General features: G+C 39.4%; 13 protein-coding genes and 3 non-coding genes across 16 annotated transcripts; 8 read left to right on the top strand and 8 right to left on the bottom strand.

Annotated features, from left to right (window-relative positions):
- Positions 1–48,262: 48,262 nt before the first annotated feature.
- On the top strand, positions 48,263–49,821 carry LOC100019894 (olfactory receptor 56-like). The gene is made up of 2 exons (XM_001372554.4): positions 48,263–49,185; positions 49,803–49,821. Exons 1-2 carry the CDS (start codon positions 48,263–48,265, stop codon positions 49,819–49,821), a joined length of 942 nt encoding a protein of 313 aa, XP_001372591.3.
- A 38,059-nt stretch (positions 49,822–87,880) lies between these two features.
- LOC100018674 (uncharacterized) lies at positions 87,881–94,478 on the bottom strand. The gene is made up of 2 exons (XM_001367394.4): positions 94,039–94,478; positions 87,881–88,287 (listed from the first exon to the last, which is right to left on the bottom strand). The coding sequence occupies exons 1-2, from the start codon at positions 94,365–94,367 to the stop codon at positions 87,951–87,953; spliced, it is 666 nt and encodes a 221-aa protein (XP_001367431.3). The 5' UTR covers positions 94,368–94,478; the 3' UTR covers positions 87,881–87,950.
- On the top strand, positions 92,525–93,429 carry LOC100018705 (histone H1.4-like). Its single transcript, XM_056817792.1, has one exon. The coding sequence runs from the start codon at positions 92,651–92,653 to the stop codon at positions 93,305–93,307; it is 657 nt and encodes a 218-aa protein (XP_056673770.1). The 5' UTR covers positions 92,525–92,650; the 3' UTR covers positions 93,308–93,429.
- A 700-nt stretch (positions 94,479–95,178) lies between the features above and the next one.
- LOC100019804 (histone H2A type 1-F-like) lies at positions 95,179–96,994 on the bottom strand. Its single transcript, XM_001372497.5, has one exon. The coding sequence runs from the start codon at positions 96,927–96,929 to the stop codon at positions 96,372–96,374; it is 558 nt and encodes a 185-aa protein (XP_001372534.3). The 5' UTR covers positions 96,930–96,994; the 3' UTR covers positions 95,179–96,371.
- An 18-nt stretch (positions 96,995–97,012) lies between these two features.
- Positions 97,013–97,630, top strand: LOC100018739 (histone H2B type 2-E). Its single transcript, XM_007483339.3, has one exon. It carries the CDS (start codon positions 97,103–97,105, stop codon positions 97,481–97,483), a length of 381 nt encoding a protein of 126 aa, XP_007483401.1. The 5' UTR covers positions 97,013–97,102; the 3' UTR covers positions 97,484–97,630.
- A 22,595-nt stretch (positions 97,631–120,225) lies between these two features.
- LOC100018877 (histone H2B type 2-E) lies at positions 120,226–121,957 on the bottom strand. Its single transcript, XM_007483340.3, has one exon. The coding sequence runs from the start codon at positions 121,741–121,743 to the stop codon at positions 121,363–121,365; it is 381 nt and encodes a 126-aa protein (XP_007483402.1). The 5' UTR covers positions 121,744–121,957; the 3' UTR covers positions 120,226–121,362.
- A 124-nt stretch (positions 121,958–122,081) lies between these two features.
- LOC100018942 (histone H2A type 1-F-like) lies at positions 122,082–122,575 on the top strand. Its single transcript, XM_001367699.4, has one exon. The coding sequence runs from the start codon at positions 122,082–122,084 to the stop codon at positions 122,472–122,474; it is 393 nt and encodes a 130-aa protein (XP_001367736.3). The 3' UTR covers positions 122,475–122,575.
- A 1,937-nt stretch (positions 122,576–124,512) lies between these two features.
- LOC100018908 (uncharacterized) lies at positions 124,513–131,114 on the top strand. The gene is made up of 2 exons (XM_056817793.1): positions 124,513–124,952; positions 130,708–131,114. The coding sequence occupies exons 1-2, from the start codon at positions 124,624–124,626 to the stop codon at positions 131,042–131,044; spliced, it is 666 nt and encodes a 221-aa protein (XP_056673771.1). The 5' UTR covers positions 124,513–124,623; the 3' UTR covers positions 131,045–131,114.
- LOC100018839 (histone H1.4-like) lies at positions 125,549–126,444 on the bottom strand. Its single transcript, XM_001367574.4, has one exon. The coding sequence runs from the start codon at positions 126,338–126,340 to the stop codon at positions 125,684–125,686; it is 657 nt and encodes a 218-aa protein (XP_001367611.1). The 5' UTR covers positions 126,341–126,444; the 3' UTR covers positions 125,549–125,683.
- An 18,734-nt stretch (positions 131,115–149,848) lies between the features above and the next one.
- LOC100018638 (uncharacterized) lies at positions 149,849–158,312 on the top strand. The gene is made up of 3 exons (XM_001367343.4): positions 149,849–150,204; positions 150,619–150,695; positions 157,892–158,312. The coding sequence occupies exons 1-3, from the start codon at positions 149,898–149,900 to the stop codon at positions 158,225–158,227; spliced, it is 720 nt and encodes a 239-aa protein (XP_001367380.2). The 5' UTR covers positions 149,849–149,897; the 3' UTR covers positions 158,228–158,312.
- A 13,550-nt stretch (positions 158,313–171,862) lies between these two features.
- Positions 171,863–265,634, bottom strand: LOC100618597 (olfactory receptor 56-like). The gene is made up of 3 exons (XM_007483335.3): positions 264,542–265,634; positions 175,771–175,872; positions 171,863–174,698 (listed from the first exon to the last, which is right to left on the bottom strand). Exon 3 carries the CDS (start codon positions 174,693–174,695, stop codon positions 173,730–173,732), a length of 966 nt encoding a protein of 321 aa, XP_007483397.1. The 5' UTR covers positions 174,696–174,698; positions 175,771–175,872; positions 264,542–265,634; the 3' UTR covers positions 171,863–173,729.
- LOC100618565 (olfactory receptor 56-like) lies at positions 197,668–201,447 on the bottom strand. Its single transcript, XM_056817791.1, has one exon. It carries the CDS (start codon positions 199,820–199,822, stop codon positions 198,857–198,859), a length of 966 nt encoding a protein of 321 aa, XP_056673769.1. The 5' UTR covers positions 199,823–201,447; the 3' UTR covers positions 197,668–198,856.
- Positions 229,373–230,332, top strand: LOC100019610 (olfactory receptor 56-like). The gene has a single exon (XM_001372370.2). The coding sequence runs from the start codon at positions 229,373–229,375 to the stop codon at positions 230,330–230,332; it is 960 nt and encodes a 319-aa protein (XP_001372407.2).
- A 10,295-nt stretch (positions 265,635–275,929) lies between the features above and the next one.
- TRNAL-AAG (transfer RNA leucine (anticodon AAG)) lies at positions 275,930–276,011 on the top strand. The gene has a single exon. It is a non-coding gene; the product is annotated as a tRNA-Leu (tRNA).
- A 1,919-nt stretch (positions 276,012–277,930) lies between these two features.
- On the bottom strand, positions 277,931–278,002 carry TRNAP-UGG (transfer RNA proline (anticodon UGG)). The gene has a single exon. It is a non-coding gene; the product is annotated as a tRNA-Pro (tRNA).
- Positions 278,003–283,087: 5,085 nt separating this feature from the next.
- TRNAT-UGU (transfer RNA threonine (anticodon UGU)) lies at positions 283,088–283,160 on the bottom strand. The gene has a single exon. It is a non-coding gene; the product is annotated as a tRNA-Thr (tRNA).
- Positions 283,161–288,358: the final 5,198 nt, after the last annotated feature.

Below are 288,358 nucleotides of genomic sequence, written 5' to 3'. Positions count from 1 at the left end.
ATCATCTGGAGGGCAAGTTCCCATGATAACATTATGTTTCTTCATCCCCCATTTCTTTTAGGACAATGAGGAATCCTACTCATGAGGACAGTGTCCTCATAGGGGCATGGATGTTGTTTAGGGACAGGTATTGCTGTCCCTAAACAGTCCCACTCTCTCTGGCCTACTGCTACTCAGCAAATGCTCAGAGTTCGAACTCACCATCACGAACACTGTGTTCAGAATAGCGAACAAATATAAAACAACATGGATGCACCCACAATCAAAACAGTGGCATCTCATTGACTACATCATTGTACGCCAGCAAGACATCAAGGATGTAAAGATCACCAGAGCCATGAGAGGAGCTGAATGCTGGACAGACCACCAATTGGTTAGAGTGACTCTTCAAATGCGCATTGCGCCTCACCATCCAAAACGCGCCCAGACAGTTCGCGCATTTTACAACATGAGTCATCTTAGAGATCCATCTCATTTGCAAACATTCCAGTCCTGCCTGGACAACAAGCTGTCTGCCAAGGGACCACTCATTGGAAGCTCAACTGAGAAATGGAACCATTTCAGAGACGCAGTGAAGGAAACATCAAAGGCAGTCCTAGGCCCAAAACAACGCAACCACCAGGACTGGTTCGACAAGAACAACACTGCTATTGAAGACCTATTGAACAAAAAGAACAAAGCCTTTATGGAGTGGCAAAATAACCCAAACTCTGCTCCTAAAAAGGACAGATTCAAATCTCTCCAAGCCACGGCGCAGCGTGAGATCAGGAAGATGCAAGACCAATGGTGGGGGAAAAAGGCAGAAGAAATCCAGCATTTTGCTGATACGAAAAACTACAAACAATTTTTCAGTGCCCTCAAGACTGTCTATGGGCCATTAAAACCCACCACCACTCCCTTGCTATCCTCTGATGGTGACACTCTCATAAAAGATAAAAAAGGCATCAGCAACATGTGGAAAGAACACTTCAGTCAGCTTCTCAACCGACCCTCTTCAGTCGACCAAAGCGACCTTGACCAGATCCCCCAAAACCACACCATTGAACAACTTGATGTCCCTCCTTCAATAGAGGAAGTCCAAAAAGCCATTAAACAAATGAGTGTAGGCAAGGCACCGGGTAAAGACGGGGTCCCAACCAAGGTGTACAAGGCCTTAAATGGAAAGGCACTCCAGAAGTTCCACATAGTGCTGACCAGCATATGGGAAGAGCAAATCATGCCCCCAGAACTCAGAGATGCCTTCATCATAGCCCTATACAAGAACAAAGGCTCACGAGCAGCCTGTGACAACTACAGAGGCATCTCACTACTTTCCAATGCTGGAAAGATTCTCGCCCGTGTTATACTCAACAGACTCCTGTCATCTGTTTCAGAGCAGAACCTTCCTGAATCACAATGTGGCTTCCAACCAGATAGCAGCACCATAGACATGGTCTTCACAGTGAGGCAAATGCAGGAAAAATGCCTTGAGCAGAACCTAAGTCTCTACATTGTCTTCATAGACCTGACAAAGGCATTCGACACAGTGAACAGGGACACATTGTGGGTGATCCTCAGCAAGCTCAGTTGCCCAGCAAAATTTGTCAAACTGATTCAGCTCTTTCATGTCGACATGACAGGGGAAGTCCTATCTGGTGGAGAGACTTCTGATCGCTTCAACATCTCCAATGGCATGAAACAAGGCTGTGTCCTCTCTCTGGTACTATTCAACCTATTATTCACCCAAGTATTATGACATGCTGTAATGTATCTAGACCTGGACATCTATAGCAAATACCGGCTGGATGGCTCACTATTCGACCTTCGCCACCTGACTGCAAAAACAAAGACAACAGAGAGACTCATCCTGGAAGCTCTCTTTGCAGATGACTGTGCTCTCATGGCCCACCAAGAAAATCATCTTCAAATCATTGGAGACAGGTTTTCCACCGCAACAAAACTGTTTGGCCTGACTATCAGCCTCAGCAAAACAGAGGTACTGTTCCAACCTGCACCAGAGAGGTCAACTAACCAGCATTACAATTGATGGCATGCAGCTTTCTAACGTCAACACTTTCAAGTACCAGGGCAGCACCATCGCCAACGACGGGACCCTAGACCACGAGATTAATGCCAGGATCCAAAAGGCCAGCCAGGCACTCTGGAGGCTGTGCTCCAAAGTCCTCTAACACAGCGGTGTAAGCACTGCGACGAAGCTCAAAGTGTATAACACAGTGGTCCTCAGCTCACTCCTGTATGGTTACGAGACATGGACACTGTACCGGAAGCACATGAAGCAATTGGAGCAATTCTACCAACGCTCCCTCCGGTCAATCATGAGGATCTGATGGCAGAACCGAATCACCAATCAGGAAGTCCTCGACAGAGCCAAATCCACCAGCATAGAAGTAATGGTGCTCAAAACCCAGCTACAATGGTCTGGACACGTCATCCGCATGGACCCACAGAGAATACCAAGACAGGTATTCTATGGTGAACTGTCAGCTGGACTCAGGAAACAAGGCCGACCAAAGAAATGATACAAGGATCAGCTAAAGTCAAACTTGAAGTGGGCTGGCATTACACCAAAGCAACTAGAACTTGCTGCCTCTGTCAGAAGCAGCTGGTGAACCTACATTAACCATGCCTCCATCACCTTTGAAGATGAGCAACGTCGACGTCTTGCCGCTGCGCGTGAACGCCGACACCAGGCCACAACCACACCTCCCATAACAACTGGCGTCCCATGCCCCATGTGCCACAAACTCTGCGCCTCAGTATTTGGACTCCAAAGCCACATGAGGGTACATCAATAGATGATAATGCACAAAGACAATAGTCATTCTCGGTCACCGAGAGACTACCACTATTGCTGCATTAGGACCATGAGTTGGACTGTGTTAATGTGCTCCTTTACCAAGCCACAAATCTAATATAAGGGCCAAACATCAGCAAAATGATGAGGATGAAAAAGGGAACCGATAAAGTGTAAATGAGGGTTGTCAGCCCCAGGGATTTGGGAAAGAGCTGCTCATACCAGAATTTCTGGGCCTTGTATTCTTTCTTCCTGATGGCCAGGCCTTCTCTTAGTTTTATTATAGAATCCCTAACTAGACCTGTGTGGTCTACATAAAACAGTATTCTTTTCCTAGAGCAGCACAGAATCTACCCTGCTAGAGGAATAGAAGATCTAACCCTCTCTGATAAAGACCCTCGCTGTTATAGAGTAAGACCTTAGGAAAAACATTCACCAGTAAGCAGAGGTCTTGGTTGGAGTCTAAGGAGCCTTTAGCTACACAGGGTGTCAAACCTGAGAACACACACAACCATTGGGTGCCTTCAGGTGGGAGAAAGTAGTTACTGTCGCTGGGGGTCAAGAGAATGTAAGGGAGAAAAGGAACTTCCCTGATAATAGTTTGCCCAAGTTTCTGGGGGTACAATGCCCATGTCAGCTCTCACCTCTCCAAATATCTAGGGGGAAAGGGTGATGGTCTCAATATTCTGTAGCTTCTTCAGAGCTGAAATGGTTGTAGAGCTGTCCCTGTCTATTTTCAGGAGAGAGGTTTTGACTGTAGGCAAAGTCCAGGGCTTCAGGCTGGAATAGTTGCCGAGGTTACAGTGGCATCTGGGTGACTCCCAGAAGTGCTTCTACCCTAGAAGTAACTAGAAAAGTGACAAGGTAACAAATGCAAGGTCCACATATCCCACAGGGGAGTAGCCAAAACTTGACCAGGGAGGGAAAGGCTGTGGACACAGGGTCTTTAGTGGCGTGTCCTCAGTGAATGCCTGGGTCCTAGGTAGGTGGGGACCTGCTTGGAGATCTGAAGGATATCCTGAGACTGCTTCCCCTGGCAGTAAGGTCACAAGGGGGAGAATCAGCCCCCAAGATAGAAGTGTAGAAACCAGGACTGGGGCAAAAACTAGAACACCAGATAGAAACAGAGAAAATTAGTACAATAGTAATTGATATTATACATTTGCATTTGGCTATCTTAGCCAACAAACTTCTTCAAAAATCATCTTATGACAGGAGTAGATTCCTTTAGGAAATTGGATTCCTGAGTTGTTTGCAGAGTTGGTATGTGATGTTTCTGTTAAAGAATATCCTTTTGCAAAGTACAAATTAACTATAAACATCTATAAACACTTGAGTAACAATATTTTACAGATGTATTTCTTTATCTCAAATTCTGGGAGAAATTCAAGAAAGCTTTGAGCTATATATTCAAGCTCAAGATCCAAACTTCAACTGTGGTATATTAAGGCTACAAATACAAGCCATCTATTAATAAACTTCACCTACTTCTCAAAGTATGTTCCCTAACAATTTAAGAATTTTCAATTATTAACCTAAATTTTTTCAAGTATGAAATTTCCCAATGGGGAAATTTCCAACATTCATAAGTCTAAGAAATTTTAAGGTTTACATAGGTTGTTTGGGGAAATGGACACTTTAATTTTACAATTTGCATTATGTGCTGATTATGGGAACTTGTCACAAAGGAAACGGCAGACAGGGAAAATATTTCCTCATGTCCCAAGGGACACATAGTGAGGGCTTCACGTACAGGCCAAAGCTATCACTGGCTCATGTCATCATTGTATCACTCAAGAATTAATAGCCTAGGTGGTCAGAAAAGGTCTATTCCCAGGTAAGCCCAGAATATGCCTCTGTAACCATCCCAGGACACTCTCTGTCCTTTGTCTACTTTGTCACCATTAGATCCCAGAAGCCTTCACACTTGTTCCCCAGTATTTATTGAAAGTTTTAGGAATGTGGATTGGGAGGAGATCAACAAATATGTAACATGACATAGGTCTTAACATTGGTTGAATTGACAATGACAAGATCAAAGAGGTGGAGATTAATCCAACCCGTGCCTTGCAAATAAATGTATTCTGAGCCAAGGCAGCATGACCTCCAAGGCCCAGCCTATGCTAGAGCTTCGGACTGTCCCTTTGAATACGATGAACATCAAGAGTTCTGACCATGTGTCTGGTAATACAATATCAATACATCACTCATACTTCCCAGATGCTAACATGCCTGGTATTCTACAGAGGAGACACATACGGTAATGCAATACAGAAGAGGTACTTTATTCAAGCTATAGCTTGGGCCTCCACAAGAAGTGGAAGATGCCAAGCATTACCTAGGTCTGGCTTATATAGAGGGGCTAGGGGTGGGGATCGTAAGACACATCAATCTTAGTCCCTGATACCCAGATGTTTCCTTTTAACATATGGTCTGGCCAGTGACCTAGGTCAGGTCAGTGAAACCTGAGGTCTTGAGATAAAATATCCTTATGGCAGTATATAAATAAGAATATGTCAGTTTTAGTTCTTGGGACAAGGGGCCAATTAGGGTATCATCTGGAGGGCAAGTTCCCATGATAACATTATGTTCCTTCAGGAAGAGCAGTAAAAGGAATGGCTGTTGGGTGGGTCAGTGGTGACAGTGGTATGGAGGTGGAAGTAGGGTCATTAAGTAATAATCATAATATACACTTACTTGGCACAAAACATTCTAACATACATAATCCTCACAACAATCCTGTGAAGTAAAAAAGTACAAATATTAATACCCAAATTTTACAAATGAGAAAATAGAGGCTCTGAGAGTTTAAATTACTTCTTCCAAATTGAATAGCTAGAAATACAAAATACAGATCATTATACCATTAGCAAGACTCTGGACTTATTCTTCCAGAACAAAACAGACTACATCTCTTCCTCAGGGGGCTAGGGTTACCCCTGAATGATGGTGGTAGGGTTATTTTTCTCTAATGCTATCTGCTGGAGCCCCTATATTTTTTTAAACCCTCACCTTCCGTCTTAGAATCAATGCTGTGTATTAATTCCAAGGCAGAAGAGTGGTAAGAGCTAGGCAATGAGGGTTAAGTGACTTGCCCAGGGTCACACAGCTGGGAAGTGTCTGAGGCCAAATTTGAACCTAGGATCTCCCATCTCTAGGCCTGACTCTCAATCCTCTGAGTTACCCAGCTTCCCCTGAGAGTCCCCTATATTAAGTGCCAGTGATCAGTGCCTTAGTATCATTTAACTAGTTAACATCATTTAGCTTTTACAAATAGTTATTTATTAAGGAGATATAGCAAGAACAGAAATGCAAATATTTTTTCTCAGCACCTTTGGAGTGCAGTCTGGGTAGAAGGGACTCAAAATTAGAGAAGTTTCTACAAAGCTTTTGCATCCTTAAATCCACTTCTAAATTAACTGAAGCCAGTGAATACTTTCAAACTATGCTGGGTCAAACAAGTTGCTTGGAACTTTACTTCCAGCAAATCCTATTTACTTTATCTTCCAACAAAATCTCAGCATGGATCCCAGCTCTTGGAATTTGGATATTCAGTGATATGGGGGTACAGATTTCCTCTTAGACATCTCAAACTCCAGAAGTGTTCTAGGTCAAAGAGAACATGGGAATTTCCTTTCTGCTACCTGAGAGGACCCCCCCCCCCTTAGACTTTTCCCTAGATCCTCCCATTTCACTTTGTACCAAATTTAATCATCCCTTGAATTCCACAGATCATCCCTTATACCCCCAACCCCATGAATTACCTCATTATTGATTCAGCCCATCCCCTCTTTCTTGTAACCCCTATTGTCAAAGGAGCATAAAAACTCCAGATCCCATTTCCTCAGGGAGACAATGTTCTACCTGTGCACTCTCTCCTGGTCATTCAACATGGCTTCCAAATAAATTTCTCCTTTTATTTTTAAGCTAATTATGGAGTCTTGCATTCTTGGAAAGGGCAACCTGTCCTGAACTTAGGGTTTCACCTCAAAGCTCTCCCACAACATTCATTATTACAAATTTTAAATGGCTCAGTGTATTTGGAGCCAGTCCTAGACACAGGAGGTCCTGGGTTCAAATTTAAATTCAGACACTTCCTAACTGTGTAACCCTGGACAAGTCACTTAACTGCAATTGCCCAGCCCTTACCACTCTTCTGCTTTGGAATCAATACTTAGCATTGATTCTAAGATAGAAGATAAGAGTTTTTTTTTTTTAATCTTTCAAAGCTCATAAGATCATTACAGTTTCTTATACTCTACCTAAAAACAGCAAAGAGTAAATGGAGTGCCATATTGATGGGCTACATGAAGTGGGGAGAAGAGGCAAGTAGGGAGATTAAGGCCTGAAGCCTCTCTTCCTACCCAGAAACTTTCAGCATTTTGTCTTCCCTTGATCACTTCCAACCAGGAAAGGACAAAAGCTTCACTTTGATCCTTAACCTTTTGAATGCATTCCAGTTTTGGTTAAGTAACCCATCAAAAATTCATCTCTTCACCACATAGTAAGCAGACCAGAACCAGTTATAGAATGTTGATGCATGCTCCAAATTGGGGAACAGATTCCTTCCATCCCATATCATCACACGTCTCAGAGTACACCCCTTTCTGCAGGTGCCTTGTGGTTAGGGCTCTTTTGGCCAGGTCCCTGTTACATATCCAGGCTGGAATGGACAAACAACTTGCTTCCAAATGGAATGAGAAACACTGCCCAAAGTCTAGATTACTTGGCAAAGTTTCCAGGGATTCTACTCACTGCTCTCATTTTTTCAAGTATAACACACATACCCCTGCCCCAAAAATCTATTAGTGTGGATTATTTCTTCAGCCTCTTGAGTATATTAAGTTGCAGCCTGTAGTATACCATTTATTGGGAAGATCATGGTCTGTTCTCTAGTTGGCATAGAAAGAAGAGGGCAGCTCAAGTACATTGAATTCTGGGCCTGGAGTTAGGAAGACCTGAATCATAAACTGAGAAGGCACTAGGAATGCAAATATGAGCAAAAAGAAAGATAATTCCTGCCTTCAAAGGAGATTGCATTCTTTTTTTAATAAAGCCTTATCTTCTTCTAGGTAATCAATACTTAATATTATATTAAATTATATTGTGTTAAATTAAATTATATAAAAATTAATTTAATTATATTAAAAGTATTAAATTATTAAAGTAATTAATACTTAGTATTGATTCTAATACAGAAGAACAGCAAGGACTAGATAATTGGGATTAAGTGACTTGCCCAAAGTCATACAGCCAGGCAGTGTCTGAAGCCATATTTGAACTGTCATCAAGAAATTTGGATGACTCAGTTTACTTCTTCACTTTGAGAAAACTCAGTGCCAAGCACCCCTGTTTTGGGGTTGAAATATGGACTTTAGAGTTGTTTGGGAACTTTAGTGTAGGTGGGATTTGTGGATATAGCTAATGTCAAGTACCTTTTATTTGTTTTGAAGGCTTCCCTTATAGTGTAGTTTCTTCTCTGGAGCTCAGCTCCTGAGTTTGACCCTTGCCTTTGATGTGATATGGTTGACCCCTAGGTGATAACCCTGAGGCTGGCTGCAAAGGGGTTTGCAACCTGTTTGTGGTTTGTCTCGGCAGGCTGGCCATAGCAAATTCTCCAGAGGGTATAAGACCCCCCTCCCCCCCCAGTCCCGTTTCTCTTCAGTGTTGGCAATTAGCTTGGTGTTTTCTCCCAGAGCTGAGTAGTTATCAGAGCTGGCATTTCGTGTGGTGCCTTCTCCCAGGGATTCAGTTCACAGAGTCCCCAGGGTGTAGGCCCTGTGTGGTATTTGGCGCTGGACTCTATGTGATGGCCGGAGTACGAAACTATTCCTATTCCGGATTAAAGAGTAGTTTTTCTGACTACTTGGGTAGTTCTGTGTTATTTCAAAGTCAACAGAACCCAGGACCTCCACTTTCTGGGCTTGAGTATCCACTGAGCTATCTAGCTGCTCAAAAATTACATGTTAAAAAGGTAAGATAACCCAAAAAAAGAGAATTATAGAAGGAAGAGATGAAAAAGCCCAGAACAGAGAACTCATAATTTAGATTAAAAATTAAAAGGTCCTTAAAAAATTTTAGCCAAAATATTTTGTCTAAAACTTATTTTTCATTTCTCTAGTGGGTGAGATACAAATTGTCAAGGTGATACTGTTTCTAGTGGCTTTGTGAGGTTTAGAATTGCCTTGGTTTCTAAATCTTGATGAAGAATATCAGGATTATTTTTATAAAAAATGAAGCATGTCCTGGAAGTAACCCTGCAAATGTCTTGCCTAAGAATAATTCAGACCAGCTCTGAACATGAAAAAATGCTCCAAATCACTATTAATTAGAAAAATGAAAATTAAAACAACTCTGAGGTACCATCTGTAAACCTTAAAATTTCTTAGACTTGTGAATGTTGGAAATTTCACCACTGAAAGGTTTCATGCTTGTAGGGAATTTCCTACTGATAGTGGGAACTCTATTGGAATGTGAACCCCATTGGCATGGGAGGTTCCTCCTCCTCCCTTCTTAAGATTACTTTAGGACAGAAACCTTTTGCTAGACAATGGAAAGGGCTTTGATCTATGCTTAAGCATAGAACAGGAAGTTCTTTGAGTCATGATTGATTTTAGAATTGATACAATCTCCACCCTACTCAGTCCTAACAGGATTTAGGAAGGGCTGCAGCATAGATCAAAATTTAATTATTTGAGAATATGACCTTCAACAGACATGTGCAAAGCCACAGACCTCTGGGTGGTCCTGGGTTAAGCTAGAGCCACCATTGGCACAGGGAAGACATGGACAGTGATTGGTAGATGTGAGAACTGAGGGGAGGGAACTTGGATGATTTCCTTAAAGATAGCAGGGTCTGAGGACTGAAGGGGGGTTGGAGAGTGTTTTGCTCTGAGAGGTTGTGCTCTGAGAAGCTTGCTCTGAAGGAAGCTGGAGGTGGAGGCCCCTGAGACTGTTTCTCCATTTTGGTCATGTGAGTGATAGGGACTGATCTCTTTTCTTTGCCTCAGCTATCTAAGGGCTTGGGCCTTTTGGCCCAGCCTAAACAGAGGGGGTATTGAAGCCCTATTCCCTTCTCTCTCTCTCTCTCTCTCTCTCTCTCTCTCTCTCTCTCTCTCTCTCTCTCTCTCTAATACCTTTCTTCCTCCTGTTTGTAATTAAACTCCATAAAAGGTTGACTGCTGACTTGAGTTTTCATTTAGGAATTACATAGCTGAATTCCTTGGCGACCTTAAATTAATATATATCAGTCTTTTAAAGTGATTTCCTTGTCACACATCTCTCATCTCTCAGATTGGCTAATATGACAAAAAAAAAAAAAGAAAACTGATAAACTTTGGAGGGGTTGTGGGAAAACTGGGACACACTATTTTTTAAAATTTTATTTCATTAGTCAATTTAGAACATTTTTCCTTGGTTACAAGAATCATATTCTTTCCCTTCCCTCCCTCCACCCCGTCCCATAGCTGATGTGCAATTCCACTGGGTTTTACATGTGTCCTTGATCAAAACCTATTTCCATGTTGTTGATCTTTGCACTAGGGTGATCAATTAGAGTCTACATCCCCAATCATATCCCTCTCAACCCATGTGACCAAGCAGTTGTTTTTCTTCTGTGTTTCTACTCCCACAGTTTTCCCTCTGAATGTGGATCTTGTTCTTTCTTGTAAATTCCTCTAAGGTGTTCAGTATCACTGCATTACCACTAAAGGAAAAGTCCATGACATTCAATTGTACCACAGTGTATCAGACTCTGTGTACAATGCTCTCTTAGTTCTATTCCTTTCTCTCTGTATCACTTCCTGGAGGTTGTTCCAGTCTCCATGGAATTCCTCCACTTTATTATTCCTTTTAGCACAATAGTATTCCATCACCAACATATACCACAATTTGTTCAGCCATTCCCCAATTGGAGGGCATCCCCTCATTTTCCAATTTTTTGCCACCACAAAGAGCGAAGCTACGAATATTCTTGTACATGTCTTTTTCCTTATTATCTCTTTGGGGTACAAACCCAGCAGTACTATGGCTGGATCAAAGGGCAGAGAGTCTTTTAGCACCCTTTGGGCATAGTTCTAAATTGCCCTCCAGAATGGTTGGATCAATTCACAACTCCACTAGCAATGCATTAATGTGGGACACACAATATTGATGGAGCTGTGAACTGATAAAAGCCATTCTGGAGAGCAATTTGGAACTATGCTCAAAGGGCCATAAAACTGCATGCCCTTTGATCCTAGAGGGTCTGTATTCCAAAGAGATCAAATATAGGGGAAAGGGACCTAGTTATACAAAATTATTTATAGTAGCTCTTTTTGTGGTGATGAAGAACTGAAAACGGAAGGAATGTACATCAACTGGGAAACAGTTGAACAAGTTATCATATATGATTATAAAGGAATATTATTGTGTCATAGGAAATGATAAACAAAACAATCACAAAAAATCCCTGGAAAGATTTATATGAAGTGATGTGAAGTGAAATTATTATGGGCATGGAAGGATACCCTTTGGGGTTCAGGAAGGATGCTTTTTGCAAGCATGCAATGGCTCCAAAACTTATCTTAAAAACAAAAAGATTTATTAATTTAGAAAGTAATGTTGAGAGTGGCCAGGAGGATAGCAAGGTAGAACAGCAAGATGGGGAGCAGTTCCCTGGGAGGAAAGCATGAATGGAGAGGCTGTCCCCCAGATGACATCAGTTCTGGGGATTTTATACATTCTTCACAACAGTTAGTCACTCAGGCATGAGGTGGGGTGATCGTACTGGGGTCTGCCTGGGGACATAAAGATTCCTTAGTTTTAGGGGACAAACAGATGTCTGATAGGATGGAGGTGTGGTCTGAAGGTGCATCTTTCTGACCATCTAGAGGACGATCAAAGGAAGATAGTCATCTCAGGACTCTAGGTGGGGTCATTGGGTGGTTTTAGTCTCAGAGTCAGGAAAACAACAAGGGAGTTCCCTTGACAATAGTTCACCTGGGTTTCTGGAGTACAGTGCCCATGTCAAAATGAGCAGAACTAGAAGAACACTGTACATGATAACAGCAATAATGTATGATAATCAACTGGGAATGATTTAACTATTATCAGCAATGCAAGGATCTAGAACAACTCCAAGAGACTTGTGATGAAATCTATCTACTGCCACAGAAGAATTGATGAAGTATGATTGCAGATTGAAGCCTACCATTCTTCTTTTCTTCAAGTATAAGTGATGTCTTTTTTTACATTATGAACATGGAAATACATATTGTGTAATAATACATATACAACCCATATCTTGGAGGAGAGATGGTAGGAGTGGGAGGGAGGGAGAGAACATGGACTGCAAAAAGTCAGGAAACAATTATTTAAAATTGTATTGACATATAATCTGGAAAAAAATTTTATTAAAAAAAGAAAAACTTTCTATAAAGGAGTGGTTCCTATTTAGTGGTTTGCAAACCCCTTAGGAATTCCTGATTATGGTTCAAGGGGTTTCATCCTGAAAATCCTGTGGTGTCTTAAGACCAATTGTTATAAATATATTCTTCTTTGAAAATAAGAATGTGAATGTTTGAAACATTATGGATTTGTTTCTGCAGTGATTCAAAACCAGGATGATTGTGCCCACAACAATTTTATTGTTCATGAAGCGTTTACATCAAACTTTGACCAATTCTAAATGCAATGTGTTCTAAGGATTTTCAACCTTCCACCAAATTATTTCCATATTGCTGCAAGAATTTGACATTTTAGTGCACACCAAATTCCAAGCAGATGATTAGACACATGCATATACTCTCATTTATCTTTCTATACACTGAATCTGAATAACTTTCTCATTACCCTATAATTGTACTTTATTAGCTGGGTAATCACATGATCAAGATGTGACAGATGTTTTCATTCTTTCAGTCAAAATGTCAGGCTATTTGAAAACCATGATCAATGGGCATATTCATCACACACTGTCCTGAAACCATCATGAAACATCACAAATATTCTGTAGAAACAAAACCTCTCTTGCCTCCCATCGCATTGTTAAGACTTTTGTGATTCAAATTTTTCCCTCTCTTGAGGCTGCATTCATTAAGCGCAGTGCTTAAAACATAGTAGGTGCCATATAAATGCCATTATTATTATTATTATTACTATTATTATTTCTAATATAACTAATCTTCTATCTGGTGAACTTTCAAACAAACTGCTTGGCCACTCAATCATTCAGTGGAGTTTCTCTACTGAGGGTATAGCAGGTGAGAGTATAGAAGAGAAGAAAGTCACATTTGAAAAGATTCTTTCCTTACAAAAGATAGTTTATATATAAACATTGCTTCAAAAAAACGAAGTAATAAATACAATTGAACTTTAAGTACACTTATTTCACACAGTGCTAATCATAAGCCATTTGTAAAATAACTATTTTATAACAAGCTTTTCATTTTCTTTATTAATTAGATGGCTAATTTTTTTTTAAGATTTCTATCTCTCAGGAAGATAGTACAATTGTCCTACTACTTGCCACATATATTTGTATGAACAAACATTTTTCACTTTGTTCTATAGTATAATAGCTCTAAGTCAATATATAGAAATTAACCCAATGTAAGACCAGATTTAAGATTATATTTGTCTGGCTTATAATCAAATACTACCAACCTTTATTCCAATGAAAAAGTCCAACATAAAATTAAGTTTGCAGAGGATCACTGTATTATTTTAAGCATCTTCCAAGTTGTGACTTATTTTGTTAAAATTTTATTTACATTAAACAAAATTTATAAAATAAAGAAATGTAATATGAATTCTTACAGATAATAGTAAGCTTGTGAAGTCTTGTTGGAATATTTATATTAATTCTTAGAGGATGTCCCATATAAGAGTGTATAATTACTTTCTAATAAGAGTTTTATGATTTTATATTGTCTTCATAATTATAAGATATTTTATTTCATGATCATAATTATAAAATATTGAAGTGGTGCACTTCACAAAGTGAGTTCAAACACCCAGAATTCAATTATTGGAACCGCAATTTATTAATAAAAGAACAAAAAAAAAATCTACCAGCTGGGACAGCCTTCCCTATTGGAAGGTGCACTGGTCTAACATTTTGGATAGCTTATATATGTTACAAGATACAGTTAATCCCTTTCATATACAGGTTCTAATTTGACAGTCAAACAAACCGCATGACAAAACACAGGTATGTGTAGTTAGAGACAATATTTAGATTATCCAGGGGTTGTTAACTTTCACTGGTACCTTAATACCCTTATCCTAGTTTAGTGTTATCTTGCATTCCATCCAGACTTCTTTGATATTCCTGAACTTCCTTTGTATCCCCCAAACTAAGCAGAATCTGGTCTGCTGCCTGCATAAACAGCTCCACTTCCTTGGGGGGGGGGGGGGGGGAAGAGGAAGCCAGGTCTTTTCCTTAAAAAAAAAAAATTTAAAAATGCTGTCAGGGTTTGGTTTTGTTTTTTAATCTGTTTTATCTATTTCAATTTTTCTATCTCGCCCTTTTTGGACTACTTCAATAAATATTTTCATTTGGAGCTTTTGAGGCAAAAGTTATTATTGCAGCACATAATGAATAAATCTAAAAAAATGCTATGAGTAGTACTGTATATTAAATTACCCTGGAGGTTCACAATGTTTAGGATGATATTCAGTGTGTAATTCTCAGAGCAGTATTTAGCTTGTTATAACCCTAGTTTTCAAGACCCCTTAGTGTTACTATTCCTTAGAGTAAAACTACCTTCCCCCATCCCACCCCATAAAACCTTTAGTTTTCCTGACCTATTTTCAAAAACCTTGAGAAAAGTTTATTTGTACCCTGGGAAGAAAGCCAACTATAAGATAAGCTGAAGGAGGGAAATTACAGGGAGTTTTAAAAGTATCATTATGGTCCCAGCCTGGGACCCACATGATAGTCTCAGGTTTTTCTGGATCATGGGGGTCTTTAGAGGCATGCAATGTTGAAAATTACATGCTCAAAACTGTCAACATCACACCCCCCCCCCTTCTTTGGGATTGGACAGAGGGGAGAAAGAGAATCTTGCGTCAGGATTGTTATAAAAGTCTGTGATTGTACCTAGAAGAAGAGAGAACACTTGCTCTGAACAAGCCGGGTGTGTGGGGACAGAATCCCTTTTCCTCCCCTTACCCCCCTCCTTGCTGTCCACTGTTTCTGAGAGGTCTCTCACTCCATGCCTCCCCTGTGCCCTCCCACCCCTGAATAAAGCCACATGAGCTCTGCCAGCATCTTACCAAGCCTCCTGTCTGCTCATTAAAGTGATTCTGGGGGCCTTCCCCGAATTCCACTCCACACAACAACATATTTTTGTTGTTGTCAAAAGTTCTTGGAATTAAAAAATGTGGGGAACTACATACATATAAGAGTATAATTGGTACCTTACTTCTATTTAGTTGGCCATGGAAGTTTTTTAAAGAGTCCTGGACCAAGTGCTGGTTCTCTATTAAATTAAAAAAAAAAAACCTGAGTAAAACATGATTTAGCTATCAAAGAAAAATATATTAATACTTTACTCTGCACTTTAGTTTGCTAGAAACAATTTTGTTTAATTTTATTTCCCTCTCCTAGAAAGAGATATATGCAAACTGGTGTAGTCCTCATATCCTCCAATATCTCTCTATTCAAGGTAATATTTAAAGGAACTTTAACAAGAAAAAGGTATGTTAGAATACAGTTTAGGAGTTAACATTCAAAAGCAATAGTCACTATCAAATCTCTTAATTGACCATTCTCTTAGCTCTCAGGAAGTAAACAAAGGGACCCACTCCCTCTGATTAATATCTTAACCCTTTCTCAATTGAGAGAGGTAGGTTATAGGTCATTCACTTCTGGGGGTGGACAAAGAGGAGATTGTCCTTGAAGCAGTAACCTAGTCATGTTAGGTACTTAAACAAGCTGATTTATTTTTTGTTAAAGCAAATAAACTAATTTTGGCTAAGACCCCTAGTCTATCTCTCCTAGAAAAGCTTTTTGTCCTTGACGGAAGTACTTTCAACAAATAAATATTATTTCTTAACATTTTCCATTTTACTGAAAAAGAGATTTTAAATGTGTTTCTCAAGGAAAGGACTTTCCTCTGATTATTTTAGTTAGATTCATTTATTTGTCATATCTTGTTACTCTAATTAGCTTGCTGAAGCATGGAACAATATAATGGCCTCTAAGGTCCATGTGGTTCCTTCCTATTTGGATTTATTGAGTTTATATTAAATTTAAAAATCATTAATTCATTCACAATTGCTCCAAGCCCCAAGTTATATAAAAATCCTGCAGAGGGTGTATTCTCTAACATTTATGTCTATCTCTAGTTAATCCTTGAACTTTTTGTGGTTGAGGCAAAATTCAGTTTACTAGAAATGTTTGGGTATTAAAATAGCAGGCTATATATTATAGTGGTTGTGGACATACAAGCACTGGGAGAGCAAGTTAGAGAAAGAGCAGTCATCTCAAGACTTCTTTCATACAAGGTATTGAAGTGGTACACTTCACAAATGAATTCAAACACCTAGAATTTCCATTATTGGAACTGTAATTTATTAATAAAAGAGAGAAATAAAGAATCTAACAGCTGGGGTAGAATTCCCTAATGGAAAACTGCCCTGGTTTGATATTAAGGAACAGGTTATATACATTACAGAGTTCTTATCTGACAACAAACAAACCTTAACACAGGAATGTGGGGTCCGAGATGAGGGGACAATTCTTAGATTTACAGAGGTTGTTATCTAAGGAGTGTTTATCTTCACTTAGCCAAATGTTAGTTTGCTGGCCCTTTGATATTCCTGAAATTCCTCTTTGTCTCCTGCCACCCAAGCAAAGCAGAAACCAGTTTGTTATCTGCATAAACAGCTTGATCTCCTGGGGGAAGGGAAGCCAGGTCTGTCCCCTAAAAATGCAGACAGGGGTCTATCTGTTTCTTTTTTTAATTTTTCCATCTTTGGTCTTTTTGGGGGTATTTTGCTCTGAGTAGTCTGTAGAGTAATATCTCCCTCTGCCATAACACAGTCCTACCTTTTTTCCTCAAAAGTGTGCCAGAATACTATACTTGCCCTAATCTCTCTCCTTCCAAACTCTCATCTCTTTCTTTTTATTTACAAAAAGTCCTTAGAAGGTGGCCAAATCTTTTATACAATAACTTTGATTGATTCCAAGCAGGTTACCCTCAGGTGACCCATTTCCAAGGCCCAGTATATCCTTAGTCTCATTTCTAATTGATTCAGTTAAAAATTGTGGATTCTTATCTAACAAAGATAATTACTTTTAAGTGTCTGGGATAATCAAAGGAGCCCTGCCCTTATATATTATTCATTTTCTCATTGCTCAAATGAAATAATATTTGTAAAACCTTAGCACAGGAGCAGCTAGATGGTTCTATGGATAGAGAGCCTGGATGGAGAGCCAGGCCTACAGATGGGAGATCTTGGACTTAAATCTGGCCTCAAACTCTTCCTAGCTGGCAAATAACTTAAACCCCTTACAGCTCTTCTGCCTTGGAACCAATATTTGGAATTGATTCTAAGACAGAAAGTAAGGACTTTTTTTAAAAAGCCTTCTCACAGTGCCTGCCACATAGTAGGCATTATACATATATGTATATATATATATATAAAATAAATATATAGTAGATAATCTAAAATAAATAATATAATAAAATAAAATAATCTAAAGTAAATATGAATTAATTTATCTCTTTGCCTCCATTTTCTTCCTTTTCTACCCATACTTTCTCATCAGTCTTGTAATCAAATGTTTACATATTACCCTTCCTAAAGATTGCTTTGATCATGTTATTTCCAAATTCAAAAACTTTTCAAAAGATCCCCATTTTCTAAAGTTAAGAGTCTAAATTGAGGGGGGTGGAATTCAAATCCTTCCTTACCTATTCATGCCCCTCTCTTCATCCCCTATTCACCATCCCCCACAGTTTGCTTTCAATCAACCTTTCCACTTAAAAAATTCCATTACTTCCCAAAACAAGATATCTATGTCTATATTGATCTGGCTGTTGTCTCCCCACAAGACACATGACATGTCTACTTCTTCACCCTGCCCATCTTTCAATGTCCCACTCAGCTTCTAAGTCCTCTCATGGAACCATGGAGTAAACCATGTGTAAAGATTAAAATTTAGGGAATATATGGGGAGACTGAGGCAGGTAGAAATTAGTTTCTGCAAGGAATATTATATTTTTAGAGGTTTATTAAAGGTTAAAGATTAAAGAATATACAAGTAAGAAACATGTGCCTAGGCCAGAGGCCTAGACAAAATAACCTCACATCACGGAAGAGACGCCTCTGCTCCAAAACGGAAGTCCAAAAAGAGAGAGCCAAAAGCTTTTGCAATCAGGTTAAATACCTTCTCAATCTCGGCCCAGGTGAGATTACAAAGCATTCTGGGGAAGTGGAGCAAGGAATTGTGGGGATTGAAGTCCAGAGTTCAAGTCCAATTTTACACATGAAGCAACCAAAGTGATCTCTCCCTCTATTGAAATTCTATAGAATTCTGCATAAACTGTAAAGATAATTTATGTGTTTTGACTTAAATCTAAATAAGTGGTCACCAGGGATGATTCCCAAATAATAAAATACCCAAGTCAGCTGGGAACTATGGAGATTTTAATTAATATAGAGAGAAGGAATTTAAAGGAAAGAGAGAGAGAAAGAATTAATTTAAACTGCTCTGGCTCAGGCTGAGCCAGGCAGTAGTTAAAGGCCTTGGCCAAAGTGGCCTCCCTGAGTCTAAAGGAAAGGGAGTCAGTCTTATCACTCACCACGAGATTGTCTCCAAGGAAGCTCCAGTCCTCCACTGAACTCAATCTCCTGAACTGAGTTCAGAATCCAATTCCACTTCAAACTGAATTGCCTGAACTGACTTTTTACCCCCCCCTTTTAAAGAAATTTTCTCTATGTCATCTCCCCTAAATTTTCACATCTACCAATCATAGTAGATGTTTTTTTTTCCAGGACTGCCCATTCTTAGTTCTCACCACTCTTTAGTTCTCACCTTCTTTGGTTAGATTATATCTTCTGAGGTACTTCACACTTCTTTGTTAAGCTTACCTTTTGTGAGTTACTTGACCTTTTTGTGATTAATTTAACCTTTACAGGTACTTAACACCTTTTTGTATTAGATCTAAAAATAGACTTAGCTTAAGGTTCTAGCTTATCTATGAGTTAAGTACCTTCATTGTTCAATCAGGAGTTTACAACTTTATCTTCCCCTAAAGTATGTCTAAGTATGGGTGGAGTAATGTAAAGTTCCCAAGACATTCCTGATTCTTGTTAGACCAAGTACCTTCATTGTTACAATAAGGAAATAGCTAAATCAAATCTTCTAAAGTACAGTCTGAATAGTTTTTAAGATTCACAATACTAATAATTTAGCACTTATGAATTCAGGATTAAAATCAAATGGCACAGAAGGCACATAATTACACATAAGGCACAGAATTAAATATTAAAAACAAAAACAAGAAACAAAAAAATAAGTGTATGGGGCAACCCCAACAAATAAGTTAGTTGCTGTAGTAAAGTACTGAATTTAATTCTAGGCTACCTGGGTCTGGAATCAAAATAGAAAAATCCTTCAATTCTCATTGCCTGATGAATGAAAATTAAAGAAGTTGTTTGGGGAGACTTTGTTTTCTGGCATTGAGATGAAAGGAGAAAAAAAACATAAAAATTACTACATCTGACAGTCAGAGGATCTGGGTTCAAAGTTCAACTATTCTACTTCCTGCCTGTATGACATTTGGTTTTTCATTTTGAAAAATGAGGGGATTGTACCAGATATAGCTAAAGTATCTTACAAGTCTAGATCCCATCAATTAAAATGTATTTAATAAGTACTACCTAAGTGTCAGAACCTGAGAACACAAAAACAAGTGAGAGTCCCCTGCCCTATAATCCAAGAAAGAAGGGATGAGTTTGAGTTATTCAAAGGAAGGGTAAAATATCACATCTGAAAGTAGAGAAAGTGCAAAATAACTTCCCGCCCCTATTAATGTGCCACTTCCCTGCTTGGCCCCATTCTTTTTTGAGTTCTAGTTTTTATTATATTCCTTAATCTTTACAGAATTAGAGGCTTTTAACTTCTCAAAGCAGTTTCAAGCCACGATCTTATTGAATGTTCAACAAAAATCTTGTGTCGTTATTGGGGATAGGCTTTACTGTTATTTTTAAAATGCTAAAACTGAAACAGAGAAGTTAAATGGATTGCTTTAGGTCACACAACTAGGCATTTGCAAAGAATTCAAGCCTCTGAATTTCCAACCTGGTATTTGTTTCACTAACCCACAATGGCTCCTTCTTTCATACCAGAAATAATAGAAAGGGAAAAAAATCAATAGTGAAAACATTTTGGTCATTAAGATCTGTGACTATTAGGTGGCATCTAATCCAAGCATCTGTAACCAAACTGCATGGAACTTTTAGCATAGGGAATATCTGATGACTCTTTCTCCCTCCTTGAAACTGACCTTAACAGAAACAAATACTTCAGAGTTGAAAGAAAATTCAGTCAGATTTTGGGGACTAGTCAATTCTGATTAAAAAAAAAAGGGAAAGAATCTGGGTGCAGAACTGACCATGCAGGTGTCCAAGTCTGAGAAAAGATACAAGTAAAATCAGTGAGGGATTTCTCTCTTGTGGATTATCAAAAGCCTGAAGAAGTGTTTGAGACAATGATTTTTTAAAATAGATTTTTATTGATATCTTCTCTTTTTATATCTTCCAGATTTCTCCCTTTATTCCTCTCTTGCCCAAATAACCATTTTGCTTATAGCAAATATTTTTAAAAGAAAAGAAAAATATTAAGCAAAACCAATCAATACTTTAAAAAAAATGATGTATCTAGTTTCCTCACTTGTGGACCCTCCACCTCTGTAAAAGGAGAGGGAAGGGGATCTTATATCTCTTTTTTTGGAGGGGGAAGTTTGTTGGGACAATTACTCTCAGCTTTGAGGATAATTGAATAGAGGAGTTCACTTCATTCTCTCTTGCTTCTTTCCAAGGATGGATGGAAGTATCATTCTATCCTCTTCCATCCCTTCAGTTCTGACCCTTTGGGAGCAGTTCTTATGCATTTCTGTTCATAGACTCAGATTTTCCAGAGATTCTGGTATTGGATATGGAAATAACATGAATCTTGAGAAGTGGTGCGGGATATTGGGGCTGCTATATACTTCTAAGAGCTATACAGCTATACTAATCTACTGAGGGAAGAGTCTGAAGGCTGATTAGTGACTACAGTGGGTAGAAGGCACCAGAAGAGATATTCGGAGCCCAAACTCTGAAACAAAAGCAGACAGAAGTTTCAGCCAATGAGCAGACTAAAAGCCTTAAGATGATGTCCCACATGACAATGAAACAAAATAGTTGTCTTGGTTTCAAAGAAGCATCTTAGGAAAATTTGTTATTTCTGTAAGAGCTCTCACCCTCTCTACCCTTAATGGGCTCATTTCCCAAGCCAAAATTCTTTCAGGACCACCTGATGAACAATATTTCCAATCTATCCTTAAAAAAAAAAAGAGCCAGAGAGATTATTTGTCCCTTGTCATTTCCTCCGAGTGGTCTCCATTGGATGTTAGAGGACAGGAGGAGAAGTTTCAGGGTACTAAGGTAAAGGAAAAAAAAGTCAAGTATCCTGGGTTGATGGGAAGAAAGGGCCTGGCTCAACAGAATTGAGAAGTTGGTCAATGTGAAGACTCATTAGCACTTGACTTTAGTGACTGGAGATGGGATTCAGAAGAAACAATGCTCAGATTTGCAATTGCTTGGGCAGCCACAGCATGTGTGCTAAGAATGCCAAAGCCATATAGCTGCCTCTCACAAGAACAGCCCCAGCCCAGCTCCAGACCAAGAATAAACATTGCTGACCTAAAGGATGTAGTTTGAAATCTAGGCACAGTAGAGGAGATGTAGCAAGACTCTGTGGAGTATGCAGTTAAAATCCCAGAAAGTTATGTTACAGTAATATAACTTAGAGAAGGGCATCAAAGACTATGACAAGGAAAAAGTCTGATAAATAATAATAAATTGGTCAATGTTTATTTAACTGAATTGAACTTTCCCTACCATGGCACAATGAGAAGAAATGTAAGCAGTTAGGAGACACTAAACACTTTAGGTCTTGCACATGAACTCAATTACTATTTTTCTGTTCAAATTTCATTAGATCATGGGCTCTGTTACTGACCAAGTGATTCAAGTAACAAGGGCTTCAGCCTATATTCCAAATATTAAAGCCTGAAATCTTCAGTTTTGTCATGGAAAAACATTTGTCTTTATTGTGTTCATATTGTACAAGGGATCCTATATTGTAATTTGTTGTGGTTATCCATTTTTTAATGTGACATTGGAAAATTCGTCCTTTAAACATGGAATCTATCTTTCTACTTCCCATAAACCTCTCTCACAAATGTATATGTGTGGATAGAATTTTGCTCCCCAGAGACTCTCTCTCTCAGTATCCCAGTTACATATCTATGTAACATACTAACATAGAGAAGATATAAGTTTTGTATAGCTCGGCCCTCGCTCCCTTTTCCCAGAAATGTGGCTGTGAAGGTTGAGTGAGAGTCAGGCAGGAGAATTTTACTCATGTGTTTTTTTACTTAGGCTTTCTAATTTTGTTTCTTTTATTTCTTCTTCTTCAAGTAATAAATTAATTATTAATTAATAAATCTTATAAAATTTTATGCTTGGAGTTATTAGGTATTAATTTAAATTTTACATATGCAACCATCAATTCAAAGAGTAGGCTAGTTAGATGATAAAGATAACCTTAGAAGATGAGTTGGAGATCCAAAAGGATACCTAGTTGGAAAAAATAGAAATTTACTTGAGTTCACAAAAATCTGTTTCCCAAATATAGGAAGTTGTTTGGGCAGGGAATAACTAGAGGATATTTCATGTGAAAAACATCTGGCCATTTTAAAGGGCTACAAGTTTTACCTGGGGAACAATATATATGGCCGCCAAAAAAGTTGATGTTTCCTCAGATGGCATTAACAAAAGGATGGGTTGTTTGGAGTATTCAGGAAGGACTAGTACCTCTGGTATAAGGGTTTGCTGAGCTCTTTTCAGGGCTGCTGATTCATCTTTTGTGCCCACCTTTCATTCAACTCTCATCTGTGGTTCCAAGAAGCTGGTAGCATGTGTAGCAATCACCCCCTGGTAAAACCTTCTGTCTATGGACTAAACCAGTTTGAGGGTAGCTGATGGACCACAAATCCTCTGATAAGTTAGAATGATTACCCCAAGCTTGTTAGGTCTTAGAAGAATGAGCAGATGAGAACAGTTTATTCCAGTGGCCTGCACTAAGGAACAATTTGAACTTCGTGAAACTGCCAGGGTCATCCACTGCAACCCCTGCCATCACTAGTCATCCTAACTTTTGTCTTTCTACTGGACTCAGATGACTCTGGAAGAGTGAGGCTGGCATCTTTGTTCAATTCTGCCTCACTTAAACCCAATTCATGGGCAAATGTGTTGTTATTGGTCCTCTGCAAAAGGAAGGACGAACACACAAGAAAGACATACTGTGTATATATACTAAGGAGATGATAATGCTAGTCATGAAATTTTAAAGTTAGAGCTGGAAGGGACTTTTAAGGACACCTAGTTCAACTCTCTTCTTTTAGAGCTGAGAAAAGTGAGACTCAGTGAATTTAGACACATTCCCTAAAGTTATAGAGCTAATTAGTATCAGAACCACAATTCAGACTCAGGTTCTCTAACTTCAAATTTTTTTATACTTTTCACTTGATCATATTGGACTTTTGTCATGACCAGACTAAATTTGGAATCCCTGTTTGTTTCTAGGTATCACATTTTAGGAAGTGCATAAACATAATCTAGCACATCTACAGAAGAAGGCAAACAAAAATATCAATAAGGTGGGGGAATCATCCAGCGAATGTTGGAAGAGGCCTTAAAGGTCATGTAGCCAGGTAGTCAAACTCAAATAGAAAACCACAATTTAACATGACCTATTGTATTTTTATTTATTTTGTTATACATTTCCAAATTGCATTTTACTATGATTTGGGCTGCACTGAGGTTTTCTGGTAGCATGTGGACTCTTCTGAGGTAATGAGTTTAACACCTCTGATTCTAATCCACTTCCTTCATTTGACAGACAAGGAAACTGGTCTTGACAGAGGTCACCCAGGTAGTAAGAAGGAATAAGAATTTATTATAAAATTTACTTCATTTATAAGTACTTTACAAATATTATTTCATTTGATCATGACAACAACCCTGGGATATAGGTTATTATTATTATTATCCCTATTTTACAGTGGAAGAAACCAAAGCAGACAAAGTTTAAGTGACTTGCCCAGGGTCACACAGCTAATTAAGTGTCTGAGGTTGAATTTGAACTCAGGTCTTTCATACTCTAGGTCCAATGCACCATCTAGCTGATAGTATATCTGGGATTTGGACCACAAATTTTCTGACCCCAGATCCAGTATTCTTTCCTTGCCTTGCTGCCTCTCTAAAGACTGAAAATAATATCATATAGGAATGAAGAGAAGGAAGAGGGACTATTTAACATGGAAAAGACAATATGTGATATATCAGTAGTCCTCAGGTATTTAAGGGCTGCAATGTGGAAAAAAAATTAGACATGTTCTGTTTAGCCCCAGAGAGTAGAAGGGTAAATAGGAGGGAAAACCTCCTGACAACTTAAATTTTCCAAAAATAGACCAAATAGCCTCAGGAGAAAGTCTTTTAATAAAATTTTAACCTCTCATTAATTTAATCAATCAATTCTGAGCTTCCATCCTATTTATTAAATATTATTTGTTTAATAAACTGGAAAAACTTCTTTTCTCACAAAAATTTCCTTCTCTCTTCCTCGCCTCCTTTTCTTTCCCCCCTCTAATTTTCTATCTTATCGATGGATATAGATAGGTGTGTTTTTGAATATATATAGATATACATATATGCCTATATGTATATATATATATGTGTGTATATGGGCGTAGATTTAAATTACAAAGTTCATGACATATATTTTTAATAATATAACAAATAATAAACCAAACATAAATAATGTTTACTATACTTCAATTGTGAGAAAGATCACAAACAGAACAACCAACATTGCTACTCTTGGTATTCTCAGCACAATGGTATCGTATTAGGTGCTTAACAACGTTTGTGAAATTAAAAACATTCACTGTTATTGTAGGTGCAAACTTTAACTAGAAGGTAGTCAGGTGATAGATACATTTGCATTAATTCATCCAGTATAGAAAGTTGTATATATATAGGCTATTTAAAAAAATATAGTTTCCCCCAGGAAGGAAATGGACTTTATTTCAAACAAAATCTCTACTGTTGGCCCTTCTTCTGGTTTATTGTCTCTACCATTCAAAACCTTCAACAAGCATTTATCTGCAAAGCAGAAACTATTGTCCTAGGTACTGAGAACATGAAAATCTTAAGTAAGATAGAGTCCCGGTCCTGAAGGAGTTTACATGGAGTAAGAGGATATGACATACAAAGAACTGGATTACAGAATGAGTAAAGGATTTGTGATTTCTCTCCAGCAAAAATCACCAAGTAGACAAGATTGGACTCTTATTGGCCAAACTCAGTCCTCTGTAATATATTTAGTAATTAAATATATACATACTAGAGTATGAGTTCAAGTTTTTTTGTTTTTTTTTTTACTAATTAGGATGCAAGATAAAAAAAAAAAACATTGCTACCAATATCTTAGTGGAGACAATGCTCCCCAGTTGCATTGCCACCACTTCCCCTCAGGTTATGGTTCTACTCAAAAGGCCTGTGCCTTGAGCAAAGTCTAGTTCTCAGAATCTAGGACAAATAAGAGCATCTAGAGAGCATAGAGAAGATAGAGTTTTCTCCTCTGCCATCAAAAGGACTAGTTTGGTAACTTTTCCTCCTGAGTGTTATCTTCTTCCCTCTACTATCTTTTGATGTCTTTAATAGTATATCTTTTCCCTACCCCTCAGCAGAGCAGCCTGTATATCCTCCAAAGTGCTTCTGGGCTCTGCAGTCATTCTCAGTGCCCATAATTCAGCCCTTAAATCAGTTAAGAAACAGCTGTAAATAAAGCAAAAAGGTCTGTCCTGTCCGGCTTTTGTCAACTGCAGGAAACTATTTTCCTGAGATTGCAATAACTGTGTCTATAATTAGAATAAATATTTCAAAGGAAGAATGGAAGAAGGGGGAGTGGTAATTCAGCTTCCTGCTTCATGGATGCCAAGATGATGTTTGCTCTCAAACTCAATGGAATCTCAGATCCTGCCTGCCTCTCTCCTACCACCAGGGGAAAAATACACACACACACACACACATAAACACAACCCAACAACATCCAACAAATCTCCATGAAGACAAGCAAAGCAACCTTTAACCCAGCTTGTCTATACTTGGACCAGCAGAAGATCTGATCTCCGAAACACACACACACATACACACACACACACACACACACACACACACACACACACACACACACGGTGGATGTTTTAGGAATACTCTCATTTAGAAACTCAAGTCCATTGTTTTTCTCCCCAATATCAGTTGCCAGTTAACTTTCTGTATCATTTAACTAATATCAATAGGCTTTTACAAAAAGTATTTACTATGAAGGTATAGCAAAGACTGAGGTACAACTATATCCCAAATCACGATGGCAGTCTTTCCTTTAAAGATTTCAGTCCCTCTGGAGGAAAGTGTACTCAAAATTAAAATGGTTGGTACAGAATATTCCCCTCCCTCCCATCCCCATGGGATGAGCTATTCTCTTGCTGGCAGGTTCCATCATCTCAACTACTATTTCAATTCACTACTGGGCTGGGGTGAGTCAGAGATTTGCTACTGGCTGTTGAAGGAGCCTTTGATGGTTCTTATTTTTCAAAATTCACAATGATATTCTTTTCCATTCAATCTCCAGTTTTCATTCACTGAAGATCAGGAAAACCTGAATATCAGTGTGCATTCACAGTCCCAGGGTAACTGGGTATCCTAGTGGCAACAGGTAGCAAACTGTAGATTTCTCCATGTACTACTTCTCTCCCAAATTCGAGGCTTATAGAGGTTCTTACTTGGAAAAAGGCTGCTCCATTGTGTACTGCATTTCTGGAAGCAAGCTAACCAAGTTAATGGACTTTTTGATTCTATTATTTTTACTAGTGAAAATATTGATTGGATCTTGCCCAATGACTATTTTATCCTTGAACAAAAATTTCAAGGCACTGTGATTTTCTTATATATGGACACTTCCTCCATCAAACTGACCATAAGTGACTTTCCCAAGGTCACATATTTAATAAGTGTCTCAATCCAAATTTGAATTTAAGTTTTCCTGATTCCAGAATCTACACTAGATCCTCTACCTAGATCACTTAGCTACCCTCTTTTCTATGGATGAGGAAACTGAGGTCTAGAGAGATTGAGTGATTTCCCTTATCTTACATAGGAGGTGAATGACAAAATCAGGATTAAAATTCAGGTTTTCTGACTTTATCTTGTGACTGTCATTTTGGTACTGGACATTTGTATTTTTATGCTTACTCCCTATTGTTCCTTTACCAAACTCATCTTATTCTTATGAAGTCCTTAGGAAACAAGTCATTAACCACTTATTATACCATATTACATTTGAATTATGGGGACAGTGATGTAACTACTAGAAAGTAGATAAATAAGCTTTTATAAATATTAAGTTCTGTTTTACTTGAAAATCATCCAGTCATCACATAGCTGAGAAACCAACCAATATTAAGCACAGGAAAGTGCCCTACTAAGTACTGGATAGCAATCTCTCACTCATAATATAAAATTTTCCCCCTTTCCCTTCCTTTCTTCCTCCCTCCCTCCATCCTTTCTTCCTCTTCCTTTCCTTCTTTCCTTCCTCCCATCCTCTCTTCCTTCTTTCCCTATTTTTTTCTTTCCCTCTTCTTTTCCTCCTTCCTTTTCTTTGCTCCTTCAGGCCTTCTTTCTTTCTTAACGATCTCAGGAGTTCCTCATATTCATGGGAATGAAAGACAATGATATATGCTTCATGTTGACAAGACATCCAATTGGAATCTAGGTGAATTTACTTCTTGATATGTAGAATTCCATGAGAATAACAGGACACTGAATATTACATAGTAACTTTCTATGAGGAACCAAGGGAATGAGGGAAATGGGAAATTGTGAGGAGTGAAACAAGTGGAACGAAGAGAACATTATATAGGGCAACAGAAATATCATTTGAAGAATGACTTCTATATGTTCACCTCCAGAGTAAGAACTGATGAACAGAAACAAGCAAGACATAGCTTATATGTATCTTCTTTTCAAAGGATCCTTTTTCTAGTGCAGAGAGAGGAGGAAGGAAGGGAAATACTTGGGAATTTTAATGCTGTGAACAAACTAATTAATGATTTTTTCAAGTAACAGTTTATGGTCCATGTCAGTAGAAAAGTCAAATTTATTTGTCTTTGAAGTGGTGTACTTCACAAAGTGAGTTCAAACACCCAGAATTTCAATTACTGGAACCATGATTTATTAATAAAAGAACAAATAAAGAATCTACCAGCTGGGACAGCCTTCCCAGTGGAAGCTGCTTCAATCTAACATTTTGGAACAGTTTATATAGGGTTACAAGATACAAAGTTATTTCCTTTTACATATAAGTTCTTAATCAAACAAAACCTTATCACCAACACAGGAATGTGGGGTCCTGAGATGAGGAGACAATCCTCAGATTTATGTGGGGGCTGTTTATTTTCACATTCATTAAGTCACCTAGCCTTATTTAGCCATATGTTATCTTGCTTCCATCCTGACCTCTTTGATAGTCCTGAAATTCCTTTGTCTTCCTGCCCTTTCTAATTCTCACCCCCAAGCTAAGTGGAGACTGGTCTGCTGTCTGCATAAACAGCTTCCTGGAGGACTTCCTGGAGGATGAGAAGCCAGGTCTGTTCCCTAAAAAATGCTGTCAGGGTTTTTTTAATCTGTTTTATCTATTTCAATTTTACTATCCTCCCCTTTTTGGACTACTTCATCTTAGATTGTAACTTCCTTGAGTTAGTCACCATTTGTCAAGGGTCTTATGATAGAATCTAACTTTTTATCATTTTGTCATTTTTGGAAAGAGGGCCCCAAACTAAATATCCAAGGCTTGACCCTTTCCCACTTAATACCAGTTCTACAATAAACACATAGAAAATAACAAAGCAACTTATTTGTCCAAATTGTAGCAAATACAGAAATCTGGTATATGAGACTATGTATGTATATATATATATATATATATATATATATATATATATATATATATATATATATCTGACAATATAAAGTGAAGGAACCCCCGCATTGGGACAGAGATAACATCTCAATCAAGAGAGCATCCTTGATCTAATCTAAGGGGAAAACTCCTCAAAGTCTAGAACAGAAAACTAGAATAGAAACATAATGGAGACTGCCAGCTCCTCTCATGATTTTTCAGTGTTTTCCTTCAGCAATTTGAAGTGGGGTTGACTTCTTCCATCTTGTCTCTTAAAACTGGAAGCCAAGAGCATCCAAATAATGCAGCCTCCAAATGAACACTGGTGAAGACTGCAGTCTCTCATCTCTTGCCAACTCCATTCTGTCCCTCATCCAGGGCAGGACATTATCTTCACCAATAAGGAGAGTGCCCCGAAGCAAAGAGCTTTGGGACAAGAATTACATTTATTTTTCTCATTTTGCCAAATTAACTGTGGGCAAAGATCTTATCAAATATCTCTCTGTATTTCAATCATTCATCAACTATTTGTCAAGTACATACTATGTGCAAGGAAATGGTGTAAGATATTGGTCGATACCTAGTTTCTGCCAAAGTACTTTCCAATTTTTCTAGCAATTTTTATCAAATGGTGAGTTCTTATCCTCAAAATTTGGAAATATACTTTTGTTAAATACAAGACTACTATCATCTTTTGCCAGTTTGTTGTATATTTGCTCTGTTCCACTTATATATCTTTCTATTTCTTAGCCAGTATCAGATAATTTTGATAATTACTGCTTTATAATATTGGCATGGGCATCATACCCCCAGAAACTCAGGCAAACTATTATCAGGGAAATTCCTTTGCTCCCTTACCATCCTCCTGACTCTTAACCTAAAACATCTAATAACCCCTATAAAACCATGAGAGGATTATCCTCCTTTGATCCTCCTTTAGATTTAAGATGGACAGAGACCTGCACCTCCAGGCTACACCTCTGAAACCATGGGGCTGTATCTTAGACATCCATCTGTTCCCTAAAACTAAAGAATCTTTTATGAGGTTCATTCCCTATATCTCTAGGCAGACCTCAGTCAGAAGACCAAACCCCTCCCCTCCACCAAATGCTTGAGTGGTTACCACTGTAGAGTCACATCATCATTGTTGTAAAGAGTATAAAATCCCCAGAATTAATATTATCTGGGGGATAGCTTTTCCATCCATGCTGTCTTCCCAAGGAGCAGTTTCCATCTTGCTGTTCTACCTGTACTATCCTCCTGGCCATTCTCAATATTACTTTCTAAATTAATAAATGTCTTTTTTTATTTTTAAGCTAAGTTTCAGAGTCTTGCATTCTTGCAGAAAGGTGTCCTTCCTGAACCCAAGGGGTGCACCTCTATACCCCCACAACAGTATCATTTAAAATCTGGCACTGCTAGACTTCTTTTATATTTTTTTCATTAATTCCTTAATATTCTTGATCTTTTGTTTTTGTTTTTGTTTTTTTAATCCTTACCTTCTATCTTGGAGTCAATACTGTGTATTGGCTCCAAGGCAGAAGAGTGGTAAGGGCTAGGCAATGGAGGTCAAGTGACTTGCCCAGGGTCACACAGCTAGGAAGTGTCTGAGGTCAGATTTGAACCTAGGACCTCCCGTCTCTAGGCCTAGCTCTCAATCCACTGAGCTCCCCAGCTGCCCCCTGATCTTTTTTTCTTCCTAGTGACTTTTGTTATTTTTTTCCTAGCTCAATAAAATAATTTTTTGGTAATTTAATTGGAATGGCATTAAATTAAGTAGATTTCTTGGTAGGATTGTCATTTTAATTGTATTGGTTTCTGCCCACTCATGAACAATTAATATTTCTCCAATTATTTAAATCTGATTTTGTTTGTATAAAAAGCATTCTGTAATTGTTTGTATATTTCCTAGGTTTGTTTTGGCAGGAATACTCCCAAGTATTTTATTCTGTGGTTATTTTAATAGACAAACTCTATTTCTTCTTATAGGAGTTTGCTAGTGATATATAGAAATGCTGATGATTTATGTGGGTTTACTACTTTGCTAAAATTATTGATAGTATCAATTGTTTAGTTGAATCTCTAGGATTTTCCACATCATATTGTGTGCAAAAAGATAAGGTCATTTTTTTTTACTTCTTTGCCCATTCTTATTCTTTCAATTTCTTTTTCAATTGCGATTGCTAGAACTGCTAATATAACGTTATATAACACTGGTGATAATGGACTTCCTCCTTTCACTCCTGATATTATTTGGAAGGCTTCTAACTCATTTCCATTACAAATGAAATTTGCTGATGGCTGTAAGTAGATGCTTTGTGTCATTTAAAGAAAAAAATCCATTTATAGCTAATCTTTCCATTGTTTTTAACAGGAATGAGTGTTACATTTTGTCAAAGACTTTTTCTGTATCTATTGCTATTCCTAGCATAAATCCTGATCATAATGTATAATCTTTGTGATATATATATAATGGTGGTTTCCTAGTGTTATGGTAGGATTTGGAGTGAGGAAAGAGCAAGAAGGTGTGAATTTTAAAACTATTCCACCCTAATCAGACCATTCTTTAGAAGATTTGATTTCTCTATTTCCTGATCAGTAACAATAGAGACACTTGGAATGACAGAATCAGGTCTTGGGAAGTCTACATTTCTCTACCTATTCAGTTTAACAAGGTCAGGATGCCTGCACCATACTCAAGATTAAGTATCTGGGGAAAAAGGCAACAGACATATGTGGAAAACAGCTAACAGACTCGTGGGCTGTCCTAAGTCAAGCTAAGCTATCATTGGTACACGAGATGCAGAAAAGTGATGTAAAAATGTCTATATAAGGCACATCACTTCCTCTTTCCTCCTCTTTCCCTGGAGAGATGACTCTGGCTGGCAGCGTGCTAAGCGTCCCATCATCTTGGTGTGGTGGCAGCTATTGTCTGGGTTGGTGGTGAGTTTTTCCCTGGAGCTGATTTCAAGTTCCGGCATCTTGGCTTAGCCTTTTCCTTTTTGGGAGTTCAAGCCTTCTTCCTTCATACTCCAAACCCTTATCTCCTAATCTCCCACCTCGCACTAGTGGGGGAGGAGGAGGGAAAACCTACTCCTTTCCTTCTTCCTCCTCCTTAATCTCCTCCACTATCAATTAAAATCATTATAAAATTTCCAGCTGACTTGGGTTTTTCATTAGGATTTTATAAATAAAATCCTTGGCAACCAAAATTAATTATACATTCAATCTCAGCCATAATTTCACCTTTTACAAGGGACATATAAATAAATTCAAATTTATTGTTTGGGAAGGGTAGGAAGGAACATGAGTTTAGGAGTAAATTTATACTTAATTTAAAAGCTAATATCTATTAACTATCTAAACTATATTACTAAGCTAAGAATTAACTTTCCCAATATCCAAGTCTCCCACCGGGATCCAATCAAATAGGGCCAGGATCTTAAGTTGGTAGATATCAAAGTAGGTCCAGAGATTTTCTTACTGATACTGCCAGCAGCCAGATCCAGAAAACCTCTTTCCTCTGTTGGTCACAGGAACAAGGTCCTTCCAGGAGAGCAGTTGAAGCACCCTTCAAGAATTTTCCAGATTCCAAGGCTCAGCCTCCCATGTGACCCTTAGTCACGTGCTCCTGTCAATCAGTCTCTAAGGTTTGCATCTCTCAGTTTTTGCAACCGTTTTTGCAAACCTTTCATCCTTTATCACACTAGAGAATATTTTGTTTAGGATTTTTGCAACCACATTCATTAGTGAAATTGGTCTGTAATTTTCTTTCTCTGTTTTTGCTCTTCCTCATTTCAGCATATTTGATTTAGTTAATCCTTAAATGTTTGGTAGAATTCAGTTGTAAATCCTAATATTGATGCTTTTTTCTGAAGAAGTTCATTAATGGCCTGTTCAATTTCTTTTTCTAAAAAAAAAAGTAGGTTTATTTAGATATTCTATTTCTTTAATACTCTAGGGCAGTTTATATTTTTGTAGGCATTGGTAAGTTTGTTGGCATATAATTGAGCAAAATAAGTCCTAATAATTGCATTGATTCCATCTCCATTGGTGGTATATTCATCCTTTTCATGTTTAATGCTACTGATTTGGATTTCTTTTATCTTTTTTAATCATATTAACCAATGGTATATCATTTTGTTGATTTTTTTCATAAAAACAACTAGTTTTATTTATTAATTCAATGGTTTTCTTACATTAAATTTTATTGGTCTCTTGATTTTTAGGATTTCCAATTTGATGTTTATTTGTGGATTTTTAATTTATTCTTTTTCTAGTTTTTTTTTATGCATTTCCATTTCATTGATCTGTTTTGTTTTGTTTTTTCTATTTTATGATATAAGCGTTTGGAGTTACAAAATTTCTTTTTGTTACTGATTTTGCTATATCCCATAGGTTTTGGTATTCTCATTTTCATTCTCTTTAATAAGATTATTGTTTATATGACTTGTTCTTTAATGTACTCATTCTTTAAGATTGAGTTATTTAGTCTCCAATTAATTTTTATTTTGTGCTTCCATGGTTCCTTAATAAATATATTTTTATTGCATTATGATCTGAAAAGGATCCATTTAATATGTCTGCTTTTCTGCACTTAAAAGTTTTTGTACCCTAAAATATAGTCCGTTTTTATAAAAGTATCATATACTATTAAGAAGGTATACTCCTTTCTACTCCTGTTCAATTCTTTCTAGATATGTCATATTTAGATTACCTAAGATTCTATTCATCTTGTTGACTTCTTTATTTATTTATTTATGGTTAGATTTATCAAGTTCTAAGAGGGGAAATTTGAAGTGCCCCTACTTTTATTGTTTTATTACCTTTTTTACCTTAAACTAATTTAGTTTTTCCTTTAAAAATTTGGATAACATCTAATGCACATAGGTTTAATATGGAGAATACCTCATTATCTATGGTACCTTTAACATAATATAGTTTCTCTATGTTTATCTCTTTTGATTAAACGTATTTTAGCTTTAACTTTGTCAGAGATTATGATTATTATTCCTGCTTTATTTGTATTAGCTAAAGCATACTGTATTCTGCTCCAGTCCTTCATTTTAACTCTGTGTATCTCTCATTTTAAAATGTATTTCTTGTAAACAACATATTTTGGAGTTTTGATTTTTGATCCATTCTGCTACCTGTTTCTGTTTTATGGGTGAAGTCATTCCATTTACATTCAAAATTATACATACTAAGTTATATTTCCCTCCATTCTATTTTTCCTCACTGTCCATCTCTCCCTCTTATTTTGCCCTATTCCTCTTCAGAAGTCAAATTTCTGATGACCTGTACCTCTCTAATCCATGCTCCTTCTAAGAGTCCTTCCCTTTTGGTCTCCCATGGCTAACCTAATTCTAAATCAACCCACCTTCTCCCTTATTCCCTTCTCCTTGCCTCCTAATTCTTACTCTATCCACCCTTCCAAGAATCTCTCCCTTATCCCCCACTGGCCCTTCTGTTTTTTGATATGAACTCCCTTCTAAAAATCCCTCCTTTAGCTTATCCTAAATCCCTCCTTTATTCCCTTACCCTGCCCTCTTATTTCTTGATATGTATTTACTTCTAGGAATCTCTCCTTTAACTTATTCTCTTGACTTCTTTTAATCTACATACCTTTCTCTTAGTCTCTTAAGGAGATTCTTAGTCCCTCTCTTATCCTATCCCCTCACCCTCTTATAGTTATTTGTTGTTCTTTTTTTTAAATAGATATGATAAGAAAAGGGTTCTAGCATACTAGCCCATTCCTCCCCTTCTCAGTGACTGATCTTTCACTACCACCTCTTTTGTACATGATAATTGTTCCATTTTACCTCTTCCTGCACTATTTTATTATTTTTTGGCTCATTCCATTATATTCAACTTAACCTCAAACCTTTTATCTATATCTGTTCTTTTAAACTACTCAAGTAGTGATATCATTGTTAATGGTTGCAGATAACATTTTCCCATATAAGAAGTAAATAATTTGACCTTATTGAATATTTTATAATTGATCTTTAATGTTTACTATCTGATAATTCTTATGGATCAATTTTTCTAGTAAGTTCTGCTATTTTCCCCCAAAATAGTTGAAAGTCCTTTAGTTTGTTAAATATCCATTTTTCCCTTTGTATAATTATACTCAGCTTTGCTGGGTCTGTTGATTATAAACCTAGCTCCTTTGCTTTTCAAAATATTATGTTCCATGGCCTTTGTTCTTTTCATGTTGAAGCTGTGAAGTCTCATATATAGTGTTTAAATTGTTTCTTTTTCTTGTTGCTTGACTACAAAACAAAACAAAACATAGAACTATTAAATAGTCAGAAAAACCACTCTTTAATTAAGGAAAGGGTTCAGTGCCAAATTGGGCTCCACACAGAGCCCCAAACTCAGGACTCTGGTTGCTCTGGTCACTGACCCCAAGGAGAGCCAACCATCCTAGATTGACAACTCCAAGTAGTCATTAAAGTGGGAAGCTTAAATACCTTTCTTGGGGAATATGGAGACTGAGGATGAGAGGGATATTTGATTGGCTTTACAATGGTAACTGAAAAAGAAATCTACCTCCAAAAGGAGATAGATTGATTAGGAAGGACATAGATGGATTCGTAATGGAAAAAAACTCAACTAGAAACTTTTCCAGGGCCAGTAAAGAACAACCCCTTGAGATTATAGAAAACCAAGTTTATTCAGATTAGGGAAATGGTAGATCTTAACAGGGTCCCTGTCTCTAAGAATTTAGCCTCCACCCACTCTTCTATGCTCCCCTCATGGGGACGCCTCTTCAGATCTTTTCAATCCCTCCTTACCAGTTCCCTGATCTATCTAGAACCAAAACTATCTGACTACTTTACTAACCTAAATATCCCAGATTGTCTCTAAAAGGCTAAAGATACAGGACTCACAGATAGACTGAGTCCTTTCCCAAGTCTGGGGTTGGCTTCCAAAGTAAAACCCCAAAGTCCCAGATGTAAAATCCTTGGGTTTACCTTAGCCAAGTTGTCTCAGCCAGTTTTGTCTCAGCACCTCAGGGAAACACAGATCTCTTCCAAGATATTACTCCAAATCCAGGAATTTACGAATCTTTCCACAAGACTAACCCATTCACAGGAGATAATAGAGCAGCTTTCAGCTCAGAGAGACTCAGAGCAGAAATGGCAGTTAACCTCAGTTAATTCCCAAGATCCTCCTGTGCAATGCCTTCCCCTTCCAAAATCTTCTCCCAGGATTTGTGGCTAAATTCTCTTCCTTCACCTTAGAGACAATCTTTACATTTTTCCCTATCTCTAATCTCTCATCCTTACAGTAACAAAAGAAAATGAAGAGTCCCAGACAGGAATAACAGTGAGGGACTAATGCTTTACAATGAACACAAAAGGTAAAAGAAGGCTACCTAGGTAAAGGACTTTGAGCTAAAGAGAGAAACCATTGGGACAAAAAAGATGCTTAACTCCTGATGGATTAGCTATTTCCATCCAAATTACTTTAAAGTCTATTGTTAGTCTGAGACTCCAGAAGTTGGACTTTCCCTAAGGGAGAGACACTCAAGCAACAAGGTCCAACTTGGGGCTTTTTCATCTCTAAGCTATAAACTGGGGGTCATAGAATCTTACTAGGCTACAAGTTTGGGGGCTTCTGGATTCTACGTTGACACAATTTAGGACCTGTGTGTTTCCTAAGACTTTGTTTCCTCGATTAGATGGAGGTCCCTTCCATATCTAAATCTCTTAATCTATTACAATGAATGCAAGAGGATTATGCATGTTATTTTACATATTATTTTTATTACATATCTAAGATTTCCTTGTACTATAAAAATTGTTACAAATTCTAAATTCAATTTGAATAAAATACAACTAGGAATATTACTTTTTAATGAAAAGTTGTGGAGAGAGCAGCTAGTGGATTGAGAGCTAGAAGCAAAAAAGTGAGATCCTGGGTTCAAATTTGACCTCAGACATTTACTGGCTGTGCAATCCTGGGCAAGTCACTTAACCTCCATTGCCTACTCCTTACCTCTCTTCTACCTTGAAACCAGTATCCAGTATTGATTCTAAAACAGAAGACAAGGTTATACAAAATAAAAGAAAGAAAAGATGGAGGGACATTAAAAAATGAGAAGGACATTATTACAAGAAGTTGCTCACTATTGTTACTTATTGCTGGAATTGGGGGGCTCATACAAAGTCCCCTAATGTGGGAGACATAACCAGTAGAGACTTAAGTCAATGACAACAGAGAAAAGAAATTCTCCCCTCCATCCTCATGGTACCCTAGAACCCTGAGAGGAAGATGTAGATTCATCCCAAATCATTGCCTACAAATTCACTACATACTAAATATTTTGCTAGGCATTGCTACTCACAGTACTAATTAAATGACAGAAACTTACAGCTTTTGCCCTTCCCCTGTGTCCTGGAGTCTGATGTAAGGTCAACTTTTCCCCAAGTCCTTTGCAAAGAAACACTCATTCCCCAGCCACCTGTCCCTCAGGGAAGGGATTGTTTGTTGGCACTGAGATGAACTGAGAACTTCTGGAAAGGTTCCTCTCCAAGTGAGGATTAATTATTAGAGGCTGGGGATGATGGTGGTGGCTTGGAATGGGAGGGGAATGTCCCCCAGGATCTTCAGGCAGAGGTAGCTTTGCAAACAGTGTGACAAAAGGCAAGTGAGGATTTTTAAATCTCCTACCCTTTATGAGGTCTCTGCTCTGTCAAGAGAGGTTATCTTTCCTACAGGTGAGAGGCCTTTGTCTGATCTTTAGTCTGAGTTTCCCTCTTGACACCAGCCCACTTTCCCCTGCAATTTCTTACTAGAATTTGGGAAGGAAGATTGGATAATCCTCATACTCTACTTTGATGAAATCCATTTTTCTTCTCTGCTTAAATATCTTCAGTTGATTTCCTTTATTTCCTCTAACCTCTGATTGTAGGTTCTTGAAATCTCCTGTTCCTTCTGCCTTTAGATGGGAACATATTTCAAGTATCTCAAAAAAAAAAAAAAACCAACAACTCCCATTATCTCTGCTGTGTCAGATAAGAAAGTGATACTTCACAGGCTACTCAGGCAACATCCTCATCTGCTGAGAAATTCCTTATCAGTCTAATCTCAGTCTTTTCTGTTGAAATTCATTGTCAGACCCATTCCTTTTAATAAAATAGAAAAACATTAGTCATCTCCCTTTGTAAGAGTCCATCACAAGTCTTTCTATCAATTAATTTAGATTTCTGTGGATGTTGGGGTGAAAGGAGAACAAATGGGAAAGGAGAGAGGTGTGCAACTAGAAAGACATTGAGAATCACCAAATCATACCTCCTAGGTTCAAAGTCCCATTCAGTTTCACCAGCCTGGGTGTCTGTAGGTAAGTGTCCTTCAACTTTTTTTTCACTTTCCTAATGGATGTTCTTCATGAATATTTTTCATGTCCACCTAGGGTCAAGTCTTCCCTTTTCTCCTCCCTCTAGCACTCTGATCTGATTTTACTTGAAAGCATTTTGTCCTTTGGGGGATGGTGCTGGGGTAGTCTGACTCCCAATGTGAAATGGTTGTCTGATGCCTTAGAAGACAGGTGTTAGGTCTGTGTTGTGCCACTTCCGTCTCTTACCTACCCCAAAGACACATATCCTTCTATGTACCAAATCCTTAGTAACTTGGAGCCTTTAGTAGCATCCACTGATTTCCCTCCAACAGATCATTCTGTCCCATTGCTTTCAGGACAGACAGCTAGGACAGTTTTAGCTAAATATTTCAGCTTCTCTGCCTCTTTCCTCATCAAACTCCATTTTCTCCCATCTCAGAAAGCAAGTTTTTTTCAGACTTCAAACTTCATTTCCTCCTGCTTCAGTGTTTATTCACCTAATTCCTAGCTGCTCTTGACCAACCTACCATTTAGGCAAAATAAATTGCATAAATCACTTCTTGACATGGAAACATTTAAAGAGGTGCAAAAGTCCAACAGTTACAAAATATCTCCTCCCACCCACTTGCCTATTTCTGAGTTCATTTTTAGAATTGTCCTAGTGTTTTATCAGGCAGAACCATGAATTTCAACTGAGTTAAGGTACTACTTGGGAGTTTTTTTCTTTGTAATAAAATCAAGTCAACCAAATTCCACATTGTCCAAGTCCAAAAAATATGTTTCAATTTGTGTTCTAAATATATACCTTTCTCTGTCAGGAAGTGAGCATCAGATTTCATGATGAGTCCTCTGAAATAGTGATTGACTACTGCATTGATCAGAGTTCCTAAGTTGTTTGTTTTTACAATATAGTTATTACATAAATTGTTTTCCTGGTTCTGTTCATTTTATTCTGCAGCAGTTTGAAAAAGTCTTTCCAAATTTCTCTGAAACCTTATTCCCCTCATTATGTCTTCCAGAATAATAATAATCTATCACATTGATAAACCATAACTTCTTTAGCCATTCTTCAATTGTTGGGCACCTCCTAGCCAATTTTTCAATTCTCTGCCACTATGAAAAGAGCTGCTATAAGTATTTTTGTAAACATAGACCCTTTTCCCTTCTTTGATCTCTTTGAGACATAGACCTAGTATAGTGGTATCACTGGATAAAAGGGCACACACAATTTGGTAATTTGGGGAGGATAGTTCCAAGTTGCTTTCCAGATTAGTTAGATACCAACAGTCCATTAATAAGATACTTTATTAAGAGAGCTTTAAAATATTGATTGGATAGCATAGTATTATCCAGGATAAGCATAACTGATTAATTAACCCACAGTAACGTAACTGAGTACTTGGCTAATTTATCCTTTGCCTTCTTTTTCAATCCTATTGACATAATCCTAATTTAGAACTTTATAATTTCACATGTTCTCTCAGTCTTTAATCTCTCTTCCCTCCAATATTACTATGATAAGGTTGATAATCTTAAAGTATTATCTCTGATTGTCATGTCTCTGCTCACAATCCTTTAAAGACTACTTATTACTTTCCTGATCTGACCTCAACCTACTTTTCCAAAGATTTCCTATACTTTTCCTTAACACAAATCCTAACATTAGCCCATCTGGAAAATCCACATTCCCTAAAATTCCCCAAGCTCTACTGCCTCCAGATCTTAGTTTATACTATTTTCTCTGCCTTGAATGCCCTCCCTCTCCAATTCTCACCTTGCAAAATCCACTCCAAACTTTTAAGGCTAAATCCCAAAGCCACCTTAGTCATGAATTCTGCTCTGATTACTCCAGAAGGATGTAGTTCCTCCACATTTCTTTAGTCCCAAATTTGTATCATTTAGATGTGATTTGTCACATGCTGCCATGAAGTATATTTAGGTGTTTATAGCTTATCTTTCTTATTTGATTATGAACCACTTGAGAGCAGGAATTGTGTCATGAATCCCTTTTTAATCCTACATTACCTAGCTCAGTGATTTCACTTAGTGCACACTAAGGAAATGATTATATAAAGGTCTCATTCCTGACCTTATGTCATAATTCTAGAAAAGGAAGCAAATATAATAAACAAATGAAAAATTAAATTTCTTCTTATAAAATTTGCTTGGAAAGTTCATATAGTCCCACTTACGTCTGAAAAAAAATTCTTCTCTTGTAACTATTGATAAATAAATGATCATCTGACCTCAGCTTGAATAACTCCAATAATGGGAATTACATTATGTCCTGAGACAGTCTATTTGACTTTTATATATCACTAATTTTTTTTAATGGTTCCATAAGTAGCAGCTAGGAGCCTTAATGGATTAAGAAACCAGGTCTAGAAACAGGTAGTCTTGAGTTCAAATTTGAACTCGGACACTTCCTAGTTGTGTGACCCTGGATAAGTCACTTAACCCCCATTGCCAAGCCCTTACCACTCTTCTGCCTTGGAACCTGTACACAGCATTGATTCTAAGATGGAAAGTAAGGGTTTATAAGGAAAAAAAAGAACAAGAGAAAATAAAAGAAATGGTTCTTTATATTGACTTGAAATCTGATGGTCTAAGTTGTTTTTCCTAGTTGTTCTGCTCTTCCATGTGGCAGACACTAGAAGACAACTTTCTTGACTCTTCTTAGTCCTCTCATTCATTCATTCAATAGGCATTTGTACCTATAATGTGCCAAACACCATGTTAGATCCTGGAAATAGAAAGACAAAAATGAAATAATTTCTACATTGAAGAAGTTTACATTTTGTTGAGAGAAGATGATGTGTACACAGAAATATGAATACTTATATGTGGGGCAACTAGGTGGCACAGTGTGCAAGGCCTGGAGTCAAGAAGACCTGAATTCAAATACAACTTCAGACACCTACCAGTTATGTGACCCTGGGTAGGTCATTCAATCTCAGTTGCATCAATTTCCTCATCTGTAAAATGAGCTGGAGAAGGAAATAGAAGATGCTTCCAGTATTGTTGACAAGAGATCCCCAAATGGGATTTTTTTAATTAATTAATTTAATTAATGTATTTAATATATATAATTATATATAAATAATGTAATGCAATTAATGTAATATAATGTAATTAATGTAATTTAAAATTACATTTTTGTTGGACAAGACTAAAGAACAACAAAAATGTAATTTATGGGGGGAAGTGAGATGTCATGACTAGGGTGCAAGTCTTATGTGGCGCTTGAGGTAATACTTGATGGAAGCTGGAGATTCTGTGAGTGGAGGTAAGGAAGGAGAGCATTTCAACAGGAGACAGAATGTTGTGAAATATGTCACTTGAGCCATAATATAGATTACATAGAGTAAAGAAAAGGACACTAAACCTGGAAAGATAGGATGGAGCCAAATTGTGAAAGTTTTAAATACAAAACAGGTATTTATGGCTTATCCTGGAGACAACCAACTCCAGAGAGCTGCAGGAGCCATTTTTGTGCAGAGGAAGAGAGGTAGCATAGTCACTCCTTTAGCAATATCAGTTTGGCAGCTATGTGGAGAATTAATCAGAGTGGAGACAGTGGACATTGAGAGGTTATTTGGGAGTCAATGGCAGTGGTTCAGCTGAGAGGTAATGAGGTATTAGATTGGTGATCATGTGGGTGAAAAGGAAGCTTTGGATATGAAAGAAGTGGTAGAATTGAATGGATTTGGCAACTTATTGGGTAAAATAAAGTTAAAAATGATACTGAAGTTGTAAATCCAAGTGACTGAAAGACTTGTGGTGCCCTCAACAGAAACTGGGAAATTCAAGAGACTTAGGTTATTATAGAAAGACTATCAGTTACATTTTGGATATGTTGAGCCTCAAATGCCTCTGGAACATTTATTTGGAAATGTCCAAAAACCAATTAGTGAAGGATGTGGGACTAGAGCTCAGGAGAAAAATTAGGACTTTGGAATCGCCTGCATAGAAAAGTTAAATCTATAAGAGTTGATAAGTTCACTAAAAGTTTTTTCAAGAGAGAAGAAATACTAACACAGTTTTAGAAAGAGTAATCTGGATTTTGATCCAGCAAAGGATCTTGAGAAGGAGCATACAGATAGTTAAGAAAGCCAGGAACAAATGAGGTGTCAACAATATTAAATGCTAAAAGCTTGAGGAGATTTAAAAGATCAATGTTCAAACTGGAAAGAGCAGTTTCATAAGGCCAGAGGCCATGACCAAAAGAGCTGAGAAGTAAGTGAAAGCAAAGCAGAAAAGCTAATGGTATTTTTTTTAGGAATTTAGCTGCTAAAAGAAGGAGAAATCTAAGATTTTGAGAGGATGATAGAGTCAAATAAAAGTTTGTTTGGTAAAGACGGAAGCTAAATATCCCTGGCTTTTTAAGTGATCCTAATAGCAAGCAATAAGTCAGTCATTCACTCAACAAGCATCTATTAAGTGCTTGCTGTATACAAGGAGCTGTGCTCAGTGCTAGATATTCAAAGAATGGCAAACTAGGATTTCAGTTACTTTGTTGTTGGTACTTCTTGTTGTCATCTTGATGTTTTCTCCAAGTCTATTACTTTGTCTCATTTGTTTTTAGTTTTCCAACATTCTGTTTTTTACTTCATTTGTACTTTTGTTTAAACATATTTATTCTGATTTTAATTTTGCTTTTTCCTTGATAACTTTAAGTTTTCTACATCTCATGTCATTTTGGTCCAGGTAAGGGGAAAGGGCTACTGTAGAATCTTCCTTTAATGTGTCTATATTACATTTAGGTCTTTCTTCTATTGCCTCTGTTGCAGATTCGTCTTGCAATTCTGTATTAGTTTTGTTCCTTAGTTTAAATATTGCTTAATTTCTTTATCAAACTGAAGAAATTTCCATTAACTTTCTTTTTTAAATATTATTTACATTTATAGGTATTATTCTTTCTACCTTCCATTGCTCCTATTTGAATAATTTTTTAAAAGAAAAATCCTCATGAATCATATGCATAATTCAGTTAAACAAATTCTCAAAACATCAGTTATTTCCAAAAATGTAGGTCTTATTCTCCATTTTAAGTCTATTGCCTTTCTGGTAGGAGATGAGCAACCTGTTTCATCTTCAACCCTCTGATTACACTAATCAAAGGTCAGTCTTTCAAAATGTATTTATCTTTTTAAAGCTGCCATTATACAAATTGTTCTACTAACTCTGCTCACTCTTTTCTGCATCAGTTCATAGAGGTTTTTCACATTTTTCTCTGAAATTGCCTATTGTGTCATTTTTATGCTATTTTCATTTCATTCCATAATATAACAATCGGTCTAGCTATTTTCCATTTAGGTGGGAACCTCCTCTGTTTCCAACTCTTGACCACTACAAAAAGAGCTAGCAGAATTATTTTTGAATATATGTGTTCCATCCTTCTTTCTTTGATTTCTTTGGGATATAGACCTATCATTTTCAATTATTCACTCCTTCCCATACCACATCCCTTCCCCTTTCTGTGGGGTTCTTAGACATGTTTTTCTTTAATATTTTGAGAGCCACAGTTCATGCTTTTTGACAAGCCATGCCAAAAACTTTGGTCACTCCCTTTTGTCCATGATCATGCTCTCTGATGATGAAAATCTTTGCCTCAAGTCACCTTCATTCCATGACCCCAGGAACTCCAGTCTTTTGACACTCAACTGGTAGCCTCCAAGTCTGAACCTCTTCACCTCAAGGTTGGTGCTTTGTCACCTATTCAGTAAAGAAAACACAAAGTAGAGATGATACCTTAATTTAATTTAATTTATTTTTAAAGTATTGTTTTATAATAATTAACAAGGTTCTTTTTGCCTTCTATAACAATTGTCCAGTGATTGCTATATAAATTTTGTTGTGGGTTATAACTTGAGAAGGAGAAGGGAGCCGGAGGAAAATGGATGATAAATGAAGACTCAAAGACAAGTTAAAAGTTATGGGGAGCAGCGCTAGCTCCTTGTAATGTTTTCCCTTGAAGATTAATTAAAGGAAAACATGAGAAATAAGAAAACACATGGAAGTAAGAATTCCGAGATAGAAAGCACGTGGGCGACAGTGGCACTAGGAAAGATAAGGAGAAATAGGATGAAGAACTCCAAGGATGAAGAAATCAAGAGAGAGAATAGCGCCTCCTCCTCCAAATTTATTGAGGGATGTGGATTGGGAGGTGTTCAATGAAAATGTAACAGCATAGGTCTTAACATTGGTTGAATAGACAATGACAAGATCAGAGGAGGTGATCATTCACCTGACATGCGCTTTTCAAAGGAATGTGGTTTGACCAGGTGGGAGCTAAGCATCTGTGGCTTAGGCTCAGGAATTCTCCTGCCCTTTGAACTGTCTATACATTGATTATTAACTGATCTGACCAAGTATCTAATACATCAACCATACTTCCCAGATGCCAACATGCCTGGTATGCTACACCTTCCTTCCTTCCTTCCTTCCTTCCATCTACCTCTCTGATTGCAGATCATCAGCTCTTATTGCTGAATCACAAGAAATATAAGTATCAGACAGTTGACTGAAGTTTGGCTCAACATTAGGGCAATCTGCCTGTGTTAAACATGGTCAAACAAATTCATTTTTCATAGTAATATAGTAATTGTTCCCCTTTCCTTTTTAGGAAGGTAGAAATATACACTGGGTGGTTTAAGAGTACCTAGAAGAGAGTAGTTGCTTAATAAATATTTGGTTTTTGAGAAATTGAGTTTAAAAGTGCTTTACTACCTCAATACAAAGTTTATGGTATTTTATTATTATACTCATTTTACAGAAGAGAATATTCAGAGATGAAGTTACACAATTCATTTTTTGAAGTGAAATTTAAAGTTGGATCTTCCCTCTCCAAGTTTATTGTTTTCTTTCTTTTTTTTTTTACTTTTAAACATTATTTTATTTGGTAATTTTCAAACATTATTCATTGGAAACAAAGATCATTTTCTTTTCCTTCCCTCCTCCTGCCATCCCTCCCATAACCGCGATTCCACTGGGTATCACATGTGTCCTTGATTCGAACCCATTTCCAAGTTGTTGGTATTTGCATTAGGGTGTTCATTTAGAGTCTCTCCTCAATCATATCCCCTCAACCCCTGTAGTCAAGCAGTTGCCTTTCCTCGGTGTTTTTACTCCCACAGTTTGTCCTCTGCTTGTGGATAGTGTTTTTTCTCCTAGATCCCTGCAGATTGTTCAGGGACATTGCACTGACACTAATGGAGAAGTCCATTACGTTCCATTGTACCACAGTGTATCAGTCTCTGTGTACAATGTTTTCCTGGTTCTGCTCCTTTCTCTCTGTATCACTTCCTGGAGGTTGTTCCAGTCTCCATGGAATTCTTCCACTTTATTATTCCTTTTAGCACAATAGTATTCCATCACCAACATATACCACAATTTGTTCAGCCATTCCCCAATTGGAGGGCATCCCCTCTTTTTCCAATTTTTTGCCACCACAAAGAGTGTAGCTATGAATATTCTTGTACAAGTCTTTTTCCTCATAATCGCTTTGAGGTACAAACCCAGCAGTGCTATGGCTGGATCAAAGGGCAGACAGTCTTTTAGCACCCTTTGGGCGTAGTTCCAAATTGCCCTCCAGAATGGTTGGATCAATTCACAACTCCACCAGCAGTGCATTAATGTCCCGACTTTGCCACATCTCCTCCAGCATTCATTACTTTTTTTTGCTGTCATGTTAGCCAATCTGCTAGATGTGAGGTGATACCTCAGAGTCGTTTTGATTTGTATCTCTCTGATTATAAGAATTTTAGAACACTTTTTCATGTGCTTATTAATAGTTTTGATTGCTTTAACTGAAAATTGCCTATTCACGTCCCTTGTCCATTTATCAATTGGAGAATGGCTTGATTTTTTGTACAATTGATTTAGTTCTTTATAAATTTGAAAGATGAGGCAAAGAAGATGAAAAATGAGGCAAAGGAGATGAGAGATGAGGCAAAGAGGATGAAAGATGACCTCCAAAGAATGCATGACTTATCTTAGTTTTTAAGTTCTTTCCCCAATTGTCTTCAGCCTCTCTTAATTGTGTTTTGAATTGCATTTTGAGTTCTTCCAAAGCTTGTATCCAATTCGCTGGGATTTCTGATTTTTCCTTTGTTGATCCCTCCCCCTCTGTTTCATTCACTCTTTGCTCATTACCTGTACAGAATCTGTCTATTGTAATTTCTTTCTTCTTTTTCTGTTGTTTGCTCATATTTACCCCTTCTTTGCTCCCCATATTTGTCTGTGCTCTTGCTCCTCTCATTTTTTTGGTTTTGGGGCTTTCTGTCAGTCTCCCCTCTTGGAGCTTTGTCAGACTTCTCAGTACAGTCTCTGGGGGAGGAATGTTGGCTTCCCTATCATCTGGAGGATTTTGATCAGATTAAGTTCAGTTGGGTTGGGCTGTATGTGCTCTGAGGCCAAAAACTCCTGGAAAGCTGGAGCCAAATGGAAGGTCTCAGCCGCCCAGGCTCTCTCCAGTTCTCTCCAGCTGCTTCCTTGCCACCTGTGTTCCATGCTCTGAGCCTGGCACAGCCCTGTCCACAAGGTACACCCTCTAGACCAGTGCCTTTGCCTCCCCCCAGAGGTTCCTGTCCTTTCGGGAGGCCCTGCACTCTAGGGGGGGGAGGGATCCTGGCTTCCCTGAGCTCTGAGGACTTCTGATGGGATTATGTTCAACTGGGTTGGTCTGGATGTGCCCCGAGGCAAAAACCTCTGGTGAGATTGGAGCCAAATGGAAGGAGAGCCACCTGGGCTGCCAGCTCTTCCATCTCTCTCTGGCTGCTTCCCTGCCACCTGTGTTAGATGCTCTGAGCCTGGCACAGCCCTGCTCACAAGGTACACCCTCCAGACCAGCACCTTTGCCAGCCCAGAGGGCGGCTGGGGGCTCAGCACTCTGGGTTGGGGGGGAGGGGTCGTGGGACCTTCCTTCTGCCTTCCCCTTAGACCCGAGTGTTCTCGGATTCCAGCTTTTGGGAGGCGTACCTTTTGAATTGACTCCAGCAGGAGGGTTCCCCGTCTCTGTCCTGTTGTTAAGTTTGAATTTCAGTCCCCTAGGAGCATTTAGTTTGTGATTGATAAGGAAGGGTTTTCAGAGGTCTGAACTTTTGCTGCTTCTAAGCTGCCATCTTGACCCACATATGTCATTTATTGTTCTTTTTAACTATGTGTCCAATGGCTCAGACCTCTTTAATAAGGTAATGCAGGTTGCAAGCAAGTGGTCCCAAATCCAAAAAAGTCAATAAACTAGGAGAGGGCAAGCCAAAATCAAAAAGAATCAAGTTCTCTTGATGTTGAGTCAGTTTTGTTGTCCTGCAGCTAGCTGCTGTCATTTTTCTCCACCCTGACAATCTCTTACTAGAATTTTTTTTAAGGGGGATTGCTTTTTCTTCTTGTTTCTTTTTAACTTTTATGAACCTAATTGAACAGGTTTTAATACTTACCTCACACAGTTGTTGCAAGGAAAGTGCTTTATAAGCCTAAAATGCTACAAAACTATAAGCTATAAATAATAATAATAAGGAAACTCAGTAGTACAATGGACAGAGTACTGGACCTAAAAAATCAAGAAGACTTGGGTTTCTATCCAGCTTTAGGCCTTTCCCATATGTGTGCCTGAGAAAAATGAGGATTATAATCATGCTTACCTCAGAGGGTTTTTGTAAACAGGTAAGTTAATATTTGTAAAGTGTTTTTAAACCTTTGAGCTTTATAAATGTAAACTGTTAGTATAAATGGAGTATTTTCCTCATGTAGTATGTCATTTCTCATCTCCAAGACCTTCTCCAAATCTCCTTTTCTCAGGTCCTTCCCTCCTTCATCTACTCCTCGCTATAGAATCATGGAATGGAGTGGCAACCAGACCTTCATCACTCACTTTGTCCTTCTGGGCCTCTTCAGTCACACTCCGCTCCATCACTTCCTCTTCTCCCTCATCATGATCATGTTCCTAGTAGCGCTGACCGGTAATGGCCTCATGATCCTTCTCATCAACATTGATTCTCGGCTCCACAGTCCAATGTACTTCTTCCTCAGCTGGCTCTCATGCATGGACCTCATGCTCATCTCTACCATTGTACCGAGGATGGCTGTGGACTTCCTTTCGGATGGGGGCTACATCAGCTTCACAGGCTGTGGGTTACAGATTCTCTTCTTCCTCACACTCCTTGGGGATGAGTGCTTCCTGCTGGCCTTCATGGCCTATGACCGCTATGTGGCCATCAGCAATCCACTCAGGTACTCCTTGGTCATGAACCAGCGCATCTGTTGGCTCATGGTGGCCTTTTCTTGGCTCTTTGGTCTGATAGATGGGTTAATCCAAGCAGTCTTTACTCTCCATTTTCCCTACTGTGGCTCAAAAGAAATTGATCACTTCTTCTGTGAGGTGCCGGCTATCCTCAAGCTGGCTTGTGCTGATACTTCCCTCTACGAATCCATGATCTATGTCTGCTGTGTCCTCATGCTACTCTTGCCTTTCTCTGTTATCTCTGCCTCCTACCTACGGATCCTGGTGGCAGTTCTCCAAATGCGCTCCACTGAGGGGAGAAAAAAGGCATTTGCCACTTGCTCCTCCCACATGACTGTAGTCACCCTTTTCTATGGGGCAGCCATGGTCACATACATAAGACCCCAGGCATACCACTCTTCCAAGCAAGATAAAGTAGTCTCTGCTTTCTACACCATGATCACACCCATGCTCAATCCTATGATCTATAGCCTAAGGAACAAAGAAGTAACAGGGGCCCTTAAGAAGCTGCTGGGCAGGTGTTCCTGCGGTCAAAGAGAAGATTCACAATAATAGCTGACATTTATGCTGTCATTTATAGTAAAAAAAAAAAAAATCAACCTATAGACCAGTATTTGGTCTGATATGGGCCTGGGAACTTATTAGCTGATGGAACTCCCTGTGAGAAAATCTCCTCCACTGATGCAGATCATGGATGACATCCTTCAGTGTTTTATACAAATTTAATTTCCCCTTCATCAAGATCATACACTGGATCATCTCCATATGAACCCACCTTTGATGTCAGCTGTCCAACAGCAATTGTTTGATAAAACCTTTATGAGACCCAATTCCCTGATTCCTTTGTACTTCCAGCCTCTTGTTTACATGTTAGCTTAGTTAGTATGTTTATAGACAAGTGTAGTGATGTATCCTATAGGATCCTAGTCCCCTAAAGTCTTTGGGGCAATTTTGTTGATAGATATGACTCCCACTCCCAATTCTCCGCAGACTTCCTTTTTCTCCATCAGCTGGAGCTGGTTCATTTGCCCAATCTACTGACTTGGAGTCACAGAATACTCCCAAAGTATTCAGCTAATATTATAATTAATCTTTAGGAGTCTCTCTTTATATTCTTTCACATCTCTCCAAATAGGATCAGATCATCCAGGTAGACTAATATATCCAAATAGTTCATTTTGTCTTTCTCCCTGGAAAAGCAATTCTTTGGGTGGCATTTGGGCACACTGAGAGAATCATTGTCTTCCTTGGGTGCAGAGAGGAGGGAAGGGGGAGATATTTAGATCTAACATGAGCCAGTGCCCAACATATTACCCAGAGCATCTTGGCCTCACAAGATGATGCACTGTTATTGAATCTTCATTCATAGTAGTCCATATGTACACTCTGATCTTCCCAGTTTTCTGTGATAGTAGCATTGCCTAACGTATTTTTCAAGTGGTTGGTTCCTTAGGTCCTTTGCTTCAGAGTGATTTTCCAGGGTTATAATTCTTAGAATCATTGGAAATCACAGAGGTGAATCACTTGCACTGTTCCATAGGCATGTCTTAAACCCCATTCTTAAAGTGACAAAATCACAAACTTCATGCTGAACTTTTTCTTAAGTGATCTTCCCATTCCTTGAGAGGATCCCATATTTCAATCTTTAATACAGAGATTTTGCTTTCTTTAGTTTTGCTTTTGTAAACCCCATCTCCCTAGCAGAGGGTTTTGTACATAGTAGGTATTGTTGTTGTTTGCCCTTCATTTTCAAAGAAGACCAATGGCATATAGTAGGTACTTAATAAAAGATTGTTGGGTTGAATTCAATTGGCACAAGTAAGTATCAAGAATTTAACCTCTCAGGAATTAAACCTCTGTAGAGTTTGATATTAAGGACTAACACCTCTTCCTGGATATTCTCTCTTACCTGGATTTTCATGCTTTCTCCTGGTTTTTCTTCTGTTTGTCTCTCCCCTCCCCAGTTTCTTTTGATGGGTCATTATTTATGTTCCACTCCTTATATGAAATTATATTTTAAGGATTTATCTTAGACCTCAATCTCTGATCTCTTCATGCTTTCTTTTTTTGTGTGTGTGATTTCATCAATTCCCCTGAGTTCAATTATCATTTCTATGCAGATAAATCCCCAAAACATTGAGATATCATCTCTCCTGAATTCCAGTCCCATATCACCAACCACCTTCTGAACATCTTCACCAACATATCCCATCACTATTTCAAAAACAATTTGTCCACACAAGAACTCTTTTATCTCTTCTAAAGTTCTCCCAAATTCCATATATGTATATGCACTTATATTATATATATTTATGTATATTGACATATGTATTATGTATGTATGTATGTATTTTTTTGAGAAGACAATCCTTCCAATCACCTAGATTTAGAGGGAACCAAAACACATAGTTGGGGCACCTAGGTGGTACAGTAAATAGAGAGCCAGGCCTAGAGTAAAAAGACCTGAGTTCAATTCCAACCTTAGACACACTTATTAGTTGTGTGACCATGGGAAAGTCACTTAATCCTGTTTGCCTCAGTTTCTTTATCTATAAAATTAATTGGAGGGAAAAAATGGCAAACCATACCAGTAACTCTACAAGGAAAACCATAAAAGCATAAAAAGGGGTCATAAATTGTCAGACATTATTGAAACAAATGAAAATCAACAAACCTCATAATCATCTTCAATTTGTGACTCTTCTTAACCAGTCCACATATTCAATCAGTCTCCAAGTATTTTTTTATTTTAAATCCATGATACCCCATCTTCTCTCTACTCTGTAATAAAATGGGTGCTGGTGTTGTCAAGTTGTAGTAAATAGATACTCTGGAGTCACTAGAGAGATACTAGGGGAAAACCTTGGGGTGCCTAGTTATAATAGAGAGATACTACTACTTGGAAATATTAGAGGGTGTCTATCAATTCCCTAGATGACTAATTGATTAATATTTTCCTACCCTTATCCTCTCTCAATATCTCCCTTCACCACACTCTTCTGAAGCCTTTAGCTTTTCTCTTCCTTCCTCAAGTAAGGGGGTTTATTGGGAAGGATGGAAGATGAGGTGAGAGGGATGGGGTTATCCCTAGTCTATAATGAGGATTAGGAGGAATTGGGGAAATGTCAATCCTGTCACAGCTGTGACACAAAAGTCTGTCAGAGAGTTATGAAGAACAATTGATTTTCTTCTGTCTTCTAATCAGCCTAGTATATAACAGTCAGTCACCAACATCAGCCACACCAAAGCCTTAGCCTAGGTCAGAAGAAGTCAGTCTCTCCCTTGGTCAGAAGTCAAGGAAGTCTCTTCCTTGGTCAGAAGCCAAGCCAGTCTCCCAGTTCATCTGCTGGCTCCAACTGACTTTCCTGGGAACATTTTATTTGGAATGTTCACCTTGATTAACAGATGATGTCCCTAGCTTTCTGTCTTGCGTGCATGAAAATTCTCTCTTCCTTCATGCCTCTTCCACAACTCACAGGGCCATTCCTCTGTTCAGGCCCTCATCGCCTTTTCCCTGTACTATTGTACTGACCTCTGAATTAGTCTTCCTGCTTCAAGACACTCCATTCTCCATTCCATACTCCAAACAGAAGCCAAATTGATAGTCCTAAGGCATAGATCAGACTATATCATGTCTTTCTCAAGAAGCTTTAGAGGCCCATAGTATAAATGTTGAGCTCCTCTCTTGGACATCAAAGGATTTCATAATCATATTCCAACCAATCTTGCTATACAGATTTCATATGACTGCCTTTCTGTACTTTGTATCTCTACTTGATATTCCCTGACAATGACATTACCCATACTGCCTCCAGGATTTTGGATAGCCTGTTCTTCAGAACTGAAAGTCCCCTTCATAGTTAATGCAGCCTCTAAAATTTCCTACATTTCTTCTAAGCTGAGATTAAATGCCACCCTCCCCCTTCTAACACAAGGTCTTTTCTGATCTCTCCTATTCCAAAATTATTTTGTATTTACTTTGTATACAGAGAGAAGTCATAGAGACCAGTTTGTGTGATATGTTATGAGAAAAAGAGGGATAAATGAACTTAAAATGCTGCTTTTCCTCCAAACCATTCTGCTTTCCAGCCACAGTTATTGCAAATAATTCCTCAGATTTGTGAATCAAGGAATGATTGTAAGGATCTGTGCCCCATTCCAATACTGACTTAGCCTGAAGTCCCCTCACCACAGAAGAGAAATGAATCACTGATTCTATCAAGTCACATGAAGGAAAGGAGGGAGAAACTAGAAGAGTATGAATAGAAGACAAAGACAACTTAGATTACTGCATATGTTAGTGGGTAAAAGAAAAAGTTTTGGAAATCTATATAGAACCAGTACTATCTTGCCACAAAAGTTTACTCTGGACTGGGTCCTCAAAGATGTAAATGAAGGAAGCTGAAGCCATTTAGAATCAGTGGAAGGGGGATAAATCAAATAGTGTTAAGAGAAAGTGACAGGAACTATGAGGGAAGATGAGAGACAAAAAAGTCAAGGGACAAAACCTAAGTAGAAACTTAACTCATAAATAATCCAACATATAGGCCCATAAAGACAATCAAGAATAAGTAAAAATTTAAAGCGAAGCCAAACTACTAAGAATAAGCATTAAACCATAAAGGAAAATGAAACAAGATTCCTTGATTTAAAAAAAAAGAATTCTGCAGATAAAGAACATTAAGAGACAACTACAAAGTCATCCAAAAGAAAAATAAAATGGTTAGAAGAAATTATTAAGAATCAAATTAAATCTGACAATAGGTCTCTAAACCCAGAATTGGGGGGGGGGGCGGGGGGAATCAGTCAATTACAAAACCTAAAGCATGATGGACACATTCTCCAAAGAAATGGAGGCTTTGAAAGAGAAAAGGACAAAGGGAAAAACAAAGTAGAAGAAGTAGAAGAAAATTTGCCTTCAAATGATTCAAATCTATGGAGTGAAAAGAAGCAGCATAAAAAAAAAATGAATTCGATACAAAGCAAGCAACTGATTTTAAAGACAGGATGTACAAGATAAGCTAAAGATCATATATTTCCCAGAAGAACTTTATATGTATGTGTGCACAAACATACATGTATATTGCATAAGGCAAACCACTCCAATATATTTGCCAAGAAAATCCTAAATGGCTCACTAAGAGTTGGACATGATTGAACAACAAAATATACACACATCAATATATGTATACATATGCTACATTATATAGATAGATATCTTTCTATAGATATAGCTGTATCTATTTCTATCTATATATTTTAATACTATACTGAAGGAAATAATGGTAGAAAACTCTCCTCAACTTATGTAGTAAAAAAGTCCTGATCAATCAGATCCATAGCTTGACACCAGAAAGCAAATTCACACTTGAAATTCCAAGGCATGTGGAGGTTAAATTCCAAAATCTCAATAATAAACAATACATTTTGCAAACATTCAAGAGGAGCTTACAATAAGAAGGAATGCCAACCCAAATGTCACAGGATTACTAATCAATCACAAAAAATAACTAGAGCCTGGTACAAAACACTGCAGAAAAAATAGGAGCTCAAATTATGACTTTATTGACATATCCTACAAAGCTAAGAATAACAATCAATAAAGATGGATTTTCAATATAAAAGAGACATTCCTGGAAAAGTAAAAAGAAATTAATAGAGCTAAGTAGGGCATTTGATTTACAAATACTTTGCTAGCAACAGAAACACACTAAAAAATATAAGTATACTTCTCAAGAAAAATACAAATGAAATACTTTCCTGTTTATGTGCAATTGTTTAAAAAGTAAACCAAACTTTGGGGTAATAGAAAGAAAAAGGCAGAATCTTTTATGAATAAGAAAGATGACAAGGACTAAAATTTAGGGCTAATTTAAAACAGAAGGTTCTTAACTTGGAGTCTGAATTTTTAATATTTTGTTATGTTATATTTCAATATAATTGGTTTACTTTGTAATCCTTTTTTATTTTATTTTATGCTTTTCAAAGCATTATTCTGAGGAATACATAGGCTTTACTAGATTACTAAAGAGCTCCATGGATTTGAAGTTTGGGACTCTACTATATAGGAACTAAGATAATCTTTGAGCCTAATTCACTTCCCCTCCCTAAAGTACTAGGTGATATATGAGAGGATTATTTTTTTCTTCTATCTTGAAATCAAGGCTGTGTATTGGTTCCAAGGCAGAAGAGTGGCAAGGCTAGACAATGAGGATTAAGTGATTTTCCCAGGGTCACACAGTTAGTGGCTGAGGTAAAATTTGAACCCAGGATCTCCTATATTTAGACCTGGCTTTCAATCCACTGAGTCACCTAGCTGTCCCTGCTATTATATCTTTGAAATAAATATTCCTTTGTAAAAACTAATCCAACTGATAAATGGTTACATTGATTTGGATTGCAGGGGACTCACCCCTACCATTGGGGAAAATCATCAATGGGGCCTGGAAGTCAATGTCAGAGAGATATCCCTAGATATCCCTAAGCCACTTAAAGGTATCAGAGAAGCCTGGAAAGGAGGAGTGAAATATATGTATATCTGGTTTTCAGGAAGTAAAGGAGCCAGAGTAGACATTCTTAGAAATGAGTGAATATTAAGAGTCAGAATGGACCAGATTGCAACCTTGTGAGCTTCAAAATGTTTAAAGATCCATAGCGGGAAACTGTGGCAGAAGCAGTTGAGTACAGAAGTGGGTCTACCAAGTCTCCCTCAATGACCCTAAATGACTGACTTCTCCATCTGGTTTCATGGAAGAAGGGACTGGGGAGCTAGTTCTCATTTACTGATTGATCATTTAGTTTCTAGTTCCCCTTTCTCTTTAAAGCTATTTTAGGGCAGTTAGATTTGGAAATTTTGTTCCTTTTCCTTTTATGCTTTTGTCTCTAAACCATTAAAAATATAATAACACTTTCAACAAAATAATAATAATAATAAAACAAATAATAAATACTAAAACTCAAAAACCTTGAGCTATTTGCTATACTTATTGACTACACAGAGAAAGATAACAATTGAAAGGATGTCATTTGCAAATAAATAAATAAATACTAGAGACATTTTTTTGCTAAGGCCAAGTTAGCCTACCAGTAAAGTCACAGGGATAGCTATTGATGCTATCTTCCCTAAATCTTATAAGGCAAACCAGAAACTTGCAGTATCTGAGATATAGAATGATATTCAAAGACTTCAAGGCAAGAAGTATCCACTAGGACTCTTAGGTCCCTGTAGCACTTCTTCCAGGGGAGGTGAGGGGATGACTTCAATTGGGGCTAGAGTAACCTTCCTGGAAGGTTCATGGCACACAGTTACCATAACAATAGTGTCAGTGCCTGAATCTGTCAGCTTTAGAGACCAGAGAGCCTTGGACTTACTCATAAGCCCCTACTAGAATCAGAGCTATCCAGACAGACCTTATAATAATTGTATAGCAGGAAAATCTTGAACCCCAGGACTACATTCCCCAGAATTCCTTTTGTATTTCCTAGCTTCCTTTTCCCTTTGTTTACATGCGTCTTTATGTGATTGGTTAAAAGTTTCTGTAACTCCTTCTTCCTCTTCTTTGTCAAGACCATTAATTACCCCTTTTTAACTCTAGTTTTTATTTTATAAATTTTATAAACATAATACTTGGGTTATCATATATTAATTTTAATTCTCAGATAATTGAAGGCAGATATTGTCAACAATTTCAATTTTGTGTGATTTCTTGTCTTTTTTTTTTTCTGGAAGCTGGACATCTCTAGTTCCTTCAACTAATTCTCCCATATCATATAGTATCTTCTGGAAAAATCATAGAGTCAAGTCTAATTCAACATATTAGTACTTCATGTTACCCTCCCAAAGAAGTCTTCTTTCCTTTGGACTAAATATACCCCATTATTTCAAACAATCCTCCTTTAGCATGATGTTTGATTCCCTTAATCCAAGGGTCCCTTAGAAAAGGGTACCCTTCTCTAGACATTCTCCAGTGTATTATTCCATCTACATGGCATCCAGAAGAGGCGGCATGGTAAAATGAAAAAAGCAATGGATTACTAGTCATAGAACCTGAATTTAAATCCTGACTCTGCTACTTATGGTCTATGTGACCCAGGAGAAGTTCACCCCACCTTCATCCTCCATAAAATGATAATGTTCAACCATATTCAAAATTTTCTGTTCAATACAAAAAAAAAACAAAAACAAACAAAAACAAAAAAACACACTGATGAGCTGAGGAGGGAGACAGTTGGGCCAAACATATCCAATCTAGAACAAAGGCAAAGGAGACAGATCTTGAAGAATGTTCAATATAGTAAGTGATCCCTAATAAATTGAGATCCAAGACCTTCCTCATGACCATAATCCTTCTATGAGGAAAAATTCATTTTATAGCCATTGATAGGAAGCCAAAAATAAAAAAGAGTGGCACAATCCCAAGACTGATCATCTTCAGAAGAGGGGGAGACCCTATAATTGACTAATCAATCATATCATCCATCATAACCATTTTGTCAGCAGGTCTTTTCACAGGTCACCTATTACTAATATCCTGTCATAAGATTTTCCACAGGTGATGAGACCCTTTTAGCAAGATCTTATGCAGGCCCTCTGGCTATCTTAGCAGGGGTTTGGTCAAACATATTCTGGGATTCAAAAGCACTGTGATAGGGGTTACAAAGCTGTAGTTTTAAAGCAAAGGTCACTTGGGAATGGTGCTAATAATTTATAGGTATGCGGGTTATTGCTAAGATACATGAACCTTATTTCAACCATTGAACACTAAATGGGAGGGAAAGGTTAAGGACTAATAGAGCAGCACAAGCTAAGATAAATCCTTATAAAAAACCTAAGAGTATAAATCTATCTAATTGATCAAATCTAATTAATATAATCATTGGTACATAAAAATATTCCCAATACATGATGGTGTAACTGTGAAAAATGTGGGTTTCAAGACTGTGAATTATACATGTCAGACCTTTGGGAGGGGAAAGGCTTTAAAACCAAGCAAGACATAGAAAGAATCACAAAATGTAAAATAAATAATTTTGACTACATCAAACTAAAAAGCTTTTGTACAAACAAAACCAATGTAACTAAAATCAGAAGGGAAACAACAAATTGGGAAAAAATCTTCATAGAAACCTCTGACAAAGGTTTAATTACTCATATTTATAATGAGCTAAATCAATTGTACAAAAAATCAAGCCATTTTCCAATTGATAAATGGGCAAGGGACATGGATAGGCAGTTCTCAGATAAAGAAATCAAAACTATTAACAAGCACATGAAGAAGTGTTCTAAATCTCTTATAATCAGAGAGATGCAAATAAAAACAACTCTGAGGTATCACCTCACACCTAGCAGATTGGCTAACATAACAGCAAAGGAAAGTAATGAATGCTGGAGGGGATGTGGCAAAGTAGGGACATTAATTCATTGCTGGTGGAGTTGTGAACTGATCCAACCATTCTGGAGGGCAATTTGGAACTATGCCCAAAAGGCGACAAAAGAATATCTACCCTTTGATCCAGCCATAGCACTGCTGGGCCTGCACCCCAAAGAAATAATGGACAAAAAGACTTGTACAAAAATATTCATAGCTGCGCTCTTTGTGGTGGCCAAAAACTGGAAAACGAGGGGATGCCCATCAATTGGGGAATGGCTGAGCAAATTGTGGTATATGTTGGTGATGGAATACTATTGTGCTAAAAGGAATAATAAAGTGGAGGAGTTCCATGGAGACTGGAACAACCTCCAGGAAGGGATGCAGAGCGAGAGGAACAGAACCAGGAAAACATTGTACACAGAGACTAATACACTGTGGTATAATCGAAAGTAATGGACGTCTCCATTAATGGCGGTGTAATGTCCCTGAACAATTTGCAGGGATCCAGGAGAAAAAAACACTATTCATAAGCAAAGGATAAACTATGGGAGTGGAAACACCGAGGAAAAGCAACTGCCTGAATACAGCAGTTGAGGGCACATGACAGAGGAGAGACTCTAAATGAACACTCTAATGCAAATATTATCAACAAAGCAATGGGTTCAAATCAAGAAAACATCTAATGCCCAGTGGATTTACGCGTCGGCTATGGGGGGTGGGGGGGAGGAAAAGAAAATGATCTATGTCTTTAACGAATAATGCTTGGAAATGATCAAATAAAATATATTTTTAAAAAAAAGACTGTGAATTGCCAAAACTATAAAGATAATTTTTACTGTCTTGATTTAAATAAAAAATAAGTGGTCACCATGGGAAAAATTCCCAAATATGAAAATACCCAAGTCATCTGGGTTTTATGGAGATTTTAATTAATACAAATGAAGGAATTAAGGAAAGGGAAAGAGAGAAAATAAAATAAAATAGTATGAAGGGCTAGGCCAAATGGCCTAGGCCTGAGCCTTGTAAATCTTGAAATTTCTCAGACTTGTGAATGTTAAAAATTTCCACATTGAGGAATCCTCCATTGGAACAAATTCCCTACTGTGAAACATTCCCCATTTTGATGTGAGAACTCGCCAGGATCAGAAATGGGAGGACCTCTACTCCACCCGTACTTAAGACTGCTTTAGGGGAGAAAACTCCTTGCTAAACAATGAAAGTACTTGGACCCATGCTTATAATAAGGCAAGGAGTTCTTTGAGCCATGCCTGTTTTTTAGAATTGATACAGTGAGATGCTAGGTACCTAAAAGGGTCGGGCAAGTTTTCTCTTAATGAGATTAGTTGACTCAGCTGTGTTTTCACTGGTTCAGACTTACTGAGGAAATTAGTTGACTTAGCAGGAATTCAGATGGGCAGTCCTTTGGAAAATGTCTACAGTGATTGGTAGATGTAAGGACTTAGGGGAGGTGACATAGGAGAAAAACCCCTATATAAGAAAAAGCAGAATCTCTTGAGGATATATCCTTTTGGAGGAATTCCTTTTGGAGGATCTCTGATGAGGACCGCTTGGGAAGAATCTCTTGAGAGAGGCTCTGGAGAAGGGAAGCTCTTGGAGGACAATCTCTAAGGAGGTCTCGCTGGAGCTCCTCTGAGGGGACTATGTCCCTCTGGAGGCTCTGGAGAGAGGCCCTTTGGAACAGTCTCTGGCTGGAAGGCTCTTTAAGGAGGACTCTGGCTGGAACTCTCTCTGCTGAAGTCAGCTGAGATGGAGCTGGCCTGGTGTCACTAGAATCCTTGCTTAGACAGACCTTGCAGTGAGTGTTAAAAGACTGACTGACTGATCTCTCTCTCTTAAGATTCAGGTCTAGGCCATGTTGGCTTAAGGCCCTTCATACTTATTTCCTTTTTCTCTCTTTCTCTCTTTTCTTTAATTCCACATTTGTATTAATTAAAATCTCTATAAAACCCAGTTGACTTGGGTATTTGAATAATTGGGAATATTTCCCTGGCGGCCACCTCATATTTGATTTAAAAACCTGTAGTCGAGGATTACCTCCTCTTTTATTTATTTGTATTTGCTTAAGATAAAGTTGTGGACTTGCTTGTCTTTGCTTCAGACAAAGATGAGGATTGACCTTCACCCATCCTGGGACCAAGGATGGAACAGTAAACATGAAGGATGCAGGATAACATTTATGAAAGGCAAATTGCAATTAGGTGGGCGCCTATCCCCTTGTCTGCCCCTCTTCCCCTTGTTTGTATTTGTAATAAACGAAGGATGTGGGTTAACCTTTGAACACCTGCCTATCCCTGGACCAAGGTTAGGGTTTCTGGAATGAAGAATCATAAATTCCTGTGGGTTTTGTCTAGGTAGTCTTTGCCTATAAAAGTTCTGTGTGAAGCAAATAAAATTGGCACTATTTCTCTCTTTTCACATAGTGTCCATCTCTTCTTTTTGTTACTCTTCATTTTTCGTTACCCCAAACAGGATGTCACAGGACTGGCCGACCCTGTGGATGAGTCTTGTAAGCCATAGAGTCTTAGAAAAACCAAGACACTGTAGTGAAACATATTTCTGCCATCAAATTTACTCACCCTCTCTTATATCTATCACAATTTATATCTTCCACCATTTTAACTCACTACAGTTTACAACATCACTCTTTTAACTGTTACAGTTTAAGGCCTTCAACCATTTTAAATCTAACAGCCTTAAGAGAGACTAGTCAGTCTTTAATCACTCACCACAAGATTTGTCCCAAGCAAAACTCCAGTCCTTCACTGAAATCCTCAACTCTTGAACTGAGTTCAGAGACCCAGCTCCTCCAACTAACTCCAAACTCCAACCTCCATGGCAAACTTCAACTACTGCACTACGAACTCCAACTCAGTTCAGAGAGCCAGCTCCTTTTAAAGAGAAATTTCTCTTATGTCACTTCCCCTAAATTTTCACATCTACCAATCACAGTAGAAGTTTTCCCCAAGACTGACCATTCTTAGTTCACATCTTCTTTTGTTATTACCTTCTCTGATTAGATTATATCTTCTGAGTATTTCACATCTCTTTGCTAAGCTTGCCCTTTGTAAGTTGCTTGACCTTTTAGTGATTAATTTAACCTTTATAGGTACTTAGTACCCTTTTGTATTAGATCTAAAAATAGACCTAGCTTAGGGTTTTTGCTTCACTATAAGTATGAGTTGGGGACTTTTCATTGTTCAGTAAGGAGTTTACAACTTTATCTTCCCCTAAAGTATGCCTAAGTATGGGTGGAGTAATGTTAAAGTTCTCAATACATTCCTGACCAAGTACCTGCATTGTTTAAAATGGGGAATAGCTTAATCAAATCTTCTGAAGTAGAGTCTGAGAAATTTTAAGATTCAAAATGGGTTAATTAATTCTAACCTACATAACTCTTATTCCTGCATATTAACTAACATAACTAATTCTGACAATCCTATTCTGCTTAACTTTCTCATACAGTCACTGATGCTCATTAAATCACAATGAACTGAGTGAATACTGGTCAAATTGAGTAGGAGTATCAAAATTATTTTCGTTAGACCCAGTGCAAAGTATAAACTAAAGATGGATTTCTTGTGGATCAAGAGGTTCTCCAGATATTCCTGTTTGTGGATGGCATTATACTGATTTCATCCTAGCCCTGGAACTCTGCAGAGCTTACTAGAACATGGGTCATACGTGAAACAATTTGGTGTGATATAGGTAAGACCAAGAAGATGAAGAATGTTTATTGCCCAGATTATAGCATGCATTTGTATGGACAATTGGTAGTGCTAACTGTCCTTCAACATGTTTATTTGGGAAAGAGTACAGATGGACAATGCACCAAATATTAAACAAGAAAAGGGCAGAAGGCTAATTTGCTTTGGACATTGCAAAGCTCCTTTAACGACCCCAAGCTGCTCATATAGGCAAATTTTCATATATTGTTTCATACAAATCAAATAAAATTACAGCCTCTACTGGGTGAAGGGAGGATGGAGTACTGTACTTTCCCTCTCAGGTAAGGTCCTATCTACTCAGGGTCCAAACATGTGGACTGAACTGTGTTCATGTCTGAATCATCTACAAAAAGTTCAGAGTCCCTTTCTTACCTCATCACCCCCAGCCTGGAACCCCAGAGGAAAAATTACTTAAAGTTCAGGTTTAGCCCATGTCTACGATTTCCACAAAATAAAAAACATTCATTGTTGAATACAAATCAAGTATGATGCCTCTGTCTTAGTTCTCTCATTTGTAAAATGGGGATAATAATATGACCCATTTCCCAGGGTTGTTATAAGGATAAACTGAGATAATATTTAGCATTTTGCAAACTTTAAAGCACTTCATAAATGCTATTTATTTCTTACACAGGAATAGAATGCTTAACACAAATGGCTTCTGCACTTGAGCATTAATAAAAGCTTAAATATGTGACAATAGCTACGTTACACTCACCAAACTTTGAAAGAAATGTAAATAATTGAAACAAATAGCAGTAAACTTCATCATCAAACAGGAAATTAAGATTTTAAAATTGGAATGTGAAATAGTTTGCAGGAATGCTGAATGATATATTTTACTTCAACTCCTCACTGGCTGAACAATCTAAATCCAAGCCTTCCTGCCAGTCAGGCAGAGCTCTTCCAAAAGAGCCTCCATTTAAGGAGAGTGCCCAGGGCACTGTAACAGTTAAATTAGTTTCTAGTAAATAAAGTAGTATATTTTTACGAGGTTTATTAAAGATTATTAGAAATCAAGGATAAAGAAATACAAAATAAGAAAAGCATGTGCCTAGGGCTGATTAGCCCATTCACATTCACTTACTACTTCTTGCATGGCGAGTAGAGAGACATGCGTGCTTAGAAGCAGAAGAGAGCTCTTGGGAGGCAGAGAGCCCTTTAAATACTAAATTGTGATCTCACCTCAGGCGAGGACTCAGGTGAGATTATAGGGAATTCTGGGAAGTACCAAGGACTTCTGGGGATTAAAGTTCAGGGTTCAAATCTCCATTTTACAGCAGCCACCTCATCATTTGCCACCTGGTTGCTCTCCTGGGCTTCATCATTCCATTCAGAAACCGATCTTCTTGAAAGAATCAACTCTGAAACTCACACTTCCTCAGTATCCCCCTTATCCTGGAACTCTTTCCTCCCTCTGATGGAGAGGGTAGAGGATAGGCATCAAAGAATCTCTCCCTGATCTTCCATTTAAAGGCATCCTGGGGCACTACCACCCATCTGTAGGATTTCAACATCCCCCTTCAACCTCCACTGTTTTTCCAAAAAAATGGTTGAGGGGTAAAGGACAATGGTAAAAAAGGTGAAAACTTATTGTCTTCCTCCATTACATTGTGAGCTCCTTGAAGGCAAAGACTATATTTTGCCTTTTGTAGCATACCAGGCACGTTGGCATTTGGGAAGTATGATTGATGTATTGATATTGTACTACCAGACACATGGTCAGAACTCTTGATGTTAAAGGGACAGTCCTATAGGCACTAGCAAAGGACAGGCAAATTCATGAGCTGGGTCTTGGCCACGCTGCCTCAGGGCCATGCTGCCTCAGCTCTGAATACTGGTCATTAACATAATGTGGGCACTCAGAGCACACTCATTTGCAAAGGTTGGATTTACCCCCATCTCTTTTTTTTTGTCACTATCAATTCAACCAATGTTAAAATGTATTCATTGAACACCTCCCAATCCACATCTCAATAAATGCGGAGGAGGCAGAGCTATTCCTCTCTCTTGATTCCTGCATCCTTGGAGTTCTTCCTCCTATCTCTCCTTATCCTTCCTAGCGACACTGTCCACTGTCGCCCACCTGTTTCTTATCTAGTAATTCTTACCTCCACGTGTTTTCTTATTTCTCAGGTGTTCTTTTAATTAACCTTCAAAGGAAAACCTTATCAGGGGTTAGTACCACTCCCCATATCAATTAACTTGTCTTTGAATCTTTATTTATCACCCATTTTCCTCAGGCTCCCTTCTCCTTCTCAAGCTATAACCCACAAAGGAAAATTATATAACAACCGCTGGCCGGATTGTTATACCTTTCTTTGTATCTTTAGCTGGATCAAGTTCCACTTCTGAACACACTGTGGTCCCTGGGGTAAGTCACTCAATGCTCCATGCTCCAGGCAGCTCAAAGACTACATGTTGCAGTGAAGGTACCAACTTGCATTGGTAGAAGGAGTTTGCTCACCTGGGAGTTCCTAATATAGAATAAATCACATGCTGTATCATGTAATATCATTATCTTGCTTCATGATTTAAAATATATATATATATATTTATTTTAAAAATATTTTTCTGTGTTTACATGACTCATTTTCTTTTCCTCCCTCCCCCTCCCAGAGTCAACAAGCAATTCCACTGGGTTGTACAAATGTTGTCACTTGATACCTATTTCCATATTATTCATTTTTGCTATAGAGTGATTTTTTTAAAGCCTAAATCCCAAATCACATACCCACATATACAAGTAATAAGTGATAAGTCATATGTTTTTCTTTTATGTTTCTACTCCCATAGTTCTTTCTTTCGGTGTAGATAGCATTCTTTCTCAAACGTCCTTCAGTAGTGTCCTGGATTATTGTACTAGTATAAAGTCCATTACATTGGACAGTTCCACAAAGTTTCACTTTCTGTGTACAATGTTCTCCTAGTTCTGCTCATTTCATTCTGCATCAGTCCATGGAGATGCTTCCAGTTCATATGGAATTCCTCCAGTTTATTATTCCTTTGAGCATTGTGAGTATTCCATCACCATCATATACCACAATTTGTTCAATCATTCCCCAATGGAGAGATATCCCCTCATTTTCTTTTTTTTTTTGCCACCACAAAGTTGCTTCATGATTTTGACTATTAACTTTGTGATAGTTTTAATTCTGTTATCTAAATTTTTGCATCTCTCCTAGTGCCTAAATCATTACTTTGAAGGTAATTGGCATGGGCATTGTACCCCTAGAAACTCGAGAAAACTATTATCAGGGAAATTCCTTTGCTCCCTTACACCCTTTGACTCCCAACTGTAGTAAGCAAAGACTCCTTGTTACAAAATGATTGACAGGGACATGTGACTCAGAACCACATGGAAGCCTGGGTCAAGATTCTAAGGTCCCAACTGAAACATGACTTCTGGGGGAAGTTTGGAGGTAGCTGTGATTTACATCTTTCTACAAGTTTTCTGGCCCTTTTTGAGATACCATCTTGAGAGGAGAAAAACAGCTTGAACTGGTTGCTGGCTGCTGGACAAAAGATCGAAGAAGAGCCATCACTTCTCTGTTGGATCTACTTTGGACTTTACCTCTGGGATCTTGGCTTATTTACTGGACTCTGTTTTGTGAGGTTCTGTTTGTGGGGAACTTAACTTATGTAGCCTAGATAAGTTAGTCATTAGAATAGTATTAAGGGAATTTAGGTTTGGGTATAAGATTAAGAACTTTTCCTTCTCCTTTGTTACCCTCCTTCCTCTCCCATTCCCCATCAAGAAACTTAAAATATTTAGATGTTTCCCTCTTGTCTCTTTCCCTTAAACAATCCCATAATAACAGTTAGCTGAGCCAGCTAGGTTATATTTATTAATTATTGTTAATTGTATGTTAAATTGTGATTTAAGTATAGTAAATTTACTTAGGGAAAGTTCAGTTGAGTCAACATTCTAAAGCCTCTCTGAGCTGCCAGGAGCTGAGGGGTGTGAATCTTAAAACTGCTCAGATTCTACTTCAGAAGATTTGATTAAGCTATTCCACATTTTCTACAATGGAGGTACTTAGTCAGGAATGTATTGAGAACTTTAAAATAACTTCACCCTGCTCAGACAGTGCCTTAGGGGAAGATAAAGTTATAAAATTCCTGATTGAACAATGAAAAGTCCCCAACTCATACTTATAGTGAAGCAAAAACCCTAAGCTAGGTGGTCTATTTTAGATCTAATACAAAAAAGGTGATAAGTGCCTATAAAGGTTAAATGAATCACTCAAGCAACTTACAAAGGGCAAGTTTAGCAAAGAGATGTGAAATACTCAGAAGATATAATCTAATCAAAGAAGGTGATAACAAAAGAAGATGTGAACTAAGAATGGACAGTCCTGGGGAAAAGCGTCTACTGTGATTGGTAGATGTGAAAATTTAGGGGAGGTGACATAGGAGAAAATTCTCTTTAAAAGGAGGTCAGGAGTTCAGAGGAGGGTCTCTCTGAACCTAGGGGAAGTTTGGAGTTAGTTTGGAGGAGCTGGGTCTCTGAACTGAGTTTAGGAGTTAAGGATTTCAGTGAAGGCCTGGAGTTTTGCTCTAGGACGATCATGTGGTGAGTTATAAAAGACTAACTAGTCTCTCTTAAGGCTCAGTCCTAGGCCATTTGGCCTAGGCCCTTCCTACTACTTTCTCTTTCTCTCTCTCTCTCTCTCCCTTCCCTTAAATTCCTTCATTTGTATTAATTAAAATCTCCATAAAACCCAGCTGACTTGGGTATTTTCTTATTTGGGAATTTTTCCCATGGCAACCACTTATTTTTTATTTAAATCAAGACACTAAAAATTACCTTTACAGTTTTGGCAATTCACAGACTTGAAACCCACATTTTTGTAGTTATGGAGGGAAGGCATAACGGAATTCTGTGGATTTGGCTGGCCCAAGGGAGCCATTTTGACTGTACCATGTGCTCCCAGCAGCCATCTTGGAGTAGACATTTTGAAAAACATCTGACCCCTCGAGGATTATCCTCCTTTGATTGTCCCATTGATTTGAGATAGACATAGAGACATACCTCATCCATCTGTCCTCCAAATCATGAGAACCACCCCCGTGCCTTCAGGCAAACCTCCGCCCCAACCCCTTGCCCCAGAGTCACATCCTCACTGCTATGAAAGAATATAAAACCCCTAGAATTGAGGCATTCTGGGAGCAACCCTCCAGGTTGCTTCACTCATGCTGACTTGCTGACCTCCTGAGGTCAGCTGCTGCTCTTCCACCCATGTTGTTCTACCTATGCTGCCTCCTGGTCAGATTCAACATTACTTTCCAAATTAATAAATTTCTCTTTATTTTTAAGCCAAGTTTCAGAGTCTTGCATTCTTGCAAAAGGTATCCTTCCCAAACTCCAGGGGTTCATACTCTGAACCCCACAACAGTAATGAATTCTTATAGGCAGGTAGGTAGTACAGTACCAAGCCTGGAGTAAGGAAGATTCATCTTCCAGAATTTAAATCCAGCCTCAGACACTTACTAGCTATGTGACCCTGGGAACTTCACTTTACCTATATAATGAGCTGAATCAGGAAATGTCAAACAATGCCAGTATCTTTGACAAGAAAACCTCAAATGGGGTCATGAAGAGTTAGACATGACTGAAATGACTGAACACCAAAAAATAAATTCTTACCAATTGCTTGTTCCACTGAAAAATCAAATTGAATTAAAGCTGCTTTCTATCCTAGAATCAGAAAAGAAGGCTCTGGTCAAGGTGTTAAGCAAATGTCTTAATCAATTGCACATATGACAAAAATTTATTTGAATATTATTTTTTATTAACAGAGAAGTCAGAAGAAACTGAAAAATCAGATTTTTTTTAAAAGGGTAAATTTCAATAGTAGTTCATAAAAGATAAGGATTCTGGATCTCAGATGCCATCTAATCTACCTCTTTCATTTTATAGATATAGACACTGAGGGCCAGGGAAATAATATCATATTGTGTTGTATTATATATACATACTATTATATATTGAATTATTATATTGCATCATAATTTGATGCTTTAACCTCTCAGAACCTCAGTTTCCTCATCAGTAAAAGGTCAAGTTTAATCAAGACGATCGAGTTTCTTTTTTAGCTTTTAATGTTTATCATCTGCATGTTCTTTGCTCAGTATTTAGCAACTCAAATTTTATAGTGATTATAGTCAATAAACTTTTCTTTGTTATATGGTTTGAAAAACTATTAAATTAAATGAATACCATTAAATTAAATGGTATGAAAAAATTGCTTAAATTCAGTCTTATGTAATTAAAGGTTGTCCATACCCAGGATGTGCCCTGATTCTAATAACTCTAGGAATGGTAGAGATGATTACAAGGCATTTGGGGTTCTCCAGGTCCTAGCTTTCTTGTTTTGGGTTACCACACCCAGGACTTGTAATGGGTCCACCCAAACTAGATTTGGATTTCCTTAGGTTTTGACCTATGTGTTGTTCTTGGGCACTAGACATCTTTAATCTAAATATATAATGTAAACCTTCTAGAACCACACTTCTCTTCCTGATCTTTCTCATCTATCAAAAGTCCTAGTAAATTTCTTTCTAAAACTATTTCAAGATTTTGGGGTCTGTTCTCATGAACAACACCCTAGGGCAGAAATGAGGGCATAGACCATCTTCTTTGTACCAGAGAAGTAGGGAATTAAGGATATGGAATGCTGCATATGTCATCTACATTGGTTCTGTCAACACTTAAAAACCAGAGGAACAGTTATCTGTTTCCCTGAAAACCAAAGAGCCACAAATATTATAACTATCAGTTCTGAAAAATCAGAGCCACAGTGTGCTAAGAAATTTTATTTCCTTTTAGGGAGAGAAAAGAAACATGTGTGGAGGTTGGAACAGAAGGGGTGGAGCATTACAGGTTTTATAAGTATTCTAAGAAAGTGGGGAGAGGATTAGTCAACAAGGGAAAAACATCTGCCATGCAACAAATATGTTCATCAGCAACTTGGATTGTAGACCAGGACACAACTTTGATAACATGGAAGAAGACAGTCTTGGTATTATCTGCAAAGACTGTTCAGGGCTGGTCTGAAGTGTTCTTGTGCAGGAATCTTTCCAGAGTTCCTTCCAGGACATGCATGGTCATTTTATCAGGTTAATCCAGATGTTCCTCATCAAGATCTAGAAACCAAGGCAATTCTAAACCATTCAAAGCCATTAGAAATAATATCACTGGGACAATTCTGTCCATTATTATTGTTGTTACAAGGTGATGCTCCCAGTTGGAAAAGGATATCTGGAAATGATTGTAATGGAAAGAAAAAAAGGCATCAATAAATCTTAAAAAACTTTGCAGACGAACTTTCTAGTTTCAGAGAAGATTATTAAACATATATAGGATTTTATGAGGTTAAGTTCTTCTGTGTCATTGAAATGGGATGATAAAAGGGCTCTTCTTTTTTTCCTAAAGTCTTATCTTCATCTCAAGGCAATCAATCATTCCAATACATTAGGCTCTTTTATTTGCAAATCATTGTTATCGGAATTCAAAGTCAAAAGAAAAACTATTTCCAGCCCTCAAAGAACAGATTTATAGGTGAAGAGGATTCCAAGCCCCTTTGGTCTCAATTTCTCCCTCTGTTTAAATAAGAGCAAGAGACAATTGTGTGAAGGACTTTGCAAGCCTTAAAGTATCTATATAAATGTTGTTTTTCAGTCAGGTCCAACTCTTCTTGACCCCATTTGGGGTTTTCTTGACAAAGATAATGCAGTGTTTTGCCTTTCCTTCTCTAGCTCATTTTAGAGATAATGAAATTGAGGCAAACAGGGTTAGGTGACTCACCTAGGATCAACTGAGCTAGTAAGACTCTGAGACCAGATTTTCTTGAGGCCTTCCTAACTCCAGACCCATCAATCAATCTATCTACTGTAACACCTAGCTGCCCAAATATGAATATAAGCTATTGTTATTAAATTCAGAATCTAGACATTTTTAAATGGTGTCTTTATTAGGTATTAGTACTAATTCATAAATAAGATTGAAAATTATGCAAAACTCTCTTATTTTCACTTTCCTTCCACCCCACACCCACACAAACCATCCCAGATTCTCAAGAAAGTATTCTGGGATGATGACAGACATCTACTGGAAGATCTGGGGAGGAGGGAATTAGATACCAATTGTTATTTTCAGAGCTCCTCTTTGTCTCTCTTATATCTCATTCATCACATAGCCTCTTACTTCTCCGGCTCCCTCTCCTTTTCCTTCCTATATTTCCTTCTCTCTCTTAAAGATATGAAATCATCATCTTCTTGCAAAACAACAGACACCAGATATGACAGAACACATGGAAAAGTAGAAGGAGATTCAATATCAAGTCTTTTAAAATATATCACCTGACTTCCACTTAAGTGGAAAGCTAAATATTGTTAGTCCAGTTTATGAGCATGCCAAGTTTTAGCCTAGGACTTTCAGAAAATCAATCACCTAACTGGAGACATGACATTTCATAGGATCAACTTGAAAAGAGATCTGCAGGCAACCCTTCCCCAACAGCACTCATTCTCAAGCTAAAAGAAATTGTCTGCTGCCCTTACCTATGCAATCCATTCATAAGCCTTTACCCTAACTATTTGAAATGCTATCTTTCCCTTAAAACTATGTTCCATTTCCATGTTGTCACTAGAAGTATTCTTTTGATCACATTTACTTCTCTTTCTACGCACTTCTCTAATTCTAAGAGCTCTTCTTGTATTACTCTTAGTTTCATGTTCATCTATGTCACCTTGTTAGTAGATTATAAATTCCTTAAAGAAATTATATTCCCCTTTCCTTAACATTATCCATTATGGAAATGAGTCAATTGCAGTCCCTCATAGATAACTTAAAAGGATTAACATTCAGAGTAAAAATACCCTGTTCCTTTTCACCATGTCTTATCTCCAATGGATTCTTAATCAATTGTTGTTAAATAGATTTCTGTAGCTTTTAGGGTGTTTCTAGAAGGAAAATCCCAAATGTCAACAACGATTCCTCCAAAATCATTCATTCTTGTTCAGGGGCAGTGAGAATTGGGGAGAAAATTTGAAAGAGAATTCTTCACTAAACCTTCATCTAATCTTTTCCCAGTTCCTTTCCCAAGACCCCATAAATCCTGCTCCATTCCTACTCAAGTTCCATCATTTTTTATTCCTGATCTCTTAATTTCTTAGGAATTAGTAAGCCTATATATTCCTCTATAACTTATATCCCCTATCTTTGTGCTCTAAAGATTCAGACAGCCTTTGCTTTCATTTGGATCACTTCCAACTGTCCATTCTCTTCCTAGGATCTTAACATTCTGCCTCTGCCTCTATCAACCCTTATCACACAACCTTACTTTGGACTCTTAATTGGTTGTAGAGCCTTCCTCCTTTAGCTGATCAGTGGTAGTCTCTCGGTGACCGAGAATGACTATTGTCTTTGTGCATTATCATCTACAGTGTACCCTCATATGACTTTGGAGTCCAAAGACTGAGGTGCAAAGTTTGTGGCACATGGGGCATGGAACACCAATGGAGGTGCGGTTGTGGCCTGGTGTCGGCGTTCACGCGCAGCGGCAAGACGTCGACGTTGCTCATCTTCAAAGGTGATGGAGGCATGGTTAATGTAGGTTCACCAGCTGCTTCTGACAGAGGCAGCAAGTTCTAGTTGCTTTGGTGTAATGCCAGCCCACTTCAAGTTTGACTTTAGCTGATCCTTGTATCATTTCTTTGGTCGGCCTTGTTTCCTGAGTCCAGCTGACAGTTCACTATAGAATACCTGTCTTGGTATTCTCTGTGGGTCCATGCGGATGACGTGTCCAGACCATCGTAGCTGGGTTTTGAGGACCATGACTTCTATGCTGGTGGAGTTGGCTCTGTCGAGGACTTCCTGATTGGTGATTTGGTCCTGCCATCGGATCCTCATGATTGACCGGAGGGAGCATTGGTGGAATTGCTCCAACTGTTTCATGTGCTTCCGGTACAGTGTCCATGTCTCGCAACCTTACAGGAGCGAGCTGAGGACCACTGTGTTATACACTTTGAGCTTCGTCGCAGTGCTTACACCACTGTGTTAGAGGACTTTGGAGCGCAGCCACCAGAGTGCCTGGCTGGCCTTTTGGATCCTGGCATTAATCTTGTGGTCTAGGCTCCTGTCCTTGGCGATGGTGCTACCCAAGTGTTGACGTTAGAAAGCTGCGTGCCATCGATTATAATGCACGGCTGGTTAGTTGGCCTCCCTGGTGCAGGCTGGAACAGCACCTCTGTTTTGCTGAGGCTGATAGTCAGGCCAAACAGTTTTGTTGCGGTGGAAAACCTGTCTCCAATGATTTGAAGATGATTTTCTTGGTGGGCCATGAGAGCACAGTCATCTGCAAAGAGAGCTTCCAGAATGAGTCTCTCTGTTGTCTTTGTTTTTGCAGTCAGGTGGCGAAGGTCGAATAGTGAGCCATCCAGCCAGTATTTGATATAGACGCCCAGGTCTAGATCCATCACAGCATGTCATAATACTTGGGTGAAAAATAGGTTGAATAGCTGATAGATAAGCTTCAAAGAGGTGTTTGGTTTTTTTTCCCCTTGAAGATTATGCTTCTGATTATAGGGGAGTAGGCTCCTGTGGAGACAAAAGATTTGGCAGAGGTACCACCCAAGTAAGGACATCATCTATATAGAAACTGGTTTCAGTGTTCTGAGTCCTTATATTTGGCTCATCCTGGAACTCCTTATTGGGTTCAGCCACAAGCTTTTCACTTATCTGTGAGTTATGGGATTCAACATTCTTTTTCAGCATCATAGTTTGATCCTTGGCCAGAATCTGTCACACACTAGAACTCTCTGCCTCTCTGCTTCCTTCCTTTCCTCCCTCCCTCTCTCTCAGGGAAAGCATTTCCTGAGGAAAAGCTAAGAGAAACAAAAAGATCCCTGGAAGAAGCTTAGGTTAGGGAATTTTAAAAAGTACAAGATTTGGGGAGAAAAAGGATACAATAATGAAAGAATATTTAAATCCCCCAAGTCTTTCAGCTGGTGAAAGGTAGTCAATTTTGATTACAGAAGTTCAATGGCTATGATATTCCACTAGGGAAAAAGGATGAAATATTTGTAGGTATATCTCTAACCTTTCAGCACACAGGGACACTACCACACAGCTATCAAAACTAATCAGTTGTTTGGCTTTTATACACATACATTCCTTTCTCAAAGGATTCAGGTGTTTCCTGCATTCTTCACCCCTCCCCCCCCTTTCCTCTTTCTTTCAACAATTCCATGCTACTGACTCTTATCTGTAAAATTTTGCAGTTAGGACCTTCTGGAAGAGTTGGGTTAAGCTCTTAGTACAAATATTCTAGTTAACCTTTGCAAGACTTCCTCCCTTCTTCCATTTTCACATTTTCTAACAGGCAGAGACTGAAGAGGCTTTTCTCCCTGAGAGATTCTGATTTCCTTGCAGAGCCTAGTTATGCTACTCCACTTGAAGTTGGCAATGGGTAGGGATGATGCTTTACCTAAACTTTTTATCTCCTCTTATGTCTAGCATATTGATTAACTTACTAAATAAATAATGAATCAGTGCTTACTAAGAGTTGTGTTGAATTCACTTCTCTTGAGCTTTAGTATCTTAATTTTTAACATGAAATGACAGAACTAAATAAATTCCCTTTCAGCTTTAAATTCTGGGGCATGTCAGATTGAATTATGTTCAGACCCTTTCCTTTGTGGAAGAGGATCATCTCAGCCCTTTCATTGACTCACTATGGGCAGAAAGACAAAGCTAATGGGGAAAGAAGTAAACTAGATTTTCCTTGGGAGGGACATCATGTGTCAAAGGAAAGTAAAGGTTGGCAGAAAATAGGGTAAGGAGAATCAAAGTTAAAGTCTAACTTTTACACACATCACCTAGTAAATGTTAAATGTTAATATTAATGTTAGCTGTCCCTGCCCTTGAGGAGTTCACTTTCTTTTTTTTTTTTTTAACCCTTACCTTCTACTTTAGAATCAATACTATGTATTGGTTCTAAGATAGAAGAGTGGTAAGAGCTAGGCAATGGGGGTTAAGTGACTTGCCCAGGGTCATATAGCCAATAAGCATCCTAGGTCTGATTTGAACCCAGAACCTCCTATCTCTAGGCCTGGCTCTCAATCCACTGAGCTACCCAGCTTCTCCCTGGAGTTTATTTTCTAATAGAAGACAGTATGTAAATGAATGTGCATATATAAGATATTTGCAAGGTAACTAGGAGGAAATTTCAGGTGGTTAGCCCTAATTGGAAAAAAGATGGACTGGGAAAGGTCAGTTGGTTAATCTTCATTCTACATACCACTATTCAATTAATAGTCATAAACATTTATTAAGTTCCTGCTGTATGCCAGGAGCTATGCTAAGCTCTGAGGATACAAATATGAAAAAAAGACAGTCCTTTCCCTCAAGGATCGTACCATCTAATGCAGGAAAACAAAACATAAAAGGAAGCTGAAAAGTATTATTGGGGAGAGAAGGTACCAGATGTGGTGGCATGGTGGGAAAATCCCAGAGTGGTATGGTCAGATTACAATTAAGATGTACTGAGCTAAGATCCTTTCTTAAATGGATGTTTTGTTTTGTTTCAATACATTCAATACAGTTGTATTGGTTCCAAGGCAGAAGAGTGGTAATGGCTAGGCAATGTGAGTTAAGTGACTTGCCCAGGGTCACACAGGGAAGTGTCTGAGGCCAGATTTGAACCTATGACCTCCCCTCTCTAGGCCTGGCTCTCAATCCACTGAGCTACCCAGATGTCCCTTAAATGGAAGTTTTTGAAGTCATGGCCACCTTCCAATTAGAGAGGCAAAGGGTCATTTACCAAAGCTGGTAAGAACTTGCAGAAAAATGAGGCTTTTCCTGGAACATGGTGAAGTGTAAAAAATGAAGATTTGAATCCACGACTCCAATCTCCCGGAGTCCTTGCTAGCTCCCAGAATGCCCTCTAATCCCACTGAGATTCCCAACTGGGCAAGGTAAAAAATTTCTATTTAACCTGATTGTAAAGGCTACTGGGGTTCTTTTCCTACTTCCGCTTCAGAGCACACACAGCTCTCCACCTAGCAGGCAAGATGTGAGTGGTCCTGAATAGGCTCTCTGGGCCTAGACACGTGCTTCTCTTACTTGTATTTTCTTAAGCTCTTAATCTTTAATAAACCTCATAAAAATATAATACTCCTTGCAGAGAGAAACTAATTTCTACCTGCCTCAGTTTCCCCCCCCAAATTTTCATTATTACAGAAGTCAGCCCCATTCTTGTTGGCTGTGGCCCCCTATACCTTGACCATCTTTTCTGAATCCTCTTTCCTTCCCACAGTGATCCCCACCTTAGTGTCTGGTTTTTCTGTCTCTATTCCATTGCAGGAATCTTATTCCTTACTCTCAGGTCTCTTATTCCTTATTCTTTCATTACTTAGGAATCAGGAATCCTATATTCTTCCCTAATTTATATTTCACACCTTTCCTCTACAAATATTCAGACATTCTTTGTTTTTATTTTGAACACTTCTATTCTCTTCTTGGAATTGTAATCTTCTGCCCTCCTCCTCATCACCCTTTATTATACAGCCTTACTTTGGACTCTAGTGATTGTAGAGCCTTGCTCCTCTGACTGGCAGACAGGCTTCAAGGAAAATTCTTTTTCTTCCCTTGAAGAGTATGCATTTTCATATTTGGAGCAGTAGGCTTCAGTGGTTGCAAAATATTTGACAGAAGTACCATCCAAGTTCAGACATCTTCCATCTAGAAGTTGAATTTAATGATCAGGGTCCCAATTTTTGGCTCATCCTGGGACTCATGGGTTCAGTCACCAGTTCATGTGAACTATAGGATTGCACATTTTTTTCCCAGCATCATAGTTTGACCCTTGGCTAGTATCAATCTGAAATAAAGTGGATTACCAAAGTAGCAACAATAAGAGTCTTTAACTGAGTCAAAGGAATTTCAATTCAAGGTCAGTACACAATACCAGAATGCAGGAGTGCTGGAAGTGGGGCAGAAGGGAGTAGAGGGGTAGAGTTTAAATATATTTCAACAGGGAAGAATGCTTGGGAGGGACAGCAAAAGGAAGGCATGATCAACATCTGATCAAATCAAGGAACTTCAGATGTGGATCTGATCAGATCCATCCAGGTACAGTAAATTTCCAGAGATATCACAAGACCTGTTCCAATCATGAGGTCAGTGAGGTCAAAGAAGGCCCTTCTCATAACTTCTTTTAACATTCTTCCCCTTTTGGTCAAGATGAGTTCTATCAATGCTGACCAAAGGCGTAGTCAGGGAGTTCTATGAGCTGCTGATCCTTGGACCAGAGAGACTCAGCCCATGCCCAGCATCTTGGGGAAGTGGTCTACTCCTCATGTTGTCTGCTTTTTTTTCTGGGTCAGGTGGAATTTGAAATGACTAGTAGTAGGTTGAGCTGTCAGCTTGTGGGTTGGGGCTGTCACTCCCTTTATCTTTTTGGTGGAGGAGTTAGTAAGGAGGCCTTGCTAGGCTTCTTTCCACTGGATTTCAGGGCATTCTGGCACAGTTGTTTTTTTCCAGTAGACCAAGTTTCTGGGTTCTAACTGCAAGGTAGACGGGTTCTGGTCTGGGTCCCTAGGAAACATCTGAAAAACAAGATGGTTAAGGTCCAGAAAATTTGAGTGAGTCGTCAGTATTAGGACAGAAGGAAACCTTGGTGGTGAGGGAATTTCCATGGTGTAAAAGGAGAGGCTTTGGGGGCCCAGTGATAAATCTCAAAGGGTGAAAGGGAAAATTTTGCAAAGGGAAAGATTCAAACTTTACCTCTGAAAATGTCCAGTTGATATTTGGGAGATCTTGTCTTAGGAAATTAGAACATTTTACTATAAACCGTGCTAGTGCCTTGGAAAGAAGAATGAGCACATTATTGTTATCTCTTGTACTCTACATTTTCCATAAAAATATATGATCAATATGGAATGATTTGGTAATATTGCTATTGCTATTTAAACTTTAAAAAACCCAACATTATATGTCACCTATGACAATGAAAAGCAGCAAAATGTACATATACTTTCTTAGGGTGTCAAATCTACAACTAAATTCTCAAAAAGGAATAGTGGAATACTGGTGAGGTTCTTTAGTTTTTAAAATTGAACCTCAGGGGCAGTTAGGGAAGGAAATGGAGTATATCCTCAAAAGTGGGAGTACTTAAGTTTGTGGGAAAGGAAAAAAGTAGAGGGAGATGTTTTTTTTTTCCTCCAAAAATGAATGTTGCTACTGGAGAATAAAAGCAAAGGAAATAAATGTATGGCATTGCACAGGTCAGTCAATTAATCCTCATTTTACATACAAAAATGCTCTCGATAGTGTGTGAAATTAATGTAAATTGTACCCTTTTTCTTTTTGGAAAGGATAGTTTTGAAACAGCTTCTTCCTTTGATTAGGTGCATATATCTATTATGGGAAGATCTCCCTGGCATTTGGGAAGATGCTTACCTCTTGTTCCTGGATCCAGAAGACTGGTCTCTGACCTGGGTTTGAGGTCAAGTCTGTCCAACCAGGGAGACGCAGAAGGAGTGACCACACTTTCATTATAAAAGAGGGAATTGAGGGATTGAAAAGGACTCTTTGGCTCTTGGCACTTGGTCTGGGGACTTGGCTGGCATGCTGGCTTTGGCTAGGAAGCAGGGTGTGGCCCTTTTGACTCTGGCTCAGCCTCTTTGGGCTAGCACTACAAACTCAAGATTAACTAGAACTATGTGCTTTTCTTCTCCAAATCTAACTTTTATTATTTGATAGATAATTATAAATTAATATACAGTCTCCAGAGAATTTGAATCACAATATAGTCAATAAACATTTATTAAGCTCCTACCATGTGCCAATCCTGTGCTAAGCTCTGGGGATATAAATATGAAAAAAGACAGGCTCTTCTCTCAAGGATCTTACAATTGTATACAGAGAAATAAAATATTAAAGGAAATTAAAAAGTGAGGTAGGGAGCAAAATGGGTGGGGAGAGAAGACACCAGGCATGGTGGCATGGTGGGAAAGCCCCAGAGTGGTGCAGCCAGATTATAAATGAGATGTTCCCAGCCGAGCTCTTCTTAAATGGAGGTTTTTAGGCCATGGCTCCTCCCTTCAGTTTGTAAAGATAATTTAGGGTTGTGACTTAAATCTGGAATTAATTGGTCGCTAAAGGAAAATCTCAAATAAAATACCCGTCAGTATGGAAATTTATGGTAATTTAATTAATATAGAGGGAAGGAATTTAAGGAGAAGGAGGGAAGAGGATATAGGATTTCTCCTGCCTGGCCTGTGCCAGGGGGAGTTTAAAATTCCCCGCCTCTAGGTCTCTGAAGAAGATTAGAGGCTTCTAAGAGGATAAAGTTGGAAAGTAAAGGAGGAAAACTCAGCCAGAAACTCACCACAGAACCAGACAATAGCTTGTAGCCATGCTAAGATGCTGAAAGGCCCGGCACGCTGCTATCAGCCAACTCTTCCACCGCCAAAGGTGCCAGAGAGAGGAAGTGACCCCAATATATAGATCTTTCACCCTTGTGTCTCCTCTAAATTTTCACATCTACCAATCACATCAAAGGCTTTTCTCCAGGACTGCCCATACTTTTAGTTCTCATCTTTTGATTAGATTATATCTTTAGAGTTACTTAACACTTCTTTGTTAAGTTCACCTTTTGTGAGTCACTTAAACTTTTTGTGATTAATTTAACCTTTATAGTTACCTATGATCTTAAAACAGATTTAGTTTAAAGTTCTAGCTTCACTATAAGGTAAGAGTTGAGTATCTTCATTGTTCAATCAGGAGATTACAAGTCTAAGTAGGGTGGAGTAATTTAAAGTTCCCAAGATATTCCTGATTTTGTTAAACTAAATATCTTCATTGTTACAATCAGGAAATAGCTAAATCCAATCTTCACAAGTTCAAGGGGCAAAGGATAATGATAAAGCAGATTACCAAAGCTGGTGGGAACTTGCAGGATGAAGAAGTTTTCCCAATAATGAGTTTCCTAGGCATGATGAAATCAGCCTCATTCTTGTTAGTTGTGCCCCTCATACTTTGCCCCCAATACGTTTCTGAATTCTCTTTCCTTCAGATCTCCCTACAGTGATTCCCATCTCAGGTTTGGACTTTTCTCTCTCTCTGAATACTTCTTGAATTCCTCTCTATCTATTCCATTGCAGAATCTCCAAATGCCCTTTATTTCTTTCCCAACACTACTTTTCAGTCCTCTGTGTAACAATAGCAATGGTTATGATTTACATTTTATTTTACATCGTTATTGCATAGGGCCTCCTGGTTTATAAAGTACTACTTGACATGCCCCATATAATTTGGTTCTCATTCTAGAAAGTTAGGAGAGATGAGGGTGGAGAGGAGGGAGGAAAAGATAATTTCTGCTTAGGGGTAAGGGCTGGAGGGAGGAGATCAGAGAAGAAATGGCCTCCAAGCTGGGCTCTGAAGGAAGAGAAGGATTTTTGTTTTCAGTTTAATTTAATTTGTGCTTAACCTCAAATAAAATGAGCATTTCTGTAAACATGGTAGAATAGAAGAGGCCCGGGAGTAAAATAGCAATCTCTATAATGTAAAACTTGTTTTTCTTTGAAAATATATCCTATGTAACACTGACTCCATTACCGGAAGATCAGGTATGCTACATTTCACCTACCCTCTAGGATTCTCTAGAAAACTCAAGAGGAGTTTTGCGGTGTAGGCTCTCTCCCAGTGGCTCCAGCCTCTGCCTTGTGTTGTTCTCATTTCCACTAAACCACAGCCGATTAGCTTTTACAGAAGAATATTTACTTTAAAGGCATATTAACAAATATGCAAGATTTTTCTTCGAGAGAATGTAGGGCTTCATTCCCCCCCCCCCCCCATAGGAAAGGAATTGGGTGCGTAGCTTCCCTCCGTTCCTACAGATCACAGTCCCAGGTTCAAGTCTAAAAGTCCCCCTCAGGTCGGGGTCCGGTCACCCAAGCTTGCCTGGTGCTTCCCTGATGGCTGGCTGGCAGCTACGTGCCTCTGAGGTCCCTGAAACGGAGAAGTGAAACAGACCAGAGGTTCTCCCGGCCTCTTTGTCAGAGCCAGGAGGGGGAGTATGGACCCTCCCAACTCAGGGCAGGCCGAGTGCTCCGCGTGTGATTCCCATCCTCTGGATGCAGCAGGAAAGAGCCAGCGGCTGCCTCGGGCTGGCAGCCAATCAGAGGAGGCTCCTCCCACCCCCGGGGAAGGGGAGGGGGAGCAGAAAAGCCTCTGCCTTAGGCCGTCTGGGCCTGCTCCAAGGCCTGTGGCACACCCCCTGTTTGAAACTGGCTGAGCCTGGAGAAGAGTCAGAGGTGACCCAACCTTGTCCCAAATGCAGAAGCAAAGGCCTTTCCCTTCCGCTGTGCCACGTGTTCAAGTCTCAAAACATCCGGTGCTGTGTGAGCGATTACAACCCCATGCGAAAGCTTTGCAGATTCAACCGAGCTTCACAAACTACAGGGGTTTAGGATGTGGGGCCCCGAGTAGGTGTTACTCCTTTCCTCCAGATGAGAAAATCTGTCCTGAGTGGAAACTCTTCCAAACTCAGTGCACAAGGCCATACAGCTGGGGTCTGGACCAAAAAGAGTTCCTTTCTACACAGGGGATACCTGTGTCAGACTCGTATAGAAATGCTGGCCACATATTGGCCTAGAAAACCACAATGTTATTATCCAAGTTGTAATGTATTTTTAAAAATTTGTGAAATGTTTTAATTTATTTAAAATTTAAATGAACTAATTTTAACTTAATTTGTCAAATTGTTTCCAATGACATTTTAATCTTGTTGGGCTACCTACACTCTTGTGGCCAATTATGAGAGCATTTGATACCTCTGGCAGAGCGTTTGATACCTCTGTTCTAGAGATTCCCAGGGGATCCCCGCAGGGGTTCAGGCCATTTCAGGGTCCTTATTCCAAAGGGCCTATTTTATTCCCTCTATAGAAATTCCCCCTATAGATCCTTGACACTTGGTAGAGGTAAATCAAATGGAATTGTAAACTCACCCAATAGGACAAGAAGATAAGTAGGCTCAGTCAGAGAAGTAGCAGAATGCCGGCTACTAGGTATTCTCACTCTAACAAGTTTTGTAGGGTGTTTTGCTTTCACAAAGAGTGAACAGACTAGGTCTGTTTGAATGTACAGAGAATAACATAGACATTTCTACTAAACAGCATAAGTAATCGTTATACATAATGTAAACTGTAGATAATCAACAGAGCCCAAACCTACTTATTAAGGGGGTTTGAGGAAGGCTTTTTATAAAAAGAAGGTAGAGATTTTTGCTGGGACTTGAAAGAAGGGGAAGACAGGAGGCCGAGATGAGAAGGGAGAAAAGGCTAGGCAAATGTCTAAAGTTGGAAAATGAAGTGTTATGTATGAGGGATAAAAGAAGGCCAGTGTTGGGAGATACTCGAGGATAGGGGGTTAGAAAAGCATAAGAATGTGTATAATTGATGTATTGTTTGGTTTCTCAGTGGATGGGAGACTGGCAGGAGGAAGAGAATTTGGAACTCAGCATTTTAAAAGATGAATGTTAAAAAAAAATTTTTTTAAGGAATTGGGATATATTTAATAAAATAAATAAAAAAATATAATTTTCAAAAGTATAAGAATGGAAGGTGGTGGAAAAGTGGGGAGCACTGCTTAGTGTGGTGGAAATAAAATCAAGTCTCCCAAGTCAAAAAGAAATAGGTTTATTGAGAGAGGGCCAGTCTCACAATAAAGCCAGACTCCGGGTTATCAACCTCAAGCCTTGAGAGCAGCCTCCTTTGATAAGCACAATTTGAAGACACGGGATCAGATGGAATACTATTGTGGTGAAAGGAATAATGAACTGGAGGAATTCCATGTGAACCTGGAAAGACCTTCAGGAATTGATGCAGAAGGAAAGGAGCAGAACCAGGAGACCATTGTACACAGAGACCGAATGTAATGGACTTCTCTAATGGCAGCAATGCAATGATCCAGGACAATTTTGAGGGACTTATGAGAAAGAACGCTATCCACATCCAGAGAAAGAACTGTGAGATTAGAAACTGTGACCAAGAAATTATGGTTTCAAGACTGTGAATTGCCCAAACTGTAAAGATAATTTTTAATGTCTTGATTTAAATTAAAAAAAAGAAAAGTGATCACCATGGGAAAAATTCCCAAATATGAAATACCCAAGTCAGCTGGGTTTTATGGAGATTTTAATTAATACAAATGAAGGAATTAAGGAAGGGGGGAGAGAGAGAGAGAGACAGACAGACAGACAGACAGAGGAAATAATAGGAAAAGGCTAGGGCCTAGGCCACTAGGCCTTTTCTCTTTAAGGAGAGAAACTAAGTCAGTCTCTAATCACTGACCACAAGATCTTTCCAAGCAAAACTCTAGTGTTCAGAGACCCAGCTACTCCAACTAGTCCTACTCCAACTAGTCCGAGCTCCAACTCAGCTACCAAAGCTGAATTAAATTGAATTCCGCTCAACTGGTTCAGACAGCTCCTTTTAAAGAGAAATTTCTCTTGTGTCACCTCCCCTAAATTTTCACATCTACCAATCACAGCAGACGTTTTCCAAAGGACTGACCATTCTTAATTCGCATCTTGTTATCACCTTCTCTGGGTAGACTAAAACTTCTGAGTATTTCACCTCTCTTTGCTAAGCTTGCCCTTTTAGTGACTGATTTGACCTTCATAGGTACTTAGCACCCTTTTGTATTAGACCTAAAAATAGACCTAGCTTAAGGGCTTTTGCCTCACTATAAGTATGGGTTAAGAACTTTTTCATTGTCCAGTAAGGAGTTTACAACTTTATCTTCTCCTAAAGTATGCCTAAGGAGTAATTTTAAAGTTCCCAATACATTCCTGATCAAGTACCTCCATTGTTTAAATGGGAATAACCTTAACCGGATGTTTTCAGGTAGAGTTTGAGCAGTTTTAAGATTCACAAAATGCAGAAGAAAACATATGATTGATCACATGGTTCAATGGGGATATGATTGGGGATGTTGACTTTAATTGATCACTCTATTGAAATATTAATAATGTGGAAATAGGTTTTGAACAATGATACATGTAGAACCCAGTGGAATTGCTTGTCAGCTCTGTATGGGGGGGGGAGGGGAGGGCGAGAAAGAGGGGTGGGAAAAATCACAAATCATGTAACCCTGGAAAAATATTCTAAATAAATGAAGTTAAATTTATGATGGACTCAGTGAACACAGTTTTTATGATTTTCTCCATCTTAATTCAGCAGCAAGGACACAGGATCTAACACGGTGAATAATGGGAGTAATCTAAGGTTGAGGTTTAGCAGGGCAAAATCAATGATATGATAAGGGAGAAGAGACTAAAGAGAGAGGAACAAGGAGTTGAACTGGTTCCCCAAAGGGTCAAGATAAGGAAAGGAGGAGAGTATAGCTAGGGATGTTGGGGTGCTGGGCTTAGGAATTGGAGATCAGAGTAAGGATGAAGGGTTGGAAGACAGAGTAAGAGGTGGAATGACAACAGAAGGTGATCATGTTAAAAACTAATTCTGTGAGTGGCAAGTCTCGAGAGAAAATGTTCTAAGGAGTTATGGTTTGAAATAAACTGTAGACAACAGAGACAAAGAAGATGGAAAGAGCTTTCTTCTTTTAGGATGGAGCTGTCAACCTTTAAATCTTTCCAACAGACTAAAGAAAATTCTAAGGGACTTTGCCTGTACCTTGAGTTCCACTGAATGGTGGAACTGTGTTTACAGAAGTAAGGAAAGACCATCTGCAGCTGTAGTGAGAGTTAGAGGAGCCTTTGGCTGTGATCTTTCTCATGGCTAAAACACTGCAAATAATTATTTAGGATCTAACTGCTACTGTTGATTACATTAATAAATTACATGAGAGTAGCTTTAATATTCAGTTAGTCTTGATTTGAAAACAGGTATGAGCAACTGCTTAAAAGGAACGATAACAGAGAGGGAAATGATGGAGAGGTGGACAGTTTGTTGGCGGAGATAGGTTGCAGTTAGTGGGTTAGCCTTGCTAGGGAGAAAAGTCACTGAATTCTATGAGACATGGAAGAGGGTGGGGATTCCAAATCAATTGACTAATTAATGATAGAAATATTGCTATACTACAAAGCAGTAACCACCAAACCTTTTTGGTACCGATTAATGTCTCTACCATAATTCTTATGATAGATATACAATTTTGCTCCAAAAAGAAAACTCACACTTTCTGTGATTTCTTCATCAAAGAAGGAAGGTCTCAGTCTTTCTCTCTTGAATGTACATACACACATACACATATATTCCTTCTCCATCTTTTGATTCATGTCACTGTTTTCCCATAAATCCTCCATTCAAGATCTTTCCATGGTGATGCATGCTTTTTTCTTTTTGTGTATGGAAGGCACAAGGAGAATCTCAATTTCAATTTTTAGGGGTCCCAGCCCTTTTTCTGGTTATACTTTCCTTCCTGGAGAATAATACAGAATGTTGTTATATGTTGAATGATGTTATAAATGTGGACTATAGCATCCTCAAACCCTAAACAATAAGAACAACAACTAAATGGGGAGATAAGGCCAACTCATGTTGAGCAGAAACATTAAGTTCTTAGTAGAATACCATTGACAACAAGGGTAATAAGAAGTTCAGAGAAGGGAGGGAAGGGAGAGGAGAATGTGGGCTGGAATAATTCAAAGGATTCTTGGACTGGGCAGCACTGGAGTTGACCCTTGATGGTAGCACAGGATTGGTATAATAAAAGAAGGCATTATTGTAAGGTGCTTGAGGGAAGAGGGAGGGAAGAGGAATCTGGAGAGTGTAACCAACATGAATGATGACAGCTTTACCTGATAGCCAAATAAATTATGCTGAAGCTGTTCTTGCTTGGAAGCCACACTCCTCAGAGGGCACCTTGGCCAAAAATACTGCAAAACTTTTGGGCAGTAACATGTTTCCTGACCAGTAACCCTTACTTGTCCCTTAGGACTGACAACTTCCTCGCCCAGGGCCTGAGGTCTGGGTAAGTGAGGATCGAATGGTTGGGGAGAAGTGAAATTGGGAGGGATGTGGGGAGAGTATAGGCAAGTAAGGATGGCATAGGAACTGGGATGCTCTAGATATTAGTTTCTCTTTGAAGCATGCTCAAGTAGCTTGGCACTACGATTCTTGGTAGGCTTTGTCTGACTTGAAATTCTCCCCATCCTTATTTCCCAGTTGCAGAAGGTAAAATTGGGAACTTTGTTTCTTCATGGATCCAGGAAGCTCAGTTGCATACACTCCATTGTAAGCTTGTGAGAAGAAAGTGGGAACTCTTTCCATTTGTCCTGTGGCAAGACCTCTAAAATTAGCATAGGTTCCTATATAAAAGCATATGAATATCTCATTCATTTTGGACATTGTCAGGGAGTAAGGTGATTCACAACAATAGACTTTTCATTTTACAACTCAATGTGGCTTCTAAGCATATTAAAGCAAGTAAAATAAGGCACTCTTTATTGTTTTGGGGAATCATATCTCCTAGAAATACAGATTGATTGATTTAGCAATCACTTGCTAGGAAGCTTCATGATTAGCACATGTTTTCCCCTGTGAGGCCAAGAATATCAACCTAAAAGGCAAAATCTGACCATTTCCTATGGACTTTTAGAGATCTTGGTGGTTTTGATGGCTCAAGGAACAGAATGGGTACTTGGAGGCACTCAAACAATAGTCAAGGTAGGTGATGTTAAGAGTCTGTATTGTTGGCAGTGGAAGAGAGATGGATTAGTTAGAAGTGGGCAGTGGAGCTGCTGCATAGGTTTGAGGTTTCCTAGATCTAACTTCTCTTCTGAAATCTAGTCCACATGACTGGCTACATTCTCCCCCTGGACAATATGTCTCCTAGGCATCTGGAGCAGAAGCTTTCCTAAACGTGTTACTATTTTTTTTTTTTGCTACTTTAACCTGCCCTTCCTCTGTCAATATCTCCTGTTTCTTGAAAGAACCACCATTATTGGCCATTCTTGTCCATTTGGGGGAAAGACTAATTCTAGGGATTTATGAGAGTAAAGATGGCAGGGATTTTAGAGGCCATATATTCCAACTCTCATTTTGCAGATGAGGATGAAGGAAGGTGTGAGGCTTTGAAAGCCAGTGTGGGGAGAATTAATTCCAGAAAAGATCAAGCCCTGATTTTTTAAGAAAGAATCTGAGTAAGGCTGATTCTATTCCTCACAGAAAGATGTGACTTAGAGGTCATTGAGAATGAAGGCCCACGGGGGCAGTTGGGTGGCTCAGCGGACTGAGAGCCAGGCCTAGAGATGGGAGGTCCTAGCTTCAAATCTGACCTCAGACACTTCTGCTGTTCCACCCCCTCAGCCAGAAACAATGTGCATATTTGTCTACTCTCTACCAGGGTAGTTCATTAAGGGAAGCAAATGGTCAACAAAAATGATTTTGATTAGAGCCTGGCCTCTGGAATCAGGGAGGGAGTTTTCTCTATGCTTTCACGTCATTATACCCAAGGTGATGTCTTCTTTGTGAATTGACAGGACAGAGGAAGGGGTTTAACCCCTTGGTCCCCCACACCTACCCCTAAGGTTGTCCAAGACCAAGACATAAGGCACTTTGCAAATCTGAAAACTCTACATATGTAGATATTTTCATTCAATGATAGAACTCAAGGTCCCAGAGTGTGAATTTCCCCTCAAACTCCTCCTTTGTATTCTCTAGAATAGAGGTGCTTTTTCTTTTGTAGAGGAAATGACCCTATTGAGAAATAGAGTCACTTGAAGAGAGGGGCATCTAGAGGTGAGGCTAAAAGAGGCCCACATATTGGGAGATACATTTATTTCCTGAAACTCAAGAAGACACAAGTGGGTAATGTGCATAGAAACTATTTGTTGTACATCCTGGCGGCCATTGCCTTCCTCCAAAGACTAAAGTTTAAAAGTTGCAGACCTGCTCTCCAATTTTCTTGCAAGCACTGTTGATCATTAGATTTATTTATTTATATCATTTATTATCCAAATAAAGTTTAAAAAAATCACAAGTGACATTTTTTTTTTTGCTAAGCCAAGCTATCTTAGGGATATCACAGAGATAAATGTTATCTGCCCTAAGTCTTACAAGGCAGACATGAAACTTGAAGTATCTGAGATATAGAGGGATATTGAGACAACAAGGCAAGAAAAGTGTCCATCCACTAGGAATCTGAGGCTCCATAGAGCTTCTTCCTGGGAACGTGAGAGGATGACTTCAAGTGGGGCTACAGTAGCCTATCTGGAAGGTTCACATGACACAGGTACCATAGTGAGATAATGCCAGTGGCTGAGGCTGTCAGTTTTAGAGGCTGGAGAGCCCTGGGCTCACACATGAACTCCTAGAATCAGAGCCACCCAGACAGCCCTTAAAATATTTGAAGATAGACATTATCAACAATTTCAACTTTGTACGATTTCGTCTTTTTCTTCTTCTGGAAACTAGTTCCTTCAACTAATTCTCCTATGGCATATAGTATCCTCTGGATAAACCAGAGAATCAAGTATTATTCCCCTCCCAACGTAGTCTTTTCGTCAGTCCTGTCAAGCGAGGCCTCTTATAACCTTAGCATGGTGTTCGATTCCCTCGGCCAAAGAGTCCCTTGTTCCCTAAGCATGTGTTAAGGTTCCCAGAAAAGGCAACATAGTATAAATGAAAAAGTACACAGAGAACCTGGGTTTAAATTCTGACTTACTTGTGGCCTATGTGACCCTGGAGAACTAAACCCATACAGTACATAAAATATTAGGCCCTACTTATGATCTGATAATCGAACTGAACCGAAGAGCTGGTAATGTAATGTGGACAACGAAGTTTATTTACTTGTAAGGCTTACCCACGCCTGCATGAGGAGAAATGATTTTGAGTGTGTTCGATAAATCGATTCAGCATGTAACAGGAACACCGAACCACAGGAAAACCCGTCCTCAGTTTGGACTTTGCACTTGTATTGAAAATACTTTTGGCTGGTCTTTCACCCAATTTGCCCTTTAAACTAGCATATCAGGGACTGTTAACAGGTGGTTGAAACTCGCCTATTGTAAGGTAAGCCGACCACTTTCTAAAGAGAAATCAAGCACAGCTCTTTTAAGTGAGAACGTGGGTGGCCCTGAAAAGGGCCTTTGGGAGAGCAGGCGCGAACAAAGCACGCCACAGAGAGGCGTTTTAGCCGCCAAAACCGTACAGAGTGCGGCCCTGGCGTTTGAGAGCGTAGACCACGTCCATGGCGGTGACGGTCTTTCTCTTGGCGTGCTCCGTGTAAGTGACGGCGTCCCGGATCACGTTCTCCAGGAACACTTTCAGGACTCCGCGAGTCTCCTCGTAGATGAGCCCTGAAATACGCTTCACGCCGCCGCGCCGAGCCAAACGGCGGATGGCGGGCTTGGTGATCCCCTGGATGTTATCTCGAAGGACCTTCCGATGCCGCTTGGCGCCACCTTTGCCCAGACCTTTCCCGCCTTTGCCTCTGCCAGACATGACTAAGGAGAACAAGGAAAACGACCTAGCACGAATAGTCGAGTTCCCGCTAGTGAGACAGTTATATAGAGTAAAGGCGGACCTCTTTGAGAACCGAAAGGCACGGGGTTGGGGTGGGTGTGGGTGGGACATACAGCAGCGGCTCCGCCTCCCTCAGGGCCTCAGGTCCCTTCTCATAGGACAGGACGGAGCGGAGACACAATCCTGCCCAACAAACGCGCCCCTTTTCCCAATTGATTTTTATTGTACTCGAAAGAAAGGATGGATGTTTCTTTTCACGAAAAGAAGCTTTATTCTTCATTTTTCGTTCTAATATGTTATCAAGGGACGAATGGAAGGAGCGCTGTGGTGGTGATATGATGGTATGTCTTGGAAATTTTCTGTTGCCTATGCGTCATTACTGAAGGTGGCAGTGAATCTCTGAAAGGGTTTTGCACTAATAAAATAAACTCGACTTCTAAGTCCTTTCTTCCCTTGCTTACCTTCCCTCCCGAGTCCGAAGGCCATCTTCCTCTCCCGACTACCTCCACTTTGCTTCTGACCCAATCCACAAGTTGATCGATGTTGATTTTAATCAGATCAGTTCCTCATTAGGGCAATCTTGCTCCATCTTCAAGTTACATATCACAGTGAGTGCAAGTAGTTTTAATCAGCTCTTTGGAATTTAGGGAGAGGATGGGGAGATTTTTTTAGGTCAGGTCGTCTTCAAATGGTTTTTGCCATTTCAAAGTGGGGTCCTTGACCTTCCCCTACCCCAATATTTTTGATAACTGCATTTCCATATAGTTGGTTTCCTTTGTAATATTATTTTACCCTATGTACTTGAAAACATTATTCTGAGGACTGTATAGACTTCTTCAGACTGCCAAAGGGAACAGTGATAGAAAAGTTTAAGGACACCTACATGAAAGACAGGATACAGCCCTTCACCCAACAGCCCACTAAAACAAACTGCAGCAAGAGTCAGGCAACTGATTAAAAATGACTCAAACCAGTCAATTGCTTTGAGCCATTTTTAAACAGTTGACTGACTCTTCTTGACTTCCTTTGGCATTTTCTTTGGAAAGATGTTGGAGTGGTTTGTCATTTCTGCAGCTCAGCTCATTTTTAGAGATGAGGAAAGCGAGATAAACAAGATTAAAGTGACATGGCAAGAATCACACAATTAGTAAGTGTCAGAGGTTGGTTTTGAACCCAGGTGTTCCTGACAATAGGACCTATCTATTGTACCACGGGGCTGCCCACCCTCCAGGAAACCATAATTGTCCAGTACTTAGTAGACAACCACAACCATTCCTCTTCTTCATATTTCACAGGTCAAGTGAAGGCATCAATCCATCCCTCAGCTGGTAAACATTTATCAACTGCCTGCTAAGAGCCAGGCATAGTGCTAAGCTTCGGGGTTACAAAGAAAGACAAAGGATAGCCCTTGCCCACAAGGAGCTTACTCTTTTTCTAACAGGGAACATAATACACAAGGAGGTGAAACCTGGTCTGGGTGGGGGCCCTTGGGTGATGAGGGGTGAATGAAGGGGGTCCCCAGCTCCAGGAAGCACAGAGAAGTAAGTTCACAAGTGTGCAGCCAGGGAGCAAATGAAGAGCTGTCTGGACAGGAGTGCCCTCTAATGGAGGTTCTGAGGGGAGGGCTCACTGTCCTGAAGTACTCAACACCCACCTCTCCGGAAAGCAATTCTGAACTTTATGGAGGGAGAAGCTATCGCTAGGAGAAAGTGAAAAGGTTGACATATGTAGATTGATGGATAGAGTTCTAGGCATGGAGTCAAGATCTAAGTTCAAACCGCAGCTTCATAGGTATACCAGGTGTTGTGATCTGGGGCCAGTCACTTGACATCTGTCTGCCCCAGTTTCCTCAAGTGTAGCAGGTTTTTACAAGGATTGAATGAAACAATATGCAGTGCGTGGCACGTAGTAGTTGCCTAATATGTGTTTGTTTCTATCCTTTCTTATATATGCTGGGAAAATCACTTGCCTGTCTGTTTCCTGACATGGAAAAAGGGGACAGTGTTGCAATCCATTCAATAGATCCGCCTCTGGGAACCTGGAAAGGTAATTTTTTCCATCTCTGTGACATGAAGAGGTTGCCTGGACCAGATGACTTCAAGCTGGAAGCTGGGTTAAGGGTGAAAAGTACAGAGGGGAGACAAAGGCAGGATGGGAGAACTCGTGTTAATCTGCTCTGGATGTAGGAACAGAGAGAGATTGACAACATTTTCAAGCAAAACACTTTTCTTTTCAAAGATGCTTGAAGTGCCAGTTTCTTCAGAGAAATCTTTAAAAGAATCCTGATTGGTCCCACACTCATTCATATATTGTGTCGCAGCATCCTAGCACTGGGCCTGGTGGGGGGTTGGAGGGGGGGGAAGAGGGGATATTTGGTGGTCCCTCTTTCTCAAAATGGACCAATGGCATCATGGGTGATTGACTTGTGCATGAATTGGGCTTAAGTGAGGCAGAGTTGCACAAATCCATCGGCCTCACTCTGCCTTTGAGAGTCACCCAAGTCCAGTGGCAAGACAAAAGTCAGGATGACTGATGATGGTCTGGGCTAGAGTGGACAACCCAGCAGGCATCCTTCTAGTCTGAGCTAACTATAAGCACCCCACAATTCTTGCTTCTGAAGCCTTTCCGGCCATTGGAACAAATTGCTCTCATCTGCCCTTCCTGCCCGGGGATGTCCCCACAGGCTTGGGGGAACCCTCTTTGTAACTTACCCCTCAAGGTTTCAAGGCCCTCAGCCTGGTTCCTTGAGTCAGCTGAGACAGTTTTGTCTGAGTGTAGCCACTGCACATGCTACACCTGTTTGTACAGGCAAGTGAGAAGAGCTGTGGCAAAAGACCCTAAAGGCCCCTGAGCAGCCCTAACAAGGGCACCCCCAACTGAGGTGCCAGTCCTCCCTGAAGAACAGCCGGTACAGCCTTGTAGTGGTTGCTTAAGAGATGCTTGTTGCATTTTGTGATGGCACAGCTTCCTCTTGCAACCCTTTGACTCTTCCGCCTGCCTTCCTCCGGGCATCCAGTCAGGGTGCCTAGTCCTATGCGAAGGTACATCTCTTCTTTCCCTTCTCTGCCAGGACAACACAACAGCTGAGTAGCCATAGGAATGTGCTAAGGGGTCTCAATGGCTCCAGTTATTCCCATCTAAAAAGCAGACCTCATCACAGGAAGGTCTGGCTAATTTTCCCAGGAAAGAGTTGTTTGCTTTGGATTGAGAGCATCATTCCGAAGAATCCTCCCTTCTTTCAGTGCCACTCCATTTGCCAAGAGGCTTCATAGTCTCCTGATATTCAGGGTCCTAAACCATCTGGCTGTGAGATCCCTTTCCAGGCTCCTTTCACAAAACTCCAGTTGGATGTCTGCTAACCTCCCCAGAACCCCCTCCATTTGGATTGCTCTTCCTCTGGGATCCAGGCTTCTCCTTCCCACTAGATTGCAAACCCCTCGAGGGCAAGAGGCTCTAAGGTTAATCTCGGTATCTTGTGTATTCCTCTCCCCCCACCCCAGTGACTGTCTCTACACGGTATCTGGCACTTGCTGAGCTCTGGGGAAAGTTTGGGAATGGAAAAGAAGTGAAATGAAGGGTCGAGCCCCGCCCCCAGCCCCAATCCTGGGTTTTCCTCGCCATTCTGACCTGTCGCATTGCCTGAGCTCGACCTTAGAGGCCCAGGATCGTGGCCCCAAGCCCTCTCGATTTCTGCAGTACGTGTGAGTCCCGGAGAGGTAACCCTCCTTCCAGCGGCCCATTCCCATGGATGCCTATGCAGGGATCACCGGAGAGTCTGTGTTACTTCCCTCACGGAGAAATGAGATTTCGGTGCAAATGTGGCGAGAAACGATTTCGGTTTTGTACTGACGACAAGCCAAGGGTGTGCAGAAGCGTTCCCAGGAGGAAAGTGTCCCGGGAGCAAAGCGGCAATTTTCTAATTTCAAGGAAACACGAGGAGTTGCCACAATCCGACCTGAGTTTTGCGGGTACTTGGGGGAATTGGGAAAGGCTGGGGACCTCGGGTTTGGAATTTCGGGGAGAAAACGCACGGCCCTCGAGCCCCAAGGCTTCTGCCTGGAGTCCTGGGCAGAAAGTGGGGGGCTGCGTGCGGGTTTTTTTTGTATTTTCCCCGTTTTTGCAGGGGCAAGAAACACAACCGCGAAGGAGAGCAGAATGGCTGTAGGTGACTGAGAGAAGGCGGGCTGCACAGGCAGAGCGCACCAATCAGAGCGCGGCTCCCTTCTCTATATATATGCCCGGGCCAGACTGGGCCAAGTGTGGCGACTGTTGTGCGGTCGTGTTTTTGTTTACTTCGTGCCTCCTCCTCCTCCTGCTGCTGTCTTTCTCTCTTTTGGCGGTTTTCGCGGCCTTGAGAGCGTAAAGAGATGTCCGAGACGGCTCCAGCCCCGCCGGCTGCCCCCGCGCCAGCGCCCGCGGAGAAGACGCCGGTGAAGAAGAAGGCTACGAAGAAGGCGGCAGGCGCCGGCGGAGCTCGGCGCAAGGCTGCCGGGCCGCCCATCTCGGAGCTGATCACCAAGGCCGTGGAGGCCTCCAAAGAGCGCAGTGGTGTGTCTCTGGCCGCCCTTAAGAAGGCGCTGGCGGCCGCCGGCTACGACGTGGAGAAGAACAACAGCCGCATCAAGCTGGGGCTCAAGAGCCTGGTGAACAAGGGCACCCTGGTGCAGACGAAGGGGACCGGCGCGTCGGGCTCGTTCAAGCTCAACAAGAAAGCTCCGGCCGCCGAGGGTAAAGCCAAGGCCAAGAAGGCGACGTCGGCCAAGGCCAAGAAGCCGAGCGCCGCAGCCAAAAAGCCCAAGAAAGCGTCTGGGGCGGCGGCCAGTAAGAAGAACGTCAAGAAGACGCCCAAGAAGGTGAAGAAGCCGGCCGCCGTAGGAGCCAAGAAGGCAGCCAAGAGCCCGAAGAAGCCCAAGGCGGCCAAAGCCAAGAAAGTGGCCAAAAGCCCCGCAAAGGCTAAGGTGGCCAAGCCCAAGGCAGCAAAACCGAAAGCGGCCAAGCCCAAGAAGGCGGCGCCCAAGAAGTGAAGGGAGAGCATCCTTCCCCCCCGAGTCCATCCGGTCTTTTTTCTATGAAAACTCAAAAGGCTCTTTTCAGAGCCACCCCACAATCTCAAAAAAGATGCTGACACAAAACGCTCTCACAAAAAGTTAGTGGGTGTCCCTAAAGTGGGGGGTGGGGGCGCTGAGGCAGCAGCTCTCCCGTGTGTCAACGTTTATATTTTGTTGTCCGAGTGACGCGTACCCTAACTTTGCCACCTACTCACTTCACGCCACGCTGAAGTGCGACTATGGGGGGTATATGGCGGTCGGGACTGGAGCCCCCAGGAGGGGGAGGGAAGTGAGTGAAGCGAAGGAGGCGAGGGCGGGGCCCAGGTTCAGGATTTCTCCCTCCTGGGCTTGCTTCCCCTCTTCCCCCCCCCCCCCCGAGGTCACGTGAACTGCACGAGTTCAGAAGAGGGGGAGGGCATAAGAGGAAACGGGGACAGTTTGTTTTTTTCCCAAGTTGGTGAGTGGCTGGAGTTGAAAACCAAGCAAGTGACCGGTTTTCTACTCGCTACGCCACGGTGTTGTTTGTGCTGCTTAGGAGTATGTAGTGTACGTGCAAACACAGCTACTTTTAAGGAATTAGTGGGTGGCTCTGAAAAGAGCCTTTGTTTACTAAGGTTACAAGACTTTACGCCCTCTCTCCGCGGATGCGCCGAGCTAGCTGAATATCCTTGGGCATGATCGTCACGCGCTTGGCGTGGATGGCACACAGATTGGTGTCCTCAAAGAGCCCAACCAGGTAGGCTTCGCTCGCCTCCTGCAGGGCCATCACGGCCGAGCTCTGGAAGCGCAGGTCTGTCTTAAAGTCTTGCGCGATCTCACGGACCAGCCGCTGGAAGGGCAGTTTGCGGATCAGCAGCTCGGTCGACTTCTGGTAACGCCGGATCTCTCGCAGTGCCACCGTGCCAGGGCGGTAACGGTGAGGCTTCTTCACGCCACCGGTGGCCGGCGCGCTCTTACGGGCAGCCTTGGTAGCCAGCTGCTTGCGAGGTGCCTTGCCACCAGTAGATTTACGAGCGGTCTGCTTCGTACGAGCCATGGCGACGTAAGGAGAAGCGAACTTTCCAAGAAGTCCAAAGCGACTGTGAAGACGACCACCCCAGCCGCCTCTATTTATAGAGACCAGAACGTTCTGATTGGAACGTTCAAAAGCCCTGCGTCCGAATGAATTGGTTGGAAAGTCAACCCTTCCCGCCCTTGAAATTCCGAGTGATTTCATTGGACAACGTCACTAGGCCGCTTTTCCTCCACCCCGCCTCCCCACCCGGCTCACACTACTTGCTTCCCTTGCTTTTTCTTCATCTCCTCTGCCGTCCATGTTTTCCCCACACCCTAGCCCTATCCTAACTCCGCATCTGTGCACAGCTTCACACTCTCACGCTTTCATGAATTGTGCTTCTATAATTTAGGGTTTGATTTTTTTTGGCGGGCTCTTAAGACCTTTCAATTTGTTTTCAAAAAAAAAAAAAAACCGCGCGCTCCGATCGGATTGGTCGGTTTCATTTGCCTCCGTTTTCTTTTCGGTTCGACTGGCGGGCTCTCCTTTCTCAGAAGATCCTATCGACTATTCCCGCCACCTCTGCGGAACTTGTTCCTATGGCCTACAAGGCTTGAGAGAGTGCTTTCAACTTCAGGGCTTTTCCTAGAAACCCAGTTTTCCGTCACCCCTTTCGGGATCTCTACCTCTCTTCGGAAACCACCACCCTGTCCTACCTCTGTCACCTCTCATCCCATGCCCAGTTTCATTTCTTCACGTACAAACAGACAAAAAAAAAAAACCAAAAAAAAAAAACCAAGGCTCATTTTGGCGTGCTGGTTATCGTATGTCTTTAAGTTTTTGAGGAGGTCCCACCGAGTCTGATGCTGTGTCTGCGATTGTCTTTCACCTAGGTCTAGCTAAATTCTGGGAGTCTCATCTTCAGGTCTTCTGCTTCGGTACAGAGGACCTGCTGACTTCACGAGTGGACTGGATTATGCCTACACCCCGGCAAAATGACAGGTACCTCTAGTTCAAGTCAACACGCCTACTTTTTTCGGGTCAACCGAATGTACATTGGACAGACCTTCCCCTCACTTTCCACCCCGAGAAGCGTTTCCTGCAGTGTAGGCTAATACCGAGTCCGGTGGTCGGGGAGGAGAGGAACCCAGGGGATACAGTTAGCACAAATGCACACGGAGCTCTAATAGCTAGAGAATCCTGTCTGCCTCCACAGAAGCACCTTAAAACGACGGACAACCAAAAGCAGATCGAGGATATCTGGCCAGACTGCTTGGACTAGGGGTGGTTGGGAGAGGCGGACCCGGGCAAGGCAGAGGGGTCTCCTGGAGTGGGAACGGGAGCCAAGGAAGGAAATTTAGTTGGAGAGTGCTAAAAAACAAAGTAGGAACGTGGTGTTTGGTGAACGGCTTTTAGCTTAAGAAGTCCAGGGGAGTTCATAAAGCCTGGGCTGTAGATTTGGGAGTTCCCAGGTTGAGGCAGATCGAGTGTAGCCTAGTGTAGGGGGCGAGGACCCAGGACCAGCCTTTGGAGACACTTTAGATGTCTGAAAGCAGATAAGGTAGCAGGAGGGGTCAGCCCGACAGGAAAGAGAACTCACAGGCAAGCATCGAGGAGGCCAAAGGCCTTTGGATTGGCGTGGCTGTGTATACCTGCCAGAAAACACCATATTCTTTTAGGACTTGTTTGAGCACCCCTTTCCCGACTAAGCTCCTGCCAATTCCTGCCTGAGGTTAGGTGGGATCTGCACGGCAGGAGGCCTCCGCTTTGAATGATTCCGGCTTGTTTTTTTTTTTCCTTCAAAGCACAACAAAGGACTTAAAAGACAATGTTGGAATTAGGAAGAATCTTGTGCCCAAAGGTCAACATGGCATCAGAAACCAGCCCCAATTTCCCGCAGCAGAACCCCTGAACGGCATGCATGCTACCAGCTCTTTTGCTCGAAAGTGTGGGTGGCTCTGAAAAGAGCCTTTTTGGTTTCTGCGTGGTGGACAAGCCGGTCGCCTGCAGAAGACTGGACTGGGTCCGTCAGCAGTGCCACCGGGCTTACTTGCCCTTAGGCTTGTGGTGACTCTCCGTCTTCTTGGGCAGCAGCACGGCCTGGATGTTGGGCAGGACGCCGCCCTGAGCAATGGTCACCTTGCCCAACAGCTTGTTGAGCTCCTCGTCGTTGCGGATGGCCAGCTGCAGATGGCGAGGGATGATGCGGGTCTTCTTGTTGTCGCGGGCTGCGTTGCCCGCCAGCTCCAGGATCTCAGCGGTCAGGTACTCCAGGACAGCAGCCAGGTAAACTGGCGCACCGGCGCCCACGCGCTCCGAGTAGTTGCCCTTGCGGAGCAGGCGGTGCACTCGGCCCACTGGAAACTGCAGGCCAGCACGAGAAGAACGGGACTTGGCCTTAGCCCGGGCTTTGCCTCCCTGCTTTCCACGGCCAGACATGATGAGAGATTCGAGAAGAAGCAACTTTCTCAAGACCGGCGAGAAAGGAACTGAGTTTCTGGGGCAGAAGAGCCACCTATTATCCTGTGAGACAGGAGGCCAAACAGCGCTCTCCGATTGGTTGCCGACGCCAGCCAATTGCGAAGCAGATTTGGAAATCTTCATTTACATACGCCCCACCCACAGGGGGCGGACTTACCTGGTCCTGTCCACTCAGCCAGGGGAGTCGGTCATTCCTCATTTGAATAGGGGTCCTACAAATAGCTTCTCCTGCTCGCTGTCTGCTCCACTCTTCTCTCCTGCTCTTGCTTCTCTTGCAAACTTGAGCGTCTGCCATCATGCCCGAACCTGCCAAGTCGGCTCCGGCTCCGAAGAAGGGCTCCAAGAAAGCCGTTACGAAGGCCCAGAAGAAGGACGGCAAGAAGCGCAAGCGCAGCCGCAAGGAGAGCTACTCCATCTACGTGTACAAGGTGCTGAAGCAGGTCCACCCGGACACGGGCATCTCGTCCAAGGCCATGGGCATCATGAACTCCTTCGTCAACGACATCTTCGAGCGCATCGCCGGCGAGGCTTCCCGTCTGGCGCACTACAACAAGCGCTCCACCATCACTTCCAGGGAGATCCAGACGGCCGTGCGCCTGCTGCTCCCCGGGGAGCTGGCCAAGCACGCCGTGTCGGAGGGCACCAAGGCCGTCACCAAGTACACCAGCTCCAAGTAACTTGGAGACGTGGAGTCCCGGGATATCTCGATGTCCCCCAACACACAACGGCTCTTTTCAGAGCCACCCACTTCTCTCACTGAGAAAGAGCTGACGCCGCTAGTTGACTTGCTTTCTTTGGGGCTGCTGCCCCGGGGCGCCTCTTGTCTCTCAACTCGCGCCCGGGCGGGAGAAAAGGGGAAGGGCTTGCGGGCTGCTGGTCGTCCTGAAGCGTCCCAGGACCTGCTTAGCTTTCTTGTCTCTCTTAGCTGAAGCGATCTCAAACCGGACGGAGGGAGGGCTTTACACCCTAAAAGAGAACCCCCCCTCCCCCGACCCCGCTTTTCTGAACACACAGTCGAGTTCCGGGAGCCTGTGCCCCACAGTTGCAACCCCACAACAGAATCATTCATTCCTCTCCTTGGTACAGAGTCCGGGCAGCTCTGAGGCCCTAATCAGCCAGTCCGACAGGTAGCCAGACGTGGCACCTTTCGAACGCGTGCTCCTGTGGCTGCCCAGCCTGGGCGCCAGGCACATCCACCCCGCGTCGTGGACATACTCTCCCTTGCTTTCTTCCATCTCCAAGGGGAGGGAAAGAGGGTCCAGGAGCGAACCCCAATGGCTTTTGACCTATTAACCCTGAAAAACACATCCGTGAGAGAATAACTTTGAAGTTTATCTGCCGGCTCAGTCGTTAACAGTATCTGCAATGGCCCTTTCTTGTTTCTGGGTTGGGTTTTCATACGGGGCCCGACACCCCTCGTGAAGGTGCCCTAGATAAGGATTCCCCCAATGCCTTCTCAATTTGACTTAATAAGATTTAGTAGGCTCCTAATCACGACCTAATCACATCAACCTGCCTCTATTTCTTGAGGCAAAAACTCGTGTAATCTTTATAGTATCTACCTGTGAGAAATAATCTGACCCCTACTCTATTTGAGTAGATGTCTGCACTAATAATGAATTATTTAGTCCTTATGTGAATAATGTGAAGATTATTATCCAATTATTGTGATCTCATAGAAGTGGTGATTTATTTCCTGCCTATTTCCTTTGCATTGTCACACATTAATATATAGTTAAGTGTAAATAAGTATCTGTTGGCTTAGAGCTCTTCTTGGGTGATTTTATTTGCAGATAATTTCTGGTATTTCACTTCTAATCATCAAAAGACCTACAAGGTATTTGAAATTTTTGAGAGTTTTGGTATTCATACATCATTCTTTCAACTTTAAACCAAATTCTGTACATTATACAGACAGCACAGTTTCTGGGTTAGAAGAATATTTAAAAGATTGTTGATAATTTGACCTCTGACATGATTCCCTCTTCTCATTTGATATTATCTAAGAAGTACCCCCCCCCAAATATATATATATATATATATTTAGATATATATATATATAATATAAAAGGTTCTTAAGACTGATACAGTAATTTTGGAGAGCTATGTGGAACCTTGCCTAAGGGACCAGAAAACCATGGATATCTTTTGACTCAGCTATACCTCCACTGGGTCTGTATCCCAAAGACATCAGAGACAGCAAGGAAAGGATTTATACCAAAATATTTTTAGTATCTCTTTTTGTAGTGGCAAAAAATTTGAAACTTAGGTGGTGTCCATCATCTGGGGAATGGCTGAACAAACTGTGGTTTAAGGTTGTAATGGAAAATTATTGCACCACAGGAAATGATGAACAAGATGAGTTAAGAAAAACCAGGATAGACTTATATGAACTCATCCAAAATGAAGTGAATCGAACCTGGAGAACAGTTTATATAGTAACAAAAATATCGTTATCAACTGTGAAAATCTAAATTATTATCAGGCAAATAAGGTTCCTAGATAATCTGAAAGGATACATGATTGAAAAAAACAAACAAAACAGCCACTATTCATAGCCAAAAAAGGAACTGTTGGAATTTAATTACAAATCATCCTTTACAGGGAAAGGAAAGGAGAGAGAGACTCTGAATCAAAAATGTAAGAAAACAATTGTCAAAAATTGTTTCTACATGTAATTGGAAAAATAAAATTCAATTTAAAAATAAATTAAAAATACAAGTTTCTGTTACTACTAAAGTAGTAGCTATTTTACATTCAAAAGCCTCAATCCATTATTTAACATATTTGAAATCCTCAGATATGGACTTCTGAATGGAGTCTATCTGAAGGCCTTGAAGGAGGGAGATTCAATAACTTTCTGTAGGTCTGGATCCCTAGAATTTAAAAATCCTCTCTTTAGCATATAAAGTCCTTTGCTACCTTGTCCCTTCTTACTTTTCCAATCCATTTGTACTTTATTTCATTCCCTATTCTAATCATCCAGCAAGGCTTGCCTGCTCTATTTGTAGTTCCTTGCATACACACATTCCAACTTCCAATACCTTTTCACTGTCTATCCTCCAAAACTAAATGTTCTTTACCTCTGCTTCCTTCAAGACTAAGTTCAAGGGGGAGCTGGGTGGCTCAGTGGATTGGGAGCCAGGCCTAGAGACTGGAGGTCCTAGGTTTAAATCTGGCCTCAGATACTTCCCAGCTGTGTGACCCTGGGCAAGTCACTTGACCCCCATTGCCTAGCCCTTACCACTCTTCTGCCCTGGAGCCAATACACAGTATTTGACTCCAAGATGGAAGGTGAGGGTTTAAAAAAAAAAAAGACTAAGTTCAAATCTCTTCCTCTTGTCAACTAGAAAAAACACATTAGTCAAAATCACTCTTTAATCAAGGGAAAAGGGGTTATTGCTACTAAATACGACAACAGAGCTGCTCCCCAAGACTGCACAGAGTCAAGATGCCCTGGTCACTAGCCCCTGGGAGTGCCACTGACTCAGGATGGACTCTGAGGAACAAAAGAATTTGGGAAACCTATATACCATTTGGGAAATCCAGGGGCAGGGAAAGATGATTGACATCACTATGGCTACAAGGAAAATGGGAGTGTTTAAACTACACTGACAGGATACAATCAAGCTTGGTAAAGGAATCATAGCTAGAGGCAAGAGCATAAGAAGGGGCTGCTTACAATAGATACGGAAGGATGGTTCCTGCTCAGGTGTGGATCTTCCTAGGAAAGGTTCTAATAAAATAGGGGAGACTACCTAAAACAATGAGGGTCCTTAGCATATGCTTATCTCACCCAACCAGGATTCTCATTTCTCTGAGGGTCCCCCACTCAGTCTGAAACTGCTAACTTGGGATTCCCTTCAGGGTGGATTCCCATGGGAACAGGGAACAAGTACAAGTTTTGGGGTCTCCATTCTACAAGCTAGTCCTGAAAATTGGGGTTCATCAGATCTCACTAGGCCACAAGTTTGGGATTCCTAAATTCCATGTTGACACTCTGCAAGAAACTTTTCTTGATCTCCTGTCCCTGCTGGTGTTTCCTCTCTGAAATTTCCTTCTATATACCCTGGATATAGCTTCAATATACATAGTTATTTTGAAGTAAAGGGAAAAGGGCACAGGACCTCCAACCCATCTGATAAACACATCCTCCAGCTATGCTGCCCAGTTGCAAACATTTCAGCAGATAACTGACCGTAGGGTGTTTCAGGACTGTTGCAACATTTCAGCGAAATAACTAGCCATAAAGTGCTCTAGGGTTTAAACAATGATCCAGGTTAAGTCATATTGTGAAGTATATATGTAGGGTCCCAACTCTGGGAGGACAGAACTGCTTGGCTGAGCTTTCCCCTAGCATGCTAGTGATAGCGTGCTAGTAATAAAGGCTTTCCCTTGCTTGAATTGCATTGTCTTCATGTGCTCCTTGGGTGGTCTGCAACTCGGACCCTAACAATTTGCATGTCATGTCTCCCATTAGAATTGGAGCTCCTAGGGTATGGAGTTGATTCCTTTCTATTCCTAGAGCTCAGGCCAGTACCTGTCAAATATTCAGAAATAAGTGCTTTTTGCCTGACTAACTTCCATTACCTAGCAAAAAATAATTGGAAAGCAGTGCTTTACTTGCAGAGTCCTGGCTTCCATAATTTCAAACCCTTCTTACAGTTCTGTGGTATAATATTCATATCTCAGGAGTGAGCTGTCTTACAGAAAAAATTTTTGAAATTGGGAAACACACACAAAAAAACCCCCAAAAAAGTATTTCAGCTGGTCTATTTGTGAAATGGAAAAAATAAAAGGGCTTATTCATCTCCTTTAAAAAAAATTAAAACCCTTCCTTCTATTTTAGAATTGATATTAGTTATCGATTCAAAGGCAGAAGAGCAGCAAGGGCGAGGCAATCAGGACTAAGTGACTGACCCAGGTTCACAGGAAGTATTTGAAGTCAAATTTGAAACCTCTTGACTCCAGGCCTGGCACCCTAGGCACTGTGCTAGATGCCCAAGAGGCCTTTCTTGAAAGTCATTCTGAATTGGATATAGGTATATACATACATGTATACACACTCACACATACATATCTATAATTTATTTTTTCCACCTCTTTAGAGGAATGCAGGCTTTCTTTACATAGGTGTGAATATATGTTTCTGTAACATATATGCACACACACATGTATATATGTATACACACATATACTTTTTTCCTCACAGGAAAGCAAAAAAAAAATCAATGCTTCTTTTATTCTACTTGGATTTGACACCAAGACACAAGGGATACATGAGAAAACTAAACCAAATGGTTAAGAAACATCAGCTTTGAAAAGTTCCAGATACAGGGCTGCCAGGGAGCACAGTAGATAAAGTGCTAGTGTTAAGGTCCGGGATTTCACCCACCACCAAGGAAGACCCATAGACAATGTAATCAGGCAAAGGGCCATTTATTGAACTAGTACCCACTAGTGGGAACTCAGCTAAACGAGTTCCAAGTTGCTTCTGAAAGGCTGGGCCTTAAGTACTTTCCAGCATGTATGGCCCCCCTTCTAGCCCCTTATCTGCTACATACCATTGTTGGAACATTGCTGGCATGTATGGCTCCCCTCAGCCCTTATCTGCTTCATACAATTCTTGGGACCTTGACAATTTTATGTTATTGGGGTCTTCTTGGCCTTTAGCTGGTACCCACTGCAGCTGGGGTTTTGGGCATATTTATGGTTCTGAAGCTCCCAAGGCTAGGCAGCTCCCTGTTCAGGCCTTCCGAGGCTGGGCGATTTCCTGCTCTGGCCTCCCTCACTAGGACTGGAGTCAGGAGGTCCAGGGTTCAAATCTGACCCTGGACACGTCCTAGCTTTGTGACCAAGAGCAAGTCATTTAACCCCCGTTGCCTAGCCCTTGTGACTCTTCTATCTCAGAATTGATACTAATATAGAAGAGAAAGGTTATTAAAGAAAAAAGTTATGTGATACAGACAAGTAAGGAAGGATATAGATGATCTATGGTAATTAGAACAGGATATTGATGATAGATAAGCAATTAACTATTGAAATAAATTTATATTTAAACTAGATACAGATATAGGGATTTGGGGGAATTGGGTTTTTTGTAGATAAGTATTATTACACATTTTGTATTTTAGCAAACTACAATAAGTAGTCAGAGGAGCCTATGCCCTTACTCTCTAAGATCAAGTTCTTATTATAAAATGGTAGTTCACATAAGGTTTAGTGGCACTCAGTTCTGCTGAAACTCTCTAGTAAACCTGATAATGTCACAAAGTTTTAATTCTACCTTCCTTATCCTAAATTGGCCTTCTTGTTTAATCTTTGGAGACCTACCTCCTCCCATCTACCCCCTTTGCTATTCCATGCCCCTTGACCCTAATGCTCTACTTGTAATAAGACAGCTATCACTTGGGCCCTTTGCATGAAACTATATGTGAATCCATGTCATCCACAGCTCTTAGCCTTCAACCAGAGGGCATATCTATTACGCACCTGGGATACCAGCCTGCCCTTTTGCCACGGATGGCAGGGGCAGAATGAAACTCAGTCCTAGATAAATTGCTGTCCATCTGTCCAAACCCTTCTATGCTGCGCTTGGCTGCCATCAATAAACCATTCTGACCCATCCTGGTATTGCTTCATGCTATTTACCAGAACTCTGATCTAAATTTTGTGTCATTTAGTAGTCCAGTGATTTCCTAAAACCAAGATGGAATTACTTAGGCTCAAAATTAATTAAATTTTATTTCAGAAGAATATTGAAAAATGTAGGAAGACTTACACAAACTGACATATATAAAGAACAAAATAAATATATATATGTATGTATATATATATATATTGCATTTACAAAAAGATCCCAACTACTACATAATTGTAATGATTTTTAAAAGTAGTATATACTCAGTTCACTAATTTTATTTTCCTATTTTGTTAACATATATTTTCAGTGATATAGTTTTGCCTCTTGGGGAGAATTTTAAGCATACTCTGGAATATTGTCTCATTGCAATTGTCATTTCTCACAAAATTATTTTTATTGCATAATGATTTTATTATGATTGTAATAACACCACCATTGTAAATCCTTCCATATACAAAGGAAAAAAATAGAAAATTGCATATGAAATTGTGATTCTACAAAGGAACAGCTTATAACTTGTTTTATTTTGTTTTGTTTTACTTTTATAAAATATACACACATTTAAACAAGTAGTACTAACTACCTCTCCTGCCTTTTTTCCCTTTTGAAATTCCTTCTGCTCTCACCTGTGTACCTGTTTTGTTGACTATCTTTTCTTTCTATGTTTTCGTTTGTTATATCACTGCCACTAGAACCTCTTAGCCTAAAATAATATTAATACCCTGAATTTATATAGTATTTTAAGATTTGCAAAGCACTACACAACAACCTTGGGAGGCAGGTGCTATTCTCCTCACTTTATAGATTTGGAAACTGAGGATAGAGATGTCAATTGGGTTTTTGGGAGCCCCAAGATTGCCCCAGTGCCTTGAGAACTCACCTGAGGGAAGACCCAGACTGACCTGTTTCAGATAGCAATAGACCTTAAATTACTTAATGATCCCAGCTCAGGTGGGACTAGTAGATATAATCAAATGTTAAGTACCCTTTTTGGTTTAGAAGTTTAAGTTTCTCTTTTTGAATCAGAGTCCTGGCTAGTTAGCCCAGCCCCAGTTCTCCAAAAGCTAAATAAGTCCCCAAGTTCTATTGTCCTTTGGAGAATCATCTTGCACATCTTTTTTATTGGATTCTGTAAACTTCTTAAAATTCTCGTGGGTGGACACCTGAGAAGGAGATTGGAAACTGAGGGGAAATGGATAAAGGAAAGAAAGAGAGAGACAAAGGAATAAAGATTCAGAGACAAGGAATTAAAAAATATGGGCTACATGTTGCCGTGCCACTCTGATGGAATTGAGAGAGAGCTCTAAACACACCCTCAAACTTTTATTGGAGAGTTTAGGAATGTGAAGTAGGAGGTAGCTAATGAGCTTGGCATAGTTTTTAACATTGGTTGAATTGACAATCACGTAATCAAAGAGGAGGAGGCTAATCAAGCTTGTGACTTGGTAAGGCATATGATCTAACAATGTTTAAGCTAGGACCCTGTGGCAAATAATGTCCTGTTCAGGAATTCTTTTTGTCTTTTGGACTGAAGATTTGGCAATACAATAATCAATAAGTAACATGGCCATGAGTCTGATAAATGAATACATAGGATACAAAAAATACATCAATAATACTTCCATCATGCTAATATACCTGGTATGCTACAGATTCGAGGATCCAAAATTCTTTTCTGTGTATTTCCAACATACCTGGAGAGTTACTGAGGTCAGGACTATACTCTAGGTTCACATAATATCTAGTTACATAAAGTTAGATTTAAATAGTATAAAAATTAATGAGTTTTCCAAACAATATAATTTTCCACACTCATCTTACCCAGAGTGGCTTGCCTCTAAATGACTAGGTACCCTCCTCACAGACTTTGCCCCTTTCTAAGCAGCTTATCCTTCCCAACTGTATCTTCCCCAACTCTACCTTCTTGAGTGTTAGAGCTCTGGAGAAGATTCCCCAGACTGGGAGGTGGCATGGGTTTGAGGGGGGCCCTCTGCCCATCTAGGCATCACCATCGCCAGCTAGCATTCAGATTTTTCTAAATATTGTTAAGATAATTTTAAGGTTGTGACTTAAAATCTAGATTTAATTGGCCGCCAGGGGAAATCCCAAATAAAATACCCAAGTAAATCTGGAAATTTATGGTAATTTAATTAATATAGAGGGAAGGAATTTAAGGAGAAGGCAGGAAGAGGATATAAGATTTCTCCTGCCTGGCCTGTGCCAGAGGGAGTTTAAAATTCCTACCTCTTGGTCTCTGAAGAAGATTAGAGGCTTCTAAGAGGATAGAGTTGGAAAAGTAAAGGAGGGAAACTTAGCCAGAAACTCACCACTGAACCAGACAATAGCTTGTAGCCACGCTAAGTTGCCAAAAGGCCCAGAACGCTGCTATCAGCCAACTCTCTGCCACAAAAGGTCCCGGAGAGAGGAAATGAGCCAATATATATTTCATCCTTGTGTCTCCTCCTCTAAATGCCCATTCTTTTTAGTTCTCATCTTCTTTGATTAGATTATATCTTTAGAGTTTACTTAACACTTCTTTGTTAAGTTCACCTTTTGTGAGTTACTTAACCTTTTTGTGAGTAATTTAACCTTTATAGTTACTTCACATCTTTTTGTATTAAGATCTTAAAATAGACTTAACTTAAAGTTCTAGCTTCACTATAAGGTAAGAGTTAAGTACCTTCATTGTTCAATCAGAAGATTACAACTTTATCTACCCTAAAGTACAGTCTAAGTAAGGTGGAGTAATTTAGAGTTCCCAAGACATTCCTGATTTTGTTAAATTAAGTATCTTCATTGTTACAATCAGGAAATAGCTAAATCCAATCTTCATAATATACCATCATTGAAAATCTACCTCTGTCCCCTTCCACCTACCACTGGCCTCTTGATATTCCTAGATATTCAATCAGTCCATGTTGTTTTAAAAAAAAAGCCTTTATTAAGCAAAAAAAATATGCTATGGTTTGGTTCTCCATTCTCCAACTGATGTTGATGCTACACAAAAATTGACACTATAATTTTTTTGTAAATAGAACTTATTTTCCATCTATCTTTGATCTCTTTGTGGATATAAACCCCTTGCTGACATTACTGGGTCAAATATGTAGTTTAGTAACTTTTTTGTATGAATTTCTAAATCCCTTAAGGCAAAGTTTTGTGTGTTCATTTGTTTTAGTGAAGATAATGAGAAAGAAGAGAGAAAAATCCACAGAACTAATTGATACATAGAGCTTTAAAAAATACATGCAATGCTCCACAACCTCCAATTTTAACTCTGAAAGGGATTGCAAAAAAGGCATCTTCTCATATCTCTTCATTGCATCCAAGCTTATTCTTTGTAATTTTGCAACATTCATTTTTTATTGTTCTGGATTGTTGTTCTTTCTATTTGTTCTAATTGTGCCAACTGTTTTCATGAATTTGCTTACTCTCACTGTAAAAAATTAAATTTAGGGTTTGACTAAATAGGAGAATTCTTTTTTTTCAACATTATTTTATTTGGTCATTTTCACACATTATTCATCGGAAACAAAGATAATTTTCTTTTCCTCCCCCCCCTCCCACCACCACTCCCATAGCTGACACATGATTCCACTGGGTATCACATGTGTCCTTGATTCGAACCCTAAATAGGAGAATTCTAAAGCACCGTGGTCACTGATTTAAAATATTGTAGCTCAACTCAAAATTACTTTTAGTAGCTTTTATTTACAAAGAGGTAGAAAGAGTAAAAGTAGAGAAATGTAAGAAGAGGGTAGAGAAAATGTCTAACCTATCACACTAATTGTTGCTCCAGTATCCAGCTCAGTCCCAGCAGGGCTCAGTAACCCTCAGCTAGAGGACCCAGTGGTGTCTTATGCAAGGGTTTCATCAATGCAGACTCCTTCAGGAAAGAAAGACTTCTTGGGAACTAATCTCTCCAGGAGCCAGGAAAGGAAAGCCAGCTACTCACTCACCCAAGACAAAGTCCAAAGGAGAAGATCCAGAAGCAATTCTCCAAGAAGCAGTTGTAAGGAATTAAAGTAAGGGTTTGACTAAATATGAGAGAATTCTAAAACAATATGGTGGTCACCAATTTAAAATATTATAGTTCAAGTCAAAAATAGTTTTTATTTACAAAAAAGTAGAAAGAGTGAAAGTAGAAAAATACAAAAATTGGTAGAGATGTCTACCCTATCACACTAAATATTGCCCCAGTTCTCAGCTCAGCCTAGAAACTAATCTCTCTCCAGACACCAGTAAAGGAAGCAGCTACTCACTCACCCAAGGGGCAGTCCAAGTCCTAAGTTACCTCTAAGAGGCAGGTCACCAGTAGAAGAAAATGACAAAAGAAAGAGAAGGAGAAGGAGAACAAGAACAAGAACAAGAAGAAGTATAAGAACAACAAGAAGAAGAAGTACAACAAGAAGAAGAAGCCCAAGAAATTTAGGGCTTTTATAGTCCTTTTTGTCCCTTCCCCTCTTCATAGGGGCCAAGCACAGCTTCCAAATTGCCTAGAACTGGCCAGGGGTGTCAGTGTCTATGGGATCCACTTCTCATCCTCTGAAGGTGTCAATTTTTATCATAGGCTTCTGAAGGTACCAGCTTTTATCGTAGGATTCACAAGTTTCTGATTGATTGGATTAAAAGGGTGAAGCTCTCCAAGTAAGTGACTTGTGAATTCTCTTACTTAATAACAAAGTATCAACTCAAAATAGACAAAGAGACTAAAGAATTCCCTTTCACATAGTTCAAGAACCAAAGTCAAGGTCCAAGCCAAGGGTCAAGTCCAAAGTCACCTCCAAAAGCCAACTCATCAGGAGAAGTCCCCCCGACAATGTGAATTTTAGATTTACTACACTCTGCTTAGTCTAACAAAACAGGAATGTCTACACCCAGTGAATTTCAAAACTGTTCCACCCTAATCAGACCATTCTTTAGAAGATCTGATTTAACTATTTCCTGATCAATAACAATAGCAATACTTGGAATAATCAGGTCTTGGAAACCCACATTCTCCAACCTACTCAGTGTAATAAGATTAGGAAGGGCTGCATCAAATTCAATATTTTATTATTTGAGAAAATGGCCTTCAACAGACATGTGCAAAAAAAAGGACAGACCTCTGGGCAGTCCTAAGTCAAGCTTGAGCCACCATTGGTAAATGTGAGATGCAGGAAGTGAGGTAGAGAAAGGCCTCCGGAGTTCTCGGGACTTCCTATGAGGAGGTCTAGAGTTCAATTTGATCCTGGAGCTTGAGCTGGGACGAGCCCCTCAGACAGCTTTCCTTCAGACCAGTCATGTGAGTGATAAGGACTGACCCCTTTCCCTGTCTTGGCTCTCCAAGGCCTTAACGCCCGCTTTGGCTCAGCCTGAGCCAGTGTAGTTCTGAGTTAAACTCTTTTCCTTCTCTCCCTCTTTCCTTCTCTCCCTCTCTCTCTCCCCCCCTCTAATATTTTCTTCCTCCTGTTGTAATTAAATCACCATAAAAATTTGGCAGCTGACTTGGGTATTCTATTATTTGAGATTTTCCTTGGCAATCATTTAAATTTGGATTCTTTTTTTAAATCTCAACCATAATTTTCACCCTTTACAATCCCTACTTAAGGATTAAGTGTTGAGAAGGATGGCCTATGACAGACATGTGCTAGCAAATGACAAATCAGAAACAACTGACAGACCCCCTGGGCTGTCCTAAGTCAAGCTCAAACTACCATTGGTATATGTAAGACACAGGAAGTGATGTAAAAACGGTCTATATATTTCACATCACTTCCTCTCTCCAGGCTCTTTTCGCTGAGAGGTGGCTCTGGCTCTGTTGGCGGAAAGGTGGTTGGTGGCAGTGTACTGAGCATCTTGGCATCTTAACATGGCTGCAGCTATTGTCCAGATTTGGTGGTGAGTGTCCTTGATATAATATTGGGAGAAGCTTAGTAGAGTAATTCAGGTGAGGCATCTTCCCTGAGCTCTGTCAGAGTTTAGGCTGATTCTTTTTTTTCCTTTACCTTTCCTAAAAACGCCATCCTCCTAGGAGGCCCCTCATCTCAGAGGAGGCCTCGTGGCTGAAAGGTCTCTGAACTCCCCTTGGCTCAGGCTAGGCCAGAGAAATCCTATATCCTTTTCCCTCTCTCTTCTTCTTAGTTCCTTCCCTCTATATTAATTAAATCACCATAAAATTCCAAAACTGACTTGAGTATTTTTATTGGGATTTGAATTAATTCCTGGTGACCAACTAAACTTATATTTCTGTCAAAAACCTCTAAATTTACCCCTTACAACAGGAAGGTCAAAACTTTTTATAGTCCTTTTTCAACATCACTTCCTGTCCCTTCCTCCACTGTGTGGGAACCAATTTCAGTCTTTCAATTTGCTTAGCACTGCCCAGGGGGTGGTTAGTGTCCTCTGGAGTTGTCACCCACTTTAGTAAGTGACTTGCGAACTTACTAACTTACTTAATGTTAAGTAGGGGTGCTTAAGTTTTGGTTGATTAACTTAGAAATTGCTGATTGATAGACAAAGAAAATTTGATTCCCTCTTCATACACTTAATTAATATAAGTTTTCCCCTGTTCCTCTGTAAATTATCATGATTTTCCATTATATTTATGCCCTACAATTAATTTAGCCATTTCCTGTGGGCATTGTCTTTGTTCCCAGATCTCTTCTACCACACACACACACACACACACAAAACTGCAGCCACAATTTTAATATATAGTAAAGGGTGAAATTATGGTTGAGACTGAAAAGATCGAAATTTAAGTAGTTGCCAAGGGAAATCCGAAATAATAAAATACTCATCAGCTGCCAAATTTTATGGTGATTTAATTGATAGTGGAGAAGATTAAGAAGAAGGAGGAATAGGTTTTTTTCTCTCCCTCTCCCCCTGCCTGATTAGTATCTGGAGGGGAGATCAGGAGATAAGGGAGTAAGGGTTTGGAGTATGAAGGAGGAAGGAATCAGCCTGACCTCCAAAGGGGCTCAGCTAAGATGCCCGAAACTGAAATCAGCTCCAGGGTGTGAATCTTAAAATTTCTCAGACTTGTGAATTTTAAAAATTCTCAGACTCTACCTTAGAATGTTTGGTTAAGACCATTCCCCATTTTAAACAATGAAGATACTTGATCAGGAATGTGAGAACTCTAACACTACTCCACCCATACTTAAGCATACTTTAGGGGAAGATAAAGTTGTAAACTCCTTACTGAACAATGAAAAGTACTTACCCCATACTTAAAGTAAAAGCTAAAACCCTTAAGCTAGGTCTCTTTTTAGATCTAATACAAAAGGGTGCTAAGTACCTATGAAGGTCAAATTAGTCACTAAAAGGTCAGGCAACTTGCAAACTTGTAAGGGGCAAAGAGGTGTGAACTTACTCAGAAGTTTTAGTCTACCCAGAGAAGTTGAGAACTAAAGAAGATGTGAATTAAGAATGGTCAGTCCTGTGAAAACATCTACTGTGATTTGTAGATGTGAGAACATAGGGGAGTTGACATAGGAGAAAATTCTCTTTAAAAGGAGGTCAGAAAGGCCTCTGAGGGGGTGCAGTTTGCCAAGGCTGAATTGGAGGCCGGTGTTCTCTTGGTGTCTGAACTTAGCTTCCTGAGCTGAACTGGAGGGTCTCTCTGAACACTAGAGCTTTGCTTGGAATGTCCTTGAAAGACTGATCTCTCTCTTAAGGCTTAAGCCTAGACTGGCCTAGCCCTTTCTCATTATTTCCTCTTACTCTCTCTCTCCCTTTCATTAATTCTTTAATTTGTATTAATTAAAATCTCCATAAAACCCAGATGACTTGGGTATATTTAATATTTGGGAATTTTCCCATGGAGACCACTATATTTTTGATTTGAAACCATATTTCCGCGGTCACAGTTTATGAAAACCACTCTTTTAACTGTTACAAGGACAAAACTCACACCCAACACTCCAAGATGTTGGAAGCTTAGAATGCTGCCAGCCAGAGTCATCTCTCTAGGGAAAGAGAGAAGAGGGCAGGAACTGACGTGCCTTATATAGACGTTTTTACATCACTTTTCTGCATCTCACACATGCCAATTGTGTCTCAAGCTTGACTTAGGACTGCCTAGAGGTCTGTCCTTTTTTTTTGCACATGTCTGTTGAAGGCTGTAAAAATAGACTTGAAACCAGGACTTCAATCCCCAGAAATCCTTGCGCCACTTCCCCAGAATGTCCTCTAATCTCACTGAATTCTCACCTGGGCTGAGAGTGAGATGGGGTATTTAAACCTGGTTGTGAATAGGCTCGGGCCTCTTTTTACTTCCTCTTCGGAGCACATGCGGCTCTCCACCTAGCAGTCAAGATGTGAGTTGTTGTTTCTAGGCCTCTCTCTGGCCTAGACACATGCTTTTCTTACTTGTATATTCTTAGGTTCTCAATCTTAAATAAACCTCTAAAAAAATAATACTCCTTGCAGAGAGAAACTAATTTCTACCTGCCTCAGTTCCCCCCAAAATTTTCACCACAACAGTTGGCTTACCACTTCGGGAAAACGAAATATCTCAATCTTCTGATTCTTTTCTTTACTGATCTTAAGTTCAGCTTTTAATAGCTAGTGCCTAGAAATTTTTTTGAGCCACATTTCTCTGGTCAAGGTTTTTTTACCCTCGCAAAGCTACTGCTCGTTCCAGCCATTAGTTCCCGGCCCTGCCTGCCTGTTTGCTGTTTGCCTCTCACCTGGTTCCTGGCTGCTTCGTTCTGCCTGCCTGTTTTTCCTGCTGCTGCTCCTGACCTCTCTCTGTCCTCACCTGGTCCTGGCCCTGCCCACCCCTGCGGCCCACTCCAGCTCTGGCTCCTGCTCCTGGCTTCTCACCTGGTGCCTGCTCTCCCGGCCCTGCCTGCCTGTGTTCCTGCCTGCAGCCATTCGCTGGCCTCTGCCTGCCTGTTTCTGCACCCCAGACCCATGAGCTTGAACCCAGCTGGCTCATCACCCAGATCCTTGGAGCAGATAGATCAGGACACATTTCTACCAGCTGGTAACAAACTAGGGTATTGACCACGTGGGTGGATGGTAGGAGGGGAGAGACAAGAGTGAAAGGAGAATGGGTAATTTTCCCTTAGGCTAAGCCTCCAGGTGGAAGGGGGTATTGACCACTTGTGGGATCATAGGAGGAGAGAGAGAAAAGGGAGAGGAGAAGAAACAGACTTTTCCAAACAGGAACTTAAAAGCAATGGGCTATTTAAAAGGATACCTTTTGACTGTTCTGGTAATTTTATTGACTTCACCTGCATGTCAGGGAAAAAAGATTCAACTTTAACTTTGAAGTTGCAAATGGGTGGCTCAGCGAACTGAGTGCCAGGCCTAAAGACATGTGGTCCTGGGTTAAAATCTGGCCTCAGATACTTCCTAGCTGTGGGGCCCTGGATGGGTCCCTTAACCCCCATTGCTTAGCCCTTACCACTCTGCGTTCTGACAATAGACATTTAAATGGATAAGAACCCAAGGAACTTCAAAGAGACTGGAGGCTATATTTTTAAGGCTTTTCAGACTCCAATGGTTATAAAAATCTCTGTATTTCTATTACATTTTCCTGATTGTTTTGTTTAAGATATAACTTTGTGATTTTAAGTTCATATATTACTGGATTCAATATTATTCTGTTATACTGTTCATTTTAATGTACTGAGTTTTAAATACTGTTATATTCTGTTGTTTTCCCCCTATAACTACAGTAAACAAATATCATTGTAATTAAGCCCTTATAAGAAAAAAACAGCCTTTCTATTTTGCATTTGTAAATTGTCACATAGAGGATAGATGGACTTCTTCAGAACTGGTTACAATTGCTATAACAACCTTTGGAAAATTTAATGTGCTAAATATCTCAAATGATTTTAAGGGTTTTTTTAAAATATGATTTTTGAAAATTTTTAACAATCTCTGGTCATTTTTGCCTGACCCTACCACGAGGTAAGGCCCATAGCTGAAGTGAAATGCATTTTATAACCCCCAACCTTCCCGTGTTTCTAAATATGTGAATGGAAGTTGGGCAGTTAATCTCAGGACATGTATCCCTAAAAAAGCCTCCAAAAAGGAGCACCTCTCATTTATACTCTTCAGCTCATTATTTTACTTCCACCAGAATGATATATAGATTTCTTGATTTTGTTCTTAACCAAAGATGAGTTTTACTTTGTTTAAAAATGTGTTTATTACCAAGGTTGAAAGATTTGCTATGATTGTAAAAATTGTGACAAATATCCATCAATTCATAGGCTTTTAAATACCATACAGCAACTTATGTGAAATATGATAGATAGTGTATTTGTTTGCTATTGTAATTAATTGGGCTATTGAGAATTTTGGGGAAATTGATAAGTACATATTTGTACTACTGTTCTTTAAAAATGAAAAATGTTACCTTGCTCAATTCAGTGGAGCATGGCCAGACATGAGGAGGAAATGGATCTAATTTTTGGTGAGAAAGCCTTGTATTCTATATTTTCTTAGCTGACACAGAGTGTCAATGATTATAAGCTATATTTTTGAATTTTTTAAACTCTTTTATTATATTTTTCTTGCATGTGCAATATACAATTTCACTTTTCTCTCTCTCTTTTTATACTTGAAGCACATGTCACCAGCATTAAGGTTTTCTTTAACTTTTTTACTTTTCAGTACTATATGTTTAAGACACATTTGTCAATGCATGCCCAAAAAGCTAGAGACTATAAAAATGATGCCACTAATTATTTAAAAGAATTTATGGGGGGCAGCTGGGTAGCTCAGTGAATTAAGAGCCAGTCCTAGAAACGGGAGGTCCTAGGTTCAAATCTGGCCTCAGCCACTTCCCAGCTGTGTGACCCTGGGCAAGTCACTTGACCCCCATTGCCTAGCCCTTACCACTCTTCTGCCTTGGAGCCAATACACAGTATTGACTCCAAGACGGAAGGTAAGGGTTTAAAAAAAAAGAATTTATGGGACTTTACTTAATGATTCTGTCTGATTCCAGGACAAGATGTACACAACAGAGCCAAAGAAAGGCCAATCCAGGATGGATTGATGCACTTCTAGGCCAATACAAAGGTCTTGAACCTAGTGTGAAGACTCGAGGTTACTGTGTTTAACATGTTCTTATGACATAGGCTTTCCTTGTGTCCACACTCACTCTGAAAATACTCATAGACAAGTATCCCCAAAACCTTGTGTAAACCTTAAAATTTCTTAGACTTATGAATGTTGGAAATTTCCCCATTGGGAAATTTCATACTTGAAAAAATTTCCTACTGATAGTAAGAACTCTATTGGAATATGAAACTCCTTGGCATGGGAGGATCCTTCTCCTCCCTAATTAAGACTACTTTAGGACAGAAACATTTTGCTAAACAATGGAAAGGGCTTTGACCTATGCTTAAGCATAGAACAGGAAGTTCTTTGAGTCATGATTGATTTTAGAATGGATACAATAGAGATACTTGGAATGACAGAACCAGGTCTTGGAAACTACAATCTCCACCCTACTCAGAGTAACAGGATTTAGGAAGGGCTGCAGCAAAGATCAAGATTTAATTATTTGAGAATATGACCTTCAATAGACATGTGCAAAGGGGACAGACCTCTGGGCGGTCCTGGGTTAAGCTAGAGCCACCATTGGCACAGGGGAGAGATCGACAGTGATTGGTAGATATGAGAACTGAGGGGAGGGAACTTAGATTGTTTGCTTAAAGATAGCGGGGTAGGGGGACTGGAGGAAGTTGATGCTCTGAAGGAGGTCTGAGAGGAGAGAGGTCCTGGAGGGAGAGCTCCTGGAGAGGTCTTGAAGGAGGCTGTGGAAGGAGAACTCAGGAGGAGTCAGGAGGAGAATTCTCTGGAAACATTTCTTGAAAGGAGGCTCTCTTGAAGGTGGAGCCTGAGGTTGGCATGAGGAGCCTTACCTAGAGAGATCTTGGGTGAGTGATAAAACCAACTGACTGATTTACCTCTTAGGACTGAGGTCTAGACTTTATTGGCTTGAGGCCCTTCATTCGTATTCCTTTCTTACTTTCCCTCTTTTTCTATTGATTAATCAGTGTATTATAAATTAAATTTCTCTATAAAACCCATTTGGCTTGGGCATATTTATAAATTGGGAATATATTCCCTGGCGACCATCTTATATTTATATAAAACTAAGACACAGTAGAAAACATATTTCAGCGGTCATAATTGTTATATATTTCCCTTGCTCCCAAACATTTTAATTATCACAGTTTATGGCTCCCACTCTCTTATCTACAACTATTTAATGCTCAAAACTATTTTAAATCTAACACTTGGCTTACATAATCTGGTCCCCTTTTCTGCCTTTCATAGTGTGGTACCTTTCTGTAGTCCTGGCTATTGACTGGGTAAATACATCATTGCTTAGATCATTTTGATTGGGCCCTAATTCAAGGACCTGTTATAGATTTATTTTTCTTTTACTTAGAATTTTTACACATGAGACTTTGATAGTCTATATTTTCATCCAGTATTTTCTTTTTTATTTGGATTTTTCTGATGTCTTTTTATTTTCTCTTGCCAATTGATTCATATACCTCATACCTCAGCCATGCATCCCTAAGTGATCCTGTGTTTTTTCAATCACCCTCTTAATGGTGGTGGGGGGGGGGATGTAAAAAATATCATTATTTAAATTGCAAAGTTTAAAATTCCTTTTAAGAAGAATTTTAGGTAAAGAAAGATGTTACCTCTCTGAATCCCGAAACTGAACTGTTGGAGAAGACACCATGAAGATGCCTCCAGACCACAAGCTACACAAAAATGAACTTTGGGTGTAGTTGATTGAACATTTATTTGTATGTAGACTCTCATGCCAAAGGGGACTGCCCCCTAACTGGCTTTTTATCAATGCAATTATTGTGTTTTTTTTCTCATATCCTCAAATTATAGTAATCTTTAAAATTGATTATGTTTTTATGATCCTTTGGGGAAGTCCTTCTTCCCAAGAGGATCAAATGGGGGGGGGGGGACACGTAAAAATAGACTCGAATCCAGGACTTCAATCCCCAGAAATCCTTGCTCCACTTCCCCAGAATGCCCTCTAATCTCACTGAATTCTCACCTGGGCTGAGAGTGAGATGGGGTATTTAAACCTGGTTGTGAATAGGCTCGGGCCTCTTTTTACTTCCTCTTCAGAGCACATGCGGCTCTCCACCTAGCAGTCAAGATGTGAGTGGTTGTTTCTAGGCCTCTCTCTGGCCTAGACACATGCTTTTCTTACTTGTATATTCTTAGGTTCTCAATCTTAAATAAACCTCTAAAAAATAATACTCCTTGCAGAGAGAAACTAATTTCTACCTGCCTCAGTTCCCCCCAAAATTTTCACCACAACAAGGCCATCTCCTCAGATAATTAAATCTTGAGTTTGATACAGACCTTCAAAATCTTATTAAACTGAGTAGGGTGGAAAATTCAGAGTTTCCAAGACCTGATTCTATTATTCCAAGTATCTCTATTGTTACTGATCAGGAAATAGCTAAATCACATCTTCTAAAGAATGGTCGGCTTAGGGTGGAATAGTTTTGAAATTCACTAAATAGACATATACATATTCAACATTGTGAATTTTAAAAGTCTCCATCTTGGTATAGCACCCAAAAATTGTGCACACCCATACTACACGGGCATGTGCTAGTCAATGACAAATCAGAAATAACTAACTGCCCACCTGGGCTGTCCTAAGCCAAGCTAGAGCCAACCATTGGCACTTGTGAGACACAGGAAGTGAGGTAGGGAACAGCCTCTGAAATTCGCTCACTTCCTGTGGAGAGAGCGAGATGAGAGTTTTGTTTTGTGTTAGAAGCTTGGACAGGGGGGATGCCTGCAAACAGCTTTCCTTCAGATCGGTCACGTGAGTTAAGGACTGATTCTTTCCACTTTGGCCCTTTGAGCCTAAAACTCCCTCTGCCTTGGTCAGAGGTTGAGTAGCCCCTTTCCCTTTTCTCCTCTCTCCTCTCCCTCTCCTTTCCCTACTCCCATTGTGATTAAACCTCCATAAACTCCATTCTGACTTGAGTGTTTCATTTTAGGAATTTCATAAGTAAATTCCTTGGTGGCCATTGTTCAATATTACAACAATCTTAAAAAGGTGAAATTGTCACCACTACAACATTTCTATCAATAACACTCTTGGCTTATTAGCAATTGAATCTCTAAGTCCAAGGTTATATACATTTTTACCAGTTTGTCTGCATAATTTCAAATTGCTTTTTAGAATAGTTGTACTAATTCACAGCTTCAACAGCAATGCATTTGAGTGCTAAAATCCTCACCAACCTCTTACAATGATGATTTTCATCTCCTGTCACTTTTGGTAAATTGCTATATACAAGAAAACTGAAGTAGATAGAATACTGGGCCTGAAGTCAAGATCTAATTTCAAATCCTGGCTGAAACACTAGCTATATGATCCTGGGCAAATCACAAACCTTTGCTTGCCTCATTTTCCCTACTTGTAAAATGGAGATAATAATAGCACCTACACCCAAGTTTTTGTGAGGATCAAATGAGATAATATTTGTGAAATGCTTAGCATATAGCAGGCACTTAAAGATGCTTGTTTCCTTACTTCTAGTTATCATGTCTCTTATAACTATTAATTGAGAGTTATCTTTCATATGATAATTTATGGTTTATATATCTTCTTTTAAAAATTATCATTTCATATCTATTCACTTATGTCTGGTCATGCCCAACTCTATTACCTACTTTGGGTGGTTTTCTTGGTAAATATGTGGTTTGTTATTTCCTTCTCTTGTACATTTTACATATGAAGAAACCGAGACCAACAGGTTTAAATGACTTGTTTAAGGTCACAGAGCAAATAAGTGTCTGAGGCCAGATTTGAATTCAGGAAGATGATTCTTCCTTATTGTAAGCCTGCCACTCTGTCTACCTCACCCACGTAGATTATCTATTGACAAATTAAATTTTTAAAATATATTTATATCAATATTCCCCTAATTGAAAAATCTGCTACAGTTAAAAAGAGCATGTTTCTTTTCTAAATTTGATTTATCTTATTTGTTCAAAAATTTCCAATTTTATTTAATAAAAAAATAGCTATTTTATTTCTTATAACCTTCCCTTGGACAAGAAATCTTTTTATCAGTGATATTTGCAAGGAAACTAGTTTCCTTCTCCTTTATGGACATTTTTTATCTAGGTTGCATATCCATTTGGTGTAAAGTGTTGGTCTAATCACACTTTTATTTCAAGCTGAAATAGTTTTCAAAGTTTGCCTAATATTTTCTAAATATTTAGGTCCATCCAGTACTGTTGTTTAGGTTTTTATTTCCTTCTGGTTTATGTATAATCAGCAATGGACTATCTAGGTCACATATATCATGTATAGATAGATATTTTAGTTACCCTTGTCAAATATATAGTTCCATATTACTTTCTGGAAGAGTTAGGAAAATTGAAAATTCAGCCAACAGTGTTTTAAGGTGCATATCATTTCTTATCTACTCGATTGGTGACTATTTTAATCTTTTGGGATTATGGGAGATGCTAAAGAAAAGGGCCATCTGCTCTTCTATTGTTGCACAGCCATTTTTTTTTCAGTTGTATCTGACTGAAAACCCATTTGGGGTTTTCTTGGCAAAGACATAGAAATAGTTTGCCATTTCTTTCTCCAATTCATTTTACAGATGAGAAAACGGAGGCAAACGGGGTTAAGTGACTTGCCTAGGGTCACATGGTTAGAAAGCACGAGATTACATTTGAACTCAGGTCCTCTTGACTTCAGCCTGACACTATCCATGGCCTGCCGCACTGCCCCTGACTTCTTTCTTGCCCATTGTTAAATGTTTCAGTGTGAGTATTCACACCTTGGAAATCCCCAAAGGCTATAAATAATAGGTTGATTGCATTGTTGGATACAAAGCCAATGCAGCTAAACTTAGAAGGAAAGCAGGAAATTGGGGGATGGGAAGATGAGATTTTTTTAGTTTAGATTTCTTTAATAATGGCCTTATTTTTCAAATATGTAGGGAAATGAGCCAAGTTTATAAAAACTATAATCATTCCCAAATTAATTAATGGTCAAAGAAACAGGATGTTTTCAGAAGAACTCAAGACTATGAAAAACATATGAAAAAAATACTCTAAGTTACTATTAATAACAACATTAAAATTAAAGCAACTGAAGTAACTCACACCTAATCTCTATCATATCAGCTAACAAGACAGAAAAAGAAAATGACAAATGCTAGAAAGGAAGTAAAGACACTATTAGGGCAACTAGGTGGCAGAGTGGAGAGAGCAGAGTTTCTGCTCTCTGCAAGACTTATTTTTCCTAAATTCAAACCTGACCTCAGACACCTACCAGCTGTGCGACCCTGGAGAAGTCAATTAACCCTGTTAATCTCAATTTCCTCATTCCCAAAATGAGCTGATGAAGGAAATGGCAAACCACTCTAATATCTTTGCCAAGAAAACCCCAAATAAGGTCAGGAAAAGTCAGACACACCTGAATCCACCCCAAAACCACAATGTAATTTTGGTGGAGTGGTGAACAGGTCCAAACATTCCAGAAAACAATGTGGAACTATGCCCAAAGAGCACTAGATATACACACACACAACTATGCATATTCTTTGATCCAGCAATGCTAGGTTCTGAATCTTAAAGAAATCTAAGAAAAAGGAAAGAGACTTATATAAACAAAAACATTCATAATAACTATTTTTAGGGTAGCAAAGAATTGGAAGTTGAGGGGAGAACAATTAATTGGGGAATTCTAAACAGACTTTCAGAATAGGAACTGATGAACTCTGAGCACACATTGAAGAATGCTTTTTATACTTTTATTTTTCATTCTTTTCTCCAACAAGGAAAATATAGACATATATTTTCCATAAAATCCTATTTGTAACTGATATCACATTTTTGCCTTTTCCGTAGTTGAGTAGTTGAATACGTGCACACCTCCACCAAAATTTGTTACATTAGGTAGGAAATGGAGAAAGGGAGAAAATTTGAAACCCAAAATGTAAAACGACAGATGCCAATTATAGGAAAAAATTTGTTTCATTGATGATCCAGTTTTAACAAAAGTAAGTCTGCGGGAGGAGGGGAGGCTCAGGAAATAGAGGCAGGTTGATGTGATTAGGTCGTGATTAGGAGCCTACTAAATCTTATTAAGTCAAATTAAGAAGGCATTGGGGGAATCCTTATCTAGGGCACCTTCACGAGGGGTGTCGGGCCCCGTATGAAAACCCAACCCAGAAACAAGAAAGGGCCATTGCAGATACTGTTAACGACTGAGCCGGCAGATAAACTTCAAAGTTATTCTCTCACGGATGTGTTTTTCAGGGGAAATAGGTCAAAAGCCATTGGGGTTCGCTCCTGGACCCTCTTTCCCTCCCCTTGGAGATGGAAGAAAGCAAGGGAGAGTATGTCCACGACGCGGGGTGGATGTGCCTGGCGCCCAGGCTGGGCAGCCACAGGAGCACGCGTTCGAAAGGTGCCACGTCTGGCTACCTGTCGGACTGGCTGATTAGGGCCTCAGAGCTGCCCGGACTCTGTACCAAGGAGAGGAATGAATGATTCTGTTGTGGGGTTGCAACTGTGGGGCACAGGCTCCCGGAACTCGACTGTGTGTTCAGAAAAGCGGGGTCGGGGGAGGGGGGGTTCTCTTTAGGGTGTAAAGCCCTCCCTCCGTCCGGTTTGAGATCGCTTCAGCTAAGAGACAAGAAAGCTAAGCAGGTCCTGGGACGCTTCAGGACGACCCGCAGCCCGCAAGCCCTTCCCCTTTTCTCCCGCCCGGGCGCGAGTTGAGAGACAAGAGGCGCCCCGGGGCAGCAGCCCCAAAGAAAGCAAGTCAACTTGCGGCGTCAGCTCTTTCTCAGTGAGAGAAGTGGGTGGCTCTGAAAAGAGCCGTTGTGTGTTGGGGGACATCGAGATGTCCCGGGACTCCACGTCTCCAAGTTACTTGGAGCTGGTGTACTTGGTGACGGCCTTGGTGCCCTCCGACACGGCGTGCTTGGCCAGCTCCCCGGGGAGCAGCAGGCGCACGGCCGTCTGGATCTCCCTGGAAGTGATGGTGGAGCGCTTGTTGTAGTGCGCCAGACGGGAAGCCTCGCCGGCGATGCGCTCGAAGATGTCGTTGACGAAGGAGTTCATGATGCCCATGGCCTTGGACGAGATGCCCGTGTCCGGGTGGACCTGCTTCAGCACCTTGTACACGTAGATGGAGTAGCTCTCCTTGCGGCTGCGCTTGCGCTTCTTGCCGTCCTTCTTCTGGGCCTTCGTAACGGCTTTCTTGGAGCCCTTCTTCGGAGCCGGAGCCGACTTGGCAGGTTCGGGCATGATGGTAGACGCTCAAGTTTGCAAGAGAAGCAAGAGCAGGAGAGAAGAGTGGAGCAGACAGCGAGCAGGAGAAGCTATTTGTAGGACTCCTATTCAAATGAGGAATGACCGACTCCCCTGGCTGAGTGGACAGGACCAGGTAAGTCCGCCCCCTGTGGGTGGGGCGTATGTAAATGAGGATTTCCAAATCTGCTTCGCAATTGGCTGGCGTCGGCAACCAATCGGAGAGCGCTGTTTGGCCTCCTGTCTCACAGGATAATAGGTGGCTCTTCTGCCCCAGAAACTCAGTTCCTTTCTCGCCGGTCTTGAGAAAGTTGCTTCTTCTCGAATCTCTCATCATGTCTGGCCGTGGAAAGCAGGGAGGCAAAGCCCGGGCTAAGGCCAAGTCCCGTTCTTCTCGTGCTGGCCTGCAGTTTCCAGTGGGCCGAGTGCACCGCCTGCTCCGCAAGGGCAACTACTCGGAGCGCGTGGGCGCCGGTGCGCCAGTTTACCTGGCTGCTGTCCTGGAGTACCTGACCGCTGAGATCCTGGAGCTGGCGGGCAACGCAGCCCGCGACAACAAGAAGACCCGCATCATCCCTCGCCATCTGCAGCTGGCCATCCGCAACGACGAGGAGCTCAACAAGCTGTTGGGCAAGGTGACCATTGCTCAGGGCGGCGTCCTGCCCAACATCCAGGCCGTGCTGCTGCCCAAGAAGACGGAGAGTCACCACAAGCCTAAGGGCAAGTAAGCCCGGTGGCACTGCTGACGGACCCAGTCCAGTCTTCTGCAGGCGACCGGCTTGTCCACCACGCAGAAACCAAAAAGGCTCTTTTCAGAGCCACCCACACTTTCGAGCAAAAGAGTTGGTAGCATGCATGCCGTTCAGGGGTTCTGCTGCGGGAAATTGGGGCTGGTTTCTGATGCCATGTTGTTGACCTTTGGGCACAAGATTCTCCCTAATTCCAACATTGTCTTTTAAGTCCTTTGTTGTGCTTTGAAGGGAAAAAAAAAAAAGCCGGAATCATTCAAAGCGGAGGCCTCCTGCCGTGCAGATCTCACCTAACCTCAGGCAGGAATTGGCAGGAGCTTAGTCGGGAAAGGGGTGCTCAAACAAGTCCTAAAAGAATATGGTGTTTTCTGGCAGGTATACACAGCCACGCCAATCCAAAGGCCTTTGGCCTCCTCGATGCTTGCCTGTGAGTTCTCTTTCCTGTCGGGCTGACCCCTCCTGCTACCTTATCTGCTTTCAGACATCTAAAGTGTCTCCAAAGGCTGGTCCTGGGTCCTCGCCCCCTACACTAGGCTACACTCGATCTGCCTCAACCTGGGAACTCCCAAATCTACAGCCCAGGCTTTATGAACTCCCCTGGACTTCTTAAGCTAAAAGCCGTTCACCAAACACCACGTTCCTACTTTGTTTTTTAGCACTCTCCAAATAAATTTCCTTCCTTGGCTCCCGTTCCCACTCCAGGAGACCCCTCTGCCTTGCCCGGGTCCGCCTCTCCCAACCACCCCTAGTCCAAGCAGTCTGGCCAGATTTCCTCGATCTGCTTTTGGTTGTCCCGCTGATGTCCTCTCCCGTGTATCCTCGAAGCCGAGGAACAGTCCATTAGGGCCCCCTACCGCCAAACTTTCAACGGTTTCGCTTCATCCTATCCCTGGCTTTTGGCCTCCACGCAGGTCGTTCCGTGAAATCTATCTTCGTTTTAAGGTGCTTCTGTGGAGGCAGACAGGATTCTCTAGCTATTAGAGCTCCGTGTGCATTTGTGCTAACTGTATCCCCTGGGTTCCTGGGTTCCTCTCCTCCCCGACCACCGGACTCGGTATTAGCCTACACTGCAGGAAACGCTTCTCGGGGTGGAAAGTGAGGGGAAGGTCTGTCCCATGTACATTCGGTTGACCCGAAAAAAGTAGGCGTGTTGACTTGAACTAGAGGTACCTGTCATTTTGCCGGGGTGTAGGCATAACCCAGTCCACTCGTGAAGTCAGCAGGTCCTCTGTACCGAAGCAGAAGACCTGAAGATGAGACTCCCAGAATTTAGCTAGACCTAGGTGAAAGAATCGCAGACACAGCATCAGACTCGGTGGGACCTCCTCAAAAACTTAAAGACATACGATAACCAGCACGCCAAAATGAGCCTTGGTTTTTTTTTTTTTGTTTTTTTTTGTCTGTTTGTTTGTACGTGAAGAAATGAAACTGGGCATGGGATGAGAGGTGACAGAGGTAGGACAGGGTGGTGGTTTCCGAAGAGAGGTAGAGATCCCGAAAGGGGTGACGGAAAACTGGGTTTCTAGGAAAAGCCCTGAAGTTGAAAGCACTCTCTCAAGCCTTGTAGGCCATAGGAACAAGTTCCGCAGAGGTGGCGGGAATAGTCGATAGGATCTTCTGAGAAAGGAGAGCCCGCCAGTCGAACCGAAAAGAAAACGGAGGCAAATGAAACCGACCAATCCGATCGGAGCGCGCGGTTTTTTTTTTTTTTGAAAACAAATTGAAAGGTCTTAAGAGCCCGCCAAAAAAAATCAAACCCTAAATTGTAGAAGCACAATTCATGAAAGCGTGAGAGTGTGAAGCTGTGCACAGATGCGGAGTTAGGATAGGGCTAGGGTGTGGGGAAAACATGGACGGCAGAGGAGATGAAGAAAAAGCAAGGGAAGCAAGTAGTGTGAGCCGGGTGGGGAGGCGGGGTGGAGGAAAAGCGGCCTAGTGACGTTGTCCAATGAAATCACTCGGAATTTCAAGGGCGGGAAGGGTTGACTTTCCAACCAATTCATTCGGACGCAGGGCTTTTGAACGTTCCAATCAGAACGTTCTGGTCTCTATAAATAGAGGCGGCTGGGGTGGTCGTCTTCACAGTCGCTTTGGACTTCTTGGAAAGTTCGCTTCTCCTTACGTCGCCATGGCTCGTACGAAGCAGACCGCTCGTAAATCTACTGGTGGCAAGGCACCTCGCAAGCAGCTGGCTACCAAGGCTGCCCGTAAGAGCGCGCCGGCCACCGGTGGCGTGAAGAAGCCTCACCGTTACCGCCCTGGCACGGTGGCACTGCGAGAGATCCGGCGTTACCAGAAGTCGACCGAGCTGCTGATCCGCAAACTGCCCTTCCAGCGGCTGGTCCGTGAGATCGCGCAAGACTTTAAGACAGACCTGCGCTTCCAGAGCTCGGCCGTGATGGCCCTGCAGGAGGCGAGCGAAGCCTACCTGGTTGGGCTCTTTGAGGACACCAATCTGTGTGCCATCCACGCCAAGCGCGTGACGATCATGCCCAAGGATATTCAGCTAGCTCGGCGCATCCGCGGAGAGAGGGCGTAAAGTCTTGTAACCTTAGTAAACAAAGGCTCTTTTCAGAGCCACCCACTAATTCCTTAAAAGTAGCTGTGTTTGCACGTACACTACATACTCCTAAGCAGCACAAACAACACCGTGGCGTAGCGAGTAGAAAACCGGTCACTTGCTTGGTTTTCAACTCCAGCCACTCACCAACTTGGAAAAAAAACAAACTGTCCCCGTTTCCTCTTATGCCCTCCCCCTCTTCTGGACTCGTGCAGTTCACGTGACCTCGGGGGAGGGGGGGAAGAGGGGAAGCAAGCCCAGGAGGGAGAAATCCTGAACCTGGGCCCCGCCCTCGCCTCCTTCGCTTCACTCACTTCCCCCCCCTCCTGGGGGGCTCCAGTCCCGACCGCCATATACCCCCCATAGTCGCACTTCAGCGTGGCGTGAAGTGAGTAGGTGGCAAAGTTAGGGTACGCGTCACTCGGACAACAAAATATAAACGTTGACACACGGGAGAGCTGCTGCCCCAGCGCCCCCACCCCCCACTTTAGGGACACCCACTAACTTTTTGTGAGAGCGTTTTGTGTCAGCATCTTTTTTGAGATTGTGGGGTGGCTCTGAAAAGAGCCTTTTGAGTTTTCATAGAAAAAAGACCGGATGGACTCGGGGGGGGAAGGATGCTCTCCCTTCACTTCTTGGGCGCCGCCTTCTTGGGCTTGGCCGCTTTCGGTTTTGCTGCCTTGGGCTTGGCCACCTTAGCCTTTGCGGGGCTTTTGGCCACTTTCTTGGCTTTGGCCGCCTTGGGCTTCTTCGGGCTCTTGGCTGCCTTCTTGGCTCCTACGGCGGCCGGCTTCTTCACCTTCTTGGGCGTCTTCTTGACGTTCTTCTTGCTGGCCGCCGCCCCAGACGCTTTCTTGGGCTTTTTGGCTGCGGCGCTCGGCTTCTTGGCCTTGGCCGACGTCGCCTTCTTGGCCTTGGCTTTACCCTCGGCGGCCGGAGCCTTCTTGTTGAGCTTGAACGAGCCCGACGCGCCGGTCCCCTTCGTCTGCACCAGGGTGCCCTTGTTCACCAGGCTCTTGAGCCCCAGCTTGATGCGGCTGTTGTTCTTCTCCACGTCGTAGCCGGCGGCCGCCAGCGCCTTCTTAAGGGCGGCCAGAGACACACCACTGCGCTCTTTGGAGGCCTCCACGGCCTTGGTGATCAGCTCCGAGATGGGCGGCCCGGCAGCCTTGCGCCGAGCTCCGCCGGCGCCTGCCGCCTTCTTCGTAGCCTTCTTCTTCACCGGCGTCTTCTCCGCGGGCGCTGGCGCGGGGGCAGCCGGCGGGGCTGGAGCCGTCTCGGACATCTCTTTACGCTCTCAAGGCCGCGAAAACCGCCAAAAGAGAGAAAGACAGCAGGAGGAGGAGGAGGAGGCACGAAGTAAACAAAAACACGACCGCACAACAGTCGCCACACTTGGCCCAGTCTGGCCCGGGCATATATATAGAGAAGGGAGCCGCGCTCTGATTGGTGCGCTCTGCCTGTGCAGCCCGCCTTCTCTCAGTCACCTACAGCCATTCTGCTCTCCTTCGCGGTTGTGTTTCTTGCCCCTGCAAAAACGGGGAAAATACAAAAAAAACCCGCACGCAGCCCCCCACTTTCTGCCCAGGACTCCAGGCAGAAGCCTTGGGGCTCGAGGGCCGTGCGTTTTCTCCCCGAAATTCCAAACCCGAGGTCCCCAGCCTTTCCCAATTCCCCCAAGTACCCGCAAAACTCAGGTCGGATTGTGGCAACTCCTCGTGTTTCCTTGAAATTAGAAAATTGCCGCTTTGCTCCCGGGACACTTTCCTCCTGGGAACGCTTCTGCACACCCTTGGCTTGTCGTCAGTACAAAACCGAAATCGTTTCTCGCCACATTTGCACCGAAATCTCATTTCTCCGTGAGGGAAGTAACACAGACTCTCCGGTGATCCCTGCATAGGCATCCATGGGAATGGGCCGCTGGAAGGAGGGTTACCTCTCCGGGACTCACACGTACTGCAGAAATCGAGAGGGCTTGGGGCCACGATCCTGGGCCTCTAAGGTCGAGCTCAGGCAATGCGACAGGTCAGAATGGCGAGGAAAACCCAGGATTGGGGCTGGGGGCGGGGCTCGACCCTTCATTTCACTTCTTTTCCATTCCCAAACTTTCCCCAGAGCTCAGCAAGTGCCAGATACCGTGTAGAGACAGTCACTGGGGTGGGGGGAGAGGAATACACAAGATACCGAGATTAACCTTAGAGCCTCTTGCCCTCGAGGGGTTTGCAATCTAGTGGGAAGGAGAAGCCTGGATCCCAGAGGAAGAGCAATCCAAATGGAGGGGGTTCTGGGGAGGTTAGCAGACATCCAACTGGAGTTTTGTGAAAGGAGCCTGGAAAGGGATCTCACAGCCAGATGGTTTAGGACCCTGAATATCAGGAGACTATGAAGCCTCTTGGCAAATGGAGTGGCACTGAAAGAAGGGAGGATTCTTCGGAATGATGCTCTCAATCCAAAGCAAACAACTCTTTCCTGGGAAAATTAGCCAGACCTTCCTGTGATGAGGTCTGCTTTTTAGATGGGAATAACTGGAGTCATTGAGACCCCTTAGCACATTCCTATGGCTACTCAGCTGTTGTGTTGTCCTGGCAGAGAAGGGAAAGAAGAGATGTACCTTCGCATAGGACTAGGCACCCTGACTGGATGCCCGGAGGAAGGCAGGCGGAAGAGTCAAAGGGTTGCAAGAGGAAGCTGTGCCATCACAAAATGCAACAAGCATCTCTTAAGCAACCACTACAAGGCTGTACCGGCTGTTCTTCAGGGAGGACTGGCACCTCAGTTGGGGGTGCCCTTGTTAGGGCTGCTCAGGGGCCTTTAGGGTCTTTTGCCACAGCTCTTCTTACTTGCCTGTACAAACAGGTGTAGCATGTGCAGTGGCTACACTCAGACAAAACTGTCTCAGCTGACTCAAGGAACCAGGCTGAGGGCCTTGAAACCTTGAGGGGTAAGTTACAAAGAGGGTTCCCCCAAGCCTGTGGGGACATCCCCGGGCAGGAAGGGCAGATGAGAGCAATTTGTTCCAATGGCCGGAAAGGCTTCAGAAGCAAGAATTGTGGGGTGCTTATAGTTAGCTCAGACTAGAAGGATGCCTGCTGGGTTGTCCACTCTAGCCCAGACCATCATCAGTCATCCTGACTTTTGTCTTGCCACTGGACTTGGGTGACTCTCAAAGGCAGAGTGAGGCTGATGGATTTGTGCAACTCTGCCTCACTTAAACCCAATTCATGCACAAGTCAATCACCCATGATGCCATTGGTCCATTTTGAGAAAGAGGGACCACCAAATATCCCCTCTTTCCCCCCCCCCCTCCAACCCCCCACCAGGCCCAGTGCTAGGATGCTGCGACACAATATATGAACGAGTGTGGGACCAATCAGGATTCTTTTAAAGATTTCTCTGAAGAAACTGGCACTTCAAGCATCTTTGAAAAGAAAAGTGTTTTGCTTGAAAATGTTGTCAATCTCTCTCTGTTCCTACATCCAGAGCAGATTAACACGAGTTCTCCCATCCTGCCTTTGTCTCCCCTCTGTACTTTTCACCCTTAACCCAGCTTCCAGCTTGAAGTCATCTGGTCCAGGCAACCTCTTCATGTCACAGAGATGGAAAAAATTACCTTTCCAGGTTCCCAGAGGCGGATCTATTGAATGGATTGCAACACTGTCCCCTTTTTCCATGTCAGGAAACAGACAGGCAAGTGATTTTCCCAGCATATATAAGAAAGGATAGAAACAAACACATATTAGGCAACTACTACGTGCCACGCACTGCATATTGTTTCATTCAATCCTTGTAAAAACCTGCTACACTTGAGGAAACTGGGGCAGACAGATGTCAAGTGACTGGCCCCAGATCACAACACCTGGTAAACCTGTGAAGCTGCGGTTTGAACTTAGATCTTGACTCTATGCCTAGAACTCTATCGATCAACCTACATATGTCAACCTTTTCACTTTCTCCTAGCGATAGCTTCTCCCTCCATAAAGTTCAGAATTGCTTTCCGGAGAGGTGGGTGTTGAGTACTTCAGGACAGTGAGCCCTCCCCTCAGAACCTCCATTAGAGGGCACTCCTGTCCAGACAGCTCTTCATTTGCTCCCTGGCTGCACACTTGTGAACTTACTTCTCTGTGCTTCCTGGAGCTGGGGACCCCCTTCATTCACCCCTCATCACCCAAGGGCCCCCACCCAGACCAGGTTTCACCTCCTTGTGTATTATGTTCCCTGTTAGAAAAAGAGTAAGCTCCTTGTGGGCAAGGGCTATCCTTTGTCTTTCTTTGTAACCCCGAAGCTTAGCACTATGCCTGGCTCTTAGCAGGCAGTTGATAAATGTTTACCAGCTGAGGGATGGATTGATGCCTTCACTTGACCTGTGAAATATGAAGAAGAGGAATGGTTGTGGTTGTCTACTAAGTACTGGACAATTATGGTTTCCTGGAGGGTGGGCAGCCCCGTGGTACAATAGATAGGTCCTATTGTCAGGAACACCTGGGTTCAAAACCAACCTCTGACACTTACTAATTGTGTGATTCTTGCCATGTCACTTTAATCTTGTTTATCTCGCTTTCCTCATCTCTAAAAATGAGCTGAGCTGCAGAAATGACAAACCACTCCAACATCTTTCCAAAGAAAATGCCAAAGGAAGTCAAGAAGAGTCAGTCAACTGTTTAAAAATGGCTCAAAGCAATTGACTGGTTTGAGTCATTTTTAATCAGTTGCCTGACTCTTGCTGCAGTTTGTTTTAGTGGGCTGTTGGGTGAAGGGCTGTATCCTGTCTTTCATGTAGGTGTCCTTAAACTTTTCTATCACTGTTCCCTTTGGCAGTCTGAAGAAGTCTATACAGTCCTCAGAATAATGTTTTCAAGTACATAGGGTAAAATAATATTACAAAGGAAACCAACTATATGGAAATGCAGTTATCAAAAATATTGGGGTAGGGGAAGGTCAAGGACCCCACTTTGAAATGGCAAAAACCATTTGAAGACGACCTGACCTAAAAAAATCTCCCCATCCTCTCCCTAAATTCCAAAGAGCTGATTAAAACTACTTGCACTCACTGTGATATGTAACTTGAAGATGGAGCAAGATTGCCCTAATGAGGAACTGATCTGATTAAAATCAACATCGATCAACTTGTGGATTGGGTCAGAAGCAAAGTGGAGGTAGTCGGGAGAGGAAGATGGCCTTCGGACTCGGGAGGGAAGGTAAGCAAGGGAAGAAAGGACTTAGAAGTCGAGTTTATTTTATTAGTGCAAAACCCTTTCAGAGATTCACTGCCACCTTCAGTAATGACGCATAGGCAACAGAAAATTTCCAAGACATACCATCATATCACCACCACAGCGCTCCTTCCATTCGTCCCTTGGTAACATATTAGAACGAAAAATGAAGAATAAAGCTTCTTTTCGTGAAAAGAAACATCCATCCTTTCTTTCGAGTACAATAAAAATCAATTGGGAAAAGGGGCGCGTTTGTTGGGCAGGATTGTGTCTCCGCTCCGTCCTGTCCTATGAGAAGGGACCTGAGGCCCTGAGGGAGGCGGAGCCGCTGCTGTATGTCCCACCCACACCCACCCCAACCCCGTGCCTTTCGGTTCTCAAAGAGGTCCGCATTTACTCTATATAACTGTCTCACTAGCGGGAACTCGACTATTCGTGCTAGGTCGTTTTCCTTGTTCTTCTCAGTCATGTCTGGCAGAGGCAAAGGCGGGAAAGGTCTGGGCAAAGGTGGCGCCAAGCGGCATCGGAAGGTCCTTCGAGATAACATCCAGGGGATCACCAAGCCCGCCATCCGCCGTTTGGCTCGGCGCGGCGGCGTGAAGCGTATTTCAGGGCTCATCTACGAGGAGACTCGCGGAGTCCTGAAAGTGTTCCTGGAGAACGTGATCCGGGACGCCGTCACTTACACGGAGCACGCCAAGAGAAAGACCGTCACCGCCATGGACGTGGTCTACGCTCTCAAACGCCAGGGCCGCACTCTGTACGGTTTTGGCGGCTAAAACGCCTCTCTGTGGCGTGCTTTGTTCGCGCCTGCTCTCCCAAAGGCCCTTTTCAGGGCCACCCACGTTCTCACTTAAAAGAGCTGTGCTTGATTTCTCTTTAGAAAGTGGTCGGCTTACCTTACAATAGGCGAGTTTCAACCACCTGTTAACAGTCCCTGATATGCTAGTTTAAAGGGCAAATTGGGTGAAAGACCAGCCAAAAGTATTTTCAATACAAGTGCAAAGTCCAAACTGAGGACGGGTTTTCCTGTGGTTCAGTGTTCCTGTTACATGCTGAATCGATTTATCGAACACACTCAAAATCATTTCTCCTCATGCAGGCGTGGGTAAGCCTTACAAGTAAATAAACTTCGTTGTCCAGATTACATTACCAGCTCTTCAGTTCAGTTCGATTATCGGATCATAAGTAGGGCCTAATATTTTATGTACTGTATGGGTTTAGTTCTCCAGGGTCACATAGGCCACAAGTAAGTCAGAATTTAAACCCAGGTTCTCTGTGTACTTTTTCATTTATACTATGTTGCCTTTTCTGGGAACCTTAACACATGCTTAGGGAACAAGGGACTCTTTGGCCGAGGGAATCGAATACCATGCTAAGGTTATAAGAGGCCTCGCTTGACAGGACTGACGAAAAGACTACGTTGGGAGGGGAAGAATACTTGATTCTCTGGTTTATCCAGAGGACACTATATGCCATAGGAGAATTAGTTGAAGGAACTAGTTTCCAGAAGAAGAAAAAGACGAAATCGTACAAAGTTGAAATTGTTGATAATGTCTATCTTCAAATATTTTAAGGGCTGTCTGGGTGGCTCTGATTCTAGGAGTTCATGTGTGAGCCCAGGGCTCTCCAGCCTCTAAAACTGACAGCCTCAGCCACTGGCATTATCTCACTATGGTACCTGTGTCATGTGAACCTTCCAGATAGGCTACCGTAGCCCCACTTGAAGTCATCCTCTCACGTTCCCAGGAAGAAGCTCTATGGAGCCTCAGATTCCTAGTGGATGGACACTTTTCTTGCCTTGTTGTCTCAATATCCCTCTATATCTCAGATACTTCAAGTTTCATGTCTGCCTTGTAAGACTTAGGGCAGATAACATTTATCTCTGTGATATCCCTAAGATAGCTTGGCTTAGCAAAAAAAAAAATGTCACTTGTGATTTTTTTAAACTTTATTTGGATAATAAATGATATAAATAAATAAATCTAATGATCAACAGTGCTTGCAAGAAAATTGGAGAGCAGGTCTGCAACTTTTAAACTTTAGTCTTTGGAGGAAGGCAATGGCCGCCAGGATGTACTACAAATAGTTTCTATGCACATTACCCACTTGTGTCTTCTTGAGTTTCAGGAAATAAATGTATCTCCCAATATGTGGGCCTCTTTTAGCCTCACCTCTAGATGCCCCTCTCTTCAAGTGACTCTATTTCTCAATAGGGTCATTTCCTCTACAAAAGAAAAAGCACCTCTATTCTAGAGAATACAAAGGAGGAGTTTGAGGGGAAATTCACACTCTGGGACCTTGAGTTCTATCATTGAATGAAAATATCTACATATGTAGAGTTTTCAGATTTGCAAAGTGCCTTATGTCTTGGTCTTGGACAACCTTAGGGGTAGGTGTGGGGGACCAAGGGGTTAAACCCCTTCCTCTGTCCTGTCAATTCACAAAGAAGACATCACCTTGGGTATAATGACGTGAAAGCAGAGAGAAAACTCCCTCCCTGATTCCAGAGGCCAGGCTCTAATCAAAATCATTTTTGTTGACCATTTGCTTCCCTTAATGAACTACCCTGGTAGAGAGTAGACAAATATGCACATTGTTTCTGGCTGAGGGGGTGGAACAGCAGAAGTGTCTGAGGTCAGATTTGAAGCTAGGACCTCCCATCTCTAGGCCTGGCTCTCAGTCCGCTGAGCCACCCAACTGCCCCCGTGGGCCTTCATTCTCAATGACCTCTAAGTCACATCTTTCTGTGAGGAATAGAATCAGCCTTACTCAGATTCTTTCTTAAAAAATCAGGGCTTGATCTTTTCTGGAATTAATTCTCCCCACACTGGCTTTCAAAGCCTCACACCTTAAAACTTCATCCTCATCTGCAAAATGAGAGTTGGAATATATGGCCTCTAAAATCCCTGCCATCTTTACTCTCATAAATCCCTAGAATTAGTCTTTCCCCCAAATGGACAAGAATGGCCAATAATGGTGGTTCTTTCAAGAAACAGGAGATATTGACAGAGGAAGGGCAGGTTAAAGTAGCAAAAAAAAAAAAATAGTAACACGTTTAGGAAAGCTTCTGCTCCAGATGCCTAGGAGACATATTGTCCAGGGGGAGAATGTAGCCAGTCATGTGGACTAGATTTCAGAAGAGAAGTTAGATCTAGGAAACCTCAAACCTATGCAGCAGCTCCACTGCCCACTTCTAACTAATCCATCTCTCTTCCACTGCCAACAATACAGACTCTTAACATCACCTACCTTGACTATTGTTTGAGTGCCTCCAAGTACCCATTCTGTTCCTTGAGCCATCAAAACCACCAAGATCTCTAAAAGTCCATAGGAAATGGTCAGATTTTGCCTTTTAGGTTGATATTCTTGGCCTCACAGGGGAAAATATGTGCTAATCATGAAGCTTCCTAGCAAGTGATTGCTAAATCAATCAATCTGTATTTCTAGGAGATATGATTCCCCAAAACAATAAAGAGTGCCTTATTTTACTTGCTTTAATATGCTTAGAAGCCACATTGAGTTGTAAAATGAAAAGTCTATTGTTGTGAATCACCTTACTCCCTGACAATGTCCAAAATGAATGAGATATTCATATGCTTTTATATAGGAACCTATGCTAATTTTAGAGGTCTTGCCACAGGACAAATGGAAAGAGTTCCCACTTTCTTCTCACAAGCTTACAATGGAGTGTATGCAACTGAGCTTCCTGGATCCATGAAGAAACAAAGTTCCCAATTTTACCTTCTGCAACTGGGAAATAAGGATGGGGAGAATTTCAAGTCAGACAAAGCCTACCAAGAATCGTAGTGCCAAGCTACTTGAGCATGCTTCAAAGAGAAACTAATATCTAGAGCATCCCAGTTCCTATGCCATCCTTACTTGCCTATACTCTCCCCACATCCCTCCCAATTTCACTTCTCCCCAACCATTCGATCCTCACTTACCCAGACCTCAGGCCCTGGGCGAGGAAGTTGTCAGTCCTAAGGGACAAGTAAGGGTTACTGGTCAGGAAACATGTTACTGCCCAAAAGTTTTGCAGTATTTTTGGCCAAGGTGCCCTCTGAGGAGTGTGGCTTCCAAGCAAGAACAGCTTCAGCATAATTTATTTGGCTATCAGGTAAAGCTGTCATCATTCATGTTGGTTACACTCTCCAGATTCCTCTTCCCTCCCTCTTCCCTCAAGCACCTTACAATAATGCCTTCTTTTATTATACCAATCCTGTGCTACCATCAAGGGTCAACTCCAGTGCTGCCCAGTCCAAGAATCCTTTGAATTATTCCAGCCCACATTCTCCTCTCCCTTCCCTCCCTTCTCTGAACTTCTTATTACCCTTGTTGTCAATGGTATTCTACTAAGAACTTAATGTTTCTGCTCAACATGAGTTGGCCTTATCTCCCCATTTAGTTGTTGTTCTTATTGTTTAGGGTTTGAGGATGCTATAGTCCACATTTATAACATCATTCAACATATAACAACATTCTGTATTATTCTCCAGGAAGGAAAGTATAACCAGAAAAAGGGCTGGGACCCCTAAAAATTGAAATTGAGATTCTCCTTGTGCCTTCCATACACAAAAAGAAAAAAGCATGCATCACCATGGAAAGATCTTGAATGGAGGATTTATGGGAAAACAGTGACATGAATCAAAAGATGGAGAAGGAATATATGTGTATGTGTGTATGTACATTCAAGAGAGAAAGACTGAGACCTTCCTTCTTTGATGAAGAAATCACAGAAAGTGTGAGTTTTCTTTTTGGAGCAAAATTGTATATCTATCATAAGAATTATGGTAGAGACATTAATCGGTACCAAAAAGGTTTGGTGGTTACTGCTTTGTAGTATAGCAATATTTCTATCATTAATTAGTCAATTGATTTGGAATCCCCACCCTCTTCCATGTCTCATAGAATTCAGTGACTTTTCTCCCTAGCAAGGCTAACCCACTAACTGCAACCTATCTCCGCCAACAAACTGTCCACCTCTCCATCATTTCCCTCTCTGTTATCGTTCCTTTTAAGCAGTTGCTCATACCTGTTTTCAAATCAAGACTAACTGAATATTAAAGCTACTCTCATGTAATTTATTAATGTAATCAACAGTAGCAGTTAGATCCTAAATAATTATTTGCAGTGTTTCAGCCATGAGAAAGATCACAGCCAAAGGCTCCTCTAACTCTCACTACAGCTGCAGATGGTCTTTCCTTACTTCTGTAAACACAGTTCCACCATTCAGTGGAACTCAAGGTACAGGCAAAGTCCCTTAGAATTTTCTTTAGTCTGTTGGAAAGATTTAAAGGTTGACAGCTCCATCCTAAAAGAAGAAAGCTCTTTCCATCTTCTTTGTCTCTGTTGTCTACAGTTTATTTCAAACCATAACTCCTTAAACATTTTCTCTCGAGACTTGCCACTCACAGAATTAGTTTTTAACATGATCACCTTCTGTTGTCATTCCACCTCTTACTGTCTTCCAACCCTTCATCCTTACTCTGATCTCCAATTCCTAAGCCCAGCACCCCAACATCCCTAGCTATACTCTCCTCCTTTCCTTATCTTGACCCTTTGGGGAACCAGTTCAACTCCTTGTTCCTCTCTCTTTAGTCTCTTCTCCCTTATCATATCATTGATTTTGCCCTGCTAAACCTCAACCTTAGATTACTCCCATTATTCACCGTGTTAGATCCTGTGTCCTTGCTGCTGAATTAAGATGGAGAAAATCATAAAAACTGTGTTCACTGAGTCCATCATAAATTTAACTTCATTTATTTAGAATATTTTTCCAGGGTTACATGATTTGTGATTTTTCCCACCCCTCTTTCTCGCCCTCCCCTCCCCCCCCCATACAGAGCTGACAAGCAATTCCACTGGGTTCTACATGTATCATTGTTCAAAACCTATTTCCACATTATTAATATTTCAATAGAGTGATCAATTAAAGTCAACATCCCCAATCATATCCCCATTGAACCATGTGATCAATCATATGTTTTCTTCTGCATTTTGTGAATCTTAAAACTGCTCAAACTCTACCTGAAAACATCCGGTTAAGGTTATTCCCATTTAAACAATGGAGGTACTTGATCAGGAATGTATTGGGAACTTTAAAATTACTCCTTAGGCATACTTTAGGAGAAGATAAAGTTGTAAACTCCTTACTGGACAATGAAAAAGTTCTTAACCCATACTTATAGTGAGGCAAAAGCCCTTAAGCTAGGTCTATTTTTAGGTCTAATACAAAAGGGTGCTAAGTACCTATGAAGGTCAAATCAGTCACTAAAAGGGCAAGCTTAGCAAAGAGAGGTGAAATACTCAGAAGTTTTAGTCTACCCAGAGAAGGTGATAACAAGATGCGAATTAAGAATGGTCAGTCCTTTGGAAAACGTCTACTGTGATTGGTAGATGTGAAAATTTAGGGGAGGTGACACAAGAGAAATTTCTCTTTAAAAGGAGCTGTCTGAACCAGTTGAGCGGATTTCAATTTAATTCAGCTTTGGTAGCTGAGTTGGAGCTCGGACTAGTTGGAGTAGCTGGGTCTCTGAACACTAGAGTTTTGCTTGGAAAGATCTTGTGGTCAGTGATTAGAGACTGACTTAGTTTCTCTCCTTAAAGAGAAAAGGCCTAGTGGCCTAGGCCCTAGCCTTTTCCTATTATTTCCTCTGTCTGTCTGTCTGTCTCTCTCTCTCTCTCTCTCTCCCCCCTTCCTTAATTCCTTCATTTGTATTAATTAAAATCTCCATAAAACCCAGCTGACTTGGGTATTTCATATTTGGGAATTTTTCCCATGGTGATCACTTTTCTTTTTTTTAATTTAAATCAAGACATTAAAAATTATCTTTACAGTTTGGGCAATTCACAGTCTTGAAACCATAATTTCTTGGTCACAGTTTCTAATCCCACAGTTCTTTCTCTGGATGTGGATAGCGTTCTTTCTCATAAGTCCCTCAAAATTGTCCTGGATCATTGCATTGCTGCCATTAGAGAAGTCCATTACATTCGGTCTCTGTGTACAATGGTCTCCTGGTTCTGCTCCTTTCCTTCTGCATCAATTCCTGAAGGTCTTTCCAGGTTCACATGGAATTCCTCCAGTTCATTATTCCTTTCACCACAATAGTATTCCATCTGATCCCGTGTCTTCAAATTGTGCTTATCAAAGGAGGCTGCTCTCAAGGCTTGAGGTTGATAACCCGGAGTCTGGCTTTATTGTGAGACTGGCCCTCTCTCAATAAACCTATTTCTTTTTGACTTGGGAGACTTGATTTTATTTCCACCACACTAAGCAGTGCTCCCCACTTTTCCACCACCTTCCATTCTTATACTTTTGAAAATTATATTTTTTTATTTATTTTATTAAATATATCCCAATTCCTTAAAAAAATTTTTTTTTAACATTCATCTTTTAAAATGCTGAGTTCCAAATTCTCTTCCTCCTGCCAGTCTCCCATCCACTGAGAAACCAAACAATACATCAATTATACACATTCTTATGCTTTTCTAACCCCCTATCCTCGAGTATCTCCCAACACTGGCCTTCTTTTATCCCTCATACATAACACTTCATTTTCCAACTTTAGACATTTGCCTAGCCTTTTCTCCCTTCTCATCTCGGCCTCCTGTCTTCCCCTTCTTTCAAGTCCCAGCAAAAATCTCTACCTTCTTTTTATAAAAAGCCTTCCTCAAACCCCCTTAATAAGTAGGTTTGGGCTCTGTTGATTATCTACAGTTTACATTATGTATAACGATTACTTATGCTGTTTAGTAGAAATGTCTATGTTATTCTCTGTACATTCAAACAGACCTAGTCTGTTCACTCTTTGTGAAAGCAAAACACCCTACAAAACTTGTTAGAGTGAGAATACCTAGTAGCCGGCATTCTGCTACTTCTCTGACTGAGCCTACTTATCTTCTTGTCCTATTGGGTGAGTTTACAATTCCATTTGATTTACCTCTACCAAGTGTCAAGGATCTATAGGGGGAATTTCTATAGAGGGAATAAAATAGGCCCTTTGGAATAAGGACCCTGAAATGGCCTGAACCCCTGCGGGGATCCCCTGGGAATCTCTAGAACAGAGGGATCAAACGCTCTGCCAGAGGTATCAAATGCTCTCATAATTGGCCACAAGAGTGTAGGTAGCCCAACAAGATTAAAATGTCATTGGAAACAATTTGACAAATTAAGTTAAAATTAGTTCATTTAAATTTTAAATAAATTAAAACATTTCACAAATTTTTAAAAATACATTACAACTTGGATAATAACATTGTGGTTTTCTAGGCCAATATGTGGCCAGCATTTCTATACGAGTCTGACACAGGTATCCCCTGTGTAGAAAGGAACTCTTTTTGGTCCAGACCCCAGCTGTATGGCCTTGTGCACTGAGTTTGGAAGAGTTTCCACTCAGGACAGCTTTTCTCATCTGGAGGAAAGGAGTAACACCTACTCGGGGCCCCACATCCTAAATCCCTGTAGTTTGTGAAGCTCGGTTGAATCTGCAAAGCTTTCGCATGGGGTTGTAATCGCTCACACAGCACCGGATGTTTTGAGACTTGAACACGTGGCACAGCGGAAGGGAAAGGCCTTTGCTTCTGCATTTGGGACAAGGTTGGGTCACCTCTGACTCTTCTCCAGGCTCAGCCAGTTTCAAACAGGGGGTGTGCCACAGGTCTTGGAGCAGGCCCAGACGGCCTAAGGCAGAGGCTTTTCTGCTCCCCCTCCCCTTCCCCGGGGGTGGGAGGAGCCTCCTCTGATTGGCTGCCAGCCCGAGGCAGCCGCTGGCTCTTTCCTGCTGCATCCAGAGGATGGGAATCACACGCGGAGCACTCGGCCTGCCCTGAGTTGGGAGGGTCCATACTCCCCCTCCTGGCTCTGACAAAGAGGCCGGGAGAACCTCTGGTCTGTTTCACTTCTCCGTTTCAGGGACCTCAGAGGCACGTAGCTGCCAGCCAGCCATCAGGGAAGCACCAGGCAAGCTTGGGTGACCGGACCCCGACCTGAGGGGGACTTTTAGACCTGAACCTGGGACTGTGATCTGTAGGAACGGAGGGAAGCTACGCACCCAATTCCTTTCCTATGGGGGGGTTGGGAGGGAGAATGAAGCCCTACATTCTCTCGAAGAAAAATCTTGCATATTTGTTAATATGCCTTTAAAGTAAATATTCTTCTGTAAAAGCTAATCAGCTGTGGTTTAGTGGAAATGAGAACAACACAAGGCAGAGGCTGGAGCCACTGGGAGAGAGCCTACACCGCAAAACTCCTCTTGAGTTTTCTAGAGAATCCTAGAGGGTAGGTGAAATGTAGCATACCTGATCTTCCGGGAATGGAGTCAGTGTTACATAGGATATATTTTCAAAGAAAAGCAAGTTTTACATTATAGAGATTGCTATTTTACTCCCGGGCCTCTTCTATTCTACCATGTTTACAGAAATGCTCATTTTATTTGAGGTTAAGCACAAATTAAATTAAACTGAAAACAAAAATCCTTCTCTTCCTTCAAAGCCCAGCTTGGAGGCCATTTCTTCTCTGATCTCCTCCCTCCAGCCCTTACCCCTAAGCAGAAATTATCTTTTCCTCCCTCCTCTCCACCCTCACATAGACTGAGTAGCAGAATCAGGATTTGGAGACAGCTAGGTGGCTCATTGGATAGAGAGCCCCTGCCTGCCTAGAGACAGGACACTTCCCTCACTAGCCTCAGACACTTCCTAACAGTAGGACCCTGGGCAAATCACTTACTCCCATTTGCCTAGCCCTTACCATTCTTCTGCCTTGGAGCAGGTACTTAGTATCGATTCTAAAACAGAAGGTAAGAGTTAAAAAAAAAAGTTAAATCCAGGATCTCAGTCTAGAATTCCACTGCTTTTTTTTTTCTCATACCATACTGTCTCTTTTGGAAATGGAATATATTAACACACTGGAGCTAGAGCATGCCCAGAAAAGGGTGCCCTTCTCAAAGGGATGCTTTGGCTAAGGGAATCATTTACCTTGCTATCTTTATAGGAGGATTGGTTAAAAGAACTGAGCATGGGGGCAGCTGGATAGCTCAGTGGCTTGAGAGCTAGGCCTAGAGATGGGAGTCCTAGGTTCAAATCTGGCCTCAAACACTTCCCAGCTGTGTGACCCTGGGCAAGTCACTTGACCCCCATTGCCTAGCCCTTACCACTCTTCTGCCTTGGAGCCAATATACAGTATTGACTCCAAGATGAAGGTAAGGGTTTAAAAAAAAAAAAGAACTGAGCATATTTAGCCTGAGGAAGAGAAGACCTGGTTGGGAGGGGAACATGATGTACTAGCATGTTAAATTAGGCCCGCTCACTGCAGTTTATACAAAGGAATTAAGGCAATGTGATAAGGGAACCTGACACTATATGCCACAGGGGAATCACTTGAAAGAGTCAATGATGTTCAGCCTCTAGGAAAAAAGGGCACAGAATCGCACAGAATTAGGTTTGTTGATAATATCAATCTGAATTTTTGAAGACTTCTCGGGTGCCTCTAATGACTAGTAGCAGCTCACAAGGGAGAGTTCAGGGCTCTCTGTCTTCAAAAGCTGACACTGACACTGTCACTATGGTAACATGTGAACCTTTCAGGTAGGCTACCGAAGCATCACTTGAAGTCATCCTTTCCTCTCCTGAATATCCCTCTATCTCAAAGACTTCAAGTTTCACTTCATCTGCCCTGACTTAGAGGGAGATAACATCAACACTCTCTCTATCCCTGGGACTTTACCTTGTAGGCTAGCTTGGCTTAGAAAATGTCTCCTGTAATTTAATTATTTATTTGAAATGGCATCCTTTCATTTTTTTTAGCATTCTCTGTTCAGTCAATAAACACAAGCAAACGGCTCAGAGTGGATGGCAAATAAGTTTCATTATATATTCAGTGGTTCAGAAATGAAAGCATTTAGGGAAAGGAACAAAATGTCTAAATCCAGCTGCCTCTCCAAAAGCCTAGAAGAGAAACTAGAAACTGAATGATCAGTGGGTAAATGGAAGCTGTCCAAATCCCTACTACTATGAACCAATATGGAGAAGCCAGTCATTTTGGTTTGCTTTGGGGAACGGGGGAGAAGAGGGTTAAGGAAGAGAGATGACCATTGAGGGAAACATGGTGAGCCTGAATCTCCATTCAATTGCTTCTGCAATGGACTCCAGCTACTGAGGTGATTGATTAAAAAATTTGAAGCTTAAAGGGTTAAAATCTGGTCCATTCTGTCTCTAGTATTCATTTATTTTTATGATGACTACCTTGGTCCCTTCCCTCCCTGAAGACCAGGGGGTCAGGAATATCTAGGGATGAAGCAGGTCCCATATGGTTAAAAAGTCCCTGTTCTCAAGTAGTTTAAAATTAAACAAGACAAATAAGTTAAAAGCACACCTATGTACTACACAGAAGTGACAAATTACATGTAAATGATTTAAATTCAGGACAAGAGAAGTGGAACAAAGAGGAATCATTTCCTACTGGAATAATTAGGGCAAACTTCTTGACAAAGGTAACACAAGAACTTAGCCTTAAAGTCTGGAGATTTTGCTGGATGAAAATTGGAGAGGGAGGACATTCAAGGCAAAGAGACTAGCATAAACCAGCGATGACAAGCCTATGGCATGGAAGCCAAAAATGGCATGTAGCACTTTCTGTGGGCACATGGGCCACCCTCCCCCAAATTCCTCCCCTCCAGTTTGTTATTAGAAAGGCAGAGGGACTAGGGTGGAGCTGCTCCCTTCTCTATCTTGTAAATCTTGAAATTTCTCAGACTTGTGAATGTTAAAAATTTCTACCTTGGGGAATCCTCCATTGGAACAAATCCCTACTGAAAAACATTCCCCATTTTGATGTGCAAGCTCCTTGCTATGGGAGGACCTCTACTCCACCCATACTTAAGACTGCTTTAGGGGAGAAAACTCCTTGCTAAACAATGAAAGTACTTGGACCCATGCTTATAATAAGGCCAGGAGTTCTTTGAGCCATACCTGTTTTTAGAATTGATACAATGGGATGCTAGGTACCTATAAAGGTCGGGCAGGTTTTCTCTTGATGGGATTAGTCGACTCAGCTATGTTTTCTCTGGTTCAGATTTACTGAGGGGATTAGTCGATTTAGCTGGAATTCAGATGGGCTGTCTTTTAGAAAACATCTGGAAGAACTTAGGGGAGGTGACATAGGAAAAAAAACCCTATATAAGAAAAGGAATCTCTTGAGCAAGATTTTCCTGGGAGATAGATTCCTTGGAGATAGATCCTTTTGGAGGAGGCCCTTTGAAGATCTCTTGAGAAGAAGTCCCTTGGGAGGCTGACTCTGGCTGGAACTCCCTCTGGGGAGACTCTGTTCCCCAGACATCCTTGCTTAAGACAAATCTTGTGGTGAGTGAGAACTGACTGGTTTCTCTCTTAAGGCTTAGGTCTGGGTTGGCCAGGCCCGCCCTGGGCCGACCTATTCTTTTCTCATTAATTCCTTTTCTCTCTCCTTCTCCTTTTCTTTAATTCCCCATTGTATTATTAATTAAATTCTCTATAAAACCCAGTTGACTTGGGCATATTCATAATTTGGGAATATATTCCCTGGCGACCACCTTATATTTGATTTAAAAACCAAGACACTGTAGTGAAACATATTTTCTGCGGTCAAATTTACTCACCCTCTCTTATATCTATCACAATTTATATCTTCCTCCATTTTAACTCACTACAGTTACAACATCAACCATTTTAATTATTACAGTTTAAGCCATATACTACTTTTAAATATTATAATCTCCACCATGCCTGATGACATTTTTCACATCTCCACCACCCCCACCCCCACCCCCAGTAGTCCAATGAGAGTGCTCCCTCCCTCCCCTATCTGGGGTATGGGGAGGCGGTACTTGGTCTGAGGGGAGGGCTGGCATGGCACCCAGCCTAGGGGGTAGGGTGGGGTGAGGCCTAGCTCTCCATCTGTAAAAGGTTTGCCATCACTGGCATAAACTAAGGTTGGGAGGCAGTAAAACATGGGAAATTTGGGAGAGAAATTAATATTCCAGATTGGCTAATGTTGAATTTGTATTGTGAAAAAATACAGGATGTTTGGAAAGGAAGGTTGAAGTCTGATTAGGGAATGCCTAGAAAGTTAGGGTAAAATTGGAGCTTTATTTAGCAAACAATGGGGAGCCTGGAAAGAATTTTGAGCAAAGGTGTGACAATCAGAGCTATACCTCAAGCTAATCAACTTTGTTATAGAAGCAGAGTTCATTGGAGAGAAGAGAAATTGCAGACAAGAGAGCCCATTTAGAAGGTTATCACCTAGTTAGCAGTCTAAGTGAAAAACAAAGTTCTGAATTAGGATTGTCAATAGGATTGAAAGAGAAGTCAAAGAAATAAATTAGTGCTCAATTAAATTATTTAATATAAGCTCACTCAATTAAATTATTGTTGATTAATTAATCAATGATACTTTTCCTGGATAATATTATGCTTTCCAATGAATATATTAAAGATCCCAGGAACCTTATTAATGCACTGTTGGTGTCTAAACATTCTGGAAAACAATTTGGAACTGTCCTTCCAAATTATCAAACTATATGTACTCTTGGATCCAGTGATACCACTATATTAGGTCTATGCTGCAAAGACATCAAAGAGGAAAAAGATTCAAATGTACAAAAATATTCATAGCAGCTCTTTTCATGATTGTAAAGAATTATAAACCAAGAGTGGTGCCTGAGAATTAGGGAATGGTTGAAGAAGTGATGGTATAGGAATTTAATAGAATATTATTGCATAAGAAGATATAACACAGAGAATTAAATTACAGAGAAATTTGGAGAGATTTTAACAAACTAATGCAGAATGAAGTTAACAGAACTAGAAAAACAATTTATGTAATAACAATTTTATAAAGACTAACAACCACAAATGGCATAAGAACTCTAATCAATGCAATGGTCAACCACTATTCCAGAGGACTCATGTTGAAATCTTATATTAAAAAGAAAATGGTTTTACTGCTTTTATATTATTGATTATAAATCAAGTGATCACATATAATAGAGTTAGACCTAGTTATTATACTATCTGTATATAAGATATTAATTATAATAATGGACTATTAACCATAATATTAAAATAATACAGTTTGGTGTATGAAAATATTATAGCAACTAACAAGATTAAGGGCTTCAGTGGGAGAAAGGTCATTCTAGTCTCTTCCCTGAGGGATAGGTGACTAGGAAATGAGCATTTCTCTGCAAAGGATTTGGGGAAAAGTTGACCTCACACTAGACTCCAAGGCACATGGAAAGGGCAATTATTGGTGAGTTTCTGTCAACTAATACCATAAGCAATGGTTTCCAAGCTTTTTGTAATGTACCCCTAGTTTATTTTTAATGTCCCCCACCACTTTTCATTTAAAAATTACAAATAACTTTTCTAGTTGTTTTATTCAAATATATTTTAGAATTTTTAGCAATTTTATAGTGCAAAGAAATCTTACACATGTAATAAAACTAATGCATAAAATAGCATACACAATCACTCCCCTACATTTACTGTCTTCACTTTACTTTAAGAGATGATGGTACTCACAGTAGATAAGAGTTCTTAGGCCTGAAGGCCTCACACACTTATACTTACTAGCTGTGTGACCCTGGGCAACTCACTTAACCCTGTTTGCCTTAGTTACTCATCTGTAAAATGAGCTGGAAAAGGAAATAGCAAACCACTCCAGTAGCTTTGCCAAGAAAATCCCAAATGGGGTCAAAAAAGTTTCAAACACAATTGAAACAACTGAAAAATAACAAAGAGATTGAAAGATGGAAGAGTCCTCTGTCCCAGCCTCACTCTTTTTAGAGATGAGGAAAAAAAGAGTCCTATGAAACACCTAGGGAGTAAGAAGCAGAGAAAGGATTTGATCTGAGGTTCTCTGACTCCAAATCCACAACTCTTTCTACCACATCATTCTGTCTAGCAAAGGAAATAAAGGTGACTCGGGATAAAGAGCCAGGACTAAGTCTTGGGTTCAAATTTGACCTTCGAAACTTCCTACCTATGTAACCCTGGGCATGTCACACAACCCCAATTGCCTCACCTTTACTGCTCTTGTGACTTAGAATCAATAGCAGAAGATAAGGCTTTAAAAAAAGAGAGAGAAAATGAAAACATAATTACAATGGGCAGGCAATACATGGGAGTGCCTATGCACCTGGAAAAGCATCATGTTATCTCCCCACATGCTATCCAGCATCCCTGCCTAACTCTGGGAAACTCCTTCTCTCACTGGGGCAGAGAAAAGTGTTTGTGGTCACTTACAGAGCAGGAGAACTATCTGAACACAATTATAAAACACTTTTCACACAAATAAAGTTGAATCTGAATGACTGGAGAAATATTAATTGGTCATAGATAGGCCAACTCGATATAATAAAAATGACAATTCTGTCCAAATTAATTTACTTCTATGGTGCCATACCCAACAAATTACCTCCAAAAATTATTTTATGGAGCTAGAAAAAATAACAACACAATTCATTTGGAAGAAAGAATGTCAAGATTATCAAGGGAATTAATAGGGGCAAATGTGAAGGAAAGTGGTTAGCACTACCACATCTCAAACTAATACAAAGCAGTAATCATCAAAACAATCCGGAACTGGCCAAGAAATAGAGTAGTGAATGAGTAGACTTATTGGATACATAATACACAGTAGTAAATTAACACAGTAGTCTAGAGTTGATAGAAGTAAAAGATCTAAGCTTTGGGGACAAGAGCTCACTGACAAAAATTACTGAGTAAAACTAGAAAGGAGTTTGACTGAAACTAGATATTGACCAATATCCCATACAATATACTGAGATAAAGTCAAAATGGCTACATGATTTAGACATAAAGGGTGATACCATCAGCAAATTAGAGGAGCATGTAATATTTTACCTGTCAGATTTATATATAACAGAAGAATTTATGGGCAAATAAGAGGCAGAATGTAGTGTAGGAAATGAAATGGATAATGTTGATTACATTATATTAAAAAAGGTTTGCACAAGATTTGGGCAAGATTAGAAGGAAAGCAGGAAACTGGAAAACATTTTTATGGCAAGTTTCTGTAATAAAGGTTTCATTTCTCAAAGAAGTAAAGAACAAAGTCAAATTTATAAGAATATGAGTCATTCCCCAATATTTAAATGGTCAAAAGATATGAATAGGCAGTTTTCAGAAGAAATCAAAGTTATCTATAGTCATGGAAAAAATGCTCTAAATCAGTATTGATTAGAGAAATGAAAATTAAAATAAAGCTGAGGTATCACCTCACATCTATCAGGTTGGCTAAAGTGACAGAAAAGGAAAATGACAAATGTTTGAGGGCATGTGGAATAATAGGGATACTAATGCACTATTGATGGAGTTGTGAACTAATTCAATCATTCTAGAGAACCACTTAGAACAATGCCCAAAGGCTATAAAATTATGCATATACCTTTTCACCCAACCACACCACTACAAGTCTGTACCCCAAAGAGATCAAAGAAAAAGGAAGAAGACTTATATGCACAAAAACATTTAAAGTAGTTCTTTTTATGGAGGCAAAGAATTGTAAAATGAGATGCCTGAATAAGTTGTGATATATAATGTGAACTTTAAATTACTCCACCCTACTTAGATAAAGTTGTAATCTCCTGATTGAACAATGAAGGTACTTAGTTCTCACCTTATAGTGAAGCTAGAACTTTAAGCTAAGTCTATTTTTAGATCTTAACACAAAAAGATGTTAAGTAACTATAGAGGTTAAATTAATCACAAAAAGGTCAAGTAACTAACAAAAGATGAATTTAACAAAGAAGTGTTAAGTAACTCAAAAGATATAATCTAATCAAAGAAGATGAGAACTAAAAGTATGGGCAGTCCTGGAGAAAGGCTTTGATGTGATTGGTAGATGTGAAAATTTAGAGGAGGAGACACAAGGGTGGAAGGTCTATATATTTGGGATTTTTCATCTCTCCAGGACTCTTTTCCCTGATTGGCAGTGGAGAGTTAGCTGAGAGCAGCATGCTGAGCCTTCCGGCATCTTTGCATGGCTACAAGCTATTTGTCCCATTCAGTGGTGAGTTTCTGTCTGAGTTTTCCTCCTTTACTTTCCAACTTTTTCCTTTTAGAAGCCTCTAATCTTCTTCAGAGACCTAGAGGTGGGGATTTTAAACTCCCCCTGGCATAGGCCAGGCAGGAGAAATCCTATATCCTCTTCCCTCCTTCTCCTTAAATTTCTTCCTTCTATATTAATTAAATTACCATAAAATTCCAGTCTGACTTGGGTATTTTATTTGGGATTTCCCCATGCGACTAAATTTAAGTCACAACTCTAAAATCATCTTTACGTCATTATGGTTAAATATTATTTTCCTATAAGAAATTACAAACATGATGATCTCAGAATACCCTGGAAAGACTGACATGAACTGAGGCAAAGTGAAATGAGCTGAACCAAGAAAACCTTGTACACAAACAATATTGTACAATGTTCAACTGTGAATGATTTAGCTAGTTACAGCAATACAATGATCCAAGACAATTCCAAAGGACTTATGATGAAAAATCCTATCCACTTTCCTGAGAAAGAACTGATGGAGTCTGAATGCAAATTGAACCATACTTTTTAAATCTTTCATTGTTATTCTTGGGTTTGGGGATCTATTTTCTTTTGCAACATGTCTAATATTGAAATGTTTTACATGATTACATACATATAAGAAATAAAATTGTGTGCCTTATCAAAGAGTGGGGATGGGAGAGAGAGAGAATATGGAACTCAATTTGTTAATGAATATGAAACATTTTTTTCAAATAATTGAGAAAAATAAAATTAAAGTAAATGTAAAAAATAAAATAAAATAAATTCTATTCTAAGAGGAACCCTTCTACAGCCATCTGCATTACCTTGAACGTCTCCATCCTGCCTCAAGTTGGGTACCTCCTCACTAACCCCACAACTTTAAGTTATTTGTATATTATGTTCCCTGTTAGAAAAGAGGAAACTTCTTAAGGGTAGGGACTGTCTTTTGCTCTTCTTTGAATCCTCAGAGCTTAATGGCATTATGGCCAGGTGCTCAATAAATGATTATTGACTGAGTGATATCTTCCCTTTACCCATGAAATATAAAAAAGGGGTATATTACCTGCTACCAGGTACTACATAATTATGGTTCCCTGGTAGACTAGCTGGGTTGTTTGTTTTGGATAGGGAGAAAATGTTGGGTCCTGGAAGAAAGGCTGCAGCCTGCCTTTAATGCAGATGTTCTTGAACTTTTCTTTTACACCATCCCCTTTGGCGATCTGGTGAAGTCCATGCACCCCTTCTGTGAAAAAAAAAATGTTTTCAAATACATAAAATAAAATAGTTTTACAAAGGAAACAAATTACGTGAAAATGTAGTTATCAAGTTTTTTGTTTTTTGTTTTTTTAATGCTATATATAGTACTATGACTAACAGCAATCAATGAATCAAGTGAGGGATTTTTTCTGAGAATGAGAGGGATGCGAGTGTGTTTATGAAGCAGTAGGGAAGTAATCAGTAGTCAGAGTGCAACTGAAGATTAATGAAAGAGAAGAGATAATAAGAGGGGGCAATCTGCACAGAGGAGTTTGCCTGGAGAAGGGGCATCACTTAGATTCAATAATAGTTTAAATCCTATCTCAGACCTATCTCAGACTGGCTGTGCTAAACTGAATAAGTCATTTAACTTTTCAGCTTTAGTTTCCTGATCTGCAAAATGGATATAAAAATAGCATCTCCATCATAAAGTAGTTGCAAGGATCAAATGAGATATTTCCATATCATTTTCTAAACCTTGAAGTACTATTTAAATTATAATTTTTTTTAAAAGGTCTAGGACCCCAGGTTAAGAACTCCTTCTTTAAAGTGTAAATAATACCTGAAGACAACCTGACCCAAAATAATCTCCTTCACAAATTCCAGTGACTGGGTATTAAAATTTCTAGTGGGTGACTTGAAGAAGAGACAGAATTACCCCAATGACGAACTAATGCTTTAATTATAATCACCTCTATCAACAATCTGCTGGTCTGTTTTCTATGCGTATTGGGCAGTAGGGAGACAAACGAAAGAAATAAATTTGGAGTTCGGGATACTTGAGGAAAGGTGTCGTATGGGAATTCTTATAAGTAATGGAAGAAAGACCTTAAACGTCGTTTATTTTATTAGTGCAAAACCCTTTCAAGGATTTACTGCCACCTTCAATAATGCATAAACAAAAAAGTTCAAAGGAATAACATCATATTACCGTCACAGCACCCCTGATAGACTTCCATTCGTCCCTCGATAACATGTTAGAATGAAAAATAAAGCTAAGCTTCTTTCCCGGGGAAGGGGGAAGGGGGGAGTTCGTCGTTTTTTGTTTTTTTTTCCTAATGAAATGAAATTCAATCGAGAAAAAAGGATTCATTAGTTGTGCAGGATTGTGTCTCTGTTCCGTCCTGCCCTATGAGAAGGGACCTGAGGCCCAGAAGAAGGCGGAGCCTCTGCTGTATTTCCCACCTCCCCCTCCTGGGCCCCTTTCGGTTCTCAACGAGGTCCGTTTTTACTCTATATAAATGTCTCACAGGCGGAAACCTTATCTTTAGCTTTGGGTCGCTTTATTGTATTCTTTGATTATGTCTGGTCGTGGTAAAGGCGGGAAGGGACTTGGCAAAGGTGGCGCCAAGCGTCATCGGAAGGTCCTTCGAGATAACATCCAGGGGATCACCAAGCCCGCCATCCGCCGTTTGGCTCGGCGCGGTGGTGTGAAACGAATTTCAGGACTCATCTACGAGGAGACTCGCGGAGTCCTGAAAGTGTTCCTGGAGAACGTGATCCGGGACGCCGTCACTTACACGGAGCACGCCAAGAGAAAGACCGTCACCGCCATGGATGTGGTCTACGCTCTCAAACGCCAGGGCCGCACTCTGTACGGTTTTGGCGGCTAAAACGCCTCTCTGGCGAGTTTTGTTCGCGCTTGCTCTCCCAAAGGCCCTTTTCAGGGCCACCCACATTCTCACTTAAAAGAGCTGTGCTTTTTAGTTTTTGTGGTGGGCCATTCTGTGTTGGTTTGCAAATTAGTGAGATTTCTAAAACTTAAGCGGCTCGGACTGGGAATTTGGTTCAGATGGGAGATATCCTGGGTTCAAAGGCACCCTCAAGACAGTCCCTAGTCACTTAGTCTCCATTGCCTAACCCCTTTCTGTCCTTGCCTTGGAACACAGTATTGGTTCTAAGGTGGCTAGTGAGGCTCCAGAAATGCTTACTAGTGTGACTGATAATCAAGGTACCCTAAAAGTAAGGTTTACGTTTCCAGGTGCAAGTGCTATATCATTCAATCTTTCCTTATCCACACAGGAACCTTCATTGACGTTTTCTCTCTAATGGCCTTTGATCATAGCTTATTGTCACTTTATCATGTAGCACGTGATAATGTACGTATGTAGTACAAAACTCAAAAACCTTAACTGCCCCTAACAGAAAATGGTCCTATGAAGGATTTCCTGGTCCCTATACTTAAACCCAAACACTAAAGCTATTACAATAGAAGGCAATAAAAGGGGCACTGGTCATGATCATCCTAAATCGTTGAGGAAATACTGAAAAATTATATTTAATGTATGTTAATTCATTCTCGAAGGATCTCCATGAATTTTTTCATGAAGTTTTAAAGAATTCCATTTGGAGCAAAAGTCACCAAGTTGTAAGACTCCATTCAAGGTGTATTTAAAAGGCCCTAATACTTTTTAAAGCTGATATAAAAGCCACTAATATAAACCACTAGCTATTGTTCATAGGATTAATTAAAAGCTGAATGGAACTGAACAAGAGCACAAGTGTTGGAATATAAAAGACCCAATTTCAAATTTGACCTCACATACTTAAGTGTACAACCCCATGCAAGTAATTTAACTTAGGTTTGCCTTAATTTCCTCAACTGTAAGATTGGAATTATAAGTGTTTATTTTTTCCCTTTCCTATCTGCTGATTAACTAAAATACACTAGAAAATTTTAGTAATATTACAGTCATGAAGGCCTCTTTTTCTAACCATCTTGCAATTGTTTAGAGCTCTAAAATTTGTAACACCTTTATCTCACCGTGGTATCCTTGAAGCTATATAGGTTACTGATTTTTTTTTTAAGGATTCATCACCAGAAATACATCTTCGACTTGTTTTTCCCTTTCTATAAGAGAAATGTTCTGTTACTGATTTGCAACTATTATGCAAGACAAAGATAATTGCTTAGAATTCTACAAAAGTCCTTGAAAAAGTATACAGTCAGACATCCCTTTTAAAGTGGTATTCTTCACTGGTAAGGGGGAATCCATGACATGACAACAAACCTGCTAAATACAATAAATTAGTCCATGTTTCTTATTCAATGTCGAATATGAGGCATACCTCTACTAAGAGCCTATGCTAACTGTGGACATCTTGCCAAAGTGCAAATACAAAGAAATAAGCAGGTGTCTACTATATGTCAAAAATAAATATTATTACAAATATTATCTCATTGGATCCTCAACAACAATATCCAAAGTGAATGTTATTATGTCTACTTTATACTTGAGGAAACTGAGGAATACAGAGGTCAAGTGACTTGCTCAGGATCACACAGCTGCCACTGACAGAGAACAGTTCAAGACAGACTTCTCTAAATCAGGGGCATTTAAGGTGGTAGAGTGGATAGAGTACCAGCCTGAAGTCAGGAAGACTCATCTTCCTGAATTCAAATTGGGCTTCAGACTATCTGTGTGATGCTGAACAAGTCACTTAACCCTGTTTTTCCTCAGTTTCCTCATCTATAAAATGAGTTGGTGAAGGAAATGGCAAACCACTCCAGTATCAAGAAAAAAGTGTACAAGAAAATCAGTACCAAGAAAACACCAAATGGTGTCCCAAAGAGTTGGACCTAACTGAACAGCAACTTCCTAACTCTAGACCCAGAGATCTACTCACCATTCCACCAAGCTTCCTCTAGAGAGGGCCAGAATGACAAAAGGAGGGACCTTTCTACCCCAAGCCTTTTTCCCCCTCACATTTCCCAATGGGGCATGGTAACATGGTCCTTGGTAACTGATATATGATAACAAGCTCCGTGGCTCCCAGTGGAAATGAAGCTCCTAATATTGCCATCTCCACCAGAGAAGCAGGAATAAGGAAGATTTTGAGTCATGCACACCTCCACAATAATCAAGTATTGGACTTTTATAGGACTCCACAGGTCAATAATATTACTTTTTACCCCTTTTCCTTTGAATAGTGGCAAACTGGAGATGGAGAACAAGATGGTGGAGAAATGAAAGAGACCTGCCTGTTCTCAAATTCCTCTCCAAAAAAAAAACCTTTAAAATAATGCTGTAAAACAACTTCTGGTGTGGCAGAACCCACAAAAGGAAGAGGTAAAATAATTTTCCTGCCCAGAAAACTTAAATGGCTTGCAGGAGAAGTCTGTCACACTGGCATGAAAGTGGAGTGTAGTCCAGAATGCCAAGGGAACATAGCAGTAGGCCTTGCCTGGGCTAAGCCAGCACAAGGCCCTGAGGACAACTGAACCAGTAGTGGTGGTTTCTGGAGCTCTCAGCCCAGAACCATTAAGGGAGTTAGGCAACCAGTTAGGAGACTACAATGGTCTTTTTGCTGACACTGGGTGTAGAACTCTATTGCTTTGCCCCTGTATGGATCCAGATTAAAATCCTGGGTCAGAGTCCCATGGCCAGGAGAAGTATAATATACCACAGCTTGTAGTCCCAGGGAAACAAGGACCCTAATTACAATTCCAGGTTAGGAAAGAATGTCGGTGATCACTCACAGACTAGAACATAGGCTAGGATATCACCTCAAAAGAATTGAAAACTTGAAGATCAGTAGAACTAGCTTTGAAAACAGCTACACAAAAAACCAAAAGCTTAGGACAGTGTCCTCTTCACCCTGTGAGCAGAGTTCAACTCTAAGATAAAGTTATAAGTAAAAAAAAAAGGCTTGAAAAATGAGAAAACAACAAAAAATAATCATCACCATCATAAAAAGTTATTATGGTGACAGGGAAGATCAAAACACAAACTCAGAAGAAAACAGAGTCAAAACTGCTATAGCCAGAGCATCAAAGAAAAATGTGAATTGGTTTCAGGTTCAAGGATATTTTGTGAAAGAACTTCAGAAGGATTTTTAAAATTAAATAAGAGAAGTAGAGATAAATTTGGGAAAGGAAATGAGAGTGAAGCAAGAAAATGATGAAAAAAAGAGTCAACAACTTGGTAAACAAGGCATAAAAATGGTACTGAAGAAAATAACATCTTAAAAAAAAAAACAGAATAGACCAAATAGTGAAAGAAGCCCAAATAATCTACCAAAGAGAACTTCTAAAAAATCAGAATTGACCAAATAAGAAGAGACCTATGAAAAAAAATTCCGAAAAAGTATTGTTCAGTTGTGTCTGACTCTTTACCACCCCATTTTGGGGGTAGTCCTGGCAGAGATATTGAAGTAGTTTGCCATTTCCTTTGCCAGCTCATTTTACAGATTAGGAATTGAGGCAAACTGAGTCAAATAATTTGTCCAGGGTCACAAGGCTAGCAAGTATCTGAAGCCAGATTTCAGTTCAGGTCTTCATGACTCCAGGTAGGGCACTCTACCCACTTTACCACCTAGCTGCACCTTAAAATGACCAAATGGAAAAAAAGGTACAAAAGTTCACTTCAGAAAATTTCTCAAACATTATAACTGGGCACATGGAAGCTAATGATTCCATTAGACATCAAGAAACAATAAAACAAAATCACAAGTATAAAAACTTACGAGGAAATGTAAAATATTACATTAAAAATTTTGACCTGGTAAATAGATAGAAGAGAGATAATTTAAAAATTATTGGACTGCAATCAAAATTAAAAGGGAAACAGAAAACAGGAAAAAATGCATAGCAAATGTCTCTTCTCAAAGGCTGAATTACTCAAATATATAGAGAACTGAGTCAAATTTATAAGAATACAAGTCATTCATCAGTTGATAAATGGTCAGAGGATAACAGGCAATTCCTAGATGAAGAAATTAAAACCATCTATAGTCTCATGAAAATATGCTCCAAATCACCATTGATTAGAAAAATGCAAATTAAAACAACCCTGAGGTACTATCTCATGCCTATCAGGTTGGCTAGTATGACCAAAAAGGAAAACGGCAAATGTTGGAAGGGATGTGGGAAAACAGGGATACTAGTACACTGTTAGTGAAGTCCGAAAATGATACAGCCATTCTGGAGAGCAATTTTGAACCATGCCCAAAGTGCTATAAAATTATAGCACTATATAAAACTTCAGCAATTTGAAGACTAGGTATGTACTCAAAAAAAAAATCAAAGGAAAGGGAAACGGATCTACTTGCAAAAATATTTTTAGCAACTGTTTTTGTGGTGGCAAAGAATTAGAAACTAAGAGGATGTTCATCAATTGGGAAAATAGCTGAACAGTCCATAAACTTTAAAGGAATGCAATTGTGCCATAAGAAATGATGAACAGGATAATTTCAGAAAAACCTGGAAAGACTTGTAAGAACTGGAGTCAGGATATAACACAAGATTTATCAGCTTCTATGTTAAAGAATTAGAGGACTTGGAATATAATATTTGGAGGGCAGAAGAGTTAGGGTTACAACTAAGAATTTACTATTCAGTAAGACTAAGTATAATCCTTTAGGGGTAAAAATAGATATTTAATTAAACTGAGAACTTTCAAACAATTCCTTATAAAAACATCAGTGCTAAATAGAAAATCTGAATTTCAAATACAACATTCAAAAGAAGTACAAAAAGGTAAATACAAAAGAAATAATAAAGGACTTCATATGGTCAATCCATTTATATTCTTACATAGGAAGATGATACTTGTAACTCCTAATAATGTTGTTGTTTTTAAGGCAGTTAGAAGTATTCCTCGATAGAGGATACAGTTGGTAACTCACTAACTAAAGTTATTGAGTTAAATATGATTGGATGATATCTTTAAAAATAATATTAAAAAGTTGACAAAGGAATTCACTGAGAGATGAGGGAAGGGGAAAGTAGAATGAGGTAAATCATCTTATATAAAGAACTTTGTAAAAGTTTCACTGTAAGTGAAAGTGAAGATAGAAGAGTTTTGAACCTTATTGTCATTGGAACTGGCTCAAAGATACCCAAAGACTCATTTGGGTATCAAGATTTATTTTACCCTACAGAAAAGAGGGGAAGGGAATAAGAGAAGAGGGTGCTAATAATAAAGGTGGTGCTAATAGAGGATGGAGTAGTAGTAGTAGTCTCTCGGTAACCGTGGATGACTATTGTCTTTGTTCGTTTTTGTGCACAAAGACACTTGTGCATGAAGATTTAAGTGGAAAAGTTGATGCACAGAGACAGTCCCACTCTCTGGGCGTTGGAAGCCTGGGTCCAGTGGCACGAAAAGTCGTTACACCTGGAGACTTCCTCAGCTGGAGAGAGAAAGATAAACAGGAAGATTGTGGATTAAGATCCAAACAGGGCAAGAAAGGGTATTTTTCAGGAAAGGAATTAGATACTTTAATGGATCTATTTTTCCATTATGTATATCCTCTCTAATTCTGCAGATCACAACTGATAATACTATCTTGGACTCCTGACCAAGCAAACAGCTCAGATACTAAAACTTTATTCTAAAAAAAAAAAACTCACAAAAAAGTAAATAATTACATGAGACAGAATAACGATCAAGAAATCTTTCATCCAAGTTAACACACACTGGGGACTCCTCACTTCTCTCTAAAGTCATCTCTTCTTTCTTTGCCCCTTCTTGATCCTTTGTTAAATCAGTTTAATTCTATGCTATTCTTGTCTCTTGAGTCCATGGCCTCCTTATTATATTGCCAAATACATTTTGCAAGCCTCAGCCTTGGATGATTCTCATCATCTGCCACCTTTGCCAACTGAAGGAAGAGGAAGCATATAGCAAGCAAATCCATGAAGTGTGAAGGCTAGCATTTGCAAAACAAATCAGACCCAAGGCCCCTCAGAAGACACAGTGACCCTCAATGGCAAAGCTTCCTTATATTTAATAATAAGGGGGGAAATCAAGTTATATAATCCATAGCAACAGGGCCATTTCTTCTTTCTGATTGATCCAAACATGACAAAACAAAAAGGTACAGGAAAATCAAAGGATACAGCTATAAGTTGTATAGGATATTTTGTGGTTATTTGCCCAAACAACCATAAGTTTGCCCTGAACATTTTCCCTGAAATCATACAAACATAAAAGCTTTTATAGAAACACAGAGCTTTAAGTCATAAAATGGATACTGTTCAAAAGATGGAAGTGGTTTACTTCTGTCAGTACTTATGGAATAATGAAGTGGAGAAACTGGTATTTGGAAATTTAAATCAAACTTAGGTGAGAGGTCAAGGGTAGAGACACAATTATGAGAATAGTGGTCACAGATGCAATAGTTAAAACCAAGATGGAATATTAATGTGCTGAAGAGAATAACAAACTGGAGGAATTCCATGTGAACTGGAAGACCTCCAGGAATTGATGCAGAGCAAAAGAAGCAGAACCAGGAGAACATTATACATACAGACAAACTGTGGTACAATGGAATGTAATGGATTTTTCTAGTAGCAGCAATGCAATGATCCAGGACAATTCTGAGGGACTTGGGAGAAAGAACTGTGGAAACAAAAATGCAGGAAAAAAATATATGATCCATTATGTGATTCAATATTGATATGATCAGGATTTTGATGTTAAAAGATCAATCTACTGCAAATATGAATATAATGGAAATGGGTGTTGAACAATGATACATGTATAACCCAGTGGAACTGCTTGTCAGCTTCAGGAGGGAAGAATCATGAATCATGTAACTATGGAAAAATATTCTAAATTTTAAAAAAAAGTTAAAACTAAAAGTGAATGAGATTATTAAAGGAGAGACACAACTTTGGTGGCAGATAAACTAATAATAAATGAGGAAACAACTTGAGCTCTGCAATTTATTAGCAAAAGAGGCATAATAAAGAAGTCAATGGACTCTAATTACGGACCCTGAATACAGAGTGAAAGATAATTTTGGGGATTTGGGACAGTTGGAGGAAGATGGTATCTTATGGGAATCCTGGGGGAGGGGAGGAGATGGATGGGGGGAAAGGAAGGGAGAGAGAGAAGAAAGGAGGAGGAGGAGGAGGAAGAGGAGAAGAGGAAAGGAATTAAACATCATTTATTTTAATTAGCTATTAATTAAATTTACTGTACCTTCAATAAGGATAACTGCATAGACAACAGAAAAATTTAAAGGAATAACAACATATTGTCACCACAGCACCCCTGAGAGCCTCATATTAGAATGAAAAATAGAGTTAAGCTTCTTTTCCTGAAAAAAAAAAAAGTACATCATTTTTTCTAATGAAAAGAAATTCAATCGAGAAAAGGGGTTCATTAGTTGTGCAGGATTGTGTCTCTGTTCCGTCCTGCCCTATAAGAAGGGACCTGAGGCCCAGAGGAAGGCGGAGCCTCTGCTGTATTTCCCACCGCCCCCTCCTGGGCCCCTTTAAGTTCTCAACGAGGTCCGCTTTTACTCTATATAAATGTCCGCCGGCGGGAATCTTGATCATTCGTTTTAGGTCGTTTCTTCGTCTCTTTTAGCTATGTCTGGTCGTGGTAAAGGCGGGAAAGGCCTTGGTAAGGGTGGCGCTAAGCGACACCGAAAGGTGCTTCGGGACAACATCCAGGGCATCACTAAGCCTGCTATCCGCCGTTTGGCTCGGCGCGGTGGTGTGAAACGAATTTCAGGACTCATCTACGAGGAGACTCGCGGAGTCCTGAAAGTGTTCCTGGAGAACGTGATCCGGGACGCCGTCACTTACACGGAGCACGCCAAGAGAAAGACCGTCACCGCCATGGACGTGGTCTACGCTCTCAAACGCCAGGGCCGCACTCTGTACGGCTTTGGCGGCTGAGAGCCTCGCTGTGTTATGCATTGTTAACACCGGATTTCCAAAGGCCCTTTTTAGGGCCACCCATATTCTCACTAAAGAGGTGTGCCTGATTTTTTTTTTCGTTATGTAGGTGTGGGGGGTAGTTTTGAGTGGTTGTATGTATATTTTGTTAAAATTTCACTTAAACCAGCGTTTAGCTTTCTTTACTTGGCATCAGTTTATTCCCTAACTTCCCTCTTGGCTAAGTTTTTGCTAACCCCACCGCTAAGGCATATGAACTGGTTTCCAAAAAGATGTGTTAGCACGGTTTTTCTGTCTACTGGGTCTGACCAACGGGAAATTCGCGCGCAATAAAGAAGCCCGTCGGTGCAGCGTGCTCTTTGCACGCTGCCGCTCCCGCCTGTTTTTCATTTAGGAGCCCAAAAACTGCGTTGGGGAGATTGGCATACGCACCTTCCTCTGGGCATCGCTGTTCTCCATCCTAAATAAGGGGGGAAAGAATGCTCCCTGTGTTCAAGCAGCTGACCAGCTAGAATAAAGGCTTGCCTTTTGGTAATATGTAAATAATCAAGTAGAAGCTTATGGCAAATGGAGAACGCCCAAGCTTTAAGGTTTGCAGCAAAGTACGTATATTATTGATTCATGTATTTTCTAGGATAGCCCTCAAAAGTGTGTAAGTGGTGACTTGCACAAGGTTACACAGATAGTGGCCTCCAGGAAACTGGGTTGGGAGTAGGGAAACAATAGCTCCCATTCTGACTGCTATTTATTTATTTTATTGACCATCTGGCCTTGGGCCAGGCACCTTGCCCATTCGAGTCTTCATTTTCTTCCGTGAGGAAATGAGTCTTAAGTCATATAAGCACTTCTATTTCATTCACCAAGGGAGAGGCTGGTCATCTTTCAGTAGGGATCAGAATCGGCATCATTCAGGTTCCTTTTATCAATCAGGGCTTAGCACTTTCTGGAATTCGCTCTCCTCAGACTGATTTTCAAAGCTTCACAACCTTCCTTCATCCTCATCTGCAAATAAAGGGGGCTGACTACGTGACCCTCTAAAATCCTTGCCAGTCCTACTCCCAGGAACACCTATGAATAATCTGACTGTCCTGTCCTAGAGTACCATTTTGTGCATTTCCATCTATGTACTGTCTTCCCTAATTGCTTCCCTAGTTCTCTGTGTCTAAAAAGCTGCCAGCTCCCTCAACACAAATGGGAGATGGAGGAGGAAGGGCAGATTTATGGCTGAAAAGATGACTTTCTGCTTTGGAATGCTTCAACTCCAGATACCTCCAAGATATATATCCAAGTGGAGATGTACAAGAAGTTGTTAGACTGGGTTTCAGGAGAAAATTTGGAGCTGAGTGCCTCTAACTTCTGCTGTAACTTCACTGTTCACATGTGACTGGTGCCTCCCTCACCTCACTGCCAACACCCTGGTACTGGCTCATCAACTGCCTGGGCTGTTGCAACTGCCTCCTAGTATAAGCAATCTGCCCATTGTTTTTCTGCCACCACCACCACCACCATCCCCGTTCCATTCTCTGAAATATTCCTCCTCATGCAGACACTGTGAACTTGATTTGCTGATAGGCAATAGGGAACCAATGTTTATTTATAGCCCAGACCTCAGGCCCTGGGAGAAGAGGAGTTAACCCCTCAGGTATAAAATTTAAATTAGTCTCAATAATAAAAATTTTATATTTTATGAGGTTTATTAAGGATTATTAGAAATCAAGGAATAAAGAAGATACAAAATAAAAACCACGTGCCCATGGTTAATTAACCAATTCAGAACCCCCATGCTTAGCTTACCACTAACTTCCTACATCATTGCAATGGCAGAGAGAGAGAGGCCTTACTGCCAGTTAAATGCTAATTATGATCTCACCCAGGTGGAGACTCAGGTGAGATTATAGGGAATTCTGGGAAATACCAAGAACTTCTGGGAATTGAAGTCTAGGGTTCAAAATCTCCATTTTTACACAGGGTTGGGATGCGATTCAGGAAAAATAATTATGGCCCAAAAGACTAGTAGTACTTTGGCCCAAAGTGCCCTCTCAGAGTGGCTTCCAAGAACAGATCTAGCCTAGTGAAGGAGTTTGGTTGATTTCCAGTAAAACTTTCATCATTCATGTTGGCTACACATTCCCTCTTCTTCAGGCACCTTACAATATTGCCCTCTTCTTTTATTCAAAACTTTTCTATATGGTCAAAGACATGCCCCAATGCTATTGGTATCATGAATACTTTGGATCAGTGGTGTCAAACTCAAATCAAAATGGAGGTCACAGATCCTTACATAAGGATTCTAGCAGGCTGTATATTAACTTAAGTTTTAAAATCTAGTATTATGTTTTATTATGTTTTATTTTGTTAAATATTTTCCAATTACATTTTATTTGGTTGGAGCTTCATTCAGGAATATTGTGGCCCAGATAGGGCCTATAAGCCATATTTTGACTCTTCTGTTCTAGATTGTTCCAGCCTTCTGCTCTCCTTTCTTTGAACACTTGTAGTAGTGATTCTCTATTGTAACATGGGTTGTTGTTTTTTTTAACTTCCCAATTGGATTTTTAAGTCCCATGACAATAAGGAATGTGTCATAATCTTACATTTATAACACATCATTCAGCACTGACTCTGTTTTTTTGTACTCTTTCACAGGTGAGGAGAATATGACCACCAAAGATAATGGAACCCCAAAAACTGAAAATGAAAAGGTCTAAATAAGGATTAGACGAGGGATGCACTTAGGAGGCAGCATGGCATAGTGAATAAGTCACTGGACTTGGAATCAGAAAAACCTAATTCCAAAGCTCAAGTCAGCCCCTTAGTAGCAGTATGCTCATCTGTTGGATTGGATTCAATTTGTTTCTAAAGTTCTTTCCAGCTCTAAATCAATAATCCTATGATCTAAAGTAATTGCAAAAAAAAATTATTCATTTTACTTGGCCAATACCAGGCTTGAGCTAGGTCCTGGAGTGAGTTCCTTAGTTACTAGGCTCCATAGTTTACTCTCAGTTTCTAAGGCTATTTATTCTTGCCAATTGATTGGCCATCATGGTCACTGGATACCAGCCAAGATCTTTGGACTTCCAACTCTAAGATTCAAGGATTCAGTCTCTTTGTACAATGTCCCTGACTTGTATTCATTTGGATACATCCAGGGACAGGGAACGGTGTACTTGAAAGACTTTGCTACAGTGTTCAGCTAAAAAATAAGATATTCATGCATTTACCCTAGAAAACAAGCATGTTTTGATTCATTTTAATATTCAGAGGATCTGTGATAAGATATCATTCTATGCAAGAGAATTTTTCTGAGGTTTGTGACTGACCTGGTTAAAGGGTTGAAGGAGCCATTCTCTACATGAATCCATTGTCCCATATCTGCCCTATATCTAAGGCCTTTTTTCACCTTACCCAGATGGGACCATACAGGACACTTCCAGGTTGAGAAAGCGCTATTGCACTATCCTGAGACCTATTCTCTTTCTACATTATTTTCATGATTCCATTAGCTCCAAAGATTCAATTATCAGATGATTATAATGCTATATTTCTCTATATTAATAGAGCTATTTTATTATATATATAGCTCTATATTAATAGAGCTATAATAATAAAGCTATATTAATGCTATAATTCTCAAATGTACCTATCTGTCCCTAACTTATTAGACACTTCCTGAGCCTTAAACTCAATATATCTTTCCTTCCAAATTCTTCCCTCTTCCTAATGTACCTATCACTGTGGAAGCCACCGTCATCCTCCCTGTCCCTCAGGCTCACAACCAGAGCATCATCCTAGATTCATTATACTTTTCCATACACTGCCACCCCCACCCATGTCCATTCTGTTGCCAAGTCCTTTGGATTCCACCTTAGTAAGGATTATTACTTATTACCAAGTAATATGTAATAATTACTGAGTAATTACTCAGAAAGGACTATTCAACTCCTCCGTTCTGATACTTCAGCACCCTAAGTAAATAGCTGGTATGATATGATATGACATGATTGTCTGAATCTGTCCATAATTTCAAGTGTTTTTGAGGGGTGTAATGGAATAGTGCTTCTCTAGGAGATTTATTTTCCTGCATAACACATAACACAATTAGAACCAATGATAGTAGTCTCTTCCTGTCTCCTTCCCTTCTGGGTGACCTCTTGGCAAAAAAAAAGGAAAGTAAAACATCAAATTACTCAGTGCTTCCTCCTTCTTGGTCCTACCTCTTAGAGTCCTTAGAGGCAAAGGAATAATAAGGAAAAAATATAATAAATAATAATATGTTATATATTACAATAATTCTACATTTATTATATATTGTATATGTTATATATCATTATTATAAGAAAGAAATAAAATAATAAAGAAAAATAAGGAAGCATCTTTAATAGCCACATTAAATAAGAAACTGATTCATGTTTTCTTTCCTTTTTAAGGTGATTTTTTTTCAAAAGCCCTGAACTACATGCAAATCAGCAATAGAAATATAAAGGGTTTCATCTGGACCTTCTTGAGAGAGTTGTGGCATCAGCTTGTCCTAGTTAATTTTTGTGCATGTATGAAATGGATGATACCTGATGCAAGAGCTGAACTGTACCCTAGTGATAACTGGTAAAAGTAAGAATATTGACCTCTGGCCATTCTTTGTGCCATCTACAGTGTATTCTACTAACAAGGCCTCACCCATCTAATCCAGTGGGTTGTTTTTTTGTTTGTTTGTTTTTTGCCATTTTTTTAATTTAGGGGTGGGTTTTTTGGGTGGTTGGCTGGGTTTGGGGTTTTTTAGCCCTTCCCTTCCTTGTTCCTCACCCATCCTTTTTTATTAATAAGAATTTCTATTTGGTGTGGCTTAACTATTTCAGAAGTCATCAGATAAACTATCAGACTCCTTCCCTGAAACATTTTTTGTGCTATTATCTTAAAATAATGATAATTTTAAAAACTAGTCCATATTCTATTAGTCTGTCAAATTGACCTTCCTAAAGTACTAACCTTCCTAAAGTCTGACCATCTTAATGCCCATTCAATCAATTCCAATGGCTCCCTGCCATCACTAAGATTAAATATAAAAATATCTGCCTGATATTAAAATTCTTCCCAATTTAGCCTCTTCTTTCCTTTCACTGTGTTCACCTTATATTCAGGCACTCTGGGATCCAGTAATTTTAGTCTCCTTGGTCTTTCTCACACAAGATACTCCATCTTCCAGCACCAAGAATTTTCACTGGCTCTCCCCAATGCCTGGAAGCCTTTCCCTGCTTATCTCTTCCTTCTGGTTTCCTTCAAGGTGCAGCTAAAATCCCTTCCTTCTACAAAAAGTCTTGTACAATTCCCCCAGTGTTAATGTCTTCCTTCTGTGGATTATTTCCAACTTATATTATATGTAAAACTTGTTTACACAGAGTTATAAACATATGGTTTCCTCATTAGACTTTGAGCTCTTTAATAGCAGAAATTCTCTTTTGTCTTTCTTTGTATCTCCAGAACTTGGCACAGTGCCTGTGAAATAAATAAAAAGAACTAGGCCAAAATCCCAAGCCAAACACTGGCTTTTTATTTTATGGGCACAGAATACACAATCCAGAGGTCTGCAGACATGCCTAACTTTGTGTGGTCTGAAACTTTCAATTTCTAGGTCCTATAGATTTTATAAGCATGGGCAATGATATTAAAATTATAAACAGGGCCAGGCATTCAGTACAGAAGTTCTGAATGTATGTTCTGAACAGGGGTCTCAAACAGGGTTGATGAAATGAATTTCAAGAATAGATTACAGTAATAGGGATTGTGACTAAAGTACCACCTCCCTTTTTCCCCTTCCTTTTTCCGGTGACTTAACTGTAAGACTAGGGACCTATTTTCCACAACTTCTGGAGCATGTGTAAGAGAAATATTTTAGGCATTTTTAGCACTGCAGAAGCTCTTAATTTTATTCCTTACTATTATATTTTATTTCTAACATACCACATTATATCTATTTCTATCTACTCTGATAATTAATATCCAATAATAATAATATTATAAATAATGATATTATTTTATAACCAGCTCTAACTCTATTAATCATGGTTGCAATTTATTAGCTAAAAAATAATATATGATCCCTCAGATTATGGTTCTTGATATTAAAAGGAATAAATGGCCATTTCCTTTTCACCTGACATACAGAAGGCAATAAATGATTACAGTATAAAATATTGGCACAAGAGGCAGTTTCTTGTTCCCTTGACTGATTAAAGCATTGGTTAGGGATAGCAATTGTCAGATTTCTGGGTGGGTAATTTGTTGCTGGGTAACAAGTCACTTAACCCCCATTGCCTAGCCCTAACCACTCTTACCAATACATAGTATCGATCTAAGATGGAAAGTAAGGATTTAAATTTTTTTAAAAGCACATAGTAAGTGCCATATAAGTGATATTTCCTTCCCAAAGCCTTGTCTGGTTTTCTCACCACTTGTGAAGCACTCACAAACCATCTCAAGCTAGAGGAATCTCCCTTTTTATAGTTTGTGTCCATCAGATCAAGAATCATCTCTCAGATCATAGTTGAGTCAAAAAAGGAAAGTTGTTTCTCCTCAAATAATTTATTGTGCTTGTTTTTAAAGACCAGTTCTCCTTATCTCAGCCAGGCTGGAAGCAATGGAACCACTCACTGGCCAGGCTCACTCTGCTCATCACTGGAGCCTTGATCTGCTCTCTTTGTAACCTGGGCCAGGTGGCCCCTCCTTAGGCAACCTGGTGGTCTTTTTGCTCCTAGAGGCCCACCATATTAATGATGAGCTTAGTGAGAATGTGCCATAAAACTAGCCCACTTAAGTTCAGAACACCAGGACTCAGTTCAACCAGCCCACTCACCACATTAGCAAGGATTATAGATATGCACCACTATACCTGGCACCTTTGATCCTTCTGGCAGGGTCCAAATTTACCTTGACAAATTATCCTCTTGAGTTGGCAAGAGACGTGTGAGGAATAATCAGTCTAAAGGCGTCCCACAGTTCATTTCCCTCTGATAGAGGAATTTATGGAAATACAAGGATCGAACTGACCTACAATGTATGTAGATGTATTGTAAACCTTAAAATTTCTTAGACTTGTGAATGTTGGAAATTTCACCATTGGAAGGTTTCATGCTTGGAGGGAATTTCCTACTGATAGTGGGAACTCTATTGGAATGTGAACCCCCTTGGCATGGGAAGTTCCTTCTCCTCCCTACTTGGGACTGCTTTAGGACAGAAACCTTTTGCTGAACAATGGAAAGGGCTTTGACCTATGCTTAAGCATAGAACAGGAAGTTCTTTGAGTCATGATTGATTTTAGAATTGATACAATAGAGATACTTGGAATGACAGAACCAGGTCTTGGAACTTACAATCTCCACCCTACTCAGGGTAACAGGATTTAGGAAGGGCTGCAGCAAAAGGATCAAGATTTAATTATTTGAGAATATGACCTTCAACAGACATATGCAAAGGGGGGCAGACCTCTGGGCGGTCCTGGGTTAAGCTAGAGCCACCATTGGCACAGGGGATACATGGACAGTGATTGGTAGATGTGAGAACTGAGGGAAGGGAATTTAGATGGTTTGCTTAAAGATAGTGGGGTCTGAGGACTGAGGAGGAGTTTGAGAGGTTTTGCTCTGAGAGGTTGTGCTCTGAGAAGGCTTGCTCTGAAGGAAGCTGGAGGTGGAGGCCCCTGAGACTGTTTCTCCATTTTGGTCACATGAGTGATAGGGCCTGATCTCTTTTCGTTGCCTCAGTTATCTAAGGGCTTGGGCCTTTTGGTCCAGCCTAAACAGAGGGGGTATTTAAGCCCTATTCCCTTCTCTCCCCTTTCTCTCTCTCTCTCTCTCTCTCTATCTATCTATCTATCTCTAATACCTTTCCTCCTCCTGTTTGTAATTAAAAACTCCATAAAAGGTTGACTGCTGACTTGAGTTTTCATTTAGGAATTACATAGCTGAATTCCTTGGCGACCTTAAATTAATATATATCAGTAGACTGATATATATTAATTTAAGGTCGCCAAGGAATTCAGGTCGCCAAGGAATTTTAAAAAATACTTCTATTCTTTCAAGGCGCAGCTCACAACTACGGCCTCCTTGATCTTCCTCCCACCCTTATTCCCAAACTAGAAATGATCCCTGCCCCATCCCAACTCCACCTCTCCTGACTTCCTATTGTAAGAATCAAATTATATGAATCTTGTCAAATTGTAGTCATTGTTATCATTTCAGTCATGTAAGACTCTTCGTGACCCCATTTGGAGTTTTTTTGGCCAAGATAGGGTGGTTTACCATTTCCTTCTCCAGTTCATTTTACAGATGAAGAACTGAGGCAAATAGGATTAAGTGTTTTGCCCAGAGTCACACAGCTAGGAAGCCAGATTTGAACTCAGGAAAATGTCTTCATGACTCCAGGCACTCTATTCTGTATCACCTAGCAGCCCAGTGTGGGTTGGAGGGCACATGTAGAGAAGCTGAGATCAAAAGAGCCCAAAGGAAGGAAAAATCTTGTTTCCTGTAAATTGGACTCCTAGATGATTTGGTGAAGTCTAAGGAAGTCAAAGGCATATGAAAGGGGGGAGGGGGGATCACCTCATTCATTCCAAGGTCTTAGTCTGTTCTACTAAAACATCTTTCAGTTAACCTGTCATAGTACTTTCAGTCATCAATTACTGAGTGAAACCTTCAGTGCCACAGCCCAGGTAGAAGTGTTTGATTTCTAAATTTTCACCTTTCCTGGCTACTTATAATGGTAGGCAGCTGGATGGACTAATGGAGAAAGAGCTGGGCCTGAAGTCAGGAAAACCAGAGTTCAAATCTGGCATTGGATACTTACTAGATCTGTAACCCTGGGCATATCATTTAACCTCTGTCTTCCTCAGTTTCCTTAACTGTAAGATGGGGATCATAGTAGTACCTACTCTCAGGGCTAAACAAAATAAATGCTTATTTCCATTCTTTCACAATTTCTCCCTGGATAACTCTTTCTTTTGGGGGGTTTCAAAACACTATTCCCTATCAGTCTAACAACTTTTTTTTTTAATCTCCTTTGCTGAATCTTGTGAGATTTAAAATGATTGAGGTCTTAAACTGTAGTGAGTTTAAATGGTGGAAGATATAAATTGTGATAGATATAAGAGAGGGTGAGTAAATTTGACCACAGAAAATATGTTTCACTACAGTATCTTGGTTTTAAATCAAATATAAGGTGGTCGCCATGGAAATATTCCCAATTATTCAAATACCCAAGTCAACTGGGTTTTATAGAAATTTTTAATTAATAATATAATGAGGAATTAGAGAAAGAGAGAAAGAGTAGGAAAGGAATAATTATGAAGGGCCTCAAGCCAATATGGCCTAGACCTGAGTCTTAAGAGAGAGAATCAGTCAGTCAGTCTTTTAACACTCACCACAAGGTCTGCCTAAACAAGGATTCTAGTGACACCAGGCCAGCTCCATCTCAGCTGACTTCACCAGAGAGCCTTCCAGCCAGAGACTGTTCCAAAAAGCCTCTCTCCAGAGCCTCCAGAGGGACAGAGTTCCCTTAGAGAAGCTCCAGCAAGACCTCCTTAGAGATTTTCCTCCAAGAGCTTCCCTTCTCCAGAGCCTCTCTCAAGAGATTCTTCCCAAGTGATCCTCATCAGAGATCCTCCAAAAGGAATTCCTCCGAAAGGATATATCCCCTCAAGAGATTCTGCTTTTTCTTATATAGGGGTTTTTCTCCCATGTCACCTCCCCTAAGTCCCTACATCTACCAATCACTGTAGCCGCTTTCCAAAGGACTGCCCATCTAAATTCCTGCTAAGTTGACCAATCTCCGCAGTAAGTCTGGATCAGAAAAAAATGCTGCTGTGTCGACCAATCTCCTCAGTAAGTCTGAACGAGAGAAAACACAGCTGAGTCAACTAATCTCATCAAGAGAAAACTTGCCCGACCCTTTTAGGTATCTAGCATCCCATTGTATCAATTCTAAAAACAGGCCTGGCTCAAAGAACTCCTTCCTTATTATAAGCATGGGTCCAAGTACTTTCATTATTTAGCAAGGAGTTTTCTCTCCTAAAGCAGTCTTAAGTATGGGTAGAGTAGGGGTCCTCCCATAGCAAGGAGTTTTCTCCCCTAAAGCAGTCTTAAGTATGATTGGAGTAGAGGTCCTCCCATTTCTGATCCTGTCGAGTTCTCACATCAAAATGGGGAATGTTTCCCAGTAGGGAATTTGTTCCAATTAAGAATTCCCTGATGGGGAAATTTTTAACATTCACAAGACTGAGAGATTTCAAGATTTACAATCTTCAACCAGGTCTCACTCACCAGCTACCAGTGTTCCTGAAGGCTTTGTCCCAGGCCCTTAGGCACCACCTGGTCACCCAGTGCTACCCCTCTCTCCATACACTCTGCCATCCCATAGCAGTCCCTCATTAACTCACATCTAGACTCTAGCCTTTTCGTTGGTCTTCCTGACTCAGATCTTCCCCACTCCAATCCATACTATACTCAGCTGCTGGAGTGATTTTCTAAATCCCAGTCTGACCACATCATTTCAGACCCCCTTATGCAATAAACACCATTGGCTCCCTATTACCTTCAGGACCAAATTATAAAGTCTTCTGTTTGATCCTTACATCCCTTCATGTCTCTCATATCCTTTTCACTTTGGCCTCTTGTCTTCCCAGGCTTTCTTAAGGATTCTGATCAAATTCCATCTTCTGTTGGAGGCTTTCCCAGCCCTCCAACTCTATCTCTCTGAGATGGCCCCTCTATCTACTCTGTTTAAATCTTGTATGTAGAGGAAGGCTCAATTGTTTCAAGGGCCTTTCTCTTACCCACCTTGTTGTTGTTCAGTTGTTTCTATCATATCCAACTCTACAGTTCCATGGGGTTTTCTTAGCAAAGATACTGGAGCAGTTTGTCATTTCCTTCTCCAAGAGCAAACAAAGATTAAGTGATTTGCCCAAGGTCACACAAGCAAGGAAGCTCCTGAGGCTGGATTTGAACTCGGGCTTTCCTGACTCCAAGCCCTATAATCTATCAACTGCACCATCTAGCTGCCTCTTCCCTTGTCCAAGGGAAACTTTAATTCCTTTGAGGAGCAGGAGCAGGAGCAGGAGCAGGAGCAGGAGCAGGAGCAGGAGCAGGAGCAGGAAGTTGGAGCCAGACACCACTACTATGCTCTTCTCAGAGATGGAAAGTATTGGGCTAGATGATCAGGTTCAAACCAAGTTCTAATTGTTGTTTCATTACTGAGGCAAAATGAGGACACCCAAATTCTATATTAATGACTTAATTCCTTTCTCATCAAATACCAGTTCCATGATGGACATGTAAAGCAATTATCAAAGAAACACACTTATACCATATGATAACAAAACAGAATTCAGAGAAAGTATACATACATATGACAATATGTACTTGTCAATACAGAGTGAAGGAGCTCTTCCACTGGGATTGAGGCATTCAAGAAAGGAATGTCTAAGGGAAAGTCTCCAGGGCAACAGGCTGGGGGTCAGGACAGGCTTGGGACTACTAGCTCCTCTCATGCCATCCCAGAATCATTTCCTTCAGCCACCCGGAGTAGAGTTGGCATCTTCTACCTTGAAACTGGAAGCCAGGAGCACCCAACATCCTAAAAGACTAAAGTCCAAGAAAATAGAAGTATTTTCCTCTCTCAGTCCTGCACCACCTTTCACACAGATCTAGACTAACCCACAATCTGACCCTAGAGACCCCTTCTCTGCCAACAGCCTTCTGGACTTGACCATTCCCTGGAGAAAGTGAATTTGACTCCTAATATCTTAAGAGTAGCAGTTGCACTTTCTGTGAGGTTCAGATTTTCAGACCTCTTAGGAACAATCGACTCCACCATTTTAGCTTTCATGTTGTATCTTACCTTTTGGCTTCATTGAGCAAATGCTCCAATCGAGAGTGTGAATTGAATAGTCTTTGGGGGGGTCATTAAAACATTAAAAGTAAAGGCTTTATAGAAATAGGGGCATGAAGCATTTGGACAAATTTATAAATTGTTGATAATCTTTATATTTAACAATCGTAACTAAATGAGATGCGACAGGACTCAGAACAGAGAGAACCTTTGGGCAAGCAGGCTTGTCCATTTCTACTAGACCCAGGTGTATGACAGATGTGTTAGTGAGTAAACAGTCAGCACGGGGCGCCACCTTGTGGCTAACATTGGAATTGCACCCACAGCCCTCTCCACCTTTTCATCTATAATGCCAATATCAAACCAGAAGAGGTTGGAGGAAACCACCATTCTTAAACCAGAAATGGCCCTGAAAATGTGGTCATTCTAAACTTGATATTGTTTGATGTTATAGTTACAATTGAATTGATAGCAATCTAAAACAGAGGTGCTTGGGCTAAATGGTCCTAATGTCCTTAGAGCAGATAGGCAAAAAGAGACAAGGTTTCTACTTTTTTCCCCTGGGCTGAATCCATGTTAACCCTGTATCAGACAAATATTGCTTGAAGTTTCCGACTGGACTTTGAGGGAGACAGTACTAAATTCTGTTTTATGTATTGTGTCAATGTGCACTGTAAATATTTTATGTTTAGTACTTCTTTTATTTGTAGGAAAAAATACCAGTTCTATACCGGATTCATATTTTACAGTGAGTATTTCTTTTATTTCCACCCCCTTGGGATTGCCTAGACAATAAAATTAAATAAACAAACAAATAAAAAGAACAAATAAAATAATAAAAAAAATAAACTAAAGTGTATGAAAAGGGAGAGCCTAGCTATCTTCTCCTCTCATTAGAACCCAGAACTGAACTCAGCTGGATCACATACCTGTTGCTCCAGTAGGTGGGCACTCTAGAGAAGAGTGGACTCACTGCCCTAGCCACTTGGGGAAAACAGTGATTCCTCAATGTGTACGTAGTAACTAGGAAATAAAATAAGTTTAAGAATAATAGTTTTAATAGAAAAGGCAATATTAATTTGATTCCAAGACTTTTTTGTTTGCTTGTTTGTTTCAAGGTAGGGCCCCAGAATAGAGAGCTAAGTCAGGAATCAGGAGGATCTAAATTTAAAATCCAAATTAGATACATAATTGCTGCCTCAGTTGCCTCATTTGTAAAATGAACTGGAGAAGGAAATGAAAAGTCATCCAGTATCTTTGCCAAGAAAAATCCAAATGGAGTTATGAAGAATTGAATAGGACTGAAACAACTGAACAAAAAAAAAAACAAAACAGAAAGAGGAAGATTCTGTTATGTAAGTGTTAAAACAGAGGCTTTGACAAAATGAGAGCAGCTTTTAATAATTTAAGTTTTAATGAGAATATAGTAGTTGTAAATTAATATTATCCCTTTAAGCCAGAGAAAACTTCTAGCAGCTTTTAATAATTAACAATTTAGTTTAATTAAAATAGAGATAGTAAAACACCAAAATATTTATGGCAGTATTTTTTTTTGTAAGAGCAAAGAATTAGAAAGTAGAGGCCTAGGCAAAGGAATGTTACTCTGGTGCAAGAAATGATGAATATGATAAATATGGAGAAACATGGGAAAATCTACATGAATTGATACAAAGTGATGGAAAGCCAAAAAAAAAAAGAATATACACAATGATTACAACAAATAAATAGAAATAGAACAGTTTATTCCTCTTTCTTTTTTCTGTCTTTTGAGAAAATACTTTTTGTTGTACAAGGATGGGTTTCTGGGATGAGGAAAGGGAGAAAGACTGGGGAAAACTATGATGATTTTTTAAAGACATTAATATAATAATACAGTTTGAATGAGGTTTGATATTCCATGGTGAACTTTAAGGAAACTTGGAACACATGGCAAGACAGCATCAGTAGAGATAGAATAAAGCAAGCCAGTTTTGTTGAAGAGAAATTGTTGTAATGAAGAAGCCTCTAAAAGCCTACCCACTGGAACAAGGGAAAAGGGCACACCAAAACCAGTCAAATCTGGTAGGCTTTTAAAGGCTTCAAATTTGTTTCAAACAGAACTAGGCATTAGCTGGAAGGGGTGGGGGGATCTTGGACCTGGGACTGTTGTTGATTTGTGCTGGGAGGGAAATGCCTAGGGAACTGGCAGCTGGTTGATATTCAAATACCTTGTGGCAGGGAAATGATGCTTTCAGGTTTTCCTGCAGACTTTACTTCAGCAGGGTCACTCACAAGATTTTAATTTCCCCAGGACTTCATTTAGTTGCCTGGTAAGGAAACTGACTTCCTAACAATGCCTTTCTTCACCCTGGGGAAGCTAAGTAGTATCCAAATGAAGCCAACAAAAAAAATGACAAAAGAGGTGATCATTGAAACTCTGATGGCCTCTAGAAACAATCCAAGGACCTACTCTTCAGCATATAGTTATTTAGCAAATTCCAAACTTATACCAAGGTATAGTTTCATGTTTCTCCCAGAGGGAGTCTTCCCTGATTTTCCACATGGAGAGAAGCTCCCAGAGGCTCTTTGCCCCAATTATGGTAGGACCAGACTTCCAAGAGAATCTAGTTCATACATAATCAAGATTTTAAAATGCAGCATCCCATGGGAGCAGTGAGGTGTCTCAGTGATTTGAAAGCTCTCTCTAGGAGGTACTAGGTTCAAACCTGGCCTCAGACATTTTCTAGCTGTGTGAATCTGGGTTTTGCCTAGCCCATACTGCTCTTCTTCCTTAAAACCAATAAATAGAAGGTAAAAATAAAGGTATAAATATAAAATAAAATGCAGCATCCCTTATAGGAGTAATTTACCCTCATTAAAAGTCTAAGGAAAGGAGAGATTCTGCAGTATCTCATTCCTTTTTTGGTTTGCCTCTTCCCTTTTGGGATAGTCACTAATAGGGATGGATATATCACCTAAAGGATAAATTTCTGCTCAGGATTCATACTGCATTGTCATTAAATTGTTTGTGTTCTACACACACAGTAGATATTTAGAAATTCTAACATTTTACTCCCTATAGTTTGCCATCCCAGAACTTTCTCCTCCTTACTATTATCAGCCCCCTTCATTAGAAGGAAGGGGAAATTTGGGACATTCTTAAAGTTGTCTTTGGGATTTGGTACTATTGCATTGTGACATCACTAAGAATTGGGGCTAAAAGAAAGTGGACATAGAGTTTACTAGGAAAACAGCTCTATCACTAAGAAACAACCTGCCCATGACCAGTCATTCAATTAATTTCATAGGATACCTAGAGTTTTCAGCAGCTCAAGTAATTTCTGATATCTCTATTCTCAGAACGAGAGATAGTTGAGGGAGGAAAGGAGTTTCCATTTTATATTGTACTGCATTGCTTTGCACATGACAAAAAAAGTAATGTGGATGAATTAATGAAATAAAGACATATGTTGCATGATCCTTGTCCATAATTCAGTTAGCAAAACAATGTCATTTTTCCCCTCTCTCCACTTTAGAAGAGACAGACAGAGAATCTAAGAAAACACAAGATTTTCTCATTCATGTAGGACTTAAGGTATTATCTTGTATTAGAAATTGATATCAGGGGGCTCCCTGCAGGCAGAGACATGGGCTATTTCTGGCAGTCAGTGACCCAGCGATTCAGTTTCTTCCTCAAAGCCCCCATCACCTCACGGTTTCTCAAACTATAGATCAAAGGGTTGAGCATGGGTGTGAGGACTGTGTAGAAGAGGGAGACTATCTTGTCATGACCAGGAGCACGGTAGTGCTTTGGCCTCAGGTAGATGAACATGGCTGCCCCATAAAAGAGAGAGACAGCTGCCAGATGGGAAGAACAGGTAGTCAGAGCTTTTTGTTGGGCTTGGGCAGAATTCATGCTGATCACAGCCCTCAGGATTTTGGCATAGGAAGCCACAATTATGGAGAAAGGGAGGAAGAGCATGAAAACACAGCAGGAAAAAATTAGGGTATCAAAGAATGATGTGTCAGCACAAGCCAGCTTCAACAAAGATAGCAATTCACAGAAAAAGTGATCCACTTCTCGAGAACCACAATAGGGGAAAGTCATGGCTGCCACTACTTGGATCAACCCATCTAAGATTCCAAAGGCCCAGGAGCTACCAACAATCTGAAGGCACACTCTTTGGCTCATGAGCACATGGTAGCGTAATGGGTGGTTGATGGCCACATAGCGGTCATAAGCCATGAGGCCAAGTAGAAGACCCTCAGAGCCAACTAGGGTGACAAAGAGACCAATCTGAAGCCCACATCCAATGAAAGAAATTGACTTTCTCTCATGTATGAAATTGTCAGCCATCTTGGGCACAATGGTACAGATCAGAGTGAGATCCATAAAGGAGAGATGGCTAAGGAAAAAGTACATGGGAGTATGGAGCTGGGCATCACTATAGATCAGGAAGAGAAGGAGGATATTCCCAGCCAAGGCCACTGTAAAGACCACCAGGACAGCAGAGAAAAGGACAAGATCAGTTTGGCTGTGTGAGAAGATGCCCAAAAGGATGAAGTCACCTACTGATGAATGGTTCAGCCATGGCCCCATGTTTCTTCTGTTCAACATTACCTAGAAAAAGAAACAGATGAATTCTGAGACTCAGTCATTTCTCTAGATATAATCTTTTCTATCTATTCAGGCAGCAAGATGAAGAATAGTATTTACTAGTGAAGACCTGAGTACAAATCCTGCCACAGGCAATTAGCTATATAGCCATGGGTAACTCACTTAACTCTCTGAACCTTAGTTTATCTGTAAAAGTGATGATATTGGCCTCCATGGACTCTAAGTTACCTTCCATCTCTAATTCCATGATCTAAGATCCTATCCCTCAGTTCTCAATCAGCTGTTGCTTCAGGGGTTCTTCCAGTGTAGTAGCATATATTTTAGGAACACACAATGGTTTAAAAAAATTCATTGTGCTACCCCCATGAAGCTGGGGGTATAGCCCACATGGCTCAGAGAACTATGATATCTTCCTTTGTTTCTGTTCTTGCCAAAATAGGAAAAACTAGGTTAGCTAGTGATTAAAGATTTACCAAATTTAAAGTGATAAAAAAGCTCACCATGAGCTTATATGATATATACATATTAGCATCATGCTCTCATGTTAATGTCTCTCTCTCTCTCTCTATATATATATATATATATACATATATATATATATATTAATATATATATATTATTTATATATACACACATATATATATATCGAGAGAGAGAGAGAAAGAGAGAGAGGCAGAGGCAGAGACAGAGACAGAGATAGAGACAATGAAAGTCATAGCAAGAAATGAAAGGCAGTTGGCTTTAAGGGCCAATAGAAAAATCCATAAGATCACAAATTTAGAATTACAATGGTCCCCAGAGGCCAACCTCAGATCAATAGTATTATTACCTCAACTTTCTACTATATTGATTCTATATTGTAATTGATTTTAAGATGTATTAATGTTATAATTGAGACTGTATCTGCCAAAAAACATATTACTATATCCTTAAATTGAGTTTAGAAATTCAGCTTTCTCTCCCTCTGAGTTAATTTAAAGGCTTAATTAAAATAAAAGTTGTTATCTCTCATACCTCTAGCCTTTGACATACTTTCAGGACATCAGTTCATTACCTTTAAGCCTCACAAGTTTACCTGATACTACCCCAAAAAGATACACTGTCCTTTCCTGTCCTTATGCAATTAGGAGCGATTTTATCTCTTCCAAGGGGATAGAAGTCTTGTGGTTTTGATCTCCTAGGAAAGATTAAAAAAAATGTGTATGAGTCTGATAAAACAATTAATATTTCTTAATTGTCAGAGGATTGTGATTAGTCTGACCCAAATGCCAGCCAACCTTTTTAAATTAATTTTATTTAATTAATTAAGAATATTTTTCCATGTTTCCATGATTCATATCTTTCCCTCCCCTCCTACTACCCCTCTCCTGTAGCCAACAAGCAATTCCACTGGGTTTTACATATGTCATTGAACAAGCCCTATTTCCATATTATTAATATTTACACTAGAGTGATCATTTAGAGTCTACATCCCCAGTCATATATCCCCATTAAACCATGTGATCAAGCAGTGTTTTTCTTCTGTTTCTGCTCCCACAGTTCTTTCTCTGGATGTGGATAGTGTTCTTTCTCTCATAAGTCCCTCAGAATTGTCCTGGATCATTGTACTGCTGCTAGTAAAGAAGTCCATTACGTTCAACTGTGCCACAGTGTATCCATCTCTGTGTACAATGTTCTCCTGCCAACCTTTCTTAATATAACCAAAGACAATGATCCATGACTACCAAGACCTCTTTCTTGTGTGTCAATAAAGAGGGTCTTCTTCTTATGGGGGTCTCTGGCTTTACTGAGGTGGCCAATCTGACCCATTTTGCTAGTTAAACATATCACTGTTAATAAGCTAGTTTTGTTTTATGTATGTACCTTAGATTACCTTTATTAAATTTACTCTAGACATGCTCCTTTTTTTAGAAGAGGAAACCCAATCCCAGAGAGGTTCAGTGACTTGCCCAAATGCCAGGAGGCATCAAAGACCATGCTGTTTGACACAGTCACACATGGAAACCAGAGACTGCAAAAAGCCCCCAGGAAAGATGAGATACCCATTCAACCCCTCTTAGTGACTTTCCTTATTAACATCCTCTTATTATTGGAATAGCTATGACTATTATTCTTACTTAGTCCCAAGAAAAATAGATAAGAGCAACATGCTTGCAGAGTTAATACGGATGTTCCACCCTGTCCCCCCAGAATATCACCAGGAGATCCCACTTACAAAATTAAACCTAAGAATTATTATGTACCCACTTAGATAGGGCCCTCTTTTTTAAGCATGAAACTTCTGGAAAATCTGCGCTCAGAATTCCCCAACTGAAATCTGGGTCATGTTGATCCTACCCTCAGACCCTGCCCTTGGCAACAGTGTTTTTGTTAACTATCTCCTTAGGCTTTGCATCTGTTGTTATGTGCCAAGTTATATGACCATGAGGAAATAAAATAAACCCAAGCCTCAGCCAAGGTGGAACAGCTTTTCCTGTGAAACCTGTGCTGCAGGTTGAATACAAAAGCTGTGTCCCATTCATCATTCCACCAACACTGTCCCATCTCCAAGACCCCAACCCTGTGGGAGGTTGGACCCCTCCACAGCACCCAAAGTCACACAAGCATAATTGTCAAAGGTGGAATTTGAACTCCAGTTTTTACTATAGAGAAAAAAAAAGAAATAACAGAACATCATAGTTCCATTATGAAATGGAAATAAGGAACTAATTCTCTGGGAGGCTAAGTAGAAACCTGGGAAGACATGATGAAGAAACTATTACAGAATAGAGTTAGCAGAATCAGAAGTACAATTTATATAACCACATATTATGAAGACAAAAATCTTTCAAAGACTTAAGTATGCACTTCCAGATTGAGAGATAAAGGATTCAGAATGCAAAATGAGGCATTTAGGGGGAATGAAGGGAATGAGAAACATGCCTAATGTGAGAATTTGTTGGACTTGATTATTCATATTTGGAAGAAAGATCCTCCCTCCCCCCCCAGTAGAGAAAATGAAGGGGTAGAGAAGAGAGAAAATAAATGTTTATTTATTGAAAGCATTTTAAATTTAAAAAGAACAAAAGTGTAAAACCTATGGATCTGAAGATTGTGTCCATTTGGCACCAGAAGTTACATTACTTCCTGACCCAACCTGTTTAGGAGTTTGGTTTGGTTTGATTTGATTGTTTTGATGGTCATTAAAGTCAAACTTTCAACTGAAGTATTATTATTAAGTACAATTCAGGCATCATAATGATGGAAGAAGGAGCTGCTGATAGCAAGTCTTTAAAGCCAAAAAGGCACAAAGTTCCATCATCTGCTGAGTGATCATCAAGCCTACCAGAGAAATTGCATAGACCTAGATTAAATGTCAAGGACATTATGTGCCTTGAACTTAAATCATAAGGCCATTTTGTAGTCCTAATTCTGCTTACTGTGTCATTGAACCACTCAATTTATGAATGAACTTTACGTTTATGAAATTTAGTTTCATCATCTGCAAAATGAGGTAGGGAGGTAAAATTTAGCATATTTGCATAATTTGCATTTTGAAAAGATTTTTTTTTAATTTCTGAAATCACAGAAGTAGATGCCATGTTTTTCATAACATGAAATCCTTCAACTCTAGAAAAGAACCAATCAAAATTCCTGTCTTAAAAAAAAAAGAGTTCAGGTTAAGGTTAAAAAAAATTACAGAATAACAATTTTAAATTAAGTCCTTGTTGAATACTTGGATCCCTTCCAAGCTTTAGAGTTCCAATTAAAATCTCTGAAATTGTGTAGGAGAGAAAATTTGTCATTCCTGTCATGATGGGGAAATATTATCCCACCCCAATACAAATAGCTCTTCAAAAATTTATACCATCTTTAATTCCAATGCATGATGATAATAATTTTATTGAATTTAGAATATCCCTTAGAATAAACTAACAAATTCTAGAATATTAGAATAAGAAATAACCCATTGAAACCTAAAAGATTTAGTTCTAGAATAAATAAAAGAAAATACTTCTCTTATGAAGATTGTGTTGATTATTGCAAAGTAGAGTGGCCTGTAGGGCAAGACATTTACTAGCCTTGCGATCTTTAGAATCAGATTTCTCATCTGTAAAATAAGATTTTCTATGAGTGTCATTGCAAGTCAATGATTCTGCCTCATGAAAAGCATGAATTTCCCCAAGTGCTATACTAGGCTGAAAATATAAATAAATTGAAGAGTATAGAGAAGCTCATATGTGTTAGATCTAAAATGTACATTAATAAAGGCTGCTTGGGAATACAACCCTATAGCCTTAAGAAGAATCAGAAAAGACATCATGCTCTCTCCTAGCATATCCCTTGACTGAAAAGTAGAATGAAAGTAGAATGCTATGCCCTGTGGACCACTGATCTAACCCGTAAAAATAGTTCTTAGGTTCTTCAGTTTTAATCATTAAAATGTATCATTGAAAGGATAATTTCTTCCCTGTAGAAAACAAGACTGGAGATTAATCTACTTCAACTTGTGATAGGCTTATCAAAAACTGTTATATGATGAAATAAATGATGAACCCTCCAGTCTAAGAAACAATGGCACCACTTGACTTTGAGGCATAATAACTGTTCACAGTTTTATATAAAACAGAGAGAAAGCAGTTCTCTCTCATCTACAAGAGTAGAAGATAAAGGATTTTCTCCTCTACCCAGCTTTGAATGTCTTTTTTAGTGTATATATTAGAATATGAGGTAAATTTACTATCCAAGAAATTTTAGACCACTTCCAAAGATTTCCACCTCAGTCATTTCTTCTGTCTTCAAAACTTCCTGTAAAACAAGACAAAGACTTGTGTTACCCATTTCCTCGGTGAAAAGACTAAAGCCTAAAAAAAGTCAAGTCACTTTTTCAAAGTCACAAAGCACACAAAGGACAAAGCAGGAACTAGAATGCACTTGTGAGTCCTAGGCCTCTAAACTGATCTCTCTCCTCCAGTGACCAGACAAGGTTTTCTCTCTGAAAAAATAAAATAGGATGATGCAGAAATTCAAGTGATTCAGGACCTAAGACCAAAATTAATTAAAAGAAAGGACTGGGAGGGGGAAGACAGAGACAGAGAGGATTCAGTCTAATCTGCTTGACCTATCTTTTTCAGAGATCTAGAAAATCTGGATTTGTTTCTACTTAAAGCAACTACATAGTATCAAACACAAACAAAGCAAAACAAAGCAGCTTCATATGGTAGAAAGAGCATGAGATTTGTCTAGTTCTTGCTTATGCAGGAAAGTCTTCCCATGCTCCTAATTTCCATCCAAATTAGCTTTCTCAGGGGACTGGGTAACAAGGTATATTGGGAGCAAATATCTGGGACTGTGAAAGTGGGGAAATGGTAACAAAATTATTGTGTCAGATGCAGAGCAGTTAATAGATCCTAAGGAGAGGACAACATGTTGGTACCACAGCAAAGAAGCAAGCTGAGGCAACCAGATCAGAGAGGAACCCAGAAGAGATACCAGCCAGACAGTGCAACATGTTAGATGAAAGTCACTGTGAACATACACTCTCCCACAATGTAGTGCCAAGCATACCTTGCCCCCCCACCCTTAGCCCACACAGGGGAGGGAGGAAGTGCTCCCATTGGACTAATGGATGATGAAGTGAGGAATGTCCTCTACTCTGCGAGTGTAGAGAAGGGGAGGGATGTGGCCCAAGTGCTCTGCTCCACTCCAGCTCTGCCACTTGTGAGCTGCCCACCTTACCTGCTATGTGCTCCCACTGGGCTGCTGAACAGAGAGGTGGGGGTGTGAAAAAATATCATCAGGCACAGGAAGGAGGGGACAGGTGCCCACAGAGCACATGTATGCTCTCTATATGCTATCTTTGACACCCATGCCATAGGTTCACCATCACTGCTCTAGACATTGGCAGTGAGAAAAAACACTGTGGTTGTTCAAAAGGAAAATTCCTGCCATTCTGCTTGAAAGGCAAACCTAAGGCTTGAGTTTCTGCCACTCTGGGCCATGGGAGTTGTAATAGATGCGAATAAGACAGTCTTCCCTAATAAAAGCATTCAAACATCCTAATTACAGATGCAGAAGAGAATGAGAAAGAAGAGTTCAGACTGTACTAGACCAAATGGAATGCCAGCTACTACTCCTGGGTTCTATATTTCCTTTGTCATAAGTGCAATGATGAACTTAGCTCTGACTAGGAGTAGAGACAGCTGACTTTGTATCTAAATGTTTTAATGCTGGGAGTTTAATTCTAACTTCTTGCTATAAAATAGTGTACTATAAAGTGCATGTGTTTTCCCTTTGGCCCATACAATGTTATTAGGAGATACTAAGGAGATGGGGGCATAAGGAACCTACTGTGATAAATTTGTGAATGATTTTATACTTTAAATCTTAGTTCAAGCCAAGAGGAACCTTGTGACAAAGCATGGGCCAGATGCATCTGCTTTTAGCTCTTATTTCCTAAACTGTCAATTGCTACTGCTTCAGATTCTGCCCTCTCCATGTGAGTACTTATCTACAAGTGGATTTCCCTACATTGTTTTACTCTGGGAATCTGGAAACTCTAGCACTTGCTCTTTCTGTATGATCTGGATTGTCACATCTCTTTTCTGGATTTAGTTTTCTCATCTATGTAATGAAAGGACTAAAGAATGCCTAAGATCCATTCCAGCATTGTTTTAAAGTCAAAAGAACTTTGACCTGCTTCTTTTTCAACCAAGGTCAATTTTCCCCTCCTTAGGCAACCCAGTTGCAGAAGGGGAGGAAAGACAAGACAATATATTGATGCCAGACTTAGTATGGACAATTGATCTATCTAGTGCAACTCAGAACTCCCAGATTCAAATGATCCATTACCTTCATCCCAACCTATAGTATAAATTATAATCATAATTTCTCTTAATCCATAAATCCATCCTGGGATCATAGAAGATAATCTTTCTTAGTTCATTATAAACCTCAATTATATTTTCAATCATGATGACCCCTTTGGAACATCAATTCAATACAAAAATTGGAATTCTTGCATTTTATTCATCTGTTATTGACTCCCTACCACCAAGAGTTTCCTCTTAGAAATTCTTTTAAATGTTTTCCAATCTCTCTAATTGTCTAATTCTATCTCTGCCTCCCTAGCACATATTGGATACCTTGTGTTATACATTATCATAAAAATATCAAGACTAGTCAGTGTCCTCAATTTCCTCCTTTTTATCCTCAAACTTTTCTGCTACCAAATGTTCTTCTTTAACCATCCTCTTCTCTTGTATCTCCTGTCATTCCCTAATTCTTCCCTTCTGCCTCAGAGGCATATGTGAACTCTCTCCTAATCATCAAATGTAATCATCCTTTTTATGTTCTCATAATTCTTGATATGCCTTCAGCTTTTGATACCATCAAATGCCTTCTTCTTGAACTTCCTTGCTTCTACACTCTCCTAATTCTTTTCCTATCTCTCTGTTTCTTCCTATCTGCTCTTGTCCCTCCCATCATCACTTGTGATGTATTCCCTAAAGTTCTGCAGATAGTGCAGAACTTTAGGGAATATAACTTGTGGCACAAACACAGATTTCTTTGTACTCACCTGGCTGAGGAAATCCATGCCTCTGCCTTGTTGTAATTTTACACCTGAACCAATGGCAATCCACTGTGTCTTCATTAATATGTATTACGTACCTTTACATCACAATGTCAATAAATAAAAGCAGCTCACAGAGAGACACCCTCTTTATCCCTTTCACCTGTCCCTCTCCTACCTGGAACTTGGCCTCTGGCTAGGAACCGCTTTTCTTATGGAACTCCCTCACTCTCTATAAAAGACCTTTCCTTCTTGATCTCCTAACCTCAAGGCTGTGTGATTCGTGCTTAGAGCACCAGCTCTAAGGGATCAGAGGTTATTCTCTCAGCTGTTCTCTATTCTCATTCTGACTCCCGTGTTGTTGATTTAAGGCTATCTAACTGCCTTGTGTCCTTGCAAAGTTAAATAGCAAGGGCTTCCTGTGTAGCTCACTCTTTAAATTGTGTAGATGTCTGACTCTATTCTTATCCATTTTCTTGGCTTCAGCTCTTCCCTCAAGGTCTAATCAACTATCTTTCCTTTCATATAAGGGCTGCTGGACAGCTTTATAGAGATAAAGATCATCATCATCAACCTCTTTCCTAAACTCCTGTCCACTATTTTCGATTGCTTGTTCAAAATATCCACTTGGAGGTCCTACCAGAGCCTTGAGCTCAACCTATCCAAATCCAAATTAATCATTTTCCTGACAAAGTAAGCTCCTTCTTCTTTTTTACCTCTCTATGATACAACTATTTTCCTTGTCACCTTAAAAGCTTGCTGTCACCTTTGATTCTTTTTCTCTTCCTCATCCATTATGGTCTAATATCCCATAAAATCCATTGAAATAATGTAGCTCAGTGGAAGGAGCATTGAACTTAAGAGTTAAGAGAACTATGGTCAATCCTGCCTCCGTAAAACCTATTAAAAAGAAATAGAAGAAGAAATTCCATTGACTATATTTATTTGTTATAAGAGTTTGGATTGTCTTTTTTTTTATTGGGGAAAAGGAAGATGGGAAGGAGAAAAATAATACTTGTTAGGTGAAAAAAAATTTAATTGAAAAATGAAAACTACAAACCATAAAAAATCCTGGCTTGATCTCAGACATTTAGTAGCAGTATGACCCTGGGCAAATCACTTATCCCTATTTGCTTCAGTTCCTTATCTGAAAAATGGACTGGAGAAGGAAATGACAAATCATTCCAGTATCTTTGCCAAGAAAATCCCAATTGGGGCAGAAAGAGTTGGACAGGACTGAAAACAACTTAAGCAACTACAAGCTTTAGCAATTAATATAACTCTTGTGAATCTTAATCTTTGTGTCTTTAACATGAAAACGACATTGGATTTAGTACATATTCCTTCTCCAATCCTAATATGTCTCACTCTGATGTTAAGATGCTCCTCCTTTCTCCAGGGTTCAAGCTCTGGTATATCCTATCAAGGTGGAAAGGTTTTGACACTGTGCCCTGTAATAGGCTGTACATATTTTTCCTAATCAAATTCAAAGAGATTCATGACCTAGTTGTCCACAGGGGGAATCAGTGTTTTGGCCACAACAATAATTGAAAGCAATCTACTGAGTTGTAAAAAAGTTATCCTGGTTGATGGACCAAGCATCCACACAAGTGATATCACAAATGTTCAAAGTAATGATGTATCAATGGCACGTCTGTTGCTTATATCAAATGCACAGAAAGCTTTCTGAAAATCTGGAAGTATTATATAAATATCAATATACTTTTCTCAGTATTTTTCTCTTTTGGCTCATTTAGTCTCTGCCTAATGCTACCACTCTGATTAAGTTTTATATTCCTGATTAATTGTACATTACAAGTACCCAAGTCTAAACCTTGTCCAGGAACTTACCTACTTTTGTGACCTTGGACAAATTCCTTAACCTCCTTGGGGCTGAACTTCTTCATTTGTAAAATGAGGTAGATCAGCCTAGATCACAGATTCAGAGATGTAAAGGATATCAGAGCCCATCTTATATTACACTTTATACCTTTAGTTTCTCCTACTACTCCTCTAATCCAGTCTTCCACCACATTAATTTTCATAAAGCATAGTTTTCATTGTGTCACTTCCCTGCTCAAAAGCCTTCATTGCTCCTTGTCCTCTAAACAAATTCCTAAATCTTTAGCCAAACATTCAAAGCTATCCACAGTCTTTTTCTGACTTATTTCTTTGACTAAATCTCCCACTACTAGCTTTTACATAATTCATCTATACAGAAGAAATGGAAGACTTGAAATCAGATAAACCAGTCTAAGAGAAAGACAATGATACTCTACTAATAAACAGCAGAGTCAGAATCAGATCTCAAGTCATCAGACTCCAACTCTAATTCTTTTTTGTCAACACATCACTGCTTCTGCTAAAAAGCCTTTGTCACATGGGATTTATTATTGTAGGCATGAGGAAAAGTCAGTTAAATATATAGAAGATGAGTGATTTCATTTATGTAAACCTTTTTCTTTTTATATAGAGATGCTTGTTTTGTTTGGACTTATAAACATTTGGCAAAATGAGAAAAAAAAATTTAATTAAAAAAAATTTTAAGTTGTACTGACCAAAAAAACTTGTCATAGATTGCTATAGATTTATATAATTGAAATTTGTTAAAAGTCTTTAAATATTTTTAAAGTTCTTTCAGAAAATGAGCAATCAATGCTTTACCTTTTAATGCAAATATTTGGGCTCTTTGGGGGGCAAAGAAGATGTGATTTCTTTTACTCAATTATTTTAATGTAAGAAATGATTATTAGTTAAGAAAAAAGGATGTTTTTTATATTTATATTCCTAGAAATTAAAGACAGTGGTATTTGCCTCATATTGACAGTCTATATAAAGTCTGTGTGCATTTGCTATTTGGTATGTAGAACCTCTGGAACAGAGAATTTTACATAAAAATTTTCTTTGAGAAACTCCTGGGATTTGATGAATTATGGGGGGGAGGGGAAAGAGAGAAGTCAAAACTTTACATTATGAGTAAAGAAGTTTGTATAAAGGGTTAGAACTTCCTAGCCATCCCTTGGTAGCAAGTCTTTCCATATGCCAAACTCCAACTGAAATCTGCTCCATTCTAATTAGACAGTTTTCAAGAGAAATTCAACAGTTAGAGAAGCTTATTCACCTGTTGTCCAGTATTTACATCATCAACCCTTCTCTATATGGATAATATGGAACATCCACAGTGGTTAAAAACCTTTTTTTAATGTTTTTTATAAGGATAGAATGAGGTGTGATAAAGGAGTATGAGGAGCAAAGTATGCAAAGACTAATAAACTATGTGTCAAACGCAAAAATGATGTCACCACAGGGTTCATTGTCAGAGGACCTAAATTTGAATTGACTCTAAGACTTACTTCCTTGGTGACTTTGGGAAATCACTTAGCCACTCTTAAATCTCATTTTTCTCATTTGTAAAACTCAGCCACACCCATAAACCATTCAGGAAGGCTAGCTAAACCAGGTAGAAGGTAAGCAAAGGTCTCAAACATGTCTAGTGAGTTAAGGAGGATGTCCAATCTAAGCATGTGAAGGCTTCCCTGGGCAGAAAAGGTAGATGAGAACAATTTGTTCCAAAAGCCATGAAAGCAGTAGAAGCAAAAGCTATTGAGCACATAAAGCTTGATTAAACATAGAAAGGGGCAACTCAACCATTGAATCCTAGGCTAGCACCACTCATCTTGACTTTTATCTTGCCACTAGACTTAGATGACTGGAAAAGAGAGTGAAGGCTAAGACTTTCTATAATTCTGACTCACTTAAACATAATTTATGTGTAAGTCAAAAAAAATCATCCAATGATGTCATTTTGGTCCTTTTCAAGTTCAAAGGACAAGAACCAATCAACCAAGAATAAACTAATCTAGGTATTCTCTAATTTCCCTTCCAAACTCTAAATCAATAATCCCGTTATCTGTGATACTATAACAACATCCTAATTGTTGTTATTTCCAAAATTGTAGTGATAGATCAAACTGAGTTATTGTAACTCTTTCTGGTAACTTCAGTTCCCAAAGGATTTGCACTTGGTCAGTAGCTGGGAATGAGGCAAGAATAGTCTGTAAAATGGCTTTCTCTATATGAAGTGGGTTGAATAAAAAGGCACAATATCATAGTCTTGACCTCTTTGGCACCAGGGGCTAGTTATATATAGGGACAGAAGCAAATATGTTAAGAGCCAGGGTGGAAGCATGGGGCTCATTCACACAAGAATGCCCCTATAGGAAGGACTCCTAATGCTAGAAGCATTGGTGGAAGATAGGGAGAAGATTGATGAGATGAACATGTCTGCTTTCACTATATCCTTCTCCATACTCTGATGAGTTTGGATTAAGGAAAGAAGCTACTGGTCTGGCAGTCTGTTTCTCTTGTCACAAAAAAAAAATAGATGAATAATTTTCAAAATCTAGTCTAGCACCCCAATTTTACAGATGAAAATAACAGCAACATATGTTTACATAGCACTTCAAAGTTGACAAAGTTCTTTTCTCACAATTGTCTTCTTAGAAATATTTCCTTGTTCTCAGTTTTCCTCATACCATATTTATTTGCAGACCCCTACTCCTCAAATAGAATACAAGCTTTTTGAGGATAGGGATCATTTCTTTTTTTTGTCTTTGTATCACTAGTATATAGAACCATGTCTAAAACATAATAGGTTCTTAATAAATGTGCATTCCGTTTTGTATTTTTGAACTGAATTCTCTGTGCTAACAAAGCTCAGACCATTTTTTCTAACTGGAATGCCCTCCTCCTTACACCCCATTCCTCCCTTTTAAAATCTGACACACATCTTTTAAAGATCAACTTGAATGCCACCTCCACTACAAAGCCTTCATTTATCACTCTAGACTGAAATGATCTCACCAAAATCCTAAATATCTTGTCTAGACCACCCTTATGACATAGTGCCTTATACTGAAGCTATTGCATGCATGTCTTGTCTCTTCTAATAGCCTGTATGATCATATCTTGAATAGCTGTGCTCTAGAGAAACAGGTACCTATTAATCATGTAATAAATGTCTATATGCATGCATTTGACTTTAGGCTTTTTAACAAGTAAAGCAAAAAAGAAAAAGAAAAAGAAAGGGGACAGAAGAGGGAAGTGAGAGGAGTGAGAAGGGAGAAGAGAGGGAAGAAGAAAGGAGAGGAAAAGAAAGGGAAAAGGAAAGGAAAGAGGAAAAGAAAGGAAAGGGGAAAGGCAAGGAAGTCAAAATTAGATACAAACAGAATAAGAACAAGAAGAATTGCCCAGAAAGGCAGAGAGAGAGAGAGGCAGGAAAAAAGAAGGAAGAGAAAAGCAATGAGTTGAGAAGAGAGACTGAAAAGTAAAAGAGAACTAAAAGAGGCAGAGATGGAAAATCAGCAAGCAACAAAGCAGAAATTCCTTGAGAGGTGAATAGAGCAGGCAGGACAGAGAGAAGTCACTCACCAGGAATCCTCCTGAGAAAAAAGAGATCAGCAGAGAAACTCCTTCACCAAAATGCTTCTAATATCACAAAATGCCATTTCTCATAGCAGGAGTGTAAGATTAGCCCCTACAAATTGTACATGTCGTGTTCAACCTTCTTTGCCTCATCCTTTCTCTCCTACCCTCACCCCAGTTCTCAGGCAGGACCAGTACCTAAACACTATGGGAGCATGAAGCTCAGGGACCACATATTTGGATTCTCTTTTTCTGGCCCACTCTATCAGCCCTGTATTTCTGTCTGTCTATTAACCAAAGAAAAATCTCTTCCCCTCAGCCCAACGAGGAAAGGAAGGAAAATACTGACCCAAATAAGAAACTCAGTCAGGAACAGTGATAGGATGGAAACACACAAATCCAAGTTTCAGTGCAATGCCTCATCTTTCATTTGAATCTCCCACACCACTTCACCCTGAAGAACAGGGCCTCCACTCACCATCCACCTAAGAATTAAATCCCAGAGAAAGAGCTAAGAGTCAGCGTCATTCCCAGAGGAAGTGCAGGTGCCTCCAACCCCAAGGACAAGCTCTCCCCAGCTCACAATTAGCACAAGTCCAACAAAGGGAGCAGTGGGAATAAGGCAAGAATTCTGAATGAAGACCTGTGGAGTTAGGGAATCTGGAGCATGGCAAAGACAAAGAAGGAAGTCCAGACTTCTTTAAAAGTGTAAAAAGATAGAGGTGGTATTTAGTGCCTTCTCATCTTTCTTTCTACACCTTCCACCTGGTAGGCACCCAAGTCCTTCATATTGTTCTCCCACTGCCCAGGGATCCCCAGTTCAGTGCCTCAGACATCTCCTAGACAGTCCTAGATGAGTGTTTTTTTACAATTTACTTAAATCTTTAAGACTTTCATTCATAAAATAAAAATCATAATCACTCTACCTTTCCCAAGTATCATAAGGATCAAATTATGTGACTGGAAGACACAAATTAAAGTCATCAAAATTAAAGGTTTGGGTTTTTTTATTATTCTTATTCTAAGTCATTCTTCCAACTCCACTTCAGTCCTGTTGATTCATAATGACATAGAGGCAATTCTAAATTCTCAATGACTTGGGTGGTAAAGTTTCTATATTGTCCTAACAAGTTGGAGAAGCTTTACATCCTGGTCCAGTGGCATCTATTATATTGCAATCAGCCCACTTAAATCTGGAAAGAGACTCAATATTAGAATTCTCATTACCAGGTGATTAATTGTTGGAACCATAATAACTCACAAAAAATATCTTTTGACTGTTCTGGGCTTGTTATCTATATCAATGGAGGTAGGCTGCTCATTTCTCTACTGATGAGACTTTCATTCTTTTGCTGTCTCCAGCTTTTTTTATTAACAATTATTTTTATTTATTTCATGAATGTTTCCCAAATACATGTAAAAAAGTTTAACTATTATTTTTTAAATTCTTAATTTCTAAAATCTTTCACTCTTAAATTCCACTCCTTGAGAAGGGAAGAAATTTTATTTCAATTATACATGTGTGAACCTTAAAAATTTTCAGACCCTACTTCATAGGGTTAGGATTGTAAACCTTAAAAATTCCCCATTGGGACCATTCCCCATTTGGAGAGTGAAAGTAACTTAGATCAGGAATGTGAGAACTCTACTTCACCATACTTAAGCATGCCTTAGGGGAAGATAAAGTTGTAAACTACTTTCTGAACAATGAAAAGTACTTAAACCCATACTTATAGTGGGACAAAAAGTTCTTAGGCCATGCCTATTTTAGGACTAATACAAAAGGGTGATAAGTACCTATAAAGGTCAAGCACCTTGTGAATTTACAACGAACAAAGATGTGAGAAATTTACTCAGAGCTTTCCTGGTGTGAATTACTCAAAAATTTACAGCTTCTTAGGTGTGAACTAAGAATGGTCTGTCCTTTGAAAAACGTCTACTGTGATTGGTAGATATAAGGACTTAGGGGAGGTGACATAGGAGAAAATGCCCTTTAAATAGGAGCTCAGATTCATTCAGAGGGGCATTCAGATTGAGGATTGAGCTGGTGGAGGCAGCTGAGATGATGCTGGCCTGGTGTCACTAGAATCCTTGCTTCGACAGATCTTGTGGTGAGTGATTAAGGACTGACTGATCTTTCTCTTAAGGGCTTAGGCCTGGGTTGGCCAGGGCTGCCCTGGGCTGGCCTATCCTCTTCTCATTATTCCCGTTTTTCTCTCTTTCTCTCCTTTTCTTTAATTCCTCATTTGTATTAATTAAAATCTCTATAAAACCCAGCTGACTTGGGTATATTTGAATAATTGGGAATATTTCCCTGGCGACCACCTTATATTTGATTTAAAAATAAAACACTGTAGTAAAAACATATTTCCTGCGGTCACAACTTACTCATCCACTCTTATATCTACTACAATTTAAGTCTTCCACTATTTAATCACTACAGTTTATAGACTCAACTATTTTAATTATAACACATGTGAAGTGATGTTAAACATTTTCATATTAGCCATGTTGCAAAAATAGATGCACACAAAATAACCCAATAAAAATAAAGGAATTAAAAAATGTATGTTTCTCTTTGCATTCAGTTTGTCCATTCTCCCTGTGGAGATGGATAGTATTTTCCATCATGAATCCTTTGGAATTGGCTTGGATTCTTATCTTGATCATAGTAGTTAAGTCTTTCATAGCTGATCGATCATTCTTACAATTCTGTACAATTCTGTACAATGTTCTGGTTCTGCTCAGTTCATTTTGCATCAGTTCATTTAGATCTTCCCAAGTTTTTCTAAAACTCTTCTACTTGTCATTTCTTTATGGAAATATTATAGAATATACTTCTACACCATGACTAGTTCAGGCATTCCCTAATTGATAGACATCCCTGCCATTTCTAATTCTCTGCCACCCCACCAAGAGCTACTACAAATTTTTTTTAACAAATAGGTACTTTTCCCTTTTTTTATCTTATTGGAATAAAGACCTAGTAGACTAATTATTGGATTAAAGGATATGCACAATTTGATAGTCTTTGGGTATAGTTCCAAATTGTTTTCCACAATGGTTAGAGAAATTCACATCTCCACCAATAGTGTGTTAGAGTACCAATTTTTCCATATCCCCTTCAGCATTTTTCATTTTCATTTTCTGTCACATTAGCCGATCTGATAGATATAAGGTGGAATCTCAGAGTTGTTTTAATTCACATTTCTCTAATTGGTAGCAATTTAGAGCATTTTTTCATGTAACTATTGACAGCTTTGTTTTCTTCTGAAAAGTACCTGTTCATATCCTTTGACCATTTGTATCAACTGGGGAAAGGCTCTTATTTTTATACATTCAGTTAAATTCCTTATATATTTGAGAAATGAGATCTTTATCAGAAAAACTTACTGGAAAATGTTGCCCAGTTTCTTTTCTTCTGATTTTAGCTGCTCTAGTTTTGTTCGTGTAAAACCTTTTTAAATTGATATAATCAAAATTATCCATTTTGCCTCCCATAATGCTCTGCCTCTTGTTTGTTCTTTAACTCTTCCCTTTTGCATAGATCAGAAAGGTACATTTCTATGCTCCCCAAATTTACTTATGGTATCACTTTTTATGTCTAAATATTTATCCATTTTGACCTTATGTTGGTATGAGATATGAGGTATTGGTCTATGCCTACTCTCTGCCAAACTTTCCAGTTTTCCAGAGAAATTTTTGTCAGATGTTGAGTTTGTACCTCCCAAGGCTTAAATCTTTGTGTTGACCAAACACTATATGACTACAGTTATTTACTACTATGTATTATGAACCTAATCTATTCTACTCTATTTCTTGTTTTGATGATTATACTTTGTAATATCATTTGAAATCCAGAACTGCTAAGCTCCCTTCCTTTTTATTGATTCCCTTGAAATTCTTAACCTTTCATTCTTCTAGATTAATTTTTTTACTCTTCTTTCTAACTTTATTTTTAAAAATTCTTTGATAGATTGGAATTGCACTAAAGTAAATTAACTTAGATAGAATTGTCATTTTCATTATATTGTCTCAGCCTCCCCATAAGCAATTAATATTTTTCCACTTGTTGAGGTCAGTCTTTATTTGTGTTGTAAGATTTAAATTAGTGTCCCAAAACTCCAAGTATTAATTTTATGAAGTTTGTTAATAATCGCTTGAAGTAGAAGGAATAAAAACCTAATTATCTAACAAAAATAAGACCATGTGTGTAAAAATTCTCTTGCCTCTCACCTCACACCACCTCCACAAAACACAATCAGAGGAAGAGAGAAAGAGGCAGGGCAACACAAAAATTATATCCTCCCTATGTCAGAATGTAACCTGAGAAGGAAAAAGTGGGATGCTGGGAATTAAAGTCCTGAGGAACAGATTCTAATTACATAGTGTGAAAGTGTTTTGTAATGGTGTTCATACAATCCCTGGGTTTGTCAAGCATTTTATATTGTCTGTAGCTGTTTTAAATGGAATATCTCTTTCTATTTCTAGCTACTCAATTTTGTTAATAATATATAGAAATACTAGTGACTTGTGTGAAATTTGCTAAAGTTCTTCAGTGTTTGAATTAGTTTTGATTCTCTATGGTTCTCTAAGTATGCTACCATATCATCGGCAAAGAGTGATAGTTTTGTTTCCTTATTGGCTATTCTGATTCCTTCCATTTCTTTTTCTTATTGTTATAGCTAACATTTCTATCACAATATTGAATAATAGTGGTAGTAATGGTTATCACTATTTTATTGCTTATCTTACCAGGAAGATTTCATGTTTATCCCTATTACAAATGATGCTTGGTCCTAGTTTTAGGTACATTGTCCTTATCATTTTAAGAAAGGTTCCATTGATTCCTATGCTTTCTAGTGTTTTTGATAGAAATGGATATTATATTTTATCAAAGGCTTTTTTGCATCTATTGAAATAATCATGTAATTTTTGTTGTAATTGTTACTAATATGGCCAATTTAACTGATAGTTTTCCTAATACTAAGCCAATAGTGCATTTCTGGTATAAATTCTACCTGGGCAATATTGTATGATCTATGTATATATACATAAATATTCATATATATGTTTTATTACATATGGATATATTATTACAATCTCCTTAAAATATTTTATTTAAAGTTTTTTCATCTAAATTAAGGAAAATGGTCTATAGTTATCTTTCTCTGTTCATGGTTTTCCTGGTTTAGATATTAAAAACTGTGAATTTTAAAACTACTCCATCTTACTCAGGCCATACTTAGAAGATCTGATTTAGCTATTTCCTAATTAGTAACAATGGAGATACTTGGTTTAACAGAATCAAGTCTTGGGAACTATACATTTCTCCACCCTACTCAGTTTAACAAGGTCAGGATGCCTGCACCATACTCAAAGATTTATTTATCTGAGGAAATGGCCTTCAACAGATGTGCAGAAAAAGCGAACAGACCCCTGGGCTCTCCTAAGTCAAGCTAAGCTATCATTGGTACAGATGAGATACAGGAAAATGACGTAAAACCATCTATGTAAGGCACGTCACTTGCTCTCTCTCTCCCTCTTTCCCTGGAGAGATGACTCTGGCTGGGAGCGTGCTAAGTGTTCCCACATCTTGGTGTAGTGGCAGTTATTTGTCTGGGTTTGGCAGTGAGTTTGCCCTTGAGCTGATTCAGGTTCAGGCATCTTGGCTGAGCCCTTTTGGAGTTCAGGTTAATCCCTTCCTCCTTCACACTCCAAAACTTTACTTTCTAGATCTCCTAAATCCTCTTTTTCCTTCTTCCTTCTTCTTAATCTCCTCTACTATATCAATTAAATAACCATAAATTTTCAGCTCACTTGGGTATTTTATTATTTGGGATTTTCCCTGGCAACCAATTAAATTTTAGATTTTAAGTCACAAAGCTAAAATTATCCTTTACAAAACATATTTGTGTTTTTTAAACACAAATTTGATAGGATTCTTTTTACCAATTCTTTTCAAATATTTAATACATATAATATTGAGATTAATTCTTGCTTAAATGTCTGTTAGAATTCACTTGCAAAGCCATTTGCTCATGGGATTTTTCCTTAGGTGGCTTATTGATGGCTTATTCAATTTCTTTTTGAAGATTTCCTCTTCTGTTTCCTCTTCTGTTAATCTCGATATTTAATATTTTTGTAAATATTCATCCATTTCACTTAAGAATATGGTCTGAAATGTTCACACTAAAAATTCTTTCCTGGAGCTTTGAGTAGTAAATAATCCAATTAATTAGAAATAAGTTTGTTTCTACAGGAATTTGAAACTGTCATGATCATGCTCACAATGATTCTGGTGTTTCTGCAACAATTATATCACACACTGACCACTTCTAAGCAAAACCAATGTGCCCTTGTAGTTTCTTAACTGGTCATCAAATTGTTTCCACACTGCTGCATAGGTTTGACATTCAAGTGCAAACTGATTTCCAATAGATGGTCAGATACATGTACATAACTTTATCTGAATTATGTATAATACACCAAAGTAGCCCTCTTGGTTTCTAGTTACGCTGTAATGATACCTCATCAGGTGTATAATCTTGTGATATAGATGTTACAACAGTGTGAGTTTTTATGACACAAATATCAGGCTTTTAAAAAGTAATGATCACTGGATATCTACATTACAAATCATCTTGAAAGCATTATGTACTGTTACAAATATTCTATGTAAATAAACTTCATGTTTACTCTCGTGGAAATATTAAGGCTATTTTCATATTTAAACTCATCCTGTACTTATGCTATTATTCCTTTGTCCAATGTTCAAATGAACTGGTTAACAACATTGGTCAGTGTAGCAAACCAGGCATGTTAGAATCTTGGAAGTATGATTGATGTATTGCCATTATATCCTATGTATTCATTTACCAGACTCATGGCCAGATCACTTAATGATCATTGTATGGAAAGCGACAGTCCAAAGGACAAGCAAATTCCTGGGCCTTGCCGACCACAGTGTCCTAGCTAGAGCCTTGTCAGACCACATTCCTTTCCAAAGCACATGTTGGATTAATCTCCTCCTCTTTGATTTCGTGATTGTCAATTCAACCAATGTTAAAACCTATGTCATGTCATGTATTCATTAATCACTTCCCACTTCACATTCCTAAAATCTCCAATAAAAGTTGGGGAACATGTGCGAGACTCCCTCTTGCCTTTCCTCTCTTGCCCTCGCTCTTGCTCTTGCCTCTTGTACTTCTTAATCTTACATCTCTTGGTCTTGCCTATATTGTTCCTCATGTCTGCTTGATTCTTGCAACATTGTTGCACCACATATCTCCCATTAATCTTTTGGTTCATGGGACCTTGGGAGGTATTACGGGGCTCCCAGCTCCCCACATATTCTCTTGTTTCTCATACTTATAATTTCTCCACTTGTTATCTTGCTCAAGAGAGATATTGACAGAGCTCGCGACTCCCCATGTGTTTTAACTTGTTGTCTCTGAGTCTTTATTCCTGCATCTCTCCCTCTAACTGCATTATCTATTCATCCCTATTCCTCCACCCTCCATTCTCCTTCTCAGGTCACCACCCATGAGTAAACTATATAGGAACTGCAGGAGGTTCCTATAGTCAGCCATTCTGTAGAGTTTCTGAGAGAATGTGTAACCAGTGTGCCCATGATAAAGAGAGGAATATAGGCAACTGAACTTTAAGTACATTTATCATTAATGTGGTTCATGTCATTAGCCAGTTTTTAAAAAAAAAAAGGTAAAGATTGTACATTGCATCCAACAATATTCCTTTTCATCAATTAGAAGTCAAAAACAAAAAATGAATTTTCATCTTTCAACAGAAGAGTTTTTAAAGTTATCTTACTATTTCTTCCCTCATATTTGTATGAGGAAACATTTTCACTTTATTCTTGTTTTAAATCAAATTACAAAAAGAAATTCATTGTAGAACCAGATTTAAAACTGTTTATTTGTGATTGAGTCAAATATTGCAAATTATTGTTCAAATAAAAAAGATCAAATTAAGTTTATATGTAATTATTATATTATGTTAAATGTCTTCCAAATTGTAACTTAAATTAAAATGTTATTTATATTCAATAAAATTTGTAAGATAAAGAATTCTAAATGAAATTGTACATATATTAGGCATATGAGATCTTTAATTCTAACAGGTCTCACATAAAATACATTACTATTTTTTAAACCCTTCCCTTCTGTCTTAAAATTGATATTAAGTATTGATTCTAAGGCAAAAGAGAGGTAAGGGCTAGGCAATTGGGATTAAATGGCTTTCCCAGGACTACATAACTGGGAAGTATCTAAGGCCAGATATGTACCCAGGTCCTCCTAACTAAAGGCCTGGCACTCTATCCTCTGCCACCTAGCTGCCCCTATAATTATTTTATAACTAGACTTTTATGACTTTATATTTATAATTTTCATATAAATAATTTCATAGCAAAATATAAATACTTTATATTTTATAATTATGTAACAATTTTTCATTTGTAGCTTTTATGGGGGCAAAAGTTATTGTAACTATTATAAACATTTAGTGAATAGATATAAAAGAACATTAAAAGAATAATATAAAAGAAGATACTAAATTACCATTAGGATTCCCAACATCTCTTATATGTTGAAAAGGGTGCTCAGGAAAAAAAATTTGGGGTGCTGCTGCCCTATTCTGCCTCAGTCTCTTAAGGAATAAACTTGAAACTTAGCTCAGTCCCTAAATAGCATTAGCCCTACCTTATCCCTGTCCAGATTGCAGTATGACTGCCAGATGATCCTACCTAGCAGCTACCACTGGCCTGGGGTCCTCAAGTGTAGACCCAAAAGTAGTTCCTTATTCTTTGGATTATTGATGAAACCTGACCTGAGCCCTGAATTCCAGATTCCTGTCTTGCTCTCCTAATCATTCACAACTCCCAAGGTCGACATATCTTACAGCTGCTTCCAGGCAGTGAAATGTCACAGTGGATAGAGCATTGGCCCTGGAAACAGGAAGATGTGAGTTTAAATCTGGTCTCAGATATTTTCTAGCTTTGTGATCCTGGGCAAGTCACATATAGTCTATCTCAGTTTTTTCAATTTTAAAATGAGGGTAATAATGGCACTTACTTTACAGGGTAATTATGAGGATCAAAGGAGATATTTTAAAAGTGCTTAGCACAGTCCCTGACACATAATAGACATTTATTAAATATTTATTTCATACCTTTCTACAGGTTGAACAAAAAGTTCAATAGCCATGGCTAAGGGATAAGTAACTCAAGAATATGAAGAAATAGTTCTAAGAAGAATCATAAACAATTAACAACCAAATGCTCCAATCCCTAAAAAAGTGGAGAAATGCAAATCAAAATAATCCTGAGATTTTACTATAAGCCCTCCTAATTGGCAACGATCACAAAAGATTAGAAGAATCACTGTTCAGAATTTGTAAAAAATAAGCATTAAAGTGCATTGTTGTTGGGGCTGTGAAGGGTGTGGTACAATAATTTTGGAAAGAAGTATGGAATTATGTAAATAAAGTAGCTAAAATATCTATCCTTTTTGGCCCAGAGTGTCTAGACTCACAGCCCAAGGAGGTCACCGATAAGAAGAAAAACATCATATCCACCAAAATATTTATGACAGTTCTTTTTTTGTAATAGCAAAGAATTGGAAAGTGGATGCCCTTTGATAATTGAATATTACTCTGCTACAAGAAATGATGAATGTGATGAATACAGAGGAACTTGGAAAGATCTATGTAAATTGATGTAGCATATAATCAGTCAAGAAAAGAATGTACACAATGATGACCACAATGTAAATAGAAATAATAATTATATACACACAAAAAATCAGAAGTGAATGCTGCAAAATTGAAATGAACAATCATGATTTGAAAGAAGAGATATGAAGACTTCCACTCCACCCTTCCCTGTTGTGGAGGTGGGAAGTTCACAAGTGTGAACAATGCACATGTTTTCAGAATTTTTCAGAACATCAATCAGTTATGCTAATTTTCCCCACTTTCTTGTCTTAAAGAAAATACTTTTTGTTAGAGAAGAATGGGATGAGATGGGGGAGGGAGACTAAGGGAAATCATATTTTTTTAAAGACATTAATAAAATAATAGTTTTGAGTAAGAATAGTTTAGTATTCTAAAGTGGACATCAAGAAAACATGGAATACGCAGCAAGACAGTCAAGAGAGATAAAATAAGGCAAGCCAGCTTTATTGAAGGGAAATACTTGTAATGAAGAGGACTAGATCAACACTGAAGCAAGTCAAATCTGATGGGTTTTTAGAGGCTTCTAATTTGTTTCAAACTATGTATTGGGTGGGAGGGAAGTTGAAGCCTGGACCTGGGGACCAATACTGATTCATTCTGGGGGCAGAAAGCCCCCCCACACACACATACCTGCAATGGTAAGGGGATAGAAATGTTTAGGAAACACACAGCTGGTAGATATTCAAGCACCTCCTGGCAGAGAAATGATGCTTTCAGGCTTTACTGAAGACTTTATATAACTCACTCAGGAGATTTGAGCTTCTTCATTAAGCAGAATGGAGAGGCTACTGAGGTCCTTAACAACTTGTCTCCTTACTTACCCCCAGTAAGCTAAGTGGTATCCAAATGAAACCCAAAAAAGATGATAAAAGAAAGGGTCACTCAAGCTCCTGATGGGACAATCCAAGGTCTCCTCTTTAAAAAAAAATTAAAAATTAAAAAAATACATATAGCTGTATAGAGATATATTAAAGCATTACTGTCTTCCTAGGCTCTCCACATGGAAAAAACCCATCCCAGAAGCTCTTTGCCTCTATTATAACAGGACCAGACTTTAGAGAGTATCTGGTTCAATTCATATATAATCAGAACTTTACCCTCAAAGGAGTCATTTATCCTTACTTAAAGACATCTAAGGAAATGAGATATCATGTGGTAGTGAAGGTGGAGGAGGAATTTCCACTTTAAATCTTACTACATTTCCTCACACAAGCTATGCATTTTATAAATAATTACATGAATTAATGAAATAAAGACCCATTTGGCAAAACAAGAATGACAAATGAAATGTCATTTTTCCCCTCTCTCCACTTTAGAAGAGACAGACAGAGAATCTAAGAAAACACAAGATTTTCTCATTCATGTAGGACTTAAGGTATTATCTTGTATGAGAAATTGATATCAGGGGGCTCCCTGCAGGCAGAGACATGGGCTATTTCTGGCAGTCAGTGACCCAGCGATTCAGTTTCTTCCTCAAAGCCCCCATCACCTCACGGTTTCTCAAACTATAGATCAAAGGGTTGAGCATGGGTGTGAGGACTGTGTAGAAGAGGGAGACTATCTTGTCATGACCAGGAGCACGGTAGCGCTTTGGTCTCAGGTAGATGAACATGGCTGCCCCATAAAAGAGAGAGACAGCTGCCAGATGGGAAGAACAGGTAGTCAGAGCTTTTTGTCGGGCTTGGGCAGAATTCATGCTGATCACAGCCCTCAGGATTTTGGCATAGGAAGCCACAATTATGGAGAAAGGAAGGAGGAGCATAAAAACACAGCAGGAAAAAAGTAGGGTATCAAAGAGAGATGTGTCAGCACAAGCCAGCTTCAACAAAGCTGGCACCTCACAGAAAAAGTGATCCACTTCTCGAGAACCACAATAGGGGAAAGTCATGGCTGCCACTACTTGGATCAACCCATCTAAGGTTCCAAAGGCCCAGGAGCTACCAACAATCTGAAGGCACACTCTTTGGCTCATGAGCACATGGTAGCGTAATGGGTGGTTGATGGCCACATAGCGGTCATAAGCCATGAGGCCAAGTAGAAGACCCTCAGAGCCAACTAGGGTGACAAAGAGACCAATCTGAAGCCCACATCCAATGAAAGAAATTGACTTTCTCTCATGTATGAAATTGTCAGCCATCTTGGGCACAATGGTACAGATCAGAGTGAGATCCATAAAGGAGAGATGGCTAAGGAAAAAGTACATGGGAGTATGGAGCTGGGCATCACTATAGATCAGGAAGAGAAGGAGGATATTCCCAGCCAAGGCCACTGTAAAGACCACCAGGACAGCAGAGAAAAGGACAAGATCAGTTTGGCTGTGTGAGAAGATGCCCAAAAGGATGAAGTCACCTACTAATGAATGGTTCAGCCATGGCCCCATGTTTCTTCTGTTCAACATCACCTAGTGAAAGAAACAGATGAATACTGAGACTCAGTCATTTCTCTAGATAAAACCTTTTCTATCTATCCAGGCAGCTAGGTGAAAAGTAAATAGAGTACTTAGTAGTGAAGACCTGAGTATAAATTCTGCCACAGACAAGTAGCTATATGACCATGGGTAACTCACTTAACTCTCTGAACCTTTTTTATCTATAAAATTGTTGGGAGCAGCTGGGTAGCTCAGTGGATTGAGAGCCAGTCCTAGAGACGGGAGGTCCTAGGTACAAATCTGGCCTCAGACACTTCCCAGCTGTGTGACCCTGGGCAAGTCACTTGACCCCCATTGCCTACCCTTACCACTCTTTTGCCTTGGAGCCAATACATGGTATTGACTCCAAGATGGAAGGTAAGGGTTTAAAAAAAAAAAAGAACTCATTGAACTCTGTTACCTTTCAGTTCTAACTGCATGATCTGGAATCCAATCCATCTATACAGCCATCAATTCTCAGTCAATTCCTTCTTTCAAAGCATTGTGGACCACCCAATAGTTTTTAAAAAATAATAAAACTCATTGTGCTACCCCCAGGTAGCTGGGGATATAATCACCTGGCTCAGAGAACTTTAATATTTATGTATCTTTCTTCGTTTCTGCCCTTACCAAAATAGGGGAAAGTAGGTTAACTAGTGATTAAAAGTTAACCAATTTTTAAGGGGTAAAATATGAGCATGAGCTTATATAATATACATAGAAATGAAAACTATAATAAAACATTAAAGACAGTTGACTTTTAAAATAATGGGGGGGGCAGAAATCAAGAGAGAGGTGGTTCAATAGATAAAGAGTCAGGCCTCAAGACAGGGGCTCCTGGGTTCAAATTTGACCTCTGATATTTCCTAGCTATATGATACTGAGTAAATCACTCAACCCAAATTACCTAGACTTTATCACCCTTCTGCCTTGGAACCAATAAGTAGTATGGATTCTAAGATAGAAGGCAAGCATTAAAAAAAATAGTTCAACAGAGAATTCCATAGGATCACAGATTTAGAGTTACAAGGGTTCTCAGAAGTCATCTAGACTTTACACAGAAAATTTCTTTGAGAAATTTCTGGGATTGATGAATTATGGGTGGAAAGAAAAGGACAGCTGTATTAAGGATTAGTAGGGAGACTTTCCATATGCCCAACTCTGTCTGGAATCTTCTCCATACTAATTGGATGGTTTCAAGAGAAACTCAAGAGTTATAAAAGCTGATTTATCAGCAGTCCAGTGTGTACATCTTCAGTCCCTTAGCTGCATATTAAATATGGAATAAACATTCATATAGTTAACAACTTTGCACTTGGTCAGTAGCTGGGAATGAGGCAAGAATAGTCTGTAAAATGGCTTTCTCTATATGAAGTGGGTTGAATAAAAAGTCTTGACCTCTTTGGCACCAGGGGCTAGTTATATATAGGGACAGAAGCAAATATGTTAAGAGCCAGGGTGGAAGCATGGGGCTCATTCACACAAGAATGCCCCTATAGGAAGGACTCCTAATGCTAGAAGCATTGGTGGAAGATAGGGAGAAGATTGATGAGATGAACATGTCTGCTTTCACTATATCCTTCTCCATACTCTGATGAGTTTGGATTAAGGAAAGAAGCTACTGGTCTGACAGTCTGTTTCTCTTGTCACAAAAAAAAAAAAAGATGAATAATTTTCAAAATCTAGTCTAGCACCCCAATTTTACAGATGAAAATAACAGCAACATATGTTTACATAGCACTTCAAAGTTGACAAAGTTCTTTTCTCACAATTGTCTTCTTAGAAATATTTCCTTGTTCTCAGTTTTCCTCATACCATATTTATTTGCAGACCCCTACTCCTCAAATAGAATGCAAGCTTTTTGAGGATAGGGATCATTTCTTTTTTTTGTCTTTGTATCACTAGTATATAGAACCATGTCTAAAACATAATAGGTTCTTAATAAATGTGCATTCCGTTTTGTATTTTTGAACTGAATTCTCTGTGCTAACAAAGCTCAGACCATTTTTTCTAACTGGAATGCCCTCCTCCTTACACCCCATTCCTCCCTTTTAAAATCTGACACACATCTTTTAAAGATCAACTTGAATGCCACCTCCACTACAAAGCCTTCATTTATCACTCTAGACTGAAATGATCTCACCAAAATCCTAAATATCTTGTCTAGACCACCCTTATGACATAGTGCCTTATACTGAAGCTATTGCATGCATGTCTTGTCTCTTCTAATAGCCTGTATGATCATATCTTGAATAGCTGTGCTCTAGAGAAACAGGTAATACCTATTAATCATGTAATAAATGTCTATATGCATGCATTTGACTTTAGGCTTTTTAACAAGTAAAGCAAAAAAGAAAAAGAAAAAGAAAGGGGACAGAAGAGGGAAGTGAGAGGAGTGAGAAGGGAGAAGAGAGGGAAGAAGAAAGGAGAGGAAAAGAAAGGGAAAAGGAAAGGAAAGAGGAAAAGAAAGGAAAGGGGAAAGGCAAGGAAGTCAAAATTAGATACAAACAGAATAAGAACAAGAAGAATTGCCCAGAAAGGCAGAGAGAGAGAGAGGCAGGAAAAAAGAAGGAAGAGAAAAGCAATGAGTTGAGAAGAGAGACTGAAAAGTAAAAGAGAACTAAAAGAGGCAGAGATGGAAAATCAGCAAGCAACAAAGCAGAAATTCCTTGAGAGGTGAATAGAGCAGGCAGGACAGAGAGAAGTCACTCACCAGGAATCCTCCTGAGAAAAAAGAGATCAGCAGAGAAACTCCTTCACCAAAATGCTTCTAATATCACAAAATGCCATTTCTCATAGCAGGAGTGTAAGATTAGCCCCTACAAATTGTACATGTCGTGTTCAACCTTCTTTGCCTCATCCTTTCTCTCCTACCCTCACCCCAGTTCTCAGGCAGGACCAGTACCTAAACACTATGGGAGCATGAAGCTCAGGGACCACATATTTGGATTCTCTTTTTCTGGCCCACTCTATCAGCCCTGTATTTCTGTCTGTCTATTAACCAAAGAAAAATCTCTTCCCCTCAGCCCAACGAGGAAAGGAAGGAAAATACTGACCCAAATAAGAAACTCAGTCAGGAACAGTGATAGGATGGAAACACACAAATCCAAGTTTCAGTGCAATGCCTCATCTTTCATTTGAATCTCCCACACCACTTCACCCTGAAGAACAGGGCCTCCACTCACCATCCACCTAAGAATTAAATCCCAGAGAAAGAGCTAAGAGTCAGCGTCATTCCCAGAGGAAGTGCAGGTGCCTCCAACCCCAAGGACAAGCTCTCCCCAGCTCACAATTAGCACAAGTCCAACAAAGGGAGCAGTGGGAATAAGGCAAGAATTCTGAATGAAGACCTGTGGAGTCAGGGAATCTGGAGCATGGCAAAGACAAAGAAGGAAGTCCAGACTTCTTTAAAAGTGTAAAAAGATAGAGGTGGTATTTAGTGCCTTCTCATCTTTCTTTCTACACCTTCCACCTGGTAGGCACCCAAGTCCTTCATATTGTTCTCCCACTGCCCAGGGATCCCCAGTTCAGTGCCTCAGACATCTTTGGAGGTTGCTAGAATCAGTATTTTTCCTTTTTTCTCCTCTATTCAAAACTTATTGAAATTACAAGCCCTGATGTAGGAGGACTCTGTACCTCCTAGATGAGTGTTTTTTTTTTACAATTTACTTAAATCTTTAAGTCTTTCATTCATAAAATAAAAATCATAATCACTCTACCTTTCCCAAGTATCATAAGGATCAAATTATGTGACTGGAAGACACAAATTAAAGTCATCAAAATTAAAAGTTTGGTTTTTTATCATTCTTATTCTGTCATTCTTCCAACTCTACTTCAGTCCTATTCTATTGATTCATAATGACATAGAGGCAATTCTAAATTCTCAATGATTTGATAGGTAAAGCTTCTATCCTGCCCTAACAAGTTGGAGAGGCCTTACATCCTGGTCCAGTGGCATCTGTTATATGGCAATCAGCCCACTTAAATTTGGAAAGAGACTCATTATTAGAATTCTAGTTACCAGGGACCACAATAACTCACAAGAACTATTTTTTGACTGTTGATATTTTATTATTATTATTATTATTACAAGAGATAACATTGTGCAATGAAGAAAGCACTGGACTTGCTTTAAAGGCCTGAACACAAATTCCTTCTCCAAGACAAGCTAATTATTTGATATACAACATACTTCCCCTCACTGAGACTCAAGTACCCCCATATATAACATAAGGATAATGTAATGATTAGAATTTAGGGGAGATGGGGAGACTGAGGCAGGTAGAAATTAGTTTCTCTCTGCAAGGAGTATTATATTTTTTAGAGGTTTATTAAAGGTTAAAGATTAAGAATATACAAGTAAGAAACATGTGCCTAGGCCAGAGGCCTAGACAAAATAACCTCACATCATGGAAGAGACGCCTCTGCTCCAAAACGGAAGTCCAAAAGACCAAGCCCCACAAAAGCCTTTGAATCAACTTAAATACCTTCTCGATCTCGGCCCAGGTGAGATTACAAGGCATTCTGGGGAAGTGGAGCAAAGGCTCATGGGGATTGTAGTCCTGTATTCGAGTCTATTTTTTACAATAATTACATTTGCACTGCACAATTATTGTAAGCACTGTGAAAACTTTTGAGTCCCATAGAAAAGTGAATTGTTTTTTGCTATCCTCTCTACATTCTTCTGTTGAATCACTTCACTAGGTTCACAAAGGCTTGTTTACCCAGCAAGGAGCCATAAGTCAAAAGTGTTAGGGGAACATCATTCTTCAGTTTATGGCTCTCCTGTCATAAATAATAACAATTTGCTTTTTAAAAAAAAACTTACCTTCCTTTATATTATTTATTAGTTCTAAGGCAGAAGAGCAGTAAGGGCTAGGAGATGGGATTAAGTGAGTTGACCAAGGTCACACAGCCATATTTGAACCAAGGACTTTCTGTCTCTGGACCTGGCACTCTATCCACTGAGCCACATAGCTATCCCCAAATAATAATAATTTGAATCGGACTTCCAGGTAAACATGACTGCAATCTAAACTTCCTCTCCCGGGCACCAAGCGAAATAGACTACCTCAAAAGAGCATAAAAATCACCTTTGGAAGAATGGAGGGACTCTCCAGTACCCCACAGAAACGAAGGTACATAGAGTTCAAACATTTCCACACTATCAGGAGGAAAAGCTTGCACAAAAACGTGAACTGAGCCGCCATTCCCCTCCCACCACCTCCTCCACCAAACCAGAGTAGGGTATCAGAGCGCTCACTGGGACAGTGAGTGAGTGAGGAACGTCTCTGTCAGGGGGGGCACACCAGGGTCTTTGGAATCTAAAGACTGCTAGGAAACGACCTCTCAGGGCGGTTTCACTGGAGAACCCTGCGCACTGGAGAGCACACAGACAGCGGGTCCCCTGCAAACTGGGAACAGTGAGGAGTCTCGAGAGTCTGTAAAAACTGCCTAACGCCAAAGCGTTACCCCTCGCTGTAGTGAGGGGGGGCAAGCCAGGCTCCCTGGAAACTGACAGGGAATACCAGAGTTCCACCCCTCAGAGTGGTTTTACAGGAGATTCCTGCGCACGGGCGAGAAGAAATCGCAGAGCATGGGGGCGGGCGCGCTGAACACAGGGGCCTGCCAGCTGAGCACCAGGCGGACGCGTTAAGAAACCTCAGAGGCTGGGAAGAACTAGTCTGAGTCAACCTAAATTCACAGAAAACCCACCCATAGCACCCAGACCTCAGATCAAAAAGGAAAGGGGAATAAAACCACCAAAGAAATGGCTCACACGGCCCAAAATCAAGCCTCCAAGAAGAAAGGGGGAAAAGTGACTATTGAAAACTTTTATGGCGGGAGTACCCAAGGAAAAGAAGAGAAAGAGGATGAAATCCAAACAAAATCAAAACATGCCTTCCAAAATGGAAATTATCCACAAGCTCTGGAAGAACTCAAATTGGAGCTTATCCAAAAGATGGAAACCTTCTGGAAAGAAAAATGGGAGAAAGAGATCAGCAGTCTGATAGACAAGACTTCACAATTGGAGAAAGAGCTGGAAGCATCTAACAGAAGGGCAGAACAAGCTGAAAAAGCAAAACCAGTCCCTAAAGATCAGAATTAAGCAACTGGAAGACAGTGAGCTTGCAAAACAGCAAGAATTAATAAAGCAAAGCCAAAAAATTAATGAATTAGAAGAAAACATAAAATATCTCACTGACAAGGTGACAGACCAGGAAAACAGAAGAAGAGACAACTTGAGAATTATTGGTCTGCCCGAAACACCAGAGATAAACAAAAACATCGATGCTATACTATAGGAGATTATAGAAGAAAATTGCCCACATGTTCTGGAGCAAGGGGGCAAAATAGAAATAGAAAGGGTTCATAGAACACCCTCTATACTAAATCCCCAAAAGACAACCCCCAGGAATGTAATCACCAAATTCAAGAGCTTCCAAGCAAAGGAGAAAATCCTATAAGAAGCCAAGAAGAGGAGCTTCAGATATAGAGGGGCTCCCATAAGGATCACACAGGACTTAGCGGCTAACATGCTAAGAGACCACAAAGCATGGAACACGATATTTAGAAAGGCAAGAGAGCTGGGTCTCCAACCAAGAATCAACTACCCAGCAAAACTGACTATATACTTCCAGGGGAAAGTATGGGCATTCAACAAAATAGAAGATTTCCAAGTATTTGCTAAGAAAAGACCAGAACTCAGTGGAAAATTTGATATTCAATCACAGAAAGCAAGAGAAACATGAAAAGGTAAATATGAAAGAAAGGGAAAAGGAGGAAAATCTTATCTTTTTCTTTAAGTCAAACTCTCTTCTATAAGGACTACATTTACATCAAATTATATATATATATATATATATAAATTTGTGGGGAAAATGTATTGTGTAACTCTCAAAAATTGTATGCATCATAAGAGTAGTTAGAAGAATCATGCATAGGGAAAGATTAGGGCATCAAGAAGATTTGGTAAAGGGGGGTAAGAAAGAAAAAGGGAGGGGGGAATCATCGATGATGCTAAGATTTACTTCAAGAAATGGGGGTGGGGAACTAAATCGAATAATCTTTCCCATACAAAGATACCCATGGGAAGGGGAGAGGAAGAACTCTCATACGAGGAGAGGAAGAGAGCGCGAAGTGGTATTACTTAAACCTTACTCTCAGTGAAATCAACTCTGAGAGAGAAGAACATCTAGATCCATTGGGATCCTGAATTCTATCTTATCCAACAGGGTAAGAGAGAAAGGAAAATTAAGGAGGGTGAGGGGTGAGGGAGTATAAAAAGGGAGGGAAGGAGAGGGGGAGGGGAAGGGAGCATTAAAAGGGAGGGGCTAGAAAAGGAAGCATCTCAAGGGAGGGGACTAGGGGGACTGGCCTAAAGTAAATCACTGGTTCAAAAGGTTATAGCTAAAGAAGAAAGGTCAGAACTAGGGGAAGATATCAAAATGCCAGGGAATCCACAAGTGACAATCATAACTTTGAACATGAATGGGATGAACTCACCCATAAAACGTAGACAAATAACAGATTGGATTAGAACCCAAAACCCTACCATATGTTGTCTTCAAGTAACACATATGAGGCGGGTTGATACTCACAAGGTTAGAATTAAAGGATGGAGTAAGACCTTTTGGGCATCAACTGATAGAAAGAAGGCAGGAGTTGCAATCATGATATCTGACAAAGCCAAATCAAAAATAGACCTGATCAAAAGGGATAGGGAAGGTAAATATATTCTGTTAAAAGGGAGTATAGACAATGAGGAAATATCACTAATCAACATGTATGCACCAAATGGTATAACATCCAAATTTCTAATGGAGAAACTAGGAGAATTGAAGGAGGAAATAGACAGTAAAACCATATTAGTGGGAGACTTGAACCAACCACTATCAAATTTAGATAAATCAAACCAAAAAATAAATAAGAAAGAGGTAAAAGAGGTGAATGAAATCTTAGAAAAATTAGAGTTAATAGACATATGGAGAAAAATAAATAGGGACAAAAAGGAATATACCTTCTCAGCACCACATGGCACATTCACAAAAATAGATCATACACTAGGTCACAGAAACATGGCATTCAAATGCAGAAAAGCAGAAATAATAAATGCAACTTTTTCAGATCATAAGGCAATAAAAATATTGATCAGTAAGGGCTGTGAGATTTAAAATGGTTGAGGTCTTAAACTGTAGTGTTTAAAATAGTGGAAGATATAAATTGTGATAGATATAAGAGAGGGTGAGTAAATTTGACCGCAGAAATATGTTTCACTACAGTGTCTTGGGTTTTAAATCAAATATAAGGTGGTCGCCAGGGAAATATTCCCAATTATTCAAATACCCAAGTCAATTGGGTTTTATAGAGATTTTAATTAACAATACAATGAGTAATCAAAGAAAGAGAGAGAGAGTAAGAAAGGAATAAGTATTAAAGGCCTCAAGCCAATATGGCCTAGACCTGAGTCTTAAAAGAGAAATCAGTCAGTTTTTTAACACTCACCACAAGGTCTGACTAAACAAGGATTCTAGTAACACCAGGCCAGTGTCCTTCCTCAAAGAGTCTTCCAGCCAGAGATTGTTTCAAAGGGCCTATCTCAAGAGCCTCCAGAGCTCCTACCCCAGAGGGACAGAGCCCCTCAGAGGAGCTCCTGAAGGAGCTCTCCTTCAGAATGAGAGTCAGAAATCGAGATTCCCCCAATGAGATCCAAGCTCTTATTTTTAAGGGCAAAATTTCCTCTGTCATCTCCCCTAAGTCCTTACATCTACCAATCACTGTAGATGTTTCTAAAGGACCACCCATTTTGAATTCACAGCTGAGTAGTTTTAATCTCTTTAGTAAGTCAGGAAAAAATGCTGCTGTGTCGACAAATTTCATTAAGAAAAAACCTCTGAATAAGTTATCACCCTTTTAGGTTTAAGTAGTTTACAAGTTGCCCCACCTTTATAGGTACTTAGTATCCCATTGTATCAATTCTAAAACAGTCATGACTCAAAGAACTTCCTGTCCCTTCCATAAGCAAGGATCAAAGTACTTTCATTGTTTAGCAAACAGTTTTCTGTCCTAAAGCAGTCTTAAGTAGGGTGGAGCAGGGACACTCCCAAGGCAAGGAGCCTTCACATTCAAGTAGAATTCTCACTATCTGCTAGGGAATTCTTCCAAGTAGAAGATTCCCCAATGGGGGAAACCCCTAACATTCATAAGTCTGAGAAATTTTTAGGTTTACAGGGTACATGGAGAGCCAAACCAAAAATTAATTGGAAATTAAATAATATGATACTCCAAAATTGGTTAGAGAAGAAATCATAGAAACAATTAATAATTTCATTGAGGAAAATGACAATAGTGAAACATCCTTTCAAACCTTATGGGATGCAGCCAAAGCAGTACTTAGAGGAAAATCCATATCCTTGAGTGCATATATTAACAAATTAGGGAGGGCAGAGATCAAGAATTGGAAATGCAAATCAAAAAACTTGAGAGAGAACAAATTAAAAACCCCCAGAAGGAAACCAAACTAGAGATCCTACAAATTAAGGGAGAAATTAATAAAATCGAAAGTGATAGAACTATTAAACTAATAAACAAGACTAGAAGCTGGCACTTTGAAAAAAAACAGACAAAATAGACAAAGTACTGGTCAATCTAATTTTAAAAAGGAAAGAAGAAAGGCAAATTAACAGCATCAAGGATGAAAAGGAGGACCTCACCTCCAGTGAAGAGGAAATTAAGGCAATCATTAAAAACTACTTTGCCCAACTATATGGCAATAAATATACCAACCTAGGTGATATGGATGAATATTTACAAAAATATAAATTGCCTAGACTAACAGAAGAAGAAATAGTTTTCTTAAATAATCCCATATCAGAAAAAGAAATCCAACAGGCCATCAAAGAACTTCCTAAGAAAAAATCCCCAGGATCTGATGGATTCACAAGTGAATTCTATCAGACATTCAAAGAACAGCTAATCCCAATACTGTACAAACTATTTGACATAATTAGCAAAGAGGGAGTTCTACCAAATTCCTTTTACGACACAAACATGGTACTGATTCCAAAGCCAGGCAGACCAAAAACAGAGAAAGAAAACTATAGACCAATCTCCCTAATGAAAATAGATGCAAAAATCTTAAATAGGATACTAGCAAAAAGACTCCAGCAAGTGATCAGAAGAGTCATTCACCATGATCAAGTAGGATTTATACCAGGGATACAGGGCTGGTTCAATATCAGGAAAACCATCCACATAATTGACCACATCAATAAGCAAACCAACAAAAATTGCATGATTATTTCAAAAGATGCAGAAAAAGCCTTTGATAAAATACAACACCCATTCCTATTAAAAACCCTAGAAAGCATAGGAATAGAAGGGTCGTTTCTAAAAATAATAAACAATATATATCTAAAACCATCAACTAATATCACCTGCAATGGGGATAAACTAGATACATTCCCAATAAGATCAGGAGTGAAACAAGGATGCCCGTTATCACCTCTATTATTTGACATTGTACTAGAAACACTAGCAGTAGCACTTAGAGAAGAAAAAGAAATTGAAGGCATTAAAATAGGCAAGGAGGAGACCAAGTTATCACTCTATGGATGACATGATGGTCTACTTAAAGAATCCTAGAGATTCAACCAAAAAGCTAATTGAAATAATCAACAACTTTAGCAAAGTTGCAGGATACAAAATAAACCCACATAAGTCATCAGCATTTCTATATATTTCCTACACAGCTCAGCAGCAAGAACTAGAAAGAGAAATCCCATTCAAAATCACCTTAGACAAAATAAAATACTTAGGAATCTATCTCCTGAGACAAACATAGGAACTATATGAACACAACTACAAAACACTCTCCACACAACTAAAACTAGACTTGAACAATTGGAAAAACATTAATTGCTCATGGATAGGATGAGCCAATATAATAAAAATGACCATCCTACCCAAACTCATCTATCTATTTAGTGCCATACCCATTGAAGTTCCAAAAAAAATTTTTACTGATTTAGAAAAAGCTATAACAAAGTTCATTTGGAAGAACAAAGGATCAAGGATATCCAGGGAAATAATGAAAAAAAAATACAAAGGGGGGCTTGCAGTTCCAGATCTCAGACTATATTATAAAGCAGCAGTCATCAAAACAATTTGTTACTGGCTAAGAGACAGAAAGGAGGATCAGTGGAATAGACTCGGGGTAAGTGACCTCAGCAAGACAATATATAACAAATCCAAAGATCCCAGCTTTTGGGACAAAAATCCACTATTTCATAAAAACTGCTGGGAAAATTGGAGGACAGTGTGGGAAAAATTAGATTTATATCAACACCTCATACCCTACACCAAGATAAATTCAAAATGGGTGAATGACTTGAACATAAAGAAGAAAACTATAAGAAAATTAGGCGAGCACAGAATAGTATACATGTCAGACCTTTGGGAAGGGAAAGACTTTAAAACCAAGCAAGACTTAGAGTCACAAAATGCAAAATAAATAATTTTGACTACATCAAATTAAAAAGGTTTTGTACAAACAAAACCAATGTAACTAAAATCAGAAGGAAAGCAACAAATTGGGAAACAATCCTCATAAAAACCTCAGACAAAAGGTTTAATTACTCAAATTTACAAAGAACTAAATCAATTGTGCAAAAAATCAAGCCATTCTCCAATTGATAAATGGGCAAGGGACATGAATAGGCAATTTTCAGATAAAGAAATCAAAACTATTAATAAGCAAAGTGTTCTCAATCTCTATAATCAGAGAGATGCAAATTAAAACAACTCTGAGATATCACCTCACACCTAGCAGATTGGCTAACATGACAGCAAAGGAAAGTAATGAATGCTGGAGGGGATGCGGCAAAGTAGGGACGCTAATTCACTGCTGGTGGGGTTGTGAACTGATCCAACCATTCTGGAGGGCAATTTGGAACTATGCCCAAAGGGCGATAAAAGACTGTCTGCCCTATGATCCAGCCATAGCACTGCTGGGCTTGTACCCCAAAGAGATAATAAGGAAAAAGACTTGTACAAGAATATTCATAGCAGCACTCTTTCTGGTGGCCAAAAATTGGAAAATGAACGGATGCCCTTCAATTGGGGAATGGCTAAACAAATTGTGGTATATTTTGGTGATGGAATACTATTGTGCTATAAGGAATAATAATGTGGAGGAATTCCATGGAGACTGGAACAACCTCCAGGAAGTGATGCAGAGCAAGAGGAGCAGAACCAGAAGAACATTGTACACAGAGCCTGACACACTGTGGTACAATCGAACATAATGGACTTTTCCATTAGTGTCAATGCAATGTCCCTGAACAATCTGCAGGGATCTAAGAGAAAAAACACTATCCACAAGCAGAGGACAAATTGTGGAAGTAAAAACACCGAGGAAAAACAACTGCTTGACTACAGGGGTTGAGGAGATATGACGGAGGAGAGACTCTAAATGAACACCCTAATGCAAATACCAACAACATGGAAATGGGTTCGAATCAAGAATACATGTGATACCCAGTGGAATTGCTAGGGAGAGGTGGGGGTTGGGGGGAGGAAAAGAAAATGATCTTTGTCTCCAATGAATAATGCTTGGAAATTACCAAATAAAATAATGTTTAAAAAGAAATGAAAAAATAATAATAATTTGAATCAGAGTTTAAAATCTGAGAACAAACTAGTGGAGGAGGTGCTCTACCAGTAGGAATCAAAAATCTAAAATTATGCCCTATCATCCTGAAAATGACCCACAGCCAGAACAATTAAGTTACAACTTGTCACACAATATATTGGTAACACTGAGGCATGAAAGAAGGCTCGCCAGAGTCAACATGTCTCTGATCTATTTCTACAATGTCATCAAGAACAATGATAGACCTGCCTACCAGATGTTCTTTGGACTGAAGCCACATCTGCCTACCTGTCTCTGAGGATGGAGATGATATAGAGACTCATGACCAGAATGGAGTCCTGTTAAAAGACCAGTTGAGTTCCATCAAATAACTATAGCTTCAACTTAGAAGAGCCCAGAGAACAAGCAATGTCATAGCATTCAAATCACTTCCATGAACACTAGAGTCTTGCTTCAAAATGTTAATGTCCCAAGAAAACCCAAATAATGGAGAAGTAGCAACTGGTACCTGATGAAGGAGAGGACCCAGTTCAAAATCCAAAAAAAAGGGGGGATTTGGATGTATCTTTAGGAGATGAGGAAGGATATCAGTTCTATGGGGAGATAGTGTGGTACAGTGAAAGATGTGTCCAAATTAGAGGGGTTGGAAACCTAGCTCTGTGTGATCTTGGGTAAGTCACTTCCCCCCTCCATTTCCCTATCTATAAAATGAGAGTTGTATTTGATTTTCCTCTTGTGAATTTCAAAACTACTCAACCCTATTCAAACCATTCTTTAGAAGATGGGATTTAGCTATTTCCTGATCAATAACAATAGAGATACTTGGAATAACAGAATCAGGTCTTGGAAACTACAATCTCCACCCTACTCAGGGTAACAAGATTTAGGAAGGGCTGCAGCAAAACTCAAGATTTAATTATTTGAGAATATGGCGTTCAACAGACATGTGCAAAAAGGACAGACCTCTGGGCGGTCCTAGGTTAAGCTAGAGCCACCATTGGCACATGTGAGAAACAGGAAGTGAGGTAGAGGACAGCTCAGGAGTTCTGGGGACTTCCTGTGTAGAGGGGAGAGGTTGTTGGAGCCTGGTGCTTGGAGTGGAGGAGCCCTCAGACTGTGCTCCATTTTGGTCACGTGAGTGATAGGGACTGATCTCTTTTCTTTGCCTCAGCTATCCAGGGCCTTGGGCCTTTGGCTCAGCTTAAGCAGAGTGGGTATTTAAGCCCTATTTCCTTCTCTCCCTTTTCTCTCTCTCTATCTCTTTCCCTCTAATACTTTTCTTCCTCCTGTTTGTAATTAAAACACTATAAAAAGGTTGACAGCTGACTTGAGTTTTCATTTAGGAATTACATAGCTGAATTCCTTGGCGACCTTAAATTAATATATATCAGTCTTTTAAAGTGATTTCCATAACACACTCTCATATTAAATCTTTATTATTTATTCATTGAATCTATTTATTTAATATTATTGAATTATTTATTGAATTAATTTTTTAATTTATTGAATACTATTTATTTATTGAATATATCAAATCCTTAAGGGAAGGATTTAAGGAAGTGAGCATTTGCTCAGCCCTTACTTTGTGCCAGACACTTTTTACCAGTATTATCTCATTTGATCCTCACAACAATCCAAGAAGGTAGATGTCCATTTTACAGTTGAAGAAACTGAAATTAAGAAACTAATGGCCTGAGTCCTACAAGGATTACATATCTGAAATATTTTCTGCCCATAGTAGACCTTAGTCAGACTCCCTGGTAAATAAGAAGGCAAGATTACTGAATAAAGTATCCAAGCCCCATGAAGTATATTCTCAACAAATGCAGGGGAACAACTGGTGTCAGATGTTGGAGAGGACTTGGGTCAAAATCCAGTTAAAGAAAAAGGTGAATTTGGATGTATCCTTAGAGAGAAGGAAGGATACCAAGACTTCTAGCCAAAAGGACACTTCTAAGGGCTAGAGGAAAGAATGAAATATTGAGAAAGACTGCTACTTCAGCTTTAGAGGTTCCAGGGGAGCAGAAGTCACTGATGATGCCTGATCCTTCAGGGAGTCAGAAATTCCCCTATTCATTCTTGTTTGACTACTGAGCACAAAAAGAGACTGTGCCCAGAGGCACATGCTCCCTAACTAAGAAGCAGAAGACTGATGGTTCAGAAATATCAGCAAGTCATTATAGAAATTCCCAAACTATCCCATAAGAGACCAAAATGACATAGAATGGAGGTTATATCACCTAGAGTGTAAAGTAGCATACCATGTTGATGAAGATGCCTTCCTGGTGTAACGTGCAAGAACTGCTTTAAAAAAAAAAAACTTATAAGAAAATATAGCAGGCAAGTTATCTATATTCACCTGGGAAAGGAAACTGAATCCTTTACCCTCAATTGTCTCCAGAAATTCCTTAGGTAAGTTTGAATTTTTTCCCTAAGGTAGGAATCTTTTTTTTTTTAATTTTTGAGTTTCAAATTCTATTCCTTCTATATATCCCTCCTTGAGAAGGCAAGCAATTAGATTTCAATTATTCATGTGAAGTCATACAAACATAATTTCCATGTTAGCCATGTTGAAGGAGAAAATACAAATAAAATAAAATAAAACAATAAAAAGAAAGGAAGTGGGCAGCTAAATGTCTCAGTGGATAGAGTCAGACTTGGAGACTTGGTCCTGGGTTCAAATGTGACCTCAGACACTGTGGCCTGGGAAAGCCACTTAACCACAATTACCTGCTCTGCCTTGAAATCAATTCTTGGAATCCATTCTAAGTTAAGCATTTTGTTGTTTTGTTTTGTTTTTTAATAAATAAAGGAAAAGGATGTTTCTATCTACATTTGGAGTTTATCCATTCTCTCTCTGGAGGTAGAGAGCATTTTTCATCATGGATCTTTTGAAATTGTCTTAATCAGGGTCATTAAGATTTTCAAAGCTGATCATCTAAACAATATTACTGTTACTGTGTATAACATTCTCTTGGTTCTACCCACTTCATTTTGCATCAGTTCATATAGCTCTTCACAAGTTTTTCTACAACCATCCTACTTGTCATTTCTTAAAGCACCATCACTATCACATACCACAACTTGTTCAGTCATTCCCCAGTTGATGCATATCCCCTCAATTTTCAATTCTTTGCCACCACAAAAAAGAGCTACAGTAAATATTTTTATACAAAGAGGTCCTTTTAACTTTTCTTTGAAAGTGTTAGAATATAAACCTAGTAGTGGTATTGCTGATTTAAAGGATATGTAGAGTTTGATAGCCCTTTGGGTATAGATTATTTTCTAGAATGGCTGGACTAATTTATAACTCCACCAACAGTATGTTATCTTAATAATATCTTAATTTTTCCACATCCCTTTCAGCATTTGTCATTTTCTTCTTCTATCACATTAGCCAATCTGATAAGTGTGAGATGGTATCTATTTAATTTGCATGTCTCTAATCAATAGATAATAACAATAATCTAACCATTTTTCGTGTGACTATCAATAGCTTTTATTTCTTCTTAAAAACTGCTTGTTTATATCCTTTGATCATTTATCAACTGGGTAAAGGTTCTTATTTTTTTTTATAAATTCAGCTCAATTCTCTATGTCTTTGAACAATAAAGGCTTTATCAGAAAAACTTACTAGCATAAAGTTTTCTAGTTTCCTGCTTTCCTTCTAATCTTAGTTGCATTTGTTTTATTTTATTTGTGTAAAAGATTTTTAATCTCATGTAACCAAATCTTACTTCTGTGAAAGAGAATTCTTTATTGTCTATCCTGAGTTAACACTAATTTAAGTACCTCACTAGATTGTGAAGACAGGATTAACTCTTCTTTGTCTGCTTTTTTATTGAATCAACACAAGCTTGAACTAGGTGGAGGAGCTCACAAACCACTTAGTGAATTCACATCCTACTTAGTGCTAGAAGAGAAGCCGGCAAGATACTTGGAAGAGTTCCACCCCTTTTTTAACTCAATCAGAAAGAAACTTGTGAATTCTTTTAAGAATTCACACCCTCAGGGGCAGCTGGGTAGCTCAGTGGATTAAGAGCCAGGCCTAGAGATGGAAGGTCCTAGGTTCAAATCTGGCCTCAGACACTTCCCAGCTGTGTGACCCTGGGCAAGTCACTTGACCCCCATTGCCTAGCCCTTACCACTCTTCTGCCTTGGAGCCAATATACAGTATTGACTCCAAGATGGAAGGTAAGGGTTTAAAAAAAAAAAGAAAAGAAAAAAAGAATTCACACCCTCAGAAACTGTTCAATCAGGAAACTGTGAACCCACTGGTCAGTGCTAGATAATTTTGGAAACTGTGATTGGCCCCTGTGTAGAGGGGCAGGGACAAGGAGTCATCATAAAAGCAATCCCTGAACTTAGTCTGGGAGATGGTCTTTGAGAAGATAGTCTGAAGATATTGTCTTCTGGAGATAGTCTTCTAACTGGGGAGAGTCTTGGAGGGAGCTTGCTGGAGACTGTGACTTGGATTTTGGGCTTGGAGCTCAGCTTCAATTTAGACTCTGACTCCTGGGCTACTTTGTTGAGTAAGTGAAAGGCTGACTACTTTCTTAGTTTCCTAAGAGACTAGCTTCCATCTTGGAAGAGGCCACATGGTTACTCACCACCAGCCTTCCTAGTTGAGAGACAATAGATAACTTCTCTATCCCCCTCACATTTCTCTTCTTTATTGTTTCTTCTCTATTTATAAATACTTGTAAATAAATTTCTGACTCAAGATATAATAAATATTGGCAACCACATTTCATAAAATTATTGTCCAACCATTAATTTTGACCCTTATACTTTGTGGAAAGGAAACTTGAACAAGTTCTGGACTTTCTGCCACTGTGTTGGAACAAGCAACAGGGGGAATATTAGAGAGAGAAGAAATTGTCAAGACTGACAGTTGGTGGGGGAAGGGGCGACTGGGAGTGGCAGTTGGTCTTGTGACTTGAGCTCTTCCTTCCTGGCATTGGTAGTGGGAAGACCTTTGGCTTCTGAGTCTGGAGAGAGTGCTTCTATTTTCTTCAGCCTGAAGACAGGCCCAACCAGCTCTAAAAGTCAGAACTTTTCTTGTTGCTTGCTGTCTACTGCTATGATTTTAAAATTAAGAAAACCAGCACAGAGACAGTGTAGACAGGAATAAGAGAAACCCTCTACTAGCCTGTGAGGCCTCGCCTCAGCTCCAAAGCTGAGAAAGACTCCAACCTTACTTAGGGACATCCTTCTTCCCTTATCCCTGATACCTCTCCAATCTGAACTGGTTAATAAAATTTATCTATTTTAATATTGCAGTCAGATAAGTGGACTATCTTTTCTGGGGCATAGAGGGAGTTGAACCTCAGTTCAGTCATCCAATTACAAACAGATTCAATATCGGACCTCTGCTGGGTGACCAAATTCTGGGGAAAGTCTTGTCCTTCAAGAGGGTCCATGTTTACCTGCTCTGGGGCAACTTTGGCAACAATCCAGTGAAAAGACATCCTCGCAGGCTATCCTAAGTAGCTCATTTCTTGGACTCCCTACTTTGTTCAAAATATAGCCTCTAGGCAGGGGGCATCTCTCCCCTTTGCCTCACCGGCAGCTGTATTCCCTCTCAGCCTTCAACTCCTCCATTCCCCGCTACAAACCTTCCATATTCCCTGTTTTTCATATCCCCATCTTTCCTCTATAAATATTACAGTTTTTGGCAGAGCCAGCTAGGTTTTCCAACCTATTTTGTCAAGAATTTGGGAAAAAGAAGACAGTTGGAGGTGTCAGAGAAGTTTCAGAGAAATTGGACCTACATACATTTCAAAAGTTTGTGTGACTGTGGAAAGCAGCCATTTTGAGAGCAGTGTTGAGTTCAACTAATCTGCCAAGTAACACCGCAGCCAAAAGAAACCACTTCTTCTGAAGGGAGGAGGCAATTCTTCAAGGGCCAGACTTAAAAACATTTTTTCTGTTGCAAAAGGCTTTTCAAGATACAAGACGGCAAAGAAACTATTACTTGCCATGTGTTATCTAAGCTGGATTGGGCATTTCTTTTATATGTTTTACAACTTATTTTTTTACAAGATTCCAGATTATATTTATTTTCTGCTTAAGACCTATGAAAGTTTGCAATGGCTGATATAAGTGTATATCGCTTGATTTCATTCATTCCCACATATGCTAGAGCATTAGTCTTCTTAATCCAATTATACTATGGCCTAAAAAAAGGTGTGCATCTAATTTATAGGAAAAAGCAAAAGACAATGAAATGACTGTGATGATTTTAGCCATGAGGGATGAGATGACACAACTAAAGCAGATGATTAAGCAAATGACTGAGGAGAAACAAAGTGGCAAACATATTAACACACAACATGACATACCTAAAAATAACAATGTAGTTAAGCAAAAAAATACAGATGGGGCTGAAGGCAGAATACCAATATTGCCACTAAGAGATCAACTTCCTGTAATCTCCTTTATCTCATCTGGTCCTAAATCTTTCCCTTTTCCATAGTTCTGAAAGATACTTTTCCATGCTCCCCAATTTACTTATGGTATCACCTTTTATGTCTAAATCATTTATCCATTTTGACCTTATCTTGATATATATAATGCCTAGTTATTTGAGAAACTGCTTTCCAGGTTTCCAGTAATTTTTGCCAAATGTTGAGTTCTTACCCCCCAAAATCTTATTCACAAATCACAAAATTACTATGATCATGTAGGGTCCCTACTATAAATAAATCATGAAAGTATTAAAGATACATTCAAAAGCTGATTCTTATGAGCAATGTGCTCATGTACCAGACTTATGGATATATATATATTTTTTAAACCCTTACCTTTCTTCTTAAATTCAATACTGTGTATTGGTTCTAAGGCAAAAGAGTGGTAAGAGCTAGGCAATGGGGGGTCAAGTGACTTGCCCAGGGTCACACAGCTAGGAAGTGTCTGAGACCAGATTTGAGCCCCAGACCTCCCATCTCTGGGCTTGGCTCTCAATCCACTGAGCCACCCATCTACACCCCCCCCCCATATATTTCTAATATTTCACATAATTGATTTCTGGATCATTGAATGGCATTGAATTGGACTCAAACCTTGTGGTATTCTGACTCCTCCCCAAGCCTGCAGTCTTAAGGTAAAATGAACCTTTGGGCTGGACGTTGGTCACTACATTGTCTTACCTCCTTCTCTTTCATCTTGTGGTTGTTTTCTGAGCCAATGTTAAATTTGTTTGATTAACTACCTCCCACCCCCCTTCCTTGAAACTTCAATAAAAATGGTAATCACCTGTGGCTCTCTCTCCTACCATCAGAGGAACATACCATATTAGAGGGTTGGTTTGGGCTTTATGGAGGAGTTGATGATATATGCCCAGAATTTAGAAGGAGGGTGAGACGGATTACTTCTCCCTTCAATCCTCTTCAAAATATGTCTCCTCACTAACCCTGCCTTTTACTCCCCTCTAATTACTGGTCTTGTAGATGAACTTCTCCTCTTCCACTATTATAAGGAAGTCAATTTAGGATAAATGACTATCTTTATTCTAACAATAATGGTCAGGTGTAAAACAAAAAGATGTCTGAAGGGTTAGGTTCTAGAGAAAAGAGGAGAAAGGAAGTCCCTGTCTGTCTAAATCTCCCTTCCCTCCCTCCAAAGTTGAGAGACTCAAGCTGGGCAGCCTAGTCTCTGAGAGGTTCAGGTTTAATGACCCCTGGTCTTTGTCAGAGCAGAGCAAATGTCCAGACCCAGGGTGTCCAGGAGCTGTGTAAGATCTTGTTAGGGCTGCTTCTTATTCTTCTCAGGTTTCTTTCACACTTCTTGGTTTCTTCGGATCTTTGAAGGGGAATGATGATCAGGTTCAAGAAGAGATTTTGTATAGTGCTCAGGATTCAGTCTCAGATCAAACTTTCCCATTTGCTGGATGAGAGAGAGAGAGAGAGAGAGAGAGAGAGAGAGAGAGAGAGAGAGAGAGAGAGAGAGAGAGAGAGAGAGAGAGAGAGAAACTGCCTCTCCCCTGGAATCTCTCCTCTTTCCTCAAGATTCTAAGCCTTCTCAACCATCCCCTGTTGTGAATGAAAACCTTTGCATTTCTTCCAGTCTGTCATTCAAAGTCCCTGGATTATTCCTCTATCACAATACTGACAGGCTGAATGTCATGATGCTGAAATATCCTGTGTCTCTCTTTACCTTCTTTATGTCCTCCCCAAAACTCTTCCACCTATTTTCCCTGAAGTCCTCAGCTTCCCTTTCAGGTGGACACCAAAGAAAGAATATTTTGTAACTGCTGGTCAGCTACAGGTAGAGATAACAAAAACTTAGATCACATTTTCATGGTGATTTACTATTTCACGGGGTAATATGCCCAACCAGGAATCAGAAAGCTTCCCTAATTGATAAAATATTGTGGGGAAAATATTTGTCAAGTTATGGACTTCCTGTCAGGATCTAGTTGAGCCAAATAGAGACTTTGAAAGTACACCATTTAAAGAGAGCAGAACCTTGTCACTCTCAGGTAGATGCAAAAACTGAATGTTTCATTACAAGCCAATGGTCAAGTCATGTCAGAAAAACAAAGACCAGAAGAGAAACCTCCTTGGAGTCAACCAATAGCTTTCCAAGCACACATGTGCAATCAAATACTAATAATAATGTTACTTGCTTTACCTCCCATCTTCTGATGTTTAAGCTTGAGCCACACTTATGTACTATCTCATATTTTGTGAGAGGAGAGGATGGAGAAGGTAGATTCCAACAACTACTGTATCTCTTAGCTGAAAGAAAAGTTGAAGGAAGCTTATCATCTGGTTTCAACTTCAGTCCAGGAGAATGATGAAAGAAATAAATTATAGTATAATACTGGATCCCATTGTCAAGATATGCATTGAAGCGATGAGAAATTTTGGTATGCGTAGAACACAAAAGTTAGCAGATCAGGCCATCTCTAACTGTGGAGAAAATGAGCAACTTTCCTGTTTATAAAATAGCCTTGGAGATTGTTAGGAGCCCTAAAAAGGTGAATAAATTATCCAGCAATGGATTTGCAGTATTGAAATTGTTTTGTGATCCCCTCCAACATATTATATGTTATTGTAACATTGCTATTAATAGTATTAAAAAGGACCAACACTAATTAGTTTGTCCTTCCTTTATGGAGAACTCTCTATAAGGCTCTGAGAGGCTAGACATAAAGTAAAGATAAGACATGGACCTTGCCCTGGAGAATCTCTGGAGGGAATGTGACTTTAAGCACCTGGGTAGGGGTGTTTGTGAACTTGAGGACAGCTTTGCATTATTCCTATTGAATCTGACCCATCTGGGACATTTATCTCTGTCTAATTACCTCTGTTCTACATCTTGGAGTTAAAGTCTTTTCATCCAAGAGACATGAGAACTTGAAGAAGATCTGTGGCTTAAACAGACCACAAATATGGTAAAGAAACTGGGGTTATTGCCATTTTTGCTCTGAGGATAAAAAAGTGAAGTTATAACTTTTTCATTCTGAATCTTCACCATTCTCCCCTTCCCTTTCCTATTTCTTAGTTATAGCTTCCACCCCATGGATTTGATTTCTTCGATATAATTGTGAAGTGGGGGGGGGGAGGTTCCCCAGGGCCCCTCCTTGCCAAGGAGGACACTCCCATGAGAAGGAGTTGGGAGTCAAGTCCCAGTGGTGATTGTTCCATCTATATCATCTTATTGGTTCAATGAGTTTTGGATCTTGGCAAAACTGAGCCTCCAGGTGAGTGGAGAGGGGAAAAGAATGGTAGTTTGACTAAGGGACACTGATTATTTCAAATATAAAGAGAAATGGAGGTTATGGGGAGTTGGGAGGATAGATTTGGTGACCTAGTTTCAAGTTTTAAGATTCACAAAAAGAAAGTATATTTTAATGAGACTTTGTAAAAACTATATCATTTTATGATTTATCTGATTTGTGTTTTATGTGTTTAATTTATAGTTTAGAAAATATAATCAGTATATTAGGGAATTATCAGATTAATATTATATTCCTATCTTAGAGGAAAGACTTCAAATTTGCTATTATTTCTCTGTTCACCAAGGTTTGTTTGCTTAGTTCTGTTGGTCTGGAGTGTTAATTGCTAGCTCTTCTTGGGGTAGAGTTGGGATCATAGAATTCAGAGCTGAAAGACCTCAGAAACATCAAGTTAAAAATTCCTTATTATGGGCGGCAGCTGGGTAGCTCAGTGGATTGAAAACAGGCCTCGAGATGGGAGGTCCTAGATCCAAATCTAATCTCAGACACTTCCCAGCTAGCCCTTACCACTCTTCTGCCTAGGAACCAACCAAGATGGAAGGTGAGGGTTTAATTGGAAAAATAATAATAGATAAAATTCCTTATTATGCAAAGAGGACATTGAACCTCAGAAAGGTAAAAGACAGATATTTAGTAAAGTAGGACCAGAAAACAATCCAAGACCTCTAACTCCAGATTCATTCATATTTTCACTAGAATGTTGGTGAAACTAATTTAAGCAACCAAAGGCACAGGCCATGGAGTTATACCATGAAGCAAATTAACTTTACACTGAGAAATAGAATTTTCTTTTCAGGAGGGATGCCCAGCCATGCTAAGGTTGGACAGGGGCTTGTTGAGTATAAAGAATGAGAGCCAGGAGGATGCTCATAGGTCTAAACTTTAATGTCTCTCTCTTCCTACTTTTTCCCCCTCTTACTCACTCTTTCCCAAAGCCCCCTCTCTCTTTCTTTGCCTCCTTCCCCCATCTCTGTCTTTGTCTCTCTCTCTCTATCTCAGATGCCCTCAGGCAAACCTCCCCCCCCCCACTCCAGAGTCACATCCCCACAGCTGTAGAAGAATATAAAGACCCCAGAATGGATGTATTCTGGGAGCAACCCTCCAGATTGTTCCAGTCATGCTGTCTTGCTAGCCAAAAATTCAACATTACTAATAAATCTCTCTTTACTTTTAAGCCAAGTTTTGGGATCTTGCATTCTTGCAAAAGGTATCCTTCCCAAACCCCAGGGGTTCACCTCTATATCCCACAACAAAGTGATCCACTAGCCTCCCCCGTATGAGGGGCTACAATAGTATGATCTATTAATCTTGGTTCAGAAACCTGATGTCTCTTTATAGCTATTCAGTGAGAAAATAACTTCATCAAAGAGGGAAACTATAAATCTAGAGGGAGAGAATCCAATTATCTATGGTATAGGGAAAAGAGCTTTGGGCTGAGAATAGAAAATTGGTTCTAGTCCCAGTTCAGCTACTACCTATTTGTTTGACCTTGGTAATTCACTTCATTTTTCTGTGCCTTAATTTTTACATCTGTAAAGTAATCAGATTAGAGGAGATACTTATTTTCCTTTATTATTTATTACATATCAATTATTATAGTTAGTTACATTATTATCTTTTTATAGTTGCCTTGAAAAAATACAGGACACTATATTCATTTAAAGTTTGTTTTTTTCACTTTTGCTTTGGTCCTATGATTTCGTTGGTGTGTGAACCACTCAGGTTGACCATTTCCTTCACAAGCTGGCAACTAATCTGTAATATGTAAGTTTTAAAATATTTTTTGGTGGGTAGGGGGAGTTGTTGAGTGATTAAGGAACTTGTCTATGGTCACACTTCTAATATGTTTCTGAGAGAGGCTTTTGAACTCATATCATTTTGGCTTCGCCATTTCTCTATCCTTGATTACCTCTTCTTTTTAAATATACCAATAACAGCCATAACTGGCTCTCTCAAAATTTCCATCTGATCTCTTGACTCACATATATAAAAGCATACTTTTTGTTATTATTATATGTATAGCCATTGTCAATTTATACATTATTATAATTTGGGAGGGTTACATAAATTTTTAGGGTTTTTTCCCACATTTTTAAAATGTCTTTAGACATATCTCAGTTCATTCCACTTTTGTCCTAACTTTGGGAATTTAAGCTATATTTATTTTACCAGGCTAAGAAAAGTATATAAGCATTTAAATTTTAATCATTTCTTTTAGAGATACATTTTCTAGGAAGGAAGGAAATAGATTCTTATTAAGTGCCTTCTTTGTGCTGGCACTTTATTAATATTACCTCATTTGATCCTCACAAGAATAAAGGAAAGTAAATGCTATTATTGCTTTGATTTTACAGTTGAAGAAACTGAAGTAAACAGAAATGAAGTGACTTGCCCAAGGTCATACAACTAGTTAGTGTCTGGGGTCACATTTGAACTCAGGTTTCTCAATACAAAGTCCTAAGAACTCAACCCACCATACCACTTTAACTATCTATCATTCTTTTTAAAAAATTATTCAAAAGTCTTACCTTTGTTCTTAGAATCAATATTCTGTCTTGGTTCCAAGGCAGAAGAATGTAAAGGCTAGGCAATTGAGAATAAATGACTTGCCTAGGATCACAAAGCTAGGAAGTGTCTGAGATCAAATTTGAATTCAGGATGTCCCATTTTTAGGCCTGTCTCTCAATCCACTGAGCCACCTATCTGCTGCCCCCTCCTATCAATCTTAATGTACTGCAGGGTCACAGGATAAGTTTTTTTTTTTTCTTAAAGAAACAATGCACGAAGGTTTAGTCGAATTAGGAGCATATGAGTTTATTATATTTTCCCTTTCCGTGCCTTAGTCTCACTGATTTTTTTTGTGCTTATTCATTCATTCATTATTTATTTATTTCTGATAATTTGATGTATGTAGTAGCACTGGGCAATGTATATTTTCATGGACATTTCCTCAAATATTAATGAGGTTAAAAATCTGTTACTTTTTGCTACAGACTAGCTGTTAGCAAAACAGGAGTAGATTCTTCTGACCTGTGGAGGGAAGTTGAGGACTGAAAAACGAAGGCCTAAATCAGAGATTAGGGACTCATAGAAAAAAAAATACATAGAAACACAGAGTATTTGGAGAGCAGCTTAAGGCAAAACTGCTTGGGTTCTTAGCAGCTCTAGGAGTATATTTAAATGTAAATAGGTCAATGAGAGTTCAGTGAATTCGCCAAACAAAGGAGACAACAAATACTTTCACATAGGACTACAAAATCCTTACAAATGTTAACAAGTTTTGTGGGAAAGGAATTTGCTTCCTAAAAAGTTGTTGATTAAAAACTTATCTTCCTATGTGAAACCTTCTTCCTGGAAGAACTGGCTTTTAACCTATTCAGGTATCTTCCTGACCTTATCTGTTCATTGGACTTCTCATCTAAGGGTTAGAAACATTTTTGTTCTTTAGGAATTTTTTGCCGTCTAAGAGGCTCCTCTTTTCTGCAGGAAACCTAAGGGCTATGTGACATCTCCCAAAAGTTAAGAGAAGTTCAATTCCTTAGCCAGATAATTTCATCCACAAGCCAATTTCTCTGATAGAAGGATTCAGTATAAATCAATCTTGTGAATTATTAAATATTTCGTCACAACAAGAAATTTGCCTTTGCAAACAAATCTTGCCAACATTGATCCTAAGCCTTTCTTTGTTTATAGGAATCAGCAAAATTTTGACTACATATTCATAACTCTCAGGGCTCTTATGTCTGAATTCCTTCACTTTTTGCCTTTATCATTCATTTTAAACAAATTCTATAACCTTATCTTCTATAATTACCTCTATTTGTTTGAAAATTGAGCTTATTTTGCTTCCACATTTGTTATAGTAATTCTATTTTCTCTTTTTATAGTTTCTTTTTAAAATGACTTTTAATTTCTATAAAAATTTTTGGTGGAATTTATTTTGGTGTATGATATTAGGTGGGCAGCTAGGGGTTGCAGTGGATAGAGTGGATAGAGTGACCCACCTGGAGTGAGAAAGACCTGATAGATAGTGTAACCTCAGACACTTATCAGCTGTGTGACCCTGGGCAAATCAATGAACCCTGCTTGCCTCCATTTCTTCATCTATAAAAGGAGCTGGAGAAGGACATGGCAAAGGCCCAAATTGGGGAAAGAAGAGCCAGACCCAAGTGAAATGACTGAACAGCAACATAGCATTAGGTATAATTGTAAATCTCCTATTAACCATATTGTTATTTAGTTTTCTAAATAATTGATTGGCTCCTTTCTTTAATATTTTCTATGAAATGGTAAAATGACCTGAAGTATATTCTGCTTCTACTGTTTATTTATTAACTTTGTTATAAAAAACTATATATTATAAATAACAAAATGTATAATTTCTTATCTATTATCTTGTCCAACTCCAGATAATTGTGATGACTCTATTCTTTAATCAATAAGCATTTATTAAGTACTTATTATGAGCAAGGCATTATGCCAGTATATCACACCCTCCTTCCAAGGATTAAATTTGAGACCTTCGGCTATCAAGCACACTACCTACTACTACTCAGCTTGGGTTTAGCCCCCACCTAAAGTGGATTGTCTTATTTACCTTAAGGTCCATTATTCAGTCTGAAACTGCTAGCCTGAGATTCCCTTCAGGGTGGATTCTCACAGGAACAAGTACAAGCTTTGGGGTCTCCAACTTACAAGCTGGTCCTAAAACTTAGGATTCATCAGATCTTACTAGACTACAAGTTTGGGGTTTCTAGATTCCATGTTGACAATTATATAGTAGGTACTTAAAATCTTGTTGAATGAATGAATTTTTAGGACATTTCTAGGGGTTCATTTGAGTTTCAATGAGGAAATGTGGCATCCAAAGGATCATGGAATACATTGGGAGGAGAAAGAGGAATTCATGTGATTCAAACTTCATTCCATGGAAGTAGGATCTGTTTCTGTCTCTGCTTTTTTGTCTTTGTGTCTCCAGCATTTAGCAAAGAATCCAGAAGTATTCGATGCATAAAAAGTACTTGACTAATTGATTTACATCTCCATTTTCCTTTTTTCTATGAAATCAATTGATCAAATATTTCTTGATCACCTATTGTATTTTCAACACTGTAACAGGCTGGCCTTTGAAGAGTTTACAGTAGTTTAAGAGTAAAAAATTAAGTGATACATTGTGTAAGTCAATAACATATTCTTGAAGAAGAGTTGCCTAAAGAAGATATGCATTTCTAGTTCATAAAATTTGTTGTTGATCCCTTCCTTTACTTTCTATCAAAACTCCTTCCTCTTCATTCAATTGAGAAAAATGCCAATAAAGGGATCAAAGTCAGATGTCAGAGAAATTGTCTCTCCATTTATGCAGGTTGTGATACTTCCTTTGTACTAGGAACAGTACCAGAGCAGGTAATGTATTTTCTGTTCTTTTAAGGCAGTTGGTAGTGTAGTAGATAGAGTGTCTGAGCTTGAGATCAAGAAGACCTGTGTTCAAATTCATATTTTAGCCAGACATGAACTAGTTCTGTGATCCTGAGCAAATAACTTCACTTCCATTTGCCTCAGTTTCCTTAACTGTAAAATGGGGATAAAAATAGCATTTACTACACAGGGTCATTATGAGGATCAAATGATAGTCTTTGTAAAGGGCTTAGCTCTATGCCTAGCACATACTAGATGCTTTTATAAATGATTATTCCTTTTATCTGCCCTTCCTCTTCCCTTTTGTGCTATGTTTACAATAATGAATGAGTGCCCACTATATATACTGAAGCTATGAGTTAGAAACATTTTTGAGGTCATCATAGGAAACTATAATTTCTTTTAATCTCTTGAAAAAATGAAAGATGCCACCCCCCTCTTCCCCCATTTTTCTACCTTTTCTCCCTTCATTCACGCATAAAACCTCAAAATCATTTTTGACTACTCCCTTATCTTCACCATATCATATTGGTAATAAAGCCTGTAAATTAAAGTAGAAGTAGAAATAAGCTTGCTTATTGATCTCTAACCATATCAAACCTCTTCTAAATACCCATAGAATTCTGTTTACATTTCTCTAGTGAAACCGATCACATCCTTCCTGATATTCTGTGTATTCTTGGTTATTAACAAGGTTAAGTAACTTGCCTAGGGTCACACAGCCATTAAGTGTCTGAGGCTGGATTTGAACTCATGAAGATAAGTCTTCCTGATTCCAAGCCCAATGCTCTATCAATAGATTCACCTGACTTCCCTAAGTTCTATGTATACTTGTTTTCTTTTCCCTAACTTTGCTTTTCCTCTATTGTAAAATGAGAGTTGAGGAAGGAGGTTTTTGTTTGACAGTCTCTAAATTCCCCTTTGTTTCTCAGATTCTGTGATTCTGCTTTTATAAGTTTCTTAAAGACAAGAATTGTGTCTTATTCGTTTTTGTATTTCTCATAGTACCAAACGCATTTTTTTTTTGCATATAACAGATGTTCAATAAATTTTTGAAGTAGTCCCAAAAGGGGAGGATAATAAAATTGAAGTAGATAAAGCAGATCAATTCCTGCCTGCATTTTTAGGGAACAGACCCAGCTTCCCTCCCCCCAGGAGATCAAGCTGCTTATGCAGGCAGCAGACCAAGCTCTACTTAGCTTGGGGATGAGAATTAGGAAGGGCAGGAAACAAAGGAATTTCAGGAATATCAAAGAGGTCCGGATGGAATGCAAGATGGCTAACAAGGCTAAGTGATTAAGTACACGAAGATAAACAACCCCTAAATAAATCTGAGGATTGTCCCCTCATCACTGACCTCACATTGGTGATAAGGTTTGTTTGATTGTCAAATAAGAACCTATTTGTGAAAGGAAATAACTTTGTATCTTGTAGCCTATATAAACTATCCCATAATGTTAGTCCCAGGCAGCTTCCACTAGGGAAGTCTGTCCAAGCTTGTAGATTCTTTATTTGTTTCTATTAATAAATCACAGTTCCAACAATTGAAATTCTGGGTGTTCAAACTCACTCTATGAAGTGCCCCACTTCATGTTCATTGAATGAATAAATGGGTGGATTAAACTTTAAACTACTCCTGAGTTAGAGGCTTAACGTTAATGTTGTAGATGGTCTGACTCCTGGAAACATTGGGAACTCTTTTCATTTTTACAGGTCCTATGTGAAAGTCATGAACTTGGGCAACCAGACATCTAAAACTGACTTCTTTCTTCTTGGCCTTTTTAACACCAGTGAACTTCATTATTTCCTCTTTTCTTTGGCTTTTATTAGCTTCCTTCTTACCCTTTTGAGTAATGGCCTTATGGTCTTCCTAATATATGTAGAAGTCCAACTCCATACCCCCATGTATTTCTTTTTGGGCCAGCTCTCTTTCATGGACATGTTGTTGGCATGTACCACAGTACCTAAGATGGCTACCAATTTTTTGTCTGGCAGGAAATCCATTTCCTTTGTGGGCTGTGGCTTCCAGATATTCTTTTTCCTCACTCTAGGTGGTGGTGAGTGCTTTCTTCTGGCCTTCATGGCCTATGACCGCTATGTGGCTATCACCAAGCCTTTGAGATATCCTACAATCATGACGAACTGTGTTTGTTGGTTAATGGCAGCTACTTCATGGCTTTTGGGTGTTTTGGATGGGCTGATCCAGGGCTTAGTGACATTAACATTTCCCTTCTGTGGACTTCGTGTGATTGATCATTTTTTCTGTGAAGTTCCTGCTGTCCTGGCCCTGGCTTGTGCCGACACAACAACCTTTGAGACAGTCATGTATGTGTGCTGTGTGGGGATGCTTTTGATCCCTTTTCTCATCATTCTTGCTTCTTATGCCCAGATATTGGTGGCTGTACTCCAAATGACTTCAACAAAAGGCAAGAAGAAGGCTTTTTCCACCTGTTCCTCCCACTTAGCAGTAGTCATACTCTTTTATGGGACAGTGATCTCTATCTACATGGTGCCCCATTCCCATCGTTCGCCTGGGGTAGACAAAACTGTGGCTGCCTTCTACACATTCTTTATTCCTACTTTGAACCCTTTCATCTATAGTTTAAGAAATAAGGATGTAATGGGCGCTCTGGGGAAACTTCTGGGAAAGATCAGGCTATGTCGCAATGAGACAGTTCAGGTAGTCTGATTAGAGGTAGGGAATATCCCTGGGTTATTTAAGAGTGTTGGAATACTTAACTATATGATGTTGAAATCATGTAAGAAAACTACCTTAACTTCCCACAAACCCTGGTGCCCTTGTCACATACCAGATCTTAGGCTACATGTATCACAGGACTGAACTTGTGAGATATATTTTAGATTTTTGTGGAAAAGATTCAATTCTGATGTTATTTCATATTTTGTGACAATCATCATCTGAATCTTGTTCATTCTTCTAAGAAGTCACAAGGAGTTCTAGGGGTGGGAGAATGTAGCAGTCCAGGCATGTATAAAATCATGAAAATATTATAGAGGTACTCAAAATACCACACTTATGAGTAATATACTCATTTACCAGCTATGCCCTTGAGTTCAAATTAAGACTGTAACCTTGTGAAATTACAACCCATCCCTGAGGCTATATACTCCAAAATACTGGCCAGTTATCTCTGTCTCTGTTTTGTCAATAATAATCATTTAACATTTGTATCAGACAAGCTTAGATGCCTTAGGTATTATCTTAGGATCCAAGGGCTGTATCTTATGATTACCTCATAATGTTAATTTGTCTGATCACAGTTTGATTATCAATTTCTCTTTCCCCTTTCTTGTTGTTACCCCAATAAAAAATCAGTATGTCAGACTAAGAGGCATCTCTTTTCCATGAGAGCTAACTCTTAGCTGTCAAACTTACTTTATGCTCAAACTCTGAGTCTCTGTGTCTCTGTTTTATCTCTATGTCCTCCCTTCCATGAACTTTAACACTTCACCCATATTCACTCATGAGGAACTTTAGTGAAGATGGCTTCAGAGAAGAGATGAGAAAAAAAAGGAATAAAGTGTCAAACCTATAATCAGGTTGAGAAAAATAATGTTCAATTAAAACAACTGGATAATTATTCAAAGATAAGTTCATTTTAATAAAAAGAATTACTTAAAACTACATGTAGAATCAGCATTGATGGTGGTGAGTGGGGTTGACTAAAAAAATGACTAACCAGCCATGGGCATGTGGTCTTTATTTTGTGTCTTCTTTATTCTTTGATTTCTAATGATCATTAATAAATCTCTTAAAATATAATATTATTATTGAGATTTAATTTTAACTTTTACATTGATGGCAAGCACTAGTGAGAGAAGAGCCTTCTCAAATTTTTAAGATAGCCTACATAAATTTTTTTTAAGCCACATTTCTCTTGCCAAGGCTTTTTGCCCACCCCACCCACCCTCGCAAACTCCAACTCTCTTTGGAGCTGCTGTTTTTCTTTTACTACTTTTTGCTCAGTTGATTGCTCTCCCTACTGTCTGGGCTATTTTTATTGGGAGGACTCTTGGCAAAGAAGAAATAAACTGCTTCTCTCCCCCAACTGCTTGAGTCCTTCATTCCTCGTTCCTCCTTCATTCCTCATTGCTGCTGAATCTGGCATTGCTGATACTATTTCCTCCTGATCTTCTGAACCCAAATCACTCACCCAGGCTAGCCCCTGGCCTCCAGAAATCCTCCTCCTGATCTCCAGCTCCATTCCTAAATCAGCCTCCACCTGGACCCTGATCGCTGTTGCTACCTCTGCAGGGATGATTGGTGCCACCAAGAAGCTAGGAGTCCTTGGAGTCCCTTCTCAGAGCAGATGGTAAAAAAAAAAGGGTGTGGTTTTTTCCTTAGGCAATGATTAGCCTTCGAATTCCCTCGGGGGAAACTAGCATTTTACCTCAGGGGGGGACAGGGAGAAGGAAGAAACTCTTCCAAACAGGAAATTGATTACAATCAAGGCTATTCTCTTAAAGAACACTGCATTACCTATTCAAAACAGCTTCCAGTTTTAGGATTTTTTTTTCTTTCTACCACTGATCCTTTCAATTATCTTGCCTGAGATTCAGGAGAGAAATTCATCCCCCTACAACCCTTTGCCATTTGGGCCTTCCCAGTTTGATATTCCTAAAACCCATGTTCTCCCTCACTATGTGAGATACCACAGTGCTGACAATAGGGATCTGAATTTTAGAAAAAAGGAATTTTAAAGGGTCTGGAGGTGAAATTTTAAGCCTTTTCAGACTCCATTTTTTTTAAATGAAAGCCTCTGTATCTTGTTGTATTTTGCTTATTGTTTTGTTTAAGATTTAATTTTGTTGTTTTAAGTTCATATATTAAATGTATTCAATACTGTTCTGTTACACTGAATCATTTTAATCTACTGTGTTTTAACTAGTAAATATATTCTCTTACCTTTCCCTTATGACTACTGAACAAAATATTGTAAAAGCCCATGAACAGCCTTTTTTTCCTCCATTTTTCATTTGTTAATTGTCACATAAATGATGGATGGACTCAACCTGGCTAACAACCTTTAGAGAATTTAATAAGATAAGAATTTAATTGTAATATTAAGGGGTCTTCAGAAATAATTTTAATTAACTAGTGGTTTCTGAATGGATGAGGTTTTTTATATTTATATTTTAAAGAATGTTATATTAAAGGTAGAGAAACAAAGAAATGTTCCTACCAAGGTATTTCTATGAAGCAAAAAGCCAAAAAGAGCTCCTGCAAAATTCTTCAGTTTAATTTACTTCCACCAGAACAATCTAGATTTCTTGGTGATGTTCTAGACCCAAATAAGTTTTACTTTATTTAAAAATATACTTGCCAAGGTTGAAAGATTTCCTACGTCTGTAAAAATTGTGACAAATATCCCTCAGTTCATAGGGGTTTCTTTTGGTCATACAGCAACTTATATGAAATATGATAGTGTGTTTGTTTGCTATTGTCATTAAATGGACTATTATAATTTTGGGGATTTTGATACTTTCTGAATGTGCATTATATGTTGTACTATTGTTCTTTATAGAAAAAAACTGTTACTTTGTGAAAATCATTTGCTAGTACTCACAGTGGATCATGGTCAGGTTTGACAAGGAGATGGATCTCATTTTTGGTGAGAAACCTTTGTATTCTACATTTCCTTAGCTGACAGAGTGTCAATGATTGTAAGCTATATATTTTTGGTTTTTAAAACTCTTTTATTATTGTTTTTGCTAACATGTGTAATATACTATTTCAATTTTATTTTTTCTCTCCGTTTTGTATTTGAAGCACATGTCACCAGCATCGAGAAGATATTCTTTAACTTTTTTGATTTTGCAGTAATATAAGTTTAAAATATATTTCCTATAATGTTAATGCATGCCCCCAAAGCTTGTGACTATAAAAATTATGCCAATGATTATTTTAAAAAGAATCATGGGACTTTGCTTAATGATTCTGTCTGATTCCAGGACAAGAGAATACAAAAAGAGCCATTATACAGTTCCAAAGAAGCACAAAGCTAACTGCATAGTGCCTATCCAGCTCAAGGTCAAAGAAACCAACCAATCCCAATGGTATTCATGAAAATTTTGAGCCAAGACAAGAGGACTTGAATTTGTTTGGGGTTCAAGTTTGCGGCTGTTTAACATGTGTTAAAGGCAGGTCTTCCTTGTCCCACATTCTACCAAGTATTTCAAATCTGGCTCCTACCTGGCTCCTATAATCTAGTCCCTTCTCTGTCTTTCATGGTGTGGCAAGCTTTCTATAGTCCTGGCTACTGATTGGGTAAATGCATAATTGCTTAAATCATTTTAATTGGGCCCTGATTCAAGGGACTGTTATGGATTTATTTTTCTTTACTTAGAATTTTTACACATAAGACTTTGATCGTCTATATTTCATCCAGAACTTATTTTTTTAATTTGGATTTTTTTTATATTTTTTGTTTCTCTTGCCAATTGATTCATATACCTCATAACTCAGCCATGCATCCCTAAGTGATCCCTGTGTTTTTCAACACCCTCTTCAGGGGGGAATGTATTATTATTATTTTAAATTGCAAATTTTAAATTCTTTTTTAGAGTAATTTTAGGTTAAGAAACATGCTATCTCTCCAAATCCAGAAAATGAACTCTTCTTAAAAGGCACCATGAAGATGTCTTCACAGACCACAAGCTATATCAAGAAGGTCCAGAATGAACTTTTGATGTGGTTGATTGAACTGAAGGTTGATTGAACATTTAATTTGAATGTATACTCTTATGCCAAAAGGGAACTGCCCCCTAACTGGCTTTTTGTCAATGTGCCTAGCAATTATTGGTTTTGTTCTCTTTTCCTCTTATCCTCAAATTATTGCAATTTCAAAGATGGTATGTTTACAAGATCCACTGGAGAGACTAGTCTTCCACGGGTCTCAGGGGGAAATGTATGATTGAAAATCTGTTACCCTAAAAAAGAACTACATATCCCAAGAGCCCACTGACTTCCTGTCATTACATACTTCCTATAGACAGAGGATAAAGGGTGTGGGCTTTGGAAGCTCCCTCTCTCTGATGTAGAATCAGCATTGATGGTGGTGGTGAGTGGGGCTGACTAAAAAAATGGCTAACCAGCTGTAGGATTCCAGGAAGAATCTCTGGGCTGAGCCGCAGAGGGCTCAGCTCTGGTCTGCTCAGACAGCATTCCAATGCATGATTTATGAGCAGACCATGCAGTCTTTGTTCTGGGAGTTTGAAAAGAGCGGGCTGAACTTACCATGCCTCTAGCTTATACGTCATTGATATGTCAAGCCAATGTAAATACACTATGTGCTGTTACATATGCATTACGTACCTCTTACCTCATTATCTCAATAAATAGTCAGGAAGGACACCATTCTCTCTCTTCTTCCTTTCTTCTCTCTCTCTCTCCAACCTGCCTGCTGGGCATATGGATGGCTCCTGCTATTGAGCTCCATTGTGCCTCTAAAATCTTCTTTCTTTATTCTATTCTTCCTTCTCACCTCACACCTGATTCCTAATCCTATCTAAGAATTCTACTTTCCATGCATTCTTGGTTATTTTTTATCTTCCTTCATTGTATGCCCTACAAAGGAAGATAAAAGGAAGAAGTGTCCTTTCATAACCATATGTGATCTGTGTGTCTGTCTCAATTTATTAAACCTCTCTCTGGCTTCTTTCTCCTCCTCAAAATCATAATCCCTTATATGCAGGGGCTGCAGGTCGGCTCTCTGTACCAGCCATGGGCATATGGTCATTATTTTGTATCTTCTTTATTCCTTGATTTCTAATGATCATTAATAAATCTCTTAAAATATAATATCATTATTGAGATTTAATTTTAACTTTTACAAAGGTCCCTGAGGGCAGGGGCTGACTTTGCCTCTTTTGTATCCCCAATGCTTGGCATAGTGCCTGAAAATAGTAGGCACTTAAATGTTTTTTGGCTGATTGGATGAGAGCTTGGGGGGAGTAGCCAGCCTCAATTTGGCCCTACCACAAACCCTCTTAGTCTTCTCTTCTTAGAAGCATCATATCTAGAAATTTTTCAACCCCTCAATGTATCAATGACTACGTTAACAAAATGAGCTTTTCAATTACCTTGGTAGGAAACCAAAGAGCCTACTTTCTACTAAGGAAATACAACCAAAAATAAGAATACAGATTCTCAGAAAATAATTCACTTCTGATTTTTGTGAGCCTCTAAATTATAACTAGGAGGGCTATAGAAGAACACTTGTTTTTTAACCTGCAAATGGGCTGGTTTAGGCCTTGTTACAGTCAAAACCTGGCCTCTTAGTCAGGAAGACTGGCTTGAAATTATTAGCTGGGTGAACACAGGCAAATCATTTCATTTCTTTGGGCCTCAGGTTCCTCATCCAATAAAGTGGGGGAAATAATACCCCTACAATATATATATATATATATACATATATATATATGTATATATATATATATATATATTTTAACTGTTCATGAGGTTAAAATTAAATAATGATTTGCAAACATCAAAAAAAAAAAGAAAAACCTACATGGTACCATGCTCATTACATATTAGTATTTTTAAAAACCCATACCTTCTTGAGTCTTAGACTTGATACTAAGTGTTGTTTCCCAGGCAGACATGTGGTAAGGGCTAGGCAACTGGGGTTAAGTGATTTGCCCCAGGTTACACTGATAAGAACCCAGGACCTCCTGTCTCAAAGCCTGGTGCTCTATCCGCTGAACCACCTGACTGCTTATTGACAAATTCAATATTTCACTTTTGAGATTGTTTTTGAATTGTGGAGAATAGTTTCTGCAAAGCATTGTCAAAAATGCAATTGGTTGTCCTGAATGCCATTACATTTTGAAAGTATATTATAGATGAACAGAAAGTTAGATGTCATACTTTAGAGAAATATGGCAATGGGCCCAGAAGAACTCGGGCCAGGGTTCCATTTGAAATCTGCTTGTATGTCACCCTTGTTGACCTTTTCCCTAGGTCTTTGTTCTGCCAACTTATTTTAAATCTGAGTAGAAGGAATTAAGGTAATTTGTGTAGTAGGTCCGAACTAAAATAGAAATCTTACATGAAGGGCTAATTCAGATTCTGTCACTGTAACAGTTAAATTAGTTTCTCTACTAAAAAATATTATTTTTATAAGGTTTATTAAAGATTATTAGAAATCAAGGATACAAATTAATAAACCATGTGCCATGGCTGATTTAGCAAAATTCAGAACCCCTGCGCTTAGTTTACTCACTACATCCTTTTAATCTTTGAGTACAGGAAGAGAGCGAAGTAGGTGTTACAGCCAGTTTAAATACAAATTTTGATCTCGCCCCGGTGGGGATCTCAGGTGAGATTATAGGGAATTCTGTACCAAGGACTTCTGGGAATTGAAGTCTGGGGTTCAAATCTCCATTTTTAAATCACTAAAATGTTATGTGAATTTGAATAAACCACTCAAATTCTTATAATTCATGTTTGGGTTCATTTTGCAATATTTTAGAATTGAATTACATGCAGGACTTGCCAGAATAGAGGTGCTTACTGAAGGACATGTAGCACATGAGGATAATCAGCCAACTTGTGTTCTCTTTTTGTTAGCCCTGAAGTGACAACCTTCTTTCAGTACAGCCAGCTAGTCCCAAGCTCAGCTTTCTTTCTACACTGTGAGATAAAAGGCATCTCTCATTAGTACCAAAAGTGCAGTTTTACAAAGAGGTAGACTACAAAATAAACCCTCAAAAATCTTCTGCATTTCCATGTAATAATAATGAAACCCAAGAGGCAATGATAGAAAGGGAAATCCTATTTCAAATAATTATAACATGCATAAAATATCTAGGGATCAATATATCAAAGCACACAAAAGACATAACAATTTAATTACAAAATGCTTCTTTAAAAAATGAAGAACTTCATAACCAGAGGAATATTCAGTGATCATGGCTGGGCCATGCCGATGGAATAAAAATTACTATGCTTCCCAAGTTAATTTAAATGCTTAATGCTTATAGCAATCAATTTGCCAAGGGAATATTTTGTTGAGTTTGATACTGTAATAAAGTAATTATAATATTAAAGTTAACTTTCATTTTTAATACCTTGCCAACTTATCAAAATGATGCTTTATAAAACTTGGGGAAATGATAGCTAAATTTATTTGGAAAAACAAAATATCTAGAATTCCAAAAAGAGGAAAAGAGGTAGGAAAGAAGGAGGACTATCACTTCCAGACTTTAAACAAATTAAAAAGCAATGGTCATCAAAATTTTGTATGGATTAAAAAAATGGGTAAATCAAAAAACAGACTAGACAAGAGAGAATCAGAAACAATAGAATTCAACTCACTATTCTCATGAATTCTCAACTCACTATAAATGAGGAAAAACAAATTCTTAGGCAGAAAGTCCTTGCTAGGAAACTGGTAGGAAAATTAGAAAGCAGTATGGCAGAAATTAAGTTTAGGCCATCATCTTACACTATATTCCATCAAACATTTTATTTTTTTAAACTCTTACCTTCTGTCTTGGAACCAATATGGTGTAGTGGCATTTCTGGCTAGGTAAGTCCCCTTCCCCAAAGCCCCATAAGTTTTGAACAGATCAGGTTTTCCCACCAGAAGAGGTTCCAGGCCCCCCTGTGGATAGATCAGGGTTTGGGGAGGGGAGTGATCCAGGGTTCCCAATATCAGAGAAGCAGTTCAGAACAGGAGAAGATAGGAGAAGAAAAGGGCCGCTATGGGACACAGTGAATCAAAGGAAAGAAAGCTATTCACTGAAATAATTAAACACAGTTTTAAGAAATGCCACTAGCAAGATTCAGCCTCACTTGAGACTCTAGGGGTTCCCAACAAGTGGTGAATGATCAGTCAAGAAAATAACAAACAGAAGACAGATGTATATTTACAACCATGGGCATGCTTTGCACCTGATAGCTGCTCCGCCATCCCCAAGCTTGATGTTTATTTTTATGCCCATTTTCTTGGCACACAGATACTTTACCTAACACACATGTCTAAATGGAGATAATTGGAAAGGTGATACATTAACTTTTAACAAATGACTTAATTAATATTCTATATTTTTATATTATGATTACAGATTCTTGACAAGATAAAGGTTTCACACAAGATAAATGATTTTGTCACAGGTGGCTTACTTTTCTCATTACCCTGTGAGAAGTTTTGAGCTTACAATCAAGGAAAATTACTTATTACTTTTAATAAAAAGAAATAATCAAATGTTCTTAAAAGAATTCAAAATCATGTCATTGAGATTGAGAGGTACTGGGAACACAATTCAGATTTAATATTAGACTGATCATTTTTCAGGATTTACTAGGGAGTTTCTCAAGGGGAAGAATCAAGTCACTGAGGCATGATATAACTTGGCATATCTGTACATTTTGTATGGGCCTTTATGATTGATTTGTATGCTGGCTTCATGAGAATAAGTTTCTGTGAGTGGGAAAGTTATGGGATTGGCCAGTAGCTGTGGTTTTACTGGGAATTATGTACCTAAGTAAAAGTTAACCCATGATAGTCTTTTGGGGTTGGGTTTGAGGGTCTGATCTTTTGGTGATGTTTTGGGGAATTAGGATATAGGTATTTTGCTCTTGCGTTATTCCTTCTGAGACTAGGGGGAATAATCATCATGTCAATTCCACAGGTAAGTGATATTGATGAGAAAGGTCATGCAAGGGGGACTGAGTGGGAAATCACATTTTGCCACGGGCCACTTTGTGGCCTCCTTAGCTACCACACATGACTCTGTCAAGGCGTTGTGGTCTGATGGCTCCCAGAACCTTGAGCACTAATATCGGAGGGCAGTGAAGCTGACCAAACAGTGGCAAATTCTGTGACCACAGCAGCTCCATCGTAACATATGCTTGATAGCTCATAAAAGAAGAATCATCAGTGAATAAAACTAAATCTGAGTTTTCTAAAGGAATGTCTAAGAGATTATCTTGAGGGGTTTTTTAGCCATGCACACTAAAGATTCACAATTGTGTAGTGGTTCTCCTGAAACTGGCAAATCTGGAAGCAATGTTGCAAGATTAAGGACTATACAGCATTTCAAGGTAATATTTCTATTCCCCAACAAGGTTATCTCATACCTAGAGAGTCTTTGATCTGACAATACCTGTGTTCTATGCCTTAACAACAATGCCTCGACTTCATGTAGGCACATTATGATTAATGGGCACCCCAATATTAATTCAGCAGAGTTAGTTATTAACAAAGCAGTACTGCCATGTCTCTAAGACAGGGTAGTGCTCCTGCAGCTACTGGGTCCAGCTGTACCGAATAATAAGCAACTGGAAGTTGAGTAGGTACCAAAGTTTGAGTTAAAACACCTGAAGCTCCCCACCTCTGTTCATGTACATATGTGGTAAATGCCTTTTTGTAATCTGGGATTTCTAGAGCAGACCTAGACAGAATAGCTTGTTTTAATTCTGAGAGCTGACAGGTGTTCTATAATTTATGTTAATTAATTAGCAAAAACCTATAAAACAAAACTGTTGAATATCTAAATGAGGTCTTTGCTATAGATTGGGTGTGGTGATATGACTACTGACTATATTTATCCTCAAAAAAATCAGATCTTCAACTCTAGATTATAGCCCAGATGTTTTTATTTCTTACATAAGAATCCATTGCCTTTTAATTGCATGACTGTAATCATTATCTACACTGATTTTTTACTTCAGCTGAATGGTAGCTAAACCAAAGACTCATTTGGTAGTCTTGCCACATCTGGATTTGAACATATGTAAGAATTGAAATAATATTTCTACCCAGATATATATTTTATAAAGTTCATTAGAAAGGTTAGACAATCATTCCTATAAGTAACCTGACCACATGGTCCCTAGCCTGCATGTCACTTCCTCCTTCCCTCTGTAAAAATTAAATTAGTTTCTCTACTAAAAGTATTATATTTTTATGAGGTTTATTAAAGATTATTAGAAATCAAGGATAAAGAAATACAAAATAAGAAAAGCACATTCCTAGGGCTGATTAGCCCATTCACATTTCACTTACTACATCTTGCATGTCAAGTAGAGAGACGCATGTGCTTAGAAGCAGAAGAAGAGCACCCTTGGGAGGCAGAGAGCCCCTTAAATACTAAATTGTGTTCTCAAACTCAGGTGAGGACTCAGGTGAGGTTGTAGGGAATGCTGGGAAGTAAAAAGGACTTCTGGGGATTGAAGTCCAGGGTTCAAATCTCCATTTTACATCTGTCACATGCCTGCTCTGTTCCAGACCTCTTCCTTCTTCCTTCTCTTCTCAGTTCTTCCCCCTCACAAGCCCAAAGTCTTGACTTCTATTGACGTATGGCATGTAGAGAGACACAAACCTCGCACAACTGTGTTATGTCAGGAATGTTTGATGGACAAGTCAAGCTACTCAGGAGGGAGAAGGAATAAACTTCCTTGACACAATCCCTCCTGTGATTCTTTGGGAGACCCATCTCCCCAATGGATCATTTAATTATAACTATCTTATAACTCTAAATACTTTCTAGCTAAAAGTACATTCAATATCACATTTTCTAAGAGGAAGTTACAATAGTTAGAGATGAAAGTAAAATACAAAAACTGAGTGATAGATGCATTGACAAAATGCCAATTAAGGTGCAGTCCCCTTTGGCATAAGAGTTTACATTCAGAATAAGTATGTTCAACCCCCTTTAATTCAGTTCATTATATCCCAAAGTTCATTCTGGATCTTTTTAATGCAGTGTGTGGCTTCTTCAGGCATCTTTATAGCACTTTCTCCAAAAGCATCTGCTTTCTTGATTTGAGGGGTTGGCAAGTTTCTTTTCCTGAAATTTCTCCAAAAAAAATTTTAAGTCTTGGATTTCAGGATAATTACACAATCCCCCCTGAAGAGGGTGTTGACCAACACCAGAATCACACCAGGATACATGACTGAGTTATGAGGTATATGAAACAATTGTCAAAGGAAAAACAAAACAAAAACAAACCACCACAAAAAATCTCAAATAAAAGAGTAAAAGAAAATGAAAGTCTGTATAAAAATAAGAAATACAGAAATGATAAAACAAAATAAAAATCTTACATGTAAAAAATTCTGAGTAAAAAAATAATAAGCCTGTAACAGGTTCTTGAATCAGAGCAAGAACCAATTAAAGAGATTTATGTCCTACAAGCCTGTAGGACAATAGCTGCAATACAGCACTTTACCCATTTGCAGCCAGGACTACAGAAAATTGCCAAACTATAAGAGAGAAAGGACTAAGTTTCAGAAGTAAATGGGAAAATCATTCCCTGGTCTGGTTGTACCATCACTGTCAGAGATAAGGGGAGCCAGGATGATAGCCAACCTGAGGTACTTGACTCAGAATATTGCACATGGAGTTCAAGGGAGTCCTGCATCTTAACATATGTCAAGCACTGCAACCTCAATTCTCACACTAGGTTCAAGTCCTTTCATATTGGCATAGAAGTTCAACAATTCTCCCTGGATTGGATTTCTGGTCTGTTTTGACTTCGTGCTACTTGGCATTGTATAGTGGCTCTTGTGTTCTCTTCTCCTGGAATCAGGCATAATCATTAAACAAAGTCCCATAATATTTATTAATAAATGGCAGGTTTCCATAGTCGAAAGCCTTTTGTGTATGCATATTACTAGGGCTAATAGATACTGTAAATGTTATCCTTCAAATAAAAAAAAACCATTAATACTGATTTCATATACTTTAAGTATCACAAAGGTTAGGGGAAAAAAGAAAAAATCAAATATCCTATTACAAATGTAAAGAGAAAAAATAATTTTAAAAATTATAATTTCATAGTTCACATTCCATGTAGCAATGTGTTAACCAAGCAGAGGCACAACACAAAAGATGCTCACTCAAAAATGAAATTTATATCACTCTTAACTTGGCCAAGATTCACAATGTGAGTGTATATAATTTTTTCACCAGGTAGAAGTCTTTTAAAAATAGTAGTACAACAACTAATACAGATTCCAAGAAGTACTAAAACCCCCAAAATTATAAGAGCCCATTTAAAGATAACTACAAACAAACCCGTTCCTTGTAGCCATGAGATGTTCTACCAGCTATCATTAAGATTCACATGAGTCTCTATAGCTACTTGCTGTGTGTCATTAAAAAGCTTCTGAAGCTTGTGGATATTAGTCACAAGTTCTCCCAACCTATTTACATAAGAACAACAAGATTGATTAATAAATGCACAAGCACCTCCCAATGTAGCAGTGAGCATGTCTAGGGCTAGTTGATTTTGTAAGACTGTTTTTGCTAAGGAGTCAATCTCCTCCTGTAATAAGAGATGGCTTTAGTGGTTTGAGAGATGGCTTGAGTTGTGTCTTGAGCCAATCTTTCAAACTCAGCTGAGATATTCTTAACAGAGTCTGTCACTGCCATCATTCCAAAATTTGGCAAGAGAGCCCAGAAAAACCTCGATCCTGCTGATGAAGAGGCTATTGAATTTGGTCTTGACCTCTTGGGTCTAGAATGCCACCCTGAACCTAGAACTTCGGCTATTGACTTGTCTATCCAGCCAGTATTGTGATCATGCATGGATACAGGTGGAATAACATAGGCTAAACCACAAGTACCATACCCCCCTGGTGGAAGGGTAGAGTAAACTGAGGAGTTACAAATATAGAACTGTCCAGGGGTGACCAAACCCCATGGGAAATCCTCCCTCCTCTGGGATGAGATTGTAATAGCTGTAAAAGGCATGTACTTAAACATCCCATTCATTTCATTTTTAAGCTGTACTCTAGCACAGATAAATGTGGAGGTAGGGAATGCAATATTATGTTTGCACTGCGCCTTGTCTCCCATGAACTTACTACTACTTAATGTACCCTTACCTCTTCTTACAAACAAGTCAAAGGTGAGCGCAGTCATAGGTAGTGGTGCTCATATCTGAAAATTACTTCTGAAGATCCACTAAAATCAACTGAGATTTTTAACTCATCAAATTTTTCAAAAGTCACTGACACAGATCATAACCATTTCAGTGGGGTCCACTCAGCATCATTAATGTGACAATTAACAAAAGCAAAAGGAGCAAAAGGCCGTTTAGACAACATGTTACCTCGTGTTGCAAACTGTGGCAATGTCTCATTACTGTGGACTGGAATTGTTGCCCATGACAAAACAGAGCTCCAATGGATCTGGTGACACACCCAGCACCTATGAGAACCAATGGCATTTCCCCAGAAAAGAGTATTTCCAACTTGTCTATGGACTTATATAATGGTATTATCACCAGTCCAGTCATAGTGGGAGGGTACAAATAAAGACAGCATAACAGGACATATAGCTAATAGCCAAAATACAACAATTGAGGGTGACATAGTAAAATGGAATATGATAGATTGATATGTGAATACAAAACCAAAATCAAATCTTAAAACAATTAGGAAATACAACAAATGTGACAAGATACAATCAGTCAGCATCAACAGAAGGTACCAATTTTACATGGGAGCAATGTATCCAGGAGTCCTTTTCTCCAATTTTAATATCTGTAGAAGTGGGTAACAGTACTTGGAATGGACTTTCCCAGGCAGGCTAAGTTGCTCCAGCATACTGGAAGTTCTTCACGTACACTTTGTCTCCTGTGTGTAGGTCATGGAGTGAGAAGGCTAGAAGTCCTGCTTGTACCACAGCTCCAGATACATGGAGTTCTTGCAATCTGACTTGCAAATCCTGTATATAAAGAGCAATAGAAATGTCCCCACCTAGTAATGATGTGTATGCAGGAGAAAAAGACTTAGCCTGCATTGGGAGATGTCCAAAAAGCATCTCAAGTGATGAGATATGTAAATCTCCCCTAGGTCTGCTACGAAGATAAAAACAAAGCTAAGGGCAGGACTTCAGGCCATTTTAAGTTAATCTCAGTGCACAATTTTCCAATCATGGTCTTAAGTTCCCTATTCATTCTCTCAACTTGGCCTGAGCTCTGGAGGTGATATGGTACATGGAACTGGGGAGTGGTCCCCAGACAAGAATAAATCTGAGACAAAACAAAATCAGTAAAATGGGTTCCCCTGTCTGAATCAATTCATGCTGGCAGGCCAAAGCAAGGGATAATTTCTCTTAAAAGCACTTTAGGGTACTTCCAGGTAAGCATAGCAACAGTCTAAACATGGGTCACTACCTCTCCCCAGCACACACCGACAAGGACTACCCAAAAAGATCTTAAGAATCATTTTCAAAGGAGCAGAGTTGCTGTATAGTAGGGCACAGCATTGAAGGTGCATGGGATTGGGGCTTTCCTTTTCCAGTCTATAAGAGGGTGAAAGGGCTTCCACCCAAACATAAGCCAATCCACCCTCCCCCACCCCCACCTACAGAGCCAGAGCCAGCATGCACCAAGATGAGCGAGCAAGGGACACCCCTAGAGTGAGCAAGGGGCACTTCTGGGTCCTTGGGAGCTGACTAGGACTGCAGGGGACCCACCCCTGAAAGCAGCTAGGTGGGAAACCCAGGTGGACAGGAGAGCACAGACCTTGAATGCCCCTGGGAAGGTAGCACTGAAAAGAACTGCGAAGGACTGTGGAGATTCAAGAGCTTGCTTCAAGCAAAATCCTTACTCCTTAACTCCATACACAGAGAACCTGCCCAGCTGACTCAGATTTATGACTAAAGAGAGAAGTGAAAACATCCAGGAAAATGACTAATTGTGCACAGGAGCCTCAAAGTCCTTCCAAAAAAAAAAAAGGCTGTTATCCTCGAGAATTTTTACAGAGGAAAAACACAGGCTACAGAAGAAATACTGGACAAAATTCAAACAAAGGCAAAACCTAAAAAAAAACTGGAAATTGCCCACAAGCCCTAGAAGAATCTCAATTGGAGCTTATCAAAAAGATGGAAGCCTTCTGGAAAGAGAACTGGGAAATGGATCCAAAAAAAAATGAAGAAATCATAGCTGAATACCAAAAAGTTAAAGCAGAAAACCAAAAGATTATAACAGAAAACCAGGCCTTAAGGACCAGAATTGAGCAACTGGAAACCAATGATCTTGCAAAACAGCAAGAATAATGCAAGGTCAAAAAACTGACAAAATAGAAGAAAACATAAAATATCTCACTAACAAGGTGATAGATCAGGAAAACAGATGAAGGAGAGACAATTTGAGAATCATTGGTCTACCTAAAAAGCCAGAAATAAACAGAAAACTTGACACCATACTACAAGAGATCATCTAACAAAACAGCCCTGAAGTTCTTGAACAAGGGGACAAAATAGACATTGAAAGAGTTCATAGAACACCCTCTATACTAAATCCCCAAAAGACAAATCCCAGGAATATAATTGCCAAATTCCAGAGCTTTCAAGCTAAGGAGAAAATCCTACAAGAGGCCAAAAAGAAACAATTCAGATACAAAGGAGCACCAATCAGGATCACACAAGACCTGGCAGTTTCCACACTAAAGGACCACAAGGTCTGGAACACAATATTCAGAAAGGCAAGAGAACTGGGTCTTCAACCAAGAATCACCTATCCATCAAAAATGACTATATACTTCCAGGGGAAAGTATAGGCATTCAACAAAATAAAAGATTTCCAAGTATTGGTAAGGAAAAGACCAGAATTAAGTGGAAAGTTTGATATCCAAACACAAAGATCAAGAAAAACATGAAAAGGTAAATATGAAAGAGAGGGAAAAAGAGAAAAATGTTTTTTATTCAAACTCTCTTCTTTAAGGGCTACAATTAGATCAAATTATATATATATATATATTAATATATGGGGAAAATGTTATTTGTAACTCTCAAAAATGTTTTCATTATTATAGTAAATAGAAGAATCATTCATAGGAAAAGATTGGGGCATTAAGGCTATAAAATGACATGCAAAAAAAAAGGTGGGAGAATCAATGATGGTACTAAGAGATACTTGAAGAAATAAAATAAATAGAATAATCTTTGTCACACAAAGATACACATGGGAAGGGGAGGGGAAGAAAACTCTTATAAGAGGGAGAGGAAGAGAGTGCTAATAGGTAATACTTGAATATTACTCTCAGTGAAATCAATTCTGAGAGGAAAGAGCATCTAGATCCATTGGGATCTTGAAGTCTATCTTTTCCTACAGGGTAAGGAAGAAGGGAAAACTAAGGGGGATAGGGGGAGGGAGTGTGAAAAAAGGGGAGGGAAGGAGAGGGAGGAGGTAACTTAACAGACCCTAAAAAAACAAGAAAGGAACAAAAATGGAGGGGCCAGAAAGGGAAGCATATCAAGGGAGGGGAATAGGGGGATTGACTAAAAGCAAACCACTGGTTTAAAAGGATATAGCAAAGGAAGAAAAGTCAGAACTAGGATAGGATATCAAAATGCTAGGGAATTCAAAAGTGACAATAATAACTTTGAATGTGAATGGGATGAACTCACCCATAAAATGTAGACGAATAGGAGAGTGGATTAGAATCCAGAATCCTATGATATGTTGTCTACAAGAAATACATGAGGTGAGTAGATACTAACAAGGTCAGAATTAAAGGGTGGAGCAAGACTTATTGGACCTCAACTGATAGAAAGAAGGCAGAAGTTGCAATCATGATATCTGACAAAGTCAAAGTAAAAATAGACCTGATTAAAAGGGAAGGTAAATGCATCCTGATAAAAGGGAGTATAGACAATGAGGAAATATCACTAATCAACATGTATGCACCAAATGGTATAGCACCCAAATTTCTAATGGAGAAACTAGGAGAATTGAAGGAGGAAATAGATAGTAAAACTATACTAGTGGGAGACCTGAACCTACCACTATCAAATTTAGATAAATCAAATAAATAAGAAAGAGGTAATAGAGGTGAACAAAATCTTAGAAAAAATAAAGTTAATAGACATATGGAGAAAAATAAATAGGGTCAAAAAGGAATACACCTTCTTTTCAGCAGCACATGGCACATTCACAAAGATTGACCATATACTAGGTCATAAAAACATGGCACACAACTGCAGAAAAGCAGAATAATAAATGCAACCTTTTCAGATCCTAAGGCATTAAAAACAATGATCAGTAAGGGTACATGGAAAGCCAAATCGAAAATTAATTGGAAATTAAATAATATGATTCTCCAAAATTGACTAGTCAGAGAACAAATCATAGAAACAATTAATAATTTCATTGAAGAAAATGACAATGATGAGACATCCTTTCAAACTCTATGGGATGTAGCCAAAGCAGTACTCAGGGGAAAATTTATATCCTTCAGTTCATATATTAACAAATTAGGGAGGGCAGAGGTCAATGAATTGGACTTGCAAATCAAAAGACTTGAAAGCGAACAAATCAAAAAACCCCAGAAGAAAACCAAATTAGAGATCCTAAAAATTAAGGGAGAAATTAATAAAATCACAAGTGATAGAACTATTGAACTAATAAATAAAACTAGAAACTGGTATTTTAAAAAAACAAATAAAATAGACAAAATATTGGTCAATCTAATAAAAAAGAGGAAAGAAGAAAATTAAATTAATAGTATCAGTGATGGAAAGGGAGAACTCACCTCCAATGAAGAGGAAATTAAGGCAATCATTTAAAACTATTTTGCCCAATTATATGGCAATAAATATGCCAATCTAGGTGACATGGATGAATATTTACAAAAATATAAATTGCCTAGATTAACAGAAGAAGAAATAGAATTCTTAAATAATCCCATATCAGAAAAAGAAATTGAACAGGCCATCAAAGAATTTCCTAAGAAAAAAGCCCCAGAACCTGATGGATTCATAAGTGAATTCTATCAAACATTCAAAGAACAGCTAATCCCAATACTATACAAACTATTGACATAATAAGCAAAGAGGGAGTTCTACCAAATTCATTTTATGATGCAAATATGGTACTGATCCCAAAGCCAAGCAGACCAAAAACAGAGAAAAAAAACTACAGACCAATCTCCTTAATGAACATAGATGCAAAAATCTTAAACAGGATACTAGCAAAAAAGACTCCAGCAAGTCATCATGAGGATTATTCACTAGGATCAGATGGGATTTATACCAGGAATGCAAGGATGGTTCGATATCAGGAAAACCATCTAAATAATTGACCATATCAACAAGCAAACCAACAAAAATCACATGATTATCTCAATAGACACAGAAAAAGCTTTTGACAAAATACAACACTCATTCCTATTGAAAAGACTAGAAAGTATAGGAATAGAAGGGTCTTTCCTAAAAATAATAAACAGTATCTATCTAAAACCATCAGCAAACATCATCTTCAATGGGGATAAACTAGATGCATTCCCAGTAAGATCAGAAGTGAAACAAAGATGCCCATTATCGCCTTTATTATTCAACATTGTACTAGAAACACTAGCAGTAGCAATTAGAGAAGAAAAAGAAATTGAGGGTATTAAAATTGGCAATGAGGAGTCCAAGCTATCATTCTTTGCAAATGACATGATGGCCTACTTAAAGAATCCTAGAGAATCAACTAAAAAAAACTAGTGGAAATAATCAACAACTTTAGCAAAGTTGCAAGATACAAAATAAACCCACATAAGTCATCATTTCTATATATCTCCAACACATCTCAGCAGCAGGATTAGAAAGAGAAATTCCATTCAAAATCACCTTAGACAATATAAAATACTTAGGAGTCTATTTGCTGAGACAATCACAGGAACTATATGAACACAACTACAAAACACTTTCCACACAACTAAAACTAGATTGGAGCAATTGGAAAAACATTAACTGCTCATGGGTAGGACGAGCTAATATAATAAAAATGACCATCCTATCCAAACTTATCTAACTATTTAGTCCAAACCCATTGAACTTCCAAAAAACTTTTTTACTGAATTAGAAAAAAAAATAACAAAGTTCATTTGGAAGAGCAAAAGATCAAGGATATCCAGAGAAATAATGGAAAAAAAATACAAAGGAAAGTGGCCTTGCAGTCCCAGATCTCAAACTATATTATAAAGCAGTGGTGTAAAGATTAAAATTTAGGAATATGGGGAGACTGAGGCAGGTAGAAATTAGTTTCTCTCTGCAAGGAGTATTATATTTTTTAGAGGTTTATTAAGGATTAAGGATTAAAGAGAATACAGGATAAGGAAAACATGCCTAGGCCAGAGGCCTAGACAAGACCTCACCTACATTATGGAAAGAGCCACGTCTGCTCCAAAACAGAAGTCCAAAAAGAGACCTCAAAAGCCTTTGTAATCAGCTTAAATACCTTCTCGATCTCTCCCACCTCAGAATTCCGTGGGATTACAAAGCATTTTGGGGAAGTGGAGCAAGGGCTTGTGAGGATTGAAGTCCAGAGTTCAAATCTCAATTTTACAGTGGTCATCAAAACAATTTGGTACTGGCCAAGAGGCAGAAAGGAGGATCAGTGGAATAGACTTGGGGTAAGTGATCTCAGCAAGACAGTCTATGACAAACCCCAAAACCCCAGCTTTGGAGACAAAAATCCACTATTTGATAAAAAAAAAAACTGCTGGGAAAATTGGAAGACAGTGTGGGAGAGATTAGGTTTGGATTAATACCTCACACCCTACACCAAGATAAACTCAGAATGGGTGAACGACTTGAATGTAAAGAAGGAAACAATAAGTAAATTATATGAACACAGAATAATATACATGTCAGACCTTTGGGAAGGGAAAGGTTTTAAAACCAAGCAAGACTTAGAAAGTCTCACAAAATGTAAAATAAATAATTTTGACTACATCAAATTAAAAAGGGTTCGTACAAACAAAACCAATGTAACTAAAATCAAAAGGGAAGCAACAAATTGAGAAACAATCTTCATAACATAAACCTCTGACAAAGGTTTAATTTCTCAAATTTACAAAGAAATAAATCAATTCTACAAAAAATCAAGCCATTCTCCAATTGATAAATGGGCAAGGGACATGAATAGGCAGTTTTCAGTTAAAGAAATAAAAACTATTAATAAGCACATGAAAACGTGTTCTAACTCTCTGATAATCAGAGAGATACAAATCAAAACAACTCTGAGGTATCACCTTACACCTAGCAGATTGGCTAACATGACAGCTATGGAAAGTAATGAATGCTGGAGGGGATGTGGCAAACTTGGTACATTAATTCATTGCTGGTTGAGTTGTAAATTGATCCAACCATTCTGGAGGGCAATTTGGAACTATGCCCAAAGGGCAATAAAAGACTGTCTACCCTTTGATCCAGCCATAGCACTGCTCGATTTGTACCCCAAAGAGATAATAAGGAAAAAGACATGTACAAGAATATTCATAGCTGTGCTTTTTGTGGTGGCAAAAACCTGGAAAATGAGAGGATGTCCTTCAATTGGGGAATGGCTGAACAAATTGTGGTATATATTGGTGATGGAATACTATTATGCTCAAAGTAATAATAAAGTGGAGGAATTCCATGGGGACTGGAACAACCTCCAGGAAGTGATGCAGAGTGAAAGGAGCAGAACCAGGAGAACATTGTACACTGATACACTGTGGTACAAGTGAATGTAATGGACTTCTCCATTAGTGTCAATACAATGTCCCTGAACAATCTGCAGGGATCTATGAAAAAAAGCACTATCCACAAGCAGAGGACAAACTGTGGGAGTAAAAACACCAAGGAAAGGCAACTGCTTTACTACAGGGCATATGTCTGGGGATGTAGACTCTAAATGAAAATCCTAGTGCAAATACCAACAACATAGAAATGGGTTTGGATCAAGGACACATGTGATACCCAGTGGAATTGCACATTGGCTATGGGAGGGGTTGTCGGAGGGGAGGGAGGAAAAGAAAATGATTTATGTATCCAATGAATCATGTTTGAATTTGACCAAATAAAAATAATGTTCAAAAGCCGAAAAAAAAAAAGCACTTTAGCAACAAAAGCTGCTGTGGCTCAGGCACTAAGAAAAGCCTCTGGCCATCTGCTCAGCTGGTCCACTATGACCAGGTAAACTTTGTAATGTCCAACTTTAGACATGGTAATAAACTCAATTTGTAGATGCTCAAAAGATGTGTAAGCCAAAGGACACCCACCAAAAGCCTTGCCTCGAAAAGCATGTTGGTTATATTCCTGGCAAATGGAACAGGCTGCACATATTTTAGAGGCTGTAGTAGTTTTTCCAGGGGCTATCCATACCTTCTTAACAGAGTCCACAATACCCTGAGTGCCAAAGTGATGATTTTTATGCACTGATTGGCATATTTGGTGACAAAAACTTCTAGGGAACAGGGGTTTTCCTTCAGAGGACATCCATACTCCATTTATCTGTTTTGCCTTAAATTGTTCCTTCTATTTTTCCATTTCCTTTTCAGTGTAAGAAAGTGATAAATCTATTTCATTTGCTGTTTTTAATGTCAAAATTAATTCAAGTCCTTCTATAGCTGCTAACTTTGCAGCAGCATCTGTCCGGTCATTCCCCTTAGAGACAGGATCAGTTCCACCTATATGTGCAGAGCAATGAACTATACCTAGAGCCTCAGGTAACTGGAGAGCAGAAAGAAGTTCAGTAATAATTTCTGCATTTGCTATTGTTTTTACAACTGAGGTTAAAAATCCTCTCTGAAGCCATAACATATTCCAAAGGCATATCTTGAATCAGTATAAATTGTTACCTTCTTACCCATAGCAATCATACAGACATGTTTCAGGGCTATCAGTTCTGCATCTTGAGCACTTAAATTTGAGGGCAGCAAAGCTGACCACACAGTGGCAAATTCTGTGACTGCAGCAGCTCCAGTGTAATGTATATCATCCTTCATGAAAGAAGAACCATCAATAAATAAGACGAGATCTGGCTTGTCTAAAGGAGTGTCCAGGAGATCCTCTCTAGGCTTTTCAGCCATGGACACTAAAGTTTCACAGCTATGTAATGGTTCTCCTGAGACTGGCAAATCAGGAAGCATGGTAGCAGGGTTAAGAGTTGAACAACGTTTTAAAATTATATTTTTGTTGCTTAATGTTATTCCATGTCTTGTGAGTCTCTGATTAGAGAATGCCTGTGCCCTATGTCTGAGCAACAATGCCTCTACTTCATGTGGGCACATAATCATTAATGGACATCCCAATACCAAGTCAGCCACCTTAGTTGCTAATAAAACTGTGGCAGCTACACCTCTAAGGCATGGTGGTGCTCCTGAAGCTACTGGGTCCAGCTGGGCAGAATAATAAGCAACTGGATGCTTAGCCAATCCTAGACTTTGGGTTAAAATACCCGAAGCTACCCCTTTTTGTTCATGCACATATAAAGTGAATGGTTTATCATAATGTGAGATACCTAGAGCAAGGGCAGATAAGATAACTTGTTTTAAATCTGACAGAGCTCACAAGTGTTCTGGTTCCAATCTAAGCAGTTCAGTGACTGAGAAGCAAGAAGAGAAGGAAGAAGTTGGGAACAGAGTAGGCAGATGAGAGGGAAGGAGGAAGAGACTGGCAGGCTAGGGACTATGTGGTCATGTTACTTAGAGGAATAATTGTATACCCTCTCTAATAAACTTTATAAAATACATTTCTGGGTAGAAATATTATTTCAATTCTTACACATAGTAGGAATGATGTAGGAACTGATCTAAGTTGAGTGTTCTGTCCCCAGAGATAGGCCTCATATTTTGTAGGGGAGAATATGCTTCTGAGGTATTGAGGGAAAAGTATTTTGTTCTTGCTGAGCCTTTGATGTAAATATCCCTTTTTAAAAGCTACAATGATAAGTTGTTAAATAGAACTGGATGCTAGTTACAGGCCCCCAACAATGTGTGAATGCATCTAGTAAGGCTTGAGCCAATGGAAGTAGAGAAAAAAAATACCACCCCAGTTCTTCAAGGTTTCTTAAAACCAAGGGCATGAAAGCCAATTATTAAATTTTCAGGTTAAGCTTTACTCCTTGGAAATTGGTAAACTTAAATGAGGATTTGATTTGTTCTTTTGTTACTTTGTTGATTGTCTAATCTTAAGAAAATGTTAATAATGTAAATTAAACTTTAAAATGTGTCCAGCAGTATTTTCAGAGATGGTTATTAATTTTTACCATTTTTGCCCCTACCTAAAACCCTGAGGGTAAGATGTAATAAAACCTATTTCTGGGAGAGTGAGCATGAACATACTTTATACACACCTATATAAATGAAATGGTTCTTACAGTTACCATGCCTCATATATTGGTAAATTATAGCTGTTCTACTTTATTAAAAATTTTAAATATATATAGTTTGAAAAATGAGTTCTGTTTCTCAGGTCCTTCTTGACTTACCTCAAGCCAGTTAGGCTATTTGTCTCAAACCACTGATTCAAGTGAAATCAAGGTCATTTCTGACTAGTAAATTAAAACCTCTAGCTTTTGGCCAAATTTGTCTTTCAAAAAGTTTCCTGGAAGCCTAAACTTGTTGCTTTATTCTCTTTGGTTCCTAAATGGAGTGTTTTCTTGAACAAATCTGCATTACAAATCATATAGTTTGGGCTCTTCAATTACTTATTTTCAATAACTCACTCTTTTCTTCCCTTTGATTTTATCTCTCTCTTCCAGGTCTTTGAAATAAATTGGTGTGTATTGATTGGAATCCCAAAGGATCAGAGACCCTTTTGGGGTAAGGATGAGAGTGCAAACCTAGCAAGCAATAATCCCCACATCTCTCTCCACATTACATCAACTTGGAAGCACCAAAAACTTCTAAACTCTCAGAATTGGCACTGAAAATAAGAGTCTAAAAAAAGTCTGAAGCTTGAGACAGAGTTCTCCCTCATCCTGCTTACCCAATCAAGTACAGAGCCCAACATTAATATAAATTCCAAATCAAGAAACAGGGTGAAGAATGAGAAGATAAGAAGAAAAGGACCTGATCATAAAAAGCTATTATGATGATGGAGATGATCAAGACAAACTCAGAAAAAGACAATGATAATTATCAGCAAAGTCCCAAGGGGGGAAAATAATAAATTGAACCCAATCCCAAAAAGAATTCATAGAAGAGCTAAAAAATTATTTTAAAAATCAAATAACAGTGGTTGAGAAAAAATAAGATAAAGAAATGAAAGCAAAGAACAAAAATTATGAAAAGATAAGTAATAGCTTGATGTAAGAGGCACAAAAATGCTTGAAAATCATTTAACTTCAATTGCCTAGTCATTACTTCTTTTCTGTCTTAGAAACAATACTTAGAATTAATTCTAATATGGAAAGTAAAGGCTTCTTTAAAAAAAAGATATTTTTAAAAAAAGAAGATTTTCAATTATTCCTGAAGAGAGCTGAAGAGAAAATTTGACTTTCAAATACAAGAATCAAGAGAAGCTTTATGTTTCTCTTGGTAAATGTGGAAGAGAAATTATAAGGGACTCAATAAGGTTAAACTGTTTCTTTCTATATAGGAAGATGACACATATTGTCTAAGAATTTTGTCATTAATAGGATAGGATTCTATATAGAAAGTATGAGAGTAAGTGAATTCTATTGGCATGATGTAAAAAAAGATGGATAGGCAAGAAACGGGGATGCTCTAAGAGAAAAGGGAAGGGAGAAAAAGAATGGGGATAATTATCTCACATAAAAGTTTTCATAGTGTAGTGGAAATGAAGAGAAGATGGACAATGCTTAAATCTCATTAACACTCAAATTGTTTCAAAAGGGAACAATAAATATTATATATATGCATATGTATATATTGATATACTCAACTGATAATAGAAACCTATCTTACTCAACCAGGAAGTAAGTGGAAAAGGAGATAAGAAAAAGGAGAGGGAATGATAAAAGGGAGGGTGGATAAAAGAAGGCAGTGTAATAGGAAGAGGACTTTTGCAAAAGAACTGTGTAATGCCAACATGAGTTATTGACAGGAGCATGTGACAGAGAGTCACATGGGAGCCTAAGGGTCAAGATCTGGGTAAAGATTCTAAAGTCCCAACAGTCTTGGCACTTCTCTCCTGAAGGACCTTGAGTTTGGAGGTTTGACAACAGGTTTCTGACTTTTGGTAATACCAGCTGAAGAAAGAGGAATCTTTTGAACTGGCTGCTGGCAGCTAGAATAGAGGACTGAAGACCCACTTCTCCACTGGACCTGCTTTGGACAATTTTCATCTGAAGATCCTGGCCCATTTGACTGGACTCCACTTGTGAGATTTGGTGTTGGGGAAACTTATTATTTAGCTTAGATACGTTAGGTTAAGATAGGTTTATAGAAATTAGGGTTTAAGATTAATTGTAATAATCCTCCTTACCCCTTTTCCTTCTTCTCTTTCCCAAAAAAATAAACCTGATTTTTATGTTTCCTTCTTGTTCATTCCCCTACCAAATCCCACTATTACAGCAGTACGCAGAAGCAAAATAGAATTTAGAGGAAGGACAGGATAAAAAGAGATAGACCTCTGGAGAAAACTGAATAAGAATAAGAAGGATTATACCTTTTCTTAATTGTATATAGCACCTTCACAAAAGCTGACCATGTAATTGAGCATAAAACTCTCACAACCAAATGCAGAAAAGCAGAAATTATAAAATGCATCCTTTCAGACCATAAAGCATTAAAATTACATTTTATTTAAAAGGCATAGATTAAAAGCTAATTTGAAAATGAAATAATCTAATCCTAAAGAATCAACAAGTCAAAGAACAAATCCCAGAAACAATAATTTCATTAAAGAAAATGACAAAAATGAGACATTCTAAACTTTGTGAGATGCAGGGAAAATTCATGCTCTCAATGCAAACTTCAATTAATGACAAAAGGAACATCATGAATTGGGCATGTAACTAAAAAACTAGGAAAAGAACAAATTAATTAAGCATCAAAATAGAGATTCTAAAAATCAAAGGAGAAATTAATAAATTTGAAAGTAAAAACAATCAATGAGTTAATAAGTAAAACTAGGAGCCCTTTTTTTAATTAACAATAAAATAAACCATTAATTTTATTTTTTTAAAAAGAAAATCCAATTACTACTACAAAAAATGCAATACCAATGAAGATGAAGGTAAAACAATTATTACAAGTTATTTTGCCCAATGATATGCCAGTAAACTGACAATGTAAGAAAAATGGATGAATGTTTACAAAAATATAAAATGTCCAGATATACAAAAGAGGAAATGGAATAACTATATAACTCCTTCTTAGAAAAAGAAATTGAACAAGAAATCAGTAAGCTCCCTAAGAAAAAATGGCCAAGACCAGGTGGACTTACAAGTGAATTCTATCTAACATTTAAAGAACAATTAATCCCAATACTATATCAAATATTTGAAAAAATTAGTAAAAGTCCTACCAAGTTACATTTTTTGCTTTTTTTTACTTTTCTTTATTCAAAGATACTTTATTTCCCCAATTACATGTAATAACAATTTTTGACATACATTATCTAAAATTATAATATCTAAATTGTTTTTCTTCTTCCCTTCCCTTCCCCTTCTTAGAGATGGCAAGCAATTTGATCTGGGTTATAAATGTATTATCATACAACGCATACTTCCATATTGGTCATTGTTTAAAGAAATTTTCATATACAATCCAAACTCCAAAATAAAACCATAAATAAAATGTGAAAAATAGTATGCTTGATATGTGTCTGACTCCAATAGTTCTTTCTTTGAATGGGGATAGCTTTCTTTGTCATAAGTCCTTCAAAACTGTCCTGAATCATTGTATTGCTGAGAGTAGCTAAGTCTTTCATGGCTGATCATTGGATAATATTGCTGTTACTGTGTACAATATTCTCCCAGTTCTGTTTATTTTGCTCTGTATCAGTTCATGTAGATCTTTCCAGCTTTTTTCTGAGATCACTTTTTTATTGTTTCTTATAGAACATATACCACAATTTGTTCAGCCATTCCTCAATTGATGGACATCCCCTCAATTTCCAATTCTTTGCCACAACAAAAAGAGTTGCTACAAATGTTTTATATAAGTAGGCCCTTTTCCCTTTCTTATGATCTATAATAGACCCAGTAGTGTTATAGCCCTTTGGGCAAAATTCCAATGGCCCTCCAGAATGATTGGATCAGTTCACAACTCCACCAATAATGCTTAGGTGTCTCCATTTTGCCACATCCCCTCCAACATTTAGCACTTTTACTGTGTGAAATGGTACTTCAGCGTTGTTTTAATTTGCATTTCTCTAATCAAGAGTGATTTAGAATGATTTTTATATGATTTATTGATAGCCTTGATTTCCCTGTGCGGGTCAATTCATCCTAGTTAATATACACGTGGTCTCCTCTATTGGCCCTAGCCTGTTTTAAAGCTTCCACACTAAGAAGTCCTCAGCACTGAGCAAAGATTTAGCTAATGCATCAACACCTTTAAGCTCTGCTAATTTTACTTACATATTCTATAATAGACGTCCAGCGGCTGTTATAAAAAAAAATTTTCCTTTGTGGGTTTGGGCTCGAGAAGGAGCAAGGAGTCTGAGAAAATGGGTGAAAAATAAAGAAACACAGACAAGTCAATATATTTGGCAAGGGAAGGCGTGAATCCCTGAGGACATTTTCCTTGGAAAGATAATTAAAGGAAAATGTGAGAAATATGCTGACACATGGAAGTAAGAATTTCCGAGATAGAAAGCAGTGGCCAAGAATGGCCTTAGGAAAGATAAAGAGAGAGACATCTGGGAGAACTTCAAGGTTGCAGGAAACAAGAGGGGGACCTGGGGCTCACCCCAGCCTTTATTGTGGATTGTGAGGATGAATGAATACATAACAAAGCATAGTTGATTCTCATTGGTTGCATAGATAATGACAAGATCAGAGTAGGTGGGGATTCACCTGACATCGGCTTTTCAGAGGAATGAGGTTTGACAAGGTGAGGGCTAAGCCTTTGTGGCTTAGGCCCAGGAATTCTCTTGCCCTTAGAACTGCCTATACATTGATGATTAACTGCTCTGATCAAGTATTTAATACATTAACCATACTTCCATGCCTGGGATGCTACATATTCTCAGGATTATCTCTAATTTTTGTTGGAGATGCTGATTTATCTGTTTTCTTCTCTAGAGATAGGATAATCATAATCCTACAGTTCGTAAGGAGTGGAGGTGGAGGAGGAATTGTGGAGGAGGAAGGATCAAGCTGAACACTAGAAAGACTTTCGGCTTTAAGAGTAGCTTCAGCAGCAGTGTGTGAGGGGATAAAGGAGTCAGCTGTAGCAGGAAAAGATGGAGGAGAAGCAAAGAGCTAAGCAAAGGATCAGACTACAAGAGAGTAGCAGGCTTTGAAGGCTATGGAGAAAAAGAAGTAGTGAGGGGGATGGATGAAGTGAGATAAGAGGTATTAGTAGGAAAATCTAATTGGGGGCAGACTGAAATGTGGACTTCTGGATGGGTACTGTTGTTAATGGCCATCCTGATGAGATTCAAAGTGTGCCAAATTTTGGGGGACATTTTCTGTTCCTTTTCCTGACCTTGTTTTAGAGCCTGCCCTACCAGGTCCCATTCTTGGATAATGAGGACCCCTTGTGTAGGAAAGTCAGTATAACATTTTAATATAACTCATTAATGTGTGTAGCTTAGTTTCTGACACCTTGGTCCCTTGCCTCTGTAGTAATGGTTTTAACAAGCAGATATAGCAAGTATGAGAAGAAAGCTTTTGACCCATATTCCAACGTGAGCCCAATTAGCTCATCCTCCACCCTGCACAGTGACCATCCTTTCACCGTGATCATCCTTTCAGGTGTTTGAAGTCCCACTCCACCCAGAAATAGGGAGTCAATGAAGTTGAAAAGATTTGCTAGTCCTTTACATTCTTCAAATATGCAAAATTATTTATTAATATTTACATTAATATCACACTTCTTGATGACAACTTCCACCATCTCAGCCAATAAAATCTAGTCCAACTTTCTCATTCTATATATTAAGAAAACTGAGGCAGAGAGAGATTAAGGGACTTGCCCAGAGCCACAGAGGTAGTATAATAAATGAAATTCTCCAGAGGTCATATATTAAACTTAAGTTCCTTTATCAATTGGACACTGAAAAATTTTAACTAGCTAGTGGATTCCCTCCATAATGTGAATAGATACCCCAAAACTTGAGGGGTACAGAGGGAAGAAGCCAGATCATAGAAAAGTTCTTATATCAGAGATTCTTAAGCTTTTTTGATATAGTGGACACCTTTATGGTGGTAGTCTCTCGGTGACCGAGAATGACAATTGTCTTTGTGCATTATCATCTATTGATGTACCATCATGTGGCTTTGAAGTCCAAAGACTGAGGCACAAAGTTTGTGGCACATGGGGCAAGGGACGCCCGTTGTTACGGGGGATACAGTTGTGGCCTGGTGTCAGCATTCACGCACAGCAGCAAGACGTCGACGTCGTTCATCTTCAAAGGTGATGGCGGCATGGTTAATGTGGGTTCACCAACTGCTTCTGTCAGAGGCAGCAAGTTCTAGTTGCTTTGGTGTAATGCCAGCCCACTTCAAGTTTGACTTTAGTTGATCCTTGAATCTTTTCTTTGGTCGACCTTGTTTCCTGAGTCCAGCTGACAGTTCACCATAGAATACCTGTCTTGGTATTTGCTGTGGGTCCATGCGGATGACGTGTCCAGATCATCGTAGCTGAGTTTTGAGGACCATTACTTCAATGCTGGTGGAGTTGGCTCTGTCGAGGACTTCCTGGTTGGTGATTCGGTCCTGCCATCGGATCCTCATGATTGACCAGAGAGAGCGTTGGTGGAATTGCTCCAGCTGTTTCATGTGCTTCCGGTACAGTGTCCATGTCTCACAACCGTACAGGAGCGAGCTGAGGACCACTGCGTTATACACTTTGAGCTTCGTCGCAGTGCTTACACCTCTGTGTTGGAGGACTTTGGAGCGCAGCCGCCCAGATGCCTGGCTGGCCTTTTGGATCCTGGCATTGATCTCGTGGTCTAGGGACCCATCATTGGCAATGGTGCTGCCCAGGTACTTGAAAGTGTTGATGTTAGAAAGCTGCGTGCCGTCAATTGTAATGCATGGCTGGTTAGTTGGGCTCCCTAGTGCAGGTTGGAACAGCACCTCTGTTTTGCTGAGGCTGATAGTCAGGCCAAACAGTTTTGTTGCTATAGACAACCTGTCCACAATGGTTTGGAGATGATTTTCTTGGTGGGCCATGAGAGCACAGTCATCTGCGAAGAGAGCTTCCAAGATGAGTCTCTCTGTTGTCGTTGTTTTTGCAGTCAGGCAGCGAAGGTCGAATAGTGAGCCATCTAGTCGGTATTTGATGTAGAAGCCCAGATTTAGATCCATCACAGCATGTCGTAATACTTGGGTGAAAAATAGGTTGAATAGCACCAGAGCAAGGACACAGCCTTGTTTCATGCCATTGGAGATGTTGAAGCGATCAGAAGTCTCTCCACCAGATAGGACTTCCCTAATGTGACAAGGAAATCACCTTAAAAGACTGATATATATTAATTTAAGGTCGCCAAGGAATTCAGCTATGTAATTCCTAAATGAAAACTCAAGCTAGCCGTCAACCTTTTATAGAGTTTAATTACAAACAGGAGGAAGAAAGGAATTAGAGATAGAGAGAGAGGGGGAGAGAGAAAGGGGAGAGAAGGGAATAGGGCTTAAATACCCCTTCTGTTTAGGCTGGGCCAAAAGGCCCAAGCCCTTAGATAGCTGAGGCAAAGAAAGGAGATCAGTCCCTATTACTCACGTGACCAAAATGGAGAAACAGTCTCAGAGGCCTCCACCTCCAGCTTCCTTCAGAGCAGCTTCCTTCAGAGCAAGCACAACCTCTCAGAGCCAAAAAACTCTCCAACCAACCACACCTCAGTCCTCAGACCCCTCTCTCTTTAAGCAAACCATCCAAGTTCCCTCCCCTCAGTTCTCACATCTACCAATCACTGTCCATGTCTTCCCTGTGCCAATGGTGGCTCTAGCTTAACCCAGGACCGCCCAGAGGTCTGTGGCTTTGCACATGTCTGTTGAAGGTCATATTCTCAAATAATTAAATCTTGATCCTTTGCTACAGCCCTTCCTAAATCCTGTTACCCTGAGTAGGGTAGAGATTGGAATAATTAAATTTTGATCTATGCTGCAGCCCTTCCTAAATCCTGTTAGGACTGAGTAGGGTGGAGATTGTAATTTCCAAGACCTGGTTCTGTCATTCCAAGTATCTCTATTGTATCAATTCTAAAATCAATCATGACTCAAAGAAATTCCTGTTCTATGCTTAAGCATAGGTCAAAGCCCTTTCCATTGTTCAGCAAAAGGTTTCTGTCCTAAAGTAATCTTAAGAAGGGAGGAGGAGGAACCTCCCATGCCAATGGGGTTCACATTCCAATAGAGTTCCCACTATCAATAGGAAAGTTTTCAAGTATGAAATTTCCCAATGGTGAAATTTCCAACATTTATAAGTCTAAGAAATTTTAAGGTTTACACATGTCGACATGAAAGAGCTGGATCAGTTTGACGAATTTTGCTGGGCAATCGAGCTTGCTAAAGATCACCCGCAATGCATTCCTGTTCACTGTGTCGAATGCCTTTGTCAGGTCTATGAAGACAATGTAGAGACTCAGGTTCTGCTCAAGGCATTTTTCCTGCATTTGCCTCACTGTGAAGACCATGTCAATGGTGCTGCGATCTGGTCAAAAGCCACATTGTGATTCAGGCAGGTTCTGCTCTGAAACAGATGACAGGAGTCTGTTGAGTATAACACGGACAAGGATCTTTCCAGCAGTGGAGAGTAGTGAGATGCCTCTGTAGTTGTCACAGGCTACTCATGCTCCTTTGTTCTTGTATAAGGCTACAATGGAGGCATCTCTGAGTTCTGGGGGCATGTCTTCCACTTCCCATATGCTGGTCAGCACTATGTGGAATGCCTGGAGCACCTTTCCATTTAAGGGCTTGTACACCTCAGTTGGGATCCCATCTTTACTGGGTGCCTTGCCTGTACTCATTTGTTTAATGGCTTTTTGGACTTCCTCTATTGAAGGAGGGACGTCAAGTTATTCAATGGTGTGGTTTTGGGGGATCTGGTCAAGGGCACTTTGGTCGACTGAAATGGGTCAGTTGAGAAGCTGACTGAAGTGTTCTTTCCACCTATTGCTGATGCCTTTTTTATCTTTTATGAGAGTGTCACCATCAGAGGATAGCAAGGGAGTGGTGGTGGGTTTTAATGGCCCATAGACAGTCTTGAGGGCACTGAAAAATTGTTTGTAGTTTTTCGTATCAGCAAAATGCTGAATTTCTTCTGCCTTTTTTTCCCACCATCGGTCTTGCATCTTCCTGATCTCACATTGTGCTGTGGCTTGGAGAGACTTGAATCTGTCCTTTTTAGGAGCAGAGTTTGGGTTATTTTGCCACTCTGTAAAGGCTTTGTTCTTTTTGCTCAATAGGTCTTCAATAGCAATGTTGTTCTCATCGAACCAGTCCTGGTTCGCTGGTAGTTGCATTGTTTGGGGTCTAGGACTGCCTTTGATGTTTCCTTCACTGCGTCTCTGAACTGGTTCCATTTCTCAGTTGAGCTTCCAGTGAGTGGTCCCTTGGCAGACAGCTTGTCGTCCAGGCAGGACTGGAATGTTTGCAAATAAGATAGATCTCTAAGACAACTCACGTTGTAAAATGCGCGAACTGTCTGGGCACGTTTTGAATGGCGAGGTGCAATGGGCATTTGAAGAGTCACTCTAACCAATTGGTGGTCTGTCCAACATTCAGCTCCTCTCATGGCTCTGGTGATCTGTATATCCTGGATGGACACCTTTAAGAATGTGGTAAATCCTGTGGGCCCTTTATCAGAATAATATTTTTAAGTGATTGAAGAAAATAATACATTTCAATTATCCCTTTACAGGAAGAGCCAGGTCTCAGCCTTCAAATGGCATTGTAGGTTGTGAGACAACTTTGTATTTCTTACTCTTTTTATCCAATGCCTTTTCAAACATATAAGTTCCAATGAAGTTATTCAACTGCTTAACATAAAATTTTGGTAACTGCCAAATCCTAAAAAAGGTCTTCTATGAGGGGTTTTTTAGCTTTTTTTTTTAATATGGTAGGTTCCTTTGGTAATCTGGTGAAGTCTATGGACCCTTTATCAGAATAATGGTTTTAAGTAATTTAAGGAAATATTTCATTTCATTTAGGGGTTGGTGATAATAAAATTTTATTTTTTTGTTTTTTGCTGTCCAAGTTCACAAACCCCTCTGAAATCTATTTGCCTCTTGTGGAGTCAATAGTCCTACATTATATCTTCAAGAGGCAAAATAGTATAACTGAGAGAGCACTTGACTGATTCAGAAAAATTCAGGTTCATATCCTACCTCAAACATTTATCAGCTATGTGACCCAGGACAAATTGTTTAAATTCATTTTTTTTTTCATATCTGGGCTTAATTACAATATTTGTTCAATAGTTATAGGGGAAAAACAACAGAATTTCAAAACTCAGTACATTCAAAATAAACAGTATAACAGAATAATATTGAATCCAATAATATATGAACTTAAAATCACAAAGTTAAACCTTAAACAAAAAATGCAATAGAATACAGAGATTTTTATAAACCATTGGAGTCTGAAATGCCTTAAAATATAGCCTCTAGTCTTTAAAGTTCCTTAGGTATGTTTTTTTGTTGTTGTTGTTGTTTGTTGTTTTTAATTATCCATTTAGATGCCTTTAGATGCCTATTGTCAGAAGGCAGAGTGGTAAGGGCTAAGCAATGAGGGTTAAGGGATCTGCTCAGGGCCCCACAGCTGGGAAGTATCTGAAGCCAGATTTTAACCCAGGACCGCATGACTTTAGGCCTGGCTCTCAGTTCCCTGAGCCATCCATTTGCCTCCCCAAAGTTAGCTGAGTCTTCTCCCTGACATGCAAGTGAAGTCAATAAAATTACCAGAACAGTCAAAAGGTATTCTGTTAAACAGCCCATTGCTTTTGAGTTCCTGTTTGAAAAGTCTGTTTCTTCTTTTTTTTTATCTCCCCTGCTACCATCCTCCCACGTGGCCAATAGTTACCAGCTGGTAGAAATGAGTCCTGAGTGATCTGCTCCAAGGATCTGGGTTGAACAAGGATCAGGTGCACCGGGGTAGGCCAGGAACGACAGGAACGCAGGCAAGCAGGGCTGGGAGCCAGAGCGGGCAGCCAGGGTGGGCAGGTGAGCTGCAATCTGCTAACAGATCTGGAGCCAGGAGCGGGGGCTGTCCGAAGTGGATGGTGGTGGCGGCAGGACCAAAGAACAGAACCGACAAAGGATGACTGAAAATCAAGCAAAGCCTTAAAAAAAAAAACAAGGAAATTGCACTCAGGCTCTGGAAGAGTTCAAAGGGAAATTCAAAAATCAAATAAGACAGGTTGAAGAAAAATGGGAAACAGAAAACTAGGTCATCTAGAAACAGAGGCACAGGAATCAAAACAAGAAAACAATTCATTAAAAGCTAGAATTGACCTTCTGGAAAATGAGGCAAAAAAGTCAGAGGAAGAAACTTGAAAAACTTGAAAAGAAAAATGGACCAATTGGAAAAGGAGGATCAAAATGTCATGGAAGAAATTCAGTCTTTAAAAATGAGATTAGGGCAAATAGAAGCTAATGACTTCACTAGACAACAAAAATAATAAAACAAAATCAAAAGAATGAAGAAAATATGAGATGCCTCATTGAAAAAACAACTGACCAGGAAAATAGATCCAGGAGAGACAATTTAAGAATTATTGAACTAACCAAAAAAAAAAAAAGTCTAGACCTCATACTGCCAGAAATTATCCAAGAAAACTGCTCTGCTATTATTGAACAAGAGGGTAAAATAGATATTGAAAAAAAATCCACAGATTACCTCCTGCATTAAATCCCCAATAATAACTCCCAGGAACATTAAAGCCAAGCTCCCAGTTCAAGGAGAAGATACTGCAAACTGTTATAAAGAAACAATTCAGATATCATGGAGCCCTAGTCAGGATTACACAGAATTTGGCAGCTTCCATATGGAAGGATGAGAAGGCATGGAATATGATATTCCAGAAGGCAAATCATAGAAACAATTACTGATTTCATTGAAGAGAATGACAATGAGAAGATAACATTTCAAAATCTATGGGACAGAGCCAAAGCAGTACTAGGGAAAATTTATATCTCTGAGTGCCTATATCAACAAAATAGAGAGGGAGAAGATCAATGAATTGGGCAGCCAACTTAAAAAACTAGAAAGAGAATAAATTTAAAATCCCCAGATAAAAGCTAAATTGGAAATCCTAAAAAAAAAAAGGAGAAATTAATAAAATTTTTAGTAAAAGAACCATTGAACTAATAAGACTAGGAGCTGGTTCTTTGAAGAAGAAAAAAAACAAAATAGATAAAATACTTGTTAATCTAATTTAAAAAAAAAAAAAGAAGAGACTCAAATTAACAATACCAAAAATGAAAAGGATGATCTAATGAAGAGAAAATTAAGGAAATTATTAAGAGGTATTTTGCCCAATTGTATGGCAATAAATACAACAATCTAGGTGAAATGGGCAAATATTTATCAAAATATAAATTGCCTAATTAGCAAAATGGAAATAGAATACTTAAATAATCCCATCTCAGAAAAAGAAATTGAACAAGTCATCAAGGAACTCCCTAAGAAAAAATCTCCAGGGCCAGATGGATTCACAAGTGAATTCTATCAAAAATTTAAAGAACAACTAATACCAATACTATATATACTATTTGGCAAAATAAACAAAGAATGAGTCTTACCAATTTCTTTTTATGACACAAATATGGTACTGATTCCCAAGCCAGGAAGACTAAAAACAGAGAAATAAAGCTATAGACCAATCTTCTTAATTAAAATATATGCAAAAAATCTTAAACAAAATACTAGCAAAGAGACTACAGCAAGTTATCACAAGAATTATTCACTATGACCAGTTGAGATTTATACAAAGAATGCAAAACTGGTTTAATATTGGGGAAACCATTCACATAATTGGCTATATCAATAACCAAACTAACAAAAATCACATGATTATCTCAATAAATTCAGAAAAAAAATTTGACAAAACACAACACCCATTCCTGTTGAAAACACTGAAAAGTATAGGAATAGAAGGTTCTTTTCTCAAAATAATAAATAGTATTTATTTAAAACCATCAGCAAGTATCATCTGCAATAGGGATAAATTAGAAGCCTTCCCAATAAGATCAGGAGTAAAGCAAAGATGCCCATTATCACCTCTATTACTTAATATTGTACTAGAAATGCTGGTGGTAGAAATTAGAGGGGGGGGAGAAATTAAAGGAATTAAAATAGGCAGTGAGGAAACTAAACTATCATTCTTTGAAGATGTGATGATGGTGTACTTAGAGAATCGTAGAAAATGAACTAAAAAGCTAGTGGAAATAATAACTTTAGCAAAGCTGCAGGATACAAAATAAATCCACATAAATCATCAGTATTTCTATACCTTTCCAACAAAACTTAGCAGCAAGAGTTAGAAAGTGAAACTCCATTTAAAATAATTCTAGGCAATATAAAATATTTGGGAATCTATCTGCTGTAATGGGGAAATTTAGGCCTCTGTGAGAAGGTTATAATATAGTAATGGTTACAAATGTGGCTACAAGATTTATATAATATTTAACAATGGCCGCCAAGGAATTTACTTATGAAATTCCTAAAATGAAACACTCAAGTCAGAATGAGGTTTATGGAGGTTTAATCACACTGGGAGTAGGGAAAAGGTTAGGGAGAGAAGGAGAGAAGAGAAAAGGGAAAGAGGCTACTCAACCTCTGACCAAGGCAGGGGGAGTTTTAGGCCCAAAGGCCCAGGTGGAAAGAATCAGTCCTTAACTCATGTGACCGATCTGAAGGAAAGCTGTCTGCGGGCGTCCTCCCTCTCCAAGCTCCTAACACCAACTCTCCTCTAGCTCTCCCCACCGGAAGTTCCGCGAATCTCAGAGGCTGTTCCCTACCTCACTTCCTGTGTCTCACAAATCCAATGGTTGGCTCTAGCTTGGCTTAGGACAGCCCAGGTGGGCAGTTAGTTATTTCTGATTTGTCATTGACTAGCACATGCCCGTGTAGTGTGGGTGTGCACAATTTTTGGGTGCTAGACCAAGATGGAGACTTTTAAAATTCACACTGCCAAGACAACTTCTGCCAACCTTCCTTTCCTGGCTTCTGGGAAGATTGGTTCCAGAGAGGCCTTACTTTCATGGAGGAGGCTGAGTTGGTGAAATCCTTGCTGAAGACACTTTTTCTCTCTCTCTATCTCTAATTCCTTTCTTACTCCTATTGTAATTAAACTCCAAAAAAGGCTGACGGCTGACTTGAGTTTTTTATTTAGGAAATACATAGCTGATTCCTTGGCGACCTTAAATTAATATATATCAGTCTTTTAAAGTGATTCCCCTGTAACAATAGCTAGGGGTGGACTGCTACAAAATCTACTTAAGACCTTAAATTTTGGGGGAGGGAGGGAAAATAGGTTGTAGTTGTACTATTGATTTTTTTCCAGTTTATATTTCCCCATGTCGGTTCCATTCATATAATTTTGCTAAAGTAGTTTTGTTTATTCCATTAATAAGAAGAAACTAATATTTGCTTTATTATTAAATCCTATATAAGTATTCATATTGAATCTAATATGAGAAGCAAGGGGTTTACATCACTAGTATAGTCTGATATACTACAGGACTTTCTCTCAAAAGAAGTTTCTGAGGATATATGTGGTAATTTGTCAAATAAATGTTTCCCTTTTGGTCAAACCCACAAGGGAGTCTGCCATTGAGTGACTGGGAAAAGAAGAACTCCAGAGACCAAAGTTTTCAGACTCCAAAAAGTTAACCTCCAAGACCTTTGGGATCTCATTAGTAGAGAGGAAAGATGGGGAAGATAGACTCCTGAGAATCAGTAACCCAGTTTATTCAAATTCCTCTAAACTTTCCATGCTATAATGAGTTAGAGGTTAGGACTGAGAAGGTGTGAATGTTCTGAACAATTAGGATAATCTAGAAGATAAATTATAGCTATTCCAGAATTTCTTGGTTTGAGGTGGATGGAGGTAATAGGAGCAGGCCTTCATATATGTTATATGATGCCATTCACCATACTCCATTTCTCTATTGTGACAGTTAAAAAGAGTAGTTGCCATAAACTGTGACCACGAAAACGTGTAAATGGCCAAACTGTAAGATTTTGGCCACGCTGGTAAAGATAATTTTTAGTGTCTTGATTTTATATCAAAAATAAGTGGTCGCCATGGGAAAATTCCCAAATATTAAATATACCCAAGTCAGCTGGGTTTTATGGAGATTTTAATTAATACAAATAAAGGAATTAAGGAAAAGGAGAGAGAATAAGAGAAATATAGTATGAAGGGCCTAGGATAACATGGCCTAGGCCTGAGCCTTAAGAGAGAGACCAGTCAGTCTTTAATCCACTCACCACAAGATTTGTCCCAAGCAAAATTCTAATGTTCAGAGAGATCCAGCTACTCCAACTAGTCTGAGCTCCAACTCAGCTACCAAAGCTGAATTAATTTCAGAGCCCTCCAGCTCCTTCCTTTTAAAGAAAATTTTCTCCTATGTCACCTCCCCTAAATTTCTAAGTCTACCAATCACAGTAGATGTTTTCCAAAGGACTGACCATTCTTAATTCACACCTGAGTAGACTAAAACTTTTGAGTAATTCACAGCTGATTAGACTAATCTTGTCCTTTGCAAGTTGCCTGATTAATTTGATCTTCATAAGTACTTAGCACTCCTTTGTATTAGATCTAAAAATAGACCTAGCTTAAGGATTCTTGCTTCACTTTAAGTGTGGGCTGGGGACTTTTCATTGTTCAATCAGGAGTTTACAACTTTATCTTCCCCTAAAGTATGCCTAAGTATGGGTGGAGTAATTTTAGAGTTCCCACCTATATTCCTGACCAAAGTCCCTTCATTGAAAAATAAGGGGATAGCAGACTTAACCAAAAATGTTCTAAGGTAGAGTCTGAGAATTTTTAAGATTCACTAAGTCTGAGAAATTTTAAGATTCACATTATCTAATAAATATTTCAAGCCAAACATGCCCAAAATCTATTTCTTCTGCCTCTACAAGATCCCTTGAACTTCACACCACAAAGCATATGCCCTCCACCTCATCAAATGCCACATATAAAAGACAAGCATAAGCAAATTTACCCCCTTGGGTGGGATTCAATCCCAGGATTGGGATTGGTATGATAGGGTCATTTCTGCTGTGACCATGACCCTGCTCATGAGCCTCTACAATATTGACTCACCCAGTAAGAAGCAGCAGATATTGACTCTTACCTAGTTACATGAAGAAAAGGAAAAGGTAAAAGAAGAAATTAGAAGGGATGTCAGAATGGAGAGTAGCATTCAGCCCAAATGAAAGGGTACTGAAATATTGTGTGAAATACTAACCTATCTCTCCAGAATTTAGATAAACTAGCAAAATTTTTGTCTGACTGCAAAAACAAAGACAACAGAGAGATTCATCTTGGAAGCTCTCTTCGCAGATGACTGTGCTCTCATGGCCCACCAAGAAAATAATCTCCAAACCATTGTGGACAGGTTCTCTATAGCAACAAAACTGTTTGGCCTGACTATTGTGGCATTTAAAAGAGTGGATGCCATAAACTGTGAGAGTTAAAATGGTTGAAGGTTTAATTTGTGGCTGCTAAAAGAGTGGGTGAGTAAATTGTGACCTCAGAAAATATGTTTTCACCACAGTGTTTTGTTCTAAATCAAATATAAGGTGGTCGCCAGGGAAATATTCCCAATTATGAATATACCCAAGTCAACTGGGTTTTATAGAGACTTTAATTAATAATACAATGAGGAATCAAAGAAAGAGAGAAAGAGAAAAAAAGGAAATAATGAGAAAAGGATAGACCGGCCCAGGGTAGCCCTGGCCAACCCAAGCCTAAGTCCTAAAAGAAAAGATCAGTCAGTCAGTTATCACTAGCCATAAGATCTGTTCAAGCGAGGATTCTGGGGGACAGAGTCTCCCCAGAGGGAGTTCCAGCCAGAGTCAGAGATTGTCCTTCAAGAGATTCTTTTCAAGAGGCCCTCCTTAGAGCCTGTCTCTCCAGAGAGATCTCAAGACCTCTTCTTAAGAGATCCTTCTCAAGCGAATCTCTTTCTTATATAGGGGGTTTTCTCCTATGTCACCTCTCCTAAGTTCTTCCATCTACCAATCACTGTAGACGTTTTCCAAAGGACAGCCCATTCTGAATTCACAGCTGAGTAGATTAATCCTTTTAGTAATCCACCCCTGAGTAGGTTAGAATCTCTGAGTAAGTTTCTCACCTTTTTCTCCTGACAAGTTTACAAGTTGCCTGACCTTTAATAGGTACTTAGTACCCCTTTGTATTAACTCTACTTGGATCAGAAATGGGAGGATCTCTACTCCACCTGTATTTAAGACTGCTTTAGGTGAGAAAACTCCTTGCTGAACAATGAGAAATGCTTACACCCATACTTATAATGAGGCAAAAAGTTCTTTAAGCCATGCCTATTTTTAGAATTAATACAAGGTTGAATAGTGAGCCATCCAGTTGGTATTTGATGTAGACGCCCAGATTTAGATTCAGCACAGCATGTCGTAATACTTGGGTGAAAAATAGGTTGAATGAAATAGGTTTGGCAAATATAAATAGGAAAAAGTCCTTTTCTGAGACAATGGTCTTAAGTAGGTTCCCCTCCCCTTATTCCTTTTCCTTCAGGGTCATAATAGAGGGTGATGACAAAAGGGTGACTAAACTACATCCTTCTCAAGGAGTTTTGCCACAAATAACAGAAAAGATATAGGCTGATACAGGGAATAGAAGAATCAAGGCGGGACTTTTGAGAATGGGAGAAGACCTGAACATGCTTGTAGGCAATAAGAAGCTAGTAGACAGGGAAAGGTTGAGGAAAAGTGAAAGAATAACACTGGCAGAAGGAACAATCTGTTAGAGATGAGATAGAATGGTTGATAATAATTGAAAAATTATTGAAGGATATGAATAGGCAGTTTTCAGAGGAAGAAATTCAAGTTATCAATATCCATATGAAAAAGTACTCTAAATGATGAATAATTAGAAAAACGTATATAAAAACAACTTCAGAGTTCTCCACATCCATCAGATTGAGAAGTTGACACAAAAAAAAAGGAAAATGGCAAATTTTGGAGGAGCCATGGGAAAACAGGTACAGTAATGCACTATGTGCTGGTGGAGCTGTGAACTGGAATAGCCTGAAGACTAACCAGCCCTGGAGCTGGTAAAATAGGCCAAGGGGTGATGGAGTAGCCCCTGATCTAGTGGAAAAACAGCTCTGGAGCTGATAGAATAGTAGCTTTCCAGGTGTGGAGTAGCAGCTCCCCTGTATGGATCAGAGTTTGGATATTTATTGAGGGTCTGGGAGCTTGTCATTTCCCATTCCAGGGAAATCTCCCCACCTTTTCCCAGAATACCACATGCCTGGGCAATACTGGGCATTACAGGTGTGGATTGGGGTCTGACAATCATGGGTAAACCTGGGGACCCCAAAAGGAAATATGAAGCATGCACAAATTTGGGGGAGAGGTGTTCCTCTGGACTGTCAGAAGCCTTAATGTGCATGTCCCATATCCACCCCCCCATTGTCCCACATGTCATCATTTGCCAGCGTAGGACAGGTCTCATTACCTTCATCAAAGATGGGAACAGGATAGGGGTGGAGGGCAAAGATATAGTACAATAGATAACACTATAAGTAATTAATAATGCCTAACAGTTCCAAACGAAGATAAATACAGAACAATAAGAGCAAATAATAATGCAGAGCAGCACAAAGCTAGTACAATCTAACAGTTCACAGAGTTTGTACACAGAACAGAACTGTACAGAACCAGTTCAATGTTAACAATACAGAATGGTTCACTGATTAATAATACAGATTCGGCAATTTATGCCTCACTAATGCTGAAACTACAGATTTTGCAGTTTATGCTTACTTCACTAGTGTTAACTGGTGACATCTACAAGATTTCAAAACATGAGGGTCCTGTTTCTATTACTGCCCATGACCATCAGCAACTTTTTTTTTTGTGGTGGCAAAGAATTAGAAATGGAAGCAGTGCCCATCAATTGGGGGAATGATTAAACAAGTTATATGAATATGGTACACAAATGTGACAAAATATTATAAGAAATGAGGCAATAGAAATAATGAAAGGAATATTTTCAGAGAAACCTGGGATAATTAATATGAATTCATGTAGTGTGAAGTGAGCAGAACCAGGAGAATAATTTATACAATAATATTTTAAAAGACAAAAAAATTTGAAAGGCTTAGAAACATTGGTCAATGGAATGGCCAACTAGAAAACTGATGATGAAGCATATTATCTATCTTCTGATAGAAAGGTAATGAACTCAGAGTGCAAATTGAGACATGTTTTTTGGACAAGGCCAATATGGGAATTTATCTTGTTTAAGCACACAAGTTCATAACAAGAGTTTTGTTTTTCTTGCTTTCTCAAGTGGAAGAGAAAGAAAAAGAGAGGAAAAGTAGGTTTTCATTATTTTATGAATTTTTAAAAACATTTAAGACTAAAAACTATTCCCTAATAGATAAATGTTGAAAGGATACAACCAACAGTTTTCAAAGTAAAAAATCTAAGTTATCAACAATGATATGAAAAAATGTTCTAAATCACTAATAAATGTTAGTTTTCAGTCATGTCTTCACGACTCCATTTGTAGTTTTCTGGGGAAAGATATTGTTGTGGTTTGTCACTTCCTTTTTCAGCTGTTTTACAGATGAGGAAACAGAAACAAACAGTGACTTGTACAGGGCCACATAGCTATTGTGTCTGAGGTTGAATTCAAACTCAGCTTTTCCTAACTGAAGGCCTATCTGCTACACTACCTAGCTGCCCCTAATCACTAATAATTAGAGAAAGGCAATTAGAGTAACTATAAGGTTCTATCTCATACCTATCATACCTGTCCTATCTTATCATGCTGACAGAAATGACAAAAGAAGAAAACAGCAAATATTGGAGAGACTATGGGAAACCAGGAACACAAATGCACTGTTTTTAGAGCTGTGCTACCATTCTAAGAAACAGTTTGGAACTATTCCCAGAAAGATAGCAAACTATGTGTTCTCTTTAATCTTACTCAAAGAAAGAAGAAAAGATATTTATGTAAAAAAAAAATTTTTTTTAGTAGCTCTTTTCAAAGTAGTCAAAAATTCTATTGAGGAATGGCTAAACAAATTGAGGTATATTATTTAATGGAATTGTTATTGTGGCACAAAAAATGATGAAATGGACAACTTCAGATGAAACTGGGAAGACTTTTGTAAACTGATGCATAGTGAAGCAGGAGAACAAATTTTAAACTGATAACATTGTAGAGAAAAACAACTTTGAACTGTACTTTAGAACTCTGATCAATATATTGATAAACTAGGAGTCTGAAAGAATAAAGATCAAATACCTCATTCGCCTCCTGACAGGAGGTGATAAACTTAAAATTCAGATGGAGGCATATTTTTTGGGACATGGCTAATTGGAAATTTTGTTTTGCTGAATTATGTAGATATGTATATGAATATTAGTTGTTTTTTAATTTACTCAGTAGAGCAAGAGGAAGATGGAGGGGCAGATTAGTTTGTTTTGTTTTGTTTTGTTTTGTTTTGAAACAATTGTTAAGGGGCAGCTAGGTGGCTCAATGGATAGAGCACCAGGCCTGAAGACAGGAGGTCTTCCGTTCAATTCATGGCCTCAGATACTTCCTAGCTGTGTAACCCCAATTGCCTAGCCCTTACCCCTCTTCTACCCACGACTTAGTATTGATTCTAAAACAGAAGGTAAAGAGTTTTTTGTTTTTGGTTTTTTTTAATGCTTATCACTTAAAAAAATAAAGAACAGTTTAAAAGAAAAACAGGGGATAGACTTGTGATTTAGACAGATGAAGAAAATGAGGCCCAGAGAAAGAAGTGATTTGCCCAGAGTCACAGAAATAAAGTCGGAGTAGCAGAGCCAAAATTTACAAGTAGGTCTTTTAATTCCAAATCTACTACATGTTCTCCCTCACACAGAATGGATCTCTGGTCTCACTAGCATGGGTACCTCCTCCAAAAATAGGGATAAAAAACCATTCTGTGGGTGTGTGTACTCAGATAAAGAAAGGGACCAATCGGGACTGCACTATCATGAGTAAAAGTGCGTTATGTCTTTCTTGGTGTCCTGGGGGGTGAGGGGAGGGGGAGGGGGTAGACTTGGCACAATGTACTGATTTGCTTTGTTTCGACAAGAAGTTGGAGAGTTGGTGGTGTGTGGAGTAGAATTTCGGGGTCTGAACCCCCAAGTGACTCTAATGAGCAGACAGGAAGGAGGCTTAGCTAAGATGCTGGCAGAGAAAATGCGGCCTTTATTAGAAAGGGGAGAGGAACTGGGCACTGCTCTGAGTGGTCCAAAGATGCTCACATGAATTCGGAATTTATAGGAATTTAACACAACAATCTTCTTCTTTGTTGCCCACCCACCACCTGTGTGTAATACAATGTCTGTGTCTGTTATATTTTCTTTATCTTGTCCTACCCTCCTTAAGTTTTCCCAGTGTTCTTGAACTCATGGGAGCATTCCTTAAGTTTCCATTTCTAAGTTGAGTCAGAATTTAGACATGGCCAAAGCCTTTCACACTGAAACATTTGGGACAGGGAGTCAAGAATGTCGCTGTAAGTTTCAGGACTTTTTCCCATAGGAACCTTCCATCAGTATTCAGTTTCTAACCTTTTTTAACCATTTGAAATTCTGACGGTCAGAGCTATTAGGAAAAAAGAGGGGAAATGGGAATTTTTGCCACATTAGAAAAGAGTGAATTAAAGAGGTATATTTATGTATATAAAGCTGCTTGGGGGAAGGGGAGTTTCCTTCAGGAGGAGAGATTGGCATCTCTCTTCTGAAGGCACCTAACTTTCACTAATTTTCTATAGGAAGTTGCCAATACTAATACATGCTGGAGGATAATGCATGGTTTTAACCCACAAAATGGGAAGTGTCAAGAACATAAAAAAGAAAGAATAAGACAAAGCATTAATTTAAAATATATATATATATATACCGTTTTGACGCAACGGACTGACTTTAAAAGTGGGAGTTTCGGATAAGACTGCAAGACAGTAGTTTAAAAAAATTAGTAAGGCTGAACTAAATTACTTCTAGAAAACCCCAATTTGGGGCTTGAGTGCTTACATACTACACGTGCCTCCACCTTATAAAAAGAATCCATATCTGGATCCACAGATAAATCACTTGGACCCGCCAGCCCAACATTAGCCTCTTTCCTCTCTCTTGTCTTTTAATAAATAGATCCCAGGCTAGGATTCAGAATTGCCTTGAAGAGGGATATGCCTGCACCTCTGACGCAGATTTGGTAGCGTGGCCGAGCGGTCTAAGGCGCTGGATTAAGGCTCCAGTCTCTTCGGGGGCGTGGGTTCGAATCCCACCGCTGCCAAGTGGCTTACGTTTTTTTTAGACGGAAAAAGTGTCTTCCGTTTTAAATACTCAAACACCCATTGGCTTCCGGAGCTTTCGCTTACCTTCGTAACGGTGCAAAAAAGAAAAGATGCGATATACCTGGTAGCCAACCTCTATCTCCTCGACAAAATATGAGTTATCTTCCATCTCACCCTGTTCGTGCATTGTGTGATTAAGAACAATGCAAATGTAAGGAGGAACGTTTTTGGAGGCAAAAGATGGATGTCCTGATACATGACTGAACAGATAAATACATTATGGCATGTGAACGTGAGGGATTACTGTGAGATTCTTATTAGATATTATTACAATTAATATGTGATGAATTGCTGTTAGAAATGATGCAGATAAACTGGGAAGATGTGTATATGGCCTTCTATAGAGTGAAGGGCACTTAAAGACTTATTAATTCTGATCCTTGCAATGAACACCCACAATTATAAAGGACAAATAATGAAATATGTTCATAATAGAGGAGTGATTGGGACATATTCTGGCCACGATCAATGAGGAAATTTTGTTTTCCTCAACTGTATGTGTGTTACAACAGCTTGTATAGTTTTCAATGGGAGGAGAAGCAGAGAGAAAGAATAGATTTTTGTTCACTGAAAAGAAAATTAAAGTGCAGGAGTTAGGAGCGAAAAATAGAATTGGATTCCCATTTGCTGGGGACGAGAAATGCTTTAACTCGATTGAATGAATGTGTGATTAGGTGTGTGATAGACCTTTCCCTCTCAGGTGAGTCTAAGGCAGGAGGTGAGAGGCTCCGTGTTTTCCTGTGTGCGTTTCCATAGGAACACAGCCTATGCGTGTCTGTTCCTGCACAAGCTGTACCTTTCAGTGGGTATGGGTGTGGGGACGACCAACTCATCCCAGCTCCCCTTTCCCCAGGTGAATATCGACAGAATTAGCTGGGCTGGGCGCATGATTAAGTCTGGGAATCGGAATGAGAGAAAAAAAATAATCCTTGGGAGATGTATAGACATGCTACAGAGCATACAGGTTCGCAGAAGAGCTTTGCATTCATCATTTTCGTCCTCGCAACAGCCCCCTTGAGGTAATGAGAGATACCACTTCCCTCGTTTTGCAGAGAAGCCGAGTGTGTGGGGATGAGATCCGGAGAGAGAACTCAAGGGAAAGGAGGAGACTCGAAGGGAGGTTGTTCTTTTGCATTGCCCACGCCTTCATTTCTATGGCTAAACTCGTGTGTGCTCTATTGCAAAACGATAAAAGTTCTTTTGATCCTGGGTTAACAATTCAACTTGGTCATTCTAGCAACCTTAATTACCACCACACTGCCAGTCAAAAAGAACCACTCGCTGAAGAACCTGTTTACTGGATTAAAGTTGCGCTGAGACGTTGTATATATTTATTAAAGATGACATGCATTGCACGCACAATAAGGTCGTGTGCCACACTAACGCCCTCTTCACAGCACAAGTGTTCATTCACAATCCGATTCAAGAAAACATTCAGGAACACTCTCTAGCATCGTGGCATCTATGTCAATTTGGTCGCCATCTCACGCAGGCGGGGCAGGGAGGGGGGGTGAGGGGGGACGGAGAGAAGCTGTATTCCTTCTCTCTTGAAACATAGTGTCAACATTGAAGCAAATACGTAATTCACCAAAACTCACCTAAGCACAGACCTAATGCACTGGGTACTCTTGCCACATATTAGTGTATTTACATAGTAGCCCCAGTATCTTTTGCTTTAATGCACCGAAGCGCGCTGTCATATATACCCAGTCATGTACCCAGTCATAGTAACATACATAGCATTCTTTCTTCAACTGCAGTTCCCACCCCATCCCCCTTTTCCTCCAACATCTAAGAGAGATAGATTCAACACACTATTTAAATGTTTCTATTTAGATTTTAAAAGGGGAAAAAAGGTGGGCTCGTCCGGGATTTGAACCCGGGACCTCTCGCACCCAAAGCGAGAATCATACCCCTAGACCAACGAGCCGGTCAAGGTTTTCTCGGCCAGAATCCTTATGAGTCCATGCAGCATCGTTCGCCTGTTCCATTAAGTCCGTCTTTTGAATTAATCCCAAATGAACCCACAACTAAGTCAGAATTATTAGAACCCAGTTAGCAAATCTTCAATTCTAGGATTCATCTATACTGACTCCAACTGTAATAACCTCAGAATGTAATCGTGTAAAATTAACTTTAAAATTGTTCGGATTTCTTCTCAATTTCCTTCTAATTAGCTAGGGAAAGGATGGTTCCAAAGGAAAGAAGAGTGCCGTTGAGAAAGATTCAGGGATTTGGATGTGAGTTGAGAAAGAAAAAGGAAACAGATTGCACTGTGAATTACCTTAAATACTTCGTAATGATTCTTCTTTTTTTTTTTCCAAGCAGAAACATTGTAACCGAGAATAAACCAGCCATCGTAACTGTGATGTGTTGATGAACTTGACCAGATAGCAGAGTTAAAATGAATTACAAAGCAGAATTCCAAAATTTGCTGCATAGAAGAAACACGCTTAAAAAAACAGTCAAGAGACTTAAACGAGACCTTAGAGTAGAACGTAATACTACTCGCCTGAATCCATAAAAGCAGAAGGGGCAATCTCAATCTCAAAGGTGAAAAGGAATGAAAGAATGAAAAATAGAGGCAAACAGGGAAACCACCTTATGTTTAAAAATACCACGACGAGAGGCAAACAAAGGCCTGCACAGAGAGAGGATATGGCCCAGAAGTGGAAGAATAAGGTGGAGAGGTCTCCTATGCACTGGATCCAATAAAATTCCTCTAGTCTCGACCTTTGGCAAGACAGCCTCTCCAGTTGCACTCATGGGGATATGGTGTGTCCAAAAAATTGTCCTTCCTCTTCTGCCTTGCATATTGAAATTTTGAGAAGAGGTGTAATGAGCTGCAAGAACCACACAGGGATCTTAGGAGAAGAAAAGAGTTGAAAGAAGTACTTACTCTAAATTAGTTTTTCGAAAAGTGTAGTTCAGGGACCTCTGTCGTGCCTAAGACCCTTTCAGGGGGTCTGTGAGATCAAAACTATGTTCTTAATAATACTAAGTCATTTTAATTTCTTTTGAGATAAGAATAAATAATGTAACCCATTTAAACAAAAACTCTTTTCGGAAAGATTTTCAACGATATTTAAGAATATTAAGAAGGGGTTCTAAAACCAAAAAATTTAAGTATGGCTTCTCTAAATTAAATAGGAAGCTGAATTCACAAGAGTGGCATTTCAGAAGGAATTAAAAGAGTTCAAAAGATAAGATTCAATTTAAGCCTGAGGGCTTCTCCTGATCACAAAATCCCAAAAGAAGGATAGAGATAGCTCTTGGAATACACTCTAAAAGAGGTTGTGGTTTTTTTGGATTTGTTTTTTTATATAAGGGGGGAGGCGGAGGCAATCAGCAAGAAAACCAGAAAGTGGAAGCAGAGAGAGCAACTTCAAAAGAGAAAGACAGCAGATGGCAGAAGGGAGCTTCCACAATTGAGTCTAACTGCCCATAGCTGAAGAGTCATCAGAACTCTGGGCGGATAGCAGGGGCTAGCCAGCAGCAGTGTCAAAAGAGGAAGATTCCATAAAGAAATGCTTCCCTAGCAAAAAGGAGCCACTCTGACTATTAATGAATCAATCATTCTATAAACAAACATTTATAATTAGCTCTCCCTGAGCTGGGCACTGTGTGATAAATGCTAAGTATTCAGAGATAGAGATGCACAGTCCTTGCCCTCAAGAAGCTCATCTTCTAATGCTTACACATTTAGAGCAAATTTTTATCAAAACTTCTCTGCGCATGTGAAATCTTTTGTCTTTATTTGAAACATAGTCTTTATATATCATGTGATACTTTAAAAAATTTAATAATTTTTTCTAAACAATATTTTTTAATATAATGTTATACACATTTATGGCAGAGTTTATGTGAATGGCAGACAGCAAGAAAAGGATAATTTATTAATCATCACAACATAGGAAGGTATGGATAGGTTAAATAGCAATTCAGTCAAGGAGAGGCCTAAGCCATCTCCCTCTTACCTCAGCACCCCACCAATCCCCCAGGGCAGTATGATGGGCAGGGGCCCAAATTAGCAATTAGACATGTCTTTCAATCCAAGGTCCAGGTTTACATAAAGTTTTTCAAAGGCCTGTTTTGACTGCCAGCAGCTTTTCAAAATTAACCAAAGAAGCCTATTAAGAATAAAGAAGATGGAATTATAATTGTTGCATCAACAAGATTGCTACAGAGGTTCAACAATCATTTCTAACTAGTATTGGATGTACTTTAAATATAAGTATAGGAGACAGGTCAAGGAAAATGGGGCCACAGATTCTTCTGGCTAGTCATATAATGATCAATGCAGTCTATATGTTCTGGAAGAATTATTGGAAATCATAAATCAGAATCTGAAACTGACATATACATCAATATAAAACACTGTATATACAGTGTCTCTGAGGCAAGGCTCCTGGGAATTAAAGAGATGGAGAAAGGGACAGATTGGAAAAGGCCTTCTGCCAAAGGTGATATTTGAACTGATCTAAGGAAGGCTGAGCAGCCAGGAGTTAGAAGTGAGGAAGAAGAGCATTCTAGGCATAAAGGACAGCTAGTGAAAAAGGCATACATGGTCAAGAGATGAGATGGGGAAAACAGAAAGGAGGTCAATGTCACTAGATTGGAAACTACCCAGAGGAAACTAAAAATCTAAGACCAGAAAGGGAGGAAGGGGCTAGGTTATAAAAGGCTAAACAAGGAATTTTATATCTGATCTTGGAAGTAATTGAGAGCTACTGGATCTGGTGGGCAGCTAGGGAAGGGTAGTGTGAAGAGGGGAGGTCATGACATGATCTGGAAGTGACATCATCCTACACTTAAGGAAGACAATTGAATGAAGAACCATTTGGAGTGGAGAAAGCTGGAGGCAGGAAAACCAACCAGAAATTTATTGCAGTAGTCCAGATATGAGGTGATGGGCTCCTGTGTCTGAAGGGAAGCTATATAGAGAGGAGAAGTTAAAAGCAGAAATAATAAGACAATAAGGTAGGTGGCTCAGTGAATTGAGAGCCAGGCCTAGAGATGGGAGGTTCAAATTTGACCTCAGACACTTCCCAGCTGTGTGAACCTGGGCAAGTCACTATTACCTAGCCATTACTACTCTTCTGCCTTGGAACCAATACACATTATTGATACACAGTATTGATTCCAATATGGAAGGTAAGGGTATAAAATTTTTATTTAAAAAAAAAAAGACAATAAGACTTGCCAACAGATTGGATATGGTAGGGGTATGTTCAAGGGAAGAGTTAAGATAGGCATAAATTTGTTAAGCTTTTGCGCTAGGCATGGAACCAGTACTATCTATGTGTGTTCTTTGGTTATATGTTCTCCCTCTCCCATATGTATTCCTTCCCAATGCATGTAGTCCCTCCATTCTGTATTTTTTCCATGTTTTCCTTACCTAGGGTCCTAGTCTTACAATATGGCAATACATATGGAGGGTTGACACTTGTCCTTTATTTTATAATGCTATTTAATTCAATGCTTTTAAATAGTGTTAAAGGTTAGTCTAGTACAAGGAAAATCAGTAAGTGCTCATGAAATAAGGTTCTGAGTGGATGCTGACCCAAAACATTGCTTGAAGCTGAAAGTAGCTTTCAAGAGGGCTGTGGCTATAGGAGAGGCCTGGGCAATATATTGGTTAAAGACAGGACTGTAGGTTAAATAATCTTTATCTGTTGCCCCCTTTGGAGAATATGTTGTGGTTCTACAGTCTGTGACAAAATTATGTTCCACCATGGCTATTAGTCACCATCCTCAGTTTGTGTCACCACAGAATTCTACTGACCTCACAAGTCTAACAGATATGGATTATTTTTGTCCCTTCAAACTCCTTTCTTACTAAATGGCTCTTAAATAACTGAGAATTACATTTATATTTTTAAAAATTCTTTCTAATCTAACTTTTTTTTCCCAGTGTTCTGAATTATAAGGGCTGCTACTCTGGAAGAAGAAAGGAGAAAGCTAAAAAGGGAAATCTTGGTAACATAAAAACAATTAATTTAAAACTTTTTTTTTAACAGAAAATGTTTGAGTAATACAAAGTACATGCTATGAATACTTTATAGTAGACCAAATCATTTCTTCCAGGTATATGTGGGGGCAGGGGGAGAAAAGGTTGAGAAGGGATAGCTTGAAAAGATCCATTGTTTGGAGAAAATAAAAGATGAAAAAGGGATAAAGATTTTTTAAAAGCATGTAAGCAATGACAGAAGAAGGAAACAGGTCCTTAGAAAGATCATCACAAGCAGAAGAGATACAGTGTGAAGAAGAAAAATAAACCAGAAAGATCCACACTAAAGAGAAAATGAGAAAAAGAGGGAGGATATTAAAGTTTAAAGGAGAAAAAGAGAGCAAGAGATGGTCTGAAAGCTGTGTGACCCTGGACAAGTCCCTTAACCTTGGTTGCCTAGGCTTTTGCCTTTCTGTCTCACAATTGTTACTAAGACAGAAAGTAAGGACTTTTTTTAAAAAATTAAGCCGATAAGCAGGAGATAATTGGAATGAAAGGAAGCAAAATAGGAGGTTAAGGAGCCTGTTATAAAAATGAAAATTAGAACAGAAAGTAAAATGGGCAGAGAGAACTAAAAGGGGGTTAGGGAGTTGGGTCAGGAATGGGGCATTCAGAAGAATGACACTAATCATACAGGTGTTTCTTTCCTTCCTTCTATTTTTCCATCCTTTTATCCTTCCTTCTATTCTTTCTTCCATCAATCTCTCCTCCCATCCTCCTTTCCATTCTTCCTTTAGCACGGTGCCTAGCACACAGCAAATGCTCAATAAATGTTTATTGCCTGCCTACCTGCTTACATATATGCTATATCTAAGAAGAGGAAGACAGAAAATAGAAAAATACTAGGGAGGGACAAGCAACAACAGATTGACTAGAAATAGAGAAATTAGTTTGAGCCCCATCGACAACGCAAAGCTGGGATAGGGAAATCCCTATCAATCCTCTAAGGACGTTTTCTCGGTTTCACTGTTGCTTTTGAGAGAAAATAAAAATGTGCTCAGAACAAGGCCCCAGCGAGATTTGAACTCGCGACCCCTGGTTTACAAGACCAGTGCTCTAACCCCTGAGCTATGGAGCCAGTTCTGCCTTTGTCCTGTAGAGGCACTCCCATGTTGTCGCGGGCCTAAGTGTTACTACTGCTGCTACTGCTGCAGCAGCTGCGGTGCGCTGTGGAGTCAGGGAGGATTGCGTGTCCCGGCGAGTGTCCGCTGCAGACCAGCCTGTGGAAACGGCTGACAAAGCCGGAAATCAATGCATTGTGCCGCTGGTCACGGGAGTAGCCACGCCGGAGTAGGGCTGGGGAAGGGCTGAAAGTCTGGAACCCGGGAGGACAGAGAAAGGGGAAGAACCGAACGGAGCCCTGGATCCGAGAGCAGGGTCGAGAATAAGGGAGGATCTGGAAACTGCAGAGCTCTGAATTCGTAGAGAAGAAATGTGAGCTCCAATCCCTGCTGGGTCACTCACTCACTGCCCAACTGGGTGACTTTGACCAAGTCACCTCTGAGCCTCAGCTTCCTCATCTGAAAAAAAACGAAAAGAAAAAGAAAAGGAAGATCTCTTTGCGGCTCTGAGATTTTTTAAAGGGAGGGAATCAGGAGAACTGCCTGGGCTTGGGGGTGGGGGTTGTAAGGGAAGGATTAAGAAGGAGAGGGCTTTGAGTCTAGCGGTAGTGATAAATTCTGCTTTCCCTGCGACCTGGCAAAATCAGACTGCCCCCACCCACCCACCCAACCAGGGGAAGGCTGGCAAGGGATAAATAGTTGAATAGGAAAACATAAAATAATTTTTAAAAGGAAGATCTGTTTTGGGGAAAAGATTCTGGCAGCGGTAGGTAGAATAGACTGGAAAGATGAGGTCAGTGAAGTGGAGAGACTAGGTTGCTGGCAATAGTCCAGGCCCAAAATGATGGCATGAAGACATAATAAAACGGTGCAGTTAGGTTGCAGGGAAGAAATGGATGTAAGAGACTTTATCAAAGGTGAGGCAATATTTCATTTCCTAGTTTAGAAGATGAGAGCAGAAGACATAGGACTTCCGGGGAGCTGAACCAACTTTGCTGTATGCCCCAGGACAGAGCCATCACCAAGACAGAAAAGCAATAAAGACTGGGCAATTGGGCTTGAGTGATTTGCTCAGGTCACACAGCTAGGAAGTCTTCGAGGTCACATTAGAACCCAGAACCTCTCATATCTAAGCTTGGCTCTCTATCCATTGAACCACCTAGCCATGTTGGTGGAGTCCTTTGCTGTTTAAACAACCTCATTACTCCAGCTGACTCATAACAGGAGGAACCAATCCCATATTTCCGGTAAAGATCAAATATACCCTGCTTTAGACCTGAGCTGCCTCCCAGCCTTTAACTGTCCATCAAGACTCCCCAGCCAGCCCCTCTGAAGAAAATAACATGGCTAGCCTATCCACTACTCCCCACCAAAAATAAAATAAAATCAATAGAGTCTAGTGGCTGATTTTTATGAAAAAGAATCTGAATTTCAAAGAAGCTTTGATTCTGCTCACAGAGAGAATGGGGGATTATTGACAAAGATGGAGAAGTCCTAATGGGAACATGATTTAAGGGTGAAGGAGAAAAAAAATCTCTCTCTCTCTCTCTCAATATATATATATATATATAAATATATATATATATTTATTTATTTATATATATATATATGTATGTATGTATGTATGTATGTATAAAAGCACAAGTCTACCAGAGATAAATTTATTAATTAAATCCTTCTGAGCACCTCCACTTAGAGAACATCTAAAGGGACAAAGGTGCATCCTGCCTTTGAAAATCTTTCTGCCCAAGTAATTTTTCTTATTATGATGTACAGGGTCAAGTCAAGTCCATAAGCTTTTATAAAGCACCTACTAATTGCCAGACATTGTTCTAAGTGCTGAGCATACAAAGAGACAAAAAATACTGTGATTTTAAAGAGTGCGCAGCATAATAGCAGAGACAATATGCAAACAACTATGTCCAAACAAGATATACTGGAAATAACCAAGGTGAAGAGACCAGATTACTGGCAAGAATTCAGAGATCTGAAACAGCTTCTTTATTGATTTTGATTTTTTTTTAATGGGTCTTCTAATCTTTCCCAGGCTGGAAGTGCAGTGGAGCTACTCACATTGGTCAGTCCCACTCTGACCAACATATTTAGCCTGTTCTATTTCAGACCTAGACTGGTTCACCCTCCCCTAGGCAATCTAGTTGCCCTCCACTCACATAGGTTCACCATGTTGAACTGAGTGTGGACAGCCCATTGGATTAACCCTTTGAAGCTCTGAATACTTTTTCAAGAGATATTCCAACCTCAGCCTCCATTGTAGCTAGGATTTCACTTGAGAAAGGCTTCTTAAAGAAGGTGACATTTTAGCTGAGTCTTGAAGAAAACAAGGGAAAAGAGATAACAAGAAAATCCTGAACATTGGGACAACCAGTGAAAATTCACAGGTGATAGTGTCTTTTTTGAGGAACAACAAGGAAACCAATGTTCCAGGATCACTGAATATGTAAAGGGAGTTAATATGGTGAAATATTAATTGATGAGATATAAGTAAATATTAATTTGGGGAGATATAAGGAGACTGGGAAGAGAGGAAGGGTCTATATTATAAAGCACTTTAAAAGCCAAAGAGAGAATTTTATATTTGACCCTGGAGGTGACAGGGAGTCCCTGAAGTTTACTGAACAGGAAGAGAACATAGTGTTGATGACCAAGAGATAGACTGGAACTAAGGAAAGAATAAAGCACTAAGACCAACCAGAAAGACTACTGCAATAGGCCAAGCCTGAGCAGATGAGGGCCTGTACCATGGTGGTATCAGTGTCAGAAAAGAGAAGTGGGCATATACAAGAGAGGCTATGTGTAGCATTCCAAGCATATTCACATCTATGAATCATAAATGATTGTATGGTTACTGTGTCTCCAAGCATAAGGTTATACCAATGAGGTTTGTGAATGTAACCTTGACCTGGCCATTCGGCTCTTGCCTAAGACAAACTCATTAACATGATCGGAGTCACAGTTCCCCGGGAAAGCACGGTTTGTAATCTACACACCCAAAGGTGTTCCCTCTACATTGCCACCCAATCTTAATTGTCTATGCTCTGTGATATGATTGCTACGTGACTGGAAACACCTCCCTGCTCCCTCAGCAATAAAAGCAGTAGGCAGGCCCCATGAACTCTCTTGGACTTCCTCTCCCCTTTTGTGGAGCTCCACTCTGCTCCTTAATCCTCTCTCCCTCTTTCTCTTTCTGAACCTCTTCCTCCATGAGGCTCCAGCCCCTCTCGGCTTGCATTCTCTACCTTAATCTTCTCCTCTACCTCGTATTCCATTGATCCTCATATTTTCCTCCCAAGAGGAAAATCATAGAGGCTGCCTGCCCTATTCAAACACTGACTTGTCCGTGTCTGTCATTCTTCACCCTGGTTCCTCGATTCCCTACTTCTCCTCGGGTCCCTATCACAAAGGACAATCCCCTCCTTGTAGACCCGCTTATCGGGCTCTACACTATGAAAGAAGAATCTATAATACTTGGCAGCTATTTGGATAAGAAAGAGCAAGGAGTTGAAGATGACATCTAGGTCAAGAATCTGAGTGACAGGGAAGATTATGATGCCCTTGACAAAAATAAAGTTAGGAAGAGGGGAAGAGTTTCAGGGGGGGAATAATAATGAGTTCAATTTTAGACATAGTAAGTTTTTTTTTAGCTTAGTCAAGTTTAAAATATGTATCAGATAGTAGTAGTTTCTCGGTAACCGAGAATGACAATTGTCTTTGTGTTGCACAAAGACACTTGTGCGTGAAGGAGATTTAAGTGGAAAAGTCGATGCAGAGACAGTTGGAAGCCTGGGTCCAGTGGCACAAAAAGTCGTTACACCTGGAGACTTCCTCAGCTGCATTGGATGGCCATGTTGTCTTTTGTGCTCCAACATGCCCCAACCACTCCACAGTGCTTTGCTGCTTCGACATCTCAGCCATAGATTTTGTAGTTAGGAGATAAATGGTAACCTTACCAAAAGCTGTTTCAATTGTATAATAAGGACTGAAAGCAGATTACAGAGTTAAAAAGAGAGTGAGGAGAAAGGAAGGGGAAGTGCCAATTATGGATTGCTTTCTCAAGGAGTTTAGCCACCCAAGGAAAGAGATACATGGGATGCTAACTAGCAGGGATGAATGAACCAAATGATAGCAGGGTTTTTTGTGGTGTTGTTTTTTTTAAACCCTTACCTTCTGTCCTAGAATCAATACTAAGTATTGGTTCCAAAGCAGAAGGGCAGTGAGAGCTAGGCAACTGGAGTTAAGTGACTTGCTGATGGTAGGAAATATCTGAGTCCACATTTGAACCCAGGACCTCTCATTTCTACACCTGGCTCCCTATCCACCAAGTCAGCTATATGCCCCTAAGTGATAGGGTTTTTTTGAGGATGGGGGAGACATGGGATTGTTTGTGAGCAGTAAGAGAGAGACTGAAGATGAAGAAGAGATTAGAAGGGACAGACTAGGTAATCTGCTTAAGCAGTTGGGATGGAAGTGGATCACCTGTGGAGATAGAAAGTTTTGCCTTAACCAGGAAAAGGGCCACCTCTCCAAAATTCCATAATCAAGAAAAAACAGGAGTATCAAATTTAGGTTAACAGTGTGATTCATATAAAACAGAACAAAAGTCACAATTTTTGGTGCATGAAAGAATAAATTTCCCAAAACCATTAAATCCCTCTTTAATCACTTCTTCTAAGGAGTCTTCTTTTTTCCCCCCCTACCCACTGGTGAACTCAAGAAATTTGTCTCTGCATGTAATTAATCAAAGATTACTTCTCTTTGTCTTGAACATTAATCTAATAGATTTCAGGGAGGAGTCTTTGATAAACTGATCATGCCTCTCCCTTTAAAAACTAGTGAGATCTTTGATAAGAATAAGGTAAAAAAATTTCACTGCATAACAGTTTCAGAATTGATAACAGCTAATGAAACTTCTCTTGCTTTCTTAATATTTCCAAAAGATGGAAATTGGGTGATGGGGACCTTTGAGAGCTACCAAGAAGGGAAAATGAGAAGTTTCCATTTTTAGACATTTTAGACATTCCATTTTTAGTGGGTTGTTGGTGGAATTTACAACTAGAACCCTCTGACTGACAGTTGGAAATTTGAGATTCAAGTTCAAGATAGATGATGTCAAATCTGGAGATGAAGACAAATGACACAGAAAATCCCATTCTTTATTTTTTTTCCCTCAAGCTCCATTTATGAATGGCATTTTCTT

The sequence above is a fragment of the Monodelphis domestica genome, chromosome 2 (assembly GCF_027887165.1).
Source record: "Monodelphis domestica isolate mMonDom1 chromosome 2, mMonDom1.pri, whole genome shotgun sequence".
NCBI classification, from domain to species: domain Eukaryota; kingdom Metazoa; phylum Chordata; class Mammalia; order Didelphimorphia; family Didelphidae; genus Monodelphis; species Monodelphis domestica.
The sequence above is the reverse complement of the archived record's forward strand: the minus strand, read 5'-3'. Positions and strand labels throughout refer to the sequence as shown.

Bases quoted from the DNA above. Each gene is read 5' to 3' on its own strand.
- LOC100019894 (XM_001372554.4), top strand. From the start codon at position 48,263: ATGGAATGGAGTGGCAACCAGACCTTCATCACTCACTTTGTCCTTCTG.
- LOC100018705 (XM_056817792.1), top strand. From the start codon at position 92,651: ATGTCCGAGACGGCTCCAGCCCCGCCGGCTGCCCCCGCGCCAGCGCCC.
- LOC100018674 (XM_001367394.4), bottom strand. From the start codon at position 94,367: ATGGCTCGTACGAAGCAGACCGCTCGTAAATCTACTGGTGGCAAGGCA. The intron at 88,288-94,038 runs GTGTGCCATCCA...TATTCGTGCTAG, and splicing joins CTCTTTGAGGACACCAATCT to GTCGTTTTCCTTGTTCTCCT.
- LOC100019804 (XM_001372497.5), bottom strand. From the start codon at position 96,929: ATGAAGATTTCCAAATCTGCTTCGCAATTGGCTGGCGTCGGCAACCAA.
- LOC100018739 (XM_007483339.3), top strand. From the start codon at position 97,103: ATGCCCGAACCTGCCAAGTCGGCTCCGGCTCCGAAGAAGGGCTCCAAG.
- LOC100018877 (XM_007483340.3), bottom strand. From the start codon at position 121,743: ATGCCCGAACCTGCCAAGTCGGCTCCGGCTCCGAAGAAGGGCTCCAAG.
- LOC100018942 (XM_001367699.4), top strand. From the start codon at position 122,082: ATGTCTGGCCGTGGAAAGCAGGGAGGCAAAGCCCGGGCTAAGGCCAAG.
- LOC100018908 (XM_056817793.1), top strand. From the start codon at position 124,624: ATGGCTCGTACGAAGCAGACCGCTCGTAAATCTACTGGTGGCAAGGCA. The intron at 124,953-130,707 runs GTGTGCCATCCA...TATTCGTGCTAG, and splicing joins CTCTTTGAGGACACCAATCT to GTCGTTTTCCTTGTTCTTCT.
- LOC100018839 (XM_001367574.4), bottom strand. From the start codon at position 126,340: ATGTCCGAGACGGCTCCAGCCCCGCCGGCTGCCCCCGCGCCAGCGCCC.
- LOC100018638 (XM_001367343.4), top strand. From the start codon at position 149,898: ATGTCTGGTCGTGGTAAAGGCGGGAAGGGACTTGGCAAAGGTGGCGCC. The intron at 150,205-150,618 runs GCTAAAACGCCT...TTATCCACACAG, and splicing joins CACTCTGTACGGTTTTGGCG to GAACCTTCATTGACGTTTTC. The intron at 150,696-157,891 runs GTACGTATGTAG...CATTCGTTTTAG, and splicing joins ATCATGTAGCACGTGATAAT to GTCGTTTCTTCGTCTCTTTT.
- LOC100618597 (XM_007483335.3), bottom strand. From the start codon at position 174,695: ATGTTGAACAGAAGAAACATGGGGCCATGGCTGAACCATTCATCAGTA.
- LOC100618565 (XM_056817791.1), bottom strand. From the start codon at position 199,822: ATGTTGAACAGAAGAAACATGGGGCCATGGCTGAACCATTCATTAGTA.
- LOC100019610 (XM_001372370.2), top strand. From the start codon at position 229,373: ATGAACTTGGGCAACCAGACATCTAAAACTGACTTCTTTCTTCTTGGC.